This window comes from Pelecanus crispus, chromosome 7, assembly GCF_030463565.1.
Source record: "Pelecanus crispus isolate bPelCri1 chromosome 7, bPelCri1.pri, whole genome shotgun sequence".
In the NCBI taxonomy this organism is placed as follows: domain Eukaryota; kingdom Metazoa; phylum Chordata; class Aves; order Pelecaniformes; family Pelecanidae; genus Pelecanus; species Pelecanus crispus.
The window spans coordinates 10,250,018-10,499,037 of NC_134649.1; the positions used below are offsets into that span (position 1 = coordinate 10,250,018).

At 42.4% G+C, this 249,020-nt stretch overlaps 5 protein-coding genes across 5 annotated transcripts; 4 read left to right on the plus strand and 1 right to left on the minus strand.

Annotated features, from left to right (window-relative positions):
* The first annotated feature begins 753 nt into the window (after positions 1-753).
* Positions 754-59,042, plus strand: LOC104028223 (cell surface hyaluronidase CEMIP2-like). Its single transcript, XM_075714146.1, has 25 exons — positions 754-778; positions 869-1,027; positions 3,428-3,928; positions 8,523-8,663; positions 8,822-9,383; positions 9,698-9,867; positions 10,185-10,373; positions 10,736-10,905; positions 11,759-11,968; positions 15,770-15,975; positions 17,554-17,623; positions 18,251-18,379; positions 19,393-19,478; positions 20,797-20,928; positions 21,049-21,084; positions 21,908-22,060; positions 23,949-24,126; positions 29,400-29,615; positions 37,769-37,977; positions 49,164-49,346; positions 51,825-52,038; positions 52,806-52,907; positions 55,208-55,368; positions 56,642-56,751; positions 58,792-59,042. Exons 1-25 carry the CDS (start codon positions 754-756, stop codon positions 59,040-59,042), a joined length of 4,563 nt encoding a protein of 1,520 aa, XP_075570261.1.
* Positions 59,043-66,538: 7,496 nt separating this feature from the next.
* On the plus strand, positions 66,539-118,658 carry CEMIP (cell migration inducing hyaluronidase 1). Its single transcript, XM_009478463.2, has 28 exons — positions 66,539-66,614; positions 69,542-69,694; positions 70,377-70,515; positions 71,304-71,540; positions 71,919-72,098; positions 76,030-76,100; positions 76,862-76,957; positions 77,587-77,708; positions 80,075-80,216; positions 81,052-81,243; positions 90,002-90,177; positions 90,755-90,964; positions 96,350-96,555; positions 99,770-99,839; positions 100,698-100,826; positions 101,522-101,607; positions 104,378-104,509; positions 106,509-106,544; positions 106,636-106,791; positions 108,321-108,501; positions 110,231-110,446; positions 111,355-111,566; positions 112,038-112,223; positions 112,935-113,139; positions 113,972-114,058; positions 114,371-114,528; positions 117,491-117,591; positions 118,531-118,658. Exons 1-28 carry the CDS (start codon positions 66,539-66,541, stop codon positions 118,656-118,658), a joined length of 4,083 nt encoding a protein of 1,360 aa, XP_009476738.1.
* A 15,624-nt stretch (positions 118,659-134,282) lies between these two features.
* On the minus strand, positions 134,283-140,086 carry MESD (mesoderm development LRP chaperone). The gene is made up of 3 exons (XM_075713896.1): positions 139,907-140,086; positions 135,327-135,559; positions 134,283-134,587 (listed from the first exon to the last, which is right to left on the minus strand). The coding sequence occupies exons 1-3, from the start codon at positions 140,069-140,071 to the stop codon at positions 134,323-134,325; spliced, it is 663 nt and encodes a 220-aa protein (XP_075570011.1). The 5' UTR covers positions 140,072-140,086; the 3' UTR covers positions 134,283-134,322.
* An 11,020-nt stretch (positions 140,087-151,106) lies between these two features.
* TLNRD1 (talin rod domain containing 1) lies at positions 151,107-152,493 on the plus strand. Its single transcript, XM_009491093.2, has one exon. The coding sequence runs from the start codon at positions 151,107-151,109 to the stop codon at positions 152,172-152,174; it is 1,068 nt and encodes a 355-aa protein (XP_009489368.2). The 3' UTR covers positions 152,175-152,493.
* A 69,186-nt stretch (positions 152,494-221,679) lies between these two features.
* Positions 221,680-227,717, plus strand: CFAP161 (cilia and flagella associated protein 161). Its single transcript, XM_075714522.1, has 7 exons — positions 221,680-221,742; positions 221,902-221,991; positions 222,165-222,400; positions 223,718-223,802; positions 224,598-224,756; positions 226,486-226,559; positions 227,531-227,717. The coding sequence occupies exons 1-7, from the start codon at positions 221,680-221,682 to the stop codon at positions 227,715-227,717; spliced, it is 894 nt and encodes a 297-aa protein (XP_075570637.1).
* Positions 227,718-249,020: the final 21,303 nt, after the last annotated feature.

Sequence of the window (249,020 nt, forward strand, 5' to 3'; positions counted from 1 at the left end):
AAAAGGACAAGCCGGTCCTTACATCAGGAGAGTGAGCACTTACTCCTTTGACACTTTGCCTCTGGCAACATCTGGTTCTGAAGCTCGATTCCTTCAGTAACCGAACTAATTTTGCAAAGTGTTCGAGTAACATGCCTGCTGTCTTTAAAAAAAACGGAAAAGAACCCAAGACGACCCCTATACCTTCAGCATGTTAATTGTAAATTGTCTCCTGGTTCCTGCAAAGGTAAACATGCTTCCTTCTGCATTTCCTTACGACGCAGCGGTGCCGTCGGCCTGGAGCAGACAGCATACTGCTTTCTGAAGTTAAACTCTGGTCCCTGGAGGTCTGCCGGGGCGTAGGCAAATTCTGGCCTGGGCCACTGTGTCCCCTGTGCTCGTAGCTTTGCCGGAGTGTAGGCAAATTCTGGCCTGGGCCACTGTCCCCCCTGTGCTCGTAGCTTTACCGCGGCCTGCCGAACACCGAAGCGCGCTCGCTCTTGCGCTCTGCGTGGGACGTGGCTGGAGTTTTGCCATTCGGCAGGGACCGGGGCATCCCTGCTCCCCCCGTGCCGCGGGGCAGCGCGGCCGGCGGCGGCTCTCAGAACCGGCCCCTGTGTCCGCTGCGGGGGCTCCCCCCGCCGCAGCCCGGGCAGCCTCCCAGCCGCCTGGGCTCCGCGCCGAGGGGCAGCCGGGCTTGCGGCGGGGCCGGGCCGCCCTCCGCCGGGGCTCCCGGGCACGGCCGGGCCGGCAGCCGAGGGAGAGCCGCCAGCGATGCCGCTGGGCCGGGCGCAGCTGGGTAAGGAGCCGCCGCAAGCGGGGGGGAGCCCCGCGGTGGGGGGGGGTGGGGGGGGGGTCTGCGGGGCCAACCCCTGTGTCTGTGTTGCAGGTGCCCCCGCCGGGCCGGGCCGGCCGCGGGGTGCCCCGGGCCCCCCGAGGAGCCCCACCGCCTCCCGGCTGCCGCCGCTGCTGCTGCCGCTGCTGCTCCCGCTGCTGCCGCTGCTGCCGGTGGGCGCCCGGCCCGGGGCGCAGGCGACGATCGTCAACAGCCTGCAGCGACACGGTGACCGCCCCCGCGAGTGGCCGGCGGGGGGGGCAGTGCTGGCGCGGAGGAGGAGGAGGAGGAGGAGGAGGAGGAGGAGGCGAGGGGAAGGCGGCGCTGCCGCCGGCCCGGGGCCGAGCCCCTCGGTGCGGGCCCGGGGCCGAGCCCCGCGGTGCGGGCCCTGCGCCCGAGCCGGCCGCCCCCCGCAGCCTCGGCCGCTGCCGTTCGCAGCCCGGCGGGGGCCGGCGCCGCCGCGGCGGGGCTGGGCCCGGGCTGGCAGCGGGCGCTGCCCGGGCTGCAGCTCCCCCGGGAGGGGGGAAGGAGCGGGGCCGCCGGGGCTACCCCTTACTTTTTTCTGAAGAAAAAACGGAAGGAAACACGGCTCTGGTTTCCACTTCGAGTTCAAGACGCAGATAGATGGCCCGATTTGACTGTGGCTTTGGAGGTGACTGGGTGCGACGGGCCCTTAATTTATTTTCTCCTTTAGTTCTTTTTTAGTGTAAGGGCCGCCTTTGAAAACAAGGCGTTGACCCAAAGTTTTGTTTATTCTAAATAATGTTGTACACGGCAGTTTATTCTAGAAAGCTTGCAGGCCTACTTAAAGATTTACCATTGCTTCCATTCCAAGTCGCTCCGCTGGAGCAGTGCCCTTAGGTGCCCTTAGGGATGCTTTGGGCCTGCCCCAACGCCCTTTCCCTTCGGCTCAGACCAGCGCCGGTCGGATGGCAGCGCTGCATGCAGCCCTCCTCTGCATGGACCGTCTGCCCCAGAGCACAGCTGCACAGGAGGAGAGGGCAGTACGGACCCCATATTACTGGGGTGCCCCTGGAGCTGGGTCCTCCTCCCTTGCTCCTTGTTCCTCCCGAGGGTCTCGCACAAGCGGTTTGCTCCCCTCCGCGTTAGCCCATCAGTGAACGAGTGGAAGAGCTCATTCATCTCTCAGGGGTCTTACAAATAGGGTTCTTGGCAATGGCTATTGATTGCTCTGAATGAAAGACACACTGAAGATGCAAAATGCTGCTTTCATTGTGACATATTCCTGAGTTATCCACTGCCATCTAGTCCTGGCAGTCATATTTTGCAGTTTCTAAGTAATACAGGGTTATATTTCGGGGATGAATTACAGCCATAAATGTGCATTTTGATATGTAAAATTCCAATGTAACAGTAGAATGCCTAACTAATACAATTACAACATGCGAGCAATCCCCTGGACCGTAAGTCACGACTACTTGAAGCTGATAACCTTAATCTTGAAAGCAAATTAAAAAATACTTGAAGCTTCTCAAACATGCTGGACTGGGATCCACCTCTAGGAAACAGAAGAACATTCTTAAAAATCTTGTCTTTTGCTTAGAAATGAAAGGGAAGGCTGCAGGCACATTCCAGGGCTCCCAGGACGTGACCTCCAGCCTTTTGGCAGTATGCCGTTATGTTAAAACATTAACTATTTCAAACACTTCTAGCAAGATGCAATTAAGTTTTGGGTTCCTTGTCCCTTTTAATTATTAGAGCTTTCTTGTGTGGTTGCAGCCCTACTTATCATGAAGTCCCAGCCTGCTTATGTTGCATTTAATTGTTTTATTGATCAATTCTCAGGGTGTAAATTGAACCTTCAGGATCAGCCTGAATGAAGAAGAGCTGGGTAGAAGCCAATAATGTTCCTTAGAAGCAAATTTAAGCTCCAGAGAGTCTGGATTCTCCCGTCCCGGTACCTTCTTGTCCGCAGGATGAAGCTACTGTGGCCTTTGAGCAGCTGCAGCTTAACCCTGGTACACCAGGCTGATGGCTTTCATCAGCAGGCGGGGACCAGAGAGATCACCTAGAAAGCAAAACTGAGCCTTTCATTTAAACCCAACCCATATCTGTCGGAAACCTAGAGGCTGCGCTGGGCCCCGGGGCTGGACCCAAACAGCCCAGCGAGAGCGCAGAAGTTTCCTTTCTTAGTCATGTATGAAAAAGGCTTTTGTAGTCTTTAACGGGAATCATTATTTTTCTTCATGTTTTTCAGAAAATTTATATGGAATAGTACATACTCTCTTGGTGATTGGGGTTTTTTTTTTAGGAACCTGTGTACTCTGGAGTGTATGTATGTATAACAAAGATAGTTTTCTTGAGCATTACAGAAAACATTAGTTTAAATAAAAAATTGCAAATAATTGCTATTACATTCTAGTACCTAAAAATCTATCTATTGCAAATCTATTGATTTGGCCTGTCAAAACATTCAGTGGGTTTGTCAAAGTAGTATAGCAATATGCACTGTGTGTGGGGCTACAGCAGAACATTGATAAATGTAGATGTGTGTGTGTGTGTGTATATATATTTTTTTTTAAAGAAACAAACCCATCGGGATTTTTTGCTGTTTATGTTTAATAGGTTTTACTGTATTTACAATTATTTCAGAACATAGCCTGAATCCCAACAGTTCTTTGTGGGATATGGATTATGAAGGACTGTTGCTCAGTAAGAAAGCCCTTCCTGGGACCGCGGGCTCATACAAACCCTCCAGCCTGTTCGGGAGCAGCTCCCTCCAGAGTCACCAGGGAAGGAGAAGTTTGCTAAGTCAGAACCTGGGCCAGAAACCACAAGAAAAGCAGTTGTCCTGTGACATGCTCCTTAAACTTTCCAGATATATTTTAATGGATACCTTTGGACCTAGCTTGGCCTGGAATCTCTTTCGGTTTTATAACTGCGATCGAGAAGTCAACCTGCCCAAAATTTCTACCAGCCCTCTCAAGGTGGCCCGGTACAAGGTGAAGCCGTTCTTGCTACGCAGGATGCTTCAGCTCCTCAGGAATCTGGGAGTGTTGTCTGAAGCTCAGCAGTCCAAGGCCTTCTCTCTGCTCAAGAAGCAAATGCTTAAACCAAGGAAAACGCCGTTAAAGCCCGAAGTGGAACAAAGTGGTAGGTATATACGGAGGAGACGCGGTTCTGGTATCTCAAATGCTTTCGGGTGCTGGCTGAGCGGAGCCGTGGGGCCAGGCTCCGTGCTGCCAGGGCGAGGGGTGCCGGCGAGGGGTGGGCAGCGCTGGGTGCAATCCGGTACGCGGCTGAGTGCCGAGCCCTGCGCGGGAGCCTGCCGTGAGGAGGCGCGCCAGACGGGCGGCTGCAGGGAGGCAGTCTGCGGGAGCCGGTGCGGGCGCCCAGAGCCCCGGCGTGGGGACGCGGTGCCCGGCTCGGTGGGGCTGCCGGGCGCAGGGCGGCCCCCGAGCGCGGCTCCGAGGCGGGCCTGGGCGGCCTGCGGCTCACCGCTCCCGGCGCCGGCTGATGGGCGCCAGTGCGCTGCTCCGAGCGGCGCCCGCCTGTGCAGGAGCCAAACGGGAAGGGAATTTAAACGAGAAAAAGGGGAGAGCTGCAGGAAACGCGGCTGGGAAGAGGAGCCCCAAAAACCCCCAGTAGGAACTTTAAAAATTTCCTTTTGGCAGTTAGGGTAACGCAGGAGCCGACGGCGCGCGCCGCCCGCCTGCAGGGTGCGCAGGCAGCTCTGGCCCGCGCGCGGCGCGGCGGGCAGCGCGCGGCGGGCAGCGCGCGGCGGGCAGCGGCTGTGCAAGGGCGCCGCCTCCCGGCCGCCCGCGGCGCTGCAGGGGCAGGGCGCGCCCCGCCGGCCGCTGCCCGCCGCCCCCCCGGGACACCCCGGGACACCCCGGGACACCCCGGGACACCCCCCCGGGCACGGGGGCTGGGGGCCAGCAGGGTGCGAGCCGGCGCTGGCCCTGCCGCGGGAGCGCCGAGCCCCGCACAGCCGGGTTATGCCGCGCTGCCTCCGGTGCCCCGCTCCGTGGGAACGGGGTGCTGCTCGGGGGATGCTGACTCCGCTTCTCCTTCCTTTCTCTAAGTAGTAAGGAGGAAACGGGAAACCGTCCAGAGAGGGAGCGCGCCCGGAAAAAATCGCTTACAGAGGAGGAACCGTCCTCTCTGCACTGGTGTGCGAGATCTGTATCTCTGGGAAGAGGTGTTTGTGCTCGGGCGGTCGATTCGTCCACCGCTGACTCACGGAGAGCAGCTTTGTTTTCTGCCTTCGCCTGAAAATGAAACCTGGCCAGCCGTCGATATTTGTTATTGAATGTTACGCTCGTGTCCGTAGGCAAAGCATTACAGTCACTGCGACACGCCAGGACGCAAGAGGGTCGAGGTTGCCTCGTGCCTGGCCGCCCGTTACAGAAAATGACCCGCGTTTGTTTGTTAGAAAGCTAGACTTTAGTTTATAACCAGCAATGACACTCGAAGGAGGGTTTGGGTTGGTTATTTTTGTGAGGTAGAGTTACGCCAGCCGTGTGTTTGAGGCAGGGAGCGTTAGTCATGATTTCCCACTTGCAGGTGTGAGGATGTTTGGGAATGTTCTTGCGCCGAGGATGTGCCCGTAACCGAGCGCTGTGGCGTAAGCTTCGAAGAGGTGCTGTTGCAAAACAAAAACCATCTCGAAAAATGAAATTTGGAAAAGAGTGAAAGGAAAACAGTTTAGTTCCTGAGCACCAAACTACAGATCACAATAGGCACTTCTGTGTTTTCCTTAAAAAGAGACAGGAATCTTTAGAAAAACAGGATGATATGCCCAGTCTCATTTACTCTGACATTTTCTTCCTCAGGCTACTGAAAACTTAATACGGGGGGGGGGGATGGCACTGAAATAATTCACCTGAAAGTAGTTCTTTCAGAAAAAGAACCAGACCAGTGTATTTCTGTGGATTTTGAGGCTACACGGGGGAAAATGGCTTTGAAGGATTTAAACCGTGCTCACACCTTAGAAATACTGGGTTCTTTTTCAGGAAGAGTCCCACGTAAACCAGAGTGACTTTGGCTTTGCTGATCATTTCATAAGGCCTGCACAAAGTTGAGCACGAACCAAAGCTTGTGCTACATTTATTTCACTGTTACTGTGTTAGATTAATCATTGTTGCCTTTTGTTTAGATTGCAAGCCTATGAAATCTTTTGCAGGGAGTAAATATTTTAAATAAAGATGTATGAGATTTCTAGGGTCCCGACAGGTGTAAAAAAAAGGTTTGAGTCCTCTTCTACCTCAAATTTTGCACTTCTAGAACCACTGAATTGAGAAGATTTAGGTAGTGTATTTTAAGACAAAATGCATTTAGTTAGTGTATTTCAAGACAAAATACTCCTGTTTGTCTTGTCTTGCCTGAAACTTCCACCAGTAGATAACTCTTTTTCCAAAAAATTTGAGCACAGCCTCCTATACTTCTGTTAACAGCTCTGCTTTCCCATGACCTGCATTCATATATGTCATATTCAGATAAGAAGGAGGCACAGCGCTGCTTTTTGGAAGGAAAATGACAAAAGCTGTTTGAGACAGGAATAGAAGTGCCAGCACTAAATGATAGATGAACAGCCGGTAGCAAAGGTGGCAGCTCTAATGTTTCCCTGTATTTATGGAGTGTTGAAATGAGGGAGCATTATCTGGATTTGTTTCTCTAGGCTGGATGCTTATCTTCAGATTCAGCAATACTCTGGCTCCCAGGACAGGGTGTAAGAGAGCGGGTGGGTTTTGTTGAGCACAAGTGAGCGTTGCTCCCGCTCCAGAGCTGTTGTCTGGAGCGTGGGGCACGGCCGTGCCGCTCACCCACCCCCCTGCTTCCAGTCTGTTCCCATATTTTGTCTGACAGCACTTGCTCCTTATTAACATAACTATAGCCTCTTTGTGCCTTCCGTCAGAAGAAATCCTGCACCAGAATAAATTTCAGAGGTGACAGATTGGAACAGTTTGACCAGATGATGGCACACAAATGTCTGTGAGATCGGCAGCACCTGTGGCTTTGCACCTCTTTGGCTTTGGCTCTGGGCAGGAGCAGTGCTTGGCACTGTTGCCTGCCCGCTTCTGGCTCGTCCTCTCTGGATGTTGGGCTCTGGAGTGGAGATGAGGGATTACGTGTAGGCTCTGGGAGGGAAAAGGCAGTGGCCGCAGTAACCGGCTACCTGTCTTTGCGTGTCCCCAGGAAGCTCAGTTATGCTGTATTTTAGAGCCTATAGAAAATGTGATATTCTGGTTCATGGAAGACAACCGGTGTGCGATGGTTCTTCTGTAGGCAGTGCCATGTCCACTGAGACTGGAGTCCAGGCAGGAACCTGCAAAAGCCAGGAACGCAGTCCTGGCACGTGGGTTTCCCTGAGCCCGCGTCTTGTCAGAGCACCCTGCAAGGCTTCTCCTCTCACCACAGGCTCTGACTGCAGGTTGCTTTGGCCAGGTGATGGGAGGTGAAGTGGCAGATACCTCTCTGCTCGCCCACTGTCAGGGGAACGTTTGCAGCCGCCGGGTTACGGCGTTCTCTGTGGATCTGCCAGGCGCAGGACAGCGCAGGGCGAAACACCCCTGCGGGAAGGTGCTGGCGGGGCCAGCTGCCTCCCAAGAAGGGCCAAAGCATGCCAAGCCCTGGTGACCACATCGGGGGCTGGGGGCTGGCGTGCCTCAGCCCCCTGCCCTTCCTGGGGAGGCAGCCGGCCCGCAGCCGCGCTCCGCATGGGGCGTGTGAGCCCAGCCGGGGGCTCTGCGGGTCTGCACAGAGCCCCCAGGGCCCCCCCCGGGCTGAGACTCGCCAAGGCGGGGAGCCCGCAGTCCCCAGGGGCTCGGAGCCGGGGACGACCTTTGCCAGCGGGCAGCGGGGCTCTGCCCGGCCCCGAGCATCTGGGCGCCGGTCGCAGATATACGTCCAGGCTGGAGGGATCGTTCCCGGCTGGGAGGAGCCAGCAGCTCGGCTGCTGTAAACAGTGCGGGCACCGCCAGCGGTTGGAAGATGGATATAAATAGGGAGGCGGAGGGGAGGCAGCCGGAGCGGAGGAGCGGGAGCTGCCTGCGCCTGCCTGCCCCTGCCTCTGCCGCCTGCAGCCGGGGTGCCCAGCAGCCCGGCTCCGGAGCTCCCGAGAGGCGGCGTACCACGTTTGCGGCTCGGCGCTGCCGGGGCTAGGTAAGCGGGCTTAGCAGCCGAACTTTGGAACGCGCCGGTGCTTCTCGTCGATCTGCCGCTGGGGTTTTCCCCTCGCCGGCTCTCTGTGCGTCCTGCTGGCGTGGTTGCCTCGCCGTCTGCCGGGGCTGGATGGAGCCGGGGCGGGGGGGGGGGGTGGATTTCTGTTTTCGGTCTCGCTAGGTTAAGTGGAGGGAAGCAAAAAAGGAAAAACAAAAATTACAACCAACCAGGAAACACACCAAAAGCCAAACGTGCCTTTGCGCCGGCTCCGTGCAAAGCCGCGGCGAAGCAGCCGGCGCGCCGCACGTGTTGCGGGCGGGGGCAGCCCCGCGGCTCCGGGGCAGCGGCGGCGGCGGCCGGGACGCGCCGAGCGCGGGGAGCCCCGGGGCGCCGCGGCCCCTCCTGCCCTTCGCGCCGGAGCCGGAGCCGGAGCCGGAGCCGGAGCCGGTCCCGGCGCCGCCGCGGGACGCGTCGGGGAGCAGCGAGCGGCGGCAGCGCATCAGGTCGGTACCGCGCCCCTCCGCGCCCCGCCGCGCCCCGCCGCGCCCCGCCGCCGCTGCCGCCGCTCGCCCGTCTCTTGCAGGGCCCTGCCCGGAGCCCGCCCCGCACCTCGCCCCGTGGCGACCCGGCTCCGACACCCGCCGCGCCGCCGTGGTGGGCCGGGGGGCGGCCCTGCGCCTGGAGAGCTCCGCCGCCTTCCACTCGCTCGTCATCCGCGACGGAGGTAAGCGGGGCCGCCGGCCGCTCCCGGCGCCCGGGCGCTGCGGGGAGCGGGGGGCAGCGGCGCGGCCGTGCCCGCCGGCGGGCGGCACCTCCCGGCCCGCCGCGCTTGCCGCCGCGGCGGTGCGCGCCCCCCAGCCCGCTCCTTGCCCGCCCCGCCAGGGAGGCTGGTGTTCGCCGACCGCCCCCGCGGGCCGCCCATCACGCTGCGGGCCCGCTACATCCTCATCCAGGACGGCGGGGAGCTGCACATCGGCTCGGAGCGCTGCCCCTACGGCTCGCGGGCCACCATCTCGCTGTACGGGCGCGCCGCCGAGGGGGCGGCCGTGGAGGGCTTCGGCCAGAAGTTCGTGGGCGTGGGTCGCGGCGGCGTCCTGGAGCTGCACGGCCGGCGGCCCCGCTCCTGGACGCTCCTGGACAAAACCCTGCACCCCGGCGGGCTCCGCCACGGCCCCTACTCCTCCGAGAAGCGGTGGGGCAGCCGCGGGCTCAACCTCCGCATCCTGGACGCCGGCACGGCGCGGGTGCTGGCGGCGGGGCGCTTCGACACGCACCTGCGGCCCGGCGAGAGCCGGCGGCTCCGCGCCTTCCTGGCCCTCCAGGCCCCGGGCAGGGTGGTGGCGGCCGCCGTGGGCGACTCGGCCGCCCGCAGCCTCACGCCGGAGACGCGGCTGCTGCTGCGGGACCGCCTCGGCAGCCGGTTCATCGCCCGCCTGGGCTACAGGTGAGGCGGGCGGCGGGCGCGGGGCGGGGAGCGGCGGCGGGGGGGGGGGGCGTTGGGGGCGGGCCCGGTCGCCACCATGGACAGCTCCGCGCCGGGGCCGCCGCGCCCGCCGGGGGCTCGCCCCGCCGGAGGGGTGCGAGCAGGGGGCGCTGGGGCGGGCCCCGCGGGCAGGGAGCCGGCGGGGGCCCCGGGCCCGGGGAGCCGGGGGTGGAGGGGGCCCCGCGCCGCGCTGCAGCCGCCCCTCCTGCCCGAGCGCTCGGGGGGCCGGAGGGGTCGGGGTGTCACTCGCTCGGCTCCCTCCCGGTCTCCTCCAGGCAGCCCTGGGCGCTGGTGGGGATCCTCGGAGGGGATCAGCGCTCCACAGCCGAAGATAAGCGGGAGTATCACGGGAATGGAACAACGGGGTTAGCCGTCGCCCAGAGAGATTTCCTCACCTACGATGGCACCTGTTTTACTGTCACTGCTTTCAGCGGATGGATAAAAGGTTTAGTCTTTCCTGACAACTGCTTGTCCTCTGTTGCTTTGCTCTGATTTTTTTCCTGGCAGCCGTGAATCTGAACAGTGCAATGACAGTAATGCCGTAGACTTTCGCTCGCATGCACGGTGACCAAACTAAGAGCAGCGCTCTCGCAAAGTAACGTCTTAGCTGCCTATAGAGAAGTGACGCTGCCATTTAATGGCTGGAGCGCTTCTATCGCACGCAGAGTTATCTAGATAAAACTTAAACTGGTATGCTCTTTGGCTGATTGCACGATTCTGTCGTGTGCAACTGTAAAAATAATTGATCGCTTCGTTCTTCAGGGGTGCCTCATAATGGATTTAAAGTCGAAGCGTCCAAAGGAATAATTCTTCATTTGGTGGATGAGGTTACAAGTTGGTTACCTGGCGACCGGATCGTCGTTGCCAGTACAGATTATTCTATGCATCAGGCTGAAGAGTTTAATCTCCTTCCTTGCCCTGAATGTAAAAGTAATCAAGTGAAAATTGATGGTATGAAATAGTTTTAGCAAGCTACTCATTTGTGGTAAATTTTTACATTATCTTATCATTAACGTTCTACATTTACATTTCCTTGTCTTTTTAGCTAGTTTTTGTTCCATAAACACATGGGCACTTGTCAATATGAAAGCTGAAGGCCCCGATATTGAAACTTTAAAGTTTGTCCAGGGGCAGCAGTCCCTTGTAGAGGTCAGGGGAAGTGCTAATCTCCCCTGGGATCAAATACTAACAACTGGGCACGTCCCCAAACTTGGCGATTGCTTAAATGAAAGTCGTGCACTTGCTTAGAACAATGCGATAATGAAGAAAGACGCTGTGCTCACCCTGAATAAAAAGGTTTTTGATTTTCACAGGCAGCCCACTTTATCTTCACATTGGAGAAGTCATTGATGGCATCGATATGAGGGCAGAGGTTGGTCTTCTGACTAGAAATATCCTTATTCAAGGAGAAATGGAAGACTCCTGTTATGGACAAAATCAATGTCAGTTTTTCTCCTTTGATACATTCGGAGGACATATTAAAGTGAGTAATATTGAATGCATATACCTGTAGGTGATTTCAGATCGTTCCTTTCCTGGTTTGTAAGCAAGCAATATAATGCATGAAACTGTTGTTGTACCTGGGGAAAAAAAAATACTTGTCTACAAAGAAGGGAAAAGTTTGTTGGCCTCTTTTGCGAAACTAGACTTGCAATGAAGCTGTGCCATTTTCTTTACCGTGTATGCAAAAACATACCCTTCTCTGGGTGAGAGGGGGTCTTTAGTGGCATTGGGGTCAGTAGGGTCAGTGTGAAGTTACACAGTTCATGAGATGTCACTGAAGAAATTGTGCTTCCTGCAGAGCAAACCTGCTCCCTTCATGGCTCAGAGAAGTGCTGGGTCTCGCCCTGTTGTGCTTTCCTTCCTCTTGGTTGTCCTGTGTGTTCTTGGTGGAGGTGGAAATTCTTGCTGTCGCAGGGGCTTTGAGTAAAATTACTCCACCACCAGCTGGGGGAAAGTGGGGAGCTGTGCAGGTCTTGCCTAAAATCACTTGGCAGAGATAAAGTTGCCGGGAAATAGAGCCTGATGGTAAATGATACCCCTTTGTGTAGCTGGCAGGAGTATCTTGTCCATAGCCGTGTCACACACTGCTATTGCTAAATGCTGCACGTGGTGTTTGGCAGCTGTTCCTCGGCAGCCCTGTGCCCGTAGGTGTGCAGCCACTGGCACGCTGCTGCGCTGCTGTGAGTCAGAGCAGGGAGCTGACACCTCCTTCTGGGATCAGGCCCTGTTTTACTCTGCAAACGTATTGCCTAATAATAAGGAAAAAAACAAGTTTCCTTTTTGCATGTGTTTATGTTGTAATGCCTTACTTGGGTCTACATTTGTCTCAACAGATCCTAAGGAATTTTAGCTCTGTTCACATGTCAGGAGTGGAATTAAAAAACATGGGGCAGCAAATCCTGGGAAGTTATCCTGTGCATTTTCACTTGGCTGAGGATGTGGATGAGAGAGGAGGATACGAACGCCCAACGTACCTTGATAACCTGGCTATCCACCACTGCTTCTCTAGGTGTGTTGCCATACATGGGACTCATGGCCTTCTGGTAGGAGACATATTTTATTAGTACCAAGTTAATTTCTTTGCTTAGGCACTGCTAAACAGTAAGAGCCATTTGTGATACAAAAAGAAATCAGAATATTGAAACATGGCATTTTTTTCCCCAAGAAATGTCCTGACATGTCAACTTCATTTGACTGGTATTCGGGTTAGGACTGTTGTTCTGGTACTGCAGCTCTTTGAAATGAATTTCAGGTTCCTAACTAATATTATTGTTATTAATGCTGTAATCAGATATAATGAAATCTTTGCCATGGTTATTCTGGAAAGCTTGTGATAATAGGAACTTTCATTTAAAATGAAAGCAATGGACCTTTACTGGACCTGACTGAAGTAATGAACCTTTAATTTGCAAAGGAGATAAAAAAGAGAGGGGTTGTTCAAGTCAGGGCAATGTGAAATATATCCAAAAATATTCACATGACAAAGGGAATGAAATATGAGAGGGACAGACCCCAACGGCCGCTTCGGTGCCAGAAAAGCCCTCAGGAACTTGGCTTTGACCTAGATCCTCACAAGGGCATTGTGGGGAGGAACTTAAAAAAAAATACCCACAAAAAAGCCATACGTGTCCCAGCTGGAAAATACAGATTCCTGCTCCAGTCCTGACACGTCCAGTTGCTGTGTGCTCTGCACGACCCTGAACAGTGTTTCGGTGTCTGTGGGTATTTCCTCATTCACCTGATGTGTGCTCAGGCAGAGACACTCCCTGAACTATCCATGACCTCCCACATTTTTCGTGACAACTTTTTCTCAACCCAGAACATAAAGCTGCGTAAGATGTGACACAGATGCGCTCTGGTGGGACCCTTCTGTGAAAGGGTCCCCCCCAAAAGGATGTATTCATAAAAATGTGGTGCTGGACTTGTACAACTGGGAGCACTTTTCATGTATCCTAAACTGGACTTGCATTGTCCAGATCACTCAAAATATTGATTGCCTTCTCGTATACGTGACTTGCTCTGGCTGTAGAGCCTGCTTTTGTGTACAGAGCCCTTAAATGGCAGGAGACCTGCCCAGTATGTGTAGGTATGGTTTAACTTGCTGTCTCTTCTCGTTGGTATTAAACCTCTGGAATTGAAGGAACCTGCCTGGGATGAAAAGTTAAGCCTTATGTTAATACTGGTCCTGACAAGAATGGTGCATGCTCTTGGTTTTTATCAGAAGTGAGGTTGTCAAGGGTTTATCTGGACGAGTGGGATGCAGTAGTTGTGAAATGAAGAATCCAAGTGTGAGATCCAGCCCCCCTGCATCTGACTGTTGAGGGCTTTGAGTCCATGAATCAGCGAATAGATTTTATGGCAAAGGTTAAATATGTGATTCTGTGGAAGAATTGTCTGGTTTCAATACAGTCATTAAGATAAAGAGTAATTAAAATGTAATAAAAAGCCTTGCTTTAAGATAAATTAAAATAATGTGCAGTTCCAGTGAAGAGCGTGTATATCAGAGCAAGGCAGTTAAATAACATACATGGGTACCTGTTTTAGCACCAGGTTATGAAACTTCAGCCCTTGAGGCAGAATAAACCGGATAGCTGTTTTCTTCCTCTCGTGTTTTGAGGGTTTAGAGGATGTAATTGTAGAAGTACATTGCTGGAGTGCTGTGGTTTGCACTTTGCTGCGTACTGGCCGTGCAGTGCTGTCTGCAAGGCCCTTCTCCCGTCTGCCCCATCTGCTGCTCCCGTGTGCCAGGCTTGTGCCACTTTGCAAGCTGGCGGCAGCAGCGCCCACAGCGTGGGTTACTCACCGTGGCTGGGAAGCAGGCTGCGACGCGCCTCTCGCCGCCCTGGCACACGTCAGGCGTGCGCAGACTACTGTAGTCTTTCATGTCTAATGTGTCAGTGCATGAAGGTCATTTATATTGTGTTGCTGAACTATATATAATTCAGTGTTTAGAGGCATCTTAATCATCTGGTGTTGGACACACCAGCGGGGCTGTAGCCTGCGTTGTGGACGGTGTTTCACGCTGACATATACAGTAATATGCTACTGTCACAGTGCCGCAGGTGGGCTCTCGTTTCCAAGCTTTTAGTTTCTATCTGTGATATGCCAGAATTGATCAGTTATTGGGGTTTTGATCTAATGGCATGGGCCCTTATCTTTCAGTGCAAATGTAAGTGATCTTTGAATTATGTTATTTCTGGTTAGGAGAGTGATCAATGTAGTTGCGCATATGTAAGTTTTCGGGGCTGCCATGCGATTCTGAAGCTGTGACTAATCATATTAATTAAGGCTCAAATCTGGTTTTGGATACAAGGCTGGTTTTTAATGCAGCTGTCTGAAGCACGGATTAGCCAAACTTCTGCTAAATTCAGAAGAATGAAACTCTACAATTGAAATGCTGTTTAAAACAGCGAGCGGTTTGTTGTTACAGTTTCTTTCCAAAAATAGTCTTGCATGGCCTCCTTAGCACAGCTCCTGCCCATCATTTGGAAGGGTTGAAGTAGCCAGGCTTACTGTTCTTAGCAGGTTGGCAAGGACACTTGCATTTTTATCTAAATCCATTTCCTCTCAGTATTTCCAAGACTCAGCTGGTAGGGACATGTTCAGTGTTGCTGCATGTAGGTTCTCTGTTACCCTCCTTGTAGCTACTGTACCTGTGTGCAGGGTCTCGGTGCATTTCCAAAACTGTATCGGTTAGGTGCTGGGTACCTGGTTGTGTTGTGCCTTGTTTTTAACTCTCTCGTGAACACCTCATCAGGGCAGAAACGAGAGCAGCAGATGACAAGTTTGAGGGGTGACTGCCAGGAAAACAGTGAAATCCAGTAGAGGTATACCTATGGGGACTGTACTGTTTGTGACTCCAGATGTTATGTACAGTTGCAGCCCATTAAGGGGAAATCACAGGATATGAGCCTGAAATGCATTTACTTCAAGTATCCCCCCTGTATACAAAAATAACCAAGTAGGTTAATATTAGTTAATCCTGCAGTCTTACACAGACATAACTCTGACATCAACAGGAATTTTGTATGCCTGAAGAGTGAATAAATATGCTGACAGGGATCATTTGAGTGCAAAGTTAAAGTTTCAGTAAGGTTTAGTAACAAATAGCTGGTATTTTAACTAGCCTGATTTAGTATTTACATTTAAAAGAGGGATTTCTGAATTCATCTTCATAAGACTGTACATCAAAGGAGGCTTGTGCTAAGTCCTCTTGGTCAAATTAGGGTTTAATGCAATATCCCTGTGCATGCCAGTTAATATTAAATAGACTGAAACAGTAAAATACCAGCTCTGCCCAAGCTGATCATTACAGGAATGAAGTGTCCCTGCATCTTCTGAGAGTCAGGAGAAAGAACAGAAAACTCGTTAATATAAATTACTTCACATGATGTATTTTAAAGAATTTCTTATTTTATTTGGGAAGTGTTGCAGTCATGAAAATTTCTGGATTAACCATCCTAACTTGTTGGTTTATTATGCAAGACACACTTATCTTTACACAGATGCTTACTCCATGACACTGAATCGAATATTCTCTCTTAGAGCTGAGGGCAGTTTTAAATCCAGTATTTTGCAATTTTCCTTTAATTATGCATGTGATCTTCCTCAGAGTAATTTTAACAGCAGTTTCGCTGTATAAGAAGATCAGTCCACAGTTACGCAAACTGCGTGTAGTTTGAGTTAGCTCCAGGACTGATGCCTGTGGAGGCACTGCTCGCTGTGCAGAGGGGTGGCAACACCACTGTGTGAGTGTGTCGGGGATTTATTGGTAAGCAAAGCACATCAGTTATAGTTCCTACTGCTGTCAGCACTGCAATCTATGGCCTGTATACTTTTTCCAGGTAAAAGACACCATTGGCTATGACACTCTGGGGCACTGTTTCTTCCTCGAAGACGGGATGGAGCAACGCAATACATTTTATCACAACTTGGGCCTCCTCACAAGGTCGGGGACGATCTTGCCTTCGGATCGCAATGAGGCAATGTGCCTTGCCATCCGCAGCCACGTCTATGGGAATTACGTTCCTGTGCCGAGCACCGACTGCATGTAAGCGCTCCGGGGGCTGTAGTCAGGTTTTGCACCTACGTTGTGCTTTATAGCTGGGTCCCCAAGAGTACTGTGGTGAAACTTTTGAAAGGTGCTATTTGATATTGAATGAAAAATTGCATCTTTTTCTACCATTTCTCATTTTAAAATAATTTAGCTACTTGACCGTGTTTTGCTTGTGAAGATACCTGTTAACACCTGCATGAATCCTAAACAAGGAATATTTGCTTCTGGTTATTCCTGTCGCTGTTTCCTGAGAATCATAACTATGTTAGAGCACTTTGCTCATTTCTGAACCCCTTTCAATTCTTTTTAAGTAGGATGTTGAAGGCTCCATGAAATCTGTCTGATAAATGCAAGTTGCTTCGGCCCTGGTATAGGCTGGCAAAAGCATCCTTACTACAAAGGAAGTTTTTGCCTTTTTTCACCAGGGCTGAATTGGGGCTGGAGCATCCACAGTAAATTGGTCAACAATACATGAGTGCATGAATATCTGGAGCACGTCAGGAGATTTAGTGAGAATGCAGAGATTAGCATAAAGTACAGTGAGCATCATTTAACAATAAACAATATCCCAGTATAGCTGACCAAAGTTAGCTTCTGCTTCGGAGACTGATGAGCTCTAACATGGGCACTTGGGGACCCAGGTATTGGTCTGGCTAGTGTTTGCAAGCAAGAACACAGTTCAGTCAAGGAAATTTGTATTTTCATTTTTTCTGGAAAAGGATGCAGTCACCAAACTGCTTATTTTAATCCAGCTGAATTAATTACAATTATTGTTGCTGAAATGCTAAGGTTGCTTGTATAGTTAATACAAATTTATTTTGCACCTATTTAGTGGTTCTGTTAATCCAAAGGAGTGTGGACTCTTGATTATGTAATAGTTAAGGTGGATAAAAAATGATTTTCTGCTTAGAATGATCAAATTAATTGGTATGGTCAGGAGAAAAGGTTTACCGTGTTTTTGCATGTGGTCTTTATTATTGCAAAATGTGTTATCAAATGAAGTAAGACAACAGATGACAAGTGTTTTCATAGCTATATCTGGCTTCTGCTTGTGCCACTCCTGATGTTCCCTCTGAAGCAAGAACTCCTGATTTGAACAAATGTCAAAATAATATTGCCTTAATCTCCTGCTTAACGAGCCATTTGCGGCTTGCAAGGACATTTGTTTTGTCTTCCATGTAGGAGCTTCATAAATCCATAAAGAGTCCCCTACCTCCTGCCATTGCCCCTGAAGTTCCAAAAAAACAAGCCAGAAGTTCACTTTTCAGACATTTTCCAAAGCTGCTTAACTTTAAAAAAAAAAGACATTGGGTTTCCTTAAGCTGCATTTAACAGAGCATAGATTTTGTGTTAACGGTCTCATATAATTTACAATAGGTTCAGCATGTGGCTCCATAAATGAACGTCTGACATTACTAGATGGTTTCTTTTCCTTAAAGAGTATCATTAAAAGGTTGTGTGGAGTTTTAAAGTCAATAGGAGAGTTGTGGCTCAAGTCCAGTGCAGTGGTATGAAAATGTATCCCTTCCTGTTTGGTAACTGCTTAGGATCATTTTGATTTTGATTTTTCAGGGCTGTCAGCACATTCTGGATTGCAAATCCAAACAACAACTTAATAGAGAATGCAGCAGCTGGTGCTCAGGTAATTTAATTTAACGGCAAGAGCTATGCTTTGCTTCCAGTTCCCATATATTCTACTCATTGATGTCATTAGCGTGAGGGCAATGAATTTTTAGTAAGCCATTGTAAAATTTGGATACATATTTCTGCAACCCTTGTCTCTGTTAAGGACAAGTATTTGCCTACAGTTCTCACACTGATTTCTCTCACAACTGTGGCTGGAGATGGTGTGTGATGTCTCTTAGAAAATTATTTTTATTAGTAGTTAATAGTTAAATGGCCAATAAAATTTGGCATTTGTATATATAAATATATACTTTCTCCTTGGTGTTATCTCTGATGTTTACCCAAATCATGTTTGTCTTTAATGTGCCTGTATAGAGAAGGGTATGTTTTCTAATAAACCATCTGAATTTCACCCACAATATATGCATTTTAAAACCCATGTGTGTGTGCCCCAGGGGCCCACTGTCCATGCCAAAGGATAAGTTAGGAGGTGTAAGAGCATGGGCTGGTGTGTGTCCCCTGGGACTCACACATGTTTGGCAGGCTCAGGTTAGACCAGCATAGTGGGAAGCCCTAAGTCCCTGGGATAGCCTGTATCATTAATTGTAGCATCCCATTTCTCAGCCCTCCCTTTGTCTTTTAGGATGTTGGAATATGGTACATCTTCCACCGGGTTCCAACTGGCCAGTCCGAGGGGCAATATCCAGAGGGACAGGCTGAACATACCCCCTTGGGAGTATTTTACAACAACAGAGTCCACTCCAATTTCAAGGCACGTGGATTATTTTTGTATGTTACTATCAATAAAATAGTATGGTGTAGGGCTGACCATGTGTGGTGCTCTGAAATCAGATGATCATGGGTATCTTACATTTTGATAGTGGTCTTTTAACACTGTATCAAGAGACAATCAACTTTTTAGGATGATGCTCTTTCTAATGATCAAAGAGGGAGCTGAGCAGAATGGGGCTCCCATGTCAGGTGCTTCAGTTAGGTGCCTGTGTTAGAGGGGATGTGCCCAGGCTGTAGGTACACCTACTACTAAGTGAGATTTAAGGAATGACAGGCAGGACACTGAGCATTGCTGTTGGCCACAGTGGTGCAAGGATATAGGGGGATGAGCAAAAGTCATTTGTGCCAGGGCCTACTCATCACCTTTGAAAAATGAGACCAAAAATTCAAGGGTAATTCCAAGAAAAACACTTTTCCCCAAATATGCTGTTGACATGAAAACGTAACCTGTAAGCTGTAAAAAGCATTTTTAACTTATTTCTCAGGATTCTAGATTGAAATCAGTGCTATTCTCCGTGCCTTGTGTATTTTACATCTTGGTCCATGACAGCTGCTGCTCTAGCCCGAAGTCTTTAACTTGGCTACAGCGGCTCACGTTCTCTTTTGACTGTCAGGGGACTCGTCACTCTTTATTTAAAGCCTTGCTTCTTAACAACACTCTTTTTCCAAAAAGTTATCAAGAGCTTGGCAGAGTCCCTTATTGCTTTCTGCAAGGCAGAGAGAGAGTGGGAGTTCAGTGCCTTGCTTTGGGTCAGAAGGCAGCCCAAGATGCTGATGCATAACACATGGTAGGGCAGGCTCAGTGTGCTAACATCCTGTGCTAATGTCATGCTGAGCAGTGCCAAGTGACACGGAAAGGGAAGAGAAAGCCCAGGCTGCAGCCGCTCTCTGTGCCTGCACGCACTGGCTGCCCACGTTCATTGACAGAAATCTGGGATCTCTGGTCTCTGTTGGGCAGACTGTTAAAATAATTGGAGTCGTGTGCATTTTCAGGCTGGTTTGTTTATTGGAAAAGGAGTAAAGACAACGAGAGCCAGCGCTGAAGATCCCAGAGAGTATCTCACTGTCGATAATGCCAGGTAAGCACATGCTGCATGGCCAAGTATTTTGGATAGCTGTATTGCTGCTTGGCTTCTGCATTGTATTTGGCAGATCATTAATGCCTCATTATGCTGGAGCATCTGAAAAAAAACACACAAGCTATCTCTGATGTGCAAATACTTCGTAGCTATGCACTGAATTGTTTGTGTTATTGCTGACCAAAAATGATACACGTGCACTTGGGGTTATGAGGACTAAGCAGTGAAGCACATGAAAGGGGATCCAGAACCCATTATTCCGTTAGTGGGTTTGTAAACTCCAGCATTTCTTATTAATTGCTTAAAATAACTTACACCTGAAAGATGACATGAGAGACTGCTGAGACTGGTCTAGGATTAATGAGGAAAGTAAAGTAGCCTCAAAGCTTTTTGTCAGCTGCTTTAAAATCTCTGAGCTTCCTTTTGCAGAGTGGAAGCAGGTAAATTAAGGCCATTTTCTCATTCACTGCAGCCCTATGGCTCTGTGTGAAGAGGATGTGGCAGGAATCAGCCACTGCTCCTGGTCAAGCCTTGGCTTTTTTCCTCCTCCATCAATGTTCCCATGTGGCTGAAAGGAAAGGGCAACCCTGCCTCCCTTTGTGAGACTTCCCGCCTTGGGCCACCCCCTTGGGCACTGAGGTGGCATGTCCCTCGGGACATCAGCTGGAAGAAGTAGGAGGTGAGGGTAGACTCAGAAAAAGCAATGGTGATTTTTTTTTCAACCACAGCACGAGTCTACCATTAACAGCCAGCGTGGCAAGAAATAGCCTGAAAGTAATTGAGAAGCGCCCACTTCACAGGGTGAATCCTTTTTTTGTATGACAGCTTCTTTTTCAGCAGAGACAGAAGCATATGGAGGTCTGGTCTGTATGTGCAAGGAAAGCAGCTCCAATTGCTCTGTTATCTTTGCTGAATGAGAATCTTGAAAGTGCCTAATTGATTTTCTAGCATCAATCCAGGGATTCCCAACAGGCCTTGTAAGGACAATTACAAAAGGACCCAAATGACTTCGGAAAAATGTTTTCTGTGCCTCTAAATCACACTGAATCAAATTAAGGAGTAACCGTGGGCCCACTGAAGTCTAGTGAGAAATCTCGTGTTGATTTCACTGGGGCCAGAACGTCTTGTTTTCTGCTTTGTACCAAAGCACAGGGATGAAATCAAGCTAATAGCCTGACTCTGATCCAGGGCGTATCACCTCTTTAGGCCCATCACACTGATGTTTGGAAGCCAAATGAGGTCTGCCAGGCACAACCTCCTCTGTCTGAGGTCGGTTCCTATGTCTCCTGTGCTGCATTAACTAAGCTCCTTGCTTCAGGTTTCGCCCACATCAAGATGCTGATCCTGAAAAGCCGCGAGTTCCTGCTGTGATTGATGGTCTTATTGCTTTTAAAAATAATGACCATGGGGCCTGGGCCAGGGGCGGCGACATTATTTTCCGCAACTCGGGGTAGGTTACTGTAATTATGTGCTATATCATTCCCTTCGCGGCAGACATAAATAGGTCTGTAGGCCAAATTCACTGCAGACATTCCTCCTCATTTACACCGTTGTGTTTCTTCTGTCCCAGGTTTTCAGACAATGGAATTGGACTCACTCTGGCAAGGTAATTTCTTAAAATCGACCTTCTTCCAGTTTTTTCCCCCCATGTAAGAGGCTCAAGAATAGAAGCTGAGACACTCCCCTGGTAATTCCTGTAAGACACAAGAAAACCTCACGTTTCCCTCCCAGACCACATCAAGTCTTCCCTGCACAGCCATTAATACAAGGGGCAATTTAGCCTTTCATTCTCTTTGCCTCAGCATGTCTGGGGAATACATCGTAATTGCTGAATATTTCCTTTTGGATGGTAGGTCCTGAACCAGTAGACTAAACATCTGGCTCTGCATTCGGGGAGACTTTTCTTCTGCTCTAGCTCGGTGGAGCAGCATCACCCACAGCTCGTGTGCTGCCAGGGTATGGTGGCTGGGATGGTCCCACGTGGTGGCACAGCAGGTCTTCTGCCTCCTCTGCTGGTGTCTACCATGCTCCTGTTGCTCTCGTCTCGACCCCTCTTGCAAAAGACCCACAAAAATAAGCCATGTCCAAAGGCCAGTGCAGGCAGTGAGAATCAGTGAAGGTCTTGTTTTAGGGATGTGGCTAAAAATCTACAAAGCAACTTGCTATAGAGCAATTTCATATATATATATATATATGGTAAAGCTGGTTTTACCCAGACTAAGTTGCCTGTATTACTGATGCCTGAGCATTCAGCCACCTCCACACTAACTTGCTGGTTTCTAAAGGTAAAGCAGGCTGTTACATCAGTGGATGCACTTTTTCCCAAATTAGAAAAGAAATTCTGCTGTGTCTGTGGTGTAATTAAAAGTGTTAGTTAATCGGTTGTGGTGTGCTGCATAGTTACCTGGTGTTTCTTCACCTGCTTGTAGTGATGGGACTTTCCCGACGGACGAAGGCTCCAGCCTGGAGGTTACACATTCCATTTTTGTTGGAGAAAGCAGCAACTTTGGCTCCCAGGGAGGCCAAAACAGCTACTGGGGAAAAGGGGCAAATGGAGAATACAGAACACTGCCCAGAAACAAGTGAGTTATTCTTCTGCCATTTCTTCTTGATGTTAGCATAAGCTAGAAGAAAAGTCTCAGGAATGAATGTGACTACCAATGAGTAATTTATACCGGGTGTTTAAATTATTGTACAGGCCAGAAATAATAAGCATCCAAATATACTCTTCAGGCCAACAGCTTGAGAGCATTCTTGACAGAATGCATTTGATTTAGTTTTCTGCTTAATTTATTAGTCACTGGAGAATGGATTAGAGAATCTGAAAGATACCAAATGGCTTTTGTGCAGTGCTTCAGTAGTGCAGTGCCTAGCTGATGGTGCAGCTCCTGTCCACTGTGCCACCATCCCTCCTGCCAGTGTAGCTGGGCAAACATAGCTGGTTTGACAAAGGAGAAACCATTTTTCATTATTGCATTTTATTTTTCTTTCAATAGCTGTATGTTATTTTCTGTTTTGATAGCAGCACAGCCTCCTGTCTAGCAGCTACAGTGCCTACCCACATCCCCATTGCAACACGTACTTCCCCAAGCCTAAATTCTACCCTAACGTATGTTTTTGGTGATGCTCATCAATCATTGAATCCCTCTGTAAGGGATATAAAATTAAGGAATAAGCACTACTCAGCAGACATGCCGTGCACACAGCCCTGACTATCCATGTCTCAGCTTTAACTGACACAGGAATGGGATCTGTGTAGGACAGCAAGAATAATCAGAGCTATCCTCAGTTGTTATCGGTGTTGTTATTTTAATTGCAATTGCAAAAAAGCTCCTTTGCAGTTCAGACAAGCTCTAATCATCTGTGATATTGTTAAGCAATGTACTCTTGGAAAGGAGTATGCCAAAAGTCTGATATCTGTCCTTTCATTACGCCATAGTGCAAAATGGGATGTGGGGGTTGTACCAGACCCAACTACTGGGATAACAGCTCTGGAAATTGAAGAAGAATTATTTGGCCAAGAAACACTGTTTGTTCCCAGTGTTTCCAATTGGCAAAGTGTTTCTGGATCTCTGGAGCCAACCAGTAAGAAAAAACATCAGGGCTGGGGGGGAAATCTGGGCCTCGGTGACCCCCAGGCTGGAGAGAGCCTGTGTGCCCTTGTAATGTCCACTTTGCAGCTTTCATGCCTGAACAACTCTTTCTGGACTTGGTAGGCGTCGACCTACCCTTCCATGCCACTACTAGCCAGCTTCATTACCCTCTGTGAAGCTGATGCAGGCCACCCTTTAATCAAACACAACTGGGGCCAAGCAAAACTTGGCGCCTTCTCAAAACAACCCATGCAAGGGGCAGGTCCTTACCTGTGACTCCAGTGGTGCCTCCCTCAACGCTGATGTCTTGACAACATGTCCATGGACTGATGCTGCAGAATTCGCTTTTCTGTACGAAACGCTGTGGACTAGGTCCTAGGGATCTCGTGTGAAGTGGTTTGTATGGAGAGGAGAAACTGTGACACACCATTTGGTACTTGCTTCCAAGGAGACAGTGTTGCCTCCAGGGAGTCTGACTCATACAACTTTTTCAGCCATGCTGATGTTTTCCTGAGAAACCCATCTACCCTGGAACAGGCAACCTGATGGCAATGCTTCTGCACAGCCCTTTGGGTCTTCCTTGTGGTGATACACCCCTGGGTGGCTGGGGACAGGGTTTTTAAACTGCTTCACCCCAGCTTACAAGACTTAGGCAAGCTGTATGAGTCATTTTTTTCTGGCCCTTGAGGCTTGTCCTGTAGAGGGTGTTCAGCAGAGTTTCATCTTTCATTAACTGTGTGACGAGCGTCCAGATCCCAGTTTTGGGAAAGGTAAGGTGGTTTAGCTACTTGTTAATATCTTTCTGTGCCTTCAGGAGAAGACTCAGAGTTTGCCCAAGCTTTCAACACAGGATTGCGTTTGTTTTTAAATCTCACAGGACGTTCCCTATTCGTGGATTCCAGATTTATGATGGGCCTGTCAGGATGGCAAAATGCACTTTCAAGAAGTTCACCTCAACTGTTGACAGATACTCAAGTGCCATCGGGTTCTTCATGAAAAACTCCTGGCAGATAAGCCCCCAGAATAATGTGTCACAGATCCTGATGGAGAAAACCGTGAGTAAGAAAAGCAGGAATACATGCTGTTAGATGTGCAAGTTTTTCCAGTTTTTAGAAGCATTGAGAGATTTATCCTAGAGCAGGAATTTCCAGGCAGTGGTGCATGTTACATTGGTGAATACCATCAATTCATTTTGCAACACTTTTTTTTTTTTAATTTTTTTTTTTCACATGAGAGTTATTTATAAGCCAGTAAAATGTGAAGGTATCTTATGCCTGGACAGGCATACATTAAAAAAACTGCATTAGAGGAAGATTTCACCTTGTAACCGGAAAATCCAGAACATCACTCTTAGCTGGTGCATCATTACCAGCTTATACATGCTGAAGACCTGGTGAGGACCTGGCCTCAGAGGTTGAGGGAAACACAAATGAGGCATCAGGAGGCAGTAAGCTGCAATACAATTCTTATACAGAAATAAGCAAATGCACTTAGAAGCAAAGCCATGGTCCAGTTTCTGGGGTCAGTAGTGAAATTCCTGTTGAGCACAACAGGGACTTCCCTTGAGCAGTGACAGCAGAATGGGGCTCTGTATCTCTGCCTTGTCAGGAGCCATAGGATGCTGAGCAATTCTCGTCCTTGTCCTGCATTCCTGCAGGGATCATGGCCCTGCACACTTGGCTTGGGAAATTATAGATTCCACCTGGCCTGCTCCCAGGGATCATAACCTGTCCTTAGCTTTTTTCAAACAAGGTCCATGCTTGTTAGGATGTCTGCGAACTGTAGTAACTTTGGCTTGAGGTTTGGCTTTATCTTGAGGAAAATTTCCATTGCTCTGGGATTGACCAATATCACTCCCTCTGGCAAACAGTTAGTTTGTCTGTCCCCTCTCTGGTACACTTTAGACCAACAACAGGAGGGTATTTCATGAAAGGATGATGTTGATTGCAGTCACTTGACTGCTCCTCTAAAGAAAACACAGTTCCTGTCCAGTTCAGTAGAGAGATCTTAGTTACCTTAGATGCTTTAGGGAGCTTTGGAACAAGAATAAGGGCTTATTTGCCTTACCTTCTTTATGTCCTGTCTTGGGAAAATGGTTATAAGGTGATCATGGGGAACATGAATGAGAAAATCAGCCTGGAACTGGGGAGGGGAGCTTAGAGAAAAATGTGTGATGAAAAAGTTTGATTGGTGGACTGGAAGAAAGTGGAAATTTTCCTCAAGTAATGGATGTAGGACTCTGTCTAGCAGAATGGTTTCAGACAGATGATATCTGTGCCCATTAGCAAAGGGATGATTCCCTCTTGAATGGCTGAAAATGCAACTCTTTAACACAGCTGCACTGTTTGAGGCCAATGAGCCCGTTAAGTATCCCAGCATATTTTGTCTGAGAGGCAGTTTAGTACTGCAATGCCTTTAAGCTCTGAGGTTTTCAAGGTAAACATGGTCAGAAGACTTACTAAATACTTCTGCAAAGCAAATTAAAATAGTACAGTGTCAGCCTATTACAAAAAACCTAATGACATTATCCCAGTAATTATTTATGGTATGTACATTTCCAAGAAATATCCATTTCTGAAGTTGGTATTTTGCCAACTTAAAAACCACTTATGTTTGTAACCACCTGCATCCCAGCACTTTTCACTTTGATTCTGTTTTACCTGGATTGAACCCAAATGTGCTAAATCTGATTTCAGACTTGAAGGATCACAATTAGTTTATTGTTTTGTTGCTGATTGCTATATGAGACAATATGTCTTTGACTAGTTAAGATAGAGCCTGTAGACTGTTTTAATTAATTTACCATCTCCAGGCTTCATTTTATTACTTTTTAAAAGGTAGCTAAGTACTAATTCCCTAAAGGACAATCATTTTACAGTTGTTTTTTAAGAAGAAATTAAACATTACTGCAAGTTGTATAGCGATGACAAAACTATTAGTCATGCTGAAGAAATAATTGTATAATTAATCAGACTAATCAGCAGATTGGTTAGACAGCAAAATAATAAAGCCATTCAGGTCTTGTTTAATTCCAGCATAAAAATAATGGTCAAGTAGAACAGAAGACCTAAACATTATGCTCCACAAAAAATATTCTAGTTGCCTTTCCGTTGACAAACCTGTATCTCACATATTAAGATATCTGTGCATTTATCAATAGCAAAATTATTGATAGGCTTGTTTGTTTGTTTTTAAAAGGGTGCTTTTTAAAAGTTATTTCAAAGCAGTGGAAGCAGTAGTTGGTCTTAACCCAGCTGAGGGCATGACCGATAGTTGTCTCCTGTAGGTCTGTTTACTGTCAGTCAGTAGGATTTGGAGAGCTCCAAGGAGATGGCCCCAGCACAGAACAGAGCCATGCCCGAACAGGACACTTATGCATCATTTCTTAAGAAGACCTATCTCTTTTTAGCCATAAAATAGCAACCCATTCACGCCTCTGTTCTTTTTATGCACAGCTCCTATAGAGTGAGGTGAGGAGCAAGAGGTTGTCTGTGACCTTTTGGGCTCCCATGAACAAGGCCACCTCCAGCAGGTGCAGAAGACTCACAAACTGTCCCAATTCACATCCATTGCTAATAGTCCCTCTGGTTAAGTTTTCCCTCCAGCCAGGAGCTTAGGGTACCTTCAAGCCTATTCTACTCCTAGCTGTGCCAACACTACGGCATCTCTGAAATTACTTGTGCCAAAGAAATCCCAGTGGTCTGTGTCGGGTGGGTTTGTGGTCCCCAGAAGAGCTCAGAGGGGCCAGCACTGGCTCCTGGCTGTGGTCTAGCGGCTCCCATGGGATTGCAGTCCTGGCTAGCTACGAGATGGGCGCTTCCTAGTGTTGCTTTTACTATGTTTAGCCTGTGTTGTCTTAGTGCTGGGTTTCTGCGTCAAAGCAGAAGTTTGCAAACAGTTCATGATGGGAAAAAGAAAAGCAGACACTGAGTTAAAGTGCAAGTCTGTTATCCCCTGAAAAAGAAGGCAGCAAAAAAAACCCCAAACCCTAAAGAGATTCCTGACCAAAAGGAACCTGCAAGATGAGGGCTTGCATCACTCCAGCACAGTAAAAGCCATGCTAATGAGGGCAGAGTCCTTGGGTGGTAAAATAGAGGAAGGTCCACACTGGTTGAAAGTGGTTTCCTTAAAATGGTAACAGTGATACAGTGATAAGGCTTTTTTTGGCAGCCTGTGCCCATATGTGAATTTTAGAAGAAGTTGCAAGTTATTATGATGTTTTCCAGTACGTTATTCACTTTTAATATAGAAAGTTTTTTCCACTGCAGTCTTCAGGACTTGTCTGCAGCTGTGTTAGGTGTGCTGCCTTTGGACAGGTTGAGTTAGCATATTCCCAAGAGATTACGTACTCACGTAACCATCATCTGTCAGGTCTCCCTGTCAGGCTTCAGACAGGTAATTTAAGTAACCTTTATACTATATCACTCCCAGGTAGTCGACACCTAGTGAAAATTAGGTGTCTGAATAGTAGTGTGGTAGCTAGACATGACCTGCCTCTGTACCCTCTTCTAGCTCATTCCTAGTTCCACATGGACATACCTGACAAGCTGAGCCTTTTCTCTGTTCATGTGTGTTCACTTAGGAAAAAATACATGTTGCCATAGCTGTAACTGCAAACTCAGTGCACCCCTATCCCTCAGTTTACAAAAGTAAGATAACCTTGAGACTTATAAAAGAAGTGACACTGCTCGTTAACATTTCCATTTTGTTTGTGACTTTCAGACTTTTTAGAGGAGAATGTTAGAGATCAGATTAGCGTTAGCACCAAAACTGTCTGCTGCTGGATGGAAACACTGAGAGTGTTAATCAAATGTAAGCTGTACTGGCTGTGCCTTAGTTTGTTTTGAAGTACAGCTGACTTTGTTCTCCTCCCCAGTGAAGTGCCTGTTTTCATATTCAACTCCAGAAGTGCACTGTCACAAAGTATTTATAGTGGAGCTTTGAGCTGCAGCACCGTGTTTACATTTTTTAAATTTCTCCTGTTTTATAAATTAAAATGAAAGAAAAAAAACAACTTTTGAGATCCTCCTACTTTGCCAAATAGCCCTTTGGGCAAAAATTTCCTGCAGTGCAGTAAGACAAGGTTTTAAAACATTCAAAAATACACATTACATTTCCATGTGTTTGAGCCTCCCTTACACTGCTTCAGGTGTTTGTTTATGAGACTCAGACAAGACGGTGGCAGAAAAATGGTTCTAGGCTCTAATTTAATTTTAAAGGAATAAAGGCTTTTATTCTGCAAGTAGTTGTTGCTGCAGCGGTCATTCTTTTTAAGCCAATGGGACTTTCCACCCAACTCAGAATCACAATGACCCTCCTATTCTCCTAAGCTGTTCTGTTTATTATTGTTAAAATAAAGCCTTTAAAGCCCTTAGTAAACTTGCAGCCTAATCCTGCTGACCCTAATTCTTACTCATGTGCACAGTCCAATTAAAATTAGTTGGGCTAAATGGAACAAATTACAGTCCTTTGGGTCGGCGTGATCCAGTCGCTATTTATATCGTCTGCTTTTACACACATTGCTGCAGGATTCATTCAGACTGCTTGACCTGGAGTAATTATTTTCTTGATTACTTCAGAACTTAATTGTCACACACTGTAATAATTTTCTCTGCAGACATTAAAATATTCCATGCCTTTTTGCTGAACATCTGCAGTTTCCTTGTTTTGCTGGATTTTCATATCGGACAGATTCTTTTTGCTACTGAAAAATCTTGAAAAAAGCTATGCATAATGAGGATAATGCTGTTTCCTGTTATTTCTCTTTCCTAAAAAAACATTCTTCAGGGGATATATTAGAATGTGCACAAGAGCCAGTTCTGAGAATTGCTATCTCTTTTGTGAGTTTTATAAGGTTTTAGGGGAACAATTAGAAAAAAATGGCACTCAAAGAACTGTTTAGAACCGCCATTGGAAATATATGAGAAAATTCACCAAATATCTACCAATTTTTGTTTCTTTGATCACAGCTGTGGTACTCCTCAGTAAATTTCATAATCTTCCAGTACTTCACTACCCTTTGAGTCATCCTCTTCCTTTTGCCACTGCATAATTTATTGCTGTGTGATTTCAAGGAATACATGGTTGTGTGGGTGCATTTCAAAGAACCAAAAGTATAAGTTTTGTGAAAATATCTCCTGGGATTAAGAAATGAGGGGGAAAACCAATACAGTCAGAAATTTTTTAAATAGAAGAGGCAAAACAAAACTCTCAAACAACAGAGCTTTCTAATTCTAGCTGTATCACTGTTTTGGCTATTAAAACACTGCAAACCCAAGTCCTTGCTTAGGGCTAACCAGTGATTTTTCTTCTTATTTTCTCCTGCTAGGTTGGACTGAAAGTGTTTTTTGGCAGACCAGGCCAGTGGTTTGGAAACAATGATAATGATGGTGACAAAATGTCTATCTTCCATGATCTGGACGGCTCGGTGACAGGGTATCCCGACACTTTCATAGGCAGAGCGGACAACTACTTGCTGCGTCATCCCGGGTGCCTCACTGTCCCACGCTGGAATGGGGTGATGTGTACCGGGAAATTCGCACAGGTAATGGGGCGTGGCTGCAGGCAATGTTGCTGGGCGTGTTGGGTGTCTTCAGATACTCTGCTGAGGGGTGATGGAGTGAAACCTACTCAACACTCCATAAGATAAGAGATGAATAATAAATTGGGTATAATTTTACTCCTCTCAGTGTTATCTGCCTAATTCCGAGGGCTCAGTAAAGCTCCTGTTGTGCCGCTGCCTGCAACCCGTGGCAGTAAGGAGCCCTGTCTCTTCCCATCGCCCACCAGAAGCTGCAAGTTGAAATTGAGCTGGGGGAGAGTTTGGCATTTTCTAGTTCTTTCTTCCAGGCATTTGTCCACTCTATCATGGGGCTCTGGTGGATAAGTCTGGTGAATCAAGTTTCAGTAATGGATACATCCCACTGTGTTCAGGGTGGTGAAATGGGTGGTTGAGACACAAACGCACACTTATTTCTTATTTCCCATCCATAAATCACTGGCTGAGGGATGGTCAGTCTTGTCTTAAACCTTCACAGCAGTTTTCTTCAGCACACTTGAGTTAGAGACCTTAGTTGACCTGAGATGTCAACATCTTGGTAGAAAGGGCTGCAAATCCCAGGTAACCTTTTAGTAGGGAAAGAAAGAAAGAGGAGAATGGTAAATGGAGGCAAAATCTGACCTCAAAATCAGATTGTGGTTCATTGTATGTCACTCAAATTTTGACAAGACCTTTGTGTGTGGATAGAGCATACTGTAAATAAGTGACTCACCAAAGCTTTCACAGTCACCTGGAAGAGATTGCAGATGGCTCTCTTTGCTCCTCCACTTCTAAAGGATATTAATGTATTTACAAAAAAGGTATCCAGGCCTGTTTTAAAACTCCAGTTACTTGGACTTTTCAGGTCTCCTCTCTTCTTATGTTGAACAAGCCAAATATTAAGACTGTGTGTGGCGGGTGCACACACCACCACGTGGTTTGAGGTTGGAGACTGGGTACTGGGAATGCGCACACAAGATGTGGCTTTTGGAAGGACCATTATGTTCTCCTGACCCCTGAGAACAGGCCTGCACTGTCAAATAAAGACTGCAGTGGGGTGCACTGCTGGATATGAAAGGCAAGAATGGAATATGAAGTGATCGTAAAATAAGATCAGAGTTCATGAGATAATGCAGTTGTTATTTATTTATTTATTAATTAACAGTCTTCTATGCTCTTGGGAGCATGCTGCAAACTCTTGTCTCATTGGGATTCAGTAGACATTGCCCAGACATCAGCAGGTGTGGCACAGGATGAAACTCTGCCTGAAGTGACTGAAGACCAGGCAGTGTTAAAATTGCCTCGAGAGGAGCAGGTTGTCAGGTTTCCCTTTGTAACATGCAGTTTTGTGAGCATGGGGATTAGCAGAGCCTGATTTCCTACAGTTGCACCTCAGGATGGGTTTTAAACCTAGACTCATGGATTTTCCACATTGGGAGATTTCTGAAGGTGCTTTCTCCGTGACTTCTCTGATGTGTAGTAATATGTGGGCTTGCACTTTGGGTAGTCAGACACAGCACCCTGCTCCCCTTTCTCCAAGGAACTTCGTGCATGAAACTTTTAGGAATGCAATTTATCTTTGAGACCTCTGCCTCCATAATATGTGCACACTCAAATCCAGATTATGCATGTCTCCTTAAGCTAAAAAAAAATTGTATGCATTTGCTTCAGTTGCACAGCAGAGAGCAGGAGTTGCTACTTAAGTGTCTAGACACTGGACTTATGTCCCCTGGTTTGCTATTGACTGGGCAGAAACAGGATTGGGCTCTTGCGAAACACTTACATTGAATTAGGGGTTTGTGCTTGACACATACATTTTGTTCTGTGTCTCTAGAGAAATGATATGCTCTGCTCTGGCAACCTAACAGTTAAATTCAGAACTGTAAACAAGTAGGCATTTATATTTTTATTTCTATTAATACCCTCCCGGTTATGGCACCCTACATGGTGAGGCAGTTTTTCCACCATAGAAAATTTCCTTGGCTAGGTTTAGGCAAGCATAAACATTTGCTTCTCTGGGATCTGTTACTTACCAGCATTTTTTCAACTAATCAGAATCCAGCAGGATGAGTAAAGCTCACATTAAATGCTTCACTTTATGCGTTTTGGGTAGGGAAATATATATGTGCACAGGATAGCAGAAATTGGTCCTGTGCAGCAGGGTTTGATTTAATTTGGAGGGTATATATGTTGGAGTATTTCAGCTTAACCTTGGTTCTCAGTACCTTGACAAACTGATGATTTGTTTGTGCGCTAAATTCTGAGTGTCGTATTTTAGATCAAAAGCTTAAAAGAGTGAATCCAATTATGGGGAAAGATGGTTTGCTTTGATCTTGGCAACTGTATTACAAAATCTGTTTTTCTTTTCCTTTTCATGTAGCTCTGGTAGACAAGAAGTTTTATTCTTCCCTAGAGCAAGCAGGTGAAAATGTCCTTTCAGTTCAAGGAAATAGTGACTCTTATATTACTGCTGAACTGGGCCCAAGATAGTGAGCCTAGGGATGGGCTACTAGGCGTGGAAAAATGAGATCCAAGTCCTTCAGCTAACATTGCAGCCAAATCCTTTCTGAGCAAGGTGCCTGGAGTTCAGTTAATTCCTCTGCTTGGTTTCTTTCATTCATTTTTCATGCTCATCTTCTCCTGGATGTAATTTGCCCAGGAAAGGAAATGCCTGGGGAAAACCTATACCTCTGGCAGCGTTTCTAGCTCCACAAAACCCTGGGGACAGACTTTCCTGAGGGCCTTTTAATCTGGCAATGCAGGTTGACATTCCCACCTCCCTATGGTTTGTTCATGGTCCTTCCTCCTCACTGTCTCCAAGAAACATCATGCCACCTTCCCCACGTGGTATCCATGAACTTCATTCAGCAGGGAGCACTAAGAAATGCCTCATGCTTTGGCTCCATCATTGCCTTTCACTACCAAAAAAGGGTTCTGGGACCAGCTTAAAATTACAAAATGTACATAAGCAAGAACTATCAAGTCTTTTTGTCCTCCCTTTTCAATTCTGGAGCCTGTAGGGTTGGTGTTGTCCAAACAAGACCAACCCCTTTGCTTTTTAATAACAGCTGAAACTCTCATGTTGTAATGTAAATAAAGCAAGGCTTTGAGGAAGAACACTAAGTAGAGAGAGACAGGGAAATCACAAGAGTTGGCAGCACCACATCTTCTGGCAATCTCTGTGAGTCACTCAGACTCCGTCAGCAGGGCACTGAGGTCCTCGGTGTCCCGCCAACCTGACTTTCAGCTGTTGCAAAGGCCAATAACAAAAGAAAAATATAGGGGGAGGCTCATCCCATAGTTCTCTCCATGTAGGTGGGTGAGATTTCCAAAGGCACTGACCTGGAGACTCCTCAGCACCTGCATTACTTGTTAAAATGTAAATGAGATTCTTAAACCATTTCTGATTCTTATGTAAGTCTAAGACAAGTGCCTTGGCTCCCACTGGGTAGTTGAAGCTGTGCACTTACTGCTTCCTCGCAGACTTCACAGCAACTCATCAGGAGAGGCTGTGAAAGTTCTCTTTTTTGGTATTAGTCTTTATTAAAATAAGCAGAATTTTTGGCAGTATGTGCTATTTTCTTTTATAAGTTTAAAAATGTGTTAGACAGTCATAAGAGACTGCTACATAGCTAAATTAGTGTCACTTTTGAATTAGCAGAAAATTGATGCCTTGCTATTATAAAAAACTTTAGGCAATGCTGTTGATTTTTCACCAGTTCATTTAGTCACTACCTTACTGCAGGCTGCTGAAATAGAAATTCTTCCACTTCTTAACTCTGTTCTTGCAATGAATGTTTGCAATTGCACCAATCCTGGATCTCCAAGTTATGTACCTTCAGCTGGTATCTGCTTGTGTATTCAGTGCCTGCGTAGCTGGTTTTGGTACTGATGCTTCTAAATGTAAAGCAAGCAAGAGATGCAGTAGGTAGTGAATGGCGCTCTTCTAAGCACAAGCAAAACTGTACTATCCCAGGGTTTCTGCGATGCCTGAGGATTGTCAGCACCTCACAGACTGGGAGGAGGGAAAAGCTTGGAAGATATTTTTCAGCTAATGGTGTCTGTATTTGGACAAAGAGGTGCAATTTTGATCTCTGATATGCACCAATGGAAAATCAAAGTAGTTTTGCTGATGTCAGTGAAGCTGCTGTCATTTTTAGGGCCAAAATTGGTCCTAGCATGTCTTATAGAAAGAAAGATACGTTTTTTCTTTCTGAAAGGATTTTACTTGGAAACTTCATAGAGATAATGTTTTGCCCTGAGAAAGTAACCTTTTCTGAACTGTCAAACAACCAGAAGAGGAGGTGTGTTCTGAACTTCTCATTTTGCCCCAGTTTGACAGCTGACAGCAGAGTAGGGCAAAAGCAATGTTAAAGAAACTAGAAAACAAGCAAACCTTTTCTCAGAAACCAAGATTTTCTGTTCCAATGCTTTGCATGTTGCTTATCTTCATACTCGCTATCCAGTTGAATAGCAGATCCCCCATGAACTGTAAAAGAACTTATCTTCTCAGTTTCATAATCTACTTGGGAAAATTGCCATGTAAGCACAGGGAAATCTGACACATCTTTTTAGCATGAAGTGTTAAGCAGCTAAAATGACAACTATGTCCATTAAACCATCCAGGCAAGTAGAAAGCTCACATTTTATGTTTTAACCAGCTCTTCTTCTCCTACTATGTTAAGCTGTCACCACTTCTCATATTTAAGTATCTTTATGACCCACTTTCTTCTCTTAAATATTTCGGTAGATCTAACCAAAAATTATGGAGGTGTTGCTAAGGAAGATGGATTTTTCATTCTATAAAAAAATTATTTTGTTACTCTCCTTTTCACTCCTATTCACAAGTGTTTTGCCCCTCCAAAGGTAGATACAAGGAAGAAAAATGATAAAGTTATCCAAGTTCAGTTCAAGTGAGTAAACCCTGAGGAAGAAAGAGGCCATATTGTGGCATCCCAAGAGCACTATGCTGGGACAGTGCTTGATGTTTCACCTACCTGGGACCAGTGGAGCTCAAAGGTGTCCTTCTACTTCATTCATCTCATTGGGAATTAAAAGCAGCCTTTTGGTGGATGACTCTTCTGGGATTTTTCTAAAGTAATCTGTTGGTCTTGATTGCAGTCCTGAAAGGGGTAACAAAAACCAAGCACTAGGGCTGGTGTAAGTCAGCATCACAGAAGGGAGGTCAGGGATTTCAGGGACAGGGATTGGATCCCCCTCTTGTCCCTTGTTCCCTCAAATGAGGGGCGAGGCCCAGGGAAAGGGAGGAATGGGAAAATGTGGGGTGCTGCTTTCTGTGCAGCTTGGTGTGTTCAGGAAGGACCAAGCCTCCAGGACTGTTGTTCTAGAGCAGAGCCCAGCTGCTGCAGGAAGCATCTCAGCTTGTTCCTGCTCCCAGTCAGAGTCCTGTTGACTTAGTGAAGCTCCGCCTGGGTAAAACAGTCTCTTTGTGTGGGATCTAGATTGCTTGATCAGGGCATTTACCTACTGTGACCTCCTTTAGTGACAAACATTTTGCAAGATCCACCATATACTATTGTATTTCTGTGGGACTGAAAATCACATCCTTGGTGGCTTGCAGTTCTGGAAGGCATTCACTCAGTGGCCACTGTTGGTCATTGCAGGAGACAAAGTCAGTTTACAAATATTTCTGTCAACACAGAAGTGGCTTTTTTCCTTGTTCTAGTAATTAGTTTCATTCTCAATACAGCTGTCACCCCTATCCTTAATGTCAGACCTGTGACTTGGTCCCTAGGCACTTGGGGGAAAATGGCACCAACAAATCTCTGACATGCTTTCCTCATCATCTTATTGAAGCATACTGCAAACTCTTCCAGCCCTTTCTTGAACTCATTAACAATCGTTGTAGTGAGCAGCTTAGGCCATGCATAGCACTCTCTCTCTTTTTTTTCTTTTTACACAAATACCTTAAAGTATATAGGAATCTTGGTCTTGGTAGTCTGTAATCTAGGAACTTTTGGGGCTCATGGATTGCATTTCCTTCCTTTCTTGGCTTGTCTTATTGGTGCATTTAATTTTGTAGTAAGTGCACAGCAGCTACCACCTTAATATTCTCTGCTTGCTGGAGAGACATATTAGAAGGAAATAATGTCAACGTTTGCAGTGATAGGACAGAAACTCTCTCCTCTTACTCAGAAAGACACAAGTGGGCTATTATTTTGCAGTATCAGAGTTCATTCCAACCATTCTTTATCAGAAAATGCTGTTTTGATTGAGAACAATTAGTACATTGATGGGATTTCAGGTCCAAAGGGACCTTACTGATCACCTGCTCTGACCTCAGCATTTCCCCATCTGGGTGGGGACAAATGAGATTGAAATGTGGTTTATTGCATTGCACATTACTGACTTTCCAATTGTGGTTTGAATATGAAAGGAAAATAGGTTTTCCTCCTTGGTCTCATAGACAAAAAAGGTCTTTTATCAGACTGTAAAAATAATTTATTCTTCCCTGATCCATCAAGAATGAGCAAATGGCCTGCTGCTCAGAGATTGTTTGAGGTGAATTTCTTGACCAATAGTTCCAGCCATAAAGAAAAGCTTGTGTTTTTCTGGGATCCATGCAATTCTGGGATCCACTTTAATCTCCAAGGGTCTGCAGATACCACTCAGGATAGGCTCTCATCATTAAAGTGCAATAGTGTGAAAGGAGGAATGGACTGAATATCCAAGAAACAGTTACAGCCATTTTTGGATTAATTTTTTTGACATGAGACCCAAATTTTTAACTTAAGCATTCAGCCTGAGGCTGCTGAATTCAGGGGTGAAGTGAGGGGTAGGCAGAGATGGCCTGTCTTTTGGAGGTCCTGGGAAGCTCAAACTCAGCCGAAGGAGCAGGCGCAAGTGCAGAGTCCTTCTGGGCATGAAACTGGAAGTAGGGTCTGAACTGGCTAGAAATCCCAGCTAAAATAAGCCCATGTATAAAACATTGAGAGATAGTCTGGTTTTGCAGAGCTTTCAATCTGCGTAGACAAGAGGAAGAGAGGCAGATACGGAGATGTGAGGGGCCAAGGTCTCATAGCCCTGCACTAGAAGGCGGATATCCTGACAGATGGAGTCTCACCCTCCCTGCTAGTCTTGGCTGTGTTTGTATCCTTGTCTGTGGTATTAAAACCTGTTAAGAGACTACTGTCTCCATTTTGATCTACCTCAAACACAGAAATTGAGTTTAAAAATAATTTTGCTGGGTGGATGCTCATGTAGAAACTTAGACATTTCTGAGCTAACATGGATTTTTACGTTGGATGTTTTAACTTCTTGATGCAAAGAGCGCTATCCTACACTGTAGGAGAGTGAAGGAAGCAGGATTATAGGTGTCCTCGGTGCATTTGAAACCCTTCAGGGAATATGACAAGGTGTCTGCTACAACCCCACATGCCGAGACATATTTGTGTGACTAGCTGTGCATCCTCCTTTTGCACTGGAATTTCACATGGGGGGAAGCAGGTGAACATCATGCATTCAGCCTTAAAACTAATGTTTGCCACATGAATTGGCCTTCATTTGAGTGACGGCAGGACAGAAAAAGCATACAACCGGAGTGTAGTCTTGTAACTGGTCTGTAGATTTGAACTACAGGCCAAGGGCACCTGTTGGTCCCTGCACAGGAGAGGTCTTTGTTGAAGCCTGTGGAACATGGTATTTAGTCTATAAGGTCATCTAGTCAGGCCATCTAGTTTTAGCCCCCAAAATTTCAGCCTAGTCTGCTGCTTGAGAGCGAAGACATGGATTCCATTATATAACTGGACCTAATCCAAAGCCTGTTGAAATAACTTAAAGAGTTTTCTGTATTTTCAATGGAATAAGCCTGTTTTTAAAGTGCAGCTATTTGAATCCATAAAAAAGAATTACTTTGTGATATTTCCTTGATTACCCTTCTCCCTTAAGATTTTGAATAGCGAACATTTTTATGGCGCTGTACAATTCATATCTCACTTCATGGTGTCCCTGCGAATGGCTGCAGATGCTATTTCTGTTTTACCTTTTTATTTGAACTGGAAATGTTTCAGTGACTTTCCAAATGTTCTGAGCTCTTCATTGGCAAAAACCATTTACAGGCAACAATGATCAAATGCACATGTTATGGCTGAGCCTGGCTGGTTTAATGGATATGTTTGTCATTTTCCTTTCACCCTCAGCTTTATATTCAGGCCAGACGCCCTGAGAATCTGACCTTATCCATTGCCAGAGCAGCATACCATTCCCATCCCTTGCGGTTGCAAGGTGTGAACAGAGGAGCACCATACCAGCAGTACCAGCCTGTCGTCATGCTCGAGCAGGCTTATATCATCCAGTGGGATGGCAGAGCACCTGAGGATATTATCCTGTACCCGATCAACTTCAACAGGTACTGCCCTATGTTCTGTTTTCAGAAGGTCTGGAGCTTTAACAATTTCCCAGGTTATTCACAAGTGACCTTTCAAATGTCTCGGCAATTTCTGACAGCGTGGAAGGAAGGTATTAATGGCTGGCACTTACTGATGCAAAGAGATGCCTCTGCTTTCACTTTATTCCAGCTTTTTTGATGTGCAGGGACATTTCTCTTTCCAGAAAGTTTTGAAACGGAATCCAAGTCAGTCCTGGCCTGCTGTCCCTGAAATCTCTCCAGAAGAGCTCTGGCTCTTGTTCATTTGTTTGTACTCGTTGCTGCACACATAATTTATCTCGCATATATATATAAAGTGCAGAAATACATTAGAATGTGCACAGAGCTTTGCATCTTCTGTAATCCAAACAGCACTGCAATCACTGTTTCTTTTTACATAAAGTTTTAAAACATTAGGACTCAGTACAGCAAAATTGTAGGCTGTGCTATATTGATTTCCCATGTTTTCTTCTAGTGTAATATAAAAGCAGGGTATATCCATTTTAGATACTACTTTTTTCCCTTGCAATTTGTTTCATTTTGCATAATTTCATTGATGGTTTTAGTGCTGTTGTTCTTACTTTAGTGAAATTACTTGTGCTTTGCTCTGGTACAATTGTTAGGAGAGAGTCCTGCAATCCAGTCAGCTTAGCTGTGGCAGACATTGCCGTGGTTTGCACAGATGAGATGCTGCAAGAGATGAGCACCACAAGAAAACCTGGCCATCACCTTGGGTTCTGCAGTTTATGTGACTCCTCAGTTATTGATAAAAGCACAGTACAGTAAAAGGACAGAGGTATGCAAATTAAATCTTCCCTGTTTACACCCAACCCAGCCACACACAGGCTCATATTTGCAAAGCAGGTTTTAGATAGTTGACATGAAAGAAGTCAGAGGCACCGAGGGTGTGAAGCAGCATGTACTGCTGGTAAATCTGGCGGGTTCCCAAGTCCATCCGGTATTATCCACCAAACCTTACACCCATCCTCTGCTCCTCCAGCAGTGTCACTGCTGTGGTTTTAGCTTAGGATAGTTTTGGCAAAAGCTTGAGCTCTATTTGGTTCCCCTGAACTTTGGAGCTGAAGAAATTTGGGGAAAAATACTGTCCTTAGTTCCCATTGTGAAGCGCCATGGGAAGGTAGCTGAGAAGGGCAATGTTTCCTCTTTATACTTGCCCATTATAGTGAGTAACATATACCTGGTCCTCTTGATTTAAAGAGGTAGTAGCTGTAGGGTCATGACCGAGTCACTAGAGGATCATTGTTTGGACACTCCTGTCACAGAGGAATTATTAGAATTTAATCACTGTTTTCTGTATTAATATATCTTTGTGCACTTTAAGGAAGAGGAAATCCCATTAGTCACTCATGGACAAGCTGAGCTTTGCAATTATTATCTGTCTTAAAATGATTAGCTATTTCCTTGCAATTGCAGAGCTAAGTCTTCTGCGGGGTAACTGGTGGTTACTCTATCACTGTGCCAATTAATACTTGCCAAAGCTTTGGCCCACGGTCTTCAGGCACAGATTCAAGTTTGAAGGCAGTGCTGGGTCTTTGGTAAAACTCAGCTTGAAGTTTAGCTCTTGTTCAAGCAGCAACTTAACTACATTTTACTGTTGAAAACCACAATGTGGTTGCGGTTCTCTTTGTCTTGTGTGAAACCAGTTATTTGGACAGGGCAAAGGTTTGTAGATTTTTCTGATCCAGAAACGGTTGGCAAGGTATGTGTTTTTAAGAACTATAAACAAGAAGTACACTGTAACAAAGGAAAACCACAATTTTACTTCATTTAATTTAGAGCGTCTTGCTAAGAAATAATTGGGAATGAAATGTGTGGCTGCTCTGTGTATGCCTCAAGTATGCTGAATGCTAACTAATGCGACACTTAAGGCTGATGCAATGGCAATAGTGAAATGTCCAGACTGCATGCGAAAACATGGAGACATGAGATTCCTGTGGAAGGGTAAAGGAATTGAAGGGAAAAAGAGGATTTAGGAGTTTGAAGGAAAACAAGTGCCTGCCTAAGCAGTTCCATGTATGACCTTTGTATTCCATTGTATTCCAATCATTTCTGGAATGGGAGAAATCTCAGATTGTGGAGCCCAGAGTAATTGGAGTTAGAAAATCAGGGAAGACTTTTACCTGTCTCAAGTGGCTTTATGTTTTGTTTGTTCTTTTTTAATCCAAAATACTGCATAATCTGCCAGAAAATGAGCTGTTAACATAGTAACATCTGTGCAGAATATGTGATGCAAACCAAAAAATATTTGATGAACTTTAATAGCAATATTCTAGAATTAATAATTTCAGACATAGCCTGAGTGAACAATTAAACTATTTTTAGTCTTGTCATTGTAAAATGATGTATAGACATATCCGGGATGCTGCCTTTGCATCTGGACAGCCCTCATGCTTCTGGAGTGAATTGCTCTATATTGGCTAAAGGAAGGTCAGAGGGGAAATAAGGAATTTGACAGGGAGATGTGTACCAGGATTTGGATTTCTGTGGAAGTCAGGCATAGCACTGATGTTCAATACTTGCACGATTAACGCTTTCCCTGCCTCTGAAGCACTGTAGAAAGACCCAATAGAAGTCATGCCAGTTCAGGCATCTATTAAAAGACTGGAACGTCCGGATTCCTGGGGTGGGCAGGAGCTGGTTGGGATGAATTCACATGACTCAGCTGAAATTGGCAGCGCTGCTTTCTGCAAATCTTGCCCAGTAAGTTCAGAGGCACCGCTCAGGTGGATTTACTCAGCGGAGGAGGACACTAGTTAGAGCACAGTCACCAAGCAGATCTTTTCCTTTCTATCATGGGCACCTGTAGGGTTGCTGCAGTACTTCTATCTTCCTCACACTGATCAAACCGTGTTTAGAGTAATTCTTCAGTTTCTTCACTTCCATCAAAATATGTAGCTAAACCAAACCGAATTGCTGTGTCTCCATGTGCTGCCATCTGTGGCCATGTGGTGCAAATGAGGTGTTTAGCGTATGCCAACTTCCCTTCCAGCGAGCGATGTACATGTTTGCATTTGTCAGGGGAGCTGTGTCACCAGCTGACTGATGGGCAAATATAAAGCCGTGGCGGAGACCCACAGGCTGTGTTTTCAGGCTGCTGGGGAACATAGCTGTCTCAGCAGAAATGCCTTTTTAAGCTATGGATAGGGTTGTCTGTCTAATGTCTGGGAGTTTCCCTGTGAGGATGAGAAGGCGGCTGGGTATTGATACTTCTGGAAAGAGGTAGTTCAGGACAAGTAACTTCTGAATGTTTTGGCAAGTGAACAAAAGGAGAGCACCGGCTGGAATTTTAATGACCTGGAATGAAGTGTGCTCCAGAACCAGTCCAGATCTGCTGAGGATTGCTCTCAGTAGGCATAAAGTGTGTGCAAAACCTTCATGAACAGAGACCTCAGACCCCTTCTCCATGGGCTTCATCTCTTTGTTGGAGCAGTTTCTGCCTCCTCAGAGCCATTTGTATGTTTTTGTGGGGTATTTTTCTGTTTCACAGAAGTATGAGAATTATCTGCAAGACTGAGCTAAGGGCTTTCCTCAAAATCACCACCCTGAAGCACAAAGGCCCGCAGAGAGCATCAAGCTTGTTATGAGAGGGAGAGTAAGCCAGGAGGAGGGGATGGAAAACATTATTTGGTTGCAAGTAAGTGCCTCCTTTCAGGTGCTGGAAAACAGTACAAAGATTGGCACTTCATACAGTAAGCAAAGTCAGAAATGAAGTAATTCAATATAATGACCTAGGCTTTTTGTGCAAATGTTCTAATCGCAGAAAAAGCTAAGGCAAATACTATTCCCAAAGGCACAGTGCTGTTCAGTAAATCAGCCAGGCTTCTTTGTGCTATCAGCACATCTAGAGATAAGAATTAAATCTCCTCAAAGCACATATCTGAAGTATAGCGTAATAAGTTGTGTTTTTGAAGCAGCCTGAAAAGCAGTGGCAGTTAGATTAAACATTCCTTGTTTTTAATGAGCACAGGCAAGTATCTCTATACTTGGTCTGTTAAGGCTCAGAGGGAAGGGTTTTCCCTTATTAGGGCTCTCTGCTGTGGTTCGACAGAGAGAATTCAGGGAAATGCGAGCAGCTAATAGTATAAAGATGGCATTTTTTGTAGGTAGATTGCCACAGTTCTGCAAGCAGGGGCTTTCCTTTGTACTGCCCCTCTGCTGACAGCTGCTGGCTCCAAGGCCAACGCAGGGCAGCCTTCCCCAGGCTCTCTTCATCAGCACCCTCTTAGCATCACCTGGAGGGGTACAGTGGGGCTCATAATATTGATTTTCTTTGGTGCCGTGCTGCAGGAGTTCGATCCTTATGAGAGCCTTTAGAAAAAAAAAAAAAAATTGGCAGGGGAGGGCCAAATTTCTTGTCAACAGCAAGCAAAAGCGCAGATGTCCCTGTGTGTGCCCAGGCATGTGTTCAGCCTTTCCCCTGCTGTGGTGTTTGTGCAGGGATGGGCACAGGTGCACTGCTTGACTCCTGTATTTGCTAGCCTGGAGTTCTGCGCTAGGTCTTGTTGTCATATTCACCAGGGAATAATCTAAATTATCTGAAAATTCAAAGAGCCTGGAATGAGTTTGTGTCTAAATTCTTCATTAAAAATAGTGGAGCCTGTGGACGCAGGGTGATATGAAGCCTCCAGGATGCTGCACCCCATCCAAAGGTGGAGATTTCAGTGCAAGCAAACTTATGCAGCCCATGTCTGCACTGAGACTCTGGGGGACTTGTTATATTTGTATTTGTCAGGGTTGTGTAGGTAGGTGTTTCTCCTACGGCTTCTTATTCAGTGCCAGTCTGATTCATACTTTCATCTACTTGTCATTTTTGTGATTAAATTCCTTAGTGGTGATAAGGTCTGGAGGAAAACAAAGATAATGAGACAAGGCTAGAATGTGCTTGTTGCAGACTTGCCCAGTTTATGGATATTTCCTAAATTGTTTCTTTTTCAGAAATGAGCTTTTCCTCTTGCTTCCCAGTTGATAAATGCACAGGAAGGGAAAATTAGTATTTCAAAGTGGAGCTAACAGTTTAAGGCTGTGATTGCTTTCTTGTTCTTGTTCTTGTACATACGTTCTGACCTCGATCCCCCAGATCTGGATGTAATACAAGTAACACTAGCACTATTTCCAATAATAATAAGTAAAGTGCTACTTGGGTTTCATAGGCTGCCCCTTCTGATAACATCTGTAATTCAGAGTTAATAATCCACACAACACAGAAGTCAGCAGATATATTTGAATTCCCTTCTGTCTATTTAAATCCCTTACATTACCCATAGGTCAACGAGTGGATGAAAGCCACAAGATATTTTTTTTAAATTGGAAAGAAGCTAAAATATTTGCCAGAACACCAGGTTGCAGATTGCACCGTTTTAGTACAGCTGGGCCAAAGCGGGTGCTGACATGGCCACGTTCGAGTGATCCTAAAGGCCCATCTTTGCCTCCCTGCCTGCAGCCCTTGCTGCTCTCTGTCCTCTGCGGCTTGTGCTTGCAGCTGGCCTGGTGGCAGCAGCCAGGATTAACAAGGTGTCTCTGAGGAGACGTCGTTTCTGAGCTGATCATTTTACAGCATGAATTAGAGCAATCTGAGCATCAGACAGTCCCCAGATGGCTATGGCAAACCAGGCTGCTTGTCAGTTTGAAGGCTGGCACATGAAACCTGAAGGTTTTTCCTTGTTTTCACCCTTCTGGCAAATGGAGTGGGGCTTGGGGTTCCTCAGGGCCACCAGCCTCTCCTGACCTGATGTGCATCCAAGGCACAACAACAGGAAAATACAAAATACACAATAGTCAGCGATAGAGTACTTGGGAACGCATTAAAAAAGATACAAATTGAATTGGGATGTGATTCCTCCGTGAAAGCATGTAGGGTGGGAAAAGAGATGATAAGATGATGTACTGTATTTAAATGCAGGAAGTTCTTATTTTTGCTTCAATACAATTGTCTGTGAGCCAAATGCTGTCTGAGTCAGACCCAGGTTTCATGAGTATCAACAGAAGTGTACCTCAGGGCAGGATCCCTTCTATAATTTGTTGAGCTTTGCAAAAGCAAAAATCATTCTTTTTGCCTAAGGAGGCACATGGGTAAACCCAAAAATTTTAAATTATATTAAGAGATGGCCTATGCTTTTGAATTTTTAATGGCATTTCCTAAATGGCAACATTTAGGAAAGGCATTTAAATCCCAATACACACAACTCTAGTTAGCTAAACACATACCTAACCTTTACTATCCCTGCAGCAAGTGGTCTTCCAGAAGAGCCTATCCTTAATGACAAGGTCTTGAAAAAAATATTGGATATTCGCTCAGTAGCTGTGTTTGTTGTCACGGGGGGTTTGGATGTGTTTAAAGGACTTGAGTTGAAGGCAGATCAGAAATCTAGAAAAAGAGGAGGAGTGAGTGACAGCTGCAGGGAGCCAGTGGGAAACGTAGGTTCAAGGGAAAGAGCTTGAACTGAGAGAAAGTGGTGGGTACGTGGCCAGGTTCCTTGCAGCCCTTTCTCCACTATTCTCAGCACCTGGGAGATGTGTGGGTATTTCTCACTCCATTTTCCCCACCAGTGATGCTGGTTGGAGAGGATGTGGCTTGTCCTGAGAGCAGGTTTTGTGCTAGAGAAGATTCAGCCTGGTGCTGGGCAGGTTGTTGTGAGGTTGGGAGACATTTTTGGGGAGAAGAAACAGCTGTATCCCGACTGAGAGCAAGGAGCATTGACCTCCTGTCGTTTGTTCTTGGGATGGGTTGGAGGCTGAATGGTGGATTTGCTTTTTTTGTCTTTGAAGTTCAAAATTCAGCCTGTGAGAGACAAACTTACCAAAACAGCATGTGGGGATTTTTGCTTAGTTCCCATATTATGAACAGGAAAGTTTCAAATTCCCACTTGTCTTACTCCCTTTGAAAGTTCAGCTCACGGAGATGTTGACCAAAATGTCAGAGGGGTTGTTTTTAAATAGGAGTAATGACAGTTGGGGGAGATTGACTCACTGGATGAAGGTCTCTTGGTTTTTTGAGCCCAAGGAAAAAATAAGTAATTTTTAGTTGTACTCTATGGCATTCCCTCATTAGCTTACCCCAGATTTTCATCAGTGAGATCAGGATTTGGACTGTGCACTTCCATGGTCATCAGCTACGTGACACACCATGTCAATAAACATGGTGGAGATGCTTTCCAGAGTAATATTCATCAACGTGGAAGTTTCCTTAGCTAAAATACAGCCACGATTGATGTCCAGCATAACCAGCAATCCCAGCACAAGATCACACCCATCTGCCCAGGACTGATACTCCATCTGATGTAGTCAAGGGGCACGTTCACAATACCGAACAAGTGTTATTTCTCCTCTCCCAGGCAGTGAGAGTCCCAGACATGCACTCTTTCTATGTTTACTCCGGCCAAATCTCATCTCCAAGTTACATGACTCACTTCACATCCCACCACTCACAAAAGTTTCCCCTCCTTTGCCTGCTTGATCACGTTTCTCTGAGTGGCTTGGCCTTTGGGAGTTTGGGGTTGTTCTGAGGGTTGTAAATGAGGTATGTATGTGCGTACGTGCAGATCTCTATCTACCACATGTCCAAGAACAGGAAGCCTCTTGCCTGCTTTTTTTTGCCTTTTCCTCATCCTTTTTTGCTTTTGCTTATCCCAGGAAGCCTGCTCATTGCCAAAACATAAGAATACTTTTTTAACACTTTGCCTGATGTTTTTGCTTCACCTGAAAGAGCCAGAACTGCAAATGCCAATATCCTGGTGAAAAAAGAAAGGCTGCTTGAGTTTGTTTCACCCAGTCATCTCCAAAAGGAAATAAACAGGCTAAATACATTCATAAAAATGCATGAAACACGCTATGGGGATTGTTGAATGACAGTAACAGAGGGGCAGAAGTGTCAGGTTTTATACATGCTGGTGTTGGCAGAGACTCAAAAATTTTCCAAGTGGTGTTTGAAACTGTTAGGACCCACTAACCACTCACTTCTTGCTAGTGCATATTCAGCTTTTTTCCTTCAAATGCCAGGGGTTTTTTTTGTGAAAACACAAAGGAAAATGTTGGTATGATTAAGAACAAGAATGAAAAAAAGAAACAAGAATGTTCCTTACTTCTAAAATGAACTGAACTTTATCACCACAAAAGGTTGTGAACACAGTTACTTAGTTTTGGGGTGAAATTATATTAAATACCTTGTGAGTTTCCTACATGTGTTAATATGGCTTTAACTTAAACTGACAGCTAATTCCAAAGTCAGATTTTTCCACCTGAGAATATTTTTATTTGCTTCTCTTGCAAGAAACTCTTAAGAATGAAAGTTTTTAAAAAAAAAAAAAAGGCCTGTGTATTGCTACATTGGACAGCATTTTGTGTATCGATAGCGTGACTTCTACCCCTTGCGTTTTAAATTATTTTTCCCCTTTGTTTGTGCTGGTCTTTAAGCATAAGAGCATCTAAAGCTACAGATGTTCCCACAGCATTCAGGCAGGGGTCTGAAATTACTCTGAATTCATAATTTGGAATCTGCTGTGAATTCAGCGTTTTCTCTTCTTGCTAGTGCTGCATGTGCCCCCGCGCCTCCGGGGCATCTGCAAAGATCCCAGCTGGTGTGCCGGTACTGAGAGTGGCAGAACAAGGACTTATTTTTCTTACTCTATCTGTAAATATTCACCCCAGAGTAGCAGCTGGTAAATAAGACAGAATGGAGAGGTTTAAGCACAGAAATAAAGCAGGAGCCACAGTTTATTGACCACCCTGAAAAAGATGAAGGCTTCCTGCATTGATACCCAGCCAGCAGGTCCTTGGTGGCCAGTGCAGTGGCTGAAGAAGGCACACGGACATGTGTTGCCTAAGGTTGCATTTCTCCCTCAGTTTTGGCAATGGCCGGAGAACAGGCATCTAACCCGCCATCCACTGGCCAGCTGCAAGGCAGGGTCCTGTGGCCCGTCCCGCAGCAGTGCTGCTGTTTCTTGCTTCGCTTTTCCTGGAGATGGTGGAGCCCAGTTCAGCCACACAGCCAGGTATTTGGGAGGGTTTACAGCAGATATTGTACAGGCTGAAGAAACAGAACTGAAGTAATGAACTAAATAGGAAGCTGTTAAAATACCACTAAATTAAAGAGAAAATAACAACCTTATTCTGTCTTATATTTACATAAAGGATAACTTCCAATGCCTTCTCACATGTCTTCCCAAGGCCTTTGTTGTGGGAATGCACTTATTTCCATCTCTTCCTCCACAAACTCCAAAGCAGGTGTGTTTCATTTGATCCTTTCAATCATGATATAATTTATTTCAGCATTTCACTCAGCCTGCTCATGTGCATACTAGGCTCTAGCACTCATATTCCCAAATGCCCCAGCGACTCAAGATGGTCGCAGCTGTGGGTTTTTCACGCTTTCTTTTTCTTTCACCCTCCAATTGCCTTTTCTAGTGCCTTTCTTGTTCCCCAGGGAGGTGGCAGTCGGCGTAGCATGGCACCAAAGCTGGTTCCCAGCATTTGAGGGAGATGACAAGCCCTTTTCTTGATGGTGTCTTCAGGGGATGAAATGTGCTAACGCAATGCAAATCACCCTTATGAAACAGCCAAATGTCTTGGGACTCTGTCTTAAAAATATTCCACAAACATGGCTCTGGTGCATTTCTTTCATTTCCTCTAGTCAGAGGCCAAATCATCTGAAAATATATCCGTTTTCTAGCTGTCCTGTGTTATGACACAGCTGGAGTTGGTTAAAATCTAGAGGGCAGTATCTAGCTTAAGCTGATGGGTCTTTGTGCAGCTTTGATTTATTATTCTAGAACAGCCTGTCCCCTCTTCCATCCTGTAGATAGTTTTGTTTTGTTTTAATGAGAAAACCAGAAAAAGGCAGAAATGGCTTTTGCTTTTGTGCTCTCCATGTGTAATGCAAAGGAGAGGTCTAAGCATGCAGATTCCCAGTTTTCTCCCAATTGAAGTGGTTTCCCCCCATTTATCGCTCTGCAGACAGGGATGGGTGGTGGGTCATTTCAGGGAAGCCTTTGGAGAAACTTTGTCTTCCTCAGCTTGGTAGGGCCCAGAAAGACAGCCAATGAAGGTGGTATTTGTCTTTCTCTAAGCGAAATTTGTATTCTCACATTTTAACAAGGAAGCCAGATAATTAAAAGAATACATTTAAAGCCTGGATGTTTTTGGTAATATAGGGAAAGCCAACCATGGTACTGGTTCAGGCATTTTGGCGTGGTATACTGAGCCACTTCAGAAGGTAGAAAGAAAAAAAAAAAAAGCTAAATATCTTGGTATTTGGATTTTCTTTTCAAGTGTAAACTTCTTGTGGCTTTCTACTTTGTATAGTACAAGTGCATCCTGCAGACAGGAAAGAGTCTCAGGTTTTGTGGAAGATCCTTCCCATCATTATCTGAAGTGCACCATAGCTGCATGTTTTGGCTCTGAGTCGTGTAACAAAGATTTCTAGTTTGGAGCCAGTTTTTCTCTCCATGAGGGTGGCGATGCAAATCACAGGTTAAAGGAAAGCTACAGAGGCAATTTTTTGTAAATGTGCATGCTGAAATGGTGATACACAAGAGTTAAAAGATTATTTAACTTTACCCTTAGTTATTTTAAACTGACGTTGAAGAAAGAGCAGGGGAGAGGGAGATTTTAATGGAAACCATAATAATAAACTTTGCTGTAAAGTGGAGGAAGCAGGTCTCTTTAGACCGTGGCTCTGGTTCAAGTCAGAGATTACTTTCTAATTCCTGAATCTGTGCCCCCGGTGAAACCTCTGCTGGATACCGGTTCCCTCTCCTGCAGCAGCTCCGGATGAACTAAAACAAGCCCCTGCTGCCTCGGGAGACACAAGTGGGTATGTGACTGGTTGTACTGCAGCCTTAAGGGGCAAGGAAGAGAAAATCTCTGGTTTTAAGCCATCCTGGCACCTGACTCAAAGTCCTCTGAGGTCAGCCGGGGTCCCTGGATCAGACCTTTGTAATAAGCAGCCGTTGTTTCCAGACAAAGCAAAAAAAATCTGATTTTCTTTGGCTTTGAGGATTTGTTGTGTTTTTTTAAAGGAGGAGGAGAACCTCAAAGGACATTTCTTTGTTTTCCCCTGAAGACTGTACTCTTGGCTGCAGACCATCTCTCCTGTACTCCAGCCCTTAAGTGCATTTTCTCTCTTTCCCCCTGCCTCCCCGTTTTGCCGACAGAGGAGACTGGCTGCATGTTGCTCTCTGCTATCCCAGGGAAGCCGTTTTCCAGGTGGTGGCGGATATCTACCAGCGACGGACAGGGACAGTGCACAGCGTAAAGCACTACCTCGCTGCTCCTTCTCGGGCCAGCGCTCTCAACGGGACCGGCGAGCGGCTCTTCTACTTCGACAGAGCATCAGGGTGAGCCCTGCATTGCCCCTGGATGGGCAGCAAACCCTTGGGGTCTTTCTCTTACCAGCCCCAGCACCTCCTTTCCCTTCCTCATAGTTAAACTTCAGGCCCATCCATCTTGCATGGTCTTTTCACTGATTTCAGGTCAAAATGGATTTACAGGCTGGAGTACCTGGGTTAGGTCTATTTCTGTATCACTGAGCAGTGATTTGCATTGCCGTTAAGAAAGCGGCTGATTTCTTGCCTGGACGTAGCTCCTTTGACATATCCCTGCTGCTCAGATTGCTGTAGGTGTGGGTGCGGTGTAAGTATTTGTTAAGATCCACTGGACCCCAAAAGGCGATGAAAAGGAGCCCTCTCATGACTGCTGCAGCTGCAACACTGAGATAGTTTGGGAAGTTTCAACTTCTTCATATTCCCATAAAAAGAGATTTCTAAAATCATCACACTCTAAAAATTAGATTTTGTGACAAAAGAAGAGCACTATGGTACATCTCTTATTTTGAAGACACAAAAAGAGTCCTGGAACTCTTACACTATGTTTGTAAGGCTCTAGGACACCTTTGGTTAAAAAACATATTACGAAACCGTGTTTCTCAGTCAGCTAAAATAGTTAGGGAGGAAAAAAGTGTTTTGTGGTCTAACCATGGGTCCCATGACACTTCACCTGACTAAGTAGCTACTTCACAAGTGCCAGATTTGAAAATGAGGTGGGTTATATTTATTCATTCAACAATAACACATGAGCAATCGAATCCCAGAATGCCTTCCCTGTTAACTGGGCTCCTTGCTGATGGCCAGGTCTCTCTCATGATAGGAACTGTGAAACAACAATTTGCTAATTAATCTTCCTTTTCTTCTTTTGGGGGGGAAAAAAAAAAGTTGCCCAAATTCTGTAAACAGGTTTTTTACTACTGAATAGCGGGGTGTCGTGGTTTAGCCCCAGCCAGCAACTAAGCACCACACAGCCGCTCGCTCACTCCCTCTACCCCGATGGGATGGGGGAGAGAATTGGAGGAGTAAGAGTGAGAAGCACTCCTGGGTTGAGATAAGAACAGTTTAATAATTGAAATAAAGTAAAATAGTAATGGTAATAATAATAATATAATAATGATAATAACAATAATAATATACAAAGCAAGTGATGCACAATGCAATTGCTCACCACCCGCTGACTGATACCCAGACAGTTCCCGAGCAGCGATCGCTGCCCCCCCGCCAACCCCCCCAGTTTATATACTGAGCATGACACCATATGATATGGAATAGCCCTTTGGTCAGTTTGGATCAACTATTCTGGCTGTGCCCCCTCCCAGTTTCTTGTGCGCCTGGCAGAGCATGGGAAGCTGAAAAGTCCTTGACTAGCATAAGCAGTACTCAGCAACAACTAAAACATCAGTGTGTTATCAACATTCTTCTCCTACAAATCCAAAACACAGCACTATGCCTGCTACTAGGAAGAAAATTAACTCTATCCCAGCCGAAACCAGGACACGGGGAAAATGGTTACACGTGTGGGTCTGTGGGGGAAGAGCCATTAGCTGCCAGCAGCCATCTGGACCTGGTACATGCAGACTGATGGGTCTGACCTAGCAGTTCTGACAGTATCAGCCTTTTGGTTCTCTCTTTAATTCAGCAGTGATTTTTTAAGCCTTTTAGAGTACAGAAGTTAGGGAATTGTTTTTTTTTCTTTTCCTGTTGTTGTTTTCTAGACTTTATTTCATAATGAGTGGGATGTTTCCCCTTCTTTTTTTAACCCCACATGCTGGATCCTTGGAGAGGAACCAAGCTTACTCATTCTTTCTTCCAGACAAATAGAAACAAATATTTAGTTTTAAAAGAAACAGAAAGAAAAATCCCTTTAAAGCTCATGTATCTTTTCGATCCTGGGGCTGAACTGAACTGTTTATATGATTTCCTTAGCCTGAGTTGCAGAACGGACACGACTGAAAACATGCTTAGAACAGCTAGGGAAAAAAAAAGAACTCCAAAGGCCAGAAGACCTGGCTGCCTTCGAGCTTGTGTCATGCATGCCTAGGGCTAGGTTCTGCCAGGACCGTGCAATGCGGAGTGCTGAAGGGGAGATGCTGATATTTGCAGGCAAACGTGCCTCCTTCTGCACAACAGCCTGAGCACCACTGCTGCTCTTTCTCTGGTGGGATGCCACCGGTAGCGTGGGGTGCCTGGGGCTGGAGAGGGTGTCTGCCCCACATGACGCTTGCCTGGTGAAGGCAGCTGGCTTGGGCGTACGGGCTGCAAGTGCTGCAGGTCTTGTCATGCCAGGATGAGAGCGGAGCCCGACCTGCATCCTTGCAGGAGCCGTTTTGCAATGGCTGTGCCGTATTACACCAGCCTAAGACAGAGTTGGTTTGTGATGTTGGGAAATGGGAGGCATAATGTAATTTAGCAAGTGCAGACCCTGCCCCTACTCAGCTTTTCCCCTAAGCACACGGTGGCTCTGATCCCTCTGTTTGCTCTCATTGGTAGGTACCTATTTGTTCACCTGCAAGCCCATGAAGCTCGGAAAGGACACAGTTACTGCTCTCAGCGAGGCTGTGAACGTATTAAAATCATGGCACATATGTACTCAGGGGACTCCTGGAGCTGTGACCCAAACCCCTTCCCGGAGAGGCCGGCAGCTGCCCAGCGCCCCGTGTCCCAGCACCCGGCTGGGCCGTGCAGGGCGTGTGGGGCCCCGCAGGTACCCGCCGCATGAAACAGCATCTGAGGTGGTGCAGTGTGTGTGCGTCCACATGAGGTCAATTCGTTTTCACAGCGTATAAGGGAAAGCCGTAGGGAATTCTCACTCATGAATCCACCCAGCATCATGTAACCTGTGTAGAGGGAAGGGTTTTTCTCTGAATTTCTGCAGCTTTTTGTACTATGCTTCAAAGATAGCCTCAAAGAAATTGCCCAACTGGAAGCATGTGAATGCACATTCATGGCACCTTTTTTCCCAATTTCTTTCTTTTAAACAAGAAAAAAAGGACTCTTAGGAGGGCTCAGATTGGATTAGCTTTGAATTCCAAAGTATGACATTGCTGCTAAATTTCACACAGGGAAGTAATTCGGGTTAATATGATTAACTGGAAAATTAGACCCAGGTTCTCTTCTCATTTGCTGTAAATTCACCCCGCTCTAAATCCTGTAGAATTGTTGCATGTTCATACAAGTCTGCACTTGAGTTTATAGCCCCGCAAAATATATGAAATTCATATTCAACTTTTAAACTTGCTTAGTGGCAGAGCGACCATCAGAGGTCCCTTCCAACCAGCATTGCCATGATCCTTTGCTAAATGGTGTCTCAACAATGAGCACTTACTTGTGAACCAGGATCACAGTTTGAAAAAAGAATTCTTAAAATTTTGCAATCATATATATGAGCATTGGTACCTGGTGTCATTTTGTTGATGGAAACCAGTTGGCAAGCCAGTTTTATTTAAGTTTCTGTCTCTGGTGTAATTGCAGCTTGCTATCACTAGCACACCCTCAGTCAAGTATATAAGGATCCAGATCCAGTCTCTCAGCAGGGTGGACGTACAAAACCACTTGACATCTGCGTTCATTAAGGTATGTTGTCTTATATCATATTTGAAATGGTGAATAAACAGGGGAAACTTTATCTCCAAGGAAAGTTACTGCAAAATCTTGCTGAGCCTTGGTGGAAGGAAATGGAAAGTTCCCCTGGAAGAGGCAAGTGCATTGTTCTCTCCTACAATTAGCTCCATTAAAGTCACTGGGAGTTCGTATTCTATTCAGATGAGGATCTGAGCCCTTAGGGAAAAAAAAGGCCTTTTATCAGCTCAGAAGAAGAATTAACACCACCACTCTAATGTAGAGGAAGGGGGGAAAATAGCACACCAGAAGTCATTGTTTACAAAGGATGTATGGAAAAAACCCAAGTTTGTTTTTTTCTGATTTTCTCTGCTGGCATTGCACTAAAAGATAAAAATAAAAATATTTCACAGCTGAAGAGGTTTAGAGCTGTCAGGTTGTCCCTGCACATGCCTTATATGTCTGTCTAGATGGTGAAGGGTGACTGAAATCATGCTTGCAAGGACACTGTCCAGGCTTACATGCCTATGTGCTGCTGAATTATAATTAATGCTAACAAATGCCAAGCAAAGCTGGTAAAGCATCCTTAAGGAGTCTGAGCAGCCAAGATTTCCTGCCACGTGCATGGGCTGCATCATCAAAAATTTATTCAAATCATTAGCAAGCAGGTGTTATTGGAGGTAGCATCCTCACCTGCGGTGAAGCACAAAGACCTGTGTGTGTGTCCAGCACTGACAGGTGTAGTCAGCAAGGTTTGGAAAACCAGGGGTGTCCTCAAAGCTTCTTGGCCTTTTCCAAAGCCTTAATTCAAACTGTTGTTTTTCAAAGGAATTTTTATTTCAGACACAGGTACTCCTAGCTGAAGTACGAGGCTGGGCTAGGCAAATTATAAAGATTAATGTCTAAAGGAGGATTCTTACCCTCAATCTCAAAAGTTGCGGGAAATCTGGAAATAAAGAAGTGAAGCAGAGGAGCCCCCACTACCAAGATGCATGTTTTGTTCTTGTTTTGCTGAATCAAATGCAAAAGTTGGAAATACTTTAAATTTATAACTCAAGCTGCCCCAAGGACTGAGGGAACTGGGTGCGGCAGTGCCCTGCTCCAGCTCCCGCGGGGCTGCGCGAGCCCCTGTGCTGGCTCCTCGGCAGGTCTGCAGCATGCGGACAGGGGCAAGACACACGGCAGGGCTGTTTCCTTTGCCAGCAGCTCATGTTTGGGTCGGTTTTGCAGTGGTGGTTCCTCTCTGCTCCGTGTGCATCCGGACTTTGACACGCTTCCCAGGCTAAGGAGTGTGAGACAGCCAGCACCGGGCAAAATATTTCATCTGTCTTTGCTCCTCCTCACTCCCCTCTGCCCACTCATGGCCCAGACATTCGTGTTTCCCTTACCCTTGACCCCCTATTGCATTCAGCATCCTCCGATATCTTGCAGAAGCCACTTTTTAACACTTGGCTCCCTCATTCAGTCTGGCCCTATATTCCCTGGAGGAATTCCCATGTCTCAGATTGATGGGATGTATCTGAGCTCCCTGGTGCCTGCAGGCTTTGAACGACTATGTGGATTACAGTGGCATGTTGTGTATCCTGGGCTCAGCTTTCTGACAGCCTGACCTTGGTATGCTGTTGCTCTCCTTGATGGAGGTTGTGTCCTTCCAGGCTGGGCTGCCCCCGGAGTGCTGGGGAGATGTAACAGTGCCAGGCACCTCAGAGAGCCTTTGCCTTTCTAAAAGCAAAAGTCGTGGCACATCCTGAGAGGTGTAACCTGGGGAAGGAGCCCTTCCTGTAGGAATGGAGGACAGTAGGAGCCACTTGTGCTGCAACTTCTTTGAGGGACTGGGGTAGCCCTACTAAGAAGGAATATTTTGGGGTTGATATTTACATTTCCAGGGAAAACAAAAAAAGTCCACGTGTCGCCTCTATTCCCTCATCTGCTGTCTCAGCACCTCTGCCTTGCTCCGTGGTCAAATCTGCTTTGCCAAGTGACAGTAATTTCCCCCACATGGAAAGAAACTGTATTAAGACTGAACTAAGCATTTTACTCTGAGGATTCTCAGCTTCCCAAATGTATCCTCCTAATACACAAAAGATGCTGATGACCTCATTTCTCATGTTTTTGTACCGCACTGAGAACTAAGGGTTTTGCTTCCTCCTGCCACTGACCATCTATCAATGATGTCACTTCATCTGTACTAATTATGCATTTAAAATTATAGGGTGTACGCCCTTGCTTGTAACTCCCTTATGGAAAAGTGGGGTCAGAGTCTGAAGCTCCCCAGCCTGTCTCCATAAAACCTACCACCTTTTTTTTTGTTGCAGATAAATGATACAGTTTTCCTGTTCAACAGCCGTGGGATATTCTTCGTGGTGCTAGATGCATGTTCAGGAGCAGTCGTGAGTAGGTGGCACTTTGACACAGTTACTGGTGAAAACGCTGCCAGCGCAATAACTGATTATATTCAAACATTTATAAAAGAGAGGTAAGCAAACTGCTGAGAACCCAGTTCATGTAGCAACCCGTGGCTGATAGACAAAGAAGGGAAAATGACCTACTTTCATAATCAAACCTGTGCTCTGAAGAAATCTGGCACAGATTAAATACATACAAATCCCAAATATCACCCAGATAATAAGAGAAGCAGTGTCTCTCTCCCAGGATTGCACAGATTAGAGCAGACAGAGACAGGTTTTCTGGAAAACTGGAATTCTTTCTAAATTAACCATTCATTTTCCAGCATGGGGTAGATAAGGTCCTTGCAACAACATTTGCAATCCTGTGTACCTATCCCAGTGTCCAGCAATTTCCTGGCAGCTGATGATTCAGTTTTCCATTTCTGAAGCGAGTTGGTTTCTGTTTACTCTTACTGATTGTTTTTGCCTCTTGTGACAGATGAAAATTATAGGTGTGCCAGATTTTCCAATAGGACTTTTCTTGGGTGAGCCAATGAATAGACCTGCCTGCCTGTTGGCTCTGTTACCTTGCATGTGTCCTGGCAGTGGTCTGGATCATCTCTGTTTGTGTCTGTCCCACATTCCTTGTGGTTTTGTGTGTCGCCACATAAACATGGAACAACAGAGATTTATAGATAAATTCTTAGCTCCTGGCAGAAACAAGTCAAATAACCAGAAAACAGACTTTCAGTCCAAGATATTTCTGAGCAGTTCATGACCAAAGTCCTAAGTTACTACATCTGTATTTATGCACATGAGTACGTACATGTATCAAACGTGCATAAAGTGACATATATCGATATGATGTGTGTACATTTGGTTTGATTTTCTGGTAGAATGTCTATTTTGCAAGTCTAGGCATTCAGCTAAATGCAACCACTTGTGCCTGTAATTCATTGCAGGTACAATTCACTGGGGGCTGAAAGCCCATCTATGAGGACCAAAGCCTGAAGCTTGATTGAAAATCAGACCCCAGATATAGATGGTTTCAGAGTCTCAGGACTGCACAGCAACTGAAATTCTTCTGTGGCTGTGTGTCCCTCTCCTATAAGGGATGCGCTTGCAAACAGTCCTTTGTGCTTGTTTTGATTCCGTGTGAAGCACAGGTTTAATTTAGGAACATTTAAACGGAGGCTTAAACTTAGGAAAGCTTATGTGTGATTGAAATCAAAGGGATTTAAGCATGTTCTTAAAGTTAAGCAAGCTCTTAAGTACTTTTCTGAATTGGAGCTTAAAGGTCTTGCAGATTCTTAATGAAGTCATATTTTGCAATCATGCAGTAATTACTGTCCTTCTTTTCAGATCACTTGTTCTCGTGTGCTCTAGAGATATTGCAGATGTGGTGGGGAGCTCTGAAATGTCTGTTTTTACCAGGTTAGGTTCAGCAAAGCCTATTGTCTTCCACAAGGAAGGTAAATGTATTTATTCTACCATGTTTCTTTTGCTTAAGAATTACTGGTCTGTTTCCCTACCAAAAATGTACACATACTTACATAGTGCTTATCAATGTATTTCCTACCACAGTATGCCAGCGTAACCTAGTAAAAACCTCTTGGCTTAGGAATGGTGAGAAGTAGGAGAGTTATTTTGGGGCTTCACCAGTGAGAAGCTGCATGCTGCAAATTTTTCATCCTAAAGGGAGCTTGTTTTTCTAACAGCAGCAAAAAAATCCTTTGATAAAGATTCCATCTCTAAAATTCAACTGCTTTGCAAGGAAAAACAATCACAAACTGAAAGGTTGATGAAAAAGAAAATAGCCTGAAGTGAAATAGGATGTGAAATATTTTTTTGGATGGAATGAAGGTGAAATCACCAGTTTTGGAAAGTTCTTATTACAGTTTTACCTTGGATTGCTGCAAGAAATCCATTGGTATCATTGGTCTAGGAAATCCTTGCTGGGTTTCCTACTGGAAAACTGTGGGCTATTGAGTCCAGGTTTGGATGAATAATTTGAGTGATAAGGAACTCAAGAAAACAACCAGCCAGCTTGATTCAGATTTCATTTGTAGTCTCTCAAGCAGAGATCAGATAGAGAATTGGCTGTATTTCCTGCTTCTTTTTTTCTTGGGGGTTTGGGGATTTTTTTTTCCCTACTGCTTTACTGAAATTTATATCAATTTCCGGTTCAAGTTTCAAAGCTCATTGCTGTGACCATTCCAGGGGAGGACAGCATAGTCTTTACAGCAGAGACAGTGATTTCACTTTGGTGCCTGTTTGATTCCTGAGAAGCAGGTTTTTCTTTCATCCTTTTAAAAGCAAAAGTTTGAGGTTTTCGGTTTTGTTTTTGTCCTGAAACTTCATTGCTTCATTCTTTCATGAAAGCCCTGAATACTTTTGAAAGGCATTTTTTGATTATAAAGCAATCTTTTTTGTTTGTTTTGTGAAACTTTTTTTCCCTGAACCACCTGTGTCGCTCGCTTGGGCGCAGCACTTCCAGGTCATTTTGGGAGCTCGGTTCAGCCTCCAGCCCCAGCTGCTCCTGGGGCACATAAGGCAGCAATCAGGGCCACCACTGCCCCGGGGACACGCTGGATGGTGGCCATCTCCTTGCCTTGCCACTTCGGTGGGATGCTGGTGTCTGGTAGTGGGACTAAGCCGCTGCTGGCCGATCACGTGCCACCCCTGTTTTGCTTGGGCAAGGTGTTCACCCACGAGTCCGCCCTGATTTCCAGTCTGGGTAATTATGTTCTGCTTCATGAGCTTTCTCCCGCTGATTCAGGTATGCACACTATTTGACTTCACAGCTCCAAAAGTGATTGCACACAGGACTGGTCCACGCTGGGGGGCTGTGTTTCAGGGCAAGCTGGAGCATTTCTCTCAAGGGCATATTGCTTCTGCCAGGGATAATGCAAAAAAAACCCAATCCCCCTTGACCCCAGCGGGATCAGGAGTTAGGGTCTTGTTGCCTGGTGTTGCAAAACCTTATTTAAATTAAAAGTGTTTACAGGAATAGTCTCGATCCAAGCAGCTGCAAATAGCCTTGGGAGTCTTTGCAATGAAAAGCATAATATAAATACAAGACATTATTATTAAAATCGAAGAATACATAATGCCTTTGTACTTTGTGACAGCAGAGGACCAGAGCAGAGTTGACATGGGGAATAGTTTAGGCATAACAGGAAGAAACTGATGTAAACTAATAAAAGAAGGATTCAAAGTGCCTAACCATTTTCATGTAGTCAAATATGAGAAAGTACTAATGCTTAAAAATAAAGAGTAAAACAATATTCCTGCTAACTGACATCTGGGAACGTAGCTTATTGAAATACCTGCAGATCTGGAATGCAGTGAGGTTATGGCTTCAGCAAGGCTCATTCTCTCTTTCATCACCCTTTTTCTCTCCTAAATCTTCTGTTATTTTAATCCAAGGAAGAAAAGAAGGGCTAAGAAGTTTCCGTGCTCTGTGGAGGGAGTCCGTGCTATGCTGCTACTAAGTGAACCGACCCATCCAGAGGGTCACTCTCTTTGTGTCTGTTTTTCAGGGAGTTTCGCCATGCTTGGCTATAAAGGACAAACCAAACCCTCCTGGATAAAAGTCCTTAATCATGCTGGTTATCAGAAGGCTGCTTCTCTACAGCATTATGTTCCCTTGAAGCTGAAAGAATATCAATGTCCAGATAATGCTGACGAGTTGCTAAAATTCGCTTTTTCTCAGAACCACCCGGAGCACATCTCTGCAGAGCCCGCAGCACCCTGGGATTAGCATGGCTGGGGCAGCACCAGCTGGGCAAAGCCCACTGCTGTCACCAAAACCTGCTCTTGTTTTTACGGGATTGTACCAAACCGATGGCGTTCACTTGTATATTTTATAACTAATAAATACATTCTCATCTTACCCACTGTGGTAGAGCTTTATGTGTCAAGCAGTGCCTCGCAGGGCAGAATAGGAAAAGCCTGTGGGCTGCCCTTCCCAAGGAGAAGTGTTTGAACATATTCATGATTTGGTATCAAAAGGTAAGTTTCAAAAGCAAAAAACTGGTCTCCGGTATCACAGGGACTGGAAATGAAATTTGGCGTGGAATCTTTAGCAAGATCCAGGGAAACAGATGAACTTCAGCAGAGGTAGGGGATGCTCCCTTCAGTCCTGTTTTCCCTCCATTAATGTCTGCTTTTAAAAAGCCTAAGCGTCCATCTGCCGTGGTATCTTAGGTGAACTCAGTAACATCTGCTTGCATCAATGGGTAAGCATGCAGTGATCTTACAATAATATCTTCTAATTGAACTGAATACACAGGGTGCAACAAGGAGTTATAAATGTGTTTCTGTCTCTAGCTAATGACTGGTGAAATGATGTTTGTCCAACTAATGTGATCATTTAATTAAAGACCTACAGGAATAAAACTGAGGATAAAGTATGTGCTGTGTTGGGTAAAGTCTTGCGTTCCTTTCAGACAATGCTCGTATTGACTTTCTGCTCCCATTGAGGACTGAAATACTGCCAGTATTAGTGGCTAATTCTCTTTGATTTTTTGTTAATGCTGCTGCTTTTTGAAGTAAAGACAAGAATAGAGCTTTTTATGCAAACAGAAACAACTGATGACCTCACTGACTACAGTTTAAGTACAAAGTTACCCTGAAATTATATACTCGTTTTGGTTTGAACATGATGTTACTTGGTGACAGCAGTGAAGGGGCAGGTGATTTCAGACTATCCATGTCTTTGTCACATGGGTTACTCAAGTAGGTGAAGGCTTTGTTACTAATGTCCTGTCGTTTCTTTGAAATTCTCAGAAATGGCCAAACAAGTTGCTACAGGGAAAGGTTAGTGTTTTGTTGGCCAGACTTTTGCTCCCTGGTGAGTTAGTCGCTTTGGCATCTGCACCCTGGACAGCTGATACTGTGCCTCTGAGTGGGGACTGAACTCCTCGGCTGGGACACTTGCCTCGGTCAGACACATACCACCCAGTGGTCCTTGGACGTGGGGTGACAAAACACCTGGAAGGTCTGCAGGCGGAGGAGAGACTGTGGCTCCATCCCCACACCAGGTAGGAGAGGTGGGAGTCAGGTTCAGCCAGGGGAGAGGTCCGGGCTTGCCAGAAAGTATGAAGAAATCACTGATGCTGCTCAGTAAAGGGAAAATAAAGAGTGATGCACAGGACATCATGGGCCTGAGCTGGCCCCCGCGGGGGGCGATGGAGACTGATGTCCTCGGTGGAGATGAAGAGTGGTACAAGAGCCTGAGTGGCTGGGACTGACCCGCCGAGGAGCTCCCTGAAGTCCTTTTGAACTCCTGTTAGTACCTAATTGTTATGATTTCTGAGGCTGTGCAGGGGAAGAAAAGCAAGATGTTTCTGGCTTGAGAGCGTAAGCCCAACATTGGAACAACTACTTACAGAGCAAGCCTTTAGCTTCTTGGAGATTTATTTGATAATCTGTGACAGGTCCAGACCTGGATCCCAATAAAACTTTGCAGAGCTCTAACCCCAGGCTGAGACTAAACAATTGGCAAAGGAAGAGCCTGGTGAAGGAAGGAGAGGAATGTGCCTAAACCTCTGAAAAATCTCTATTCCTCCTCCCGCCCTAGAAGGAGATCAAATGGCAAATGTCCTGGAGAGGAAGGCGTGGAGCCGTGGCGAGCCAGATGCAAACAGTAAAGTACCACAAAAGCAAAAAGAAAAATATTTACATCCTGATGCAGTTATTTGGGTAGTTAAAAGCAGCAGTTTGAAGAGGATTCAAGATGCTGTGATCCTCTTCAGGCACTGCACACACTTTTCTTACCTTGGGAGGGAAAAAAAGGCTTCAAAACCAGGGATGCTCTGCAGAGGGTACAATTCCTCCATGGACCCTTGGGACATTCAAGACTATGTTTCCAAAGGCTGCTGCTAACTTGGCATGCACCAGAAGTCTGTGTGTGTGAAGCTGCGGGGGTAAGTGTCGCGTGGGCGTTGCATTTGTGGTAAGCTGTCGTATTCCTCCCAGGGATTTCCTGAGCAGGAGGATCTCCACCCACATGCTGGAGTCCACGTGGACTGTGCGCATCCATGTGGACCTGCAGCTAATCCAGGCATGTTCAGTCCACCTGGTGCATTCGGGACATATGGCCATCCTGGTTACCCCCAGAGTATTTCTGCACTGGGAACACAGTAGCTCTGGTTACTAATATGCTGAGTTGCTGTCAGCAGGCAGAGCAAAGTCAGTGCACCCTGAACCTCCAAAAATGGGGTTCAGCTTCTCACCACTTTGATGCTTTGAAAAATTCACGTGGTGGATGTGGGTTTAATTCAGTGAAATGCTGAGCACTTTGAAAGCATGTGAAACCGGGAATCAGTCAGCCTTGGATGGGTGGAGTGATATGAATTGCAAATGATTTTGTTTTAGCTGAGCCAAAAACTGCTTCCTTTCGTTTTCAAGGTCTGTAAGACTCTAAAAAAGAAAAAAAAAAAACAAAAAAAAAGACAATTCTGAAAAAAAAGCACAGCTTTAAAATAAATTTTTTTCCCTTTTATTTCTGTCTCAAAATATTTTGCCAACATTACAGCAAATTTGCAAACACCTTAGCTTCCTTTAATTTATTAATTGTAAAAATTTCCTCTAACTCTTGCTCCTTGTTCAGAATCTGTTTTTATGAACATCAAGAATCAAGGAACTTGCAGTGATGTTTATATACGGAATACGTAAGCAGAACCTTCTTCCTTGTAGGGAAAGATATTAGATAAATTTATAAGAAGCCAAGGTTCATTGGGAAAAAAGTCAGAGTGCTGCTTTTGACTCCAGTATTGACTCCAGTATTGATTTCATTGACAAGTAAAGTCTGTTCCTCCTCTACTTGCCAGTGAAAAAGAGCAGCTAATGGCTGGGTGGCAAGCACAAGATCAAGATGAAGAGCAGAGGCAGCTACACTGCTGTCATGCGCTGGGACTGGGAAAACATCTTCATTAATGATCCCTAGAAATGCGTTTGTTTATTTATGAGGCCATCTGAAGGCTTTAGCTGTGCTTGTGGCTGCATGTGTGAAGGCTCCCCCTGCACAGGAATGTCACTGTAGCAAGAGCTGGTGTGTCCTAGGGTCAGAAAGGCAAATGTGCTCCTCAAATCGATCTTTCCAGCTGGGGCTAAAATGCAAAATTCCCTGAGTGGGGTGAGAGGACAGTTGCTGCCATGCAATGTCAGCAAGAAGGTAGCAGAAGTGCTAATTAAACAGCTCCTCCCTCTCTCAGGAATCTGCTTCCAAATCAATGTTGGCTTCTTTGCATATGAATGAGGAAACATGCAGCAAGGCTTCAGACCTAGCCATCAAACCACTAAATCCTCAGCATCAGCTGTGCCAGTAGGAGGGTCCAGGTTTGGCCACCCAGAGCATGTGGGGTGCACCACCACCCTGGTGTTGACCCATCAGGGTCTCCTGGAGCATCTCACCTTGCAGAGATGGTCCCTGGGGAACACAGATTTTACTCACAGGTCCTCTCAAGTACCTGTGCAAGCTAACGTCTGCTGACAGTTCACTCTCTGCCAGGCTAAAGGCACCTTTTCTATGTGAGCTGTTCCTGCTCTTTTCTGGGGATGGCTCTGGATCCCTGCTTTGCCCCCATGCAGGTCTGTGGCCTCTCTTGCTGGGCAGTGGCAGCAGCTGTCAGGTTCTGGGAAGGTTCCTTGCTCCTGTTTGACATCTTTTTCAGTGGACATCAGGCAGCTGCTTCTTTTCTCCCATCCTTGCCGTGTTTGTAATGGATGGTTAATGCTCCTGTTATGCCTTGCTTGACATACAAGAAAGGAGCCTCATCTTCAGCAGGTGCTGAAGGTACATCCTCCAAAGTGTGTCAAGATGGTCTTAAAAATCATGTTAAGATACCCAATATCATGAGTTACTTTTTTAAAATTTTGGTGGCAGGCTTGGGTGGTTGGCCCAGAGCCGTGCAAGGTGGTGAGTCGAGGTCGGAGCCTGGCGTGTGTTTCTGAACGGCTGGCTGTGCTGCTCCGGAGAGCTCTGCTCTGCCGCCAGGGATTCAGGGTGTCCGTGTGACCCCACCACGATGCCTGTGACAATCCAGCTTCCTCAGAGCATTTCTTCACTGTTTTGCTCTCGGGATTGTCTGCTCTGTGTTGCCTCCAGCATTAAAACTGGAGGGAGGGTGGTGGATCGCAATTCCTGTCTGTGCAGTGTGCTTTCTAGTACAGTATCACTGCTGACACCTGCGGTAGCAGCCAGCTGAAGACTAATGGTTTCCTGCACCTACTTTTAGCATTGTCTGCTGCTATTGTTCACTTTTTGGAAAGATTCAGCAGCTGGGAATAATTTCAGAAAGTCTGCCTTGCCAGATCCAGTGATATGAATCCCACTTGCCATTGCCTGGCAGCTTTTAATGTCTAGATGAAAAAGTTTTTCTCACCCAAGAGAGGAGTCACAGATGGTATTTGAGAAACATTGGAGATGATAGACTTAGGAGGACACTTGTATGGCCCTTATGCTCTCAGAGTGCCCGAATCTGCAGGGAGATTTGTTGACATTGCTGGTTACATCAGAGCTGAACTCAGCCACGTGGCGCCTGTTCAAGTGAGATGAGTGTGTTGCTGTATCCCCGTGCGGCTCCGAGCGCTGAGCTAATGAAATGGCTGGCTGGCAGGAGATAACTGCTCCTGAGTCTTCTCCAGCAAGAGACATTAATGAAAAGAGTCACTATCTCTTCCTCCTCTTATAGTTAACAGTAAAATCAAGCATGTCACTGTGTCTAATATTTGGGAAAGATGCTTAATTGAGAGCCTTTGAAGGAAAATTCCTGACATTAGCCTCTGAGCAGTGTTTTTCTGGCAGTGTGTTAGTCAGAGCTGAATCAGAGGAGTCGGATCCTCTTGGCCCTCTCGGCTCTCAGCCTTTCCAACCCGAGTGCCAGTTAATACTAACACTGCAATGAACTCGGGCTCGCTGTGAGCCGAATCAAACACCCTACCTCAGTCACAAAATAAGCAGGATATTCTTTGGACTGTGGCAGATCAGACACTACAAAAACATTGGAGCCTGGCACGCAGCTGACACCTCCAATAATGACATGACTTTCCAGTGTCTGATTGCTTGTTTTGATCTCTGCTGATGAAGATGGATGTAATCAGTCCCCAGTGAGCAACTGGGGATATAACAGCAGAAGCCATTTTGCACAACCGGATGGTAAGTACTGTGCAGTTCTTGGCTCTAAAGAAAGCAAAGGTTGTGAAATTTCTTACACTAATTTCCTACTGGTTTGCTACAGGTTACTGTCCAAAACAAGATCATGAGCCGGACGGAGGAGAGATGCTCCTCTGAGTTTTTAATGGTCTAGAGCAAAGAAATTTCTTTGCTATCTATGAAGCAACAGGAGAGCAAATGCATGCCGTCACTGTCAAAAATTCAGTCCCTTCTTTTTATTTCTGTGAATTTTTATATCATCTGATTGTATTTTATGACCAATGCCTTACCAGTTGGGATCTGGCTTTATGCAACACTGACATACAGCTGTGTCCATGCTATAAGAAACTGTTTATCTGTAACGACCATCCTGTAGAATCACCACTCGTTTAGTTTTTCCTCTATCGTTAAAGCAGAATCTACTGATTGGGTTTGCAGATTAGGCCGTGTAATAATCGCTAATAAATCTTGACATTTTAATGGTGACTGCTGTACTTTGGGCGTACATCTAATAATGTTCCTTTAAAAGAGCTCTGGCTTATCAAATGTTGATGGTTAATGCTGTTAAAATGTCAGACACTTGCAGCCTGGTTCTGGCACAAATTCCATGGCGAGGGTATTGCTCTCTGATAATGTATATCATTCAAAGTTACAGTGTTACTAAGTGCATTCCTCTTTTCTACTGTTCTGTAACAGCATTTCAGCACCTGATAGACTGTACTGAGCCCTGAGTCTATGCTGTTTCCAGAGCTCATGGCTGTCAAATACACTATACCAAAACAAGCAAACATTTTCCCGCTGGAATATTTCCTGACAAATCTGGTTCTAATGCTATTTTTAATACAATCATTGGATTACATGTGGTTTGAACGTATCGTTGCACTTTGAGCTATATCACCTTTATGAAAAGTACAGACATGTGTTTTGCATATATACACTGTAAAATTTGCTCCAGACTAAATCCTGGCTTCTTGCATATCCTTTTTCTCATGTTTTTTGTTTGGTTTATATTAACAAGTGACATGAAAAATAACACGTGGTTTTTGCCCTAAAGAAATTGGGGCACCCTGGAGTTTTTTTCAATTGCTTTTTTTGCGTCTAACTAAGCTGTGTGATGCATACATTTATCCTATTTCATCACTGTGATGTGACATGACAGCTTCAAATAAATTTCTTCAATATTCCTCAGATGCTGGCTTACATGATAAAACCTAATGGCTCCAAGGACTGCATGTGAATTATAAACAGTGCCTTATGAATACAGAGCGTTGACACTTATAGAAGTGGGTGTCCTTGCCTCGGTGTGAATATGCATGTCAATAAATTGTCATGAGCATGGGGCAGAGCTGCAGAATCAATCGCTGGAGAGAATCACATTAATTTCAACTTTGACTTTCATGACACTGCTTGTTTGTTTTTGCTGGGGGTTGGCTACTGAGGAAATTAAAACAACATTAGGTAGACTGGTTTCAAAAGCAGCTTTTGGTTGTGCAAGAAAATTCTGCGCTGGCACATTAAATAGACAATGTTTTCTTGGATCTGAAATCTAAGAAACTGCATGCTTCAGACCGGGAGTGTGAGTACGGTTTATCTTGGGGGTGCACAATACACCATTGCTAAAAATGTGTGGGTAGTACGGGGTGAAAGTGGTGCCATCGAAGGGTTGCTTCATGAAAATTTGTCACTCTGCAAATGCCTTCTCTGTTGTGTTTCATTACTTTTTTGCACATGTGAATATTCAGCCCTACAGCGTCTTGACACTGGATGTGTTTATACTGCATTCCTAAGGCATTTTTGGTTACATCTGGTGGTTGCTCTCTGAGTGTCTATTTGGATTCCCAAGTGGGTTTATCCTAAACCAAACAAAGGGTGAGGAGCTGCCATTGGTTTCTTGCTCTGTTCAGGCTGGTCCAAAGCAGCGTGGAGGTGTTCTGAGCCATAAAGCTGGATGGGAGTGGATGTGGGCTGGCATAAAGCTGGATATAACCGTTTTTGTTCAGGGAATGGTTTTTGTATGGGCTGGGGGAAAAAAAAAAGTGATGTTTGCTTGATATTCTTTCTTCACAGGTATCCATCCAGAGAATTAAAAATCCTGAAGAATGGCTCTACCTACCTCCAAGTATCTGGCCGAAAACTTCATTTTTCTTCTGTTTGTAATCTCTTCTGTAAGCACAGGTAAGTTTTCCTGCCATGGGGAAAAAGGGCATTGTTTGTAACACTGTTTTTAAATATAGACATTGCTGGTTTAGATAGAGCAGCTTTTCACTCTTCTTCTTATAAGAAGAGTCAAGGACAGAGTGAGAAAACTCGGGAGAAAAGGAGTTTTCTGATGTGCCAACACCCCTGATCAACGGCAGTTGGAGTGGCAAAGGCTGAAATTTCTGAGCAGGTGGAAGTACCCTCAGGAATCCCTTAGACTCTGCCACGGGTTCTTAAAACAAACCCAAATCTAACAAACCGCCACAAAGAAATAGCAAAAGAAACCTCAGGTCCTAATAGCTGTGCCTGTAGGAGGTGAAGAGAAGCATTTTTGCTGCATTGCCCAAGCCCAGATGTGGAGAGCAAAAAGCTCTGGGATGGGACATCCCTGCCCCTTGGGTTTTGTCCCTTCCAAGCAGCCCTTTTCCTAAGCGGTTGGGGAAAGGGGAAAAGGGAAGCTGGATATACATATTCTAAATAGAGCTAATTTGAGGGTTTGTATTTGTTTAAAACAGAGAGACCATATGTCTTGCCCCAAATGCTGCAGCTGCATGAAGCAACCCTTCATTGCTGTGCTCAGGCCCTTTTGGTCAAGAAGCAAAACATTCCGTTAATTCCATGTGCTGGGTAGAACTTGCACTCTTATTTAAAAAATTACAATGAGAGTAATAGTCCAAGCTGGCAAGGTAGCTGGACCAGCTGGCAGAACATGCTCAGCCCTCTGGTATCCTTGGCACAGTGAGTGCGGGTGCTGTGCACAACTACTGCTCTCCGGTACAAATTGGTTAATGAAATTGGGAATTTGGGTCCTTTGTTCTGAATTGTGTTGGCTTTTGCTGATTGTCATCCCAATCACCAGTGTAAATTCCTCTTGATTTCCCCTTAGGCTTCACTGTCTACCTCTCTGTTTCTAAGTAATGAATTTTGGGGGCACAAGTCATCTTTTGAGACTGCAGGAAGCACTTTTAGACACTAGCATAGCCAAGTAAATGGAAAAATGAACAAACTTTTATCCTGGCCATTTAATCTGGTTGATAAATTATACCCCTACATTTGAATCGATTCTTTTGGTTTTATTTAGCTTCTTATCATGAGCAAATTTTTCTATTATGCTTATTCCTATGGGAATAACAGCTCATTTTTTTTTAATTTGTTGTTAGTGTGTATTACAGCTATATTTGAACATCTATTTGCAATGCAAGTCCCATTTGCTTCCTGAAGTATTTATCTTGTCCAACTCTTAGCAATTCTGCGTGTCTTCTGGTAGGAACCCAGAAACTCCTTATTTTCCTCCATTACTGTGGACTGGAAAAAATGCCTCTGACATTACTGGTATACTTCCAGTTTTCACCTGGGACAAGTGGTATCAAAACCAGGCCCTGGATGTTTATCAATATTTGACTTGCTGCATGGTAGATTATTAGCCCTCTCTGATTTGATCACTTCATGTATATGGAAAAAGTTTGCAGAGAGCCAAGGCATATGTTGCCCACATGAAATGTCCCTTGCTTACCTTGAATAGCTGGTATTTAATGGGTCTCTGGAGACATTAAGGCAGTGGCTGGTCCAATTCTATTGTTTTCTTAAGACATGAAGCTGGTGGAGGAATCCGAGAGGAAACTGAATGCAGATGGACAGATTTTGTTTCTGTTGCTGTGGAATTACAGATGTCCCTAAAGTTTCACAGTAGCAGCACACAACAGCTCGCTGTCAACTACACCAGCACCGGGACATGTTTCCTTGCATGGATTCACATCGCATTGTCCTTTCCATTAGCTGAATGCATTGGTATCTGTGGGGCAAAACCCACCCAACTTTACTAAGTGCCAGAGACATAACACTGCTGAAGTCAAGTTGTTTATCCCATGTCTATTATCACTGATTTGTGGATCCTGTAGTTTTCCTATGGTGTTTTTGTTTTAAAGGATAAAAATTGGAGAGCTGGTGAGAACTCCCAACCCTTTCTGATGGCAAAGGGTTCATTGTTCAAACTTCCACTGACCTCAGCTTCCTAGGATTAGAAAGGTTTCTACCCTCAGAAATTATGCATCACACACGGGTCTCTCGCACTCGCAGTTTTGTTGATTAGAGTAAGATGTGAGGCTCACATATCGAGTGAGATTATATCAGGGAAATATTTTATCTTAAGTAAATACTTACAACATGAGACTTAGATTTGGTATGAGAGCCATCTAGACTAACACGTCATGGCAGTCCATAATCAAATTTGTGTGTGGAGATTGGTGATGTGTGAACCCAAAGCAAATGAATCCTTATTGCTTCTGCCTGGAAAAGCTCACAAACCCAGAGTCTCTGTCTTGTGAGATTCCTGTTGCTCTCTGTCACTGGGTGGACTGGTAATTCCTTGGTGCTTGCTGTTTTCATGTTAGTTTGAGCACTTTTACTTTCCATCTCCAGTGAAAACACAGTATGCAAACATTTTAACATCTTTACATTAAACAAAGCTTTTCAAACTTCGCAGGTATTTTGGGGGCATTTTTAAAGGTAGTAGTCATTTTATCCTTTCATCAACATCTTCCCTGGGCTTGTGAAAGGCTTTGTGTCTGGATGGTATGAACAGAGCCGAACGCCACTGCAGGAATGTCTCAGTTACAGCCTCTTCTCAGTAGTTTTCTGGAAACTGCATCCCTCACAAGGCTCCTTTGCATCGGGTAGCAGGTTTTTCCATGCTTCTAGAAAACAGAAAACTATACAGCTTAAGCTGTTGTTTATTTTCTTTTGGTTGTGACCCACATGTACTCTGCTGCACTGAGATATTGCTGTGTTCCAGGGAGTCAGCAAAGGGGGGAACTGAGAATGATACTGTAAAGATGCCCAGATATGGATCTTTCTGTCTTGCACCAAGCAGATGCTAATTGTCTTCACTCTCCTCCTCTACACAGCAGAAGCAGCTGTCGCATGTCCTGATAAGGATCCTGAGTTAGAAAACTGGAACCCAGGTCACAACAAAGAAAACCGCATTGAAATCCGTAACGGCAAGAAGCTCCTTCTCTCTTCTTCTGCGACTGTCCACTCTATCCACATCACTGATGGAGGTAAAACGTGCTGGTGGCAAGGCTGGGTGAAGTGTGTTTTCCACTGTGGCTAAATCATTCTGTCTCATGCTGGGAGAGCTTCCGGCTTCTTGCTGAGCACTGGGTAGCTACCGGACAAGCCCAGCTTTGATTCGGTGCAAGGGTGGGTGGTAGCTGAGATGCTATCGGTTCTTTAGCCATTATAATCAACCCATTTGCTGTCCTTTCTGGAGAATTTACAAAAGTACCTCAGTATACTCATTAGGTCTACTTCTGTGATTTGCTTCAAAACCAGTTTTTTACTAAATCATTGTCCTGATAACATCATACTGCAAAACAGTTGTGTTCTTAGGGTCTCAGGACGGGGCAGATACATATGTGCCTCTTTGTCTCTAAGGACAGAGTCATAGTGTTGCTGGTGACTGCTAGCATGAATAGCTTTTATTCATCTTAACTCCGAATTTCTGTCTCGGTTTTGAATGAGTCCTCTTCCACGCAAATCGTAATTACATTCTTCAAGAATTGGACTGAATAAAAAACATGTAATGTCTTTAGGATTTGTATTGAGAGCTGTTCTGGGGAGGATGGGCAGAATTTTTCAAAAATTGATACGAAAGCCCAGCACTGGGTTTAGCACAATGGTAACACAACTGCTAATGAGCTGCTGTGTGTTAAAACAAATGTCATAACCTTTTCTACTTAGGAAAACTGGTCATTAAAGACGATGTGCAGCCTATCATTTTGCGTACTAGACATATACTCATTGAAAATGATGGAGAGTTACATATCGGCAGTGAGATGTGCCCTTACCAAAGTAATGTGGTTATCATCTTATATGGGCGGTATGTATGCATGATCAGATACTATGTTGGAACTTTCTAGGATCTCTCTTCCACAACAGGGAACAAAAATGTTCCTTAAAATTACATTTTCTCAGATACACTTATCATCAGTGCTCTGTGGAAAGTTCAGTAGCTTTTTAAACAATTTAAATGGCCTGTAAAAAATTGATGCAGTTTTGGTTCTGGTTTTCAACTCCTACTGGGAGATGAACACTGGGGTATTGGGCATGCCAGAAAATCAACATGCACCTTGCCACCACTCAAGCTGATTTTCTGGAATAGGCTTAAAACCCGAGGACTTCTTTTATTCTGAAAATTCTTCTCCCTAAACATCCTTTCTTTCTGCATGAGAGTGGTGAGCCAAAGGATAATACATTTATGTCTTGCAGATTGCTACAGGATCTCTTGGGATTTCAAGGATGCCAAACTCTTATTTAACAACCACTAGACCTCCTAGCTCCTGGTTAGGGTCCTAACTTCCTCCAGAATTTAAAAACACAAACGTGTTGTTCAGTCTGCGCTTCAGGCCTCCTCTGGCCTGGAGATAATGAATATAACATGTATAATCTGCATTCCAGATTGCTGCTGGTCTTCAGTAGTTGCTAGTATTATTTCAAATAATCTATTTTCTGTACAATGTGGGCAGTTGCGATTCTTAGCATAGTTGAAAGAAATGCATTGCAAATCATGACACTTCTCTCCTTGGGCCACAGCAGAAAAAGGGGAGAGGCTTCTTGAGTGTCAGATACAAATCTAAAACTGGTTCCTTTCCTCCCTTCCTGCTGCAGGGCGGATGACGGCAGCCAGCCAAATCCCTACTTTGGGCAGAAGTATCTTGGAGTAAGTAAGGGTGGCACTCTTGAGATCCACGGAAAGAAAAAGCTGTCCTGGACTTTCTTAAACAAAACTCTTCATCCTGGTGGCATGGAAGAAGGTGGATATTACTTCGAAAGGAGCTGGGGGCATCGGGGTGTCATTGTCCATGTTATTGACCCAAAGACGGGGGCAGTTGTCCATTCAGATCGGTGAGTGATTTTTCAACTGTCTAGATGTGAGGATCTTTGGGAACAGGTTGGGGACAGCATCTCAGCAAGCTCAGAAACACCCATTTTCGTATCTTGTTCAAAGGGGTGTTATTTTATATATACACAATTCTTTCTAGATCAGTAATCTCCAAAACCAAAGAGTGAGTAGTGTTATGACCTTGCTATTCTGTCAACTAGAGTTTAATCAACTCAACAGAAACCACTAATATACCCTGTTAGACAGGTGCTTGTGCAACAGGATAGTATCATTACTGTAAACAATACAAAAGAGTTATTTTTTTATAGCACTTGCTTTTCAATACATAAAGCTGCTATGCTCACTGAAGTAAATGTTTTGGGGTGTTTTTATCACTTTAGGTTTGATACCTACAGAGCAAAAGAGGAAAGCATACGTCTTGCCCAGTATTTGGGTAGAGTTGCGAATGGCACGATCCTGTCGGTTGCAGTGAACGATGAAGGATCTACAAACTTGGACGACTCGGCCAGGAAAGCAATGACCAAACTGGGCAGCAAGCATTTCCTCCACCTTGGGTTTAGGTATGTGCCAGTCCTGCCAGTTCTCCCAGCACAGAGGCTTTATTATGCTCCTGAGATGTCCAAATAATTCCACTCTCTCAAAGGCACAAAGTTCTTCCACATGGAAAAAAAAAGAGGGAAACTTCTCAATGTGAAGTTTTAGCAGTTAATTAGATAGTTTAAGATGCACTCAGTGTCTATATTGGGTATTTTTATTAGCAGATTGAGGAATAGCGTATGATTCACATTAAAAAAGATGTTTTTCCAAGATATTGTTCCTGCAAGTTACTTATTCCAATTTATTTTCAAGCCATCCCCCAAAGATTTAAGAAGCATTTTTACATACACACAGTGGATTGGATGGGCTGAACATTAAGGAGAGTCAAATAATAGCCATGTAACCCTGGCTAAATACATACAGACATACATACCACATATTCTTCAGCTTGTCCAATACATATTTGGGGACTCGTGCAGCACAGAAATTTACCATGCATGAATTTATGTAAATATTTCTGTGGCCAATACAGCGTCTATGTTGGCACACACACTGTTGAGAATATTTGCTATTTACCCAACCATAGCCATAATTTTTTTTGTGTTTATATGAATTTATGTAGGCTTTTTTTTTAAGAGGTATGAAGAGGGTCATACCTGAAAAAAAATCTGCCTTGTAGGGAGAGGTGATTCAATACAGCAGTCTGTGGGAACAGACAAGTGTCAGCTGGGCACGTGCAGATGGAGTAAGATTTGGGGTGGCTGATCAGATATTACAGGGACTCCTGCGCACCAGATAATGCATTTCAACAAGGCTTCCAAAACCAGGCTATCTCCATCAGTGCAGTGCTTGCTCTCAAATACCCAGAACCCATATTGAAGCCCAGTAGCCTGCTGCGTTTCTTTTCAAAGACTGAAATTAGGGAAACAGAAAAAGATTTTTGAACATTATACTTTTTTTCCCAATTGTGCAACAGGAAAAAAATTGATGGGTTGTGCATATGTTTATAAAAGTAAATTGCACTTGAAGTTTTTAGGCTGCTGTAGTGTTTTAATGCTAGTTTCTCACTTTGCCATAAATGGTTACAATGGAAATACCATGGAAGTGAGACTTTCAACATTGCTATTGTTTGCAGTCAAAAAGCTAATCCCTGCCATGCTGTTATCTGAAATACCACAATATTTCCTTATATAAATAACAGGGACATTGTGGGTACCACAATGTGGTAGTAGTTGGTAAATATTGTCTCCCACCAGCATACTGGTATGTGGAAAAATACCTGCATCTTGGTGCATTATTTAAAAGACTGTATTTTTAGGAGTCTTCTCAGCATTTAAGTTCATCAACTTTTAAAAAAAAAACATTGTCAGGATGGCAGCTGGGACCAGATTTACAAAGGCAGTTAGTTAGACGGCAGAGTGGAAGACAGGCAGCTGTGTCAGATACATCCAAGCTTTTCTCCTTATGCAAACTGAACTTCCACTTCACTTTAGTGTAACAAGATTTAGACATACTGGTTTATGTTTCAGACACATCTGTAATTATGAATAAAGATGCATATACCTGACAGGTGCTTTTTGGAATTTTTTGGGAGATCTTAAAAAAAAAAAGGTCAGGATGAGAAAATTACACACACACGTACATACTTCAACCTGTGTGGCAAAGGAAGGCTCTGACAGAGGACAGTGGGTGGATTTTTCTTTCTAACATGCCCATGTACCTGCTCTCACCATTCCCTGCCCAGCACCCAGGGTTTGCTGGCTGGTCCTGCTGAATCCTGGTGGTCAGATCTTCTCAGCTCTCTGCAGATGGCTCGGGCTGCCCATGGGCATCACTGAGAAAGTAACAGTGTAAGCCCCAGGCAGCAATTTGGCTTAGGAAATTTCTGTTTCCCATTTTGTGAGGTGCCACTTGAGTCAGGCTATTCAGCCACAGACTGGGTTGTTTTCTGACTGGGGTGGTGGCGGGGTTTATATGGACAAATCCATGTCTATATCCAGTTGCTCCATATTCAACCGGTTTGTAAAGTTACGCAACTCCCCCCTCCTGTAGAAGAGCTGATGAGCAATGCTGATTGATCCAAAAATGTTTTTGTGCTCCTGGCATCTCTTTCAGTTGCCTATTTGCTGAGTCCAGAACATTAGGAATGAAAGGAAAATCTTGCATTCCTCCTCTATTGTTGTCCTTTTGAAAAGTGAGTTGACTCTCTAAGTGTGAGCTTTTTTTTTCCCTTCTACTAATAAATTAAAAGAAAGCCTTTCTGCACTTGATGACATAGTTGTTCTCTTAGGAATCCCACCCAAATATCACTGGTTTGGCTCTGGACTTACTGGTCCTTTCATTTCATATAGCCCAAACAGATTGCATGTGTCCTTATGTGTCAGGGTAACTGGGAGAACCAAATATTTTTAACATATGAAATGGGGCCAAACCTTGAGTTGCAGAACTAGATAGCTTCTTATTCTTTATTTTTGAGATTATTTTTGGGCCATCATCCTTTTTGTCATTTGTTTCGAATTTGGTGACAAAAAAAAATCTATCTTGCCTGCCGAGTGATAAAGTGTCCTTCCTGCCCCCACCCCCCTTCTCTCCCTGGATGGAGATCACAGCCCAGCAGTGCCTTCGGCAGTTGGCTCACAGGCAAATTTTCCAGCAGGAGCATCTGGCTCGCTGGCAAGCTCCCGAGGCAGTTGTGCTGGCAGCTTCCGCTGAGCCTGTCCTGTGCTCAGGCTGAGGACACGCCGCTGGGACCGCCTCCCCTGGAGGAGCCGTGTCTGGTGTGCGCGTGGGGCCTCGGCACGGCACGGGGTGCACCAGTGCTCCCCAGAGCCTGCTCCTGCCGACCCCAAAGCCCAGGGCTCTGAGTCCCAGGAAAGCCCAGCTCACACCAGTGGTGATTTGTGCATGTTTTAGTGGCTATCTGTCAATGTCTGTATATGTTTTCTTCTGAAGTCCCGGAGTGGTTTATAACTTTGCTTGTACCAGCAGATGGTAAATGTAAGGTGACCTGCAAGACTCAAGGGTGAATCTTGATGCAATTGAAATCACTGGCTATTTATATCTACACAGACATGATTTAATTTCTGGGACTGTTTGCTAAATTCAGGGTCGGGGTGACAGTCTCCCTACCACCCTAAAAGACAATTTGTTATTCTGTTAGTCATTAAGAGCAGATATGCCTGAACTACTTCTATTTCCAAGATAAAAATCCCTCCTGACCCCTACTAATTGGGTTCACCTCCAAGGTTGGGAGGCACTTCAGTCTCTGTCTCCATTGCTTATTCAACCATGTGGTCATTCTCCAGCGTTGCTGATAGCTATTGAACCTACTCAACCAATAACCATCAGGTGGTAATGAACTTACTTCTGATACAGGATCAGATCTGAACAGACAATTCAGACTCATAAACCTTTATCCCTGTTCAATGTTCAAAATAAGGAAACTAGATATCCAGAGACTATCTAGGTACTTTTTGTTGCCAGCCAGTCTGTCTATTAGAAATTCTCATGGGTTTTTACACAGACAATTGTGATATACAAGGTTTCAGCATGAGCTAAATTTATTTAAGCAGGAGTGGCTTTTTTCCCATATTCTTTATTGTGCGTGCACACACACACACACACACACAGAGAATTTTCAGGCTCCCCAAGGAGTTACCGGTGTCCTGTGGGTCTGTCACACACAAGCCTCTTTAAACACTCATTTAACAGAGAAACACACTTGTTATAGGACTGTATTCAGCAGGGATTTGTCTTCGAAATTCCTTCTGTTTTGATATATTTACTGAAGAAATATAGAGTGTTAAGATATTTTTAATTTTAACCAAGCTGTCTGTCACACTAATCAGACTGTTTTGAATGTGGTGCCCCTGAGAAATGCAAGAACATTGGGCTATAAAAAATTTGCATCTCATGCATGACATAACTGGTTCACTTCTCATTTTCATTTTCTAGGCACCCATGGAGTTTTATTACCATTAAAGGAGATCCCTCCTCTTCTGTTGAAGACCACGTTGAATATCAAGGTAATTCATGCACAAAATGCTGGCTTGACATTATCTCTGGAAGTTATTGGAGTTATGGCTGAGATTAATTTGGTTAATGGTGTTTTCACTTGACACGGCATTACATCGAAGCTGAGAGCAATTGATGGTTAGACATATTTAATTGAATGCTCTCTGTATATATTGCTTCTTCCTGTTAATGCAGCTGAAGCAGCTGAGGGGGGTATAACCTAGGTTATCCAAACCGTGAGATAAAAGGTGAGATCCTGCACAGGTGTAAATCCATGTAACTCCATTGAGCTCAGACACTGCCTCTCTTAGACACAAAGCTATGAAACAAACCCAGTTCACACCAGCTGAAAATTTAATCAGTGTATCCTGTATTGGTATCCTCAGATACTCCTGCAAAACCATTTTCTTGCAAGCTGAGGACTTTTGAGTCTGTGTCTTTTCATGACATTTTCAAGAGCAGCTAACAACATGGCTTGCTACAACATGAAATAAAAATAGCAATATATTACAAATCATTGGGGTTTTTATCCTCTCTTGGGTTTTTGGTGGTTTTTTTTTTTTTTTTAAGATTTTTCCTACTGATTGTGCAAGCAGTTATAAAAGTGTCTGAAGTCTCATTTGAAGATCAGTAAATTTTTCTGGAAACTGTGCAGGGCTAATTCTGGATAATGTAGCCAAAATACACAAACACCCACATGGACTATTACCTCTTCTGTTCTGACTTTTATCAATTGCATTCAGTGATTTTACCAATGTTTGTTTTTTTACAGGTCACAAAGGGTCAGCTGTGGCCAAAGTATTCAAGCTATTCAAAGCGGAGAATGGAGAACATTTTAACATCTCTTCGACTAGTGAGTGGATTCAAGGTAAGAGATCTGTATGCCATTTAAGTCAGTGGTAGACAGCTGACAAATAGGGTGAATCATCCTTTTATTGCAATACTATTCCATTTGGGAAGAGTGGACTTGCTAGCTGCTATTCACATCGCTGCTAACCCAAGTAAAGAACACACAGAGATTCTTTCCCCAATTGTCTCCAAGACTCTCTGAATAACTGGGATCCTTTTTCCTTTGCTGCACTGGGTATGAAATTCCACCTCTTATGATCTAAGAGATCACACACAACCTCTTGCTTCTTTTGCCTGCATAGTCATCATGTCCATGTTTCCGACCACATACAGTAACTGGTCGTAACTTGATCTGAAGATTAGAAAAGGCAGCTAAAGAGGACACAGATCCAAAATCCATAGCTATTAATAATGCTCATACTGCATAATCCAGTTATGTAGTTTTTAATAACTGCACTCTCCCTTGGCTGGTTACACTTCACAGCATCATTAAAAGTGGCTGACAGACTGGCAGGAAGAGGCAGGAATCAGATCATCAGTGAAGAAACTTGTGAATGATATCTGAGATCGTATTAAGCTTCATGCATTTTTGCTGCATTCATTAAGCTTGACTTTCAAATGACTTTTCTTGTTTGCACTTGTCTCCAGATGTAGAATGGACAGAGTGGTTTGAGAAGCCTAATAAAGCGAGATCTAAGGACATGGAGAAGCTGTCTGACTTCAAAGCTGCTCATCCTGATAAAATCTGCAGGCAACCCATTGACATCCAGGTAGGCTAGCTTACCACTCACTTTAGAGGGGCGAATCCTCTTTGGACTGACACTGAACCCCAAAATAATTGTGCCTGTCAGTAATTTTTGTTTCTAAATAAAAGACAGTGATTATTTTACTGCTCTAATATACAACCAACAAGATCTGGTATTCAATCTTGTATCATTCTGAGACAAAACTTTATAGAATTGAGCTCCTTTCAGTAAATTATGGCTTCTGGCATGAAAAGGAGTACAGATGGGGTCATGGACAGCACAGATGCTACCATGAAATATGTGGTTCCCTGCTGGAAGATTAAAAAGAAAAAACACATGAAAATTTCAAAGTTTTTAAATGGTCCTGGAATGGAACCTACCTAAAAAATTAATCACAAAATGTAATGAGATGGTAAAGCTACCAGCTGTAGTAGGTTGGAAAAAATGTTGGTGAGCTTGCAGCCATTTCCTTGAGTCAATTGTTTTTTCTCTGTAGAAAGAAATGTGAATTCTTTTGGGGGTTAAACATATTAGGCCAGCACGCTGAGGAGAAATAATATACCTTTTCTGAGACTGCAAAATCATAGAATCATAGAATCATAGAATCGTTTAGGTTGGAAAAGACCTTTAAGATCATCCAGTCCAACCATTAACCTACACTACCAAGTCCACACTAAACCAATCAAGGGTAGACTAGACTAAACCATGTCCCGAAGTGCCACATCTACCCATTTTTTGAACACAAAAAGCCTCTTCAAGGCCAAAAAAAAGAGCAAACCCCAAGCTTTTTCCTTTTTTTTGTAAATGCTCACCATAAACTTTATATGTCTACCTGGTAAAACACCTGTAGCAGAAGCATTGTCTAGCAAAAGACAATAAAATACTTCGTATCTGTGGGAGGCTGAACCTAAGGTTCCTGCGTACTCTGAACCAGTGGAGTTCTCCTTATTCACAAGAACGCAGCTATTGAAGTAAACGGGAGTGCTGACAGCATGAGTGAAAGTTTCCAGGGCTAGATGTTATAAAGAATCTCCTCTTGAACAGAGAGGAAAAAACTGCCCTATAACTTTCTGCCAGGTCTTAGCAAATCCACATTAATGTCTGCTTCCATATACATATATTAGAAGTGACAACTTATTTCAAAACAGGGGTCAGATGTTTGTTATGATACAGCCCCTTCTAGCATACGTATTCAAAGAGAAACAAGAAAGATACTCTTCTGTTCAAGAAATAAACCTTTGTTAACCTTCTGTTAAATGACAGTTACCTTTTTTTCCATGTATATGAAAAGTGAAACAACTTTTTTCAGTTTATCCTGCAGATCTTAGGGCAAATCCTCAGGTAGTGTAATCTGGTGTTGTTCATTGCCTTCATAAAGTTACACTGATTTATACCAGCTGGCCTGCTCCAGCTATGCTACATACAAGAAAAATTGGAGATATGATGATAATAACAGAAGTGCGGCACAGCCAGAGGCACATTCCTTCAGCTGATGGTGCTAATCCTATACATGGCAACGGGGTGTATGCATTAATAAGGAAGGTCTGCCTGAGTGAGGGAATCAGGATCAGACTCTTCATTGAAAGATGGCTTATCTCCTGGTGCCTTGTTAAAATGCATGTGTTATTTGGATTGCCCAATGCAATGCATCACATTTTTGTGAAAGGGTCAAGAGAACTGCAAGCTATAGAGCCAGACTGTGAAATTTAACATGACCCTGAGGGGTGACATTGCCCCAGCAGGAACACAGGAGAGGCTACATATCACACTGCTTCTTGGTATGATACAGCCTTTTTTCTCAAGGCAGCTCTACGAGCTGGTACTTGTGTGCGAGAAAAGGCCACTGCTTCTTGTTCCTTTTGGAGCAATGTGTACTGAAGAGGCTTTGGTTTTTGATTAGAGAGACTGATCCATGCAAAGAAGAAATAAGAACCCCCACCTCTTCTGCAAGCTTCAGACGTAGTCTAGCCACAAGCAATGAAATGAGTGCCGTGAGAGGCTTGAAACCATGAGTTCATTTGGGTGCAAGCATCTGTGTTCAGTGTTTCCATATGCCCTCAAACCAATGGCAAGAGAAAATCTAGGGCACCAAGGCAGATGTTAGTGAAGCTCAGAATACTCCTTCCAAAAAAGCACATGGTCTTAATATAGATACAGGAGAAAGGCATGCACCTAGCAATAATCTATGCAGCTTGCGGATAAAATAGCTGTGTCTGAGCACCAGCTGGAGTGTCTGCTGGATAGTACACATAGCAGTCACCCTGTTTTCTTATACAACTGTTGTGCATCACCCAAAACAAAGCAAAAGGCTCTTCTGACAACATCAATGTTTTGGTGAAATCTCTTCACCTCAAGGTATCACCTGTTTTATATTTCTATTCTCATTCCAGGCAATGACGCTTGATGGAGCTAATTTAACAACTGAGGTTTTCTACAAGAGTGGCCGCGATTACAGGTTTCTGTGCCATGGCAAGGACCAGACGGGTGAGGGCTGCCAGAACTACAGAGTACGGTTCCTGTGTGGAAGATCTGGTATGTGCCCTGTGTTTGAAAGCAAGGCCAGGGAAAAGCAGAATACTGTCTTCTGATGACTGCTTCTTGTTTGGTGGAAGAACAACTTGAGTAATTTCCCAAGCTAAAACTTCGACTGGGCTATTGACATGAACACAGATAAGACGGCTGAAGATTTATCTCAGGAAAAATTCCTGAGCACTAACAGAGGCAACAGGGTGGTGTCTCAAAAACCCAGCAAGGCTATGGCAAATACTTGGCAAGTCCGTTCCTGTAAATATCTTGTCTTTTGCTAAAGCACTTTGGGATGAGGTAGGATTAGTCAATCAGAGTGTGTGAAGACAACAGGTTTTGAAAGTAATGCTTTGTTTTGTAGTTATTAATTCCAACACCGCTGTCCCTAACCTGCTCATTAGACAGGTCATTAGGATTCTTCCGTGCTCAGCTGGAGGGAAAAGGAGGGTGAAAGATGGTTGTTTTGCTGGAAAAAACAGTCATTACGTTGAAGACCACTTGACTGCTGTAAATAACAGTGCCCAGCACCCACAAGTGCTGCTGCTAAGTGGGTGTGGTGAAAACGAGCCACTAAGAGCTACATTTAAATTTAGTCCTGGGGTTAGTGGAAAATCCATCTGCCTGCAACTAAAGGAAAACACCTTCTTGGTTGCTTGCTTTCCAAGCCAAAGCCAGTAAAAAGCATGTTTGGAAGAGTTAATTATTTGTTGTTTCATGAGGAAATAATCATTTTTGGTGGCATTCCGGGGGGGGGGAAAAAAAAAACAACAAAAACCAAAAAGAGCAAGCATTTTCTGATAAGATTAACTGAATTCTCCACCCTTCCATTTTGGCTTTGCAGTGAAACCAAAGCTTACGGTAACCATTGACACCAATGTGAACAGCACGGTCCTGAATCTGGTGGATGATGTGAGCTCATGGAAACCTGGAGACAGGCTGGTGGTTGCAAGCACTGACTACTCCATGTACCAGGCGGAGGAGTTCCAAGTACTGCCATGCAGAGCCTGCAGACCCACCCAGGTCAAGGTAGCAGGTAAGGTGCTTCATCTTGTCATGCTGGTGTTGCAATACACAAATTCTGCCATTTGCACTGAGATACTAAGAATTGCAAAGATTTGAAAGACACCTGAATTTGATGCCTAGTTTTTAGATGCTTTTGGGAAACATACGCCTTTTGTGCTTGAAAGCCATCTAACTTGAGTCTGGTTCCTTTCTGCCTTCCCTTTTCATCACTGACTCCACTTGTTTTGTCCCCAAGCACACTACCGGATGGATGTATTTATTTAAGAGTAACAAATATAGGTCATGTATTTGAAATGTTCAATTTTACATAACTGTATTTGAAAATGTGTCGCTTCTAGAAAGCAGGAGATGAGCACAGCTGATCTGAACAGTGAGCTAGGGCAAGAGCAGACAGTGAGAGACTAAGGCTATGAAGTAATGTGCAGTTGGCTATCTTCCTAAGAAAGTTGTATTTAACCAGAACCATAATCTTACATTTTAGAAATACTGTTTTGTGCTACTGAAGCTACTGTTTGTCTTTTACTGTGTCTCTAGACGGCATTGCTTAGAGGTGATGTATTAACCAAACATTTCTGACACCACGTGGCAAGTGAGTTGTCCTGAGCCACAGCACTGGGGGAGATGGAATCAGTAGAGTGCTGCCTGGGTTAGTCTGAGCAGGAGGCGCAGGAAGCTTTGTAGAGACACAGCATTTTTCTCTTGAAGGTGACTAGCTCAAATCCAGAACAAATTGCTTTTGATGAAAAGACATTGCAGACTAATAATTGTAAAGTGGCCTTCAGATACTAAGTCAAATTAAGTAGCATAACCACAATGAAGCACAGACTATTACCAATATGAGCATAAAAGTGAAATCCAGGGCAGGAGATTTGTATCTCCGCTTGAGTCTGTGAAGTGGTCTTTTCCTTCTAGAACTAGATTTTGGCACACTGATACACAGAGCCTGGAAATACCACATGAACTGCCTCTTCTGTGAATAGATCAAGAATTTTTAATTGCTATACTTTACAAAAGCAAAAATTATTTTACAATATAAAAGTCTGTAACAGCTGAGGCCATATTTCAAAGGCAGCATCTGCCTGGTGGCAAATGATGCATGTTAAGTTATCTTTTGCTTACACAGTGGCAGTTGCTCTAGGCAGAGGTTTTGTCTGCATTTACAGTAAGATCTTTCTGAGAAACCATGAGGGCACTTGGAACATCCAATGCACCAGGGAGTTTGCTCAGTTCTGTGAAATAAACTACTTCACCATTATCTCTGATGCAACATCTTCTGGAAGGTATGAATATACTTCCTTTGGCAGCTGCCTCCCCACAGAGCTCTAGCCATTCATTGTTGGATAGCCTGAAAGAGAGATGTTCATCAAGCCAAGAAAAATGTTATTCACAGTTTGAATGTATCATAGTCTTATGACTTAAAATGACTAGCACTTTTAAAGAAGATACATGTCCAAGTTGAGTATTTTTCTTGAGCAACTTTTGAGCTATTGGAAAAACTGTACCAGACTAGTGTGATACAAGTCACTTCATGAAGATGATCTTGGAAGATCATCAGTAAAAATAAAGATGACATAGGAATATTTCTCTTAGGCTTCCCATAATCTAATGGATCTGTGAAATTCATGTAATTACATTTATCTTCTACAACAATGGCAACTACGTTAGTTTAAGGAAGTGAATAAAGGGTTAAAAACAACAAAAAAGTTCATGTGAATTTCAAGCAAAGAAGCAGTGGAAACACTTGTTAAAGTAATTGTGCTCTTGGTCTCTTATTACTCTTTAGGAGAATTAGGACATTCCTTTTATTACCACAAATGACATGAACTCCAGGGCCAAAGTCTGCCCCTACTTATATCCAGGCAACTCCATTGACGTCAATGGGATTTCACTGATTATATAAATCAAGGCAAAATCGGGTCCAGTAATAAAAATCACATCCAACTTTCTTGTAACAGAAGCATATTCACACTAGAAAATAAAATCATCTGCCTGATTCTAAGTTCAGTCTAGATGAAATAAAACCGGGGGAAGGCTGAGATCTCCCGTCTTTAGGAGCCAGGAGGTCCCTGAGCTGCTCTATGCCCAGCCATGGTGTAACTTCATCCATCGCCCTGTGCCATGACATGCAATTAGTCAGAATAAGGTGCACTAACGAGCCAGGGGGTGGGTGCTCTCCATGGCTCCTCCCTTCCTTGATGCCTGCAGCTGCCTGCAGCCTGCATAGCTCTCCCTGCGCTCTCCCTGCCCTGCCAGGTGGGCGGCAGTACCACGGGGAAGGGTTTTGAGGTGTGCTCATCGCTGGAGGGGGCAAACACCACCGCGCTGAGCGCTGGGCTCACACTGAAACCTGTCTGTGCATGGGCATGCGTGTATAAATCTCCCATGATCAAGCGCTGACTTTGATGAAACGGGTTGGGCTTCATTTAATTACCTGTGAGACTTAAAACAGGGCTTTATTTGTCCCAGTGGCTCAAATGTTGCGGCAAGCAGTGGGCTGGCCTCTAGCCTTAGCACAGGTGAGCAGCCCCTCCACAGCCTGTGCTTGTGCAGTTGCATTAGGTTCTCAATTGCGTGCAGAAGACGTTTGTCATAAATGTCTGCCAGCTTTTCCTTATGTGAGATAGTCAAGATTGCTTTGCTCCTTCTGAAAAAAGACTTCCACACAGATACATCTATATATGGGGTCTCAGAGGGATGTCATTTGTAGAAAGTGGAATGGCCTAATTTTCCTAAGAGGTTTAGTTTAGCAGCTGAGAACTCCCAAAGTCTGCCCTTTGAAAGACAAATGATAAAACCATTCCTACCCATGTTGGTTTATTTCCCTTTTAATCTTTATTTTTTTCCTTTTTTTTTTTTTAAACAAAACCTAAATGTCATGTCTGAACTACCTAAGAGTCTCTTTGTTTCAAAAAAGGCAGAAAACCTCTGCTTTGTGGACAGACAATTTGGTGTGTCAGCCACTTGGCATACCAAGGTTTAATTATAATTGATGCTCTCATCATTTAATAATATTTTAATAGACATGGTTTAGCGTATTGTGCCAAATAAGTCAAACTCATTAGTTAGCTCATGTCCTATTTATATTTGATACTTCCTGCTGGAAACTCACACTCGCTTCACTTGCTAGAAATGGATTGATTAGAGGCTGGTCTTTTCAAAACAGCTTAAGAGTGTTAATACTCAATTGCCATCAGGATTTAGATGTCTAACTATGGACTTTGCAAATCTCAGTGTAGAAAGTGAGGGAGGGCACCCAGGTACTGATCTTGTGCATTCCTTTATTGGAGTAATTACACTAATGTCAAAACTGTGGCTCCCATAAGTAAGTGTGTATTGCAGAACTCTGTAGGTTCTGCTCCTGGTCAAATGGTCGCGCGCTTAAATGGAACTTTTTTCTTCACTTGCCTCCTTTGTTTAACTTTTTTTTGCTTGTCATTTTTGTGCCTAGATTATTTTCTCTGTGGGAACAGATTAAAACTGTTTGATCTTCCAATTTCACAAGGTTTGGGGAGGGATGACGGTACAGGGCAGAGGGAGGGAGGGAAGAGGAAGGAAGGAAGGAAGGAAGGGTTGTGTTATTACGATAGAACTGGATAGTAGGAAAGATCAAGTATTTTGTCTAGTTTCCCTGGGAAACTGGTCTTATCTGCATCTTGGTTGCTCTGTATGAAGTTACTACTAATGCTGATAAGTTTCACCATGGAACGAAAATGATGAAATGCTCTTTTGTGCTCCTATATGTTCTTGATAAAGCATGAAAAAACTATTTGTGCCTGGCATAATTACTCCAGTTATCCCACATACTGGTGAATCTATGATTACAAGCACATGTAAGCATCCTGCTTATTGGGTTGCGAATGCTAGAGAGATAGAGAGTTTACTGTGATCTCGTTCATGCAAAGAACTTTGAATTAAAAATGTAAATACATAGTTGCCTAACAACTTCACAGCCTGTGTCAGCATTCATCTTGTGCTGTAAGGATGGGAGAAGTTACTCCACTATGAAAATTCAGATACTTTTTGAGATGTAGAAGTTTAGAAGTTGGCATCATTTTGTCTGGAACTTGCCAGAAGCTCTCTTTTTTTTAAGGCAACCCTGGTGCTTGAGGGCTGGGCAGGAAATGTCGTGAAATGGCCCTTTCTAACAGTTTTTCAGGGCTCGCTCTTCTACCTATGGGCATTGCCTAGAAGCAGAGTTGAAAGAAACATACCCAAGTTTACATAGCAGTTCAGAGGGCTTGGTTTTGGGCCTGATTTAAGTAAGGATTTGATCTGTTTGTCCACCAGACCTGCCTAATCCCATCCCTGCTGCAAGAACTTACATGTCAGGATAAGGAGAGGAAAAACCTGGAAGGACAGAGAAGGAAAACCTAGCATTTACAGAAGTATGTCAGTAGATTGCCCAGTAGCTGCTGCGCAAAAAGGGCATGAGGTGGGACAGGAATGGGCTTAGGAAAGAGTGTGACATTGCCATTGGGATAAAACCCTAATAGACCTCACAGAGACCTCTCAGTGCTCAGAGCATGAGCAGATGTGCTGCCCTCAGTTCACATCAATCCTCCTGTCACGCCTATCTGCAGCAATAAGATCCACTCATTTCAGCCTTGAAACCAAACAGCTACAGAGGCTTTGATCCAACATAGCATTTAAGTATACACTTAATAATATCCACATGAACTCAAGGCTTTTCATACTCCTACAGTGGAGGGTGTATTTCTGACCTTTGTGGGACACCATGGAGGACCACAAAGGAGAAAAGGGATGAAAGGCTGTAGCAGGATGAGTTACCCAGCAGGAAACTGTCCCAAGAAGGCTCAGTTAGCTCTGAACTCCTTATAAAGTTTCCTCCTTTCTGCTGCATGTCTTTTTACTGGAAACTCTATTTTCCATGTAAAAGTTATGAATTGGAGGAATATTTATTCGTTAAGACATCAGGCTGTACTGCGTGACTCAGGAAGCTGGTCAGCTCACCCAAACCATGCTGCGCTGCGTTACAGGCTTGCGGCTTAGGGATGCAATAGGAAACCCCATAGAGATAATTCAGAATAATGAGGATTTGACAGGATGCCTGTGTGAACATTTGTTGGTTATTAAATATAAGCAATAGGCACATTACAACCAGTGATGACAAATGTTTGACAAAAATGCAAAATCTGACAGAGGTCTGGGCTGGCATCTACTATGAGTTGCACTGATTTTTAAAGAACATCCTGAAGGATTCACTGTCACTGGATTACATGGGTTGAACAGCCAAGTTTGTGTTTAGCATTTCCTTTAGAAACTCTTTAGGAAACATTAAAAGACCATGAGAGAGAAGGTCTTAGTCTTAGAGACCCCAAAGGAGAGCAAAAAACCCTTTAGAGAAAAAAAATCCAGGAGCATCTTAGCTTCACTTTATCTTCACCAAACCCAGACCTTCAAGTGCCTGTTTCACTTCTGAAAGGGAGATTTAGCAGTCTGTGTCATTTAGAGCCAAGGCATTTAGGAATACATGAGTGTACCTGGGAGGGTTTTCAGAGACATCTGTGTAACTCACCAGAGCTGAGCACTCTTCCACATCTGTAGCAGCTGAAATAGTTTTAAAATTCCACCCTTCCTAGGTTTGATAAGGCCTGAGACCCAGGTTTTATGGCTAGGTTCAAGTACGGCAGGTTTTCCTGGAGCTTTGTACAGTTTGGAGAGACTCTGCTTTGAATTGCTATGTTGACATAAGCATGCCCTTGATCATCTATGTTTATCTTAATGCATACTTTCTTTTAATAATTACCTTGTCCTTAGCAACAACTGGTGACTTTAATAGTCACTGTCTTGAGTAATAAGGATGGAAATGTGCTCATATTTTGCTGAATCAAGACTTCTGTCAGGCGAGCCCACACATTAAAGAAGTTGTTCCCTGTGAATTTACGTTTTGGAGTAACTGGAGGCACCAGTATGACAAATAGAGCAGCAAACCCAGGGCATTTTTCCTAGTCCATCACACAGGTCTGTTGTGGGAAGACGTAATCCATGTCACTGCAAGGCTTTGTTTGGTTTAGATTATAACATGGCACAAGCTTGGCTTGCTGGCAAGGCAGCATCTGTGAGGGATGCAGCAAGACCCTGGCTTGGGTTTGCCCATTGTCAGCGCTCAGGGTCTCAGATCTTGTGGCTGCTCCCTGGGAAGGCTCCACATGCTGGCTGCGAGCAGCAGCCTAACTTCAAATTTGCAGCTCTGTGGATTGAGACACTCCCATCCCCATGTGAACTCCCTGAACTCACCACAGAGCAGCCTCTTTTGTTGTTTTTTTTTTTCATGCCCATCACTAAACATGACCCAGTGGCTCCCTGGAGGTGCCACACGTCTATAAATGCACACTGTGGTGCTCCTGGCCCTGTGGAAAGTGCCCAGTGCTGGTTTCCAGCAGGCATTTACAGCACCTGGGGGCTCCCATGCCAGGCTCTGCCTCCCACGAGCCATTTCAGGAGCACAGCCCCATTGCCATGGGGAGCTTGAATTTCTGGCTGCCTCAAGGAGAGGTTTGTTTTTCAAAACTCTGTTAAAGGAGCTATTATTCAAAATCCACTTACGTTGGAAGGGAATTGCTTTCTATCTCTCCTCTTATCTCCAAACAAGTCAAGTCAGCAAAAGCACAAAGTGAAAAACATGCACCCAAGAAGTTATATTTAGAAACTGGTTAGTCCATATTTAACATTCCTGTCAGTGCTTACACTATTTTGCATGTCTGGACTGGTGTTAAATTAAATTAAATACATGCAAGCATGACATTTATTATTCTAGAGCTCAGCACATGAATAACAAAACTGCCTATCTAATTTCCCTGCCACAAATCCTGGAGATGAGGCTTGAAATAGGATGTTCTTATGATTATCTGAACTTCTTCCTCCATTTCAGTAAATCAAGGAAAGGTCAGCTCCGGGGGAAACTGAAAAATAACAGCTTAAAACCAGTTTCATAACAAGAGGCTGTGTTGCTTAGCAGATTCACTCAAGGGTTCAGCAAAGTATCCTTATGTGGAAGACAGTCACTGTAGCGGCTTTTTTAATGTATGTGAATAAGGGAAGCGAAGCTGCTTTTTGGATGGGCTGGGTCTGGTTTTGGCCCCGCACCTGATGAGGTTCGCTGGCTTCAGGGCAACAACATGGGCAGGCCCAGGACTTTTCTAGGGAGGCAACTGCAAATGTGGGTGAGGTGCAAACGCGCAGCCCCTTGCAGCCCCTTGCAGCCTCTTGCAGCCTCTTGTTTCTGGGGCTGAGCACAAAGCTCAGAGGAGCCTCGTCTTCCCACTGCAGCCCCGGGTAAAAGCATCCACCTGTCCTGCCATCACTACTCCTCTAGTTAATGGAGAGTGTTTTTTCACACGATCACGCTATTTTGAAGGCGGAGGTGCTGAGGCAGAAGGCACACGTAGTGGTGTGAACCCCATCCCACAACATAGCAGTCTCGGAGCAAGGTGGAGCACTCACTCTTCCCAAACAGTAATATAACCATCAAACTACACTGCTCCCAGCTCCAGGAGAAAGAGGGAGGGAATGGTGTTTGCTAATCTTTGTTATAAAGTCAAAGCATTATGTTTTGGTTAAAAACAACACTGTTTCAATGTTCAAAATCCTCCCCTCGACTTGGCACCTCTGTTTAAGCATAAAGCACTTCGCAGCGATAGCCAGGCTTCAGGCTTGCCATTTGTTTCTAATTACTGCTTTGAACGATTCCACTGAAATTAAATACACGCAAGTGTAGCATTCCTTAAAGTTCAGTGTTTACTTAAGGAGTTTATTACTTATTTTTAGTGGAATAATACAGAATGTAGTCAGTAAGATGAACCTTTTCCCAGCTGCATTCTCTGCAGAAAGCTGCTGAAGGAAGGAGTATGAATATGTTTGAATGAAATTACAGCAAAGAGATTATTTTGCTTTCTAGACATCCACACTGCCTGGACTTCGCCCCTTTCTGGTCCAGCCAGGGAAGGCTTTCTGTGCTTTTAACCCCTCCATGGAGCCGTGTGTGTGTGTATGTGTGAAGGTTATGAGCAACATGGCTTGGCAAAGGGATGTGGCATGGCGTAAATGGAAGATCCCATCAACTCTGACTACACCAGGGCAGAGGAAGGCATTGAGAGCAAGTTGGCGTCACGCGGGCAGATAGAAAATTGAAAGGTTTGGGAGGGCAGGCAGCGGGAGGCTTTGCAGCCCACAAGCTGGATGAGGGGTTGCAATTGTCCCAAGCCACAATTTCCACAAGGCTTTCTGCCCAGTCCTCTCCTTGCTTAGATTAACAGCCATGGTGTTAGCAGGATCAGACTGACGCTCACCCATGAGTAGTGCTGTGGGATCTGAGCAGCTCCCAGTGTCTCACTGTAGGAAGTGCTGTGCTAACCCTGGGGATTTAGACTTTTCAGTAGCTACATCATCCGTTTTCTTTGTATTGGATGTTCATACACGGCTGATTGTAATCCAAAGTAAAAAGATCTCAAATGATCGCAGTCCCTTTTCAAGGTAGGAAATGTGTTTTGTCTAACAGACTGTTGGTTTAACTCCCTGGCTAAACAAAGCAACTTAAGACCAAAAATCCCACTTCCTCTGCTGCAAATATCTCAGCAAGACCTTGGGTGACACCTGTGCTCCAGCCTTCCGTCCTTTGAGGAGTCGGCCAACAGTTTTTGCTGACTCAATTACTCCTTTCATTATCATGCCAACTGCACCACAGGAGGAACAACGGGAAACCAGCAGCGTTGGCAGAGTAACCCTGAAACTGGATCTTGTTCCTTTAGGGAAAGCGACATACCTCCACATTGGCGAAGTCATTGATGGTGTCGACATGAGGGCAGAAGTGGGGCTGCTGAGCCGCAACGTCGTGGTGATGGGCGAGATGGAGGGACGGTGCTATGAGTACAGCAGCAAGTTATGCTCCTTCTTTGATTTCGACACCTTTGGGGGACACATCAAGGTAGGGCTGGAGCCCTCTCCTTGCACTTTCCTCCTCCCAGCCACACCTTCACATACCAAGGAAGTCAGGATGCAGGAAGGGAAAAATCCCTCATGTCAGCCACTGAGCAAACAGCCTCTCCTTACAGTACAGCAGATCCACCCCGCTGCTGCTGCCTGTGCTTCAGCTTTGAAGTGTACCTCATGCCCCTGCAGACATTGTTCAGCCAGCCAGGCTGGTGCTCAACCCACCCAAGATACAGTCTCCATATCCCAGTCCCAGTTTTCCCCAGATTCTGATGGTGCTCAGCCCAGAGAGTTTGATTTAACTGAAACTCATGGAAAACATTAAATGCAAATTGTTTTCCTTCTAAAATTAAGTTAAATGTAGCCATGGCAGCAGTGGTGGGATCAAAGAGCAACTATGGTGCCCTTAACCACCATGACCCTTTTTCCCTCACCCTGCAGCCGTACACTCCCTTCCACACAGTAATTCTTTCTAGCAGATACAGTGCAACCCTTCCTATTCCTGTATTCCCCCTCCTTCTTACCCTCAAGAGTCTTTTATGTTTCTTGACTGATGTTCTGTTGTTCTCCAGATTGGTCTTGATTTTAAGGCTACCCATATTGAAGGTCTAGAACTGAAATATATGGGCCAGCAGACAATGGGACATTACCCAATTCATTTCCATATGGCTGGAGATGTGGATGAGAAAGGAGGCTACAATCCTCCAACGTACGTGAAGGATGCCTCCATCCATCATACCTTCTCCCGCTGTGTCACAGTCCACGGATCCAATGGTTTACTGGTAAGAAGCGCCAATGTTTACCTTAGAGATCAAGGCACCGGTCAAAAAATTTCCTCATAGCACGAATACAGCTTAATTATTGCAGGATGATGTGTTTTATTGTTAGAGCTAGTGTCTGACTCTTCCCGCTGTGGATATATATTCCAGGTGTATTTCAACCTGCATTAAAAAGGAGGAGGCGGATGTGGCAGTGTAGGCTGTGCATGACTCAGAGCAGACAGAGCTTTTGTCTGCGTGCAGCGATGTCTGCAGACCAGCCCATCTCTAATGAGTAGTTGGATCTATCTATAGACAGAGAGTTTGCTATTTAAAGAGGATAATCAGAAGGTTTAACCGTGCTTCATCTTTCCTGTAATAAAGGTTTGTGTTTGCCTTGCCATTCACAACATTAAGCACTCACAGAGCTCTGATTTGTCAGAGCTGCCCTCCAAAACAAGAAATCCTTTAGGATAAATCTATAAAATTACCTACGCTTACCAGACAAGTTGCAGCACACCAGCGATGGTAAGAACACGTTCAGATTCTCTCCTGTAGATGTAGGGGTGCCTTCTTCTTTGGGATAAGGATGCAGAGGGAAAAGCATGCTCTGGCACATAACGCCAAAAGGCTTTCCTCACTCTTACCCCACTTCTGATGGCTTCTTCTTACCCATATTCAGGAAATGTGCAGAAATCTATCCCAAAAGCAGAGCTGCTAAAGGTGTGAAATAAACATCAGGTTTGACTAGACAACTTTTCCCCAAGTATCAGCTCAAATACGAAATACTAAAATGACAAGATTTCTGTAGGCAAAGGACTCTCACCCATTCAGTGAGATGGCAGTGTATTCCAAAAGGAAAAAAATGTATCAGAGCCCTGAAGAGGAGCATTGGTATAGTCAAGAGCCCTGCTGCCATATATAACACTTTTAAGAGAAGACGTGTCATTGGCAGTTGTAACCTGGATGGTCACTGTGCATTAGGAGTTCATATCCATACCACTGTTTTAAAGTTACCTTACCATCTCATAGTAGGAGCCTGTAAGAATCTGTTTTCCTTGAACTTACTTGGGCAATAGCATTTGCTTTCAACACCTAGCTAAAACATGATTTTTGCCCTTTACTTGCTGATGAATGCTTCCTCCTTTACTGACTCTAGCACATGGAGGGCTTCGTCTTACAGTCTTCCTTTTGGCAAGGACTGCAGGCTACAACTTCTCAAAGTGGCAACACTGGAAGGGAAAGTCACAGGCATAATTAAAGTGCACAGAAGTTGAAGAGAGGGCAGTGAAATTGCAGCTCCAGAAGCAGAGCAGCTTTTATCTGCTATTTATGAATCCAAGGTTTTGGTTTTGACCTCTGTCCTTCTAAGTTTATAACATGATCCTAAAAACCTACCAATTGAACACAGCTGAAGAAAAAAGACATTCTACTATATAAATTTTATATAAGGCATTCAGGGTCATATGGCTTGTTCCCAATTTAAAGTCACCAGCACAGGGGCTCAGTATACGATTAATGTGCAGAGTGGAAGGGCAGGGTTGCGGGATTCATTTGTCCCACCATCGTGGGCTGTTACCAATGGCACCATAAACACATTCTCTGGCTGCACAGAGGTTGTGCAGCTGTTGACGAGCTGCAGGTCAGCTGAAGCCCTGCTTCTGGATCTAATGCGAGATCTTCATTCCCTATTGATTAATACTTGCCAAACCAAATACCCAGAGCCTGGCATTTTTCTTATCGGTCAGGTGAATGAATTCATATAGAGCATTTGGAAATAGTTCTGTCTCTTGTGCTTTCTCCAAGCGACAGCTGTGCTGTAGGGGATCCATGGCATGGGGATCCATGTGCTCAGGGTTTTTCAGCCAAGGTGACATGATGAAATTTAGACAGGCTGAGGTAGCTGATGAAAGCAGTTTGATTCTCTTACTTTTATTCAACAGCCACAATTCCCTAAATGACCGTGCTTTGCCTCCATGACAGGGACCCAAGAGAAATCTTACAATTTAGGACATATAATCTGAAACATTAGTCAAGAATTTAGTCTCTGTTGACTGTAGTTTATCAAAATGTGTAAATACTAAACTCTACTCATAATACTTAACCTGTTTTTTTGTTTTAACCATATAATTATTGCTGACAGCTGAAAAGAAAGCCCCAGTGAAGTAAAGCAATCTGACCAAGTTTGTTCAGTTGCATCACAGAAGACATGCTCCAAAGGTTGCATCACTTAAATGTTGTTTCATTGCTCTGTGATAGACATCTGTAGTCAAGCAGCTCCATGCCTTGATTCATCAGGTGATCCCACCACAATCTCCTCATCTGCTTTCTGACTCTATTTTCCTTCCTTTCCTCTTCCTTCTTCCCCAGATATATTGACAAACACCCACATGGGTCTCTGATAAGTACAATGATTATTCTATACATTTCCTAGTTGTCTATTATCTTCTTACTTGGGCAACGCTACCTGTTTCTACATGCATGAACACTGTCTGTGCAGAGAGCAATGAGCTCTGTCTTTGCCCAGGTAACATTCATTCCCCCTGAGATCAGGTAGGTCCAAAGCATACGTTGCTGAGGGAAAATTTGCCTTGCTGATGTGCACAAATCGCATTTCAGAAATAGCCATACGAAAAATCTAGCTGGGCTATTAACCCTCAGCATAGCACAGCACATACTGATGTCCTTAACATTAGGCCATTGATTTGAAAGGGGCTTCTTGCATTAGTGTGGTTGAGTATCTGTGCAAATGCTTTAACAAGTGGGAGAGGGCCATCAGTTATTTTTAACTGTCATTAAAGCAGGCTGGTAATTTATATACAGACTTCCCTGCTTGCTTTGCTGTCACTTTTCACAGGTCGCTTCAGAGATACTTGTATGGAAAACACTAGGAGAAAAGAGTGTCCAGTTATCCCTGATGACAGAAATGTGTTTCTGTGGGTCTGTACAGTGTGCTAAAAGTCACTATCTCAACAGTAGCTCACTTCCATTGATGGGCTATTCTGCACTTGTCTACAAGTTCATATTCACTGGAAGGCAAAGAGGGTCTTCTGAAAACAAATCTGTAGAAATTCTTTTCTCACCATAATTATTGTTTGAAAATGCAATAATTACCCAATGTTTTCTTTAATACATTGGCCATAAAACCACCTAGTTACGCCACTGCAATCCCAGGAATGAAACTTTGCTCTGATTCCTACTCTCTCCACTGGATACCAGTGCACAAGCTCAAAATAGAAACAGGAAGGTTTTATTCAAATAAAAAATTAAATCCACCGGAAAAGTGATTTTGGAACAAGCATCTCATTTGCTATCCAACCATTTCAGTACTGGGCTTGCACATGAAAACATGCACAGGAAACTAAGTCAGAGCTGACCGAGAGATGAGATATGGGGAAAGTAATTAATCAAATGGAGGGTGAGAAATACATGAGGGACCAGGTCCCTGGCTGATAACTCCGTGGTGTTCTGTGGGCTTTCAGGATGAGTTAGGAGAACAATGGGTGTTTGCTGGCTCTGAGTGGCTCTGCCAGTGCACACTCCTCTCTCTGCTTCACTCGTCTCTCGCTGTACTGGGAGATGGGTTGTCTTGCGATGTTACTCCCCATGCACAGAGGTGGGCTTTGCCCCAGCTGTGGTCTGGTGACTACAGATTTTCATGTTTCAGTCGTAGTGCTGTGCTGTGCTGGCTGGAAAGATAATATGGTCCTACAAAGTGGCTAATGTTTCTCTAAGGAAACCTTTTCCATCATCTAAATGTTGCAACACCATTACTTACACGTGTCTTTCCAATATGACTGTTGTGTGAGAGAAAGCTAATAGAGTTTGGTGGCAGTTTCTGTGCAGTTCTGGCATCTCTGTGGTTAAAAGACTTCCTGTACATTTTGGAAAACTTCTGAAGATGGCTCACTCTCCTGAAGTATTCTTCTATGCTGTAAACCCTTACAATTACAAGGCTGGGACAACTCATTCTTCCAAGGAGGAACAGTTCAGTCTAGTGCATATGTTTTACACCTAAATAAAGAAGCCTCGACCTTGCAAATGCTATCATCTAATTAGATCGGGGAAGTCAGCAATGAATTTCAGTGAGGTAGCTTAAAGGAATGCACCACTTTGCAGGTCATTTTAACTGTGTTTAATTTACTGTGATGACTCGTGTTCAGCGATTTGAGTATTTACACTGGAGCATGGATGATACATAATAGATGTGTGTGCAGATGTAAGCTTGTAATAGATTTGGCAAGCAAAGTGTTCTTTTTTATGTGAAAACATATTTGTAATCATTTCAACACTAGTCCTGGGATTTTATTTGAAATTGATGCTCCTTGCCTTGAGAATGAGGCATGAAGATGACAGAGGAGTCTCAGGCCTGTTTACAAAAGTAATTCAGGCTCTTGAGCACCGAGGTCTTTCAATGTCATGATAAAGAATAGGTCTTCTATCCAATTTAATATTAGTCTTTTGCCCCTTAGCAATTGCTGATTCATCAGATGCATTTGTAGGAACACACTGGTGTCAGGCTAAGCTTTGCCAGGAAGGTTTCCTAAGTTGAAGGTGGTTGATGAGTGATGGCTGATGTGAAGAGCTAGGAGAGAGCCCAGGAAAGCCAGCACTTCACCTGGCCAATGGAGACCTGAAATTAATTTTCTATATCCCAGACATACGCACTAACAACTGACTTGTTGGACACGGTATGTCTGAGGCGGTGTTTCCCAGCCAGTCCTAGCCTTGGGCTTCGAATTCACATAGCTGCTCCTGAAATTGTTTTCTCAGATCTTTCAGTGGGGTGATGGGTATTGTTCTGTCCAACACAACGGTGTCCCAATGTTAACAACATTCAAACCAAAACAGAACAGCACTGATTAACACCAGCTGATTTGTCTCAGGGTCAAGTAAAGCTCCTGTCAACAACTTTGAAAAAAGGATTGGGTCAAACCTAAAACAAGCCAGCCTGTCTGGAAAACAACTTGCCGCCTCTCTGATAGCATGAAAAAATATTTTCTCAGCTCAGCTGCATTTTTTAGATGCATTTTATGTAGCTGCTCATGTAACTCATGTAACTAAGATGAATGAGCCCAGATGTGATTTGAACATCTAACATCCTCCATTCATACCCTATCCTATTTTTTTCCAGCCTCATGCTAAGACAGTCTCTGATTTCACAGGCAGACAAAAGAATGGAATAAGCATTTCCTAGGGGATGACAAATTCTAATTAAATTTAAGTGTTGGAGTAATTTCTTAGACTCCAAGGTCTTAAGAACAGAGAGGGATCTTGCTTTTGTTTTTGCTTATACACCCTGAGTTAAGGAGGGTACTAAGGTTCCTGTGTGCCATTGCTGTAAAGTTTCTTATTATGCAGTGGCTGAAGCATGAAACCTGAACACTGACCTTTGTTTTGTACATGCAGGTGAAGGATGTTGTGGGTTATGATGCACTCGGCCATTGTTTCTTTACGGAGGATGGACCAGAAGAGCGCAACACATTTGATCACTGCCTTGGACTACTTGTTAAACCTAGCACTCTGCTCCCCTCCGACCGAGACAGCAGGATGTGCAAGCTGATCACAGAGGGTGCTTACCCAGGGTACATCCCTAAACCCAGGCAGGACTGTAGGTGAGTGAGAGCCTTCCTTTTCTTCTTTTTCTCTGCAAGACTTAGCCATAAAAGATAGCATTACATGTATATGATTATGTAGTCATCTGCAGAGGTCTGTGCTGCATGCCCCAAAGGTTGGGAGAGCAGTCTCCTCAGGATCTTTATACTTGTGCTATTCAGATGCCCACACACCCAGGGTGTAATTCTCATTTTTAGCATAAAGTCAATTGAGATTGTTGCTACCTCAGATATTGAAAAATCGCTCTTTCTTTTGGAGTCTTGACCCCAATGGCTCAGCAAAAAGTTGCTGAGTTCAGGATGGGCTGGTTCTGACATTTGTGCTCATGTCAAATGGTAGCTGATTTTGAAAACACTTCCTTTAATTCAGAAGTCATTATTTGCAAAGAACAGATACAGTTTAATGATGTAGCATTGACATTATCTATGCATGTGTCATGGTCTACCCAAACTGTGGAGTGAAACCAAAACAATATAAGAAATGCAGTTTTGCACAGAATTGGAACTTGACAATAAAAGATCAAAGACTCTATATGCCCATTGGATCTCTAATAGTCTGTCTGTACATGAGCTTTTGAAAAGGTTTCCATGAGAACTTCTCAAAACTTCTGTTTGCCACAAACACTGTATTAAACGTGAAAAATGCCAAATGCTTTTATCTCCGTTTTGCAAGATCCTTTCCTGTAAGTGTCATTGCAGATCTACCAATTGAGTTTAGATGAGTATTATAGAAGCATTTGCAATAAGAAGGGATTTTACAAGTTCTTTTTGCTGTTTTGTTGCCTTGTAGAAAAAAATTCAGGTGAAGTATAGAAGATATTTTATATATTTTCTTAGAGGAATTCATGGGTTCTTCATTAGCAGTACTTTTTAAGCACATGTTAGAGAAATGCCAGTCACAAATACTGTAGTTGTAGTTGACCCTGACATAAGGCAATGTATGGACTCATTGAGCTTCTGAAGGCCATTCTAGCTCTCCTTACCTGATTTTCCAGATGCTTTTCTGCCCAGAAATCAAGGTGCACAACCTAGGAGTATGATTTCATTGCTAATTACTGGCCATTCAGGGAACCTACTCATTTTGATACATATCAAGCAGCTAATTATCTTCCTTTTTCTTCCCCCATCCCTGCAACTCTTCTTGAGAGACTACTGAACTCTTAAAGTAAAACCTGTGTTCTTAGGCAACCGGATCCCCAGCTGTAGTCTAGGGAGCATAGCAAGTGCTCTGGAGAAGATCTGTGGAACCATGTTGTTTTCAGAGTGTTTTGCATTAAAAGCTGGACGCCAAGCTTGCCTTTAAGAGTTTAAAATTGATGGTGGATCATCTTGAGGACAAGACCCCTGTGCAACAGAATGGGAGGTCTTCCACAGTGAAGATTTGCCTTGAGACCACAGAGCATTGGTGCTGTGTTGAAGCTGCTGGTAGTCCAGATTTTTCTCCAGGATTGTATTCTGCTGTAGTTGGAGGCAGGGGGGGGAAATCTACACTAAAAAAAAGCTGAATTTCTGACCCACAAAAAGTCAATGAGGAAGTCTCTGGAGCAAGACTTCCAGCCTGAAAATGAGACAATTAGAAGCTGATTGATGCCTAACGGCTAAAAACCTTTGGGGGATTTCTTTTATTTGGAAATACTCTCAATGTGCTGAGACTGTATCAGTATCACCCATTCTGTCCTCAGAACAAACTGGGGGTTTGGCCAAGGAAACATATTTTTAGCTTTTCACTTTGGCAGGGGAAAGAGATGAATTCATGCAATGCTCTTTTTCACATCTGTGTTTGTTTATAAATTACACTTAATGTCTCCATTCATAAAATAAAAGTTAATCAGCCATTGTGCTAATTTTCCACTGATAATACATTTAATAGTCAGAGGGACATATTTTGTGTCATTTAGAAGACTCTTACACGAAAAAGTGCTAGGAAGGATAGCTGGAGATTAATGAAATGGTTCTATGGTACTTTGATCTGCAATGTCTTCCTTTATAAAAGAATTCAAGGTCTCATCAGAAAAATAGCTTGTTTTGCACTGGACTTATCCAGCGTGCGAGTGCACAAGTACACTAACGCTATCCCTGGGGCAGCGGTCAAGGCACCTAGTGCAAGGACAAGGGACGAGCACTGGCTGCAGCTCCGTCATCTTGGAAGAGGCAGGCAGGCAGCTGCTGCCAGAAATTAAGACAATAGGATTGTGCCAAATGACTCAGTAACCTGCCCAATCCACACGGCTCTGAGGAATGGGGTCGGGCTGAAAGACAGGTCATTGTGGAAGTGTAATGTCCTTGCCCTTGCCTACGCAGCAGGAGGTGGTCTATAAATAATCTCAAATTGTTTCTTTCTAGGCCAGTCCTCTGCCCAAAATAGAAAAAAATTGCTACGTTTTCATGATAAAGTCACACAAACAGATCTTCATCTTAGGCCAGCAAAATCAGTTGGCCTAAAGCCCCCATGAAGTCCTTCATAGCAAAATTAAAATAGACATAAGGGTTCCATAGGTTCATCCCCTGCAGGAGTGTGAATCTTACGCAGAAAATTTAGGGAGCCAGTCTGTGGTTGTAAGTGCTGAATGTTATCCTCCCAAAGTTCATGTGCCTGTTAGTTAATGAATGCTGCATGTCACAGGATGGACAGTGATGGATTGATCTTTCCTCCTTGATGGGAATCTTTCAATTAAGAGTCTTGTATGTGCATTAGACAAATGGAGTCCTTTTGTCCCAAAAGAAATGGGTAGGAGGGTGTGAAGAAATAAAGTTAATGAATCACAGCAGCTCTTGGAAAAGGCAGGTACCGGGGTACACTTGGAAATCTCTTAAGAGGCAATTCTTTCGGTCCCTTGATTAAACAAGTCTCTGATGAACCTGAGGGCCTATTTGGGGGCAAAGTTCTTTTCTGTGACTTGTGCAACAACATATTTACCTTATCATAAAACATGATTGACATCTGACAGCTTCATAGCAGGCTTGGAATTGCAGTCAAAATTCCTTATTTAATACTTGGGGGTTTAAAAGATAAGGCCATGCTCTCTGACAAACCGCAGAGGACACATGTGGTATGAGAAGAGAAAGAAAAAAAACACATTCCCTTTGCCCCTTAGGCAGGACCCCTTATCTGGGGAGTTATCAGCCCTGCCTGTACTGGGGGGAGTTGATCAGTGACTCTGGTGTGTGCTCCAAGTGTCATTTTCATCTTATTCTTTGTTTTCCTGACCTGCAGCGCCGTATCCACCTTCTGGATAGCCAACCCACACAACAACCTTATAAACTGTGCAGCTGCGGGATCTGAAGTGAGTGCAGAAGTTTCTTATTTGGTAACAACTAGACCAGTTACAGCCCTGCAAAGCTGAGCTCTTGCTGGAATAAAACCTGCTTCTGTTACTCAGGAATTTCTGAAACTGCTAGATTGAGACATATATTAATGTGGCTAGTGCTGCCAATAAAAAATAATGCTTTTCCTTTTGCTCCACGCTTCTTGTCACTTGCCGTTTCTAGAGCTGGATGGCTTTAACAAAAATTCCCGGCCTTTGCACAGTGTGCAGCCTGAATAAATTAAATAAATGTGACTGTGGAGTTCCAGTGAAGTCTTTGGCAATGATTCTGTTGATTGCAGTACAGTAATGGTGCTCTGAAATTTCAATCAGCACTAATGCTAATTCCACAGGAATTCTTGGTCACATCAGGAGCCTTTATTTTCCTACTAAGACAAATAAACAAGCAAACCAAGACTTAAACAAAGAGATGTGGTCTCTCCAAAACTTCCAAATCTGAGGACCTAGATTTGGGCTCCTAGATACATTTTTAGGCAACCAAATACAAATTATCTGATTTTTAAGATCTGCGCGTGCAGCGATATGAGGACATCGGTGTATGTGTGTGTGTTATTGATTTCAAAAGTCTCGCTTATAGCTTCAGTATAGATGTCAAAGCTTAACTTAAGGCACCTTGAAGATGTGGGAGTGTGAATGTGAATGTGTGTGTGTGTTAAACTCTTTGCTGCGTATAGCAATGCAGGTCAATGCTGCTAGCTGTGCTTTGTCCTGAAATCTTCTGGCTTATGTCTTATGGCTTTACTGATAAATCCTTGGGCTAATGTAGATCAGCAAAGAAGTTCAAGCAAAGTCTCAGATGTCCATTCTCTTTCTCAGGAAACGGGCTTTTGGTTTGTTCTACACCACGTGCCGACAGGGCCCTCAGCGGGCATGTATTCCCCCGGCTACTCGGAGCACATGCCGATGGGGAAATTCTCCAACAACCGCGCACATTCCAACTACCGGGTGAGTCTGCACGCAATGGGAATGCTGCCCTCGAAAAAAAACCACCATCTTCTCGCTCCAGCTCTTCGGGTCTGCAAGCTATTAACATCTGTGCTTTCTGTTTCACTAAAAGTTACTGCAAGCTTGTTTGTGTCTGCAGATAAAGCAGCTCGCACGCTGGCATGGGAGCTCTCAGAGTCAGCCAGCACCCACTTCCCTTGGCTCTTGGGCATTCAGAGAGGCTCTTCCCTCTGCTCAGACTGCTTCTCTGCTTCTGCACTCCTAAAATAGTGCCTCCAGGAGCACCTATTGGCAGCTTGTCTAATTATAGACCTCAACTGCCAATGTTAGCAATTAACCAAACAGCTTCTAGAGGGATAAATACGGGCCGCTGTGTCTAATCGCCTTCTCTTTGCTTATTTACCCTTAGCATGCCGTGTTGTAGGGCTGTGTGTGACTGTTACTGAGTGCTTTAGATGGCAGCAGGGTGTTTATGTGTATGAGGATACATGCATTTACGAGAGAGGTGCAGTTTCTGGAAATTTGTGGCAATTTTGAGGCGTATATGCAAGTCTGGATAGTCCTGGCTGTCCTCTGTTTCACATGCTACTAACAGAGGCAGTTATTAGGATCGTGTGAGTGACTTGAGCCTGGAGATGGAAAGAACTGGAGAATATATAAATATACTATAATATTGCATTTCTCTTTTCTTTTAGGCTGGAATGATCATCGATAATGGCGTTAAAACCACTCCAGCCTCTGCCAAGGACAAAAGACCTATCCTGACACTGATTTCTGGGAGGTAAAGTGTTTTGCACAGTTTAGTTTGGAAAAGCCTTCTCTATAGCACTGACTGAAAGCTATGAAATTGCCCCCAAGGAAGCTTACAAGAATCATTGCAATGCCTTTGGGGTGGCTCTTACTGAGGGAAGGTCTTCTCTTAGATTTACCACTTTCTAACTTCATCTTCTCCATTCCCCTTCCTAAGGGATCCCCAGCACCCACACCCTTCTGGTTTTGTCGTTGCTCTTTAGCTCTAAGCTGAGCTGTCATGGATATTACATCTTCTCTAGGGTGTTCCATTGACTTTTTTTTTTTAGATAAGCAAGAAAATTAAATGCTGTCTGGTCAACAGCCCCGCTGGGCAGAACTTGCTGCAAGAGTTTCCCAGGAGTAAGAAATTAAAGAATTTCCTGGGCATGCTGTTCATTTTCTTCATTCTTTTCGGACCTGCTTGAACAGAGAGTTCTTATGTGATGGAGCTCACACTTTGATTTCAAATTTCTGTCTAGTTCCAAATCTGACACTGCAATAATAATTACAACTAAATACGCAGGGCAACCCTTCATCCCTGCTGCTGTGCACAGCCTCTGTGTGGCATGACAGAGTCATTTAGAAATACTGGAAATGTATTGGCAGACCTACCATGGTCTGGTGGCTTCTGAGAATCCCCACTCTTTCCCCAAAGCTGACCCCAGTGAGGAGGCTGATGTAAGCAGAGATCTTCTTGTGGGCGAAGTGTAATAGCATAAGGACTGCACTTGCACCCTTTTTTCTCATTAGAGGTTGAGTCTGGCTCTTAACTTAGTTACCAACCCCAGGGAGAGCAAAGGATTTAAACATTCTCAAGTTTCATAGTTTTCTTTCCTGACAGACCAATTGCCTCCAGTTGCACCCAACCTGCATTCCCCCACAACTGGGTTTCTTGACAGAAGAAACCATGTAGGGAAGACAAACCTGCTGAAAACCTCGGCTCAGCAGGGGAAAACGACAATTTTTTCCTTGTCTCCTTTCCGTCTCTGGGGTGTGGGTTACCCAGATTGCTGTCATCACACACTGGGCAAGCATTGCAGGGGTGGGATCGGTCCTCCTCCCCAAGGGAACCCAGCCAGCAGCTCAGATACCAGTTATCGTGTGATCCACAACACCCCAGTGCCCTGCCTAGCAGCTGATGCTAAAAGATGTTAAAAAGTGAATATCATTTACATTATTTTAATACCCAATTCATTGAAATGATTAATTCAATGATCAAAGTAACTGCTAAAAAAAAAAAAAAACTTATTAAGAGCAGCCTGCTCTGCAAGTATCTCCAAAATCTCTTGGGAGCCTGATGCTGCTTTTCCATATAGCTGAACACGTGCCTTGGGAAACTGCCTGCTGCCACAGGCACAGTAAGTGATTACAAAAGGCAATTTGTCCCTTGCCATACAAGGGCAGGAATGACCCCTGGAAGCCAAGCAATTCATAATGCAGTCATGTTTATGCTCAGGGATTACCCACCAGCACAGACTGCAGCTCAGATACCATTTTCCACTTTTCATGTGGAAGACAGAAAGAGTGAATAAGTAATTATGGGTGGACTGGCTGGGGCAAACTTTGAGGTCGGCTGGGCAGTTACAGAGTTGGAGAGATTATTCTGCATTCTGTTACAGCATTAAATATCTGGGCCAAATTCTGTACTCTGTAGTGTTCCTCCAGTTACACATGGATGTGAATGAAACTGGAATCCATCTCAAAATATCTGTATTTAACAATGTCTGGGGAATTCACAAGGGCTGATAGTAAATCTCTCTCTGAAAGCACATTCACATTCGCGGTGATGAAGTTGCCAAAGCAATATTCATTTACTGGAACCCTATCAGCCTGATGCTCAGTTTTAGATTGATATGATGGCTTATTAAGCAAAGCAAAGTGCTATTGAATATCTGTTAGCGATTTGACAGCTTGGCCTCACTACCCGTTGGTGAGGCATGAATTTTAATCTCTGGACCATCCGTTGCTGGCACTGAGTTGGATACTCATCTGTCAGGTTTTCTAAGCTGTGTAGTATGATGGAAGGTGCTCCTTCAGTAGCAAAGGGGAGAGCTGTGCATCAGGACCAGGTAAATGACAGCAGAGCTCGGCATCACTATCGCGAGCCAGAGCCTTGCTCGGATCCTGTGCAGGCAGCAGCTGAAGGCACACATTGCTGCAGTTTCCACTTGTTTCTGCTTTTTTCCTGTGTGAGGCCAATATTTTATCATACGTGAGAACTTCAGGGTTAATAAATCTTGTACGTATGTCCTGGGTAATGTATAGTGGGAATAGTGAAGGACAGACTCTCAGCCCCTCTCCAAGATGTTTTAATTCCTTTCCACAGCAAGGAAAATTTGGCAGTGGTACTGATTGCCACACTATAGCCAAGATTAGGAGATAAGAATGCTCAAAAGGGAGAACAAAAGGATATTTATCTAAATAACAGGAATATGCTAAAGGATAACAGTAAGGGATTAAAAAATACCTCAGACTTTTGGGAGCAATAATAAACTTTCCATGCTTTCAGCAATATATCAGCAATACAGTAATGGAAAGGTGAAAGGAAACTTGGAGCGGGTCTTTACAACTGCCTCGCTTGGACCGTCCTTCCCTTGGCAGTTGGGTCTGGCCATCGCTGCTTGACTAGACATGCTATTTGGATGGACTGTTGTCCCAAAGCTGTTCCTGAGTTAGCAGAAACCAGATGTTTAGCAGGTTTGTGCACTGAGCAAGGCTACCTTCCCTCGCCGATCTTCCTTCTCTCCTTCTGGTTACAGATACAGCCCACACAAAGATGCTGATCCTTTGAAGCCCAGGGAACCTGCAATAATTGAGCGCTTTATTGCCTACAAGAATCAGGATCACGGGGCCTGGCTGCGGGGTGGAGATGTGTGGCTGGACGACTGCCAGTGAGTTTTGCCTTATTTCAACTCTCGGAGTTCAGCCTGGTGTTTATGGCGAGCATAGCTGTGGTTCAGACTATTTATATTGCTTTGCACCTTTCATATGGCCAAGATCGAAATAAAGATGAAACGTTAACTAAACACAGGCATTATTTTACACAAACAAGACCTGCTTTGTCTGAACTGAAGATCCCTCAGATTGTTTCTCTGTGTGATGCTGTCCAGCATTCAAAAATGGTCACATACACACAGACAGACAGACAGATGCAGATAGCTGAAAATAAAACCTAATTTTTTACATGAAAAACGAGGTGCTTTGAAAAGAAAGCAGCAAAATCCACCACCTTTCCTGGCTAAGCCTGGTCACAGATCAGTTTTATGTGGTTCACTGTTATGCTGAATAAGCAAGTACTGATGAAGCAGACATAAAACTATGCATCACGGCAGCAAGGGAGAGAGACTGGGCAAGTGCGTGTTGTGCTCTTTGAAGGCCATTTCCTGCGCTGGTCAGAACAGATACTTATTTTGCACTTGAAAACAGATGATCTTCTATAGTTTCTTTTGCTGAGTCAGGCTCTTGATATCAACCTCCGTGAAGAAAGAGGAGAAAAAGGAAAAAGCTACTTTACAAGGCATATTGTGATCACCCTGGTAGGAATAGCTGTCACACCATTACCTGGTGTCCAATTCCCGGCCAGAGCTGCCTTACTTTCTAGTTGCCCAAACCTCCTAAAGCAACCTGTGGTACAAACTGGCTCTAGTGACCAGTCAGGTTGGCAAGGATAAGACTGTAGCAGAATGGTCAGAAACATAACATTGAGTAATACAGTTTGTGCTGCTTATGAACTTATGAACCAGAAGTATCTAGAGCACTCCATGGCCAGCAAGAGTTGTCTTCGCAGATCACACTCATGTAATTTAGACATCTGCGTTGCTTATGGAGCAAATGCAGCATATGGAGGTTGCCAAAAGACCGAGTATTTTATCGGTTTCCAGCAGCAAACCTATGAGTGTATGTGAATTCAAGGAAGCAGCCATCAAACTGTGATTGTCTTTATAGCCACAGTAATTTCCATTTCTATTGCTACAAAAAGACTTAGGTATTACATTAACAAAACAAATGTTAATGCGGCATGCAGTATATAAACTACGGTGTATATTTATGGGTCTGGAGAAAGGAAAGGGGAGGCGATAGCGTGTAAAGGGCTGCCACCTACAGACAGAAGCAGGACAAAGCTGGGGTTTACTCTGCTGCGGGATCTCCACTGGTGGTTTTGCTGAGATCAGTGACAGATGTGTTAAGAGTGACGCCGATGTGAAGATACCGTCAAGACTTACCCATACTATTGTATTATTTGTAGCCTTGCTATAAGCAGGAGTCATGGACTGACAGTTGTGATATATCCTAGTAAAAGCTTTGGAATTTCAGCAAAATGGGTGGACATTTTAATCTTTTTTTTTTTTTTTTAGTAAGGAAGATCTGATCTCTATCTTCCTGATGATGAAAGACAAGTGAAGTTTCTCTGGTTTTATAACATTTCCTCTTGTAAAGTTATTTCACGGAAGCAGTATGTGATACATGAACACAGGGGAGCACAGAAGTGTGCATAAGGCAAAGAACTATTAAATAATAAAAGTTAGTTGGAGTGAGAGATAAGCATGATCTGTTTACCTAACAGTGAAAAGAGCACGGTCATTAGACACAGAGAAAAAGCTTTATCAGACAAGTAAGCTATGCCCAGTAATCACCAGTTTAATCTCACCTTGGAGCAATCAGGTGCATGTCTGCTGCTTCATATGATCTGCATATACCAGAAGATGTGCCAAAAAAGATCTTCCAAAACTGGACAGGGAACAAACCTGGAAAAGCCTGAGCCTCCCCATGAGAACTGTTCAGTAATTAAGCCCTGCTGCCCTCCACCTCATTGGTTTGGTTATTTTAGTTTGACATGATAAAACAAAGCAAACCCAAACCTCTTCTGAAGCATCTCTCTTCTCTTTGCAGGTTTGCTGACAATGGCATTGGCCTGACCTTGGCAAGGTAAGCATGGCACAGGTTGTGCTGCAGCCTGGGATGCAGCTGGTAGGGGTGGGAATGAGCAGCCCCTTCATCTCCAGCCCTTCCTTCCTAGTGGTGGGACTTTCCCTCATGATGACGGTTCAAAGCAAGAAATCAAGAACAGCCTGTTCGTTGGCGAGAGTGGAAACCTGGGCACTGAGACAATGGACAACGAGATCTGGGGACCTGGAGGTCTGGATCACAGAGGAAGGACCCTGCCCCTCAGCCCGTAAGTTCAGCTTAGCACATCAAAGCACTCACTGTTCCCACTCTCAGTGCAAACTCCAGCCAGTGTGGTTTCATCAGCGCTGTTCAGTTTAATAACCATTACATAGAAAGGATTTGGTTTCATGTCTTCCGATCCCCAAGTCCTCACTGTACAGCTGCTGCTGGCAGGTACGTTCTTGCAGGCTGCCAAGACAGCATTGAACACCTCTTTCCTTCCCCCTCCCCTTTGCAAACAGAGTTGAGAAGACAGCAAGAGGACTGTATGCTAGCTGGGCACTTCTGTATTTGTGGTCAGCAGTGGTTGAGCAATGTGGCAGTCTCCATCCAGGTCAGCTGCCAGGAAAGCTTGCAGAAGCCCTTCTCTGGGCTTGAACTGGCCCACATGTGGTCATAGATGTCCTCAGAGCTGCTGTTACTATTGCTGCTGTGCTACAGGAATTTGATGCCTTTGTTAAATAGTTTTGAAATAGCCAGTGAACTTCATGTGTGGCTTTTTCCTAGACCTTACTCCTACAGATTGTTTTGCAAGTACAATAAAGTTTTGTTGTTATTCCTAAAAACATAGTTATCCTAACAGTAGCCCTACAGTAAACAAACAGCTCAGCTGCTTTTTTTCTGCCATATTATACGCCTCAACTTTGCTTGTTGGTAGCAATACAGGAGGCTTATTATTAACTATAGTAATAATGAAAACCCAATCTGCTATGAATCTCCTAATATCCTTTACATATATATATGTGCGCATATCTCTTCTTGGGTGTTGTGTGCAGAAACTCAGAGGGACAGAACAAATGCACAAGAGCAGGCAAGTCTTGTCTAAGGGAAACCATTCATATGAGGGAGGGATCAAACTTATTTATCATAAGTGAAATTTGAAACATCTTATCTTAGTCTCTTAAGGAGTTTAAGTATCCCGTTCACTTAATCAGTGTGAAAAATGGTGTCTTCTTTACCTTGCAGATGATATCAGAAAAGGCTATTAATAAAGGTTCTGCCCCTTCACCTCTTTTCAGCCCTATAGATTGTAAGACCTTTCCTTGTTTTCAAATCCATTTTTTGTTGCAGTTGAGTTGCACTGTTTCTCTCCAAGTTCCTTTGAAAGGTATGGTGGGACTTCTTTTAACCCTGCCATTACTTAGCCCAAGGAGTCTGCACGGCTCTGATGAATTTCAGGTTTCACTGCTGCAGAACCCATTTCTGATGGCAAACAGAAATTTATTCATTTTTAGGTCGATGCTTTGACATTGCTGTAAGTTCCTTCCCTGGAGGAGCACAGACCAAATAAAGATGATCTGTTCAGCCATGAGAGAACTTGAGCTGAACTTGCAAGGATAAGAGGACTTCACAGACCTAAAAAGGAGGGAAATCCCTTCTCTTCCAAAACATGAACTCAGGAGTCATCCTAAGGGCTGTGAAAAATGAAAGCAGCTGAGAAACAAGTGCTGTGGGACTGTACATGTCTAGAATACATTCTCATCCTCATGCTAATGTATCATGACCAAGTCTCTGTATCCTCCAAATGTGTTTCAGGGATTTTCCCATTCGAGGGATTCAGTTCTACGATGGACCGATCAACGTTCAGAACTGCACCTTCCGCAAATTTGCTGCCCTGGACGGCAGGCACACGAGTGCCCTGGCCTTCCGGCTCAATAACGCGTGGCAGAGCTGCCCCAACAACAATGTCACCGACATTCATTTTGAAGATGTCCCTGTGAGTTGTCCTCAGAAAGGCCTTTTCCAGTTGGCGTGGAAATAGGGTTGTGGGCAAAAAGGGTGTTAGCAGCCTTTAGGAGAAAACACAAGATCTTCAGGAAGTTGCCCATTGTCTTTGCCAGAAGTTTAACAGAGAGGGCATCAGCTAAGAAAGAGAAAATTGGATGGGAGAAATAACAAGAAAATCCAATTCTCTGACAGGTTTGCAGCAAACCAGAAGCAGGCATCAGTTTCAAAAAAATAGTGACATTCAAGTGGAAATCATTTCCATTTCTGTGTGTCTCAGAAACTGTTGAAATAGGGAGAAGATTCTGCCCCCTTATTTTCAGCAGCAGTATAATATTAAAGCAACAACAGAAGGAGGTCTGTTGTGGAAGGTCTAACCAACCTAGAAGCAGAAAATACTGATTTTGGGAAACAGCCAGTGAAACTGAGCTGATGCTGGGTAATTCTGCAGCCCTGCACACCAGGGTAATTCCATGGACTCCAGTTCTGCAGGCACAACTGAGAGCAGGTCCCAGCCAAAAAGGGTCAGCCAAACTTTGAATTACAGTATGAACTTCTGGGTGCTGGTCTGAACCTGTCCTAGGGTCTGTGTTTTTGAGTTATTTTTGTATTTGCTTGCATAAATATGTGCTAACTGGTTTGCTGAGGTTCACCTCTAGCAGCTGTTAAATCCAACTGCCAAACATTACAAACAAATAAATAAATAAAGTGGCTGGGACTGAAATGATTTGGGTTGCTTAGCTTTCAAAAAATTAGCAGACTTACTCGCATGTCAGGAAAAGTGCTGACTAGCGATCCTTGTGCCAAATGGGATGGGAAAGGCAAAATTCCCCTAAAAGTGTTGGTCAGTCACTCTCCCACATTGCACCAGGCAGGCTGGTGACATGAAATTTATTTATGCTGGATAAAAATATCAGTCCAAAGTTGCCTGAGCAGCCATTTCCCAGGGGAGGTTGCTGATTGTTCCCAGCATCAGTGTGACTTTATGTGGCTTTGGAACCTTAAAAATATATTAGCAGACAATGAGTGAAGTGGCTGTAGTGAAATTGCCCTGTCTCCTGAACCTTCCTCCAGAATTTTAAAACAAAACTTCTCACAGCTGAGGCTGAAATTCTGGTTGTTTTAGCCTTTCCCCCATGGTCATCAGGGAAATGTGTGTCTGCTCTGTCTGATAAATCAAACACACCTTTTAAGTGTGTGATCCAGCTCTACACTGACTTCAGGCTTAATGAAGAGGCAGTGTGCAGGCAAAGGAGAGAGAGAATCCTAATATTCCTGTAGCAAATGACACCGATGTTGCTGCTGACTAACAAAACCGATGATTTTGATGCTTCCACTTTTGGAGGCTCAGTTTCAGAAGCTCATAGTTTTATTACCACATAAGGGCTATCTCGGAGGATCTGCAACCCCAGACTTCATCTGGAGTCATGGGGCCTCAGAGCCCTTGAACATGAAGCCTACAATGCCTCAAGTTGAGCAGCCAAAATCTGTGGCCATTTAAAGAATGGTGATGTTAGTGCATACACAGATTTCTTCATGCACAAGTTGACCCGACCCACAAACCCAATACTATTTTCTTGTCCAAGCTACTTTCCAATGCCAAATAAAGTCAGAAAATGGGTCCTTTGAGCCACTCTAATGACCATAGCCATCCTTTGCTCCGTACTGTAAGTGATTAATTCATTTCTGGAGATGTAAATGTGTTTCACTGTTTTGTTTAGATTACCTCAAGGGTCTTCTTTGGAGAACCTGGACCCTGGTTCAATGATCTGGATATGGATGGTGATAAAACATCAGTTTTTCATGATGTAGATGGCTCTGTGTCAGAATATCCTGGCTCATACCTAATAAAAGAAGATAACTGGTTAATCAAGCACCCTGACTGCATTGACGTGCCTGACTGGAGAGGTTCCATCTGCAGCGGACACTTTGCACAGGTAAAGCTGCTTACCTTGCAGTATCATTATTGCTTTATTTTATTTTAAATTTCTTGGCACTGTACAGCTTGACCTTTGAAAATGGACTTTCTTCAGGGTGCTCAGGGTTTATTTATCTGCATGTCTGCACAGGTGGTTTTGAACGTGAGGATACTGTGGTACATTTTCAGATACTTTGGCCTTGACTGTTAATAGCTCTAATAACTGCCTGAAGTCCCCTAAGAGCTCCACAAGCATTAACAGATTAATATTCATAAATCTATGGGTTGTCGGCTAGTTATTTTTCCTTGATTTATGGAGGGAAGTGTTGCCCACAGTATTATGGGAAATGTGCTGAGGAGTCGAAATTAGACTTCAGCTTTCATGATCTTTCATCCTGTTGTGTAACCACTAAACCATTCTTCCTACCACATGAGCTCCGAGTGTTGCTGCCTTCAGAGAGTCCTCACTTTCCTCTCGAGTAGCACCTGTTTTTGTCTTAGGTGTTGCAAGTGTTGTTTTTTTTCTGTGTAGTGCCACTAAAGCCAATTTGTAACCACTGAGCTGGTTTTCCTGCTTCTGAAATCCAGACAGAAGGGTCCTTGTTCAGTAGAAGTCAGATGTCTGAGGTAGATACTATCCACTGCTGAGGGTTGCCACTAACGCTGTGGAATATGTCAGCCCTAATGCAGGCCTGTTTGAAGCCTTGACTGGCTTGAACTCAGTGGATGAGGAAATGATCCTTCTTTTTTTCTGAGAACAGTTTACTTTGTTGAAAAGGAAGCCTAAGAAATTGAATATAAATGCATGGCATACAGGTCACTGCTGAAGTCACAGGCCTCGCACCAGCTCACGTCTATCAAGTAGCTGTGCCTTTAATGTTTTACCATCATTCATTAAACCCTTGGTGATCTTTCTTTTTCATCTAGATATACATCCAAGCCTACAAGCCAGCCAACCTGAAAATGAAAATAATAAAAAATGACTACCACAATCACCCACTCTACTTGGAAGGCGCTTTGAGCAAAAGCACTCATTACCAGCAGTATCAGCCAGTTATAACTCTGAGGAAAGGCTACACCATCCACTGGGACAAGACAGCCCCTGAAGAGCTGGCCATATGGCTCATCAACTTCAACAAGTGAGTGATCTGACCGAATTCCAACATTCCAGCTCAATAGTGTAACTGCACATTTTTAATGGATAAAGTCATCGCCTTATGAGCTCTTCCAGAATGAACATGCTTGTTCCAGGAAGTCCACTGAGTTTACCATCTTTCCATTTGACATCTCAGATTCCTGTTTCCTCCCCTGGGAAGCCCTGCAAGATAACACGGTTCATTTTTAGAAGCCTACAGCTAATTCATTCCTGATGCATGGAAGTCGCAGGTGTAGAAGTCAGGACCAGATCTGGCCCACATTGCTTAACTAACCCATGGTTGTTATGTCTAATTTACATTGCATTGATTCATCCCAAACCATTAAAATTTTAACTGGCCAGGAAAAAATTAAGTGACATTTCAGAGTGAATTATTTAGTTTGGCTTCTAGCATGGTCAGGATAATAATAGTCATGTGTCGACTTCTTATAATGTGAGTCTTTGCTATTTTTAGGAACGACTGGATCCAAGTAGGGTTTTGCTATCCTAAAGGGACAACATTTTCCATTCTCTCAGACATCCACAATCGCCTCTTGAAGAAAACATACAAAACTGGAACCTTCTATAGGACCTCTCAAATGGAGAAATTGGAGCACAGATATCCTAGCAAAGGATACTACTACTGGGATGAGGACACTGGGTAAGGAAGCAGGCCTTGCCGATTTGGACACCGCTTTGAGAAAGCTGCTGGAATCGTGAGCCGTTTGGTTAATGCCATTAGCAGGGATCACTACAAAACCAGAAAGTCTTTCTGGGAATGTGACCAGCGTTTAATTTTCCTGGGACTCCCACGGCTGCCAGTCATTCATAGCTTCTGCTGCACTGCCAATTACTCTGGGAAATGCTTTGCCAAGTGAATACAAATTTAAAAAAAAAAAAGACAAAAGCAAAGTGCAGACCATGAAAGTGAACTGGAGATACAACCAACCCTTTTTTTTTTTAACAGCAACCATTTGTAAACACCACGACAGGGATGCACAGGAACTAAGAGTGTAAAGCCTGCTATTTTCTCTTAAAGAATTAAAATAATGGGAAAGAAAGAGAGACCTAAAATACAAACCATGTATTTCTACATAAATGTATCGTTATAAAATAGAGCTCAAAGGGAGTTCAGGTGTCATCTGATTTCTCTGTCTTAAGTTCCCTGACCTCCCCAAACCATTTCTGAGATGTGTGTCCCCTTTTATTTGTATGGGGTGTGTTGAGCACTATAAAAGGCAGACATCAGCACTGAGGGTTTGCAATGCACATTGATGCAAAGCATTAGGAAGGAGTCCACCAAAAGTGGGAGTTAGTCATTTTTTGCGCAGAAGTCTCAAGGCTGCTGTTCACTCTTCTCCCCTACCTGCAGGCTGCTGTTTCTGAAACTCAAAGCTCAAAATGAGAAGGAGAAATTTGCTTTCTGCTCTGTCAAAGGCTGTGAACGAATAAGGATCAAGGCTGTGATCCCAAAGACGGCCGGTGTCAGTGACTGTGAAGCCATGGCCTATCCCAAGTACATTGAGACACCAATAGTAGAAGTGCCAATGCCTAAGAAGCTCTCTAGTGCACAACTGGTAAAGTAGCTGATTTCTTATCACAGAATTAATGCCAGGGTAAATCTGTAGTTCCAGCACATAGTGTGCCCACAGACATAGAAAGACTTTGTACCGGGTTCAGTATATCCTGTGCCCAATTTTCTGAAACTGTCCAGGTATGTGGAACAGTATGAAACAGATTCTTGCATGTGTAGAGAGCACAGGTCCTTGAAGGACAGAACCACCCAAGACTTTGGTTGAAGTTGGATACTTAGTCTTTTGGGGCTCTCTTGTGAAGTGCTGTGCTTAAAAGCATAGGGTGAAAAGTGATGAGCTGGAAGACAGGTTGGTCCAGGGAATGTGATTCTGGAGAGACACGAGGTTTCTTGCCTGCCCTCCAGCTCCTCCAGGCTGTAAGAACAGCAGTGTCAGAGACAGGACTGCATAGCTGAGTGTCTCATTCATATAAAGGATTTTGTACAACGCTGCCTTCTATATCCAATCCAGGCTGGTTCTGGGGGAGGGAGAGGAATATTTATCTGGTTTTGGGGGTTTTTCACTCATCACCCTTGAAGCAGGAATGCACAGCAAAGCCTCAGGGAATTATGTGTCAACTCTGCAAAGTGAGAATCACGTATACTTTCCCATTTGGTGAAACAATTTAAATGCTGACAGGATGAGCAGGGAGGTTACCATTGTGCCCGGTCTCATTAGCAATGCAATTTGGCAAGTCAGTGCTCATTATGTCGCTTTCTTGTTGATTGAATTTCAAGGTTTAAAATGCTTTGTGACAATGCAGCATTCAGGTAATGGACATCCTCACTAGAAAAACTCTTTTCTCTCCTTTTTTTGTGGTTTTTTTTGTTAACAGAAGACTAAGGACCACCTACTAGAAGTGAAAATAGAAACTTATAAGAAACAGTACTTCCATCTAAAGGATGACTTTGCATACATTGAGGTGAGCAGGTCCTCTCAGTGAACTTTATGGGAAAAAATTCTAAGATACTTGCTTCATTTTTATGGAAAACTTCCTTACAAAGTTACCATGGATAGTTAGATTCAGGTCGCTTCTGCTTTGTATTTTGCAAAAAAAATGGCTGTAACTTCCCAAATTAGCAAAAATGCAGGACAGCTTGACTTCAGAGATCTGGAATTCTGCCCTTTGATAGAAAGAGTAGTCCTGTGACTCAACGCTATCAGTGCTTGTTACAGGTGGTTGTTTGCAATTGTGTTACTGTGATAGATCAAGAATGTTTTTCCCCACACACAGGTTGACGGTGTCAGGTTTTTCCTCTCTGATGAGGGTATCCAGCTGGTTGTGATTGATGGACATCATGGAAAAGTTGTTGATCGAGTAACATTCAAAAACTCAATTCTACAAGGAATCCCAGCACAGATAGAAAATTATGTCAACAACATCAAAGATCAGTGAGTAAATAATCTGGTGTTACTAAGGTGCAGCGTACAAGAATGCTGTACAACACATCTTTTTCCTGTTTTTTGTCACCCAACATGGGCCAGACTGACCTGGCTAACAATGTGCTTTTCTACCTGCTGACTCCAGTAGAGTCCAAATGTGAGCAGGACGTGCAGGCAGCAGAAGGATGCAGACTGTGATTTAGGAACTGATTGAGCCCCAGATAAGCTGCAGAACTACATTTGATTAATAAACTGCAGATCTACATTTATGTTGTGAGTTACAGACAAACTGCAGGCTTAAATTCACAAATAAACTCACAGCATTTATCGGTACAGATGTGCACAGTTTACATTTTTCTATTGCCTGCATACTCTCTCAAATCACAGAAAAGTCCACTAATAAAACACATTCCTCTTTGCACATGTTCCGTGCCCAGACCTAAGGGCTGGATGCTTTTATTTTTTAAGTATGGACAGCCAGAAAAGCAGAGTTTTGCAAGTGGGTGGTAAGGAGCCAACACGTGTTCCTGCATCCTGGAGGACAGTGGGTTCATCTGCCAGAATAGGATTGGGAACAACATCAGAAATCCTTTAACCAAAGGGGTTGTTCTCATATTAGTTTGTGGAGTGCTATTGGGAAATGAATATATTTCATTGTTATTAAATCTGGTTTGATTTGAAATCTGCTTGTAATATTTCGTACAAATATGATTGCTTTGCTGATGAATCACCTGAAATAACTGTGGGCAGATTGACAGGATATTGTTCTGGCATTTATTCTAGAGACTTGGGGGAAGTTTCAGCAGGGTGCCATGCAGGTGGATACAGATGTGTTTCTACTGTCTTAAGTAATTCTGAAGGTGGCAAAAAATACATCGAGTAGTTACTGCAGAGAAGCATGGCGGTTGCTTACTTTTCTTTCATAAAAAAAATCAGAGCTTTTCAGAGAGGCCATCATCCTCCTTTGCAAAAAATCCTATCTCAATCCTGGTTCCATCCAGCTCCCGGATTCTTTCTTACTTTAGAGGATTGAATCATAATTAGACTTTAGGTGTATTTAAGTCTTTCTGTGCCTCATTGTCTTCTCTGGATTAGTGTTGGAACCAGATTGGGATTGGGATTAGGATTAGGACTGGAAGTTGTGCCAACATGGTCAGCACCTCTCAGGTCTCACTCAGGTGTGTCTTTGCAAGGATTGAACCCCCAAATTATTGTTCCACCAAAAGTTTTCCTAGCCCATCCCCTGCAAGCCTTTCCAATCTGATCCGGCAAGGGCTTCAGCTATAGCCATGAGACACTTTTCATCCATTTGCTGGATGAAAGTTGTTGTTCAGATTCAGATGTGGGCACCGTGCAGACGGTGGGACAGTACAGCCAGCAGCTTCTTGTCACCTCTCCCCGCTGCGGTGCAGAGCACGGACTGTGCAGAGAGATGGTACTAACGGAGGGGAAGGTGCCCCAGCAGCCTCGCCAGCCTCTCGTGAAGAGGCTAGAACAACTTTAGGTTTATGGATTTGAGGATGTGAGAAGAGGTGTTTCGAGCCAGAACAAGCCTCTTTGTTCATTTAAGCAACTCTCTGCAGGCCAAATTCCTTTTTTTTAATAAATCCACTTTTCTGATGAGTTTCCCAGGGATAAGAAAACAAAACATCTGGTGAATTTACTTTAAACTTCCATAGCAGGAAGGGCTTAATAGAAGGTAATGATTTTAGTGAACTGAAGAAAGAAAACAGAAGTGATTCAGCATTTGCAAAGTACTCAAAACCAGCCTGCCAGCTCAATCCACTCTCGTAAGCGCTGGAGTATTTTAACACCTCGGGTTTATCCTAGGAAAAGTCGTGATGACTCTTAACTCTTTTGCTTCTCTTGTTCCTCTGCCACCACCTGTTACTATTTTCCCCTGAACAGTTCCAGTTCCAGCTGAGGTGTTAAGATGTAACTGCTGCACTCAGTAGCTCAGGGCTTGAGCTCTGCAGGAGCTGTTGCCTAATTAATTTCTGCGGCTTGTGTCCACCGTGATACAGAAAAGCAGACCCAGCAAGGCTCTCATTCTGTGAGATTGCAAATGCCATTTGCGTTAGGGAAGCTGCACTCATGGAAACCCTGCAAGGTGGAATGAAATAATTTCATCTGTGCGTTTGCTCAATTACTCTGTGATGCAGCTTTAAGTAGGAGCTGAACAAGGATGATATCCCAGCCCCACTGAGATATAACAATTGGAAGTGTTTGTGCATCTTGCACAAAGTAAGGAGGTTAATGTCACCAAGTGGCCTGTGCTTCTCTATGGACAATTCTCACTGTAAGATTATCCCCTCATGTTTAATTTGGGTTTCTATTCTACCCTTTTAGAATTAAGCCTAGGCAGTTACCGACTTTTACCCAAGCATTTACAGGTTTGTGTTAGCTTAACGCACTTACCTCATGTCTTTTATTTATCACTTGGCATTTGTAGAAGACCCTGAGAATTTTGAGGTGAAATACAGTACATGCAAGAAAGGCAATATTAATAACAATACACTTGTTAAGCAAAAGCGCACTGAAAATGAAGAGAAAGCATCAGGACAGCAAAAATCTCAAAGTAGTGAATTTCTGCAGGCTTTATCCTGCTAATGATATAAGAACAATAAATTATTTGGAGACTTGCTCAGAGCATCCCAGGGAAAGCATGTTCCTTTCTGAGCAAAGCAGATGGAACTGCTGGTTGGAAACATTTAAATCATTCTAGAAAACAGTGTTTAAAAAAAAAAAAAAAGTTACTTCTGTCAGCTTCCTAATGGGTTTTGCATGATTGGAAAAGTGAATATATGACTAAGCTGTTGGAAAGCCTTGACAAAAGCCATTAAAGAGGAAACCACTATAGTTCATGGGTGTCTTTGAGTCACACAGGCAGGAGTTACCAGTGCTTGAGACAGACAAGTGAGGAATGTGTTCTGACTCTTCATCTGTTTATAAATGGCTTTGTTTCCTTCAGTTCCATAGTGCTGGTGTCATCTAAAGGAAGATTCATTTCAAGAGGGCCATGGACTAAAGTACTGGAGAAACTTGGAGCAGAAGAGGGTGTTAGGTTGAAAGGTAACCATGTTTCAAAAATGCAATTCTAAACCTCTTTGATCTATTCCCCTCCCATGGTTCCAGTAAAGGGACCTTTTTTCCTTCTTCTGAACTTTGCCTTGCTTGTTTCTATCAGCATGTGCTCAAACATGCTGGGACCAGTCATTTATTTGTTCAGTGAGGTTGTATCCACTGCAGCTTTGGATAACAGCATTCATTTTAATACTGTAGGTGGAAAAAGTGCTCTGGCAGTTGTTCTTATAAGTACAGAATTTAGGGGGTTTGATTTTCCAGATTCATTTTAAATAAAAAGGCATTTTAACAATAGGAATATTGGACTTGTTTCCCCCTAAATGCCCAAAACCAGGACTTTTTACTTGTCTGAACTTATTTTTAGCTGGTTTTCTCTTGAAACAAAATGCTGACTTGATGGCACAAAGCATATCGATTTCAGAGCATCACATATTGCACTAGAATATTGCTCTATTGTGCATATTACTCTGGTCAGCTCTAACTGTGAGGTTTTGGCACACTTTCCTCTTTTGTGTGTGTGCTATACTCGCTAATGTAGGTCTTGTCTGTTGTTCTGTCCTTCATCATTCCCCCACCTTCCCCAACAGGAAGGGGTTTTGAGTATAACCACCATCCAAATAATGATAGCTTCAACAGATAGCTCAAGCTGCCTGCTAGGAAGGGTTTTTCTTTCTCGCTTTCTCCCCTGCTATGTATCACGCATTGTTAATTAATGGGAGCATACAACATGTAAATAAGATTTTAATTAAGCTTCATTAGGAAAGTATTTCTTTAAAACCTGGAGCATGCATAATTAGCAAAGTTCGTGTGCACATGTGTGCTCTTGTCCACCTGCATCCATCCATCCATCCAGGTGTAGCCCTGCACATTGGGTGTTTTTCTGGTGCAGCCCTGACACACTCCTAATATATTTGCTCTGACTTGCAGAAAAAATGGCTTTTGTCGGCTTCAAAGGCAGCTTCCGCCCTGTCTGGGTGAAGCTGGTCACTAATGAGGACTCAGCGAAAATCTATCAAGCACTGCCAATTCCTGTGGTGAAGAAAATGAAATTATGAGGACACACTGCTCTGCCTTCTGGCTGCCAGCACTGCCCCCATGGGATGGACTACTGACTGCTCACTGCAGGCACCTTGCCAGCTCCAGAGGTGTAGCATTTTGTTGTTGTTGTTGTTCAAAAAGAAATCTTACTGTAAGTAGCTAGAGTGGCCACATGTGACAGAAAAGCCTTCCTCTGTGATCAGCGTATGTTCTGTGATCACCAGCTCCTCGCCGGTTGACTTGCTCACTGATGCCATGTTGACTCTCATGTTACTAAGCAAGGTTTGACCTGTTTTACAAGGTGCTGGTTTTATCGGCTCCCCTGTGACAGACTAACTTATGTGCTGCATCTCGAAGGGGGAGTTCTAGATCTGGAGGCCATTGAGGATTATTGATTTACCAGCCTCTAAGTTGTCTAAACACCTTTTTTCCCCGTAGTGTAACTAGCTGCTCACATAAACATGGAATGCTAATTCAAAGGCTGATTGAATATCTAAGATAGAAAGAGTATATTTGACTGATTATCTAGATGCTGGGAAACATAACTGGTCAGTTAGAATTTATCCTAAAGCTTCTATGACGTTTGATCAAGTTCTTTGGGATCTGTGTTGTACATGCTAACCCATGGCACATAGTTGGGGAAGAGGTAAAAGAAGGAGAAGATAAAACATGCCAGTGGAGACTGATGAAACCACATCTTTCTGCTTGCTCAGAAAACTGTGTTTCTCCTATGGATCAAGGTTTTTTAATAGTGGTTGTTCAAAAGGAAGTTTTCCTTCAACAAGCAGCTGTAGGCTAGAAGGAAAGCAATGTCAATCAGCACATATATTTTCTCAGCCCTTCTCATACAGTCCCTCCATATAATAATGTTCAGGATCAGTCTGGAGGGTTTATGGTGGCCAGTCAAAGAGAGCATCCTCTTCAAAGCTTCCAGTTTTTAACTGGGAATACTGGGACTCACCTTATTCAGCCTCAGATAGAACGAACAGCCTTTGCCTTTCCAGGGAGGTCGGAGGGAATGGGATCAGCTGTGTGTTGCTTTGTGATCGTGTCCTCAGGCTTAAGGGCATGAGTGTCTTCGTCCTCCTGGAAGAGTTACATGAGATCTGGATGGAAGGTGACAGAGGTCTTACCAGGTAGCTGAAGAATTAGAGTGGGACTCCCCATACACTAGTTGGATGTCATGTACCTCCTTTCCCCTTCTTCAAAGCAATATCTGGGTAATGAAGGCAGATTAGTGTGAATCAGGACTCCTGCAGGGACATCTCTTGAAGCTGGGAAATTAAACATTATCTTGTAAAATGTTGTAAGCACTTCCAGTATTCAGTGATATTTCTGTCGCTCAGAAATGCCATGAAGGCGTCTCTGGAGCCCGTGGCGATTCTAAGAAATCTAAGAGGGGATAAATGATAGGATGAAGAGCTTTTCGAAGCACATAGAATGTCAATTTTGCCAATAATATCTGGGTTTGTTTCCCCACTTTGTTTCTGCCTGCCCCCATTGCTACAGAAATTCTAGTTGCTGATGGTTACTTTGTTTTACTCTGTTTTAACTCATGTAATTAAGATGCTTTTTTCCCACAATATCCGAAATGCTATCTTGCAGCTAGAATGAAAGAGCAACCATTTTGTATGTCATTCCAAAGTATGGGCAGGTGTTGCACTCTGTAAGTCTAGCTTAGATCAATTGGTCTGAGAGTCAAAGCAACCATGAGTAAAATTTAGATAGTACTGTAGGTTTCATTCCCCTCAAGCCTCTCCTGGGTTTTGAAACTGGAAATGTTCTTTTCAGTCTTATTATATAGTTGTTTTGAACTGACTGAATGTCATGTGTATTGTATTTAAAAAAAAAAAAGACGATGACCCAAGCTTTCCCTCCCTTGCTTCTCAACAGGAGTCTGTTAATGAATGCTCTTTAGGCATTTGTGCCGTTTTCAGAATGAATGGGCAACACTTGTAAAAGGCAAGGAAGGTAGATTGTTTTTTCCCCCAATGGCTTATGATGGTTTGGGGATTTCCCAAACTATTCCTTGAAAAATCAGTCTCACTTGTGGTTCAACCGTGATTATCCAAACGTCATTTATCTGACATTCTCTGATAGCCAAAACAGAGCCAGATCCCTGAAGTCAAGCAAATAGACTAAAAAAAAGTCCCTTGAGCACGCTAGTCTGGGTTATCTAAACCTCTTCACTGTCCTGAGGCAATTCTGTTGCTATCACTGCATCGGTGTTACTACAACACACTTGCTTTCAAGAGATGGACCAAAGCAGGAGCATTTCTTTCATGAGTGCTTGACAAACGGTGGGCAGGAAGGCCGGGCTCAGAACGTACCTGGTTTGGGATTTGGCTTTGTATGACCCCCCGGGGCAGGGGTTGCCCTCTGTGGTGCACTGAGTCGCTGGTCACCAGCGATTTCCCTTCTCCTGCTCTCTGTAAATGCCCGGGAGGATCACGCCAGGTGGGTCTATCCCCTAGACTGGTTTTCTCAGCTTCTATGAGCACGCTGCCTTTGTGCTAAAGCGTAGCTTCTGATTTTACTATTTTGGGAATTCTCAGGGTGAAATAAGAGGACTTGGCTCTAGGAAAAACTTTTTTTTCCCCTTTCCTAAAAAATCTCATCTTACTAAGAGAAGAAAACTTTTAAGTAGCTTGTTCTATCATGCAAAGCTTGTCACATGGGGTCTGTTTCGGAGCTAGGGTGGGTCTCACGCTGTGAATATGGAGTACGGGATCACTGCAGTCTGTAAGCCTGAGGGATAATAGAGCATCGTAGCAGAGCGTAACAGGGCAGACACACCTGTGAGATGCAAAGGGCTCCCATCGACCTTTACGGGATGAAGCCAGTGTGTCGCTCTGAAGACAGAACGAAGCCTAATAGCATCACCAGTCAGCAATAGTTTTGTGCCATATAATTACTTTTTAATCTTTGACAGTTTTAGAAATTGCACATTTTGACTAGTGAATTACCTGACTGCTTGTTCTTTGTACATCCTTTTAACGGTCCCTGCACAAGTTGCAGTTATCCTCTTTGTAAGGTTTTATTACTGCAAATGTTTCCATGTTTGCCTACACAGTTGCCATTGGTAGAGTGGGGTTTTTTGATTGCATTATATGTTTGTCTGTTTGTTTGTTTGGATGTTTGGGTTTTTTGCCTCTGTTCAAATGCTTGTTTTACCTGTTGCCGAAATAGCTGGTCTTTTTTCGGAGTTAGACGTTTGTACATTTTCTTATAGACTTTCCAATGAAAAAAGATATATTTTCTATTAATTTATTACAATGGCACTAAGACAACTAAATTGCAGACATATGAAGCATTTTTACTGGATATTAGCGTTGTCCAGGTTGTTAAGGAGGTCAGCAATATGTCTTTTCTGATAATCTGCTTTGCACTTGAAAAGTCTCTATGTCCGCAGACCGTGGTAATGCATTGACTGTCTGGTTTATGACGACAAGAGCTCTTGGGACGTTGGTTCCGACAGATTGTGGCTTACAACTTAAATAACATGTAGTTGTTTGGAGTACACAATGTTTATCAAAATAAATATTCAATGCAAATTTCTTATTTTATTTTTGTCTCTTGTCTCTTCAGTGTCTCTCTGCAACAATGAACCAGCATTTGCTGCACACACACACACACACACAACTTATTACATCATCTGAAAGAAAGGTCTGCAGCTCCCTACTTATTTCAAAAGACAAAAACCAAGGGACCAAACCACCCTGTGTGCATTTGCTAGCTGGCCTGTCCAGATGGCAACATTTCACTGCTTGCCCAGCCGCACTTGCAGGATCCGAGAGAGGGAGATGAGAAGGGAAGGAGGTGGGAGCGGGAAAGGGGATATTACAGTGGGCAGACATGGGAAAGGGCTGTATTTGGGGCGGGTGGGGGACTATTAGTAGACTAAAACAAAAATCTCATTCCCCTGTTCACAAAACTTTTTTTCATTGAATAGGGTGAACAGGGAGTACAGATATATATGGAAATAATATATAAAACATGTATAAAGTTTTTGCAGTGGGCAGCTCTTAAGGCTTATGAGAATCTCACTATCGGGTCAAGTATGATTTTGACTGTAAATTTTCCACCCTGGCATGGTGCCAGCTGGGCAGACTCCGCTAGAAAACTTTCTGGAGGCTCCAAAACTGGAAGGGGATTTTTTTGGTGGCAGCAATCAGCATTTCTAACATCCAAGCACATATTTGTTAATCGAGTATCAAAATAGTAGTTAGTGCGTTAGAGGAGATCGCCCACCTAATGCCTCCAGGCCAGGAAACAGAAAACACACCCTGCCTGCTCGTGTCAGATTGAAATCACTGCTACATTGGACTTTTGCAGATTAACTCCATGGGGGAAAAAAAAAAGAAAAAAGCTGAAAGTCAAGGCAGAAATCTCACTCCACAACACCAGTGTAGGGAAAAAAATGAGACATCTATTTACTGGTGCAATAAGATCAAAGCCTTCTATGTTGAGAGCTGCAGAGGCTGTCCCGGGGGCAGGGGCAGAGCTGGGCTTTAGCCCCAGACTGCAACACGACAGTGAAGTGATGACGGGGTGGCACAGGGAGGTCCCAGGCACCTCCAAAAGCGTGAGCCTGCTCACCGGGCAGCCTCTGCAGAGACCCCCAGGGTGGGCAAGCCAGGAGTCATCGCGCACACACTCGTGCATGTGCCTCATGCATACATGTACACATATCGTATACACCTGTGTACACAGCTTTTATATGCGCACACACATCTTATGTGCACGCATATATACACATACACATCTTATACACACATATACATTCTTTTATATACACATACAGATTCTTTTATATACACACATATGCATATGCACTTCTCATACACACACGCCTACATGTATTGTACACACCCCCCTTATACACAGACTGTCTTACATTATAACATCATTGATTTTTTGATGGAGTCAAAGGGAGATGTGAAGAGGGTTCCCCCCACCCCCCAAGGCCTGCAGGCAGAGGTTACCACTGCGCTGTGGTTGCTCTGCGTGTGTGTGCACACGCTTGTATGTGTGTATTTGTGTATAAGGAGGGGGGTGCGTGTGGATATGTATGCGTGCACGCTCATGTATGTATGTAAGGGGGGCTGTGTGTGGATATTTATGTTTGTGTGTGTGTGTGTGTAGGGGGATGTGTATGGATATATATTTGTGTGTGTATGTATAAGGGGATGTGTGTGTCTGTGGGTGTGGCTATTTCTGTCAGCATATTTGTGTGTGCCTGGGTATACATTTGCGCACATGTGTAGTGGTGTGTATAAGGTGCGTGCGTGAATGTGGATGTGTGTGTGTCGTGGTTTAGCCCCAGCCAGCAACTCAGCACCACGCAGCCGCTCGCTCACGCCCCCTGCCCCGATGGGATGGGGGAGAGAATCGGAGGAGTAAGAGTGAGAAACACTCCTGGGTTGAGATAAGAACAGTTTAATAATTGAAAAAAAGTAAAATAGTAATGCTAATAGTAACAGTATAATAATGATAATAATAATAATGATATATGAAGCAAGTGATGCACAATGCAATTGCTCACCACCCGCTGACCGATACCCAGCCAGTTCCCGAGCAGCGATCGCTGCTCCCTGGCCAACCCCCCCAGTTTCTATACTGAGCATGATGCCGTATGGTATGGAATAGCCCTTTGGCCAGTTTGGATCAACTATTCTGGCTGTGCCCCCTCCCAGTTTCTTGTGCGCCTGGCAGAGCATGGGAAGCTGAAAAGTCCTTGACTAGCATAAGCAGTACTCAGCAACAACTAAAACATCGGTGTGTTATCAACATTCTTCTCCTGCTAAATCCAAAACACAGCACTATGCCTGCTACTAGGAAGAAAATTAACTCTATCCCAGCCAAAACCAGGACAGTGTGCATGTGTAGATGTCTATCTATATAGAGCCGTTAGAAGTAACTTAACAACAAATTGTACATAACCGTATACAATTCATTACATTAGTTCTAAAATCACCGTGTAATTTCTAGTTATATGTATACCTTTAAATACAGACCAGATACATTCTATCCGCAAATATAAAAAATACACAGCACGTTAAACATATTACCTTCTGTATGGCAATATGCTTAACCTGTTACTAAAGATTAAAAAGCATCAAAAATATACAAAACCGGGAGATTTATCTATTTTTAATTACTGTAATGCCACCACCCGCCGCCGGCAACCGTGCGGGCGTGACCCGCCCGCCCCCTGGCGGCCGCGCTGGGGACGGCGCCCGCTCCCCCCCCCCCGCGGGCCGCGGGCGGCTGAGGGCAGCGGCGGGGCCGCCGTGCGTGAGGGCAGCGGCGGGGCCGCCGTGCGTGAGGGCCCGCGGCGGGGCCGCCGTGCGTGAGGGCCCGCGGCGGGGCCGCCGTGCGTGAGGGCCCGCGGCGGGGCCGGGGGTAGGAGGAGTCCGGGCTGCGTCCTCGCCGAGGTCTGACAAGCGCAGAGGCCTCGGCGGGAAGGGCGGGTTTGTTCCCCGCGGCTGGGGAAGGGCGGGTTGGGCGCCCGGCCGCCGTCCGGCCCTGCCGTGCCCTGCGAGGGCCCCGAGGCGCCGGGGAAGGCTCCGGCCGCGCCGCCGTCAAGGGCGAGGTGGCCGGGCGAGGTGGCCGGGCGGCTGGGCTGGGGAAGCGGGGCATGGGCCGCCTCGCAGCGTCCCGGCAGCCCGCGGGGCTTCAGCCCGATTTAATGCAGCTGTTTGCACATCAAACGCTTGGCAAAACCTCCTTTCAAATCTGTGAGTTGGTGTGTTAGCTGGCGGAATTTTAGAAATTAGTCTTGTGCTTCTAGCTGCAGCGTCTGCCTTTTAAAGGGAAGTGCAGCGAGAGCGTTCGGGAGGGGGTTTGTTGGGTTTTGGTGCTGCTTTGGTGGGTTTTTTTCTTTCCTTTCATATGCTGCTTTGGACAATGGAAACAGAGGGTATGGGTTGAATCACAAACCAAGAAAAGCCCAGAGATTTTGGCTCTTACATAAACGCCTTCTTATCCCAGCATGGCAGCAATATTCCCAGCTGAGTGTCGCAGTCTTTCTTATATTTAGTCTCTTCTGAGCAGCAAGTAACTGAGCTGTCACAGTTTCTGCTCACAGCTACAAGATGCAGGGATGCTCCCTCCTTTGCTTCACAGAGGTTTGAGTCTCCCAAATCCGCTGGACAGTAAGAAGCCCGGTTTGTCCCATTGCCCAGACGAACTGCTTTTTATGCAACTGTTGCAGATCTTCGGACCAGCCAGTCCATCACCTCCACTGAAGCTGAGGCCACTGGGATGTGTCCAGGCTTTTTCAGCTCCAAAGGGCCATTCCAGCAGCTGGCTCAGAGGCTGTTTTGTCACACCACCTTCTTTCTGACCAAAGGATGAGGGAGGGATGTGTAGAAACCACCACTGCAGCTACACCCTTCCTTCCTCCTGCATGCCTTCTTCACAAAACACACCTTCAGAAGCTCCTCCCTGCGGTGATCCCTTAGCCATGGAGCTGAATCCAGCATGTATGCTCACTTTAAAAACAAACCCCTGAGGAGAGCTCCATCACTTTGGAAATAGGGTAATACATGATTTCTGAGTTTGAGTCTCAGCTGGAGTATCTTGGCAGTCAGGAGCAGTACCAGAACACAGTAGGGGCCTGCGATAAGGAAACAGTGACAGGGCTCAACAGGAAATTGTTCTGGAGAAAGCCCCTTACAGATAGTATCTTTCCTCCTTTGGCAAAGGGTGTAATGTGAGATCATGACGACATTCCCAGCACAACCGCAACTTCATCTGATCTTCTATCCTGTTAGGGTTGAATGAGTAGTACAGGGTAATGTTTCTTAAAGCACAGATGCCTCACCTAAAACCCAAGGGTTGGTCAGTTGCTAGCTGACACCTTAGGACATTAATGCAGCTGATTTGACTTTTATTTCTGCTTTTCTGTATCCCACCTCCAGTATGCAACTGATACCGCTACATCATTTGGGTATTTCTTGAGCACGGTCTTCCCTGCTACAAATCTAAAATTGCTTTTTCTCATCCCAGGAAGTGAGACTGTCTTGGCTTATCACTACTGATGGAAATAACATGGCTGAAATACATTTCAGGGCTTACTAGGGTTATTTGAGAATTGAGCGGTGATGTGGCTTAAATGGTGATGCTGTGTGGGAGCAGGGGTTGGGGAGGAGTGGAGCTGGGATGGAACGTGGTCTTTTCCTGGGTTAGGTTACACAGCTTATTAGATCACAACAAAATACCCGGCTCCCACATTAAATACTTGTAGATAAAATGACAGTTAGTTTTTTCAAAATCTTCTGCTCAACTCCTGTCTTAAGTGCCAAAACACTTACATGTCTATGCTTCCATTAAGCTCCCTGGCAACTCCATCCTATTATAACTGCAATTATCTAAAGTTCACAGTTATTAACATGTTTTACAGCACCAGAAAGACAACAGCTGAACATCAAGGGTTGAGGAGTCATAGGGTATGGCTGTGGATACAGTTGGCAGGATGAATAATAAAATATTCATAAAAAAGTCTTGTGTAACTTAAAGTATGCACCATTCTGGATACTCGTGAGATTTCATTTTAGGGGAGGGGATGAAAACAGACCTACTTTTTGGGAGTGGGGGTCTACAGGGGTGGTTTCTGTGAGAAGCTGCTAGAAGCCCCCCACCCCCATGTCCGATAGAGCCAATGCCAGCCGGCTCCAAGACGGACCTGCTGCTGGCCAAGGCCAAGCCCATCAGCGACAGTGGTAGCGCCTCTGGGATAATGTATTTAAGAAGGGGAGGGGGGACACGGACGACGGACCAAAACACGGGGACACTAACTGCAGCTGGAGAGAAGAGTGAGGATATGTGAGAGGAACGACTGCAGACACCAAGGTCAGTGAAGGAGGGCAGGAGGTGCTCCAGGCACCGGAGCAGAGATTCCCCTGCAGCCCCTGGTGCAGCCCCTGGTGAGGCAGCTGTGCCCCTGCAGCCATGGAGGCCCACGGGGGAGCAGAGATCCACCTGCACCCGGGGAGGACCCCACGCCGGAGCAGGGGGATGTGCCCAAAGGAGGCTGTGACGCCATGGGAAGCCCGCGTTAGAGCAGACTCCTGGCAGGACCTGTGGAGAGAGAAGAGCCCAGGCTGGAGCAGGTTTGCTGGCAGGGCTGGGGACCCCGTGGGGGACCCACTCTGGAGCAGTCTGCTCCTGAAGGACTGCAGCCCATGGAAGGGACCCACACTGGAGCAGTTTGTGAAGAACTGTAGCCCGTGGGAAGCACCCATGTTGGAGAAGTTCATGGAGGAGTGTCTGCTGTGGGAGGGACCCCACGCTGGAGCAGGGGCAGAGTGTGAGGAGTCCTCCCCTGAGGAGGAAGGAGCAGCAGAGACAACGCGTGATGAACTGACCACGACCCCCATTCCCCATCCCCTTGTGCTGCTTGGGGGGAGGAGGTAGAGAAAATTGGGAGTGAAGTTGAGCCTGAGAAGAAGGGGGGGTGGGGAGAAGGTGTTTTAAGATTTAGTTTTTATTTCTCATTATCCTACTCTGATTTGACTGGTAATAAATTAAACTGATTTTCCCCCAGTTGAATCTGTTTTGCCCGTGACAATAATTGCTGAATGATCTCCCTGTCCTTATCTTGACCCATGAGCTTATTTATTTTCTCTGCCCTGTCCAATTGAGAAGGGGAGTGACAGAGCGGCCATTCTCATTACAAAGAATTTCCTTCATTACGGAAAGGGTGGTCAAGCATTGGAACAGGCTGCCCAGAGAAGTGTTCAAAAAACGGGTAGATGTGGCACTTCGGGATATGGTTTAGTCTAGTCTACCCTTGATTGGTTTAGGTGGGCTTGGTAGTGTAGGCTAATGGTTGGACTGGATGATCTTAAAGGTCTTTTCCAACCTAGACGATTCTATGATTCTATACAGCAAGAGCCAGGTTACTCCATGGTGCTGTTCAATAAAGAGCTACTTCTCATTGCTAGTGGCCTTGCACCTTGCAAATGCTGGGTCCTTGCTGTTCACCTCTTTCCAGAGCACACAGAGGCCTGCTGACACGTAACACTGCTGTCAACGAAGGCACCTGCACCCATCTAAATATTAATGATTTCATGAGTGCTCAGTGCTCTGGTCAGTGGTTTCCACAGAATTAGTTGCCCCCAGCCAATTGTAGACACTATGGAAAATTATCTTTAAAAGCAGTAGTTGTTATAGGCAGTAGAGACAGTCCCACAGGTTTTTTGGAAGTACCACTAAATTACAAAATAAATTGTAAGCCAAAAAAAAAAAAAAAAAAAAAGATTTTGGTTATAAACCTCATGGATTAGAGCATTCTAGTCCCTGTTCCGTAAAAATGAGGGTCCATTCTGTCCAACTGCAACAGAGCAGAGGCACAATAATTCTGGCTTAAGAAAAAAGTTCCTGTTTCTGAGAATTATCCAAAAGTAAGGCACTCTCCCCATTTCATTCCATGTTCAGGCCAAGGATGTTGCCAATAGGATTGCTATTGCAGCCTCAGCAGGCACTGAGTCACCTGAATATCTGAACCATGACACACGTCACCTCCATGCTACTGTTTCGGAGCGGTGGTATCGGAAGGCATCCTAATGGGATGAATTATAGCTCTTCACGAGGTGGGGAGACTCTGCTGTTACCATGTTATCACCATCCTCTTCTTAACAGAGAGGCTGCACAGCAAGACCATGTGCTGCAGGAACGCTTATTTGCTGGCCTTTGCCAGTAAGACGCGGAAGAGGCTGAAGCTCCTTTAGCTGTCCCATTTCTCCCTCCCAAAATACCAAAGTCTGTATAATAATTAAAATAAATATCAAAAACATCCCCACGTTTTTAAAAAATTCTTTATTATAATTGTTACTGTTAATTTAAGAGATGGTTAAGAGATCTGCTTTTGGTATTACAGAAATCCATCAATACAATGCCACCGGTAACTGATCCCCAGCTGACACTAGCATCAACAGTGAAAACACCGATCTATTACGGGAAAGAAACAAAGCATTTACCAGCTGTTGTTGGATAAAGGCTGGTGTGCCCTACACTGCTTGATTGTAATGCATTACATCAAGCTTTTAAATACTAATCAGAAACTACCCTGCACACACCTCTTCTGCTGGAGGTAGATGGTGTGTCCAGCCCCCTCACACCACCTGACTTCTCTACTGGAGGAGAAAACACACCACCACCAAAAAATTCAAGTGGAGTGTTTTTTCTTCATAAATCCAAGCAGCTCTAACCTTCTGGCAATTTAATATTACCTGAATCCAGTGGGTTTTGCCCCTGTTAAAATGGCACAGTATGAAAGACAGAAAATAGTGCTATGCAAATATAGTTCATTTTATCCCAGAGTAAGAATTATCAAATAAAAGTGTATCAACAGACATAGTAGGATGGCAATCTTGAGAATGAGAAACATTGTTATGAAACAGGCATTTGTAAAAACAGGGGCATCCCCATTATTCAGGCACAGGCTCTTTGAATTGCTGTAAACGTCCAATGCAATTAAAAAAAAAAAAACCACACCTCTGGAAAAGGCAAACACAGTTACTCCTTGAAAAGAAAAGGAAATGAGCCACAGATAAAGACTGGAAATAATTTCCAAGCCTTACTATAAGCCCCACAAGAACAATGGCCAAATATCAGACAAAAGTAGGCTGTTCTGTATCTTAACAAAATGGTATTTTAATTTATGATTTCCTGTTCACGAGAAAATTAAGAGTTCAGAAACAGTGACGAGAATGTAGAATCTTTCCGAAGTAAAGGCTGAACTGACTGTTCAGAGAGGAGAAATGCTTTGACCGCTCCAGCAAAGGTCAGAAATCCTGTCGCTGTTTGTTAAGTGTGTCATAACAGACTTAAAGATACAATTTAAAAAATGGGTACTTCACCTAGTAATAAGTGCAGCAACAAAGCTAAAGACGAACTAAGAGAAGCTGCCAAAGAAATGGGAACCACGAACTTCCCTGCTAGCAAGAGATTTGTACGAAGAGAAAGCCTGTGCAGCACATAGAGAGGCTTAATAGGTGTGGTGCTACAGGGAACTTTATTGCACCATCATGTATAAACCTTAGCAATGTAACAATGACAGCACCTGCAATTCTTGTCTTTTTTTAAATGAAGATGACTGCTTGCATCTCCTGATTAGTAAGATTTAGTAGGTGATGAGGACTTTTTTTAGAAGTTCAACCGCCCGCATTCATTCATTTACTGCGTGTTACTTCTCTCGGGTCTTCTGTACCCTGGTCCTAGCAATTTACATGTCAACTTTCCTACCTACTTGCTTGATGAAGTTAAGCCCTCAAGAGCAGGAGATATACTTGTACTCTTCTAGGTAGGAATTTCAACTGATTTTTTTTTTCCTTCAGTAAAACGGGTAAGGCACACAGTATACATGAGGATTATCTTAAAAAAGAAAAAAAAAAAAAACACCAACCAAAAACCACCCAAGATATTTGTTCCAGTATTTTATTACATAAAAAGCCGATTGTCCATTGGAAATTTTTCGCAAAGTGCAATGACATCTTGTGTAGTATCATTGACAAACTTTTTTCTGAGAAGGACAGCTGGGTTAAAAATATAATGATAGTTTAGAAAACTTAGTTCTGGCACTAGAACTCAAACTGTGGCACTAGAGAAAACCACTAAGCTGAGTGGAGAAAGGCAGCAGACATCATGAAAGCAGATGATTTTCCACCTACCTCTGTGTAGTACTGGAAAAAAAAAAAAAAGGAAATAGTAAGAGATATAATCACCACGTTACAGCTTTTAAAACTAATTTTAACAAGTATCTGAATTGCCTGTATGTAGAGCCAAAATTCTGTTACTGAAAGTCTGATGAGACTCAAACATACAACACCTATAAAGTGGAATTCAACATCTGCTGGGGTACTTAAAGAACATTAATGCCCTTAAGCCACTTTTTGAAAATATTTATTTTTACATATATATAAAAGTGATATTGTGTTTGGGCCTCTTAAATCATTACAAAATAACACCTGCTTATGTAACACTGCATCAGGACAAGTGCTAGAGTCTCAAGGACTTACTAGTTTTAAAAGGGAACATAAGCTGTTTTGGAGTAGAGTTACGAACTGCGGTACCAGAGACAGACTGGCTAGTGAAGACATTCCTTCCAGGCTGCCACATTATACTTACTAGCATATTTAATTATTTGTTGAGTGTAAAGCATGAAAGAGGGAGAAGAAAAATGGAAGGCAAAAAAGCTACTTGAAGGCAGAATTTTACATCAAAAAGCAACTCTCACGTCATTACTCCTATTAAAAACCTAAAAAAAACCCCAAACACTTTAAAATTCAAATAAGCTATGTGGCAAAAGACATGCCTGTATTTGGCACAGGCAACTTAATGACTCAAAACAGCCAAACGAAAAACTCAGTCAGCTGGCTGAATTTCAACAAAGCTGCCCCCTCCTTTTAACTATACAGGGAAAAGGCCCAGCCTACTGTAAATGTACATTTATGAATGACTAAAACAAGTATCTGTTCTCAAAAGTTGGGCTATCGCTATAGTGTAGTAATCGCTCCTCCTCCTTGGCTAATTTGCCTTTGTATTATTTGTATACTGGTTTGCATTGCTTAATTATTGAGCTCAGGAAGAACCCAGTTTGATCAAAAAAGAAATCATGTTTATGTTTCATAACATTAGGAAAACTACAGAAACTGCATTTCCACACGTTTCTGATCATAACCTGAATTGGCATCTCTATACCATAGATTTACGTTGTAAAAACAAAAAACTCATTAATATTTCATATTTATAGTTTCATCTGTCCTCTGTTCATCTCTTGAGATGAGAAGCAATATACTTTAAAAAAAAACAGAGGTGCAAACCCAGAACACTTCACAAAATGATAAATTAGTTATGAACAAGAAATGGACTGCACATCTCTCCTCAGTGCAATGCGATACCCAAGTATCTACAGAGACTCTTCTCAACTCTGCTACACATTTGGATTAATAGTAGAATATAAAAGTAATACAGTTAAGCCTGAAGAAATACATGATTTTCATTTTTCCACTCAAACAGGCAAAGACCTGTTTAATGAAGCGTGGCTAGAAAGGTTTCTGTAACCCTAAATTCATACAAATATAATTAAAATTAAATAAAACTGATCACCTGGAACCTTCATCAACATAATTTAGTCCTTATGTACAGAAACCAAAGACGAGTTAGTCTGTCTCCCGAATACCTAACTAAATGCGTAATTATTTAAAAGGTTTTACTACTCAGTGAAACGGTACGTTTAGTGACATCTTTTATTTTAGAACAAGCACTCAGTAAGTCACAGCTTCCCACTTTTGATACTGAAGTATTCCACAAGATCAACCATTATGGTTCAATTAGGCCCTTTTATCCAAAACACTTGGATTTTAGCACCTTAAATGAAGAGTCAAAGTAGCATCTTAGTAGTATCAAATGAGGACAGTTAATACTGTGCTCATCCTCTGGAAAATGATATGGACCATACATACTAGGTGCGTTTAGTTCTTAACACATAGTAAGGCAGAAAGGAAACAATTCTAAGCGATGCATTTGACTGAATACAATCTGAAAAGTAATAAAACCTTCCTAATTATACAAAGTCTTTCAAGGAGAAATCAAGTTTGCTCACATACATTGGGCTTCACTGTATTTAAATCAAATGTTCATTTACAATCAACCATGTCAGTCAGGAATCCGTACCCCAAAAAAATATATAAAGTCATTATTAAACATCAGCAAGTGATATGTCTAACTCAAAGTTTAACTGTATTGTAGCTTTTTCAAAGATTTAAACAAACCCTTAAACCAGTAAAACAAGTTAATTTCAGAGTTAAAGCTATTTCTTCCAGCTCACTGTCTAGATAACGGGGCATTCGTAACATGTGCTTCCACAGGCACAGTTCTTCAGCAGTGGTAGCAACCTGAATGGCATGAATCCGACTTCTCCTTTCACCCCGACACTGCTGCTGTGGGTACTGCAATTCCATTAACATCCCAGCATCACTTCTGATGGGTACAGAATCTCCCTTTCTGCACTGATTTGGAGTGCATTAGCCAAATATCTGCCTAGCTTCCACCATGCTTCTAAGCACTTCCGTGGATTTCTGGGGACAGACAGAAGGGGGTTTGCTTATTTTAAAGAAACAGGCAGTCTAACCAGACATGTCCTAAACCCTGTGATTTCAGGCATCTTTGGCCACTGTAACACTGTTCTTTGCAATTTTAGGAAGTTTTGCCAACTGAGTCTAGCAAACTGGCCTCCAAGAGAATCTTTTAGCATTGTACGCTGCTACCTAACAGCAACTATGAATCAATGATCAACTTGGGTATGCAAGATGGATGTGGCTACTACAGATGAACACCAGTGTATTCCGAGACTGTATTTCTTCTTTTCCACTTAAGTTTGTGATGTTAGACACACAGATTTGTATGTTAATTTTAAACAACAAAAGCATAAAAAATTACAAACTAAAGTAGTCAATTGCTGGTATTAAACATTACCTTTCCTGTAACTAAACAAATGGCCAACATTAATAAGTAAACTGGTGAATTTCAACACAGAAGTCCTTTAACCTCAGTAATCTCTGCTTGCTTCCTTCCTCCCCCCACCCCACCCCCCAATAAAGCCAGGAATTGTATGGAAATTTAGTTTCCCTTCAAGGAACAGCAGAGCAGTATTCAGTCTGGTTAACGCATCCGTCATAGATCCTCTCTCTGTTTGGTCGCTCGGTTGTCCTCTTTGATGTTATTAGATTTCTTGTCTCCGTCTTTTTTCTTCTTTGCTTTTTCAGGTTTTGTTTTGTTTTTCACTTTCTCACTTTCTTCTGCTCCTTTGCCAGGATAAACCTGACCTTCCAGAGTAACATCCGCACACCTTTCTTGATTTATCAGAAAGTCTTTGATCTCCCAGGCATAACCGCCATCACGTAGCATAAAGATGGCACGATTTGAGCCAACAATAAACCTAGAGGAAATATATAAGTTAGCTCCATGCCTTTCAAGTGCTACAACATTTTGCTTAATTTGGAGCACCTCCACAACTGAGGCATACATTTAAGAGCAAGAAGTTGGTCTTGTTGATGTTGCCTGGGGATGGGGACAAGAGAACAATTTTCTAGCACACATGTAATAATAAGCTGTATTAAGTTTACAAATAACCAAGGAGGAGTAAGAATACGAAGAAAACTTAAGAACTAATTTGGGACTATGCAAAATCCACTAATGGGGACTACATTCGCTTTATACACTTACTGCAATCCTTCTCAGCCTCAATTCAAGAGCACAACATTCCACTGTTTCACAATGATCCTCTCTCTCCGAGAGAAAAATCACATTTTTTTAGCCAGGGGAACAAAAAGCCTTTTGTGGTGACACGTCTTCCAAGTGTGATGTTTTCCATCAAGCACATAAAGGCAAACTACTGCAGCTAAAACTGATAAATAGCTGAAACGTAATGAGATAAAAAGAAACTAGGCTATACGTACATCATGCGTTAAGTGTTAAAAAGATCTGCGCACCACACCAGAATTTTTGTAGCGCTACTTAAAACAAATTGGTATATTAACTGGTATGGAAACAAAGGAATAGTGATGGATGATGGAGGTGGGGAAGGGCACAGGATGAACAGTTGAAAAGTTTTTCAGGAAGAAAGAAACAAGGGTTCTGCAAAAGCAAGAATTTTATCCTTGGGTACAACAGCTTACCTTTGCACATCATAGTTTGCATTGAAGAGACTGCCCTGCCACAAGCTGGTAATTTCTTCAGTCTCCTTTTCTGTGGGATTTCCTGACACCGTGACAAACATCATCAAAGTCTTCCCCTTTTTTGTCAGCTTCAGGATACTTTCAGGCTTCCCTGGATCAATTTTTGAGAAATCTATCGGTGCTGGAGGCCTCTTGTGTTCAGGAAGATCCCCCTCTTCAATGTCATCATCTTTCTGTTTTGAAAAGGAAAAGGAGGCTTTGAATCCAACTGTTCCATAAAGCTGTTCTTTTTTGAAACTTCCCATTCTTTAGAGAATAATTCTGCTTTGATAAAGCGAAAGCATTGTGTCGTTTAATGATGGAGATTCTCAAATTAAGAGAAATAGTGAGTTTTGTCTTGAGATACTTCACCAAGAGTGCTCTTCCCTTTTATAACCCTCCCCTCAAAATGATGCACATGTTGATACCGACAGGTAGAATCTCATTTTACCGTGTATCGAGAAAGGCTAATTCAATACAAATCCATCTAGGCACTTCATAAAGTAACACTTTTTTTTCTTCACAGTTTTACAGAAATTTATTCAGTATACAAGATGGACTGAGAGAGCTACACTAAAAAGCCTCATACACACATAAATAAAAAAGTCACTCACGTGCATATTGCTTTTAGAGGTCAAAACTCACTTCTGGGACTCATGCGATCACTTGAGAATTTAATTTTCCTTACTTTGTGTCTTTAAATAAATAAAAGGCAAGAATTCAGAACTTCAATGCTCATGCCACAGGAAAACTTTCATTAAGGGTCTCACACTTTTCTAACGCACAGATGAAGAGCGGCTCACATTCTCACAACATAATCACCAAAAGTAAATCGCTGTTAGAAAACAGAAAAAAACCACTCTTGATGCCTCTGCTGAGGTTGACAGGCACTTAAATATTTGGAAAGGCAGAATTCAAATTGCTGCCCCCTAAAACAGCTCCCGACAGAGAAGAGTGAATATAGTGACAACTTACACTGAGCTAGAACTTGATTTCTTACACAGTACTTGTATCACAGAATTAAAAAGAAAAAAAGAGAACAGAAAAACCACAGAAGTCTTATACTGGCATCCACCCAAGCACTAGTAAATCAGGAGGAATTAAAGCAGATATTTTAGGTGTTGTTTTGACTTCAAACATCTAGCAAAAATATGCATCACTCCTATTTGGAACACGAACCATAGCAGTATCTAAAGATATTCCCTTCAGTAGCCGAGCTTGATTTTTAGATCGAAGCATGCATTACCTTCTCATCTCTGCACATGCATATATACAAACAACAACATCTTCTTACAACATCCCACTACAGGGAGCATCCCATACACTTTAAAGGTTAAGGTTTCATATGAGTGAAACTAATTTTCTTCCCCCCCCCCCCCCCCCCCCATCTCAATTACATAGAATTTGCTGTCTTTCTGACAAGGGAGTTTAAAATCTAGTTACCGTAGAATAAAGTTGTAGAAGTCTTAGATTTCATCCTTTCTTTCCTTACTAATTACACATCGGTTTCAATTTTGCAAGTCTGAAGCATGCTTTCAAGTAGCTCACATGCCTTTTAAAATTCCACATTGAGTGAACTGGGAGCAAAGGAGAGCCCCAGGAAAGTCCCACTGCCCTCACTAAGTGGGAACAAAAGCTGGAAAATGCTCATATTAGTAAAGTACTGTGAAAATACACAATCTTACATGATGGAATGAAAAACGTTCTCCAGAAGTAAAAGCAAATCAATTCTCATTTTAGACCAGTTTGGCTAGTGCAAAACCAAGTTATTTCACAGTCTTGAAAGAGAAAGGCAGAAACAAATGTTTCCAAATATGCCTTACACAATATAGAAATTGACTTTGGATTTAGCAACACCACAATCTAATCTAACATATATTACCTATTTTTCCCTTACTAAATGTTCATAAAGCTGTATTGTTACAGTTTAAATAGAAATATAAGCAGTGGTCAAAAGCTCCCCTACACAACACTTCTTTTCTTGATCCTGTAGAAACTATCATGCAGTTTTGTATTTATAAAGCTGTCTACAAAGTAAAAGACTGGAAGAAAAGTATAAGCTTTTGCTTTGAAATGTCTAACAAATTCATTCATTTAAACAGTAACATGAGGCTTCAGAGGGAAAGCATTATATAGACACAGTAATAACTATACATTCCTTCCCTTCCTCCTCCCCTCAGCTCCCATTCTCATGCGTTTCTCATCAATGCCCTGGATTTTTATTTTTAAAAATATTAGCAACACACATCACCTGATTCCTTAGCCTATTCAATAATCCTAGCTCACAGTCAAGCCTGAGAAACCCTGAGCTTGTAACAATAATGAACTATTTAAAGAATATGACATTTCAGTAACAGAAAGAGCTCTGGACCAAATTCTCAGTTCTCTTTCCAGCTCCTCTAGACTCAAGGCTGCTGGAGAGTCCCTTTCCATGAGGGAAATCCCTAGCTGGCTTCCTTTAAGCTCTAGTTGTGCAGCTGAGCTGCTGAAGCAACCTCTCTCTCTTTTTGCCCCGTTCCCCATGCTCATTTTCCACTAGATCACTCTCCCAGTTCACGGGGCAGTCATGCACATGGTTGCACTGGCACGGTGCAAGGGGCAGCACAAGAGCCCGAACAGAGAGGTGGCTGCTCGTTCTGGGAAGGCTGCTGGAGCCCCAGCCTCAGCCTCGACAGGCTTGTGGCTGAACCCAAGCATGTTATAGCCACCATCTTCCCTGGCAATTAGTCTAAAAGCATTGGAAACAGAAAATACTAGGAGTCATCTCACTCAGTTGAAAGTAATGACAGTTGATTCCGTACAGATCTGTGCCCTCTGCCCCTCACTCCCGAGCATAATTCCTGCTCTTATCCAAATTCATAATGGCCCCTTTGTTTCTCATCCCACCCCATCAAGTCCACTCATGCCCTTTCTTCTCTATCCTCCAGCCACCACCCCCTCAAGTCTCTCATGTTCCTTATATGTGTCCTAACTACCATCAGGCAAAATGCCATACAGCTGACCATCCCGAAGACCAAACAACCGTTAATTGTTGAGCCCCTGCTTCAGTAACTTTCTTCTTCTAGGGCTGTGGCTGTATGTGCATTTCCCCAATGGCCATGCCAACCCCAGCAGCCGACTCCCCAGCTGCTCAGCCCCATCTGCACGCAACATGGCCACAAAGCATTTGTGCAGCACATGGCGAACCGGATCAGAGACCTGGTCCAGCCAAAGAGGAAAAACCCTGAACAGCATCCTGACCCTGCCTGCCACATGGCTGCAACAGAATATACAGCCAAAGAGCATTAATTGGAGTGTACCTTTCATCCAGCCACCTAATTCACAAACTCAGAGATGCTCATCTTTTAAGATTTTTCCTACAATGCCAAATTTGGTTGAAGCTGGCCAATATTGTCATTTAAGCCTTGATTTTTTAGCAGCTAGGACTACCTGGTCCTCGGCCGGTACCACTAACAGAAAGGCGAACTTTGAGCTTTTTAAGTAATTTCATTTAAAATTTTAACTCAATTTTCTAAGAATCTCCCTTCCTAAAGGGAGAGGCGTGGTAACAGTCTATGGGATGAACACGTCCATAGCCTGCCAACCAGGTCCAAGGCAGACATCCTTACTTCTCACAGAAGTTACTTTATCTATATTATACATACAAAGCCTACTTCTCCACCTTGACTTACAGCTGTAACTGGTGTTACAGGAGACAGAAGTTTTCACTCTATTATTTCCTCCAGTTTTTGTGCAAAACATTCTGGGGAACAGTCTCATGGGAAAAAATAAAAGACACTGATGAGTGCTCTGGCATTTATCAGAAGATGATGGAAGACAAAAATAGCAAAAAGAATCAAACAGTGGCATGACAACCACATAGAGAAAATAGTGACGGGGAACTGGCAAAGAAAATTAAGGCAGCAGGCTGATGGGGATGAAGGGGGGCAAGAGAGAGCTGGAATCAGAAGTCATTACCATGAGGAGTGGCAAGGAAGGCAACACCAAAGAAACCAACTATGTAACTACACTATAACCGTGAAATGAGGTATTTCTCCTGCTATCCATCCTTCAGTCACAAAACGTATACCCCTTAATACCCCGAAACAGCAGACATTTAAGCCAAACCAGGCTGTTGGCATGCATCGGCAGCATGCGCTTGGGGCTCAGGCGCTGGAAGGAGGGAAGGGGGCAGCAGGGCAGGCTGCGGGCGCCGGGGGTGAGGGCAGCTCCCCCGGCAGCCCCTTCCGTGCCCGTCCGTAACCTCCCGCACACGAACCCGGGGCCTCGGAGGAAGGAGCCCGGCAGCAGCCACCCTCACGCCACCAGGCCTCGGGGATCGCTCCCGCCCGCGCCAGGCCCGGGCCCCCGCTGGGCCCGCGGGAAGGACGGCCGGGCCGCGGCCGCCAAACCTCCCGCCTTGCCCCGCCGGAGCCGCCGCGGGGCCGGGCAGAGCGGCCGCGCAGCAGCCGGCAGGGCTGCCCTGAGCCCGGAGCGCGGCCCGCCGCCCCCCCGCTCCCCGCGCCGGCGGCAGCCGCGGGGTCCCCGGCCCCTCCCCGCACCTCCCACTGCTCCAACAGCCGAGCCATGTCCGCGTCGTTGTAGTCCCGAATGTCCTTCTTCTTGGCCGGCCCCGCCCGCCGCTTCCCCTCCGGCTCGCCCGCCCCGGCTGCCGCGCACAGCCACAGCGCCAGGCCCAGCAGGGCCCAGCCGGCGGCCGCCGCCATCTTCTCCCGGACCTCGCCGCCGCGGGAAGGCGGCCCCGGCCGCCTTAAGGGGCGGGGGCAGCGCGGCTCGGGCCGGGGAGGAGGAGGAGCTGGCGGGGGAGCAGGGGCGAGAGGGCAGCGACAGAGGCGGCGGGGCGGGGAGGGCGTCCCGGGGGGCAGGGACTAGGGGCGGGAGCGGCCGCCTGCTCGGGCCGCGGGGGCTGCCCCGGCGGGGGGGCTGCGCGGGTGGCCCGGTGGCCGGTGGCCGGCTGTCCCACACCGCGGGCCGGTTCCGGAGGCGCCGGCCCAGCCCCGGCCTGCTGCGGTCCGGGGCCGCTCTGGGTGTAGTCCCTGCAGATCTCGGCCCAGTTTATTGAATGAAAGATGGACATTGTGGGGGTTTTGGTTTGGTTTTTTTTTTTTCTTTTAAAACGTGTGATGAGCTAGCTCCTGGAATATAACCTATGCGATTTCTTTTTGTTGCTTTTTGTTAAAGCAGGATGACAAGTATCTGCATGTCCTAATCTCTGTGATAGGAACTGGGCGCATTGCACTGAGTCTTCTCATTTTAACGAGTATCTCAGCAACATAGGTTTTTAGACGACAACTTTTAAAAATACTGTTTTGTTACTAAAATACCACTCCAGAATGTCTGAACACCACAAAAAATTAAGAGATACAGCTTCTTCTCTGTACAGACTACTTTTCTGTTATCCAAACCAAACCAAATTATACAGATTGATGTCTGCATAGCCTCATTTCACTCTTCAGTCTTCACTTTTTCCTCATGGAAGCCATTTTAATTATAAATAGCACTGTCTTCTCTTTTGCCTTTTAGACTTGGGCTCCAAGAAGTTTAAACTCGGGACTTCAAGGAAGCATCACAGTAACTGCTACTGGTAGATACTAACTGTGGTCAGGCTGATCAGTGAACAGGGTGCTTTTCCATTCAAGTGGAAGAAGCATTTAAGGGAGAGCAGGTTCAGAGCAGAGGAACTAATTCTATAGAGTGAACACTTCAACCCCAATTCTGTTACTGTATATAATCCTATAATGAACCAGGAGCCCACTGCCCTTATGGGCACAGCGTGCAAATGCAAAACAAAAGCAGTCAGTAGGCAGGGGTGTGGGTTCAGGAGGCTTTCCGAAGCCCTGACTAACTCTTGAAATGATAAAATGCTGAAGGGCTATGTAGCTTCTGAATGCCAGGGAGACGTGCCACATGCAGCAGCAGCTTGCCAAGTGCACGCGTAGCATGAGAAACGGCAGAGGAGGATGTGGGATCCAAGATTTCAGCACCCTGATAAACAACCAGCCTGGTCTGCAACCTCCATACTGAGGGTTATCGTTTTATAACATTTCAGACATACTGCCAGTGTGCCTGAGAAACAGGAAGCAGTTAGACCATAGCTATGCATGGAGCTTGTTAAATGTACAGTAACTGAAATGGGGTTTTAGGCAAGTACCTTTCACAAAGCTGTCCAATAAGTCACTAATGAGCACATTTGCTCAGTGATTTTTCATTAAATATAATGAACATCAGGTATACTGTATCAGATTGCCCTGATTAATAAGGTTTTACTAAAATATGTTTCTGGGTAACTTTTGTTATTACTGGATCATGCATACATTCACTGGGAAAAAAAAAAAAGACTAAAGATTCAATTTTGGAATGCTGGACTTACCCCATAAAATATTTTCATTTAATTTCTACTGGGAAATATTTTCTTCAATTTTGTTTTATCTAATATAGAACAAACCAAGCCAACTTTGGCTTTCTTTAATATCTAGTGCCATATTCGGATCTCAAAAGTAGTTCAATTCCCTTTGGTAAGTGAACAAGTTGTTCAGTATATCCAGCACTGCACCAAACAACACTATGCATTTCCTTATCATGCATATAAAAGCTGTAATCTGAAAGGAAGATATTTTTCATGCCTGGCTCTGACCTTGCAACTATCTCTGTTCAGGCAGAATTCTGTGTCCAGGAAGAACTTGCTCAAAGTATGCTCTTTGTGGAGCCAGCTGCAGGACAAACACCTATTCAGCCTTTCTCTGTACTCTGCTGTTCTTCCCCATGCAAGAAACAAAAGCAATGCAGCTAGAAATACGTATCACTGACAGGCAAATTAAATTGCATTTTATTTTTATTGAAGCACACTGTGGTTTGTTCAGACTATCAAGAGAATCATACAAATATGTGTTTTATAGCTTAAGCATCTTCATATTCCTTAACAGTTTTTATAGTCCTAGCAGCTAATACTCTTATGATTACAATACAGAACATACCTGATAATAGATGGCTACTTTCATTATAGATTGCAAAAGTAAGATGTTTAAAGCTTTTATCTTGTAGCTTAAAGTCCTATCTAGTCATGTCAGGGAATATCTCAAGCTGAGGCTGTCATTTTTACTTCTGCAACATGCAAATTTTATTCGTTGTACTTTCAATTACAAAGTTATGCCTTATCGGAAAGGCAAATCTACCTCCCCCCGTTGATGTAAACTGTTTTCATTATTGGGTAGGGTTGGGTCAGGCTGTAATAGGAGAGGATTCAGGACATTCTAAATTTCTGTTAATGACGTTTGTGATTCTCTATTGTTTTTTTTTTAATACAACCTGCATTTTTGGAACTGTATTTGTGCAAAATGTACTTCCCATACCATTATTTCTTATGAGTTAGGAGAAGAATGGGTATATACTTTTAGCTGCCAAAAGCACTCTCAAGTCTTTGCTGGTGGTGGTTTTTATGTGCAGTTTTCTATTTTGAAGTGGATAGTCATTCGTCACATTTTCCTTTTCTTTGCAAATACAGTACAGTAGGGTCTTAAAGGTTGGCCCTTGACATTCCTTGGAATGAAACCTTGAAAAGAACAAAGAACTTGACTTCATCAAGGAAAGGGCAGCGCCTTCTTGGAAGGACATATAGACAATTAAGAGATTAAACTAACAGGATCAGAAGATCAGCCCTAAGCATGCAGAAGGGAGAATGAACATGCAAGGGCTACCTGCTATCAACACATGCCGTGTCTGGAAGAATTAAATCATTTTAAGAACTCTACTAATACAGAAGGATGTTTAATACTGGCTTAGATGAATGAAGTGTTGAGAAAGGCAGCCTTTTAGTGATTATTTTGAGTATCTAAAATGACTTGAAGTCTGGTGTACAGCTGTGCTCTTTATACAGCCTGAAAGGCATTAGAACTCCTTTGGCACCTGCTGGCTTAGTAAAGGACCAGGACAATATTGTGTTAAATAACACAGAAGACTTGCTTAGTAACAGAACCCAGAAAATTTGAAGCAAGTTTTGAGATGACCCAGCATTCAGAATATTCTTACCTTGTTCAAAAGCATTGTCATACATTTTACAGAATGTCAAGATATTCTGAGTTACTTTCAGTAAAACATTCAAAATTAATGTTTTCATAGGTCAAATTATCTTAAGTACCCTAAATGTTCCCCTGCAGAGACAATCTAATACATGAGCTCTCATGCAAAGACAGTGCATGTGTTAATTCAGACCTCTGAATGCAGTCACATTCCGAGAAAAACCTGAAGAATCAGACCTGAACGTTACCTTTAATAACAAGAATATTTCTAAATCTCAAGAAAGAAAAGAAAATATGCTTTTCAATACTGTTACTAACAGCAAAGCAAGCAAAATATGCTGTCATCTAGAGCATAAACATTTGAATGATTCAGAATAATTTCAGTCCTCAAATCAATTTCATGCATAAAACGAGCACACTCACTTGCCACCTATTAAGAGAGTTTTTTTGTTCCGGAACTAGTCAGACCTTGAATTCCCAGGTCCAATTTGAAAAATTAAGTCTTTAATTCAAAATTCTCCCAAATTAGGGGTTAATTATTGTGATTTGGACATGAAATGCTGATTCAGGTACTAACCTTGAAATACAGATTCTGAATTCACTTTTGACTGCAAAATAAATCTTGACCCTAAATTTACTTTATCCTGTGCATGTGCATTTTATAAATTAAAATGTATTGACTGAATGGAGATGTTTGACAAATGACGTTAGCTTTGTATCATTACCTATCTGATCAGGTTTGGGGAGGGGGTATAATGCCTGACTGCCTAGCCAGCTGCAATAAAGCTGTAATCCCTAAATTCAGGAACACCATGGAATGTTCCTGCTAATAGTCATCTTTCTGCAAAATTTGCTACAAATCTGTGCTTGTTAAAACTATGTACTGGTTACACAATTTAAAGTTACCCTACTAAGAAAAGAATTACATTAAATCAATGTCAAAGAAGGTTTACACAGTTCCCACAGGAATTCCATTTATGGTCTAATTGCCACAATCCAAGTGAAATTAATTTTGTAGTCCCAATTTAATTTTAGGTTTACAGGTCAGTTTTGGCGCCTACATCTAATGTAAGTAATACATTACATGAACTTCTGATGAATTAAAGGTGCTAGACTTAAACCAGTAATGATCAACAGCTCTCCTCACAGAACACACAGGCACAATGAGAAAAGTGTAGGATTAGAGACTCCTATGAAAACATCTATTAAATTTCTCTCATGATATATATTAAAAAAAAAGGGGGGGGGGAACCCCCAAACCATTCTGTAGAGTATTACAGCTGCAGGACAGAACACACTACCAGAAGTGCAGTTCAGGAAGGGTGGGCCCTTGCACATTTTGTTCAAAATACTGTGTTCTCCTTTGATCTTAAAAAAAAAAAACCCACCCAAACCAAACCAGACCAAAGAGTCTGAAAAGAGGATCTTGGATTCCTGTTTATGATGGACCACTCTTACCAATAGCACTTACCACTCTTCCATGAAGTGCTTCTGAGTTTCCAGCCAACGGACCCACAAACCTGGCCCTTCTCGCCTGCTCCAGGGAGGGACGCTGGACACAAGCAGCTGTGTTGCACCTAACGCTCTCCTAGGCGCGAGCCTCATAAAACACGAGGTGTGGGATGGATATCCATATGTGTAGATGGTAGATAAGAACATGAAGCAGAAAGCCATTATTGGCTGCATCAACATACAATATATAGCACAGCCTTCAATTCGGCGCAAGAGGAGTTTTGTAGCTGCATTTTCCTCTTCATAAAAATGTCTCTCTGCCATGTCAGTGTATTAAATATCCATGGTAACAGCAGGAGACAACCAATCGATTATATATGGTAAGTGGTGAAAACAACAGTACAATAAATTGTGAATAAAAGGACAACAAAATAAAAACCACTTTTGCTGTATTATCTTTCAGTTGAGCAACAGGAGTTAACCAGTATTTTAGACATAACTGAGATATTTACATTACTGGTGTCTATGTAATGATTTTTTTCTTACTTTGATATTGTGTATTTAAAAAAAAAAGGCGCATCAAAACACCAAGGTTAAGCCTGTCTGCGAAAGCCCACCTATTATTCTAAAAGCTAATTATTTATACACAAAATTGTTTTCAAAGAAGAAGAAACTTGTGACTGTGTTTGCATTTTGCTGTCGCAAGTGACCAGTTAACTGCTCCTCTAGATCTCTAGCTGTCTTTTTTTGCTACACACAGATCAGTTCTCAGGTTGCATCCCTAGTGTATCAACCATGATTACCTCTGCAGACCTGAGACAGACACAGACCTCGCAGTTTTAGTCTCTCACGAAGTAAACGACTGTAAGTACTGACCACAAAACACTTACTTAGCACCAAACCATTTAAGACAAAATAGATCTTAAAAACAGTAAACCAGTCAACACACTTGCCTTTCCTTCTGTATGAATTACCAGACCATTGCTGCAGAGAGGAAGGCCCAGCTTCTTCTGCAAAGTCTGCCTCTGTTAAATTATTTCTTCCATCAGTCTCTGCCAACTTCATCCTCCTCTGATTTTTAGTTCTCAGCCTGACAAACCAGCTGCATCCCTTGGAATTGGAGCTATCGTCTTGTAATTACCACCTCATGGGTTTAGTCACATATAGCTGGCACAGGGGAAACCACTGAATTGCCTTTTATTCCTTCATCAGCTAGCTCCCTATTAAGTGAGGTTGCTACATCTATACAGCAGAGTAATATAAAGTAGTATAACCCACTGTATAGTAACTTCCTCTCACCAACCTGGCCACACAGAGTGTTCATAAAATTATTATAACTTGGTATTCTTCAGCTATTACTCAACACTGGCTACACTGGCAAAAATCAATTCCTCCTTCACAAAAAAAGATTTTACTAAGCAATAAAAGGGCCAAGTCCTGTCAGATCATTCGGGAAAGAAGACTTCAGCCTCCCGTTTCTGTTGTACTAAGCACAATGCAAAATAAAGATCAATGTGATGAAAGAAAATCTCATACAAGTAAGCCAATCTTCTGTACACTACTAAGCCACATTAAAAAGCCTTTTAATCCCTTATATCTGACAATGCCTGCTGTTTTGAGCCCCAGAGAGTTATTTCATTCAGACTCTGTCAGTGAAATCTTTTTAAAGCCAAGCATGGCCACCTGATTTTCATGTCTTCTAAGTCTGTACACCAGTTCACAGAGCTGCCCAAGTCCTGCGGGTCACCTTTGGACTCAGCAGCCATGAAATAAATGGGTATACACACATTCTCCTTGAAAGAGACGTGCAGAAGACTTATGAAGGAAATACCCACCCCAAACATCACCACCTTTCCTCCGAAACCCCATAGATACACCTACTGGACCTTTAAAGCATGTAACTAGCTGATCCTTAATTCTACTCAAATTACTGGACCCAAGAGAATTGGTCTTCAAGGCTCCCTTTTACAGTAAGACTGTGTGTTGATGGTCAAATAATAACCATGGTAAACGCAGACTATGAGTGATCTTGAACCTAGCCAGGCCGGGTGTATTTATGAAGCAGCAACGCAGTCTGCTGGAGGGATCTAACAGGCTGCTGCTCCAAGAAATGCCTCTTCCATGGTGAAAACGACCAATTAAGGTGGTATTTTCTACATTTTTTTTTCCCAAGCAGCAAACCAAAAGCAATGGTCAGGTCACTCTTTATCACGCATTTCATATGTAGAAGAGCAGAACACCCAGGGCTGCCACTGGAGGAAAATGACATTGGGCAATGACTGCTGTGGGGACAGACTGTCCACAAGCAACACCTGCTACATGGCAACAGCTACCGGTTTTGCCCCTTGCTAATACTATCAGCCTTGTGGACAGATTAAAGGAGCTCACAGAATATTTGCTTTATATTATAGCAGTTACTAAGAGCTTTGGTGGCCCCGTCAGCTGCGAGGAACGGCTGTGGATTATGGCCTAGCTGTGCTTCTGGCGTGGGCAGCTGGGAGGAAGGCTGGTGGAGGAGCCGCAGCAGGAACTGTCCAAACCAAGGATCTCTCTGCATTGTCCTTGGGGAACGGCACAAATCATACGGAGCATCACGGCAGCAGTATCTAAAAATGGAAAAGATTATTAGGTCGTTTAACACCTCTTCTAGGCAGGGGTGAGGCCTACGTTTTCTAAAATGAAATCTTTCAAACCCTAATTAAAGGTAGTCAATCCTCATTAAAAATAAACTAGGTTAATAATTATGAGAGGCATTCCTTGTGCTACATAATATCTCACTGCCTCATTTAAGGACATACCTGGAAATATTTTGCAATACAATTCAGCTGGCTTCTGCTGCCCATTGATTTTTATTTTTCAGAGTATTCTGAAATCATTCCCATTTATAGTTTTGAAAACAAGTTGCTGGCAGTAAGTCAAAATTGTTTAGGCCCAAATCATGACCTTCCTTTAAACTGCTATGATCTGACTCAAGTAAACACTTTTACCTCACGGTGTTTCTGTGAGGAGGGATGGGTGGAGAACTGCCATTACTTTCGACACACCCAAAGACCAGCATCTGCCCCTTTCCTCAAGCCTGGCTCTACAGCAAGGGTTTCCATTGCCCCCGAAGAGCGTACATCCTGTTAACCCTCCGCTTTCACATCTGTATTCATCCTGTTCGTGTCCCTCCCTACGAGTCAGCAGAGAAGGCCAAGGGTTCCTCTAGCTTATGGGTGAGAATATGTACAAATAAAGTTGTCTGAAGCTCTTTAAATGTATGCAGTCCATTAGACGGGCTCTGTTTGTGCCAGGACATTGATGGATCTGGCCTGCAAGTGAGCAGTCTGATCCAATTTTCATTTATATCAAGGTCACTTATAGCCCTGCAGTAGCATGAATGTAGCAGGACGTTAACTGTGAATTGGGGCAAATGTATTTTCGCAGCCTGCTAAATGCGTTGTAAATGTCTAGAATCGAGAGGCCAACTTAGAAAGGAGCAAAAGAATGTTGTTATTTAGCTGCAGCTTAAGCTGCAGCAAAATACGTAACAAATGTAAGATGCTGTTTCAGCGTGGACTCTGATTATTTAGGATTACATTGATAGAGATACTGCAGCACAGCAGTGAGTCTGATGTGTGGGACATCAATATTCTCCTCACCACCATTTATCATGCTATATATTCCCTCTGGAAGCATCCCAGGCAGCATTAAACCCATGTTCGTGTAACTTGTTCCAGCCCAATTACTAATTTTAGTTTTATTATTGTTTAATGGCATTTACTTGAATGCCTCAGATTTACTGAGAGTAACATCTTGCTTTTGACAAGAATCGTCTAATAAAGTTCTTGGTGTGCTGCAGAATGGAAACAGGCCAGAGGAGAACGTCGTCGTTGCAGAGGCTTTCCGCAGACAAAGTTAAGTGTCAGGAGGTTTACATTTTCCCTGCTAAATTCCAACAAATGGTAACCAGTCTTCAAAAACACTGCCAGAAGCACGAGCGAAACACAGCAAATTCGTTTTCATTGGTTTAAAAAACGGGTCAAGACCAGTGCTGAGGGAAGAAGCACTTCTACGTAAACAAAGATGTAGTAATACCCCGTACCACACTTACCGCACCGCTTACGGCTAGCCAGAGGCCGGGCTGCTTAACCGGATCACAGCACCGCCAGCCGCCGCCCCCCGCCGATGCGGGGAAGCCCACGGCCGCTACCGCAGCGGGACCGCCCGCGGCCGCCGCGCCGGCCGGCTCGGGCAGCGCAGGCCCCCGCCCGCGGCCTGAGGGCCCGCACGGGGCTGCCCGCCCGCCCGCCGCCCCGCGCCTCCCCGGGCGGCCCCGCCGAGCGCTGCCAGGGACGGGAGTTTTGTCCGGAGCGTCCAACTTACCTGGCGGGCCGGCCGCGGCGGCAGGCCGGGCGGGCGGCGGCCCCCGGGACGCCTGTGCCCGGCGGGCCGGGCCGGAGGGCGGCTGCTGGGCCGCCCCCTCGGCATCTCCTCCGTCTCCGGCGTCCGACTGCGCCAGGCGCTCCCGCCCAATCGGCGGCCGCACCGGCCCACCCGGGCTGAGCTCATCCGCCTGCCCCGCTCCGGCGCCCTCTCGCTGCCCTCCCCCGGCCGCCCCCTCCCGCCCTCGCCCCCCGGCCGTCATTTATTTATTCGTTCAGCCCGCCGTGAGCCCCGCCCGGCGGGGCCGGCGCTCGCCTCCGGCCGGCGGGGCAGCGCGCCTGCGAGGGGGCGCGGCGGCCGCCGGGGCCGTCGGTGCGGTCGGGGCCGTCGGTGCGGTCGGGGCCGCCGGCCGGTGCCTGGCGCGGCCCCGGGCGGGCGGTGCCGGCCGCGGCACGGCGCTGCTGCCGCCCCCTCCGCCGGGGAGGAGCGTGAGGCGGCGGGCGTGGAGCGGGGCGGCGGGGGGAGGGCAGGATTTAAACGAAGGGCGGTGACACCGCACAAAAGATTTCGATAGGCTTAAGTGAGGTTACAGCAAAGGCAACGGGGAGGGGGGAGCCTCCCTCAGAGCCATGCAGCGTCTGGCTGGCAGATCCGCCGCAGCCGCCTCTTCCCAATAGTTTGTCTGAAAGCCTGAGAAAGGGAATTTAAAAGAAGATTTCCTCTCCCCCGCCTTTCTTTTCTTTTTTTTTTTCCCTTTTTTTTTTTTTTTTTTTTTTTTCTTCCCTGGGAGTTGGCGACTCAGCCAGAAAACATGGCAGGAGGAGCGCAAGGCCGGGCGGGTCGCAGCATCCGCGGCTGTAGCCCGGAGCCACCACCCTTGTTTGCGGGAAGAGCCTAAGTTGGTGCGGCGGCGGCCAGAGCGGGAGCCGGGCGAGGAGGGGCCGGCGGCGCCGAGTCTGCGGGGCCCTGGGCGAAGGGGCATGGACCGCGGCGGCGGGGAGCGAGCTGGCGGCGGCCGCGTGAATGACCGAGGCAGGAAGGAGTGAGGCAGCGGCAGAAGGAAGGGGAACGGATCCCGCCCGCCCCCAGCGCCCGGATCCGGTGGATCTTTTTTTTTTTTTTTTTTTTTTTCCCCCCCACCCCCCCCCCCCCTCCCCGGTCCCCGCTTTCTGCTCTTCCCTTCCCTCCCGCGGTGCCCCCCGGCCCCGCTGCCCGCGGTGCCCCCCTCCCCGCGGCGGGGCTGTGGCGGCGCGGGGGCCACACCCTCGGCGCCGCTTCCTGCGAGCCGGCGGCGCGGGGCCGCGGCGGGCGCGCCGGGGGCGGCACATGGTGCGCAGCCGCCGCCCCTCCGGCCCTTGCGAGCTGCGCCCGGCTGGCGCCCGCCGACCGGGGGAGCCGGGGGCACGGTAGCAACTTGGAGGGCTGCGCCCCGGCCCCAACTCCGTGCGACTGCTGGGCGTCTCTGAGGTATTCCGTCTGGTGAAGGGAACTTTGCGCAGGATCCCGCAGCCGGGAAGCCGGAGGAGGTGGTGGAAGGGAGGGAAGCCAGCGTGCGAAAGGGGAGGGGGGGGCGCGGGGGAGGGGGGGGGGAGGGAAAAAAAAAAAAAAAATTAGCCACACGATGCCGGAACGGGGCCCGGGGGCTCCCGGCGAGCGGCGGCCCGCCGCGGGAGCGCCGTAGGAGCGAAGGCTGGCGGCGGAGCGGGGCGGGCGCCCCGGCGGAGCTCGCTCCCCGCAGCAGCGGCGGCCCCGGCGCCCAGAGCCCTTTCTTGCCTCCCGGCGATTAATGGAATGATGTTGCGGAAAAGGCAGAGCGATCCTGCCGGGCTCAGTCGGGACTGCTCGGGCGGCGGTGGCAGAGGCGGTGGCAGCGGGGTAGCGAGCGGCATGCGAGGGCCCCCCCGGCGCTATGGCTAGCGGTGGCTCTGGCAAGTCCAGCAGCGAGGTGTCTGGCGGCGGCATCCCCAGCAGCAGTTCCCTGCAGAGGAAGAAGCTCATCTCCATCTGCGACCACTGCAAGATCAAGATGCAACTGGTGGCCGATCTGCTGCTGCTGTCGAGCGAGACCAGGCCGGTGAACACCGAGAGCCTGTCTGTCTTCGGTGAGTCCTTCGAGAAGTGCAGGGACACGATCATTGCCAGGACCAAAGGACTCTCCATCTTGACCCATGACGTCCAGAGCCAGCTCAACATGGGACGCTTCGGGGAGGTGGGGGAAAGCCTGATGGAGATGGGGGAGCTGGTGGTCTCCCTGACCGAGTGCTCTGCCCACGCTGCCTACCTGGCCGCAGTGGAGACTCCGGGGGCCCAGCCCGCTATGCCTGGCTTGGTGGATCGCTACAAGGTGACCCGATGTAGGCATGAGGTGGAGCACGGCTGCGGGGTCTTGAAGACCACCCCTTTGGCAGATATGAGCCCTCAGCTCCTGCTGGAGGTTTCTCAGAACATGTCCAAGAACTTGAAATTCCTGACAGACGCCTGCGTGCTGGCCAGTGAGAAATCCAAGGATAAATTTGCTAAGGAGCAGTTCAAACTCAGTGTCAAATGTATGAGCACCAGCGCCTCTGCCCTCTTGGCGTGTGTCAAGGAGGTCAAGACTTCACCCAGCGAGCTGACCAGGAACCGATGCGTCTTGTTCAGTGGACCTTTGGTGCAGTCTGTCTATGCTCTGGTGGGCTTTGCCACTGAGCCCCAGTTTTTGGGTAAAGCTGCCACCATTAATCCAGAGGGCAAAGCTGTGCAAACTGCCATCCTAGGAGGAGCCATGAGTGTGGTATCTGCTTGTGTGCTCCTGACCCAATGCCTCAGGGATATAGCCCAACACCCCGAAAGTAGCACCAAAATGAGCGATTACAGGGAAAGGTTGAGGAACTCAGCTTGCGCCGTCTCGGATGGTTGCAACCTGTTATCTCAGGCACTAAGAGAAAGATCTTCACCCAGGACTTTACCGCCAGTGAACTCCAATTCTGTGAATTAACCCCCCCCACATCTTCTGTTTAGATCCCAGTCATTGCTAAAGGAAAATAATATCCCACCTCCTCACCCCTTTTTTGTATACCAAAGAATTTGCTTGGATGAGCCCAATCGTTTGATTTCATGTGGTGAAGAAGCAGAACAGCGTTTTCAAACTATACGTACTAACAAAGGTAGCCAGTTTTGGCTTCTTTTTATTTTACTTTAAAGTCAAGCGAGTATCTGTAGATAAATTTTCCTTTATTCAGCAAGGTCTTCACACAAATGGTAATAACAACTGTTTAAAAGTTTTTTATATTTGGGGAGGTGGGGGTATCTTAAAAAAAAAAAAGGAAAAAAAAAAAAAAGCTTTAATCGCGCTGGGTGCGGTTTTTAAAGTTTGTCTTGTCTTGTCTTCCGAAATTTCCCTTCTAAATTTTACTGTTCGGTTGTGCAGGAAAAAAGGTTACCTCAGTTCTCACTCATTTAAAAAATGAAAAAAAACCCAACAACACATAGATGATGGATGTAGCTACTATTTTGTTTGTTTTTGTTTTGTATGACTTTTTTTTATTTTGCATCAAGTGTTAGGTTAGAAGTGCATTTGGTGTGTAGGAGTGGAAGGACTGGAGGTTGTGATTATGTTTTCCATGTGCTGATTTCCAAACTGGGGGAAAAGCTACTGTGAGTGTTTAAACAAACAAACAAAAAATTACACTATAACAAAAGTGATTTTTAATTTTTTTTTCCAATGTCAGTTTTTATCTTGCATGTACTGGAGTATTTATTTCATCTATTAAAATGTTATGTTTCTCAGATGTCTTTCTGTGAATCTCTTAATACTTGAATAATCGAACAACTAGGCCTGTTTGCATTGTATGTCATTTTCCCCAGGGAATGGGTGGTACAAATGTAACTAGTTCTAGACAGCAGCATACAGGCTTCAATTCAGTCCTTTTATTTTCATAAATACTGTCCCTCCCGCAATACCACCCCTCCTCCTCAGGACGCCTGTGACAGAGATACTCTGTGGTTGTATTTATGGAAAGCTGGACAGTGCTGCAGGCATTGGGATTGCTCTGGCTGCAGAGCGCTGGCGGCTGCGGCAGCGGGGCATAGGCTGGCTTTGTTTGTCTTTATCAGCATTCTGCCTTATCTTGGAGAAGTTGGTGTATTTTAACTCTTGCAGATGTTGTGGGCCATCTGCGTTAAATTTGTGAGTTTCCGTATTAATTTATTAAGGATTTCTTGAAAAACGTTACCCTGCTGGATAGCCCTGCTTGTTCCGTGTCTCTGCTTAGGAGTGTGAAGGTTTGCCAGAGCGGGCCCTTTGATTCCTCAGCGGTTTGTGTCGCAGCTCCTCGGTACAGGTTTCTGTCAAAGTAGTTCTAGTTTGATGTTGCAGGTAACAGGGAAAGTTAGCTAACTTTTGAGGCCCAGTCCACCTCCAGTTGAATTCCTTGGGAACTGTGAGTGGACCTTAGGGTATACTGCACTAGTTCCCGTAACTGCAATGATGACTTTTTTCAGCCTGGTCTTTGTGGACCTGTGGGGTCTGTTGCCTTCTATATGTTCCATGAAAGGTAAAGAGAAGAGCAGGTCTTCTGGCAAGGAGGCTTTGTTTGTCTGCCCAGCTCCATTGCATAACTGGATTTTTTTTTTTTTAATAGGTCTGCAAATTGTTGAAAGCTATTGGAGAATGTACCTTAAAAATGTTGTTGCCATGGTTTAAGCCTTTACTGTACAAGTACTGTCCTCTTTATGCCTTTGAAGAAGTAAACCTTTTGGGTTTGGATATGGAACAGTCCTGGAGTAGTGAAAGGTCTTCCTTTTATAGCATGATTGTTTCTCTTGCGTGTGATGCTTTTACTTAATTTCAAAGGGGAGTGAAACATTACTGGGTAGTGGACAAAGACATCCTGTGGAAGGAGATACGAGCTAAGTTATATATCCGTATCTTCAGGGTTAGAAAAAAATAATTCCTTGTCTTAAGTACAGCAGACCCCAGTATTACATTTTGTTTATTTTTAAATGAAACTTTTCTGACTTCAGTGAATTTTATGATTAGGACTTTCCTTTGTGAAAAATCAGCCCAAGCTACATTCCTCTGGGGTACGATTTTCTCACTACGTTATCTCAGATGCAATATAAGCCTAGCAGTATATGCTGCAGAGGCATGGACGCCCGCATCTCTGCGGTATAGTATAGAAGTTCTGTCACTGTCTTTTCATAAATAACTGAATATATACACATGCTGTTCTAACTTTGACTTAGATGCCTCCACAGGTATTTCCTCGGAGGCTCTCTTGCCTGCGCGTGCACACACGTTTTCCCATCTGGATGGCAGGAGCAGCTGTAGGGCTCCGGAGAGATTCACAGGAGGCCAAGGCCGTCTACGGGGAGGTCCTGTGCCTCCGTAGTGTTCGCGGCTGCCTGCTCAACTATCCGTTGCATCTCCCTCCCTTGTAGCACGTCTCCGTGGAAGCCGAGATACCCTCCCAATCTACCCTTCCTTCTTTTCCGCAGTTGCACTGGGGGGAAGGAGGAAAAAGGGATTGTAGCAAGCGTAACGCTTTCAGGATGTACGGTCTTCTGTGGCTCAGCCAGGAGGCGAGGAACTGGCTCCACCCTTCCTTTGCATAGACCCTCGATGGTGCCGAACTTCGTGGGGGACGTGCGGAGATGGTGCTGAGGAGGCTGCAGGGCAGCGCTGCTCGGGGGGGGTTCAGGTACCAGGGCGGCATCCTTTAGCTCCGGTTCTTTAAGTTACTGTGACCTACATTTGTGAGGCCTGCTTCCAGGCAGAAACCAGAGGATTCTGAAGGGCAGCTCTGCAGCATATCTGACAAAAAAAAAAATTAAGCGTCCCACTGGCTCTTTTGATGTTTCTACTTAATCATTTTTGGCGCTGCTGAACTAATTAGATTCTTTTTGATTCATTTATACATTATTGAGGTTGTATGGATCGCAGAGCCTCCTTATTACCTCTGCATATGAAAGGCAATATATTTTTAATGATAGTGCCAATTTGTGTTGTCGTAAGATTTTGTTTGAAGCGGTTTAGTGCAATTTTTGTTTTCAGCAGGATGCTGCAGATTCTTCCCCCCTTTCTGATGATATTTTGAAGTGAAGTACCTGCATACATATATAAATAAGTATGTATCTCCTTTTTCAACACTGGAGGAAAACCTGCTCTAGATCTGCCTTTGCTTTCGAGGTGTGTGGGTTTTATAAGATAAAACGTGAAATGTAGCCAGGCCATGATTTTAGTTAACAGGCTGATTAAAAAAATACATGTATACACAAATAATAAATTCACCAAAGTAACTTACTGTAACATTTTAAAATAACAGTAATTTTAACACTTCAAAATGTTCAATCATTTCTATCCAGAGCAGAGCTCACACAAAGGGAACCATGTGCTCTCTGGCCTCAGCTCAAGAGACTATCTGTCAAAATCTGTGGTATTCGTATAATTAGCACAGCAAAGTGGAAAAAAAAAAAAAAAAAAAGGCTTTTGATGCAAACAAGTACAATTGTTTTTATGTACTCTGAGTAAATGATTAACAGGAAAAAGTCTATATATACACATATGCATATTGTGGCATGTTCTGAGCTGAAGGAGTGTTGTTCCACTACTAAGTGTGAACATACGTATACTGGAAATGCTGTAGTGTCACATTTATAAAGACTTAATGTATATTGTGATCATTTATTTAGAATGTATTTCCTATAGAATATTAATTCTGATATAAGACATTATTTCAGTAGGTATATTCATGTTGTTCGTTTACTTTGTACTTTCTGGGACAGAAAAAGTACATAACGGCCTAGTTTTCAGGGTGCAATTGCAGGCCACATCGAGGTCACTGATTATCACTTGGCGTCATACTTTAGGCCCTTGTTGCCCAAATGCTTGCACCATTTAGGTCAACAGGTAGTGTCACTATTTCAACATAGGCTTAGGCAAGCATGAGATGTGATTTTGACAAAAGAAAACTTAATATTTCAGGGTGCTTATATCACATATGTCACAGATCTACTCTAATAGTACATTTAATAAAAGGGTTAACTTATTTCTAAACACATTATGCAGTGCACGTTTGTAGCCAAAAATAACACTATTCTCACCAAAAGAGAATTAAGCTTATGTTTTAAATGTAAGAATTTTTGAACAGGGAAGAAGTTGTCACTTTAGTGTCATCTGTGAATTTTGATATTACCTTTTGGTTGCTGCTTCATCATAGTGAAGTTCATTAGTGATTTAATACAGCAGCTGAGTCTCAGAATTTGAGATTGGAGCAATGTGTTTTCTGAATCTAAAAAAAAAAAAAGTTCTGTAAGACAACCAGTAAACTAGCAGCAAAATGCTATTGAAAAGCAAGTACACTACTTAAGGGAACTTGCAAACGTAAATCCATGTTATTTTTCAAAACTAAGAAAAAAAAAGACCATGGGTCAGATAATTCCCTTCACTTTTTACCACAGGAAATGATCAAAGTAGCAGAAAATCTGCTCTTTTTGGCCAAACTTCTGTCAGAGACAGAAGGGGTCGAGCCAACACATGGTGTATGCAGCCTTGCAGCAAGAGGGGATGTGGCTGATGGGAAAGGAGGTGGAACCAGAGAAAATCTGTAGGGTAATACCTCCTATTAAACCCACAGGAATTCTCCTATTCTAGATAAACCAGAGGCTGATCCAATAAAGAAAATCTCAAACAACGTAACCTTTCTTTCCGGGCTGTTAGACACTTGTGAATGAAGATGTGGGGCTAGGAGCGTTCGGGATGCTCTGCGTCGAGCAGCTGTATTGCTGTAGGGAACCAAGGGCCTCTAGGGTTGCCCTAAGATACGTAAGAAGTGCAGGCAAAAACATATACCTGCCAGAACAGTTTGGTGGGAAATGAAGGGGTTGGGTTGGGTTTTTTTTTCCCTTTCTTCCCTGTCAGGCTCTTTCAGGACTTTACAAGCAGAAGCAGATGGTAGGGACCAGTACATTTTACTTCTTTGTTCTTGCTGCCTGTGAAAGGTGCCAGATGGGCAAGGATAAAGATAGAAATTCTCTTCCTGTAGCCCAGGGATAGCGAAAATGCAGAGCTTCGAGGCTGCCCTGTCCTCACAGGACGTCCGTAACATGGTTTTGTTGGGCCCACTGGCTTCACTCTGACTTTTTGCCAAGAATCTGACAGAAAATCCCAGTGGCAACTTGACGGGGCATCAAGACCGTTGAAGTATTTCATGTAGGACACCAGACCACCATCAGGTTTGGATCATTCACAAACGGGCCAAAAAATATACAGGCTAGGTATGAAGTGTAAGGCCAGTTCCTTCATATGAATAAGTTGGAAAATTAAATACTGTGTACTCTGAGAGGTGTTTATTTACTTGGGAATTATGAATTACCAAAATCTTATATAAGAGTAGTTTAAAGTTATATTTGATCAACATAATTAGCAATAGTATTCTGAACCATTCTCTTAATGAAGATGGCCATCTACGGACATGGAAGGGCCTCATCCATGACTCAATGAAGTCTGTTTAATTAAAGATTAATACTTTCCACAAACTATGTTAAAATGTTAGGGGTCGTCTTGTGTTGCAGAGTGAGGAATTATATATTGATTTTCATTAATCTGAATCTTTTCCTAGAACTGTTTTTCTTGTACTAGAGTCCTTTGAACCTAAGGGTTTTTTTTGTTTTGTTTTTTTAAAACCACACAGTGTATGATGCTATATTCCGACAAAGTCAAAAGCAGCATTTCAAGATTAATGCAGAGATTCCTGGGGTCTTTTGTCAGTTTGCCAGACTCTTGTTCCTGTTCTAACTTAATTTTTTATAATTTCCTTTTATGTTAATAAAGGCTTCTTGTGGCTGTAAAAGTTGAAGTTGTCTTACTCCATAGACAGCCTGGTTCTTATGTAGATACTATTTAGATTGTTTAGCAATCCTGCTGGTTGCCAGATGGAGCTCTTTTGGGTTTTATGTTAAATACTTGGGAAGCTAAATAGCTTGATTTTTCTCTCCTCCCTCTCTTCCTCCCCCAACAAAATAAATAAATACTTGAAAAGTGATTACTAACAAGTTGCTTAACTTCAGTTTTAAAATCAAATTAGTTTGAGGTGAAGTGACTGTAAGTATGAGATACCCTGGAGTTTTGGCGGGGTTTGACTTACCTACCACGATTTTAAACCAGCAGTTTTTCTCCATGTTTGTGTGGGCAGCAGGCACCTGAACTTCAGTCTAAGGATAGAGAATCCTGAAAAGCGTAGAACATGGCCCTGAATCCTGCAGAAGGGTTTCTTACAGGATCTGAACTTCAGATGGAAACCCCAAGACGGTCTGAGGCTGCAGTGGCTGCTAGGATCGCTGGAAATAACTTGAAGGGTGTGGTTCAGTGGTATGCTAGGCTGCAGCGAGCCGCTTGTATCCCTGAATTAGTTTAACCAGCCTTCGGATGACCGAGAGTGTCTGCGGTACCTCCTGTGTCTCTCGCCTCCCTGCTCTAACATTTAGGTAAGCCAGTGAGGAGGAGAGATTTGACATCAGGTTCTCCATTGCCAGCATGGAGCCTTGAGGTTGTTTACAAATTGTACCACTGGCACCGGGAGCCCATACAGGTGCCAGGGTGGACTCAGAATGGAGTGGTTTGAAACTGCATTTATTCCCCTGACCTTTGGGGTGCTTCGCGCTTCAGCCCATTCAGTCAGTTGAGTTCACAGGGTCTGCATTAGCGCACAGAGCATCAGCAGCAGAGCCAGGCCAGGTCTGGTTGGCCTTTTTCTGGATTTCAGCAATTGTGAGGCTTCATTCGGTTGAAATTCAGGCAAACTGCTGAGTCTAGGAGTGTCTCTCAAAAGAGCAATGCCTGTTGGGCACTGTGGTGTTGATGAACTGAGGGACCTTCTGTGTCATGCTCAACCTACACAAGGTGTTCCTCCAGTTTGTGCAGAAGGTGCTTGGGAAACACTGGGAGTCGATGTCCCACTAATCATCATTCTGTTGTCATTGGTTGCCAAATGGTCAAGACAGTAATTTTAGCCTCCAGGGTTATGCTTTTAAAGTACAGAGGAAATAAATGCTGTTTCCTAGTCAATTTTTTCAGTATGTATTGATTCTGTCTGGTTCATATTAAATATAGGAAGTCTCTTGAATGGGTAGGCATGCTGTTCAGGTGTGCTTTGGCCCCTGTTTGCATTCTGAACATGCACGCTATGGAAAAAAGTGAGAAAAGTCAGGTAGATCTATATGTGCAGTGTGACAAATTACAGGCCCTGTAGCACTTCTGAACTGGCATGCAGTTAATGCTCTGGTCTTATTTAAATGCTTCAAATTTAGTGAATGTTTAAAAATTTACTTTCTGTTTAAAAATTTACTATGGAATCGATCTGTTCTGGCAATGTTAGATTCATAGTTCAAAAACTTTGTCCCCTTTTACCATCTTAAAGTAGCCATTAGTCTGAAACTTTTCAATCTTCGGGTCTGGCTTAAAAAAAATGAAATTGAGCCCTATATTTCAGTTTTAATATTTTTGAAAGCTTTAAAGCTAATGGGTCGACCTATTTTTAAATTACAGAGCATGGAAAAACAGTGGGTGTATTCTTTTCCATGTTGAAGTGCACTGTTGTTTCTCTGCTCATAATTAAAAACTTGCTTTTTAGAAACTCTGATTGGTCTTAGGCATTGCGAGAAAATCTGTGAGCAAAACTATCTGCATGAATTTCCCTAATACTGACTTTAGGCATGAACTCATTCAGAATCTGTAATCTTGTCTTCTCTTGTGACTGTCATATTAGAGGAGTTTGTCCCAACAGCCTGTAAATGGAGCTGGTAGCATCCGAACAGGCTGAAGAGCAGTTGTTGAAGTGAGCGGTACAAGCTCCAGAGACACGAGTACTATCTTCAGAACTTCAGAGATACGCGCTGCTGGCTAGGGCACTGCAGGCTGTAGTACTCAGGAAGAGGTACAGTGAAATACAGGACTGCAAAAAGCTATGAGCAAGAGAGGTTTGTGTCAAAGTGAGGGAACAATTTATAGTTTTTAAGGAAAAACAGTTAAAATACTTGGTCAGAACTCTAAGAGTATTTAGGGGCTTAACTCCCATTGATTTTCAGTGGGAGCTATATGTCTAGATGTTTGGTGGACCTGGTCACTTGTGATGTTCGAAGCCTGTGGTTTTAAAATTAATTATAGGATGTTGGGGTAAAGTTTTACTGAAACTCTATAAAGCTAGGAAATTTGCAGCTGAAGTATGAACATGGGCTGTAATTCTGTTCTTACCATCCTGACCTTTCCGTATGGGTTAAAAGCTCTCGTTATCCTTGCATACGCCCTGGCTGGCAAGCGGCCAGAGGCCCAACTCTACCTCATTTGTCTCTTATGGTTGCCAGATGCCAGCATTGTGCATCTTACCTTCGCATCAGAATCACAGATTTCACCTCCCTCCCTCCACCCTCCGCTCCTGGTGCAACACCCAGATGTGGAACAGAGATCCCTTTGTACTCTGTGCATGTTATCCTCATACAGGCCATATACATAAAGATAGCTCATGATAATTGAGGTCCAGATCGCATTAGAAACATACCTGTTCTCTCTGTATGCAAATTCCAACCACCTCAATACCACATACGTCCTTTCAAAATAGGTCTTGAAGCCTGTAATCCATATTCCCTGGAACTGTGTTTCACACACAGTTTGTCAGAGAGCTCTAATGCTGTTCAGAAGAAAGGGTAATCTGACTGTAGGTATTTATGAGGTGTTTTTTAGTTGGGGGGTGGCGGGTGAGCTGGATGCCATGAGATGTAGGTTAGTGGCTAGCTTAAAGTTGTAGCAGCTCGAGGTACCAGTTTCCCAACAGAGCAGCATTTGGGCTTTGTGTGGCATTTTCTGTCTCTTTTTTAATTAACTATACTATTCTGCTAACGTTGTGTATTGAGTTAATCTGCAACTCTCAGTTCAATAACAGAGGTAGCAGCTGGATTTACACCGCTCTATAAAATCCATTTATTGATGAATCTCCTATAACGTTTCTATAATGGGCCCTGAGGTTTCTTTTAAAATTTCTTGTCTTGCCACAGGTTTTTTGTTTACCAAAATTACCTTAATTTTCTCTCCAATCGGGAAAAACCAAACCAAACAAACAAAACCCTACTTGGTGTATTTATCCAATTCCCTGCCTATCTGCCTTTTATGGACAGTTTCAAGGTAATTAGATGAAAATAATTTTCTTTGAAAAATAATTTTACTCCTACATTTCAGAGTCATAATCTGAAACTTGTGAGCATTTTGGTTTGTATGTGAGTAAAACCACATCTGTTCACTGGGGCAGAACAGAAGAAAAGGCATGCTTTTGTGTCTTCGTACATACGATAACAAAAGGCCAAATGTTCTTTGGTTCACTTACATGATTGTACCGTAGTACACAAAAATGCCTGGCTGCATCAATATTGCTATTTTGGACACTGAGTATCCTTTTGATTGCAGGCCCAGCACTTTGCAGTCACTTGTATTGGGGAAAAAATAATCTGTTGAAGGACGCTGTTAGGACATTATAATGTTCTGTATTACGTTTGGTTTTGTTTAAGACAAGAAAGCTCAAATCAGAATTATGTGCCAATTCTTTATAAGATCCCACTCATTTGGCAAAGGAATTGCATTAATTACATCTTGTTTTCTGTACTGTGTCATTACAGAAGAGAGAGCACATGTTGCACTTGTAAGCGGATGAAATAGTTCACTCACATCTTTGAAGCCTTTGCAGTACTTTTCCCTTTTCCTTGGAAAATAACAGTGGGCTATAGAAGACCTTCCCTGGATGATAAATACGCTTTGCAAATATACAGTGGTGCTCAGAAGCTTGAGTAAAACAGACTTTTAAAAACTAGTAAATCCATCTGATAGAAACATGATAAAAGTCAAAGTACTTGTTTCAAAGCTTTTCCCCAACGTATTGTTTTAGCTGTAGTTTTACCTGGTTTTGTTGTTAGATTCATTTAATGTTCTGTTGGACATTTCCTCCCCTATGAGATGATTTTATAAGATGGAATGATTTCACTTACGGAAGATACAGTTGCTGACTGGTTTTGGATCCTTTTTAAGGCTGTGATCTGTGAGATGATGTGCGTTCTTCCTTGTAAGACTGCATTTTACTGAAGTGATCTGGAGTTCACATGAATCACTAATATCCAGGGAAAATCACTCCTGTCGAGAGAAAAAAGTATAAAGAATGTTCAGAGCATATTCAGCACACAGCAGTTTTCTATAGGAAAATTCTGTAAGATGGACAACTCTCTTCCAATAACTCTGAACTAGCCCATCTTCCTCAAGAATGTTAATTTAAAATTAATGAAAGTGTTTAAAGAATTTCAGCTGCCAAAAAAATTGATAACCTACATGATGCGTAAAAGCCTTTCTTCATGTTTTGCTTCTGTTCATAGTCTGTCTATCTCAAAATAACACTTTGAATGTATTTTTATGCCAAAAAATAGCAGGTGGGGTTTTTTTTTTGTCAGTCGGGAGAAAACGAAGTGAAATTCTCTGTTTTGGTTTTCAGAAGTGGACTGCAAAACAATCAATATCCCTTTTGCTCATTAGGTGCTGTGTAACTAAGTTACTCCACTGCTTATTGCACTCTAAAATACCTTTTTACTGTTGATTTGCATTGACATCCAACAGTTTTATTTTAGAAAAGCCCTCAGCTTGTTTGTGTGCTTCAGTCATATCAACTGCATATAAATTCTTCCTTGGAACTAAATAATCCTGGTTAATGATAGAGTGAAACAATATTAAATTTATTTCCAAGGGGAAAAGCAAGTGCTTTGCATAAGTCAGATTGATGGTAAGTTCAACCTAGTAATTTTAAACGCTGTTGCATTTGTAGTAGTGTGTTTGAGGACTCTTACAAGCTTGAAGCATATTATTTTCAAACTGTTTAATTTTATCACCATTCTAGAGAGTACAGAATTATCTCTTCCAGACCAGGTTATTTGGGAATTAAAGCCTTTTAGAATATGCTTAGCAAAAATGATCCAAGTTAGATCTAGTTTGCAGGGTGAGTCCTACCTGCAGATATGAAATGGGGATGTACAAGTTTAGCATGTTGTGAGGGGGTTGTTGTAATGCTAGTTAAGAACTGCATAACCTGAGATTGGGGTATCTGGAATTTTTCAAAGGAACACAGATTTTAATTTTTTTATAAGCAGCCCTTTAAATTTGTTTCTGTGGGTGAAAGCCCCGGAAGCTTTTTATGGTGATCTCACCTCTCTTTAGTTCTTCTCAAGTACTTCCATTGCTTTTTTTTTTTTTTTCTTTTAGTTTTTGTTTTCTAAATACATGAACACAGCAAGTGCCCTGTGCAAATATGACCCATCGATGTTGGTAGCAAATCAGCTCCTGTTTTCAGCGGGAATGGAGTTTATGTCATGGTTCTGTTCACTGTATAAATTCTTTGTCTCTATCATCCTACCTGTACTGTTAGTCTTGATGGATGAACTCTGAAAACAATGGAGTTTGCCTTGATCTCAATAAATGGTGTGGCCATAGGGATTCTTTCAGACAGATAAGGCTGAGGTTTGGGAGATGAAGGTATGAGGTATACAGATATAAACACACACACACAAAGGGGACTCCCTCGTAAGACTTGACCTTTTTTCCCCACATGCTTCTCTACAAAATAGTATGTTTCTTGCCTGCAAAGAATAATAAGAAGTACTGTTGGGAAGACAGAGTCTGCTGGAAAGGCAGTTATCCATTAAACGGGGGCCCTGGATACTACATTACTACTAAATACTTATTAAATACTAAGTACTTATTAAATTGCTAAAACTGCATCAGAATTAGCAGCTAGCTGAGAAGTTCTGCTTATATAAGCAGGGACCTACATGGAAATATATTTGCTAATAAGGTAAGTACTTGTCATCATCATGCCTTGTCAGTGATTTTGGGTCTCTGCATGTTAGGACTAGGGAAGAATGTGGAAACTTGTTTGGTCAAAAAGTATAGGTCAGTTCTCAGGAAAGAAAAAGGCCCTTCCAGAGTTAGCTTGGATTAAGCTGATACATAGGGAGATGCAGCTCTCTGATAATTAAGGGATTTGTAGAGCACTGTGAGTCACAGTACCTGTTAAGGGCGCTTGGGCCAAGTCTACTTACAGTGAACCTTCCTTCTTCATCAGAATGAAAGCTTTATTGTCTTTCCCTAGGCTGTTACATATCTTCACCTTTCCCTATGCAGAGGGCTGTGCTTTTCCTAAAAACAGATGAAAAATAACGCACCTCCTTCCCATGAAGTATGTCCCACCAGTCATCACTTTCTTGTTGCTGTCTTCGTCCCGAGCATGGCGCTATGTAATACTGTCCAGTGATGCTTTACTTTTGTCTTGCTTTTTTGCATTGTCACTCACATGTTCCTTAGTGTACGTCATCAGACTAGGAGCCGTTCCTCACCTCTGTTTCTGTTTCTCCTCTAACGCTTCCAAAAAATCTCTTGTACTGAGTTACAAAAACAGCTGGAACCGCAACATCACTCCATTTTAAGCTCTGAATTGTGTTAGCCATTACATTGGTTCCACATGATGCTTGGGTGGAGACGTCAGTTGAAATTCCCAACACGGCTGGTCAAGCCAGGAATTGCAGCTCTGTGTAAGTGGTGGTGACTTTCTAATTCTTGATTACATTATGCTAGAAAAGAGGATTGCTCCCAGAGCAATTTACCAAGAGGGGAAAAATGGAAATACTGTTCAAGGATGACCTTCCACCCCAGTGATCTATTTGGCTGGCGCCTGTTATTGCTCAGCTTCTCTGTCATGGGTTTTGCAGTAGTCTAGTGCTTTGTCATCGCTACTAAGTGGAAAACTCCTGAGCTCACTAAACAGTTTGTGAGGGGTTTGAGTAACAGCAGATGGATTTATGAGTGCAACTGCAGAACAAAGTATTCATCAAGGTTACCTGAAATAAACATAGGTTCTGATTGAGCAGGCTTTAAATGCATTGATTCTAAAAAATTCTTCAATCTAAAGTGCTATTCCTGAGCCCAAGATCCTGAGATAGATAGGAGAGAGGAAAAAAGAAGAGAATCACTTTGCACCACTCCAGCGTGGGAGCAGGAAAAGTGTTGTTGCGATTGTCTCCAAGAGAGAGGCAGTGCTGTAATCCTGTTTCATTTTCGTACGCAGAACTTGAAAAGATTTTTCCTCGAAATGTGTAATGGGACTGTCAGAAAACAGACCACTCCCCTTCTCAGTAGTTTCCTGCTGAAGTCATTTAAGGCCTCTCACAGCTTTCATCTGTGTAGGCACTGAGAAGTCATGGGCCAAGATTTTTTTTTTTTTTTTAAATGGAATACAAGCAAAAATGAAGCGCTTTAAAAAAAGTCATTAAGAAAGAAAGTTGGAAGTTCCTCTGCATGTGAAGCTGGCTCACCACTTAATCAGTTTCTCATTTCCGTTCTGTTTCCGTCAATCCCAGTGAAGTGGATCTAGGTGTTTTTCTTGTTTTAGGTACTGCTAAAAGCATGTATGTGAACTGCCCAAAGGGGCGGAGAGAGCAGTTGTTCCTTACTTCACTTCTGGGACTGTCTGTTCAGGGCTTTACACAGGAGGTGACTTGGAAAGGCTTGTGAATTCCATTTACTGTGCACTCAGACCTGAGGATCGCAGTAGGCTGAACATATAAAACCTGCTCTGCAGGCAACAGCCCTAGCGCAGTAGCTATTCAAAAAAAAATTCCCTTTGTGGAGCTGGCAGATAGCCTGCATTCACAAAGGGAATTTTTGTTGGTATATATGCCATGTTTAACACAATGATCAAGGCAATGTGCTTTTAAAAGAAGCCATTACTACCTCGAATAAATGGATGCTACTCAGCATGCATTTTCTGGTTGGACTCAATTCAAGCCTCCCATTCTGAAATGGATAGCTTTTTTGGATTGCATTCACTTGTCTCTCAGACAAATCTGTAGTGTGGATTTGTTCCGTAGATGAATGATACACATTTCATCCGGTTTCTTTCAAGTTGAACTCTGCCTGGCAGAGGAATGATAAATGTTTTTTTCTTTCTCCTTCTGTCTAGAAGACCATGTTGTACTGTGAAAGATGAACTTCATTCCCAAGACAGATGAACTGCATTCAGAGGTGGATTTACTGATACATGTTTGTAATGCTACAGCAGTGCCGTAGGCACCTCGTCAGACAGACATATAATGTGGTAGTGTTGAGCCTTAGTCACATTCCACGTATCAGCCCTTTTGTAAAGCTTTAATTGGAAGTTACATGTCCTTAAAGCCTAGAGGAGTCTTCTCTATAAGGAGTGAATTTTTCTATTTTCTTTTACTATTAGTCTTTGGGGGTAGTGATGTATATACAAGTATTTCGGCCTTGGAGCATGAAGAACTTCATAAAGTTAGCTGGCCATTATAAATTACATATGCATTTAAGAAAAGAAAATGCTAGTATTTAAGTAGGCCGCCAGCATGCTATGAATGCAATCCACTGTATTGATATGACATTTAAAGCGTGTATTTGGATTTCCTATGAAATTGTGCATACCTGATGCGTAATTTTTTGGAGTTTCCTTGATCCAGTGGATAGGGAAGCTTGATGAGATGAGTACAGCCTAAAGAACAACTTCATGACTGCTTTGAATTAAACTCCTGATCAGGTCCCAGGATCAAATTTGGGACTGATGAGCTAATTGGCATACTTGGAGAAAACCCGAGTTTGCTCCAAGCATCTGACCCTTATCCTGCAGTGTTAGCAGGCTCTGAGCATTACCTGTCCCCGTCACCTCCCTATGTCCCATCTGCCCTTGTGATGAGACCATATGTTTGAGGCAAGAGAGAGACACGAAGTCCTGTGGCCTTTCTGATAAGGGCTGACATGGCACTTTTAGATAGTCGGGATTCAGGTTGTCTGCAAAGGCCACCTGGAAAGGAGAAGCTGGGTTGTGTCACAAAACCTGTTTTGAGGAGTGGCCATCTCAGGTACAATTTAAGCAAACCTCCTATAGGGCTATAACTATAGGCTGAAAACTTAGCCAGCCTTTCCTAAAGATTTAGATCCTTACCTACTTGCTAAGGTATTTTTATTTGTCTGTCTTGTTACTGGCGTGCTTCTTATTGCTTAACTACAGCATCGACAAAAGTTCTTGTCATACTGAAAACAAGATTTGAACTGATTCCAAAAACTGTGGAGTTGGTGCAGCTGCATGATGGGGAGGAGCTGGTACATGGTTTCAAAGATTTGAAACTATTAAGCATATATTCAAGGAAATGGCATCTGAAATGCTTTTATTTCTGGTGGTAACATGATTTTCACCAAGGGCAGCTTTGATTCTTCTTATAAATTCTAAGACTAGCCAACTCTACTTTTGTGAGTTAGCAATGGTAATTAGAGATGCCTGGTCTATCTTATTGTGATACCTACGTACACCACCAGTATACATTAATAATAGGAGGCAGGTCATTCAGAAGCCATTCTGCCAAAATCTGTCTGCTCTTTGGCCCCTTACATAACAGATGCCACCAGTCACCACAAGTCACCGGTGGTGACCCAGTGACGAGTCACCAGCTAGTCTTAGTGCAGCAGCACTTGTATACAGAATCTCTTTGGGTGCACGAGAGCCCTTCTGCGAATCAGCAGCACACAGCTGGCTGAGCATCTGAGGCATGCAATGTACACAGGTGGCAAAAACCTATGCAAGCAGGATAAGCCTGCCTTCCTAACAATAAAACAGTTAGGGTTGTTGGCAGAAAGTGATAAGAGTGTCAGTGGCTGTTTAGATTAGGGAAGGATCCGGTGTGTTCAGCGAGGGGGATAGTGTTTGTTTAGGTTTTCCCTCCTGGGACTAGTTTAGTATTTCAAGCACGTTTGGGAACTTTTTTTCCCCAGTGGGCTAAGATGTGAGCTGGACAGTGTGTATGGATCTGAGAGAATAAGACTTAACAATGCTTCAGAAAAAGCACTTGCATAGCCTATAATGCTAGCTTTGTTTCTGGGTGCTTGTATAGACTCTCTCAGTACTTGTTCGCTGACTTTTCTTTCAGCGTAAAACACACAAGAAGATTCCTGTTTCAGCCTGTTGGGGCTGACAAAATACTACAGATAGACAAAACCATAGAGTAAAATGCAGCTGAAACCAGTCCTGTACAGGGAGTCCCTACGTGTGCTATATCAGAGGGAACAGCTGGGATCTGCTACTGACAATACTACTAAACCCGCGGTTTTTTCCGTCTGACTGTATGCTTAGTGTGCATGCCCTGTCCAGCAAAATGGAGAGCTGAGACTTGTCTCCTTTTTATTCACTGTCTGTGGGAAGGTTATTTAGAGCAGCACTGAGTCACTTTGTCACAAGCTAGTTCAAAAGGCATATGCTGTATGTAAAACTGCTCCAAGAAGATGAGGAGCAGCCACAAAGGGACATACTTGTACAAATCACTATTCAGAGATCTTGAAACACAAAAACACATAGCTCTGAAAGAAAAGGCCAGGACCCCAAAAATAATTGGCCAGGGTAATGGAAATTGTTAAAAGAATGAATGGGAGCAGCCACAACCATTGCCAAAATCATTACGGTCATCAAGCTGAAAAATGAGCCTGGCAGCAGCAGCAGTACATCCAGATGGCCAAACAAGACTTACTGGTAATCCATCCATTTGCCTGATTGGAATCTCGTCCACCCACCAGCTCAGGGAGAGACTCCAAAGCAGTCTCAAAGGGGCTCCCAAAATCACAGGCACTGAGGTCCTCTTGGTCTCTGAGGAGGACTCGACCTCCTCAGCAGTTAGACAACTGCTGATGAAGCCACAGGTTCAGCGGAGCCCTATGTGCAAACAGCGCATCAAGATGTTAAGACAGGTTATTTTTTAATACTGCAGATCCCGTATTCCATGTGGCTGGGCTTAAATGCTGTATATGTTGCCAGTATGGCTAAATGCGTGTCAGCAATTAAGGACCCCAGGAGGTCTCTCTGAAAACTGATGTACAGGCTTGTGTAGCTCGCCTTGCAATCTAACTTTTCCCAGCAGAATATGATTGCTGTAATATGGAAGGGAGATTTGCTCTACACATGCTAAGTACCCTTATCTCTCAAGTGGCCTGACTAACATAATTAGATTAAACTAAGAAGAATTGGGCCTAACCTTGTCTCTAGCTTGGATTTTGCCACTCATTTTCAGACCCAGAGAAAGGACTTAGCCTGCCTGTTCTTTTCACTTATATTAATTGGCCTAATAAAATTTTTATGTGTATGCTCTCTTCCTACAAACTCTGCTTCTCTCTTGCTACTATACAATTATTAGTTCCATCCTGGAATGATTGGCATTTATGTAAATTGGAATAAAGAGATCTGACCTGAACTGGTGACCAAGTTAAAAAAAAAAAAAAACCAAAGGTGCTGTGCATTAGTGTAAGAGTCATTAGCTGCCTGAGGAAGAAACGCCCTCCCCAGTAACTGAGTATTTGGGTTGGGACCCTGAAGTCACTGTCACACAGAGGGAGGATACGGGAGCACACAGAGCACAAATCCTTTCTCATAAGTCAATCCATGGCTATAACTGTAATGGCATTTGCAGCTTTTTTGTGACCAGCTTGGCTCCAAGAAGATGAGGCGCAGCCACAAAGGGACATATTTGTAGGGGCCTGACTCCTATGGTGTAGAAGCAAACCTGGGTGAGGAGACTGTTCCCAGCTGGCATGGAAACAACCAACTTTCCAGGTAGAACTCAAGGAGATTGAAAGCGGTCCTGAATCTTAATACTAAAAGCACTAGAAGCAGCTGTTTGCTATGGGATCACAGGTTATCACTAGTTCACGCTGACATAAGCCAGTTTGATGGAGGAAATTCAGAGTAAGAAGCAGGCGAAGGAAGTGCAATAAACATAGAAAAATGAAGCTTCTACTTCTTAACATGTCTTTTTAGGTTGAGATTAAGAGGCAGGGGTTTAAGCTTAAAAAGGCAGAGATGGATACAAAAAGTGAAAATGTTGCTCCTGGTTTTTTTTTTTTTTTACTTTGTAACAGCTACAATTTTTGAGTTCTTTTTCTGAAAGTTGCCATTAATGTGGCACTATTTATTAATACAGTTAAAAGTCAAATCCAGGTGGTTACCATAATATAAAGTTATCCTCTCCACAATTCACCAGTCCTCTTAAAGACACAACTTTCTTCATAAAGCATCTGCTTTATTTTTAGACAAAACTGTGACTATCTAGTGCCTAGCTCATTTAAAAAACTACTAGCAAGTTACAACCAAGACACTGACATTACAGCAAAACCCACTATTTTTCTTTATTTGTAACCTTTTCTATGATACTCATATTGCAATTTTATTTCTTGTTCACACTGACCAGCATCCTGATAATCAACAGCAAAAACTTGGTGTGGTTACAATAAACACTGGAATAGTCAAAACTGTCCTAGATGTCCTTTTGCAATACATCAGCACTATAAAGTGAGGTGTGTGTCAGCTGTGTTCGCAAAGTAAAGGTGCCAGGGACTAGTTCTCACTTCCTCTCCTATTTAAGTCAACCTTTGAAAGACAAACAAACCTCCCCTTCAGTATGGAACTGAAATGTACTACAGAATGATTCACACCAAATAAATAAATGCTTTTGAGTTGTAATCATTGCCTATTGAGTTGAAGTGGTTTTATGCTGTTTTAATCTCATCAGTTCCAGAAAGCATGCACAAATGAAAAGAGGTGATTTTTGACAATTTAGGAGGAGAAACTGCAGCTTGCACAGAGCATCCAGCCAAGAGAACAGGAATAATTTTACAATGACTGAGCTCAAATCAATGCCAGTCTACAACTTCCACTACAATTAATTTAATCTCTCCGCTTCATGCCTGAAAAATTAACCCTGCATGATAACCCCCATGCATTTCATCTATCTGCAGTTACCACAGTATTTGCCACTGAAGAACTCAAAACACATAGAACCCTTCTCCACTTTAATTGGATTGCCACTAGGGCTCCTACCTGCCTTCACAGGGAAATTCAACTTCTACTCCCATCTGCAACACCAATCCATCTTAAAGGGTATCAATGAACACACGCAACAAAACTTTTGAAATGGTCATTTGAGCACAGAGGCATGCATAAGAATACTCCCTACCTAATGCTGAAACACAACCACCTCTCTGGTGAGCAGCGTAAGTAACACGACAGCTTGTAGCACACTAAATAATGATCTAGTTAGCCTAGAGCAAAAACTGAAAGTGGGAATGTACCTTTGAGCCTGCATTTGCTGGGAAAACACTTCTTTTGTGACATAGAAACCTTATTGACTGCAAATATCCAGAACTTTGATAGTTCTGTACTTAAAGCTGGTAAATTTTAGCAAAAAATACTTCAACACTGTGATTAGGACAGAGATTTTGTTAGTAGCTGGAGTGAGCTGGCCACATGAGAATGGCTGTTGTTCCTGCTGATAGTACCTGCGCACTTCTGGGAAGGTTTCTTCTCATAAACGCCACACTACTCTACTTCTCTGAAAGTTTTTCAGGTGTGCAAGAGGAAGCTCCAGTCCCGCAAAACATATATATTCTGATGAGATTGTAGTCTGAGATGGTGCAACAGTCATGACACTAATTTGTCACATACAGTTTCTATGTTCTGCCTGAATGAATCTCTCTCTTTAGACTCAGCTCTGTAGTGCAAACACTTTGAGGTCTGAATTTATTCTTTCCTTTTGTTCTTTAATATACCTGGAGAAGTGAGGTCTGATACTCCTGTTCCTGTGGAATAGCATCTGATTTCCAAAAATGTCCTGTTGATTTGAACAGGATCATTTGGTATTAGACATACCATGCAGATGTTACAGTTAGCATTTCTGAGGTTTGTCTGTGCTGACAAACAATTCTGCCAAGGAGTTTGCTCGTTAAAACAGCCGTGAAAACCAAATCTAGGTGAGACCTGAATGCATTTAAATTAAGTTTTTCAGTATGCTTACATAACAAAAAAAAATGTAGAAGATTGTCCTGTATTATTGTTAATAACATGAAAGTGTATTTCTAACATTATTTAAAGTTCAGTTTTTCATTGTGTTTGGGATCTATGGAAAGTCCCTTCTTAGTAAAGACAAACAAACAAAAAAACCTCTGTTTTCCCAGTGGTACTCATTACTGATGCAGACTTGCTGTCAAATTGCCAGTACATTGCAGAAAGACATACAAATCAAAGGACTTCATATACTGGAAATTTAACAATTTAGCAAGCAGAATATACAATTCATATAGTTAAGAACAGAGAGTAGGCACCAAAAAAAAAAAAATGGAAATATCTTGTCAGTTTGAGGTTTTTTAATATAAGAAATTTAAGAACACTGTCTTGAAATATTATTCCTGTCTACTGTCAGATTATCTGAATTCAGTTCTACCACCATAGCTACCTTCTGCTTGGAAAAAATACATGTTAAACCATTGTTATTATCTAAATATTTTTTAAATTGGAAAACTGCACAGAATTGGTTGCAATTGTAAAATTTCAGATCAAACTGCTTACAATTTAATTCTGTAACTAAAAAAATACATGTGTATGAAATTAGCAATGTTGAAAAGTCTAAACAGATCAGTTTTCATAGTAGCCAGTTGTTCACTAGTAAATATGCTCCACCTCTCTACTAGGAAGCAGCAGATGAATTCTTGCAATTCTCTTTGTAATTCTGATCCAAGTCCTTCTGAAGCCAGTGGAAAGATTTCTATTAAATCAGCTTATTAGGACTTCATTTTACATGCATCTGTCTCACTGACATGAGTGCTTATTTCACCTTGTCATTTCATGGCTTCCAATCTCAACTCTACTGTCTGGAAAGAGTTGGTTTTTTTCTTGAAACTGAGATAGTGTATTGAAGAGAGCACTGCTGGCCAGCAACAGACATTTGTTCCTGGTCCATGGCAAGATTCCAAACTGTATCAATTCTAAGAATATGCTTTCAATAAATTTTGAGATAACAAATCTTACTGACCACAAAAAAATGTCCTTAGGTGACACCAATAGTGAAGGAGAGTTGCTTTTGACAGGCAATTCTTCCTCTTGCAGGTGTGCTCTCACAAGGCTGGGAAAGTCTTTATTTTTGGGGGTTTCCATGGTAATGTTGGCAGTCCTAAATGGAAACAAAAATATTTAAAAGGAGATGTTAAAAAAAAAGCATGATTCAAATGCGACTGAAAGTTGTATTTTTTTAAGAGTAGAAAGCAGAAACGTTGTACATGGTTTTAAAAGTTCTATCTAAATTAAATCCAAAGACAAATTCAGGCACATTTTTACAAACTGTTGTGGGTTTGGCATCATAAAAAACACTTTAAGGAAGGTGTTGTAAGAATTGGCAACACGAAGTGACTCCTTTCATGTTTTGTTTTCTGAAATAGGCAGCTGGTTTCTACAACTTGAATTTCCATACAATCAAAATAATCATTGCATGGGTGAAAATGGTTACTGCTGAAAGTACGTAACACAAAAATCCAAGGAGGCTTCATTTATTTTAGAAATAGCCTTTAAACATTTTGAATGCTTAAAATGAAGCTTACACCACCATCTTAAAAAGAAGTCTGCAGCAATGAAGAGAGGTTTTTAAATTTCGGTTTTTTTCTCCTGAAAATGAAATCCCGTAAGAAACTCTGCACTTGCCTTGCAGCAGGACAGGTAGCTTCAGCGGGGGCTCGCTGCCACACCGTGCCAAGCTCCAGCAAAGGAGGGCCCAGGCCCCTGCAATGCAGCCACCGTTACGTGTTTCAGGAGAAAGGGTCTCAATGGCCTCTGGAGCTATAACCAGGCGTAAGGCACTGGCCAGTTTTGTACTCAAGAGCAAGAGCCAAAATGACTGAGACAATGATGCAAATGTGAGGGCAGTCCTGGCGCTGCATTAGCAAGCCCGTGAAGGTGGCACAGATCCCCAGAGACCTCAGGAGCAGACGAGGGGAAGCCAGCTCCTTTCTGCTCTCACAATAGGCTGGGAAGAAGGCCTGAGGTAGGAAAATGTCGTGTGTGCCTTTCCCTTTGCTTGCCTTTGCTTCGAATAGAAGACAAGCCGTCAGATGGCCCAATGCTAAGGCAGTTTCAGGGACCTGCTGGCAGTGCTATTTATACACCGTGGTTGAAAAATAGCACTTGAAAGTGCCTGTTATAAGGTCCTGGTTGACAAAAAACAATTCTGCATCTGTGAAAAGTTCCAAAAATTGCTTTCCTCAGTGTAGAAGCCGGATATATATTTGTTGAATCAGGCTCTTAATTAGGTAGGATACAAAGGGCTTTCTTCCCCCGCTATACTTCCTGCTCAGCAACAGCGTCCCCCCCGCTTTCTGCTAACCCTGCTAAAATTTGATGTGGGATTTTTTTTTGTTGTTATTTATTTCCACAAAGATACTGTAGCAATCAGCAACTGATCCCCTTTCTTCCCCACTCCCCCTCTAATTTCAAATTTTTTTTTTCAGGCTAGATTTCTTCCCACTTACTTGGGCTGGTCTTCTCATTAAAACAAGTTCTTCAAATGACCCCCAATCATTTGCCCTTCCTGTCCATTCTTGGTTAGGCCAAAACTGTTAGTTCACAACAGGAAACCAATAGCTTGTGCTATCAGGAGACATTTCCTTCACAGCACAAAACGTCTGAATAATAATTTCAAGCAAGGCTTCACCCATTTCCTGTGAAAGGAGGGAAGTTTGCCTATCCCAGTCCCTCAGAGCTCTTTGTTTCCATCCCTTCGTGACGTAATGCTTTCTGCACAGGGAAGATGGATCATTTTCCCTTAACGGCACTAAATTTGATATCCTGTGTAGAGTTTTGATACTGCTCTTCAGTAATGAAACATGTAATATTTACAAATAATAAAAAGTCATGCTCTAGTTTATCCTTGTGGAGTCTCTTTCAAAAAATAAACTAAACTTTTGGTGCCTGGAAAATAACTACAATGAAAACATGAAGGCTAAAGACAGTCTGGTTTATTAAATGTTTTACTTGCAGGCTATTTAGCACTATAGCTCTGCTGTAGTGTCCTTCCAGCAGCTATGAGAGCCCACCTGGTATCAGCTCTTGCTGAGCACCAGCATGCCCCAGTCTGGCATGTCTGTTGTGGCACTGCATTTTACAGGAATACTGCAGATAGATAAACTCAGGCACTGATTCAACACATCGATTAAGCACATGCTTAACTTCACCCCTATGTAGCAAAACATTCACTTAAGCAAATACTGAAGAGTGACTGACTTTTTTTAAGTGCTATCCTACATCAAAGCCTTAATATAATGGCAATGCTAAACTGTTAAAAAGGGAATTAGCAAGCAATGCACATGTTAGCTTTTCAGTGCTGGAACATTTAGGGATATTTAGGATGCATAATTTTAGGCAAAAAAGTGTTCAGCTATCCTTTATCCAAACAAAGTAGGCATAGAAATTGCTACGTATGGGCTACTTTTTTCCATTGAACTCTACTGTGGTGTTTCTTAACCTATTTTTGTTAAATGATACAACCTGGAATTAGGATATGTGTTTTATTTAATTTTCTACGGGTTTGGGGTTTTTTTTAAACAAGCTTAATAAGGGCTTGTGAATATGATTTTTTTTAATCACCTGTTGCAGGAAGCAAGAAAGCTTAAAAGGAGAATTTGTCAAAGAGTTTGAGGACCTTAAAAATAGCTCTTGTCACAATTGTTATTATAGTGCAGTCTTAATTACATCATTTTCTGTCACACAAAACCCATAATAAATCTCTCTCTCCATTATTCTGAAGACAATAAAATTTTTATTACATTTGTGTCCTCTGTGTGTTTGTCATTTGAAATGTTCGAGCCAACATGAAATACTACATCTCTTATTTAATTCATTCATTCCAATCAAGAAGCCCAGAAGAGTCAACTTAGCATTTTCTTCCCTCCTTTAACAGGCATCACATGCATTTCCTACTGTCTGCCTCCTCAGCCGGGATGCGGCAGGTAGTAGGCACCTTCCTTCACACAGACCCTAGTTGTGTTTGTTAGCTAAATAAACCATTCTAACACCTCTCCACTAGGAGCTGTGTTTAAGAATAGTAGCTTTGTGTTTCAGCATCTCTTGCTTGAAAGGCAGGAATGTGGTTTTCTTGCTGATGGTCAGCAGGACCTTTGCATTTTGTGTTTTACAGCCCATTTCTGGAAGTACCTTTGTCAGTTGTGGACCCAAGCGGCAGAGTCTCTGCACTAGGCAGATTTCACCCACCCTTACCTTCAGTCCTCACTTTCCCCATCAGTGACTATAAGATGTGAGACAATGTCAGTCTCTTTGTATTTGTTTCAGAGGAACTGTGAAAATTAATTTTGTTTCACTTCAGTTGGGGCTGAGGAGAGTGTTTCCCCCTCAGTGTCTTTCACAGATCAGAAAACTGTTTCTGAAGGAAAAAAAAAATATGTAAAATATCATTCAGTCCTTTTTCTAATTGTTCAACCTTAAACTGGGACATATTGTTAAAAAGCTTCTTTGAAGGTGATACCCCAAGGCTATTGTTGCATCTTGCTTTTCTTTTTTTCCCTTCCTGATTTTAAACCCCCTTTCATCTGGGCATTCGAGTATGACTAAGTTACATTTAATCGTCTAACAAAACCCCAACTGATTGTTCATTCAATGGTTTGTAAGGCCAAATCTGGAAGCCCTTACTTTGTTCTGGCCACCTGTCTCCAAAGCAGAATAACAGGTGAGCAGGAGGAAGTTTGGAGAAAAGCAATGCAAACAACTGATGCCCAAACAAATCACCTACTGTAAGACCGGACATGCTGAATACGTCTAGTTGTGCCTAATGGCAAGAAAAGCTAATGATAGTGTTTTTCTATTGCCTATTAGACAAATAGAAATGCCAAGGTACAAACATGCATACTTAAGGAAAAAAAAATCAGGCCAATCATCAGAGAAAGCTTCCTGTCAACCCCTGTGTGTTTTAATATCACAGAAAGATCTTTTATAGCAACTGTGGGAACACAATGTCCTTTTCAGCCTGTAAAACTACATTTGTAACACTCTGAAAAGGTCTGTGGGTAATACCACAAACCGGCAAGAAGTGACATGTAAGCCCCCTTCTTCCTATTATTAACTTGTATAGTACTGTATATACTTTAGTAAACTTCACTACAAATCCCATGAGAATGGGAGTTTGTGCAGTGTATTTATATTTTGCTATGGAATAGATCACAGAGCTCTGTCCATCTGTTGAAACATGCAAGTAAATCACGCTTAAACCTAATTCTCTAGTTGGTGAGCTGAGACTCAGAAAAATTAGGAAACTTGATGAAGGCTGCACAGGAATGAACAAGAAGAGCCTAATGTAGCATTGTCTGTTAGCCATTACAGAGGCCGTAACTGCGCATACCAGCCCCTGTGAGAGATCACACAGTGCTAGTGTGCAGATGGTTCTAGACTTCTCTATATTATACATATCAAAATTGGCAGAGAAGTCTAGTGTCCTCACTGCAACAGCAATGATGCTCTCCGATATGGCTGGAGAGGAAGGGAGGAGAGGTGGTACAGAACAACTGTAATAGACCAGGCAATGCCAGTAGCTGGGAATGATCAAATGTTCCTACTAAACTCACAGAGGCACAAAAGGAGCTAATAGCTGGTATTTTTAACACTGGAATTTTCAGGCAAGTAAAATCATAATTTTACCAGAATAGTGATATAAACATTGTATCATATATAACTCTTGGCTTAAAGTCCTGTTAGGCAACAGAGCAGTCTTGGAAAATGGATACCTTTATAGTCTATGTCCCTTAAATAGGTTAAATCCGTCTAACACCTTTCATGCCAACATTTCTTCTGCATAGCGCTCAGGTTCTCATTATGTTTGACATTTTATTTCCACTATTGAATTGTCTTTTCCTTGTTTTGCTCATTCACGGTTGCGTACTGGCCAACCTACAAAAATGTAATTTCAATGTTTTAGACTAGACTAATATATTTTGACTGTATCCTCGCTGACACAGAGGACTGTAATGCAGCCAGCTGTTCATTGTTACTATGTTAAATAAAGTAGAACTCCCTTGTGATATTCTATATACTAACAAATGATGTAATGAAATTCTGGCCATGTGAAAATTCTATCATTATACCACCCAGCATCCCCATGAGCAGTCAGAGGCCAAGTCACTTGCCTGAAAAGCCCCGTTAACACATCATCCTTACGACTCAGAACTGTAATTGGTTTAACCTGGTGTGCTGCTCATTTTCTGTCCCCTGCATGATCCAGTAGTACAAGTGCACTTTTCTCTGTACTGGTGAAAAGGTGTACAAGACAAAGACTGAAGACTTTGCTCTGTTAATATGACATATACGTGTACACACAGGCTGTGAGGAGCTGATTACGAGAAACATGATCTACAAGTGACAACTGGGACTGCTCAGGTAGACAAAGATAGAGAAAGAGGGAGAGGAAGCCATGTATAGAGAGAAGAAATGTCTAGCCTCCAAGAGAACTTGGTGAAGCCAATTTAATGAGTTTCTGCCCTCTTCCTTCCCCCATCCCCGCCTGTATAGCTATTGTATCATGTCAGTGATTCAGTTTCTAATGGAAGCCTACACACAGTTTTAGGATCACAGCTAAGGAAGCAGAGAAATGCAGAGTGGGAGCGAGACAAAATGCAGACTCTTTAAGTCTATGTCAACACTAAAACCAGCTTCTCATAGAGCTGTACCTGAAAATGTGAAAAGAAAAGAAGCAGGGAGAGGAATGAAGGAAAAAAGGTGGGTGAGCTTTACCTTAGACACTGTCTAACTACAAACAGAAATTTTAACCTTGACTTAGGTGGCTATGGGTCATCTCTGTGACTTACCCACATGCACCAGGGTGGCAAGGGGTACAACACAAATGGACTTGGGAAAGCTGGGAGCAATGACCAGCCTGTGTGTTCCCACTACACTTGAGGAAGCAGGAAAGGAGATAAGAGCAAGCACTGTTTTTAGCAGGGGAATTTTCAGGCAAGAGAAACCAAATCAAAAATAGAAAACTAAATTTAAACTTTTAGAATTTACAGATAGGCGCCCAGTTCTTCAAAGGAAAATTTATGTGTGTGGGGTACCTTCCAGCCAGTCACATGCTGCATAGGAGACCTGGTTGTGGAACTGAGTCACTTAAATAAGCCAATTGGCTATGGAAATAGCACACTGCAATACAACTCTAGCTGAATTCAGTGGAAAATGTACAAAAAAATAGGCCTTCTGTGAATTTGTACTTCTTCTGGTTTGAAACATTTATCTCTAGCCCTTTTTGGAGCCTGTACAATACACTATTGGTGGAGAGCAGATGCTGTCTGGAAAGTGGTAAGGCAGAAAGTTCTGGGCTAGTTGGGTACCTGGGGAGAAAAGGACTGGAAGCAGCCATTCCCAGTAAATGCTGGGGCTTCCAGGGCAATCCTGGGTGATGCTGGGCTTTTTGGGCTTTCAGAATAGGACCTCTAGAGCAAGAACATGAGCACTGCACCATACCTGACTAGGATGTTAGCTTCTTTTTTCAGAAACTGAGTTAATGGGAGATCCCCAACGCTTCTGCTGCACGACCATAGTTCAGCACTGCTAGCAACAGTGAGGGCTGATTTCTCTGGTGGAAAGGGTGTGAGTTTGTCTCCTATTGAAATGAAAGGCAACAATTAGCTGAAGCATTTGCAGAAACTGAAGTTAGGAGAAATCTTAAGAATGCATGAGGACAGCAAAGCTTTGCGCTCCACAAGGCAGAACTGTTTGAGTGCTACCCCCATGTGCCTGAACAAGGCAGCTGGGCTGTACAGCCCAGAGCATGGCCTCACAGACCTATCAGCCCATGATAATTAGTCTTATGCAAAGCACCACTGACACAGCTGTATTGCTTCTGGCTCTGGAGAAAGCTTGCTTGGAGCCAGAACAGGTATCTCTACTATGCAACATAGACGTACCCCAAGAGCCACTGTAAACAGGTTAAAGCAGCCTGGATGCATCTCTGAGAGAACTGAGATGATATTTCTTTTCATGACTCACATAAGCCAGACAGAAACAATAAGTCTGCCTAATTAAGCCCAATTAAGGCTTTCAGATGAGGCATAAACTCTCATCTGAGCTTGAGCCTTGCTCTGCCGCAGTTTTGTCTAGGTGCTTATCTGTTCTCTCCTAGAGGATTCACTGTAAAAATATCAGTGGGCTTTCACTAGCAAGGATGGGGAGGAGGCAGAACACCATATGGCATTTCCCAAGTGTGTTCATATCACATGCCTTTTACATGTTTACATTTCTTGACCATGATCTGAGCCCAACCTCAGGCTAACTTTGAACCTTGCAAACTAAATACAGCCCTGCTAGTGCAGCTGGAACAGGTGGGAGGGCCAGATAACACAGAAAGAGCTCAATCTACAGTGTCTTAAGAAATGAAAGAAAAAAATATTCCCCAAAATCTGTGCTGTTAGAGCTACCCTTCTTGCTACACTGACAACAGTTTATTCTAGAAATGTCAGTGAGTTATGTTCACCACCACATATCTTGAAGCTGAATGCAAAAATCTTACCGTTTTATTGCCCAGATAGTGTACAGGATACTGACACCTTAAGGACAGAGACAGCCTGCTAACTCATGCGCCCTTGCTTCCAGCTGAGCAACAGCCTTGGGGAACCATGGAGCAGAAAAGCCATTATACAGATCTGCTCCTACTCCATAATCTGCCTGGAGAAAATAAATAGATATTCCCTTCCTGTACCCTGGATGGCATCCGCTGTGAGCACTGCTAAAGCTGTCCAACTCCCACAGAGCCACGTCTACGCTCGAGCTCCCAGGAGAGCTGCTGACCCAATTGTAGCACCTGGGGGAATATTGTGCTAAAATTCCCACGAGCAGACACGACTGTGAAGCTGTGGGCTGTGATCCAGGGTCTGAGCCTTCATGAAACAGTTTTAGTTCTGCAAGATAATTAGCAGTGTAAATGAATTGGCAAGAACCATTTTGCATGAAAGACCAATAAAACAATTCTTAATTCTTAACATGGCCTCTAAGATTGTCTAATCATAAAATACATGATCTACATAATCTTTTTTTTATTTTTTAATTCACTTCATTTTTAAACAAACAGAACTCCCCTCCCCACTCCCCCTGGAAGATAGATAACATTTTATGAAGTATTTGGCAGAAGACACAGATTATTGTATTTATTGGCGACATCGTAATGAATTAAACTAAAAGGGAAAAAATTTAAGCTATTAGAAAGAGGTCAAATTCCAGCCATTTCTCTAGAGTAAGGTTCAGTTTTGAAGTAATTTTTCAAAGGAGGTTTTACATTTACAAAATCTAATGAGGTTAATTTGAAACTGAATGAGCTAATCATTGGTTTGATACCCTGGATGCTGCAAATGTATTGCTTCCTTTAGTGTGATAATGTTATTTCTCATCTTTCTTCTGCTACCCTGTCAAAAGAACCATTTCAATTTCAGACTTCCATATTAGCAAAAACTTGTGCTGCTCCATTTTCTTAGCATTGGAAAAACCATCTCTGGAAGGATCACAACAGTCTGAGTTGGTAAGGGTTGAAAATGCGATGCTGCCTGCTGAACATTACCTGTTCAGGATTGCTATGCTTAGGCTGGGAGTCCTTCCAGAGAACTGAGCATGGATTCTACCTCATCTAAGTTTTGGGGGTTTTGTTGGTGTTTTGGGTTTTGTTTTTTTTCTGTGGCCTTTCTGGCATCATTTATAGAACAAGTCCCAGGAAGGGCTGAGTTTAAATATTTAAAAAATTTGCAGATTTTGCCCTGTGACTTTGAAACACATATAAATTCTACCAGGCAGAAAAAGTGAAAATAATGGCTTGCCTTCCACCTCTAGGCCAGTGAGCTGAATTATGCTACCTTGTTAAGAGTTGTTCAGTGGCATACTTGAGTGGTGCTCACAGTTTCAATACATTTCCTAACTTAGAGATGTTAACATCCAAACTCCTCTCCCACCTAGCCCTACGCAGCCAAAATCCTCTGACAGAGCTTAAAAAGAGAGGGAGAACTGAGAGGGGCAGCAGGCCTAACACAGATGTTTACTATTCAGTTAATTAACTCTGGCTTGGTGTTAATCACTTGCACATTCAACTCAGAGAGCAGAAACATACAGGAGGAGGACAATGTAACAGAAAAAAACCCACCAAAAAAAATCCATTTCGATACTTATTGAGAGGAAAAACAAAAAGGAAATTTTCAACCCAAAACCAGTGTGCTCTGCCCACAACTCAAAACTAACATAAACACTCTGCAATATTGCTGGTTTTCCTCTTTCCACTGAAAACCAACACATACATAGGCATTAGTGTGGGGCAAGTCCTGCGAAGACCCAGGGTAAACAATCCTCCTACCCTCTACTTGTTTCACACAGCTCAGTGTACGTCCCTTATCACGAGGCTTCACCACTACACAATTTCCCCCTTTTCCCATTCCTCTTTCTCCCAACACACAGGGCCCTGTGACCACTCATGAACTAGCCAACATCCCCTTCCACCCACCTCTTTTCAGAGGCCTGGTGAGACACATGGGCCTACGTGGACGAACTGCTTTACTGTTGGGTGTTTTGCTGTCTGGACCACAGCATTTTGAGCTGCTGCTTCTTAAACTGTGAGAAAAATAGCTAATGTAATACAGTGGCTATCTCCACCCTAGAGCCTGTGGTTTTCCAAGACCACAAACTGACTACATGGCAGCCAACTTCCCTACTTTTTATATATATTTATACATGTATGTATATATTTGTATTTATAAATTTATATGTGTATTACAGTATATTCATACTACTTAAATCGGTAATGAATGAATCTACTGATTACGACTTACACACAGAAGATGTCGGTGTAGGTTAGTTTGGATGCAGGCTACAGAACTCCAAGAACTTTGTTGAGAGGGAAAAACATCAGAAAATATCTCTGTTACATGGTTAAATCTACTTATGAAACTCTGCCTAACCAACAACCTTTGTACATTGGCTTGAAACTACAGCTGCAAGCTGTACAAAGGAAATGACGACAGGATATGTAAGACTAGGGAATATTCAATATTTACTAAACAAAGATCTTAGTTTGAGCATGTGTCCGGTCATACCATAAGTATTTGACAGAAACAGCTCCCTGTGATTGGACAGTTCAGAGGGTCATTGCTGTCATTTTGCAGTGCACATGCAATAAATCACCTTGCATTAATGTACTTGCAATAGCCACATTTTTTCTCTCTTAAATTATGAATTCAAGCTAGAAAGGCTCTAGCAAGCCAAAAGGCATTGACAAATACTGGAACAAAACCTGAAACCTGGAAAGACCCATGATCATTTTGAGAAGTTCATTTCACACTGTAGTTGTTCAAAGGAACGCTCTTCAGGGGAAGCGTTTCCAAGCTCAGATCTGATCTCATGCTAAAATCGCACCAACTTGCTGAAAGGGATCTTACAACTTCATCTGACTTCTGGGGTGACTGGAGAGCAGTTCAGAACATTTTTAATATTACCAGATGAGAGTTGTTCCTTTAACACAATATGTTATGTCCTCTCCTTGGGAACTGAAGAAAAGGGCTATTGTAAAACATAATTATTTATGAACTGTGTTATGGTCTTTGCCAGATGACTGTGCAAGGGGCCCCACATCTAATCAGGCTGGACGGTGCTTAGGCACTGTAGTGACAGACTGCCACCTTTTAGGAGCCTTTAGTCTGGAGAGACAACAGAGGCAAAAGGTCAGAGATTATCAGCCCCATGTTGGAGATGGCCAAAAGTGATTAAATTACTTGCCCAGCTTCAGAGATTGAAACCTGTGGTAGAGCAGGAAACTAAGCTCAGATGTCCTGAAGCCCATGGTTGCACCCCTGATGTGCTGTGACTCACAGCTAACTCGTTGATTAATGACAGTTTAGATTTTAGTTATCAGAGATTACTCATCTCCTCTCCCCTTTGCATTAAGTTTCTAGAATTATTTAAGGTGTCACATTTTACCGGCACTCTTGTTTGTTGAAATTAATTTTGAGGTTCAGATACCTAAGCATCTGCAGACATCTTGGTTTGCAAACGATGATAAAAGACATGTAATTCCATGCCACTCATCTGAGTCAGTCACAGGTAAGCAGCAGTCCCATTTCTGATAAGATACATTTGAAAAGACCTTGATTTTCTAGCTGTAAATTCAGGGAAACTGTGATTGCTTTGCAGTTAGCCCTTGACAAGAGTAAGAGCTATAGTCTTAAAACAAATTATTTGCTAACACCTTCAAAGTAGACTCCATTGGAAGAGGGAAGCCCAGTGGTCCCACATTTATGATGGACTTGCTTCTGCTTGCAGGTTTTCTTCTCTCATTTTATCAGGATCCTCTGTCACCATTGCATTTTGTGAACTTTCCTATCATTGATTTACTTTTTTGTTCAGATGTGTCTCTACTTCTTTTCTCAGGTGCTGCTTATGCAGCAATTTGAACAAACTGATAAGCAAGCATTTGCTGGATCAGTGTAAAAAAAGGTTTGCTTGATTCCTGGCTGCTAACATGGGTGCCAGATTGAAGCCAACCACAGAGACAAAAAAAATAGTGGTAAGTCAAGCTTTTCGCACCTTTTGAATGTCTTTGAAATGCAACTTGTTCTCCTTTTACCTTCATAGTTCAACTGATATCGAACTCTGAAACAGGTCTCTTCTTGTTCAAGTAAAGCCTGGCTCCTGTCTAAGATAGCAATATGGTCTATAGGTTTTATACTCCTGCACTTACCATTCAGTCCAGAAATGCTATAAACTCCTCTAAGCTGGCTGCAGATCTTTTTTTTTTCCCTATTGGGAGCTGCAGGAATAAAAAGTTGTAATATTTAGTTTCCCTGCAAGTTTCTTAGTGCTGCTTATCTCTGGAAAGGGGTTTGATCTTTTTCCTGCTTTGATTAGAAGAGGACATGGATGGGGAATTAGTGTTATTTGTGCCATTAGCAGCACTGGTCACTTTCTCAAGTTGACAGCCCAAGCCTAGGTGAGAATTTACTGTAGGAGGCCTTTCTTTGTTTTTGTAGTACCTGTGCAAAGTATAGAAAGCAACAGAAATAGCTGCAATCTGGCTAGCAAGCCTTAACAAAGTCATTTACTTCAGGTGTGCTTGGTGTTGCTGTAGAGGGAGCCCAATCATTATCTGGTAGTTAACTTTCTCGTTTGTGATCTCATTTTTCCTTGTAACTGTGAAAATAAGAGAGTTTTGCTCAATTGTATGAGCTTGTTACAAAGTCAGGGGAGACTACATGCAGTATCAAACAACACAACAACACGTCAGGAAAAATAAATGAAATGGCTTTGTGGTGTCAGCTTGTGAAGAAATGAGATGAAATATTTTTTCCATGTGCTGAACGAGCCCAGACAAAATCTGTCTAGATACTAGCCTCACTACAACCTGCTTGTATCATTTTTGGAGGAGTGAACAGTCTGTTTTATGGCAGACACTCAACCATGCTACACACTGAAAAATACTCCCTTTTCTCAGAATAAAATTCTTCATAGCCAGATAAGACAGAGTGGAAGTTATTCGGTAGAGTCTTCTAGAATAGCAAAGAACATTGGCTGTGATTTTATATGGCACTAATGTTTTTTTCTTAGGTTCTAACTCCTCTTGAATCAGAACTAAATGAATAAACCCCAATAAAAGGAGAATTCAAAAAATCAACTGCCTGTTCCAGGTGACCTCATATATTGGAGAGCGAGTTCTGGGTGATTGTGGGTTACTGGAAGTCTATTCTGGGTAGAAGCATATGTGATTTTTTTTCCAGGGCTAGGATGCCTCTAGCTTCTACTAAGTTGATTTCAGGTAAATACATATTATTTAAGCATTAAAGTTTCAGTTCACAGAAACTTCAGGTTGTTACTTTCTAATTAAAAAAAAAACAAACCAAAACAACACCCCCCGAAAACAACAACAACAAACCAAACAACAAAAACTTCATATTATTCCAGGGAGGATTATCCATGTGTAAAATGTGCATTTTTATGTCTTGGACCTACCCACATTCCTGTGAATTTCATTTACTATCAATTCACTGTCAAATGGGAGAGACAGCATTTTCTCTACATAGCAGCCTGTAAGTCTCATTTTAAACACTGAAAATATCACAGTGTCTGGTTTAAGTACAGCAAATTGAGCATGAAGAAGCTTTCAGGACAAGCTTTATGTGAAGAGCCTCACAGTCTCCTTGGGGGAAAAAAAGCCGTCTAAAGAAGGTAACCTTTTTTTTTTTTTTTTTTTAAAACATGCAGGTGACAATTCTTGAGTTTTCATTCACAATTTCTCAAACATTAAGTACATTAATGCCCGTAAAACTGCTTATTCCATGGCTACATTCCAAGTGCTAGCAAGACACTTTATTCATTGCAGTAACTGAAAGCACCACCCATTCTCACTGTATCTTTCAGGCCACAATCGCTGGTGTCAGATGTGTTTTTACTAATGAGACTGTGGAACTGGTAAGCAGAGAGCTTTCCCACCCTTCCCTTCTCCTAAGCATCCGACAAGCCACGGTTTCAGAGTGGCCACACCCTGCTTGTTATTGTTGAGTTCAAATATTGAAGGTGGGTTCTTTTATGTTTTCCTTAGCCTTTCACCTTTATTTAAAATAGAGTGCATTCAAGGGACATCTGTGTTACTGGCAACAACATCACATGAAGGAGCTTTCTATATATAACATCACTATTAAACAAATGGCTGGAGCATAGCACTGACTAGCACGATGAAGTCAGAATTGTATTATTTATTCTTGGTAGATCTGACTGTTAGTGAAGTAAAGTGTACATTTATTTTCATTTTGAAACAATATGCCTAAGCCGCAAATAAAATTGAAAAGCAAGATTCAGAAGATGTGTTGCCAAAGTTGCTAAATTTCCTAGGTGACACTGGCAAAATGACTAACATCCAAATTCAAAAAGTGGCTCCTGAATTTTTGTGCTTATGTTTTTTAAAGGTCATTTTTGAAAGTGTGGTTTCTAGTCTCCTTTATCTCTGTGTTTTTCAGCTGTAAAATGGGGTTAATAACACTTAAGTAGTTCACAAAAGTATTATGATAGTTAAAACATTCATGTGAGTAAAGTACATTAAGTTTCTCTGACTGAATGAGTCACTACAATACAGAAATTATTTCAATTTGAGATATTTGGCATGTGAAGGAGCAAGGTAAATACTAGATCATTTTCTTCTGTTTTCACAACTGAAAAAAATGTGAACTCTATAAAACAGAGGCCAGACTTTCAAAGAGCCACAGAAAATCTATCCACATATACATTCATAGCACATTTAGACATACCCCAAACCAGCCCTAAATTGGCTTGCTAAGGGTTGGTCAAGGTCAAGTCAAAGCTGGGATTTGCTGTGGAATTCAGTAAATTAGTCTGACAAACTCCTTCCTCCATCTCTAAACTATTACTCTTAAATAAGCTAACTAGGTAAACCTAGCTTGAACATTTATGCTCTGAAGAGATGACTGCAGTGAAGACAATCTAATTTAAGCAAACATGACAAAAATTAGGTTTGTCTGAAAGAAACACAAACAAGAAAAAAGAATATAAAAAGACATAGGAAGTGGTAATAGACATGGTTTCACCAAGAGGGCCCAGTAGCAGCAAAGAGATTACAGAAGAAAACCTATAGAATTTATTAGAATAATATATTGTTTTCCTATTCCCAAACAACCTGTGGAATGTAATGAACATATTAAAAGAAAATTTTACCTTTTTTTTTTTTGTCATTACATGAGGGAGTTAAGAGCTGGATAAGCCACGTTAGCCAATATTAAGTACACAGTTTTTGCAAGCATAACGTCTACAGCCTACATTCCATTTGTATTTAATGCTAGAGGTTTAAAATTTATATGACATTTCTTTATGGGAGAAACCAATTAAGCTGAAAGTGAAAAGCATTTTGTTAAAAGATTTGTATGTATCAATGAACAGAGCTTGGAAATACACATATTCAAGTACAAATGCCTGTTTGAAAATTGGGCGCACAATTCCAAGTAAATTATATACTCCAGAAAGAAAGCTATGTGGTTTCTGAAGAATAGATGGATAATAAGGGTATCTAAGTCTTATTATGCTCCAAGCTTTTCAAAGTAGGCCCAAAATACTCACCAGTTTTCTCACTTTTTTCTTTGCAAAACACAAATAATATATCTCTTAGAATAAGTTTGTATAGAAAAGCCTAAGAAAGAGGAATCAGGAATGAATGGAGAACAAAATAAGAAATATCTTTTGCCACCATATAAATACATGACTCATCCACACCCTAAATACTATGTGCAGTTCTGGTCCCCTCATCTTAAGAAAGGTATGTTAGAACTGGCAAATATTCTGAGAAAAGTAACAAGGATGATTAAAGACTTGTAAGAGCTTTCATACAAAAAAATACTAGGCAGGCTGGGAATCTTCAGAATGGATAAAGAGGAGAAGGCTGCAAAATCATTAATGACATAAAGGAGTTAGATAACGAATGATTATTTGCTGTCTTTTTCAACACAAGAACCAGGCATAAACAAATGAAGATACAAAGAGCCGGGTTCAAAAGTGTAGATTTTCTTCACGCAACAGGCAACAGTGAAACTCATTTTTAAAGGATATCATGGATACAATAAATTTATGTGAGTTTGTGACAAGTATGAACAAGTACCTGGAAAATAAATCCTTTAGGGTTCCTCTACAGAAAAACCACCACAGGTTCAGGAAATCCCCTGAACTAAAAATAGCTGAAACACAGGAGAGTACATGGCAGAAGTATAATATATTCTTGCTCTGTTCTTATTCTTCCCTGATACTTCTTTTTTTCCAACAGGTCTCTGTTGCCAACACTGGACACACTGATGTTCAGTGACATAGCTCCTGAAGTAGTAAAGTTCTCAACACTGCTGGATTTTCTCCAGCCGCTTCAACTCTTCATGCAATTTATTGTTTACCCCATTGGCCATGATCATCTTGTTTCTGCCATCTTTGCCATCCTTCTGCCTGATGAGGCACAAAATAGGGATCCTGTGCTGCTGGGAATTCTGCCTAGTGGTGAAAATATGCTCCTCCTTATCTTTTGTCAGCTCTCCTGCTTTCTTGCTAAGGTCAATCTTTTTTCCTCAGTACCATATATGTCTAACATTGGCCCACAACCTTGGATGGCAAAACGATTTTATGCCAGCTTTTGATATTGCTGTTTTGCACATCCAGTAATCACGACAGATTTGTCTTTAATGCTCCATTTTTGGAGACAGGATGTTGGACTAGATGGACCCATGGGCTGTAAGGCCATTCTTATTTTCTAAGAAAACTAAATCACGTGTCACTTTACCCAACAAAAGTGCAAACTCAAAAATGCTGTATTAGCACGAGTCAATTAATGAATGGATTGCAAATCAAGAATTAAGATTATAGTTGTAAGAGTCAGTTAATGACTGATACCTGGTACATTTTTCATGTATCTATTGTGGAGACATGAAATTAGATCTTCACGGGTCAAGTGTATTGCAAAGGAACCTTTTCTCCTGGGCCAGTCACTGGGAATAATGCCACATGTTGTTAAATGATACAAATATCACTTCCACTTTGCAGGACTGATTGACTGTGCTCTTAGGTATCTTTTACTGAGATGCAACATTAACATATTGAATGCTGAAATCAATAAGGTTGGAGGAATACAATCACCAAGTGAAACAAAACAGAATTAAATGTAAATTTCCACTGTAGAGCTCCCACGTGTTGGTATATGAGCCTTGGGAGAAGAGTAGGCAGGTCTAACAGAGACTTGTTTTCTTTGGCCAGTAAACAGATAAAATAATTTTTTAACTTGGGTCTTGTTTCAGATATCACATTCTATATGACTGCCCTATAGTTCCCCTCTTTTAAGTCTTTTGAGTTTCTTTAATATACAACAAGGTCTTTTAATTCAATATCAGTTTTTTGCTTAGAATAAGGCAGCAATCTACTGTGTAGTATATTAAAGGAAAGCCAAATATTTTTGGTGACAACTCAACACCTAAGAGTTCAAATCCACCCTACACTACTGTTCGTTGCCCTATCCTGTCTCCCTCAAGCCATATGGATTTTTGATTACAGTGCAACCACAGGCTTGCGTAATAAATCAGTCACTACAGTAAAACAGCAGTAATGACACATTCAGAACTGTAGCTTGTGGCATTCAGCCATCAGTTAGGGGAGCTGTAGCACCCCAAGGAGGGAGGGTGGAGCAGACACCATCTCTTCCAGAACAGCCTTACAGGATTGAGGACAGTGAAGCTTGCACTCTCTGTTTTAAGTTAAGCTGACTGACTGTCATCTTGTTAGCTGGCATGACTGCAAAAACTAATTGAGAGGCACTCAGCAAAATGACTGTTTAGGAGCAAAATTCCATGATTTACCTCAGGCTAAGGGTACAAGCTCTGGCTGTGACAGACTCTTGCAAACTCCTCCAAGGTGCTGGACTGTGGTGAGAAGCTGGTTCTCCTTACCCTCTCCCAGAGCTGTATATTTTCCAGCATGCCAGTCTTCTGAGGGGCTTCACTGGGATAAGTCTCCAGTGCCAGCTATGAAAAGAAGGTGCCAATCGTTTTACAATTTGCCTTTCAAATGATAATTACCCTTTGATTCTTTTGAGCCCCTGGTTTGCTGACTCCTGGCACCCGTACAGATTCAGGCTGGAGGCAGGCCACTGTCCTAATGGCAGCATTGCTTGCCTGGGAGATCATTTGTCCAGACCCACAGTATTATTTTCCAAATTTCATTTCTAATAGCCACCCACTAAACAAAAATCAATACATCCACACAAAAATACCCAATACATTTGTATAATACCTTTACCACTCCATCCAGGTTCCATATGGTATTCCAATGACCAGTCTGGATTCATAGGCTACTACCTAATAGCTTCACACCTACCACACCTATAAAAAATAGTAACATAGCTGTAACTAAGCATGTCATATAAACAGATTGATTAATTCAGACAAAGCACTGTGGATGTCTAAAAAGCAGCCCTAACACCATATTTCATTTACAGCTATGTGCCTGTTCTAAAGGCAGATGCTGCAATACCTCAGATACGTCATAGCTAAATATGCTAACACTACTGGACTGTTGCATAATAGTCCAGAGATGCCACAACATTTCTTGAGACACATCATTAAGTGGTAAGGTTTTAGTCAATCATATCACATGGGAAGGAATATGAATATGCAGAACGCTTAAAAAAAAAATCAGCATTGCAGTTTTAGGAGAAATCCACTAAGTTACACATTTCGTAACAGGAGAACTGTCATGATTTACAAGTCTACAGTAGAAACCAAGATATTTAAGAGTTAAAAGAGCAGTTCAAACTTCTCAAGCTATATTTAGTGTTCATAAAACTTGCTACAGTTCACAGACCTGTTTCTTCCATCAGTTAAATTCATATTACTTTCAAAGAATGACTCCCTTTTCTTAGTTTTAATAACCCTGGTTTTCTACTAACTGAACTTCCATTGAAACAGAGCAGTCTCTAAAAAGTACACTGGCACAGATACTTATTTGCATTAAAATTTTCATTTTCCCACTTTGCTTCTTTACACACAGGCTTCTCTTGATTCATTTTTTTATTTCACTCTTACTTGGCTCTGTCTGCATTTTCACTGATTTTTTTTTCCCCCTTTTTGCCATCTCTGAAACATAATGAAAACATGCTGCATTAAAGCAGACTTGGAAATAGCATAACACGATTGCTCATCCCAAATATAAACTCATTCCTTTTTCTAGTTATCTGACACCTCTTCCTTTCTTAAAAAAAAAATCCCTGTAAGAAAACAAGCATACAGATAGAAATAGAGTATTTAAGAGTGGCTGTCACTGTGGTCCAGTAGCTTTATTTTAAATTTTAATGTCTGACAAGTTTACTGCAGAATTAACTTTCTATACATATACAGAATGTTCATTTATGTGTTTGTTTATTTAATCATACACACACAAACACACACATATGTATTAGGAGCTACCTGTTAACTGAATATAGCTGCTGCTACAATCTTGTGCCAACAAAAATTATTGCTAAAAAATTAAGTTGACAAGCTCCCAGTCTTCACATGGGTTTCTTTAACACAAAATACAGATGCTTGCCACAAGCTCTACAGACCAAGTGCATCTTGATGGTAGGAATTACATATTCAATGCACCTTTCAGGAAGTTGACTGCACTGCTTGCATTTATAAAGCACAGTATTAGAAAGAGCATTTTAATAGCATTTTGAGTATTTATAACTTAATGAAAACCAGCCTTTGTTGTGGAGCAAGACCAAAATATTGCATTCTACATATATTCATATTTCTTGATTAAAGATAACAAATTCAGATTAACATTTGACTGCTGTCCTTTTACAGTGGTCAGAAATCTATGTCTGAATTTAACTGAGGTTGCCCAGCCTCTTACAGATCTGATTCCATACAGGAAAGACAGATGTGCAAAAGGAATCAAGTGATTGCTCTTGACAGGGCAGTCAGGTTGGAATACCAGACAAAAATACAATGGGAGAACTTTGGCTTCAACAGCAGTCTCAGATAATTCTAGCTGCGATCACACTTAGCATCAGAAGAAAAGTACACCAATGACAATATTATGCTCAGGGCAAATTTAACCTACTTATACCAAGTCTACTTTTGACACTCAGTGTTCTAGTAGGCAGCATTTCATTAATCGTGTGTATCTGACACCATTGTTGAAGATTCTCGGATGATATCTATCACCAGTGCACAAAGTACATTTACTTTATGGTGTACTACAACTTGGAAAACGGCAGACTGGCTTTGCTGATGTTATACAACTATTTCTACAGTCTAAATTTTTGACAAACTCCCAAAATTTCACAGCACTGAATCCCAGTATACTTACAATCAAGTACTAGCTCATCTTGGAACTACTGAAAAACACTATTTCAAATAAAGGCACACAGAGCTCATCTAATGTTTGTCAGTCTATCAAAAACAAACCAAAAAGAATTCTCTGAAGAATGACAAAACATTAACAACAGTTTGAATATTGAACGCCAGCAATGTCTGGTTTTGCTCCATCTTCTGCTTCTACCACAAGAAAAGGCAAAACCACACTACCATAACTGCAAAGACTGTTTTCTCTCCCATCTAAATCCAGCTCTGGCAGAGGGTGAATGGGGTTTTTGGACTGTGTCAAAGAGGTGAGTAGGGAGGAACTGAAAATAGCTGCTCTGGCTCATTCACTGAACTTGCTATAGGAATGGACAAGAGCCACTTTTTCTTAAACAAGGTGATCCCCTCAAAAAACCTGGCATCTAGTAGCTAATCTGCAAGCAGCCAAGTTAAACACCTGTATGCCAGACAAAACCAGCTGTCTATGTGTCTCTGCCAACCCATCTGCTCAATATACCTCCTACTAGTGGGTTGAGATCTTTTGGTAAATACAGTTCAAATACGAGGTTGGGTTTTTTTCCTGTTCTCTAATCTTCCGTAGGACCTCAATTTTCAAAGCACCTATTGATTAGCTACAATGATACTACTACCTTTATTATCACCAGCAGCTGGACATCAGCTCAATTTTAGTTGACTACTGTAGAGATAGATAACACTGCAGAGATAGATAAGTACCACAGACACTAAATGAGTTACCATTAAACTGCTGTTGCCTTCATCACCCATAGACACACAAACACCGTGTTGCTCAAACTTTTGCCAAAAGAATTAGAAATTTAGGATAAGATTATGTTTTCAAAAAGTTAATCTTTTAAAGGATTCAAGAAGGGATTCTATAAGGGACTTAATAGAAAGTTCTTTCGGCTGTGTCCAGCATTAAGTCAAACAGTACCTCATGAAATGAAAATAAAAGTAGGTTAGCTACTATTGTAGCATACATATATTTCAGGAGGGGTTGTATAGCTGCTGGACTTCAGGAAGGAAAAGGAAAACATTGAAGTTGCCTTTCATTTAATCTATAGCAGCTCCACAGTTACACATGCAGCTGTTACTAACAATATCAGAAGCTGAGTTTGTATCCAGGGAAGAAATGCCACCCCATGCTACCTTCTCAGCACAGAGGTTTTCAACTCCATCCTCACAAAATGAACTTTTTCCAACTAATAACAAGAAATAGGTGGGTTTATTGCTCACATTAGTGTAACAGCAGCTGCAGAGAACCCCCAGCAAAGTCGCACAGAAACAAACGTGGTGAGAAGTCTCCATTATCAGGGCTGAGCATGGCCCACCGTTTGTTCTAAACAAACAATAGCATTTATTTTCCCCTCATTGCCTAAGGACCCACTTTCTCCTTAGTTCCCAGGTCAGTTTCTCCATCTGCTTTGGGAAGTATGTCAACATTTGTCTGCATGAAGTGGGTTTCTTTAGAAAGACTATTTATAATAACTTTCTTCTCCTTTATCTCTCATTCTGCTCTTTACTGTGTCACTGTTTTGGAGAAGGAGGGGTTAAATTTGTACCAAAAGAGCACTGACCAATTTGTGTCTGAAGAGGAACAACTATGCAGACACCTTTGAAATGTTCCTGACAGCTTTGCTCTCTCTTTGCCGGGTGCAGGGAAGCTTCTCTGCACAGTGAACTCTTTGTTCACTCTTTGTTCAAACAGACTATCTGTCTATTTTCAAACTGGTAAAGCTTAACTAGCGCTACACAGGATGCGCCTGACCAGGGAAGCTAATACAAACCAGCAGGACACTTTCGGCATTGTGTACATTCCCTTTATATGATGTCACTCTTACTGCTGACTGGGGGGGAAATGCATTGATATGATTTACTTTTCTAAAATATATAGACGAAGTACAGAAACTGTTCGAAAATTGTTAATTTCAGTATATTTCAACATATTTTCTGGTGCAAAATACATTAGAAGAGGTAGGGTAGAACTAAATCCTCACTCCTTTCCCAGCTAGGAGATGTTTGCTGTAAAGTTTGTGTTTATCCGTGGACTGCAATTTAAATATGGAACTCTACCTTTAATTTTAAATAAGCTGATGCCAAAAAGATTTTGGAAGTGCATCACTGTATTACTTAATTCTACAGTACATTTGTAAGTATGCACATATCTTTTGGTTTCAGTGTAAGCTCTGTTAAGTAAGACAGTGTTTTTCTTTGAATGGGATAGTCTGGAATAATAAGCATATTATGAGGAATTTATTACAGTCATCTCTTCTACTGATGTGGATTCACATGTCTTTCAGCCTTCCTGATTCAGTTTCTCCAAATAAATGTTGGGGTGTGGGGAAGGAATACTCACATTTTTCTGAAGGAAGAATTTCTACAGTATTTTGAAGTTTTATATGCATTATTTCATCATTGCATCTTCTTAGTAGAGAATAGGATGCATGTCCCATGGAAGTGCACCATCTTTCAGAACTATTAAGGGAAACTGGATCTTTCCAGAGGGAGAGGAGGAGAAGGAAGGACATTGCTGGTATAGCTTGTCTTCATAGAATCACTCATGCCAAAGTGAACAATGATACACTGAGCTCAGTCTTCAGCAGAAAACTACAGATAAGAGATTGGGGGATTGAAGTTCTTAATCACAGAGCTGCTTTTTGGGGTGGGTTTGGGTTCTTTTTGTTTGTTTTTTTTTGTTGTTGTTTTTTGGGGGGTGGGGGGGGGAGTGTCATCTTCATCTTAGAGCTTGGATTCTATGAAAGCTGGCGCCTTATTTTGGGACAACTGCACTGTTTCTTACTCTGGCTTCTGCTCTCTCCAAGACTGCCCTGCTAAGAAGGGTCACCTCAGGTCCCAAAAGAGATGATGCTGAATGGCTATTTACAACCAGCCATGCTCAGAAAAACTAGCATCAATTTCATGTTCAGTCTGGCTCTAAATGCTGATGGTTCAGCAGCTGCACCACACATAACAAGGAAGGACAGCAGCCATTCCAATGTGAGCTGTGCCCCTCGTACTAAAACCTGTGCTGACTTTTGTATTCCTTTTATGGATATCTAACCCTGGATATATAATCTTTTCTTTTCTTCTTCTTATTGTTATTTTTAATTAAAACATAGGAATACATTTTATAGGAAATTATTTATGTTAGTGGTATAGAACTGCATTACTTGCCTAACTATGGATTGATCCCATTAAACTTGAACTGGCAGAATTCTGAGGAGTAAGGCACTTTTGGGAAGTTCTGTTATGTTTAACTACATCCAAACCAGAGGTAAAAAACAAATTCTTATCAGCTTGGACTCAAAAGCAAAACTATACTCTTGAATTCAGATCTAGAGACGTGATTCTAAACTCCTCTCATCCATCATCAAAAATGTGGGATGAAATGGTTCCGAGTAGGAAGATACATCTCATGTTCCTTTCTATTTTAAAGTAATGTTCACCCTATTTGCTACTGTCAGAGTGGCAAGAACTCAACCAGAGTATCCACATCAAGGTCAGAGTTCACCCCTCTAACTACCGATTTGTGTAAGGAAACGTGAAGAATTTAATACAGGCTGCAAATTGTTCCATTTCCCTTAATTATTTTCTCTGTGTCACATACAGTTCTTTGGTGGGTGTTTGTTTTTGCAACCATAGTGATGAAATATATTTGTTGGCTGCAGTCAAAATAATTCCAAACAGTTATCTACTGGCATCATTTTTTATTCAGCAAATCCAGACATTTGCCTGCTTGACACCCAAAGGGTAGGAATTTGGAAACTATACTCCCAAAATAACTCTTAAATTATTTTTCTAAATCAGACCAATAGTTTATTTTTTGATACATTCCCACAAAAACCAAGATCGCTCCTCACACCAACACAGAACTGCATCTATTCAACATGTTCTTATTATTCCATTCGTAAGAAAAAAACCCCAGATGATCTCATTTAAATCATAAATATATTATTCAGAGCAACTTCCTTTATAACACGTGTGTAATAAATCACTTTTCCCAAAATGCTGCTCTGCTACTACTCCTTTTGGTGTGAAAAACTGTCAGTATATGTTTTGACAAACTGCTGACAAAACCAACTTGATTTTAGAACCATATAGGAATTAAACACTCACTGGGAAACCATAGTTATCTGGCAGCAGTGTATTTAAAAGCATGTGTGCATATGCGTATAAATACACATTGGCTAGTTGGCTTTACTGACCTTGGATGCAAGCAATGATTTTGACAGATTCACACTGCTCGCGGCTTTGAAGAACGGTTTAACCCCCTGTGATTAGATTGGAGGCTCTGATTACAATTTTTGTTGGAGTTATGAGTGATAGTGGGATAATAACCTTTTCAGCTGCTGAAGTCAAAATCCATCAAGGACTGTGAATCAGAGCCCTCAGCAACTGCCACTCACAGGAAAGTAAAAACTGAATTTTATGGCAGCTTGCTCTGCTACACCAGAGTGCGGCTTCTCAGGACAGGAACACTGTCTAGCTAGCCACCCCTCCCACTGGCCTGATAGCATCTAGCAGAAGAATAGGCAGAGAGCTGGAAGCAGGAATTCTTTAGTCATGCCAGCATGAATGGGCAGAGCTTGGGATTCCAAGCACGTATTCACATGAGCAAGCCTTATTCTCAGAGCTGGAATGGCCCCATTGATTCAGTGTATCCAAAGTAATTGGACTATGAAACAAAAGTAAGTTCTATCCTCATGTTTTCTCTACATCACTTCCTATTGGTATGTGGTGCTTTCGATTCTATTTTCAAAAAGAGGCAGCCATGGCTGCAATAACTAGACGTACAGTGTAACCAGCCACTTAATAGTGCTGGGAAGCCTGTGGATTGTGAAGAGCTGAATATGCTGGTAGGAAAGGTAGGAGGCACTTAATTCGGGGAACCATCATGGGTTAATATTGTTTCAAGTAACTCTGGGCAAGTACCCAGCTACTCTGAACTCCAGAAGTGTCCCAGAGCAAGCAGTTATTTTGCTAACACTCGCTGGCCACCCCCAGGAGCTGCTCTAAGCCAGTATTGGAAGTAACAGAGGACTAAAGGTTCAACCTTTTTGTCAAATTACAAAATGAGATTGACTGTTAAAAGGAAACTAAGGCACGATCTTGCTCACATAAACTGGAATCAGCAAAATACCTTTCGTCTCCGGCACACAGTTTTAATCCAATCTGAGGACAGAGACGATTTTAGGGGCTTCATCCTGTTCCCCGATTGACAGCTTTCCAACATTCACTTTCCATCATGAAGAACGCATTGTCACAATGACTGTAAGGAACCCCTTGTGCAAGACCAAGTTAACAATGCAGCATTGTAGGAGCAATTTGTTTCCCTTTCATTAATGAAGATGTGTAGGACATTAAGTACTAGTCACTGACTTTTCATCGTTTCTGTTAGAAGAGATGGATCTGCTGTTCCCAGTTTAAGCAGGAGCTGGGATAGCTGTCAGAGCAGTTGATGTCCTCCAGGATGGGTGTTGCTAGTGACTATTATTGTTTAAAAATAAAAGTAGTTTCTAAACAAAATGTTGTGGGAGGATAAAAGTTCAGTTAAAGTTGGGCAGTGGCCAGCCTGGGTTTCATGGAGTAATTGCTAATTGTGTAAGCTCTGCCCAATCCTCTGTTTACCAAGGATGTTTTGCCCATTTTAGCTGAGGTGGGGCTCATTTCCTTAACAGACACAGAACAGAGCTGCAGTCTGCTCTGTATCCTGCTCGACAGAGCATGCTCAGATCCTTAGGCATTCACAAAAAGTAAAAGTAACTTCCCCCCCTTCCTGCTATATAGTGGGCTCAGATAAAAGGATCAGGATGTCCCTCACGTTGAATATTTGCCTTCTTTCACTTGTATATTTCAGAAACATTCAAGGTCAAGTGCAATTCAGTCCTTGCCCCAGTTAATCCTTCCTGTCAGACTTGGTTTAAATGCAGCATTCCCAGTATTCCATTTTGATTATTAGTGCATGCGAGCAGTATAAGAAACTGAATGCACAGTCCCTGCCTCGAGTTTGTTCAGTAACTCCTGCTCACAGTTAATAAGAGTACAGCAACACATGTGGTGTGCTGATACTAGCAAACCTCAGTCCTGACTGCAGTCAGAAGAAAGCTAAAATTTATTTATCGCAAAAACTCGCTGTGGGTTACAAACTCTACGGTGGATATTAGTGCATTCCTGTAAGTCATTTACCTCTCGTAAGAGCCACTAGCTGGAAAACCACAGAGTATAAAAACATTGCTTTGTTTGTTAATGAGCTCTTTTCTCCATTATAAAATTAACCCAAGACTGAATCAAATAAAGACGTCTTTTAAATAACCTAAAACTTAAAGCATGTGGTATCTGATTGAAGGAATGGTTTTAGGATGCACAGAATTCTCTGCCAAGAATTCAGAAACAACAGCCACAATACTTCTGCAAATCAGTGCCAGGTCAGAGGATTATAATTATCATTTAGTAAAATGATTGTTCTTCTCATGCCACATTACACTAGTAATTTCTGCTATAGTTGCAGTTAGGGCACCCACTTCTACTTTGCTATCTTGTAAATGCCACATTCTTAGAAGTTTTTCAGATGTTGTGAGGTATTTATATAGTCCCATGCTTGAACTAGTATTCTGAACCCATTACACAGAACTGGGTAGGCACTGGATGGCCCATACAGAACTTGTGTAGCTCTATTACACGTAATGGCACTGGAGTTAATTATGTCTGCAACAGCAGTCTTAACTCTGGATTCCTCAGCCTTTGCCAAGTTACATCTAGAACATGGAAAACCTTGTATGACTCTGTTTAACAGGAATATGATCCACATACCTCACCCTTAAAAACAAGGAGAAAACGATCGACTACCTCAGTCTTTCACTTTTAACAATGACACTGCACTTGAGAAGGCAACAGATACCAAATAAAGCAATTCCTTGCACCCTGTCCTAAATCTGAGTCATAGCCCTAGGGACCTCAAGGCCTCTGAATAGTATTTCCTTTGCCTGTTGTCTTTAGCTTACTAGCACACCCGTCTGACTGAAGGAGACTGCTCCTGATTATGTACCACCTTCAACAGTAAGACAGGGTGGGTCCTGGGGGGAAGGATGTGTGAAGTGCCATGGAACAGAAACTGTGCAGCAAAAACTTTAAGCAATATTGTTCCCCAGGGGTTTAGACACAGTGAACTGTATACCAGTGCTTGAAAATGTGGTGCACCTGCTGAACAGAAGGGACAGCCAATTGGGCAAAATTTGTGGAAAAGCAGAAAAAAATGCTGCCTTCCAGGAAAAGTTGCTTTCTGTTGAATTAATGTACACAGTATTCAACGTACCCCTGGCAAGTTCTACTTACAAAAAGTGGCATGTTTTTTGTTTTGGCCAGGCTCACTGCACATACTGATACTACGAGTTTTGTTTCCACTCTTTCCTATTCCTGCATGCCACACTCCCACAATTCTCTACAGCAGGGTTTGGCTGTCATATTTCGCAAGATTTCACCGACAGTGAAAACTGCATGCTTATTATAAAATACTTCAGTCCAGTGCTTCTGGATCATGCTGGAATTATCGGGAATACTCATATTAGCTCCACAGCAGGCTTCTGCGATGCTGCCCAAAACCCATCTGACTTACTGCAAATGCGCTCTGTCTTTTTTGTTCTGAACATGTAACATGAACATATCTGGAATCTCCAAGCTGTGCAGTGTCTCTGCCTAATCTACTGAACATCCATAAATCCTAGACAAATGTAGAAAAGGCTCAAATTCCTCCAGCAAACAAATTTCCAGATGGAAAAAGAAGACATACACAGGGAAATCAGACCAATCAGACCAGAATTCAGAGATTCCTTGCAATCCCAGTGCTCTCCCTTGTCGAGAAGGATGTGGGCACACATTCTCCCCTTTTTCTATGCCAACCTTCTGATCCTTCCATGCAGAAGTCGGTGTTTCAGAGGCATCATGTGACACACACAGAAATGCCACTGAGTTGAAGAAAAGAACTTGCTTGGCACCTATTTAAAAAAGGATGTTTACTACAAACAGGGCAAACAAGAAGTACACATACCAACCCAAAGCATCCCCACCCCCCCCCCCCATGCTTTTCCACTACCTTTTGCTTTCCCTTTAACAACAGAGTATTTTCCAGTTATCTGAATTAACCCTTCCATTTTCCTCCTCAATAAAAAATACCCCAAATAAGAGCTGTATCTCATGATGCAGTTTCACAAGAATCTGAGCAAAACAAAAAAAAGGGAGAAAGATTCTGTTTCCATTCTCTTATGCTATTTCTCCCTTCTCTGCTGTGGTCCCACCCTTGCCCCTTCCCCAACCATGGCACTAATCAAGTATTTGCATGAAACAATTCAGATTATTCACTCAAGAAAGTCCTGCCCTTTTCATGCTGGGTGGGCAGGTTGAGGTGGCTCACAGAGGAGTCTGTCAAGGGCTAGGCCAGACACAGAGTAAGCACTGGGTGTGGTTAGCTGGAAGCAAAGGAACAAGATTATCCTTTCAGCAGCAGTAAGCTACTAGGTCAGCTCACCTTGCCTCATGGAACTGCAAACTTAAAGGTTTACCTCTAAACTCTTGTAGCCATGTAGATAATCCACATAACCCAGCACCTTTACAGGGACTATGGGGAAAGAACATGCTTAGCCAACGGGATCGCACTGCTGTATGGACCCAGAGAATTTACCAGCAATTCAGAACTCCCTTCTCTGCCACTGAAGGAGGACACCATCTTGATAGCACCTCTTGTCCAGATCTGGAGACATGGCTGCATTCGCATTACAAACAGCAGGGGGACTGCTCCTTTGCTAGATACCTAAAAGGAGAAGGAGAAAGAAAGAAGGAACCAAATGAGAAACTAAGTGCATCTACTTTTCTCTGCTTGCTTTCTCTTTTTGTTCATCTTTAATTCACATTTCTGCATTGTAAGTGGTAATAATGAAGCAAATTTACTTTAAATTGTGAAAGGATTACTTCAGGGTTTCACTTCTCAATAGGAAGAACAGAACAAAAAATAGCCCTATTTAGTAAAGCAGGGCCAGTTCAGAGTCATACATCACTGAACAGCTATTCTCTGGTTCTCCCACTCCACGCTGTCTCTCCCCAAAACACGTAATAACTAAAATACACAGAGATGGCCATAGAGAAACTATTGCTATTTCATGATCTTTGGAAGTGAATACTAGCTGAAATCATAATTAAAAAACCAGGAAATAGATGTTCTCCTGACATCTGGGTGAATCAGTGCACACCCAAGAACACCATAGCACGTAATCTCCGCATTATACTGGTCTGTTGGTCTCTTTCATGTTTGTCTCACTCTATGCCATACACTAGGCACACAACCCCTAGTAACTCCAGTGAGCCATTTTCACATAAAGTCATGTTAATGTGTAGTATATAACATTGCAGGAGGACTGATTTCCAAACAAATGTGCCTTTTAAAAGTATTAAGGAGCACAGCTTCCAGAAAAGAGAGTAATTTCTTTTGTATGCTAACAAGATCTCACTTCATTTTGTTTGAGGTGGTGGGGGTTTTTTTGTTTGTTTGTTTTTTTAACATAGACTCACATTTACCTCAGGAGATCCTTTCAGATGTCAGAAATTCATCTATTTTAGTTAAATGGAAAGCAAAACTCTCTCCCAAAACTTTATTGAAATAAAAATATATGGAAATAGAAGGTTACCTTTCAGCAGAATTTAGGGGGAAATTCTGCTTTTGGCCATAGCCATGTAATATATTAGTACAAAGTAAGATTTAGTTTATTATGAAATGTTGGCGCAAGTCTTAATGTTTCTAATATCACTTTTGCTACTTGCAGTTTATACAGAATAACAGCAGTTATAGGCCAGTACACATTGCTAACTGTCTTATTCCTAAAGCTTATAATTTCTAAAATTATGTTCCATAATTAAACAAAACAAAACAATACTATAAGAGCATTAGTTTTAATGAAAACCAGTTATGTATCAGTCTTCAGCTTAATTTGCTCTTCACAGACCCCAAAAATAAAGGGATTAACTATTGCAAATCCTCCTGGTACTTTACATCTAATCACAAGCAATTTATGATAATTTATTCCACATGTCTGATACCACTGAAAAAATTTGCAAATAAAGCTTGCTGATGCCTCCAGGAAGTGAGCTGTTCATTCTGTTCTAATATTAGCAGCAGACTACAGCAATGCAACATGTAACATTCATTCCATACCCCAAAACGCTGTGAGACGTAATTTTATGCACGTACAAAACAAATGAGTGTCTGCTAGTGATTGGGCTGAGGCTATCTGTCACACGAGTACTGAAGGACTATCAAGAACTGAAAAGGAAACTTTGCTGATGTTTCAATCCAACAGTAGATGAGTATCAGAATTAATTTGCTGCTTTTTTCATAACTGAAGGAGGTCTCAAAGTGAGAAAGTACTTTTAACTATGCCATACATTTCCCTTCTTGATATTGCACACACCCACAGTGCTGAGTTTTTTCCTTTTTTTTTTTTTTAATCAGCTAGATTTTTGAAAAGAAAAGCTTTCTTTTTAAACCCAGATGCTGTAATAAGGGGTTGACTTCTAGGGTACTCTCTACCAAGGACTGGCCCACATACCCCTTGTACGGCAACCGGGGTTCACAGCTCCTGCTGAATTTGACAGTAGGGAGATACTATAGACTCACTGATTAGCTCTATCTTGACTCTGGATGAGGCCAGGGCACCTGGCTCTCCCTCAATTTACAGTTCAGAATTAACCAGGAAACCTACTATTGGCACACTCAACTTCTAATTTGGGAAAAGAAAATACTGTCTGGCAAGCTTGCAAGTCTGCTGACCCTGGTCTGCTGGAGCAACGCAAATCATACTGCTCTGCACTGCATCCCGAGCTAATCAGTCTTTCCTTAGCTTGCACAAATCCTTTGAAACTGGTCTGTGTGAAGAGCAACCTGCATGAGAGATCCACCGCACCTCCTCATCATTCTATGTCCAGCTTTAGGTGTGTAAGTTGGACATTCTGATGTGGTTTTTTTTCTGAGATGTTTTTTTGCTTCCATGTGAAAGCATAACATGGAAGCGGGCATAGCATTTTTGGGAGCTTTCAGGTTCCATTCAGCAAACTAGCACTCACTAGGAAACAGCAGCATGAAAATGTCTGTCTAGCAGCTGCCTCAATGGCCTCCAGTTCTTACCAGCAGACAAATCACAGTAAAGTGAGTATTTAGATGGCAGAGAGAGGCCAGGTTGGCATTTATATTTAGATATTAATTAAGCTGGTAAATTAATGGCTTTTTTCCTTTTGTCCATATTTTTGAAAGAGTTTCAAGGTTGGCTTTTTTTTCCTCCTTCTAGAACCACTTGTTCCCTATCTTCCGAACCATAGCTCTTCCCTGAAGGCTACAAACCTAATTATGAGAGGACTAAAAGAATTAATTTCCCAGTAGCACCATGTCTTCAGTCACCATGTGTATGTCATTAAGTAATGGTTAAGTTTCTTAGCTTGCTGTCTTTTTAAACCCACATTCTGGCCTGCAGAGACCAGCAGTGCCAAGCACCAGTAGGTGTCTAGGCACAAAAAGTACTATTGACCTTGAAATTCAGATTACTAATTCACTTCCAGTACTTGTTGCAAGCATTATTTTTCAGAGGATATAACATCCTGCTATACGAGGTGGTAGGATCCAAGCTGGCAAAACTCAAAGAAATCCTGCATTATCAAATGTCTTCAATCGTTAATAAATATATCAGTTTCTTCCTGAAACTAAGTTAAAACCACAAAGCAGGTTTAAAATGCTAGAAGTACTTGTGCCACTGGGTAACAAAACATGAATTCTGAAAAATTAAAAAGATAAGTTCAATTTTCTTTTTTACAAAGATGACAAACAGAAAAACACAGGTAGTCCTGGAGGCCTTGGTTTCTCCACAGTAACTCTCATTAACATAAATTTATAACAATATGTATGTGAAAACTGAATTTTTAAAAACTATCCCCCAAGTAAAACTCAATTACACCGGAGTTTTCAGACATTTGGTTGTCTGACACATGGATGGCTCAGGTGTGATTCTGGGCAATCTGTTGATTTCCCCATTCCAGGGCATTGATTTCAGAATTTCATTTCTTTTCATGTTGCTGTCATCTGTCACCCAGAGGGGTTTGGTCAGTTCAGTTATTTCTGCAGTAGCCAAACAGAAAAGGCAGAATGTTAATAACAAGATAGCACTGCCAGGAAATAGTTGTGAACGGTGAATTCAAGGTTGTACTAGAAAAGAACTGTAAGCAGATTTCAGATGAATAGTTTTAATGAAAATAGATGGCATATCCTAAGTATTTCAATGAGTACCCAGAGATAGGGGGAATTAAGATTTAACAATTAGAACTTGTGCTCATGTCACTGCTGGTGTTCTGACATGAACAGATTACACACTCAGATTAATTTTGGGAATAAGATTTAAAATAATAATTAATTTTCTTTAGACATAAGAAAGAATGCCAGACCCTCGAGACCTGGTTGGTATGCCATCTCTGTATGATTCATTTGGCTTTGAAAACTAGAAGAATTGTTACACATCTGATTGGGGAATATTACAGTTTAATAGATCTGAATGCAGTGGGTAGAAAATAGAAGTTCCTGTAGCCCCTGAAATCAGATTAGGCAGCATTTTATTTAAGTTTTAAAAGTAAAATTCCTCCTATTTTTGTCACCAGGGAAGGTTCTCAGACATGTAAATCACTAAAACTGCCCCACATGTTTCAGTAGAATTCGTGCCATGTTTACAAGCAAATACAAAATAAGGAAATCCTTCCCAGATACGAAAGCTCTTACTGCCTATTGTTTTTCCCAGATTTAAGCATAATTTCCTGTTATACACCAGAGTTTTTAATGTTAATCCACTACTGATATGTCATTTTTATGGGCATTTTCAAGAGTTCAAATGATAGCATGTTGATCATTTTAGCAATTCTTAGCTCTCAAGCAGCTCCTGTTTTCTCTGAAATCCAAAATACCAAACAGAAATTACATGAGCACACACACCATTCTGTCATATGAATGATGATCTTTGAACACATTTCAGGAAAAAGTGTGCTTTTCTAAAGAGCTTTAAAAATAGCTTCTGTGCAGACAGATTGATTTCTGCCTAGTGGTATTTTGTTCTCTTCTGTCTGTTTAAATGAATCACCTTTACACCGTAAAACATGAAGGAAAATGGAATGATCAGTAGGGGAATGAGTGATACGCATGGGACTCTTGAGGATGACACAGTTCCATTGTGTCTTTGCGGTGTTAATTTTTCCAGCTGTAAAATTACAAAACGTTTAAGTCAGGATTTTGGGGCAGGTTTGGTATGTCCTTTCCTGCACCTATGGTTGGGTGGGAGACTCAGAAATCTTTCTACTGGAGACTTGCTGCAAAAAAGCAAATGCATGGCCAATCTGGTTTGCAGAAACAGATGTAGCTGTCGCTTTTCCACCAGAAAGCACTAAAGCAGAGGTTTGGAGTAATTCGCAGAATAAAAGATAAAAATAGAGTTGAATAATTGCCAATTTGTCAACATACGTTATATCTACATTAGCAAGTAATTTGGGCACAATAGGAATGGATCAGTACACCAAAACAATTTGTTTTCAGGCCTTTATGCTTACACAATCTACTTTTCTAGGGTTTCACTTTGGACCAGATTTAGTCTGGTCCCCAGATTAAATGTCTCCCACACGTATGGTTTTACATCAGCCAAAGGATCAGTCATTGGTACAGACTGCAATGTCCTCATCAGGGCTTGGAGCAAATGAGGTGCAAACCTAGAGTGGAGTTTCTTGTTTAATTTTCTCCGAGAACAGTCTAGCTCACATGTGCCAAAACTATTCTGCAAACTAATCCAATACACTGGGATTTGCCCCAAAAATGCTATGTCTTCAGACTAAAATGCTAATGTAGATAACTCTCTTCTTAGACCCATTTGTTCTTACACACTATATCATCACCTAATGGCAGTTTCCAGACATTTGATTTTCATTCAAAAACCTGTATCAGTTCATCTCTTATCACGTCCTCTCCCACAAGGTGCTCTCGCATCTGGCACCTCCATCTTCTCCAGTAACCCTCTTCCTGGGCAGTAGGAAACCCCAGGAATGGGGGTCCTTGCTTGACAGGTCTCTTGTTATAACTTGGCTATACATTCCCATCCCTTGCAAGAGGCTCCCTTCAAGGGTTCCAAGTCAAAGGATAAGCACTTTCTTGTACTTTTTCAATCTAAATTAGAATTAATTTTTTTTAAATATAAAAAATAAATTGCTGTGCAGCTTTATCAAATTTGTGCCCTTATAATATGATGGTAGATGGAAGGTAAACAGTCATTTCTTTAAATCGGTTTATTCAGAATTCTCTGTGGTTTCACCTTTCCACATGAATTAGCAGCTGCTTTAAGTTCATGGCAGTGTAACATTAGAAGCCAAGTCCTCTTTTAACACAAGCAGAAAAGGCAACAAAGTTTCTTGCACAACATTGTTCCATGACATTCCAGTCCTGGTCTGATGGGATTGTACCTTCCAATCCATTCTCTCCCTCTTCACTGGGATTATCATCAAGAATGCAGGAACTGATATTGTTTGTTGCAATATTCCTCTCCGGGAAGCAGACTGTTCACAGCAACTCATTCTACAAAGCCCACAAATTAACATGATATCAGCCTGAATTCTGTCTTTGGACTGGACCCAAATCTGAACTAATGACCATCTAAAGACTACAAAAAAATCACAAGGAACTGAATGGCACATGGAATTGATATTTGAACCACATAGTTTGCTGTCAATCCTATAAATCACTTTGGCTTTAGATATGGCTGCATAGTACAATTTGCTGGCCCAACAATCACTCTTACACCTGTATCAACTGGATTTTTTGTAATTACAAACACTAGCAGGATAATAGGCCTACTGTCTAGCTCATAAATTAGCTAGTCTACAGCAACTTTATTCCAAAAGCTGGAAGAAAAATACAGAAGGTACATGTAGGACTGGAAATGGTTGATAGATATACAACTAGTGGATGAACTATACTTCATTCCCCTACGTGAAAAAAGCAATGGACAAAATACTTACAGTAATGTACCTGGAGGATGCTTGCACTAAACTTATTTTATTATCACTAAAACCAGTTCAGAATGCTCAACAACCCTAGAGTACAATGATCTGCAAAATGGAGAGGCCTGTTAGTGAATTACTCCAGGGGAGGCTCAGCAGCTTACAGAAGTTTTACAAAAACTTAACAAGATCATGGGTTTTAGAACTCTTAGTTTGTTCAGTGCTCATGCGTAACAAAGGGTCACTGATGCCAGCATTTTCAAACTAACTTAAAAAACAAGCGAATGAAATTATTTATATTCCCTTCCTCTTCAACTTTGAGAATGCATTATTTTGACATTGGAAGTGAAAATTTAAATAGAAAAACAGAAAGGCATAATATAATTCAGAGTCTGCAAGTCTTCTCTTTTTGTTCTTACTTTTCCGAATGCTCAGGTCTACTCAGGTGTCACAAAAGGACACCTTAAGAATGAAATCTTTTTCCACAACAAGAAAAGGCTGAAGATGCTGTACTCAAGAGTACAAGAAACCAAACTCTACATAAAAATTGACTTAACGTAACATTAATATATGAATTCCGTGTCAGCAGATGTAAAGATAAATGAATGAACCGAAAAGTACACATAGAAATTTCATGAACTAGCTCAGTTCTGCTTTTTGGAGACTTGAAACAAATTTTTATTCCATAAATTTGCAAGGCTAGAAGTTTTAAAGATATATTTATGCTCACTTCTTATTTGGCTAGTATTCCTTCACTGCTTGTGAGCTCACTGACTACTTCAATACAGCCTAAGACTCTAGGTACTTTCACAAAATGGCATGTCACTTTTAAAGCAATCCACACAATAAAGGAAACATAAACATGTTGATTACCCATAGCCCCAATTTCTAAGGATCACTGAATGCAGTGAATGAGTTACCACTTTTGAGGGAGAAAAAGTTGGAGAGATACAGGAATAATAAATGAATAGGCTTACTTTTTTTATTCTAAAGACGGTGTTACCACATCAGACTGATTTGAGATATGAAACAAAAACTTCCACATACCTCAGGCCCTTTTCATTACCCACCTTGCCAACCTCAATGAAACCAAAGCTGGTGCAAACTGAGAGGAGACTGTGCAACTGCACCTGCTTCACTGCTTACAGAGGGTCTAAAAGACAGAGTAAAAACATTCACAGGCAGAGAAGCTTTGTCTACAGTGGACCTCCTACCAGGAACTGCCCTGGTATTAACAATGATGGGAAACATTTGCCCATAACAATCACCGAACAAAACTACCAGTTATCCATTGAAGACAATGGCACATTGAATATCTGCATTGCTAGCTACTCAACAGAACTTGTTTTTCACTTGATCATACAACAAAGAATTAAAATCACCGCAGATGGATGCTTCTGCTTTTTTGCGTAGAATTTATTATATGTTCTGTTCTCTTTGTCACAATATTGAAGGGGGAAGTATTGTTAATATAATTTAACCACTGTCCTCAGTAAAAATTAGTCCAATTAGGGTGAAATGGTATTTTATTCACTGAGAAAACAGGCGTCCATCCTAAATTCCTTTCGGTGACTAAAGGCATGATGACACATTTGGCATTAATTACATAGTGGTGCTATAACACTTATTTGTGGGACTGACTGCCACTAAAAAATATATTCCTACTCCTACCTTCAGCAAATTTCTAGAAACAATCAGTGTAACCTGCAGCACAAATCAATTTCCAAGGACCAGAGTGCTTTGGAATATCTACTGTTATAAAAAAGCACCAAGGCATTATTTGCTCTTGACCACACTGAGAAAAATCATTCTGTCTCGCTGCCTCCTCTTCCTTCCTGAAATCCTTGCCTTGTTCTCCAGTGTATCCACAAGGTTGCTGGAATTATCATTTGCTTCTCCCGACACTCATCATATTTCATCTCCTCTTTGAATCTAATTTACAGGTTTCAGCTTCCCTTTCCAAACTTCCTGCCTTTACTCTTCATGTCCATACAACATCTCTGTCATCGCCTCCAGTGCCTGCTTTGTCTCTAGACCTTTGTGCTGTCTAGACAGCTGAGGTAAAAAATGCCCCTCAGTACTTTTTTCATGAAATACACAATTATTCAGGATACTACCATGTCAAAGCCTGGGGTTTAGGACAACACAGGAGTACATGAGAATAGTATGTTGCTGAAAAGACTGGTAAGACCACTGCAAGATTCCCTCTGCTGTCAGCAAGCTTCTTCTAGTGACAAGGATGACAACTCTATGGATAACAGTCTGGATGACAAAAATTACTATAAGGATGACGTTTTTCAATTCCAGTGCTTTGAATTGCCTTTTTCCCTTTTTGCACTAACGACTGGTATAAGGATATAAGCAATGTTACTCCAGCTATAACACAAAGAATCTGGACAGCTCCAGGTACGACTTAGCCATCCTGTACTGAAATGCCTATCTTAAATCATTAAGTGATTATGAACTATACTGGAAGAAAACTGCCTTTAAAATCTTTTTTCTCAGAAGCTCACTTCTCTTTCCAAGCCTGCAAGTAATCCTAACAATGAAAATGGTAACATAGAAGAAGTTATTTTATTATACCTGACCAAAAAATGCAAAACTTATCAGCCTGTCCCAACAATTATTGTAGTAATTGCCAACAAAATCATCGAAGACCGTATTTTCACGTGCCTCCCAGGGATAAAATGTATTATCCAGTGTACCAAATACCCTGGTTTTGTCTCAGATGTGAGGAAGGCTGAAGCTCCAGATGGAAGTTTTTACAGCTATAAGAACTGACCTAACAATGTAAAGATGACAATCCAGAGTTGGTCCTCTATACTGCCCGACCTCCGTTTGAAAACATCAAAATGGATGAATGCTAAGAGAACACTCGCTGGAGTTTGACAGCTTGGTTTGTGGTCCCCAAACTCCTGGAGTTTTCAATATGCATAACATTTCCTCCCTATTTTCCAACTTGTAATTTTTGGGCTATAAAAACTATTTCCCCATTCTAAAAGATTACACATCTCACTGGTATGTTATTGTTAGAGGAAGACACAATAAAGGAGGACATGTTATGAAACACATAGAGGAAAAGGTTGGGTAGAGATGGAAAGGGAAAAGAACACTGAGCATAGAACTAAAGTGAAGTATTTATAAGTGAAAAAGGAAAAACTGGAGGGAATTATTAAAATATTATTTACATATTTATATTTCCGTAGACAATTGAAAATTTGTTTAGAACTGCAGCTAAGTATAATAGAGTGATGTGAGGCATTGCTGGAGTGTTCTTATTGATTGCTTTTGTCACTTAACATACTGAGAAGGCAGAGAATTTCTATTAGGTGGAGAGCCTTCAAAACCTACTGGGACTCTGTATTCTTGAGCGTAGAACTTCAAAGTTCATGATCAGCTTGTATCAGGTAGCTGCTCACCCTACCTCAATTTCTCTACCTGTAAAGCACAGACACCCTATTTCAATTTCTCTACCTGTAAAGAACAGAGACAAAGAGCTGCCTTCCTGAGCTGTTGAAGTTCCTCTAGCTAATCTTGAGCATGCTTTGAAGTAAACACAGCTATGCACTTCAAGCAGATTATTCCCTGGAGGTATTTAAAAGATCTGTAGATGCGGCACTTAGGGACATGGTTTAGTGGTGGACTTGGCAGTGTAAGGTTTGCAGTTGGACTCAATGATCTTAAAGATCTTTTCCAACCTAAACGATTCTATGATTCTATAATTCTATGATTATTAGATTTATAGTGAGAAGGATATCATAGAGTAGTTAAATATCTTCTTTACTACTCCTTGAAGGAAAAGTTAGTTTAACTTTTGGCACATTTGATAGCCTTTGCTAGGATTACCAGTTCACCAGCTGGACATAGGCTAACAAAGGAACAAATTAAATGAGTGACTGCTCCGTGCCAGGATATGTGAAACAATGAGAACAGTGAACCTTAGTAGTAAATTAAGCATGCTAAGCTGGCATACAAATATAAACCTTTTACAGGAGCAGCAGAAGTTATTAAAGCGACAAAACTGTCCCCCAGCTTTCCAAGTTTAACTAGAATCGTGCAGGATTCCTAACACCACAAAATATGACATGCAAAAAAAATTAAGAAGTAACAGATGCTGCCAGGCTTCCAGAATATTTTCCTGCTGATGGGAACAGAATCATCCCTCATGATTTTACAGACTGAAGCTCATTACTTTGATCAGCTTCTGCTAGAAGTTTACAATGGCCAGGGCTATTCCTAACAATGTCTTTTGCAGGTCTTGGTTTTGCATTTCCTAGGTATACACAGAAAGAATAATCAGACACATTATACATTGCAACCATTTCTTCTTTCAGATACGTGTTTATTCAGTTTGTTTGCTTTCTTCTTTTTTTTCTTGGCAAGACTTCACAAACATTTTTGGGGAAGAAAAACAGATTTAAAAATCATTATTGTAAGTCAGTGAAGACTGTATAATAGAAAGACTTTTAGGGAAAGTAGGAAAGTATGTCATCTTGTTATGAAAAAAACTAGCCAAACTTCACCCAACCATGGGATGTACCTGCAACTTGTGAGAGGCCACACCTAATTTCCACAACTCATTGTCACTTTTAGTCACTCTTGTACTTCATAATAGGTAAGATGCAGCCAGCAGAGGACACTTGCTACAGAAATACTGTTATAAATACACTCGCAAATGGGATATATTTATAAAAAATAGGTAAGAAACTACAGGATTTTCAATATAGCTTTCAGAACAGATTAAGGCACTGCCCTTCAAATCTATTGTGGTCTACATTTTAGACAGGGTATAACAAATAAGCACAAGAGGTTAAAAAAAATAGTGCATAAAATAATGAGAATATGTATGATACTCAGTAAGTACCTGCAGGACTTCGTATCAGCAAAAATACCTGTAACAGCAGAGTCTCATCTGAAGTGCCTATGAACTCTTAAGGGACTGAGCAGCCTTGATAGATTCTATGAAATAGAGATTAGGAGAAAGAAACAAAATTAATGAAGAAAACAACTTGAGAGGTAGCAAAAGTAAATAAAATGGAATTTGAGAGGAGCAGAACAATTGATGAAAAAAGAATGGGAGGGGGAAAAAAATGTTTATTCTAAAGCTTCCTTTTCTGTCATGATAACGCTATTGCATTCCTTATCAACCAGAACCACATGGTCAGATTTGAGTTTTTGTTCATGCTCCCAGTCTGAAAGAATCAGAAGAATGCCACTTATTCCTCCATCCAGCCACTAAGAGGCAAACTTTGCTCTCTCCTTACTGCCAGTGTTCAGATCCAGCCAGTCTCCCAAGGTTAATTCACCTTTCTCTGAATTTATTCTCAGTTTACCAAAGTCATATCATATGCAAGTGGCCTAGATTACCACATGAAAATTCTTAGTTAACTTAACTGTTTTTGATGTTTCTTATTTTGCACATTCACTAACATTTTGACATAAGAGCCTGCATTGTCACCCTAATTGCATGTTTGTACTCTTAAGCCTTAGAATTTGCATTCCTGCATGACCATCTCTATTCAGAAATTTTTTATCTCAAAGTTGACTCTACTGAATCATTTACATACCCTGTTACATCATGGGAAATCATGCCAGTTTTCTGTGACACCATTGCTGCTTTAAGTTTTGCCAAGGACTGCTGCCAGGATCAACAGAGATTAAAAGTGCTTTGTGGATTTAGTGATTGTTCTCCATAGAGAACGCCATCCTCACATGACTTCTGTAAGGGAGAGAACAGTTTTTAATGTCAAAAGACTACGTAAAATGGAACTAAATGCAAATGTATTCCCTCTTTGATTATCATCTTACGCAAATATAAGTCCATTTACATCAGCGGTGTACCTTGCAACAGGAGGAAAAAAATCTATCAGCTTTTCTCTTATTGAATATGGCCCATTAGTTTTTATATCACTAATTTTGTTCTTTCAGTTCTTGTTTCCTATAGCTAGTACTGCTTAAGGTTACTCAAAGATAACTGGGTTTTCACTTTCCATGTGAAAGTACTAGTTAAAAAGCTAAATAGCCTTGGAACTTCTGCATTTATTTGATATTACTCACTCCTCAGCAACTCCTACCAAGATTAAACAAATTTTCTTAGGGATCACATAAGAGATGAACAGATTGTATGGATTAGGATGACTCTGTGCATTCTTTTGTCTATCTGCTTCCTCCCTCCTAGATGGATTCCCAAAAGTTTAAACAATGGCTATGCATATGGCCTGGTGATCTTCATAATGTATCCTTACCTTCTAATTAGTTCTGCATATATTATTGAAAATACCTTTCTGCTATCAGAGACATTGCTGAAGGAGGAGGGAAAGCTGTGCTTTCATTTTCTCAATGAACATAAAGAACACGTTTGAAACACCTTTTATTCTGGTGACCCTTAGTCAAGTGTTGCCTGTACCTAATGAGGCAGAAATGGAATTCGGTGGTGCTTTCAGGGGCTCCCTTGCTGAGCAGGGACTCCAGGCACCCCTTGTGGAAGCTGCCCAGTGTTCCAGGTGAGCGATACACACACACACCCAGAGCAGTGTGCTCCCCTCCCAGCACAAAATACTGTTCCCGTGGACAGATATAATGCCTCCTTTCTAAAGAGCCCCAACCCTTGCTTTTACAGTAATCCCCCTTTTTTCAGGGGGATTCAGGTAAAACTTGGAGAAAAATGGCCGATCCCATATCATTCCATTCCAGTGAAAAGAGCAAACAGGAGGACACTTACCAGTACTTAAAAGTTATTTCGGCAAGAAAGTTATTTCTCCCCAGAACAGGTGTTCAAAGAACGAATGGTCTAGCCTTTCATTCTGGACTAGCAAATATGCTGTACATTTCAATGACCATTTTAGTAATTTTGTTATTTATTACATTACTTGTGCTCTGTCTGCTCCTTGAGTCCTCAGCATTATATTGAAATACCATTTCTCCCCCACAGCTCAAACAAAAGCTACCAACTAACAAGTGCTAATTTACTAACCAAAAGTGACAAAGAAACACCAAAATGTTCAGAGTCTCAAATTAGAACAGTTGCCAGGCTCTTTAGACATATAAAATATTTTCTGTAGGCTGTGATGTCTGACATAAATACACTGCCAGAGTAAGGTCATCCAAATCAAAACCATAAATAGAGGAATGGTGGCAGAAAATGTTAAAAACAATTACAATGCACATGTTCTTTTCCCCTTAGGACAAAAGATTCTCATCATGTTCCTTTTTGTTATGCCAGAAATATTTAACTGATTCAAGTTTTGTGGTATAAATATATAAGTCAGTTTCTGTTCCTGTTTCTTAACAGTTCATTTTATGTAACATACAGATTCATTTGAACCAAAGGATTCTGATCTCTAACATTTCTTTATCCCTAAACCTTGACTACCACAAATAAACTTCTAATGGGGGCCTGATGGGATACAACTTCTAACAAGCAAATTTAGCAAAGGTTTGAAGATGGACTGCCGTGCATCTCTAGTGTTATTTGTAAACGTCATTACTTTGCTTCAAGAGGCTGAAGCAGGTATTTCCACTGTGGAAAACTAAGGGAACAGACTGTTTTCTATCTTAACATTATCATCACAGGGAAGTGAAATGCAAAAGGATAGAAGTGATATAACCTGGCCATGGTGCATGCACATGGGCAATTCACAATAGAAGATAAGGATCATGCTGCAAGCAAGGCTAAACAGGGAAGCAAAGGCAACCCTAAGCACTATCTATAGTTAGCCCTAAAGTGGGAAGAAACAGAATGATCTGGGTTCACAGGAGGTCATGCAAAAATGTGCTTTTCAGTTTCAGAAGCAGTAGGTTCACATTGGCAGGACTGCATGCTTGAACAACCCCCATATTCAAAGTCAGCTAAAGTCATGAAGTTTAGGGCTTTTTTCTCCCTACAGACAATCATGCTATTGCTTTTTATATGCAAAAATTGCTAACAAAAAGCAAATTTCAAAATCTCAAGCATGAGTATTCATGGAAACCAAAGTTTAAACAGATCAGTAAACAAGAGAGACAATGACCTGATTTCCACCCGTTATAAATAGGACCACGCCTCACCCACAATGATTTTGTGTCCGTGCCTGTGGGTGATGACAGAACTTTGTAGTTCAGTAAATGCAATGCACTCAATATACTGGGAGTAGGGTGGAACATCACTTAACAAAAGCCTCTTCAAGTAGGTCCCTGGCAAGTAGTACTTAAAAGAAGTCGGCTAAGATCATATCATGTACATTAAATACTGCAAATTAAATAGAAACCTTTTGCCTAGCCAATGACATGGCCAGTCTCGTTGTTCTGGTCATGATACCTTGGACAAATACTCCATAGACTGAAAAATAAGAATTTTTAAATTGCCTGAGGGTCGACATACATAGGGCAGTCTTGTGAAGAGATAAACATGAGAAGCAATATATAGCTTTGTTACGGGTCTTTCTGCTTGCACTAGTAAACACAGTAGTTCTCAGCTGAGCTATTTCTTGCCTATGAAAGTATTCTAGCTTCTTCAGAGTTAATATGGATCTCTCTGCAAAATACAATGTTATTCCTTGGAGACATATTTTAATATTTCTATATTCTTTTCATAAGTTACTGCTTCTGAAACGGCAACATTTTTCTGAGAGATTCAGAGCTCTAGTGGTTTATCAAGCCCACCTCCTGGATAAGATCCAGCCAGGCAGAGGAGAAAAACTTCGAATAGCTAGCACAATCAGTCATGATGAAACAGCTCGATTTGAAGAGAAAATATTCCATTATACAACAATTTCTCAAAAGGGCATGCTCTTGTGGTGGTTTGACCCTGGCTGGGTGCCAAGTGTCCACCAAAGCCGCTCTATCACTCCCCTTCTCAAACTGGACAGGGGAGAGAAAATATAACAAAAAAGCTCATGGGTCGAGATAAGGACAGGGAGATCACTCAGCAATCACCGTCATGGGTAAAACAGACTCAGCTTGGGGAAAATCAGTTTAATTTATTACCAATCAAAACTGAGTAGGAGAGAGGAGTGTAGGGTAATGAGAAATAAAACCAAATCTTAAAACACCTCCCCCCACCCCTCCCTTCTTCCCAGGCTCAACTTCACTCCTGATTTTCTCTACCTCCTCCCCCCGAGCAGCACAAGGGGATGGGGAATGGGGGTTGGGGTCAGTTCATCACGCGTTGTCTCTGCTGCTCCTTCCTCCTCAGCGGAGGACTCCTCACACTCTGCCCCTGCTCCAGCATGGGGTCCCTCCCACGGCAGACACTCCTCCATGAACTTCTCCAACGTGGGTGCTTCCCATGGGCTACAGTTCTCCATGAACTGCTCCAGTGTGGGTCCCTTCCATGGGCTGCAGTCCTTCAGGAGCAGACTGCTCCAGAGTGGGTCCTCCACAGGGTCACCAGTGCTGCCAGCAAACCTGCTCCAGCCTGGGCTCTTCTCTCTCCACAGGTCCTGCCAGGAGTCTGCTCTAACGCGGGCTTCCCATGGGGTCACAGCCTCCTTCAGGGACATCCCCCTGCTCCGGCGTGGGGCCCTCCCCGGGTGCAGGGGGATCTCTGCTCCCCCGTGGGCCTCCATGGGTGCAGGGGCACAGCTGCCTCACCAGGGGCTGCACCAGGGGCTGCAGGGGAATCTCTGCTCCGTGCCTGGAGCACCTCCTGCCCCTCCTTCACTGACCTTGGTGTCTGCAGAGTCCTTCCTCTCACATATTCTCACTCCTCTCTCCAGCTACAGTTTTGTGTTCCTTTGGTTTTTTTCCCCTTCTTAAATACGTTATCCCAGAGGCGCTACCACTGTCGCTGATGGGCTCGGCCTTGGCCAGCAGTGTGTCCATCCTGGAGCTGGCTGGCATTGGCTCTATCGGACATAGGGGAAGCTTCTAGCAGCTTCTCACAGAAGCCACCCCTGTAGACCCCCTGCTATCAAAACCTTGCCAGGGAAACCCAATACAGCTCTGTACAAGCCTAAATTAGAGACCAGCAGAATGAAAACACCATGGAGATGTGGATAACTCAATCCAAACTTTAATTGGCAAGTGTTTGGCGGTCTTAGACGCATTGCAAATGATTCTCTCCCCCTTCCTAGCAGAATTTTTGGTTATAAAGCACCAAACGAGAAATCATAGCAATTTTGGATGTCTTCAACTAGATCTAATATTGGGAAACTTTCCACTTGTGTACCTACATCAGCAAACCTACTGCCAACACAACACACAAGCATCCTGCTCCCCTTTCTCATAAAGGGTAGACTGAGAGGCCTGTTTAATGGATTACTACATTTCAGGAATTGCTATACCATGAACAGGTTGATTTTTCCTCCGCAACAAGCATTACAGGAAAACTCCGCACTGAAATTCACAGCCAAAATGGGAGACATCAGTACAAGCATCTGGCAAAACAACAATCCTTAAATCTTATTGCATAAACTACTTAATTCTTTTTGTGCTGTGAACAGATGAGTGTTTGGGGAATAAGTTAGAATAAGAAACTGAAGTTATATTATTAACAAGCAGATTAATCATTTTAATAGCCAGAAGCCTAATAACAGCAAAGAAAAATGTTAGCTATGCTCTGATTCATAGCATGTGTCAGAATAATGCTAGTGTGAAATAATAAAATGAAAGGAGAGAAATAATGCTGAAGAACATATGTTTTACTCCTGTGCAGTATTATTTAGTCTGTATTGTTAACCAAATTTGGCACATTCATAATTTTCACCAGGAGAAACAAAGGAAAACACATAGATACTCTTCCAAGGCAGTAAAGGCAGGTATTAAAAATATTCTTATCCAACCTGCATACAATTAAACATTGTTTTAGTGTTTTTTCACTATCAACAGAACTTCATAAATTGCCGAACAGCAGATACAAGCAAAAATCCTATTTTCCACCATGAAATAAGAAGGTATATGAATGGAAGAGCTCACAGAAAAACTTAATGCTCTGCCACTTCCTGGCATACCTTCCTGAAAGATGGCATACCTCTTTCTTGGACTTAATTTATGTTCATAAACATAAATAAATTCATTCATTCATTCAGACCTTGCCCTTTTTGCCAGATTTGACTAAATGATGATAATTTGTACTACTGACACATACCAATGCATTTATGTATTAAAGTATTTAAAACATGCTCTATCTCACATATTACTGACAATCTTAAGGCAATTAAAAGCCTAACCAGCCCAGCCTTTTATGTAAACTAATGGCTTAGACAGCTCTATATGCTGTTTTGGGTCTTCTCAACCATCTACTTCTCTTTCATTAAAAAAAGAAAAAGAGAAAAGAGAAAGGGGAAAAGAGCTGTAACTCCAGAACAGTAGGGGAAGAGTCTCTGAAAGTACACTAACGATAATTTCATTTAACAAAGACTTAAAAGAAAAAAAGGGAAATACTGATGTTCCCAATAAACCAAATATACCTTTTAAGTCTGGTCAATCTGTATGCTGGCATAAGTTAAGACACAAAACATGGACCAGTTCTTTCACAAGTACAGCTTTTCTTCACACCATTTAATAACGCAAGCAACTGTTAGGAGTAACATAGATTTTATCTGCTTAAAAGGAAACCGGGCTGAGTTGCACAGATCTGTAACCTTTCCAGCAGGAAAGGTGTTCAATTTACAAACACGTTTGTGTAGAGCTTTTGTTTGTTTTCATGGAATACTATGCAATCAGAAATGAAAGTCTTCTGGGTCACAAGGATAGTCACAGCACAATGCTACGAATAGATGCCTGGAGATATTTCTGTGCACAATTACATTTTGAGTACAAATACCACTCTGTATGTAATATTTGCATCAGAATCTATAAGTAACTAAGTACAGACGATGCATAAGGCTACAAAACTACGGAAGTTTTCTGTGGACTCTCTGTTAGCGACACACACAGCTAGAGAGTGCATGTGTTCTTAATAATATGGCTGAGTATAATACACAGTTTTATAAAAATGATTTATTACTGAATATTCATTTAAAAGTGGCTTAATTCTGAAGCAAAAAAATAAAAAATATTTGAAACTTCTTAGACATTGCACACTGACATAAGCAAAAGTAAATAATTTAATTTCAAATGTATTATGCAGCTTTGAACAAAAGTGTGATAAATCCACTTTATCATTTGCATACCAATATGATTAACCAGTCACCCTAATCAAAAGTTTAGCTCTGTGAAAAGCATGAATGTAATTTTGAGTGCTAAGTAGAAATTACTAGCAACATAGGAAATAAATTAAATTTCTTTTTCTGAAAATACTTCAGATTTCAAATCAAATCTGATACTTTCAGAAGTGTTTTATATTCGGCCAAAATGAACAAAGTTTCCTCCCTATTTCAATTAATCTCAGCATTGCTTCTAACACGGCTAGGTGCAGGAAAGCGTCACTTACCAGAACTGACCACAAAGTGGTGCTATTTAAACAAAAATGGATTTTATTTCGTTATTAAAAGGTTTGGGATGTGCCGAGTAACTTTCTGTGTAGTAACCTTTGGTTTAAAAAACAACCCACAAAAGAGCCAGGTTTCATGTGAATTGTTGTCAAAACTGGCTGATGATAACACATAGCCCAGCTGCACATACAAAAACCATGTTCTTTTATGACATAATTTTTTAAGTTGTCCAGCATTGAAATCTTACAACAGTAAGCGTGCAAGAAACCCATGACAGCTGTAAAGGAATTAAATGTCCTGCGCAAGGATCTACAGCATCACTGAAAATCATTGGCTTAAGCTATCTGGGAAGTAAACACATAGCATATTCACTTAGCCTATCTTGCCATAGTAGATTTTAAACCTAAAATAACAACAAACCAAAACATCTGTAGTCAAAACATTCACCCAATGCATTCACAATATTCACAAATACTGTAGTGTTAGTGTCATGAGCTTGCTGCATTGAGCTGATGCAGCTCAAGTGTGTAAAAGCCTACTTGATTGTAAATAAAGCCCCATGCTAAGACTGTAGCTCGGCTCAAATTCTTGAATTTCAGCGTCTTCCATTTGTGCAGCTATACCAGCACATGACTGAACCAGGAACAGAAGTACTTTCACGTACAGTGAACGACACCTGAAGAGGTGTAAGCATCAAGCCGGGTGATGGGAAACCCCCGAGACAGACGCGAGGAGATGACGAGCGGCTTCGGGCCCAGCAGCATGGCGGCCCTCAGCACATCCCTGCAGGCAGACCAGGGGCTCAGCCGAACCACCCCAGGGGAAAGCAGGCCTCCTGCTTTCAGAGCTCCTGTCAGACTGGGCAAAACCACAAGGGAATCCAAAAGGAATTTTTTCTTTTTCAACTTGCCGAGGCCTGTCCCTGCTAGATCTTAGTCTGGCAGGTGCTCCTAAGGGGGCATAAATTTGAGAGGCTAGCTCCTGTCTGCCGGTGTGCCATTTGCACTAACCCCACCCACGCTGGGCATGCCCAAGGAAGGGCAGTCGGCTTATCTGAACCGGTTTCAACATTTATTGCAGTTTTTTCCCCTCAGGATCCCCCGAAGACTTCCCCCCCCACCCCGCGCTCCCTCGCTCCCTCCCTCCCTCAGTCTTTGGGCCGTGCCGCCTGGGCAGAAAGAGCCCGCCCCCTCCCGCACGCTGGCTCCGCTCATTGGCGGGCCCTGCCCCTCCGGCGCCCAATCGCTAGCTCGAGTGATCGCCATGGCGACAGGGAACGCCGTGCGGCCTGGGCGCCAGCCATGGCCGCCTACAGAGCCGGGGTGCTCATCGGCAACTGGAAGGAGGACGCGTGTTTGGAGGAGGTAGTGGCGGAGCCGGGCCCTTCTCTCCGCTCTGGCTCCCGGGGAGCCTCCCCCGCCTCCTCGCCTCGCGGTCTTTCCCCCTAATTCTTTAAATTCACTTTAAACCTGAGATTGTGAGTGCTGGGTAACATGTCTGCCTCCCCTCTCCTTTGCAAGCAGGAACGCCTGAGGGATTTTATGCGCAGAAGAGAACGAGGAGAACTTTTAATACAGAAAATAAAGAAACTTCAAGATAATCTTTTAAAGAAGGTAATTTTTTAAGAAGCTTATGTCAATCCTCTATGACTCCACATAGAATGGCATAGCTGTTATTAGTGTTCCTTATGCATTAAGAATGCTATGGATTAGCATTTTATATGCTAAAATATTTCTGATATTAGGTTCAGATAATTCTTTAAAAAATTATGTGTATTTTAATTTAGATACAGCTGTCAGTATCGAAGGATGGATTTGTGCATTTTGGAGACACTGTGATGCTTTTGAACCCAGGCAACAAATCCTCATTGGAGAATTACCCTGGAGTGTGCGGCAGTCTGACTTTGGCAATTAATCTGGATGAAATATCCATGTATTCGGCCGAATCACTGCAAGCCCCTTGTGGAGTTAGCGCAGTCGAGAGTGTGGACCCTGTGGGTCAAAATACTTTTTGCATTTTAAGGTTTGATACTTTATTCTGAGTTGTTTTCAATTATAGCTTTCAATACCTTGTTTTGAGAAATATGCCGTGAAGTTTTCTAACATGCAAATGAATTTGAGTAAGATTAATTTATTTAAGAAAGAGTCTTTTAACTTGGGTCACGCATTAAGCTTGATTCTGCTCCACATGTTACTGTGAACAATTCCAAGGAAGTTTAAATCAGCTTAGAACTGGTGTGAAAACAGAATCGAGTTCACTGTATCATTTGGTAAATACTGCAGCTGTTTTTAATGCGGTCGTATTTCAGCTGTAAAATACAAGACATGTCCAAAAAGCACTTAGTAGTATTATTCTTTCTCCTGCAAATAAGGTCTCTGAAGCAGAGATTTGTGTCAATGCTCTTGCTGTACATGAAGCAGGTGGTGTTTCTGTTGTTCTAAAAAACCCCCTAACCAAACAGCATATTCTTTTTCTCAAAGACATATTTAATTCCAGCTGTTTGTGGGAGAGGAAACAGAAGAACAAGGTCCTGCTCAGTAGTGGAAGGCTCTGGCTGAGTGCATGTATTTAACAATAATAATAGTGCATAAGAGTACAAACTAACCCATATAATCCTGATTGAGCAAAACATTTTGGGTTAGACCTAAGAGAGAATTTTGATGCCAAGAGCATAATTTAGGCCTTCTAGAACTGCAGCCAAAATATTTTTGCTAAGCTGCTGTCTGATCTTAGAGTTGTTGACACTGATTGCTATCAAGTCCCTCATTAACTGACTACTAAGTTCATCAGCGACATAAATTTTTTATGCTGAATATACTTAGAAAGCCTAGCACTTAATTTAGCGATTCTTTAATGTAAAATATAGAAATCATTCTGGAAATAGGGATATACCAGCATGTATGTTGATGTAATGAACCAAATTATTGAATATCAGTTACATATATTATTAGCAACATATGTTAAATTACAGACAAACATAAACACACGCTGTTCTTCTTTTAGTCTGTGATTTTTCAGCAGATGCTTGCATTAAGTATATTTTAAAGGGGGCCTCAGTGCTCAGTTCCCACTGATTTTTCATTGGATGTTATCTTTCTACCCTGCATGTTAATGAATACATCATAAAAAGTAATCAATATAGTCTGTTTCTATGCTGTTAAATATTTTAACCAGTAAGTCAAATATGAAATACCTTCAGTTAAGATATTTTACCTATTTTTAAAGGTAAACTTAATACAAAGTGTTGCCACAAGACCTAACTATAGAACAAAACAACAAAAAAGAATAGTAAAGCTGACTCTTTGAATGTCTCTTTCTTCCTTTTTACAATTTTAACAGTGTTGATGGAAGTGCAGCAGGTGACCCGATTAGATTTGGGCAAAACTTTGGTCTTGGGACAACAGGAGGCTTTTCTGACCAAATGGTAAGGCAATAAAGTTGCAGATTGCAATGGCAGCATATACTGATAGCGTGCATTTAATTAAAATATAGCTCATATATGAAGTTGTACAGTGGTTCAACATCTTAGCTTTACAGAACACATTCAGAATCATATGTAGATCAAGATAAGCAATATGTATTTAGAAAGCTTATGCAACTTGCCTGAGATCAGGTGTGCAGGCCAAGGGGGCTGTCAGCCAGAATGACTGGATAAAGGAGATTTTAAAAAAGAAAAGAAAAAAGGAAATTAAAATTAGCTTGTGAATCATGAACTAATTCATCATTACAGTGATATTTTTCATTTACTTTTTCTGTAAATAAATCCAAAATGAGGTTTCATTTCTTGTGAAGATAAATCTACAGTAGGTATATGAGGTAACATGCTATTCTATCATTCTGAGGGAGGAGATTTCTATTAAATGTTAATGTTCCCCTCTGCAAGTTAGGAGCCATTACATGTTACATATGCACTCAAAATAAATCACCACAACTTTGAAAAAAATTTCCTTCTCAACAAATACTTTGGTGAGAGAGAATCTTTGGAATGTAAATTCAAGTTTAAATGAGTATTCACCAGTCTGCATATAGAACAGCTACTTAATGAGTTTATCAAGAGTATAGAATCTATGTTATGGGTTTTGTATGCGTAGATTTAGCATGGCAGACTGATTTTTCAGGAGCGGAGAGAAAATTTTTTGTGTTGAAAAATATTTTTTAAAATTACATATCTTGTTTCTGTTATTTTTATACTGTGCTTAATATATATTTTTATTTACAGTTATATCTAGCAAGTGACCATAAATCGTTTATAAGATCTGCTAAAAAATCTTACCTTCAGCAAGTATTTTTGACGGATGAGCTTTCCTATTTGACTTGCTGGCAAGCTACCTTCTTGGATCCACAGCTGCGTCTTGAATATGAAGGATTTCCAGTTCCTGTAAGAAATTAAAACTGTAGAAAATGTTATGAAGATTTCATTGAAACAGTAGGTGGAGTACTTAGAAAAAAGTTATGTCCATTTTATTCACATATTTTCATTATGTAAGTTCTGACCTGTAATTTTAGGAAGGGGGAGAGGGAAGGAACAATCTTGTTAACCAGGGAGTCTACATATATAACTATTAGGTTCTGTTGTTTATCTTGAGGTTGACTTGCTCAGTTTTTCTCATCAGAATTTTTTAAAGGTCAACATTATCATGTTGGGAGGATGCAGTACTTGGAATCTGCTTTTCAGGACTTTTGAGCACTAAATTCCATTTCCAATATTAGCAGCTGTGATTAATTGAGAACTCCTGTATATTAAATTTAAAAAGCATTAAAAAAAAACCCAAACCCAAGGTATCTGAGTAAGTGGATGCTTTTTCAAATGTCATTTTGTGCTGGTTTGGGCTGGGAAAGAGTTAACTCTCTTCATAGTAGCTAGTATGAGGCTATGTTTTGGATTTGTGCTGGAAGCAGTGTTGATAACACAGGGATGTTTTAGTTACTGCTGAGCAGTGCTTACACAGAGTCAAGGCCTTGTCTGCTCCTCACCCCACCCCACCAGCGAGCAGGCTGGGGGTGCACAGGAAGCTGGGAGGGGACACAGCCGGGACAGCTGACCCCAAGTGACCCAAGGGATATTCCATACTGTATGATGTCATGCCCAGCATATAGAGCTGGGGGAAGAAGGAAGGGAGGGACTTTCAGAGTTATGGCATTTGTCTTCCCAAGTAACCATTATGCATGATGGAGCCCTGCTTCCCTGGAGATGGCTGAACACCTGCCTGCCGATGGGAAGTAGGGAATGAATTCCTTATTTTGCTTTGCTTGTGTGCGTGGCTTTTGCTTTACCTGTTAAACTGCCTTTATCTCAACCCACAAGTTTTCTCACTTTTACTTCTCCAAATCTCTCCCCATCCCACCAAGGGGGAGTGAGTGAGCGGCTCTGTGGTGCTTCATTGCTGGCTGGGGTTAAACCATGACAGGTTTTTAACCTTTTGTAAATACATGAAGCAGATGGAGTATTTTCCCGTTCCACATAACTGCTCGGCTTCCTGAAGTGCTGGGTGTATAGCAAAATACCACACATGTAACTGTTCCTCTACAGCCTTGAACTGTGACTCATTTACATGAATCAGCTCACTAATAAACACAAAGTTATGTAATTGTCAAAGACAACATTCTTTATTCACAGTATTGGTAAATGGGGGTAACTAAAAATTAATTCTGTTATACATAAAATTTGCAAATTGGTAAAATATAAAGGTCCATTTCTAGGCTGTGTCCCCAAAGCATCTGGATCTCTCATATGGCAATTATCACTTTTAAGTGGAATTACCCTGACGGCACAGGCCACTGGAATGAATCTCTACTACTTGCTTGTCTTTTTTTTTTTTTTTTTTTTTTTAAGTGCCCAGCACAAGGGAGTGGAATGGAATGTATTGGACAGGAGAATGAGTCTGACCTGAGAACTAAGCATTTGGCTGGTCTGAGCTGTTAAGACAGTTGTGTTGAGAACTGATAGGGTGTAAAATATCTCACTATCAATGTACAGCAGTCTCGGAGTGATACAGAGCAATGCGGGTTTACACTAAGCAGTAAATAAAAGCATTTAATTTGAATAAGAATAATTAAAATTAGTGTAAAAATGTCTGTCAAGTGTCTTCCCTTGTTTTTTTTTCCAGGCAAACTCTAAAATGATTATTACTCATTGCTGTACTAATCGGAGCTTAGCCGTTCCAAGGAACTTTTGGGCAAGGTAAGAATAATTTATAACTGGCAGGGATATGCATAATGATTTGCCAACATCAAGAATTACTGTAAGAAGCAAGATAGTTGCTTTACGAACTCACTGAGGAAATGGAAAAGAACACAGAATACACACTCTCCCTTATTTTATTTCTGGGCTGTAATGTGTGCCACTGTGATGCTGCAGACAATCAGTTCAGTCTTATTTGTTTGGTGTTTTTTTTCTTTTTAACTCCTGTTGTATCATGCTTCTAGCCTTCTCTAGTTTCTGGGTGGTTCTCCCTTTGAATATCTTGAGTGATTACAGTTGTTTGGGCTTTTTTGAAGAAAAAAAAAGGTATACTAAGAAGTGTAAGGAGTAAGAGCACTAAATAAAAGCACACTGCATAAAACTGTATATTCATAAAACTTATTCATATTATGTCCATATGAATCAATCTCTCAAGAAATTGAAGTTAATCCAACAATTCAAGTTAATATGTATGCATTAAATTCATATTGATTAAGCATTGTGAAGTAGTATACCAATTGTTTCCAATTAAATTCTGAGCAAGATCTGACTGAGGATTTGTATCAGGTTTTTGAGGATGAAACAAGGTCTGAAAGTTTGAGGCTGAAACAGTTAAGTAGCTAGTCTTCCTCAGTCAGAGAAAAATGGTGATGTGAATGGTGATGAGAACCTAACCAGCTTGTACATACTGAGTCTGTGTATCTGTGCCTTATCCTCATGAGGCTGCTTTAGCTCTGAAGCTAGAAAGGTGGCTTTTCCCTTTGACTTCAAATTCCTAAATTATTCACAGGAAACAAAGTGTGCTATTGTGTTTCTTGTAAGGGTCTGATATTTGAAAGTGCATGGTGATACTTCTGAATAAGCCAAGAGAAACATGAGAAAACCCTGAAGAATTTACAGATAATGCAGATTTGCTGGATTTGTATATATACTAATTCCCCCTGCCTATCCCCTTTGCTTTGACTTCGCAGGTCTTATTTTGGAAAAGAATATGAAGTAATTTGTCACACTTATCTGGACTCCCACAAAGCTGAAGAAGATAAGAATTACTGGGTAATAGTTACAGGAAATCCCAGTGATGAGGACAGTACAATGATTGATAGACCCAACCCTCACCCAGGTGGGATCAGAAAGAATGAATTTCATGAAGAGACATAGAATATAAAAATCCCAGACTACAGCCGACAGAGATTCTGATTCTTGATTTTTCTGTTCAGATTTTAGTTTGAGTGTTCATTTTAAAAATGGAATGAAAGTCTACCATTAGTAATATTGCATAATCTCATTAACTCATCAAGGTTATACAGTGGGCAAAAACTAATAAAATTTGATGAACCATGCACAACATCAAAAATTCATGAATCAGGAAGGGTTCATTTTCCCATTTTCACATTCACTGATGGCAAAAGATGTCAGAATCCAGGAAATCTAATATATTTTCACTACTTTACTGGCCTTCAGAGTGTATTTAAGCAATTCTTGCGAAACCAAACCAGTGTCACACTTTTTTAAAGGATGAGTTTACAGTTTCCAAAACACTGAAAACCAAACTCATGCAAGCTGTCATGGGATATTTCGACATTTAAAGTTCATCTGAAAGTAAGTTGGTTGCTAAGCTTGTTCCACACTCTTGTCTATCACAATGTTGCCAATTATTAAAAAAATCACAAGTGAGGTCTCTCTATCTTGAGACTGGTTTCAGATTTATGGGAATTAAAAGGTACAAATTGAGTTTTTGACCTTTGTCCATGTATTCTAAACTTTTAAATGCCAAGTAATCAAGAACTTGAGCACAGTGGTACAGACTAAAGACCTCCAACAGCCTTATCCATGTGTCACCATGTTCTGTTTGCCTCCCACCCTCAGAATTTTTCAATGCATAATCATTTCTACCAAGTTTAACAGCAAGGTAAAATTGTCCAAGACCATTAAGCCCGACAAGTTTCATGAAAATAAATGCAAAAGTAGGAGAAGAATAAGAGACATTGTAAGTTTATCCAGTAAGAAAAAGATTGTAGTCTATGTTCACACCTAATTAGACACCAGAGAATCCACATGAAAAAAAAGGCCCAAGAATGGTAAAAATTTCAGCTGGAACTCACATTTTCTTATACAACACAATCAACCAAGCATGAGATACAAAGACATAGAAAACAGATGTCGTTACTTCATAGAGTTACCTGTCTTTATACGGAAGCTGAAACAGCACCACAGAGAATCTTCTAAATATATGACATTCCATTATATCCATTTAGTAAAGCTACACCTATACATATTCCATTTCTTACTGTACCACAAGAGCGGGCTCTTTCTGCACAAAGTGAATTTCTGAGTAAAATACTACATAAATCTCCATTCTCAAAAAGGATTCCAAAGATCTTCATTGTTCCTAAAGGTCAAATAAAACTTTTTAAGTTTTACCGAAACAAAACCACTAAACTTTCACAGAAGAAGGGACTGATCCAAACATGTTGTGTCTTCAAGCTCTATCCCAGACAGACTATCTGTTTCAAACCTGGTGGCATGGCTTTAAAAGTTCTTGCCTTTATTCAATATACATTAAATCAGCAGACAGCAGAATAGGCTAACTAGCCCTTGGCATACAGGGTCTCAGAGCAGGCGACAGATTACAGTTCTGTGACATGCAGGTTTGCTTTGGGGAGTGTATCACAGAGGACAGTTTTTGAATCATGCTCCTCGTGTGCAAACCTTCACAGGTCTGTTATAGATATGGTATTATAGAGGAAATTATCTTCAGCAACTTTCACTTTCTATGTAAAGATACGAAACCTGATGTGTGGCAAATGATATATGTTTTTATAGAGGCACTGTTATTACTCCAACTTACAGAGATTAAAATTCTGCACATTTTCACAATAGATTGACATAATTCTGCTTTGATATTGTAGGTATTAAACTAGAAAAACTTAGGCTGTGTGAGCGCACTGCAGTGTTTCTAATTTGACCATTGTGGACATTGATTGGTATTAGGGATAGCTATTTCGAATCCGGCAAAGTCTCTTTCCTCTTGGTTAAATGTAAGAAATACGAGGCCTTAAACCAAAACCATTGCTGAAACAAAGCTTTGTGTGAACTCAGGCAGGAACGAGAACTGTGTGGGCAGAGAGCCTTGGCTGGCTAATGTTATGGATAGGAGTGTTTGTGTGAGTGTGTGTGCATTTGTGTGTGAGAGAAGCAATGCAGGCTGTACAAAAACAAGTTTTGTAAAGTCCTAGAGGAAAACCAGAGATAAACAGATACAGAAATGAGTACAGAAGTAGGTAATGTTGGAATTAGGTGCTGATTAAAAGTGGCTTGGAGACTCTTGTGTGTGTTCTGGTCAGTCTGTGCTCATGGGAAAGGACTTCCCAAGCTGTTGGAAAATAAACAGGTTTGAATCAACAATTCCTGATTCCATTATCAGTTTTTCTTCTTACCTAATACAGTTTTAAAATCACAGATTTGTGCATAGCTTCTTATATAATACATATGTATAATTCAGCTGATTTGTGATACCAAATACAGATATTTATCTGTTACCAAGTTTTTCTTTTGAAAACTGTTTTTTACACTTCTTATATTGTCCACATGATGGCACCACATTTTTCTAAACAGCACAATTATTGCCACATATGTAAGACAACCTGAAATGTTTTAAATGAGTCCCTGATACAATGCCATAAAAGCTAACCAAGTTAAATCACACTTAAATTCTGGGCTAGGAGATGTAATTAATATTTTATCATGGTTGTTGGAAAATAAAGTTAAGCAACAGAGGTAGCTAGAGTGTAGAACATTGTGTGTTGCACACAATCAACTTCTTAAAGCTAATTGGAATATTAATTAATTTGTAACCAAAACATACTTAGAGGAAATTATCTTTAGGAGCTTTTTCCTTCACTTTCTGTGTAAAGATATGAAACCTCATGTGTGACAACCGATGCATGTTTTTATGGGGGCACTGTTATTACTCCAATTTACAGAGATTAAAATTCTGCACATTTTCACAATAGATTGACATAATTCTGCTTTGATTTTGTAGGTATTAAACTAGAAAAACTTAGGCTGCATAGAATGCACTGCAGTGTTTCTAATTTGGCCACTGTAGACATTTATTGATAAACATAGGATTTAATATAAAGAATTACGGGACTGAATATTAGCACAGAATCTGAACAATCCTGCAACTGCCAGTTAGAGACACAATATGGTCTAGTGGATAGGGTAATGGAGATCTGAACCACGCTCCAGACCTGACGGTTGTGTAGCTAAGGGCAGGCACTGTATTTTGCTTGTCCTAGTATTGCATATCATGAAATATGGACAGTGATGCCTCATTTGCAAAGCACTTTGACATATACCAATGAAAAGCAAAATCATGTATTAAGAAAGCTTTTAATGCTTTTTCCAAATTAGACCCAATGCAGGTAGCTCTACAAAGTACATTGTGGGAAGATAAAACTCGCTTTGCCTCCACTCCAGGCAGCTCAAAAGCTGTTAGCACAAAGCTGTTCCTGAGCTATTAGTCCTTGCTGAGGCACAGGGTGCATTAGTTCAGATTTAGTGCTGTGCTAATATAGCTTTTCACAGGCCTGAGGCACAGAGAGAACTCACATCTGCACATATTTGGCTGTGCAGACATATGTTAGCAGCACAATATTGAAGTAAAGAAGAGGTATGGAGAATTCAAAGAGTCAGCAAAGAAAAACATCATCCTCCTAGTAAACTCACACAGTAGTAACACTGGAAAATGAAAATCCAGTTTTAAATCTGCCTGTTCACTTTCTTTTGCATGCTTCCCCAACTCATTTCACATGATATCTCTTCTCCTCTGCCATGTCATCTAGCCCAAACTTACTGATTTGCCATGCTCTTCGAGCACTCAGCACAAGTCCCTGGCCCCTCACCCTGATCACATCAGTATCTTCGGAGGCTGCTTTTCTTTTCAGTGATTGTCATGAAGTATTGTTTTGGCTCAGACAGCTGATCAGAGGAGGAGACCATATGCAGGTTTAGTAACTGGATAAAACATCTGAGGGGAAAAAAAAAAGCAAAAAAAAGGCACAAAGAAAATTACAATAAGAAATTCCATACAGCAGTGGAAGAAAATATCCAAGCACTGGAAAATCTGGTGGAGTTGGCAGGTGAGAGGGTGATTTTGATAACATCTGTACCCACTCACCCTAAATTAATACTGCACGTCTGTTGTAAAATTTGGGGGGGGGTGGTCTTTTAAAATCATAGTTGTTGCTTTAGAAACATTTAAGTTTTTTTAATGCATGAAAACTAAACTAAGGGGGCCACAAAATAAAAATACAGATCTGAAGTGCAAAATAGATTAAATACAACTGGAAATGAAGAAATCTCTATGTCATTTTGTCAGCTACACCTCTCTTCATATTCTCTTCTGTTTTAGGCTTTGTCCCAGGTCTTGCCTCCATTCTCTGCCTGACCTGCCTTATTTTCCTACCTGTATACAGTACAGAAAGGGGCAAGCCACAGTTTGCTACCTCCCCTCTTCATGCTGGTTTGACTTCATCCCAGAAGCTGTAAAAGGGAATCTAATCCTCAATACTGCATTCCCCTGGGTAAAAGGAGTGGAAAGACCTGTCACCTTGCTAGATGTGTGCTATTTCAGCAGGGATATGAGCAGCCATAATAACGTTAACTACATGATTTTCATGATAGGTTAGCATTACTTATAATGAGAGGGACAACTTGCCATAAAGACCAAGGGAGACCTGCCCATTTTGGTTGGTTTCGTTTTGGGTTTTTTTGTCAACACTGTGTATGGAGGGTATGTAATGAAACAATTTACACTTTCCTTCATTTTTTTCACTGGTGGGCTTGTACAAGGCGATGTCTTTTATGCAAGAGAACAGAATCATCAGTAGTGCACTAGAAAGCATTGTTACAACAGAGTCACTTAGCTTTCTCTCAAGAAGTTTCTATATTTTTTGGCAAGGAGGACTCAAAGCACAGTAGAATAGGCACAAACATTAAAAAAAGCCTGATGATATTAGTACCCACATTCAATGATGAAATTAATTCATACACATGCACCTCTGCTGTATGTTTATATGAGAAGCTCAGAGAGCTAATTTCCCAACATCTGTTAAATGCTGGTTTGTACAGTACATCAAAACAAAACTAAACAGACCATCCAGTTACAGGCCAGCTAGTATATATGTTTCTGTAATGCTGGTCTTGTTTTAATTATAGGCTCCTTGAGGCAGGGACCATATCTTCATCTTTTTTTCCAAATACGAACAACTATAGCAGAGTAGTTCAGTAAGAAATAGCATAAAGCTGTTATTAAAAGTGGTTGTAAGATGACAAGAAATTGAGCTAGACCTGGTGCAAATAACCAGAGATACAGGCACATGAAATCTACACATAAAACAGTGCCAAATAGTAAACTCTTAGTGTGGGGTATGAAGATGCAGCTGCCCAAGTAATTCTGACGTTAATAGGAGTTGCTAGGAGAAGAGCCCACAAACCACAGTGCTGTCCCTGTGGGTCTCACAAACCCACAGAGGGGAATAAGAATTATACATGGCACTATTTATTTTTATATATATATTTAGTTATTTAATTATATGGCACACTAGTTAAAAATACCTAACCAACTGTTAGCATAAGTCCCATTTGCAAAAGTGACACAGGTCCTGAGAAATTGAAGAGCTGTTTCTGCAGCTTGTTCACGTTAAAACTGTTAGGAATTAGGTTGTACATACCTTTGGAGATCTTAGTCTGACTAAGAAAATCACTCTTAAAGTGGCATTTAGCTGTTTCTGAAAATGTTACCTACAGAATTTACAAAAACATTAAATCCCTATGCAAAATGAAAGCAAGAAACTAGTGAATAAGTAAAGCACTGAATTAAAGTATAAATCATCTTTTCTTTATGGGCAAAACCTCTTAAAACTCCTAGAATGCTAATTAGCATGGATTATTGTTATAGGGTGTCTAAAAGATTAAACACAGCAGTTTGTGAAATCCACATCAGACAGCAATTTCTATCCTTCCTCCCTGGTTTCCTACCACTGCTCTTGCTTGGGCTTTCTGCCTCTTCCATATCCTGAAGAAACAACTGAGCAGTTGTTTGGGGAAAAGTTTAAGGTTCATCAGCTTTTCCGGTCTTTTTGCTGACAATTTTGGCAGCATTAGTTTAGCCAGAACACCCAAGATGTATTATACTCTTGCAAATAACCAGTGAATTTAACTGACCATGAAAAGAGGCGTATTTTGCCATATAAATATACATATATATGTATATATACACATATATAGAGGAATAAAAATGAATTGGCACTATATACACATATACACACAAGGTACTTTAATGCTGACACAGAAATAACATGTAGTTCAGTGTATGCAGGAGAACAATCTTTCCTCATCTAAAAATATTAATTGGTTTCTTTTGAAACTACCTGAAGTAATTAGTTCTTTCAGGTGTAATCTTAAGTGGTCAGGGACATATTCTGGCCTGATTACAAATGGCTCCAAGGCATCACATGGTAATCCAGAATAACACTCTAGCTACGCTTACTGCTTCACCATGCCCCCTTTTTTCTTATCCATCATCATTCCCCTTTCTGCTTGCTGCACAATTGTGTCCTCAAATCCAGCTGACCTCAGGTTCTACTCATAGTCTCACAGAGAAACTAAAAAGTTGCCTAGAGATGGGCCACCTTACAAGCTGTGCTCTTTGTTCCTCCTAAGCCAGTCACTGTGATAATTCTTTCTGGAACGTGTTGAGTAGAGGACATAGATCACTTTACTGTGTGGTCTATAATTCATAATTACAACAAAAGCAAGTTTTAACCTTGGTGGCATAAGTTCTGTGATAAGGTCCCAATTTATTTTATTGTGTTTTCTGAATTTGCTGCCAAAAGGGCAGTTGAAATTTGCTCTTCAAAACTTTCTTATTGAAACACCAGCTTTGGATCAAACTAGGAATTCTGGCAGAAGTCACCATATCGTACAGAAATATTTATGACCAATAAAATATTTTTAGACCTTAAATAGAACAAATGTTAATAATTTGAGCAGGTTGCTGTGGTACTGGTAAAACGTTTTTTTGGGAGTCCCAAGCAGGCATATTTGAATCCATCAACATTCAAACTTTTTAACAGAATGGGCAGCTTGAAAGGTGAATAAAGAGTGCCTCCCGCCTTATTGCCTAGAGAGGGGAAGCCAACCAGTATACAGAAGGACTGAGTATGAAGCTGTAAACCTTATAGACTTATTGCAGTTGACTCTGGCCTAGCAAGTTCTTGAAAAAAGTGGTCAGCTATGGTAAGCACTGAGACAAGCATCGGAGGAAGAGGCAGTCATCCAGCAATTAGGTGGTCACATAGCTGCATGGCATTACAAATTCATGCTTATCCCTATTGTGAAGTAAAATGTATAATAGATCATAATTACAAAAATTGGAGGTGGACTGATCTATTATGTACCTGGTAAATTGATGAGGGGCAGTAACTAACTCTTGTCTTTTTTTTTTATGGCACCACTGTAGATCAGTGATCGTAGTAGAGAGAGGTAAAGAGCAAAGAGTCTACCCAGGCCAAAAATCCCCTATGTTTGAGCTTTGTATCTCCATTTACCATTTCAAACAAAGACAAAACTCCTTCCATTTCCCTAGCTAATACAGATAATGAAAGCAATAATTCTGCACTTTGTCATACCTGTATAACATGCCTTTTCATCCCTCATTTACCATACCTGTGCATCAGCACCCCTCTCTGTTAAATGGGCATAACTCTTTCCTCAAGGAAGGTAGTAAAAAGCACTTGTGGATGTTTATCAGATTCTCATAAGAACAACACAGAAATACTACAAAGAATATGTTATTATTGTTCTTAACTGTCTTGGCATTCTAAAATTTACTATAAAATTTATCTGCGTATATTTGGTCTCAAATGGCACCAAATTTCACAGGTTGAATTAATGCAGTTATCACTTTTGATTAAGTTATCAATTTATCCAGACAAAAATTCTCTGGATCTATTCTTTTTTCCCCACGTTCCTTTTTCAGACACAAATGACAATTTGTTTAAAAGGGATCCATGTAGCTATCTCAATAATTACAATGTATGACCTTTGATACAACATAGCTTAGCGTTCTCACAGCTCATTGAAAATTTTGATGCTTCCAGAAATACTTGTAATTCAATTTTCCTCTGTCCCATGCTAATTAATATCTACCTATATATCAACTGATTGTGCCATGTTAGGCAGTTATGGAATTTTGTCCTTAAGTGCTAACTGATTTTAAACAGCGTCACATTTTGGGACTAGTGAATGGTTTCTACTGAACACTGGTCTTTATACAGCATTCAGAAACACCAACACAAATTCCTGCTTCCTATGAAATTAGCTTAACAAGGATTTGGGGATTAACCATTTGCACTATATGGTTGATGTGTGCAACCTTTTCATCTAAGCAATTATTTCTGAGAACAGAATGTTCATTCATCACAGAAAGAATTGAGGCAAAGTCGATTTATACCACATATTTGGCCTGTTACACGACACAACCATTAGCTGTTTCATTTTAGAAGTTAAGCATTACGTATAAGCCAACAAGTGGTGAAGGTTTTTTGGTCAGCCCATGTAACCTATAGCACTTTTAGGTTTTCTGCAATAATGCAAGGTTCATGTTGTAAAGAAAGTTGCTGTCAGAATTGGTATAAATGCACAATAATGATTTTTCAAACATATTTGAAGCTATTCCACAAAAGAGAACTTATTAACATGCTGGGGTAGGGCAGCAATTTTTCCAGATGAACAGTGTAATTAAGTGATCAGAATCCTCCTGTGTAACTGTCATGAAGGGAGTATTCATCACCTAGAGTACTTGTGCCTGCAATATAACAACATCATTGGCTAAGACAGGCTTCCTGTGGGTGGGACAATGAAGTTGAAACTGAACTGATAGGCAATGAAAGGAGTTCTTAAAGAGTTCAGAAAACACATCCATTAAAACAAAATTACAGAGAAAAAGAACACCACCAACTAAAGCTGTTCAAAATATATTTAAACTTGCAAAGCTATCTGTTCCTGGGGAGAATCCAATATGATATTAAGCTTCTGCAGGTGAACATAGGTTATTTTCCCCACAGAAATAAACAATGATAACGTTTACAATTTAGTAGTCAAATATAGCCATAGTTATATTCTTCGACAACAGTCCATGAAGTTTTGTATTGATGCTTTTCTCCATTGTTGATCAAAGTTAAAAAAGTTCACTTGAAAGAGAATTTTAGAGATTAAAAAAAAAGTCTTTGCCATAGTTAAAAACAGTTCGCCTCATATAGTACCTGTTACTGCAAAAAGATCCCTGTATGGTAAAGCCACTGGTTATGGAATAAAAAGTATGTTGGGTTTACATCTCAAAATTCATCAATCTATGTAATGTTTGCATGTTGAGTACAATGAGGGCATTACCAAATAAGTTATAATTAATAGCTTCACTTAGGTAAAGAAGGCAAACCATTAGTGAGGTGAATCTATTTTACCTGATTTTGCCAATTACTACATTACATTCTTCCAATCCAGAAGAACATTAATGCAAAATATGAATGGCTGGGCAGGCTTTTGAAAAAAGAACTAAATAGAAACGTAGCTCCCAAAATTGGTTATGAGAGTATTAACTACTGGAATGAGATTAGCCAGTATGCCCAAAACAGTACATTGCTGCTGTGGTAAATTGCATAGAGCAGAATAAACATTCCAGGAAGTTTTAATTACCTTAGTGATGAACTTTCATCTAACCATATTTCTGATTCAAATGCATCTGCCTTCACATCCCAGTCCACTGAATTCTGTCTCATGAAGGTATGTACACAGACAGCAAAGAAATCACACTGCAACAATCTCCTGGAAGAAAATAAAACAAATTTTTTAGTTTCTTACTGCAAAACATGCTCCTCAGACGACTTCTAATTGTTTTCTGAACTCTTCCCACCTTGTTAACATCTGTGCTAAAAAGTGTGGATGCCAGAATTGGACAGAGTGGTTCGTTTAATGCTGTATTCAGTAGCAAAGATGCTGTTCCTCCTTGAAGCTTTTTGGCACACGCATCCATTTTCAAGGCTGCATCCAAGGCCACAACGAGGGTGGGTGGCCTTGGGCTAGCTGGAGAAAGAGTTGCATCCTCCAGCCCCCACTCCTATTCTCATTTCTCTTTGCTTGAGCAGCCTGAGACCAGCACAAGCTGTTCCCCCAGAGTCAAGGAAGCAGGGATTGGAAGATGGAGAAATGAGATTGGATGCACAAAAGAACATGCTTGGGCTCAGTAGTTAGGCTGAGAACACCTGGGAGATGCCGTACTGAGTTCAGCTGTTAGTGAATTACTCCACGCTGCTCTTGGGAGACTGGAAGGGTCTTTTGCACATTAAGATTATGATTTTCTCTCTCCCATCATTCTGCTGCTGTAGGTAGAAGCTAGCTTTGCCTATAGCTACTCTGGCTGTACTTGTCCATACAGAGTTTTAACAGCCAATTGTAATTAAATTCTTTAATAAGGACATTAGAATAATGGATAAAAGTATAATTTTAGAGGTATGACCTAGCTGAGTATTTTAAATGGCATAAGGTGTTTAAGGGTAAAGAATAGCTGAGGACTAAGAAAAATATGACTCAGAAAGTAGTGAAGACCAAATAAAAAATACAAGTTAATGGTTCTTTTCAGCTGGGAAGGATATTAACAAGGGGAGATCCCAAGACCTACACCAAAATTGGGGTTAATTATATAAATATATTTACTACTCATCTGGAAAGCAAGCATGCAATAGCAGAGACAGCATAATTGGGAAATTACACATGATTGTTTAGAAAAAACACAACTTAAAAAAAAAAAAACCTAAAAGCCTAAAGGAAGGGACTGGACAAGATGGCAGCTGAAATTTAGTGTAGGTAAGTGTGAGGTAATGTGTACTGAAAGGAACAATTTGAACTATTCCTATATACTGATGGTTTGCAAAATCACTCAAGAAAAAGACCTAGGCTTTACTGTGGACAGCTTAATGGAAACTTCTACCTAGTGCACAGTAGTGGTCAAAAAAGCAAACAAGATGTCAGGTTAAATTGACGATAGATTGGAGAATAATACTGGAAATAACAACAGTATTATCAAATACATCAATAAAGTATTCTTCATTTTAAGATTAGCTTATTTTTCTTTCATTATCTGAAAAGAAATAGGAATCACCTGGAAAAGGCAATTAAAAGAGATTTAGGGTCATAGATAAACTTCTATAAAATGGAAGATTTTTAAAGAGTGTCAGAATCGTGACATCCTTCAAATTAAGGTTTTTTTCTCTAAACAACTTCTCTGCTCCTCAGTTCATCAGTTTGTAAACAAGAATAGCGTGAGCCACTGACCTTTGTCATATCTACTGAGATGAATGGATGAAAAGTTACATACAGACTGTGGATGAGCTTCTTTCGAGCACAGAGCCTGAATGTCATTTCCCTGCTGCTCCAGAGAAAAAGGGAAAGGGTCAGTTCCTCACCAAACCTCTTCTCTGCTGTCTGCAGGGCCCAGTCCAGCACCACGTCTTATCCAGCTTAGGCTCAGCTGACGCCTATACCCAGCACCTTCTATTCAATCTTTAGCCACTTCCTCAAATCCACCCTAGCACCCTAACTTGAGACCTTTCCTCCTTGAATCCCTTCTGTCCCCTCATGCCCTGCACTTACATATCTGAACTATCCTCTGCTACTTCCAGTCTCATACCAGTTACCCCCCTGCTCCCCACATGGCTTTTTAGCCCACTTTCCCCTCACAGCAAGCACAGCTCACCAGCTTAGTTCCTTGAGTGTCTGCTGTCAGGATTATCAGCACTATTGGACATCCATTAATCTGCCTTCCCCACAGTACCTACACAGCAGGCCACTTCCCCATGTTCTGCAGACTGCTGATAGAAGCACATGATGCTGTTGGCATTATCAATTACTATTCATGGTAAATGAGAAAAACTAAAATCAGAGGTTAATTTACAGCAGAGGAACATACACACACACACACACACACACGCACACCATCCAGCTTAGGGCTATAGCATGCCTCACTGCATATATTGCTTAGACATTAATTATGGCAGGAGGTTTCTTTCATAATTACTTGACATGCCAGGTTGAAAGCTGTCCTGTGGATTATGGACAATGATATACACCAACCTCTGTGGTTCCTAGGGTAGAGTGCTTGCTATAAATAGATGTCAGATTTGTAAATTTAACATTGTTTAGTCTGAGGATAAGTGAGGAAAATGGGAAACACATTTGCCCAGCAGTGGGAGGATGTGGAGTGTTGTTTTCTGCTGAGGATTTTTATTTTTATTACTAAACTCTTGAGAGCCTAGAGATGTCACAAGGTCCTTTTGCTGTTCTGGACTGTGAAACCAGGAGGGGAAAATATGAACTGATGCAATTTTCTGTAACTTACAAATGTGTTTAGCATTTTCTGTGACAGCAAAGGCAGTCAGAAAATTTAACTGTTTCCTTTGTGAAGTTTATTTTGTTTGTCTAGAAGTTTGCTCTGTTCCAGCAGAGCTGGCACTAGTCTTGTGCAGAGCAGGGGCAGGACACTTTCCCACATAAGCAAAATAAATTCTAATTACAATAAAAAGAGGAGGAAAAAAGAAAAATTAAAGTTATGCTGTGAAATGGCATTATGACCTCTCTAACAGGAAGCATATGGAATAGTAGCATGCACATAGGTCTGAGAGCCAGGAATAAATCTGTGCTAGTCTAGACATGCTGATTCCAGCTGTGGTTCTGAAACAAGCTGTTAGGGCTAGAATTTGATTAAGTCTAATACCCATCTGGAGAGGATGATGAATGAAGGCAGAATAACACTGTCCCATCAGAGTTGTGCTAGAGGTACTTACATTATGGCTGGGATGCAGGCAGGAGAACAAGGGTTGTCCATTGTAATCCCCTCTTTCTGACAGTGACTGGATCCGCAGCCAATATCAGAAATCAGGGTGGTACATCCTATGGAATGACAACTTATCATGCAGCCCTGTTCTCTCCAGTATAGAAAAAGGAGCAGAGGAAATGTCTTTACTCAGTCCTGTTTTCCACTTCTTAGTATGGCACTCACTCATGATTTCTCTTGTGCTTTCTCCACTGTGGCTGTAACAATTAATTAACTAATATTTATAAGTATCCAGAAGACAGAAAGCCTACATATTATGTATTTAGGGTGAATAATTACCTCACAAAAAGACATAAATAAACATTGACCAATGATGTCTCTTCAGAGAGCAAAGCACTAGCAGAGTCTTACAAACCCTGACAAAAATAAAAAACCCTCCTCCTGCCTCCACGCACTTCCCCAAAACAATGAATCCCTCTCAAGTGATCTGATATGAATAACATTTGCACCTCCTTTCCTATTATCTTATTTTCACACAGCAAAATGATCCTAGTTTGTCTATTTGCTTTAGCTTGATTTCTGCCATCCTCAGACAAAACTCTTCCCTCCACTACACAGACTTTATTCACCAAAGAAAAACCTCCCAAAGCCCTTGCAGACCTTATGAAAGACGTTTTCACTCACTTGGGTTAAATGAGCACTGTGTGTTTTCTTTCTTCTTTTTTTTTTTTTTTTGGTAGGGGCGGGGCATGTAAAAAGTAATAAATGAATCATTTCAACTTTGGGCAAGAAGTTTAGGTGTTGTATTTGTACCATGCAACTACATAAACACAGAACGAGCCAGTTAACCAATGAATTGCAGGAATGAGAAGCAATGACATGATCTAAAACATTTTAACACATTTTCCATATATTAGCCCTTGGACTAGTTGTGTTTTGCTTTCTTACAAGAGACACAAGTCAGTAAAAGTCCAAAAGGAAAGTCTGAGGTTTTACATTTCTGTTTGTGGTACAGGAAAAGGGTTACGATCTCAGTGGTTGATTCAGTGAAATAACATCTCTTTTATACACATCTGCCTAGCAAGTAGGGCGGTAGTTGGAAATACCCAATCTAAAGCATTAAAGATTTGCTGGCAAATAGCAAGGCATTTTCTGCAGAGGAAAAGTTGTTACATTGAGTAGTCACTTTGAATGCTTAGGAGTTACAGTCAAATATCCAAACACTGTGGAGTTACACTGCATTTATTATTTTGTCAAGTATTTAACACACTGGGAATTGACTCTGCTGCATATTTCATATCCAAGAAGGCATCATAATAGTGGACTTACATAAGAAGATACTTGGCAATGGTAAGTGATATTTTTATAGAAAATTATTTAGGCATCATACAGTCAGCTGTTTTTACATGTCGGTATGTATCATTTTCAACTGTTTTAATTTAGGAATTTAAGAGAAGAGGAAACAGATAAGAGGTAAACCCAGAGGTGTTTCACAAACTGTTTTTGTCTGTCTATTCACTGTCACTGCTGTTTTGTTTTTAAATTATATGAGAAATTTGAAGTAAATTATTGTTGTTCAATTATCAGCATTATGAATTAAAACACATACACTCTATGTGGAAATACCTTCATTTAGGACACTCCTAGTTTGCTGTGCAGTATTTCTTCTATTTCTCCTGACAAATATAAAAGCCAGCAGAGTGGACCAAAGACTTTTGTGAGTTTGTAGCTTTCTTCAGTTTTGAAGGCCTATCTAAACCTGCAATATTATAAGAGGCAGAAAAGAAACAAAATCACAAATCAAATGTTTCATTACTCAAAAACATTTTAAATCTACAAAACCTCTCTCACTGGCAATTAATCCTCATAAATAAAGAAATGAATTAATTGCAAAACCAGATGAAAAGGAGAGAATATGGGACTTTTTTTTTTTTTTTTTTAGCTTTTGCTAAGTCCACTTTTTCCCAGAATTGTGTCTAACCTTTTTACTCATTTCAACTCTGCTGTGTATCTGCAGGCTATATTCTTTAAATACTTCATTTTTCTTTAAAGCAGCAATGCAGAAAAATGCATTTCTCTGTGAGAACTGCATAGGGATAGTATCTAATCCTCTGAAAACACATACACATTTCCAAACCATTTTAAAATTAAACATTAATATGATTATCTACTACAGTTTCAGAGCATAGTTCCAAGCAAGACATCCAAATGCACTATTTACTTGAATCTCTGTATGAACTAGCCTATACAGGAAATCAGTAAATTGCTCCAGAGTCTCAGCCTCAAAGGGGATACGTATTTGTTTAGTCATATACTATAAATAACATCTGTAGACTTGAAACCTTGCCAGCATTATTAATGCAGTGTTCACTTAATAGTACCCTTTATTATGAGCCTCATTAGTAACTGATTCATACAGTATGAGCCTACAGAAAAAACATGCAGGCTAGTATAGCACACAAATATTGATATATTACCCACACTGCCAGTGTAACCTCATTTGTTATGGAGCTGCTATGCTCCAAGCTGAGCACACACCTCCTGGTGAGCAGCCCCTTGGGAGATACAGTCAGGGCAGAGGCTTCTGGAGCACCCCTTGCTGCTCCTCTGCAGGGGGATTGCTCTCAGGGTGGAGGTGGGGCCAAAACACTCCCCTCTTGCCTGCCCTGTACCAGCCTGTGGCTGTGAATGGATGACATAAAGCTGTAGGCCTGTCAAATTGCTTGAATTTATGCTGAAGGACTGACCCAACAGACGATGGCCTCTTCATCACTTTTACAGCTCTTTGTTATTAGAGAGCACCAGTGATGTTATCTGCTGCTTTTATTTGCCTAGTGCTGTTACAACATATTTATGCTGTCTATATTACAGTATGACACACTGTACACTGTAAAATAACTTGCATACTTTATCATATGGAGCAAACTTTGTATGCGATAGATTCTGCCTAATATGAGATGGGCTGGTGTAGGGTATCATTACTTGACACCAGCAAATTCTTGTTGCTTTCTTAGAGTAGTTGTTAATTGTTTTGTTCTTTGTCCCATTAAAAAAAAAAACCCCAACATTTAATTATCTTATAGTATTTTTCATCAGAGAAATCCCCACCCCACACATCCTTGAATGTTTCTAGGGATGGGGCCTCTGCCACCTCTCTGGGCCACCTGTTCCAGTGTTTGACCATCCTCATTGTAAAAAATTTCTTTCTTATGTCTAGTCTAAATCTATTCTTCTTTAGTTTAAATCCATTATTCCTTGTCCTGTCACAACAGGCCATGCTAAAAAGATTCTCCCCATCTTTCCTGTAGGCCCCCTTTAAGTACTGGAAGGTTGCAATAAGGTCTCCCCGCAGCCTTCTCTTCTCCAGGCTGAACAACCCCAACTCTCTCAGCCTGTCCTCATAGGAGAGGTGCTCCAGCCCTCGGATCATTTTGGTGGCCCTCTTCTGGACCCGCTCCAACATGTCCTCAGTATTTAAACTGAGGTCATCACAAAAACCCCAAAGCAATCAAATATTAGGTCATGCAATAAAGTTCCATGACAACTCCCACCCGATGGCCCCCCTTACCGATCTTCACAAAAAATGCTGGGGAAGTGGTCATGGGCCTTTACTGTGCCATAACAGTAACAGTCAAGCTTTTTTGGACAAATACAGAAATAAAAGCAAATGAGTATCAGGACACAGCAATGTTTAACAGAAATGGTAATTAATGAGCGTAACAATCTATCTGAGGATATAGCAAGTTTTCAAGACTGGTGGAATAATGTCTTTACATTCAGATTTGGTTCTTATTTTAAAATGATATGCTTTACCTAGAGCAGAAGTTGTTGCCATCAGTACAGGAATTACAGGTTAAATTTTTCTGACAGGTTAATTATACTAGCTAATTAGTACAACTTCTTCTGGGCTTAAAATGTATGATTCTGTAGGAAAAAAAATATCCAAGATCAGGAATCCTCAGTCACTGGCTCCCAGCTATTTAACATTAGATACTGCTCTGAAGGTGTAGGCTGATTTCAAAACATGGAAGAAAAGTCATCTCCCAAAGACACTGGATTCTAGACTGTTTAGGATGACAGCTGACTCCTGCACCATTTATCACACCTATGAGCAGGGCGTCACTAGAGTTCATGAAGCACCAGAAGCACTGTAGTTTTTTGTCTTACCAGGGAGCTATTTATGTGACAGATAATACTGTTTCACCCATGAGAAACCTGTAAAATAATCTAGTCTTATCTTGCTGTCAACAATAATGCTAGTGGGTAACATACGTGGTGTGCACTACGACTACAGTTAGTGTTAAAAGCTGCAGTACTGCAGAAGTTAAGAGCAAGAAAGCTGCCCTTGGAGCTTTATACTGTTATCTTCAACACCACAAATAAAATCCATCCACTCAGCTTCATTCTGATTGTCACAGCCTAAGAGATAAAGTACAGCAGCAGCAAAGTGATGTGTCGTCAAGACTTGTTTAGTGCAGAGTTAAGCAGCAGCCTGTATTAAGTAGCTTTGCCTCCGCAAGGCACCAGGAATGACAAAACCTCAGAAGTAGCTACTCCTAAAGCCTTGCAGTTGAAATAACAACTGTAGTTATAAATGTGGCAAAGTCATGTTATTCAAGCATGGATACCTAAGAGAAGAGATTGCATAATTCCTCATCAATCACTGATAAGGCTAACTTAAAAAAAAACCAAAAAAACCAACAAAACAAAAAACCAAACAAAAAACCCCAAACCAAAAGAACTCCAGAACACCTCCCCTCTAAAAAAACCAAACCAAAACCAAAACCAAACCCAGTAACCAAGACAGGACCATGCATACTATCTGTGAAATGCTAAAGGATAACAAGCCCCTGACTGCAGCGAGACTGAGATCAGGCTGCTGTAGGAAGCGGTGCCTGTGTCAGAGCATAAAATATGGAGCAAATTCTGCTACTGGTACTCAGATGGACTAAATATATTCACCTTTTCAGTACTTCCATTCATTCATATCTGGCTGTTCAAGGTGTAAAGGAGAAGGCAGTAGCAACGAATATGACGGAATCCAACACGAACCTGCAATAAAATGTAAAACTAGACAGGTCTAAATACACCTTTTATACTGAACTCATGAAAAATACAAAGAAAATTTTCATATGATTTTTGTATGTAGAGTAAGTTCATTTTTCTTTCACCCTTTAGTTTTTTTCCTGATAAATCATAGTTTTGGCAATTGATAATTCTCCTTTCATTCAACCTAAAGGGCCTCTTATGTCAGCCTACAGTTCAGGGGAATATAAATCAAAAGGAATGCAAAGTCAGATGAAAAAGGAACATTATGTGACTGGAAATGTGGAAAGAAGAGGTAAAGTCATAACTTTTTAAAATATTTGTTTTAAATTAGAATGACACCATACAGGAGAGCTCACATAATGTTTTTATTACTCTGGTGCTGCAGTAAGTTATAAACTGTGTATTGGTCAATGGCTTTAAAAAATTGATGAACCTTTCTTCATTACCAGATATTTAGCACCTTCATAGCTGACACAAATATTCTGTAGTGTTTCTCTAAGCCCAACATAATCGCTTACACATAGTCTATACACCCAGTACAAAAATATTAAAATAACAAACACAACCCACAACACTTTGTTAAAAGGATACCATTCTTGCTATGCCTCATATGCTACACCATGGCTACAGTCAATGCTCTTTACACTGATAGTGCTGTAATTTTTCAATGGCATGCTCTTAGTATAATACTTATGTAGATCACATAGGCTACTTTTTCTGCAAACAAAGCATTGTATTCTTCATAGAGTTCTAGTATATGTTCTCAAGATGAGGTAAACATACTTTGGGTGTACACTTAGTATTAGACCCTCTTCCATGGAACTATATAAGCAATATTTTATAGCTTATGTCTAAGGCACTGCAACAAGTAAGGACACCAGCATAATGTTAGTAATCATGCAGAGTGCGAATGAGTGTCATGCAACACAAACATATTTGGGAAGACAAGGTGTAGGAACTTTCATTAATTCACAGGAAGGCAAGTCACTGGAAAACAGTCTAGAAGGCTGCAGAGCTGGAGACCATTATGAAAGAGTCAGGCAATAAAGTCCACAAAAGGAAGTGGATTTTTAAAAAAAGATCTTAAGAAAAAGGAGGACATCCAAACATATGAAAGCAGCATGAAGCTGAGAGAAAGGAGGGGCAGAAGAAGAAAAGATAAAAGTATGTAGAAGATAGAGGATGACATCAGTACAGACATCAGTGAGAAAAGGATTCTACAGAGACTTGAAGATCAGGATATTTTTCCTAATACAAGAACTGATCAAATCTTAAAGGCAGTGAATTTAAAACAATTACAAGGAAGCACATTTTTATGTAACACATGAAACTCATTGCCTCTGGATACTCTTGAAATCAAAAGCTTAATGGAAGCCAGAAATGGATAAATTAGTTACATTACACAGGATTCGTTTCATCTGTAGAAGAAAAAAAATTCTTTGTGCTTCCTGGCAAAAGTTAGATACTAAGTGACGAAAGGAATTAGAAAGATATTTACCTAATTTGACATAATGCAATACTTATCCATTATGGGGCAGTTGTAGCTTCTGCTAAAACAAGACTATCCAATCATAATGTAAAAAGCTTCAACAATTTTGGAATACATACAAAACCTCAGAGTGCCAGCCTACTTTTACCAATAAGGTACTCTGAAGAATCTTTTCCTGAGAGCAAACTCTCTCTTGATTCTTCTTTTTTTTCTTTTTTTTTACAAGGTAATCCCTTTGAAGCAATAGCTGTTAGACATTGCTGGAGAAGGATACTGGATTAACTGTGCTTATAGTGTGACTCAACGTGCCATGTTGCTATGTTTTGACGGATGGAAGAGCGGAGTGAAAGTTGCAAAACCCAAGACAGAGATGACTAATCCAGTCCTGGCTTAACAGCAATGAGGGGATGGATTGTCCTGTGCAACATAACTGTTGTCTGGAATATGGCAAAATGTGAAAACTGTGACTGTGTTTAAGACAAAAGTAATTCATCAGTTTGCTGAGCAATGTAAGGACAGGACAAAAACTAGAACACTCCAAACTATTGGCTTGCTTTCCCATTAACACAAGAAGTATTTGGAGTTGGGTGGAGATCAGGACTGAGGCTCAGTTCCATCATTACTTAGATTTGCTTTGCCCAGTACTAATGTTCTGTTTAAATTTATATGCTCCTTTTTAGAAAAGGTTATCACCAGTAGCAACAGGCAAAATATTTAGTAGTGAATAGTCTGCATATTTGTCCTCCAATATCCAAACCTTTGGATATGGAAAATAATTTGGGGAAAAGAGGGATCAGCTTCTGGATCTGCTATCGTTCCAGATACATCCTGATTTTAGTCAGGCAAAAGAGAAGAACTGTCATAAAAAATAAATTCAATGGCTCCTCTATTTCCTTTTCACACCTCCAATAGACACTAACTCCAGGCATCAGAAAAGTTCCTCCATTTTATGGTAACTAGAACCCTATCCCAGGGCAGAAGTATCACTGTACCTGTGAATGGTACTGTTTGACTTCCATTGTGAAGCAAGAGTTCCTGCCCCTTCTGCATGCTATTCCTTTTAACTGCAGATATTTTCATCAACTCGCCTCTGGGGTGAAATCTCTGTCCCACTGAAATCAAAGGAAAACCAGCTAACTTCAAAGTGCTCATGATTTCTGCTATCTTCCTGTTCCACACATTAATTATGCTTTAGGTTTCAAGTATTTCCTTTTATTTGTTTGAACTCCCCTCATTTTACTGCATTCTTCTTTTCCTGTCCCTCACATGACAAGGCAGTAAAGAAACCCAGCTGATTTTCCTTACAGTACCTATTATCTCATAAACCTTTATCTATCAATGCAGCTCCTTTCTGTAAAGGAGAGTCCACATAATTTCAATCTTTAAGTACAAAATTCCAGCCTCTGATCGTGTTCACTGCCCCCTTTTCCTGGTACAATACCTTTGAGCTAAGTAATGAAGATTGACCACAGTATCCAATATCAAAGCATACCATTAGTGCAACATGGCAGACGCAGCAGAGGTCCGTGCCCCCCCGCCCCCTTCCGCCTGCCTTCTAAAAACATGCTTTTCTATTCACCACTGGGCACTGAACAATTACTGTACAGACAAGATGGAAAAAACTGCAAAAGGTTAGAGTGAAACAACATGAAAAAACAGCCCCTCCTTGTGATATTTATGTTTCTGCTGCTGGCCCTGGCAGAAGTCCAGATTCTGAATGCACAAAACTCCCAGTGGCTTAGGGACTACACTATTCAGCCCATAGTCAGGAAATGCAATAGCATGTGACAACAAGAAGAAATAAAAAACGCTTTCCAATGCTTTTGAATTTCCAGCTCAATCAGTTTGGATCAAAACTCAGGGGCTGTTGAGATTTTGTGTGAATGAGTTCTCTATTGCTAAACAAAAACATGTGTGTGTTACAGTGTAAGACAGTTAAGTGGTAAACAGTATGTGGCTTTGCTTCCTCACTGATATTTCATTTTTACAGTATTAGCACTATAAAACCCCACTTTATGTACAAGGTCAC

Excerpts from the sequence above, each read along its gene's own strand:
- LOC104028223 (XM_075714146.1), top strand. The coding sequence starts at position 754 with ATGCCGCTGGGCCGGGCGCAGCTGG. Across the intron at positions 9,384-9,697 it reads ATCGCCCGCCTGGGCTACAG|GCAGCCCTGGGCGCTGGTGG; the intron begins GTGAGGCGGGCG and ends GGTCTCCTCCAG. Across the intron at positions 49,347-51,824 it reads TACTTCGACAGAGCATCAGG|GTACCTATTTGTTCACCTGC; the intron begins GTGAGCCCTGCA and ends TCTCATTGGTAG.
- CEMIP (XM_009478463.2), top strand. The coding sequence starts at position 66,539 with ATGGCTCTACCTACCTCCAAGTATCTGGCCGAAAACTTCATTTTTCTT. Across the intron at positions 70,516-71,303 it reads GTTATCATCTTATATGGGCG|GGCGGATGACGGCAGCCAGC; the intron begins GTATGTATGCAT and ends TTCCTGCTGCAG. Across the intron at positions 90,965-96,349 it reads ACGGATCCAATGGTTTACTG|GTGAAGGATGTTGTGGGTTA; the intron begins GTAAGAAGCGCC and ends TTGTACATGCAG.
- MESD (XM_075713896.1), bottom strand. The coding sequence starts at position 140,071 with ATGGCGGCGGCCGCCGGCTGGGCCCTGCTGGGCCTGGCGCTGTGGCTG. Across the intron at positions 135,560-139,906 it reads GGCTGTTGGAGCAGTGGGAG|AAAGATGATGACATTGAAGA; the intron begins GTGCGGGGAGGG and ends TTTTCAAAACAG. Across the intron at positions 134,588-135,326 it reads GCAAACTATGATGTGCAAAG|GTTTATTGTTGGCTCAAATC; the intron begins GTAAGCTGTTGT and ends TATTTCCTCTAG.
- TLNRD1 (XM_009491093.2), top strand. The coding sequence starts at position 151,107 with ATGGCTAGCGGTGGCTCTGGCAAGTCCAGCAGCGAGGTGTCTGGCGGC.
- CFAP161 (XM_075714522.1), top strand. The coding sequence starts at position 221,680 with ATGGCCGCCTACAGAGCCGGGGTGCTCATCGGCAACTGGAAGGAGGAC. Across the intron at positions 221,743-221,901 it reads AGGACGCGTGTTTGGAGGAG|GAACGCCTGAGGGATTTTAT; the intron begins GTAGTGGCGGAG and ends CTTTGCAAGCAG. Across the intron at positions 226,560-227,530 it reads CCAAGGAACTTTTGGGCAAG|GTCTTATTTTGGAAAAGAAT; the intron begins GTAAGAATAATT and ends TTGACTTCGCAG.